Source organism: Ornithorhynchus anatinus, chromosome 12 (genome assembly GCF_004115215.2).
Source record: "Ornithorhynchus anatinus isolate Pmale09 chromosome 12, mOrnAna1.pri.v4, whole genome shotgun sequence".
NCBI lineage: Eukaryota > Metazoa > Chordata > Mammalia > Monotremata > Ornithorhynchidae > Ornithorhynchus > Ornithorhynchus anatinus.
Window position 1 is genome coordinate 24,102,456 of NC_041739.1, and position 288,358 is coordinate 24,390,813.

Consider the following 288,358-nt stretch of genomic DNA (forward strand, 5'->3'; position numbering starts at 1 on the left):
TCCATTCTCTTCTCCCACTACAACTCAGATCACTCTTTTTGTGCCTCTCAAGCTAACCACCTTTGTTCCCTGCTTTCCTCTCTCACTCCATTGATGTCCTGCTTATACTTTCCTTATACCTGGAACTCCTCTGACATCCACAGATCACTACTATTCTCCCAACTTCAAATCCTTCTGAAATCACTTTTCCTACGGGAGACCTACCCCAAATTGATTTCTAATCTCCCCAACTGCCATTTCAGCACTTCCAGGCTACCTGAGCATTTAAGTACTCACAACTCAGAGAAGCAGCGTGGCTCAGGGGAAAGGGTTTGGGAGCCAGAGGTCATGGGTTCGAATTCCGGCTCTGCCACCTGTCAGCTGTGTGACTGTGGGCAAATCGTTAACTTCTCTGTGCCTCAGTTTCCTCATCTGTAAAATGGGGATTAACTGTGAGCCTCACGTGGGACAAACTGATTGCCCTGTATCTCCCCCAGCGCTTAGAACAGTGCTCTGCACATAGTAAGCACATAACAAATACTAACATTATATTATTAACTCCCCATGGCACTTATGTATATATATCTTTGCAATCTATTACTTCCTCCTAGCTATAATTTATTTTAGTGTCTCCTCCCATAAATAGAAATCTCCTTGAGGGCTGGTTTCATCTCTACAATTATACTGTACTCTTCTGAGAGCTCAGTATAATACTCTGCACAAAAATGAGCCCCACAGGACTTATGCACATACTCATAATTCATTTATATTAATGTCTGTCTCCCCCTCTAGACTATAAGCTTGTTATGGACAGGGAATGTGTCTGTTATATTGTTGTGTTGTAGTATCCCAAGTGCTTAGTACAGTGCCCTGAACACAGTCAGTGCTCAATAAATACGATGGATTGATTAAAGGAGATGCCCCCCAAATACTATTGATCAATTGATGGATTGATTGAGATAAATGCAGGAAAGTAATCAAGTACCTATTTGCCCAGGACCTAAGAGAATTCAGGGCCCAAGAAAACCTGAGTACCAGATCGGCAAGTGACTCACTCCTTTCTCTCTTTGTTGAATTAGTCATTTCTCTTCTTTTAACTCCAGACTATGACAACCCATATAGCTATCTGCAAAAACATGATCACAGTTTCACTCAAAAATGGGCCAAGATGATGGGAGAGAGCTGGTAACTGGACAGGACCCGTAAAGATTTTGCAAGCTAAATTCAGTTTATCAATTTTAAAAGTACTTATGTACCTGATTTATAATCATATACTCTAGATTGTAAGCTTCTCCTCTAGACTGTAAGCTCATTGTTGGCAGGGAGCATGCCTGCCAACTCTGTTGTATTTTACACTCCCAAGTGCTTAGTTCAGGGCTCGGCACACACTGCCATATAACATATGGCATATAACCAGTAATATGATACTTGTTAGAGACTTCATTTCTGAATATTTGCAAGAGAAAGTATTGGAAGATTACATAAAGTTGAGGGAAGAAAACTGTCAGAGCACCCTGTGGGGTTTTATCATATTTTCATCTTTTAAAGACCACTCAACACTGATGTTTCACTAGGGCAAAGTTATATTGTCTCCTTCTCCCTCCTCCAGCCTGGAATTCCATCCTCCATATAAGCTAGACCACTACTTTCCCCACCTTTAAAGCCTTATTAAAGTCAAACCTATTCCAAGAGACCTTTTTCAGTTATGCCTTCTTTTCTCAGACTCCCTCTCCCTCTATGCACTTGGATCTCTATCCTTTCATTTGGGCTTCGGTATTCACCCCATCCTCAGCTCCAAAGCACTTAAATACATATCTGTAATTTATTTATGTCTGTCTGTCTCCCCCTCTAGACTATAAGCCTAACTGTGGACAGGGAACATGTCTAATTCTACTCTCCCAAGTGCTTATTACAGTGGTCTGTACACATTAAGCACTCAATAATACTGCTGATTGATTGACTGATTGAAAGGGTCCTGCCACTTGGTACTTGTGGAGTCTTGAGTGGGAACTTTCTTACAGTGTGGTTTAGGTCCAGCAATTTACAAAAGTAAATCACTGAGATTACACCTGGTCAAGACCATCCTTTGTTTTTCTCAGTCCCTGAGAAAGCTCCCTTCCAAGCCACTTGCCTTCTTTCAGGAGCTATGAAACTCTATCCTTGGTGCTGAGGCAATCCCACAAAATCCAACACTTTCTGTACTTGCTGCCATCAACCCATAGAATAAAGACTCTGCCAGTCTTCTGACCTCCCCACCCCCACACCAAATCACGATGACAAAAGTATAAGGAGGAGCACATAATTGTTTTATTCAGGAAAGCCTTTGATCAGGGGACGTTGGAGCTTTTGAAATTTCTTGCAACTGGCTAGCTGGAATCAAAGTTTTTAAAACTGTCAGGATTTTGAGCCTTCAAAGATGCCTTTTCTGGGGACTGTGGCATTTGCTTTCCCCAGCTATGCTTTGCTGAAAGGAGAAATCCACTCCAATAATCAAGGCTCTGAGACCGCTTGTGAACGAGGAAGATAGTGAAATTAAGGCAGTGTCAAAGCAAATAAAAAAATGTTCTGAGAGAAACCCGAGGTAGGCAGGACTTTTAGAGCAGGGACGGTGCCCAGTACTCTGAATTTGCAGGTTGGCCAGAATAAAGTTGTTAGATTTAATCACTAGCCAAGAGAAACTGTGCAGGGAGCTGCTGGTGAAGCAGATAAGTAGTCAAATAAAGCCTCCCAAAAGGAGGCCATTCTAGCAGACTCACAGGGCCTCCTCTCTAATCAGTCCATTGTTATGCTCTTGTTCTGAGGAGAGCATCCCCCTAGCTAAATAGTCTCCGGACACTCAGATCCTACTGTCTTTAAGGGGTAAGTAGGTAACAGGAGTAGGTGGTCCTAGGTTTCTTCTCTTTGGATGCCATCAACAAGAATCATTCTTCCATTGCTGGATACCCCTTCCAAGGCTAGTTCCCGGTGGAAGATTGTTCAACCCAAACAGTAGCCACCTTTGGAATGATGAGGAAGCCAAATTTTCTGAATATTGGGCTCCCACATCATCTTGGATATCAATATTGTTTTCATAGAGGTCTTTTTCCCACTGAATTCTGGAATCTGAATTTAAGATTTTTTCCTCCCTAGAGGTTTTTTTAAAAAAATAGTGTAAAAAGGTTATGGGGTAATATTCAAACAATCCATGGTATTTACCATGTGTAGAGCACTGTACTAAGTGCTTGGTAAAATACAATACAACAGAGTTGATAGACTCCTGCCCACAAGGAGTTTTCAGTTTACAGGGGGAAACTAATGTTGAAAGAGATTAAAATAGATTCTGGAAAGCGGAATTAGAATAAAGAGTAGGGTGAGACCATTATTAAAATAGATTAGGGTTAGGGGAAATATAAGAATAAGGGAAACAGAATTGAAGAGCAGTCATCGGTGGATTCAGTAGTCAGTGAATTATACAGGAACAGATTATTTGAAGTAAACTTTCTTGCTTAATTTTAGTTTTAATCTTCATTTTCTAGTCTCTGTTGTTACTAATCACAGTGATGTTTTCATAAGCTAATATGCTCTCTGATCCTCTTTCTATCTCAGCACACTAACTCAGGGAAGTGTTTCTGTAGTTATCTGATTTAATTGACTTTTTTAGCCAATTATTTTTGCATTCTTAATCTAATACTTATTAACAACTTGTGATACTCTCATTCCTCTACAGGTCCCCAAACTGGTTACATCAGTATATTCAAAAGAGCTGTAATAAGATGTGGTGTTTGAGATTATCGCAGGCCAAGTGAACTAGATTAACAACTTCCCGGTTCGAGTAAACTGCCAGTTCACTGAAGCTTACCTTTTTTGACCTGAATCTTCTTGCTGTGCTAGAAGTAGAGGGCCTTTGCCTCCGAAGGATTGGCATTGTGGAATGAAGCCATTAGTTTTGCCCTCATAGCTTTTTGGTAGCCAGTCCATACCTTCCCTAGGAGCCAAATGGAGGGCCAGAAGTGAAGCCACGTTGGCGTTCCCATTTTCTGCTTCCTGCCTGCAGGCCATGGCAATCCGACTTGTCTCAAGCTCAGAGAAGTTCCTCCCAACCTCACTGAGCTCTGGCCCAGCAACAAAACCTGGTGAGCAGTACAGAGGTGAGGGCATTTGGCATAGATACTCCAGGGCCCTCCTGGTCCTTCCCTGTCTGGAAAGGGATCAGCTTCCCGGGAAGCACTATCTCAGCTGGAAATGGGTGACCTCCTGAGCTCAACCACTTTCCATTTTCCCACTGTCCTGTGCCAGGCTATTCCACTCCCTCATCACTTCAGTATGTTTCTTGTGCATAGTAATAATGATAATAAAAACAATGATAATGACAAGAGTTGTGGTATTTAAGCGCTTACTATGTGCCAAGCACTGTTCTAAGCGCTGGGGTAGACAGAAGGTAATCAGTCCCTCACAGTGTTAACCCACATTTTACAGATGAGGTAACTGAGAAGTGAAGTGACTTGCCCAAGGTCACAAGGCAGACAAGTGGCAGAGCTAAGATTAGCACCTAGGTCCTTCTGACTCCCAGGTCCATGTTCTATCCACTAGGCACACTTAAAATTAAAAGTTGATATCCCTGCCCATCAGAAAAAAATCCCATAGTCTTAAGAACGTAGTGCATTTGCTTTTTTTTAACCTAAGGAATTGGCACTCCTGCATGGGAACTGGGAAACACTATCTCAACTGGGTTTGAATTCCTTTCATTTCACGAGTTCATTCGTTTCATTCAGTGGTACTTGTTGAATGCTCACTGTGTGAAGAGCACTGTTCTAAGAGCTTGGGAGAGTACAGTACAACAGTGTTAGTTGACATGTTCCCTACCCACAAGGAGCTTTTAGTCTAGAGGGGGAGACATGCATTAATATAAATACATTGCTTATGTGTACATAAGTGCTGTGGGATTGAGGATTGGGTGAATAGCAAGTGCTTAAGGGTTGCAGATCCAAGTAGGTGACACAGAAGGGAGAGTGAACAGGTGTCAGGAAGATAGCATTACTTTGGAGACATTTTTCAGAGATTTGTCAGTTAATTGTATTTATTGAGCTCTTATTGTTTGTAGAGCACGGTACTAAGCGCTAGAGTATGATGTGGCAATAAAACAGACACAGTCCCTGCCCATAATGAGTTCATAGTCTAGTTTGATGTTGCAATTTCAAAAGCACCATTTTGTCAGTTTAACTGTCCTGTTGGCTCCATTCCATTTGAAACGTTGAACTCGGGTAAAGTCTTTTTCTGCCCCTTAATTATAATCAACACCCCATTATCTTCAATGCTGCAGGGAAGGGTGACATGGTGTAATAGAAATATACAAATCATTAAATAGTTCCACAAACTCCTCACACAACCAAACTTTGATGAGAGCTGCTAAAAGGTAAACAGATGTAATTGGGTTTTATCTCTTCTCCCTGCTCCAGAATCCCTAACTAATATAAGAGATTACAGATAGTAAAATGGTCAATAAATTGATGCTTTGGAGAATAAACAGAAGAAGCTAGAGGCCTGGATAGTCCACATGCTGTATAATCAGCCTTTGACTATTTGAAGAGCCAGTTGTAAAGTATTCCTCCTAACCATGTTTTTCCATTTCATCTACTCAAACTAAAAGTTAGAAAATGAATTTTTTTTTCCCAAGAATCAAGAAGAAGTTTTCACTGTGCCAATAAATGACTAGAAGGACAGTGATTTTTTTTTTCTTGTGGGCTCCTCTCACACCATTGAGTAACTGGGATTCTTTTTGAAAGATGCATTTTTAAGCGTCTTTCAAAGAAGTGTGCAGTTTGAGCTTCTCACAGAAGTGAAATGAACCATAAATGAGAAACATCAAAAGTAACTTACAAAGAAGTTTTTTTTAATATTAAAGTGGTGAATCAGAACTCAAATTAACAAGTGACGGAGTCCGCCTATAATGAAATCTTTTTTCCGACATAACACTTCATTATAAAAGAAGTTTTTCCTATAATAGAAGCAAGTGTAATTACATTTTTATATATAATTAGGACATTATTATCATTTCACCATATCAAAGTTCATTATGAGACATCTGCAATACATTTTTCATAGAGTAAAAATAAGAAGAGAACAGGGGTCCTTCAATTAGACTCATATAAGGACATCCACAGAGACTGAGTGAAGCTGATCAAACAGCTTAGCCCAAAAGGGACCAGGTAGAGCCTAAGTTATTTTATGACATTGAAAAGAAGGGGGTTTTTCCCCCTATCCTTTGTGGTTTCTAATTATAGTTTTCACTCCAATCTAATCTGCTCTATACTTTGGGAGTCCTGGAAATAGCAACGAAATGTGCTCAATCCAGGTAGAGTTTCCCAAGATCTATAGAGACATTTCTGACATATTGCTTCATAAAGTTTTCATTTTGTTTTCCTTGTTCATTATGATTCTCACTGTACCCAGTATTGACACCTGGCAGGTGATGGGATTTTGTGCCACGGGATCTTTATTCGGGTTTGGTGGCCAATTTTGATCACCACACATTAACAAGATTTAGAGAAATTGGAGAATACCCAGAGAATGACAAAAGACCATGAAAAGACTGGAAAATAATTCCTAAGAGCAAGGTCTGAAGGCACTGGGACTGTAAACCAATAAGGGAGAAAACTTAGTGATGTGGTAACTGTTCAAAATAAATGGAAGGGAATTTAGATGGATGAGCCTGGCCACTTTGTCTCTGGAACTCCTGAATTCTGAACAAGGAGAGGTGTTGAAAGCAGGAGATATTTCTGTTGAACATTAAGAAGAACTTCTGATTTGTGAGATATAGGACATTAGAACAGACTGCCAAGGAAACCGTGGTCTTCATCCTTGAAAATCATTTAGGTGCAACATCAATCAATATTATTTAATGACACCTGTATGCAGAGCACTATCTAAAGCACTTGGGAGAAAATAGAAATGATATGAGTAATCCCTCCCCATACGGAATGCACAGTCTAGTGGGGAGACAAACTTTAAAATCTTAGAGAGAAGGAAATAATAGAAGACAAAGATATGTATTTAAGGGCTGTGGTGTTGGGGATTGTGAATACTCAAGGGCAGTCATAGAGTGGCAGTTAGAGGACTATAAAGTGGGGAGATTAGAAATTAAATGGGGAAGACCTCTGGACCAAATATGATTTCTGAAGGGCTTTGAAGACGGAGAGAGCAGTGGACCGTCAGCTCTGAAAGGGTAGGGAGTTCCAGATGTGGTAAGATGTGAGCAAGTGGCTGGTAAATGAACTAGGTAAAAACAAGGCACAGTGAGTAGGTTGGCTCGAGAGGAGTTTCTGCTTGACTGGGAAAAGAATGGGCATCCATTGGAGGTTTTTGACGAGTGGGGAGACATGGGTAGAATGATTTTGGGGAAAAATGATCTGGAAAGCCAAGTGATGTATGGGCTGGAGAGAAAAGAGGCAGAAGGCAGTGAAAGCAGCAAGAAGGCTGATGCAGAAGTCAAGGTAGGATGCAGCAGGTGCCTGCAACAGCCTTGTGACTGCATAATTCGATGATTTTATCTGTTAAGTGTTTTCTGTGCGTCAAGCACTGTTCCAAGCACAAGTTAATCAGGTTGAACATTGTCCTGTCCCACATGCTGCTCACAGTCACAGTCATAGTTTGTATGAAGAGGAAGGGAAGGATTTGACGAGAGAGGGAGGTTTCAAGGATAATACCATGGTTGTGGCCTTCAGGGAAGAGTAAGATGGTGGTGTTGTCAACTGTGACCCCAATTTCTGTGATTTAAGGATGAATGGTGTAAGTGTAATAATGATATTAGCATTTATGGAGTAACCACTGCATGCTATTCTCGGGACCAAACACTTGGAACATAGAAAACAAGTAAGTACCACGACCCTGCTCACAGAGTGTACAGTTAAGCAGCTTGGACCTTGGGTTCAATGGGACCAGGGCATAGTGTTTTTCACTTACATTCTAGTTCTACAAACAGAAATGAAGTATATGGTATTAAACTGATCCTGCTCAAAGCCCTAGTTTTACTGTGCATTTGGAGATAGGACATTCTGACATTTGTAATAGGCATTGTTTAAACCTCAGATATTTATACTTAATGAGGTGTTATCCAGTTTTCAGCTGGTCTGTCCCCTTTATAGTGGATGTCTTCATGTCCAGTGTTTTTATTTTAAAGTAAGTGTAAGTAAATTTTTATTTTAAAGTAGTATCCTGCCAACTCAACTCCTATCTCCAAATTCCACAGCTCAGAAATGGTGGCTACATTCACTGGACCTGGGAGGGGAATGCAAGAGTCTGGAGAAAATAAGGGGAATCGGGGGTTCCCCTCCCACACTTCATCCTGTAATTAACACTCTAGAGTCAGGAGACCTCACCAGTCAATCAAAAATATTTATTGAGCACCTGTGTATGGAACACTATACTAGGTGCTTGGAGAGTAGAGCAGAATTAGTAAACCAGATGCCTATCTTCAAGAAGCTTGTAATCTAGCAAGAGACAGGCACTGAAGTAAATTACAGCTAGGAATGACTTTGTTACATTCCACATTATGTCCTCATGGACATTCGTCTGGCTCTCTCAAGGGCTGTCAGTGGCTGCCCTATTACTTCATAAGGAGCAGTGTTATTTTGGTTATTTTTGTATTATTTTGAAGCAGTGAAGTAGGGGGAAAGGAGACATCCCTCTCGTAGTGATAGTAGCAGCAACAACAGTTTTTGAACTCCCTACTTGTTTTAATGCCCTTGGGAAATGCGGAAGAAAGAAGTGGCATATTCCCTGCCCACAAGGAACTTAGAGTCTAACAGGAGAGACAAATGTAAAAATATTTACAACTATAGGAATCAAATTAGATTGAGCAGACAAAAACATGAGTGCTAAGGAGGTTGTAAATTCACATGTGTTATAGATGTTATGTGCCTTGATGTAGTGTATCAGATTCTAATGATATCTTGGAAATGCAATCAAATGTACTTGTGTATTGTATTTCCAGAAGTCCCTTTTTACTAAGCAAAACAAGTAAATAATTTGCCTTGGTTTCAGATTGCAAGTTGTGTGAAACACCTCTCTTAACCTATGAAAGGTTTGATCACATATGCAGAGTCTGAGATGAAACATTCATATTTAATTATGTTAGCCAATAATTTTTTATGGTATTTAAGTGCTTATTGTGTGTCAAGCATTGTACTAAGTGCTGGGGTAGGTAAAAGTGAATCAGGCTGCATACAGTCCCTACCCACATGGGGTGCACAGTTTAAGTAGGAGGGAGAACAGGTATTGAATCCTTATTTTGCAGTTGAGAAAATTGAGGCACAAAAAGGTTAAGTGACTTGCCCAAGGTCACAGAGCAGGCAAGTGGCAGACCTGGGATTAAAATCCATATCCTCTGGCTCCCTTATCAATGCTTTATCCAGTAGGCCACATATCTTCATATTGTGCTGTGGAGGAAATGGTGAAAAAGAAAACTCCCAGGTCACAAAAATTCCGGCTGCCCCTTCTCATTGTCATCATCCTTCACCTCCACACTTTACTGCTACCATAGTTTCTAAAAAAATTAAATTTAATCTTCCAAAACAAAGTTTGGCAAAAAGTCAGAGTCTTTGAAACTGAATGCTGAGCCCGTTATATTGTCAATAGGGGACAATGTATTTTGGCCGATTCCTTTTAAAACATGAAAACAAATGAATTGATTTTTGTATACCTTCCCTCACCTTGTTTTTTGTAATTTCATCTAAGTCTAGAAGTTTCCCATCAAGGAGACAGTATGTTCTATAAAGAAGGATTTAAAAGGGATTTATGAAATAATGATCGGGAAACGGTTTTTTAATCTAGCGTGGTTTTCTCTTTGGGACTCTTTGGATTTTGGAAAAATCCAGATTTACAAGAATGATGGCCCAATATAAATGATAATTTATCAAAAGCTGAAGAGGTTATTTTATTATGATTTAATTTGTATTTCCATGCTTACTATCAGTCCATGGACTGATATAACCTCAGCACTCTTCTGATAGCATTAAGCCAAATGACTGAAAGCCAAATGCCTGAAAGTCAATCCTCAGTAAATCGACTGTCAATGTTCAATTGCTTCTGAACCAATTGTCAATAAATTACGCATTGAAAGCTCTTCTTAACCCTAATCTTAACCTTGGGTTTAAATCTAATCCTGGGTCCACTGAGTTTTTTGTTTGGAGATTTATTTCTACTTTTCTAAACACTGATGTTTGGATTTGTGTTGAAGATGGAACTTTAAACTTTTCATTTAGAAGATGATTTCTTATCCTCCCCACCCCAAATGACTTAATTCATGGATACAATTTGTATAGCATGTTACTGACACTTTGAACATGAGGACAAAGAATAGTGAGCAAAAACGGATTATTTTATAATTTTAGAACCCTTTTCCCACATTTCTGCAGAAGAATTAGTAACCAAAGTCATGGAGTAAGACAATATTCCTCTTCAGTTCCCTGAACACTGTGTCAAGGCTATTTAGTTGTTTGTTTCTTTGTCTTGTTGGGGTGTTTTACAATAATGCTGTAGTGTCTGGTTGCACCTGGTACCATGAAGACATCCAAAGAAGTTAAATTATGAAGCAAACTTAAGCTTTGAAGAAATTTTTATTTAATCTGTATTCCCCTGTTTCATCTACACATCCATCCAGCACAATCTGCATCATTATTAACTACACCATCTTTCTAAAAAAAAAGTAAAAAGTAAGACATCTGTGTTATAGCATTAATATATTCAAAGGTTTTTACTTTCATCTTGCAAGCATTAACACTGTGTAAATGCAGTGTAAGCGTAACTTAGAGCTTCACTGAGTTACCAGAAGAAAAATATACTTAGTGGTACCAAAAAGAAAATGAAGAAAGAAGAAAAAGAGAATAAAGGAGTCAACCAAACTGGGTGGTATGCAAAAAGCTGAATTTTATTCATAAATAGAGCCCCTTTTGCCTATTGCTCTTACCTACCTTTATTTCTAATTGCTAGCACAATTTTTAAGGCACTCAGGCAAGCCTCTAGCAGTGTGCTGAAGGTGTGTTTGTGCAGTTATGCCCTCTGGCTTTGCTGCCAGCCTATTCCCTTAGATCAGAGCCAGAAGGCAGACTGTTTTCGAATACCGATCACCTCACCCAGACCTAATCCTTTGAGTTCTCTTTGGCATCTATTCCTTCTGCCAGTTTCCTCTTCTGTTCCTCTCTTTTCTTCTGAAGTTGACAACAAAGACATCCTCAGGGCCCTCCTTGATGTGAGACCACTCTTGATGTTGTTACAGTGTGTTTTTTTTGTACTCTAAAGTTGTGCTACTTTTATATTCAGCTAGCACAATATTTGCACACCAGAAGATAAAGAAAATGTGAATATGTTATACAGAGTGATAGTTTCTTTATAATTTGTACCCCTTAGTATTTCTTGATGGAAACCTTCCTCTTTTCCTGTCATTCATCTACATACCTGATCAAGAACCTGAAGGTGTCTTTTCATGGGCTACGTTCCTCATATACCTTAAATTGGCCTGACCTGCCACTTTTAATTTTAAAAGGATGGCTGAACAGGATGTGGATGAATATGGAATTTCTATGAAGCCCAAAACTTTTGAACGGTTCCTGTCCTCTGTGATAGTGAGTTTTAAAAGGGAAATCTCCAAAGAGCTAATTAGTAGACAAGTAGAGCTCAGCCTGAACAAAGCTGAAAAGATAGCAGATAACTAAAAGGACCTGGCCAGAGCTGACAAAAATCAAAGCACTGACAGAGAGCTGGCAGTAACCTTGGGCTGCTAACTGACAGGGACAATAAAAAAAAATCCTCTGAACATGGCAGAGAGTGACAGCCCCGCTACAGGCTCTCTAAAGAGCATCGAGTCTCCGCCAAAAAGGAAGTAGCAATCTTCCGACAGGCAGCACTGTAGACCTCGCCCTCCTGCCCCAGTGCCAGCAGATCCATATTAGCTTTGGCAATTCCCTCACAAGAGGCAGGGGAGGGAGCTGAGACTCAGAAGCCTTGACAAAAAAACCAAAAAGGTCTTCGCGCATGGTGCAGAGATCCCACTGAACTGGAAGAGGAAATAGGTGATGATAGAGGCCAACAGATCTAAACTAGCAAATGAGGTGGAGTTTGAAGGAGGGATTTCTCACTGTTCAAACTATGTGTTATTTTGTTTACCTGCGATATCTGGATTTTTCAGGCAATGGATATTCTTGGTCTGAGTGGTCTGAACAATTGTCTCTGTTCTGCACTCGGAATGCTAGTGTGAATCTGGACTTGGAAAAAGGGATCTGTTTCTGTAAGCTCAGGGAGTTGAACCGATTCATTCAATAGTATTTATGGAGCGCTTACTATGTGCAGAGCACTGTACTAAGCGCTTGGAGTGAACAAGTCGGCAACAGATAGAGACAGTCCCTGTCCTTTGACGGGCTTACAGTCTAATCGGGGGAGACGGACAGACGAGAACAATGGCAATAAATAGAGTCAAGGGGAAGAATATCTCGTAAAAACAATGGCAACTAAATAGAATCAGGGCGATGTACATTTCATAAACAAAATTAACAAAATAAATAGGGTAATGAAAATATATACAGTTGAGCGGACGAGTACAGTGCTGAGGGGATGGCAAAGGAGAGGGGGAGGAGCAGAGGGAAATGGGAGGAAAAGAGGGTTAAGCTGTGGAGAGGTGAAGGGGGGGTGGTAGAGGGAGTAGAGGGAGAAGGGGAGCTCAGTCTGGGAAGGCCTCTTGGAGGAGGTGAGTTTTAAGTAGGGTTTTGAAGAGGGGAAGAGAATCAGTTTGGCGGAAGTGAGGAGGGAGGGCGTTCCAGGACCGCGGGAGGACGTGGCCCAGGGGTCGACGGTGGGATAGGCGAGACCGAGGGAAGGTGAGGAGGTGGGTGGCAGAGGAGCGGAGCGTGCGGGGTGGGCGGTAGAAAGAAAGAAGGGAGGAGAGGTAGGACGGGGCAAGGTGATGTAGAGCCTTGAAGCCTAGAGTGAGGAGTTTTTGTTTGGAGCGGAGGTTGATAGGCAACCACTGGAGGTGTTTAAGAAGGGGAGTGACAGGCCCAGATCGTTTCTGCAGGAAGATGAGCCGGGCAGCAGAGTGAAGAATAGACCGGAGCGGGACGAGAGAGGAGGAAGGGAGGTCAGAGAGAAGGCTGACACAGTAGTCTAGCCGGGATATAACGAGAGCCCGTAGCAGTAAGGTAGCCGTTTGGATGGAGAGGAAAGGGCGGATCTTGGCGGTATTGTAAAGGTGAAACCGGCAGGTCTCGGTAACGGATAGGACGTGTGGGGTGAACGAGAGGGACGAGTCAAGGATGACACCGAGATCGCGGGCCCGAGAGACGGGAAGGACAGTCGTGCCATCCACGGTGATAGGGAAGTCTGGGAGAGGACCGGGTTTGGGAGGGAAGATGAGGAGCTCAGTCTCGCTCATGTTGAGTTTTAGGTGGCGGGCCGACATCCAGGTGGAGACGTCCCGGAGGCAGGAGGAGATGCGAGCCTGAAGGGAGGGGGAGAGGACAGGGACAGAGATGTAGATCTGCGTGTCATCTGCGTAGAGATGGTAGTCAAAGCCGTGAGAGCGAATGAGTTCACCGAGGGAGTGAGTGTAAATGGAGAACAGAAGAGGGCCAAGAACTGACCCTTGAGGAACTCCAACAGTTAAAGGATGGGAGGGGGAGGAGGCGCCAGCGAAGAAGACCGAGAATGACCGGCCAGAGAGATAAGAGGAGAACCGGGAGAGGACGGAGTCCGTGAAGCCAAGGTGAGATAAGGTATGGAGGAGGAGGGGATGGTTGACAGTGTCAAAGGCAGCAGAGAGGTCAAGGAGGATTAGAATGGAGTAGGAGCCATTGGATTTGGCAATGGCAGAGAGAAAAGCCCAGAAGAAACTCACCTAGGCAAGTAATCAGTGAGTCCAGTGTCAGAAGAAGGAAGGATCTCATATAAAATGATCAAAACTTGAAAGAAACTTAGGGAACTTGAGGGGAAAGATTGATGAGCCTCAGAAAACGAAGAGAAACACGTAGCAAATTCCACATAGGGACATGATTGAAAAACAGAACTTGCTAAGTAAATCTAAAAATGAAATATGATAAAGGAATTCAGCCAAAACAGAAGGGTGCTAAACTGACCTTTTGCAACTGGGGTTCCAAAAGTGAATAGTTGGTAGAATTTCTTTAGCAGTAAACCACCTATGTATATCACACTTTCAGCTACCCAGTCTTTTGTTTCTTTTTGGCAGATCATTTCTGTTGGTAGAAAACACACACTATTGTGGTATTTATTGAGCACTATGTGCAGAGCACTGTATTAAGCGCTTGGGATAATATGATACAATAGACAAGTTTCCTGCCCATAATAACCGCAAGTGCCATGCTTGCCAGACAATGAGTGAAATGTAGTTTTTCTACTCTATTTTCCCTGTAGGCTGCCAAGTGGGTCTAGGCAATTGGTTGATGTATCTTCTGAATCAAAGAGGCACGTTTACAAAAACACAGCCTAACTATTAGGTTACCCAACTTTATGGTGAGAGCAGAAAGCACATGATGGAAGAGACTCTCTGCAAAGAGGTGACCAGAGGATGATTGCTGTCATCCTGCACTAACTCTCAGTTCTACCTAGCTCTGCCTTTGCCCTAGTCAATCATCCCCATGCCTACCAAGCTTGGCAGAAATATACAATAGAGACCATTGCTGTGATTTTTGTCTCATTTTGCTCCAAATGTGTTTGTTTAGTAGATTTCACCATCGAAGTTGACAAAAAGAACAAACCTACCTTAATGAGTATGACAATTTGTAAATTAAGAGCATTTTAAGAAAGAAAATGGAGATCTACTTTATTGTACTGTTGGCACTGGAACCAGATTTGTTTGAGGGGTTATCTACTCTTCTTACTGGTTCCTATTGTGTTTCTGGAAAGTAAAATTCAATCAATAAAATGGATATTGAATGATTATCACTTTTTTTCCAAAGAAGAAGACATAAATCTGAACAGTTCTTTTCCTTGTTATTCTTTAAAATGATTTTGAGAAACATTTATCTTGGATGATTTAGATAATTGTCCTTTCTAAAGGCAATGGATATTCATCCAGTTACCTTTCAGGTCTAGGATTCTCTATTTTTGTTTTAATGAAGAAAGCATTCCCGAGACCTTAGATTTTTCAAATTGCAAATGGACAAAGAAGGACTAATATGTGGGATATCCATCCCCTCCCTCCCAGGCCCACAGCACTTATGTACATATCTGTAATTTACTTATTTGTATTAATGTCTGTCTCTCCATCTAGACCTTAAGCTCATTGTGGGCAGGGAATATCTGCTTTCGTCATATTGTAGTCCCCCAAGTGCTTAGTACAGTGTTCTGCACACAGTAAGTGCTCAATAAATATGATTGAATGACTGAAAATATGAGCAATAAGATGTCACACCCCAAATTATGAAGTAAAATAACGTAAAATATTTCCCACAACTATTATTGTGAAACCAAGCAAAAGTATTTCTTTGTTGTTCCTTCAAAAAGTGTGGGCATGGCTATGTTTTAGCATTTTAGATTAGTTTTACTTGAACTGTCAGGCAAATAATTTTTTCGAATATAAACCAATGTTTCTTTATGTTTACCGCATTAAGGATTCATATATATATGAGTCTCTATACAGGTGCCCGCAGCTGCTTCACTCAGAATTCCTCTCAACATCTATCTATGCATTCTTTTTATCCTTTGTTCCCACCTGTCCTCATCTGATCCTTCATAAACATAAGCAGATAACACACCCTTTAAATCTAACTCTAACATGCAGCATTCATCTTTGATCTTTAGATCTATCTGGCATGTATTCTGTACAGTTTTTTCTTCCTGGGGTCTTCCTGGAGTTTTCACTTACTCTCCTTTGGCACACGGTGAGAGCAGACAATGGGTTCAAAAGTTATTTTGTATCACTGAATCAATCGATGATATCATTTACTGTGTGCAGAGAACTGTACTACTAAGCACTGGGAGAGTACAATAAAATAGAGCTGATAGACACATTCTCTGCAACAGTGAGCTTATGGTTTTATACTTCATGGGTAGTTGGCTGTCCAGAGTGATGTCCTTCCTCTTCTATTAAAATGGTTCCATGTTTCTTTCCTCTTCCTATTATAGTCATCAGTTGGTATACTGGCCATGTTCATTTCATAACAGAGGTACATGAAGTATTCTTATATTTACTGATAAGAGAATCCTTCTAAGAACTATTGGCTGGCCCTCCATTTGAACTTCATGGCAGTCTTATCCAGTCAGTCAATAAATCATATTTATTGAGTGCTTACACTGTGTAGGGTATAGTACTAAGCACTTGGGAGAGTACAGCAAAACAATATAACAGACACATTCTCTGCCCACTGTGAGTTTAGATTCTAGAGTGGGAGACAGGGATTAACACAAATAAATTATGCATATGTACGTAAGTACAGTGGGGCTGGGGCCGAAGGGGATAAGTAAAGGGAACAAATCAGGGTGATGCAGGAGGGAAAAGAGGAAACGAGGACTTAGGGACAACCTCTTGGGGAAGATGTGCCTTCAATAATACTTTGAAGATGGGGGGTATAATTGTCTATCAGATATTAAGAGGGAGAACATTCCAGGCCAGAGGTAGGACATGGGCGAGAGGTCGGTGGGGAGAGAGATGAGATCGAGGTACAGTGATTAGGTTGGCATTAGAGGAGTTAAGTGTGCAGGCTGGGTTGTAGTAGGAGAGCAACAAGGTGAGGTAGGTGGGGGCAAAGTGATTGAGTGCTTTAAAGCCGATGGTGAGGAGTTTCTGCTTGATGTGGAAGTGGATGGGCAACCACTGGAGGTTCTTGAGGAGTGGGGAGAAGTCATTGCCTGACTTTTTGCAATGTTCTTGAATTTTTATTTCCAATTCTCCTGCATTATTTGTAAATATAACTCAGTGGAGGTGAGACATCAATTACAATATTGAATCCAGTAGAGTTTTAAATAGCTTTGGCGATATTGTGTCTCCATTCTGGGTGCTTCTACAAAGATTTATACAGCATGGACTGATTTCTGTTTGCAATTACACCTCACCTCCAGGGGGTATATATTCTTATATTTTTTTCCAATTTCTTTGAAATGTTGTAAACAGCATTGAATTTCCCTATGTCAAGTGCTTACTTCTAGTTGATAAATGTATACCAAGCTGGGGTTTGGTATTATTGGCATTTTTCTGTTAAATGGCAGAGAGAGTTGGAGAGGTGATAAATGAGTCTCGTGAGAAGAATCCGACTTCTTCACTCCTGGGATATGGTGTGAAAGACCTCTAGCAAAGGCTCTGTGTATTTTTTTGAGCAGTAAAAATTAAAGTTCTTATGCAGACCTCCAAAGTCTCCTTTCTTTAGCAGTACTGTCTTTGTTCTTTTTAGTGCAGTTGGAGTGCACTCGTTTAACTTGTAGGTATTGAATGGACATTTACTACCTACGTTGATTTACTGTGACCATGTACTTTCTGCCTGGGAATTTTCTGCCTTTCACAATTCAAAGGGTTCATTCAACTTCTTCCCAAATTATACCCAGAGCAGAGCAGCTTCTCTCCTGTATGAATTCGACTGACAAGGAATTAAATGAATATAGGACATTGTAAATGTTTTTTGTTTTGAGTCTGCTTGACATGCTCTCTCAATTTTCATCTTTTAGCGTGAGATGATCTTATTCCTTCTCATTTTCTTTTGAACTTCTTCAGGGTTTCCCGAATTTCAGCTGCCGCTTCAAACTGTCACCTGAATTTTTCACCGACATTTAAAATTAAGTACGTTTCTAAAACACCTTTTGTAAAGTATCCTTTACTCCCTGTCATTTTTTCTGTTGACTTTATCTTTTCATCATTATTTTTAACGTCTTCTGGAGGCTTTCTTTCTTTCTTGATACTATTTTCACTTTCTTCTTATTTGTTAATTGTTACATGTGTAAGGAATACATTATATTAATTTGTCTATTTTCCTGGAGGAGCTATATTTAAGTTTCAAATACATGCGATTTCTCACAGCACTTTTTTTTTTGCTAAATTAGCACATTAAAATAGCTCAAAAGCCAATGCTAATTAGGTCCTCTTGATCATTGATGACCTTTTGCTTTGATTACAACATCCAAGATGTTAAAGTTCTTTATGGGTCTGCTAGTTTGTAATCAATACAATATTTTTTATATCTTTATATTTTGAGAGGTTTTTTTAATCCATGCTTTCCTTTTTTTGCCTGTGATGTGCAAAGTATGTTTCCCTCAAAAGTGGATCTCTGAAAAGTAATTTAAATGAAGGATCATCTTTAACTACAGTGTTGAAATGTTAATCTCCTGACACTCCTATGCCTCAAATAGAGAGATACACCCCATGTGTCCCTCACCCACTGTTACAATTACGCAGACACAGATTGTGTTACTTCTTCTCTGTAGTTCTTTCACTCACTACTTTTATTACATAGCTCAAAGTCCGGGAGTTTTTTCTTTACTACTTTTAGCAGAGAAAATGAAGGGTTATTTTATTTTTAAAAAATTTAAAAAATCAAGTATGCAGATTGACCTTCCCTTCCACCAGTCTACTCCCAATACAGTCCCTTTCTAGAACTTTTTTGGCTCTGTAAAGCCCAGGTAATTCAGTGCCCTCTTGGCTTCTCTTCTCTTTGCCTATGCCTGTCTTCATCCTATCTCTTTTCCAAGAACTGATTAAAGTTCTGGGCCAGAGATAGAGGAAGGCGGTGGGCTCCCCTGGTTATAGTCAGCCCCCTCCAGCCATCCTGAAAACATACACACGCACCCCTTGGTCTGCATTAGGCTGTAATAATAATAATAATGGAATTTGTTAAGTTCTAACCATGTGCCAGGTAAAGTTCTAAGTGCTGGGGTAGATATAAGATAACTGGGTTGGACACAGTCCCTGTTCCACACAGGGCTCACAGTCTTAATCCCCATTTTACAATGAGGGAGCTGAGGCACAGAAAAGTTAAGTGACTGACCCAAGGTCACACAACAGACAACTGGAGGAGCTGGGATCTGACCCCATGACCTTCTGACTCACAGGCCTGTGTTCCGTCTACTAGGCTATGACAGAAATTCCTCCACTAGACTGTAAACCTGTGGGCAAGGATCTACCAACTCTACGTACTGTACTCTACCAAGTGCCTAGTACAGAGCTCTGCACCCAACAAATGTGATTGATTGATTTATTGTCTCCAAGGAGAGCATCCCCCTTTTCCTGGCAATGCCAGGATTATTTTAATTCCAGGGGTGATTTCAGCAGAAGTAAGGTGTTGGGGAGAGTCTGTGGGATTTGGAATATGATTTACCAAGGTAGGCTGTAGACAGTTGCAGTGGGCCTTCCTGAGAGTGGTGGATGTAGAGCAGCTCCTTCTTCTGCCCAGTGGTTATAAGACCTGCCCTCCACTTTCACTCTTCACTGTTAACGTTTCATTTTGCTCATGAAGGATATTTATATTTACTTTGTGTATGTGAAATGTGGACTGATCTCCGAGGCAATATTTGACTTCTCGATTGGTTGGTTCCTCCACGCCATACAACATTTAGGACCTTAATCCAGAGTTAATTTATCAGAATTACAGTAGTTGCATAAGTCTTTCCAGGTTCCTCCTTAAAGTTTTCAATTAATGTATTGCATTGCAATTGCTGCAGATCTGGGTGACTCTAAGGAGAAAAACCAAAGCGAGATGTACTTTAACAATTAAAGGTAGAAGTCAGTAGTTGTTACATAGGTGCTGTGTGTGTGTGTGGAGGATGAATAACTTCCTTGGACACATCCAAACAACCTATTTCAGCTAAAATAGTTATTCATGTGAACTGCTGTACACACCATTTGTACTTTTAACTTATTTGATTAGCTGCTCTGAGGCTATATATAGTGATAATTCTTAGCATCTTTGACTTGCAAAGAACATTAAAAGGCTTGGGATCTATTTGAGTGGTAAACGTGAACTTTCAAAAATTCAAAACTGGCTTTTTAGTGTGGTTCATATGAACATGTGAAATACTATTTCTAGAGAACACACCTAGATCAGGCAAATGATCAAGTTAGATAATCAAATATGAAGCATTGCTAGATATTTTGTTTCTGATAATGGCAACCGGAGACTTGATGGAATAGTGTGATGGTTGTCAGGTGGTAGTTAGATTGTAAGCATTTGGAGGGACCGGTTCTGTACCTCTTACTACTGTGGTATGTTCCCAAATATTTGTTTCAGTGATCTATGCATAGTAGGTAGCTGATAAATGCTGTCGATAGTGAAAAGTCTTCTTCCCTTGACATCCATTCTAATCTTTAGAATCAAACCCTAACTTTTCTTCTCTATATTCCTAACTTGATTTATAGAAATTAAGAACTGGTTTTCTGTGAATGATCCGGAACCCTCTTGAATCTATTGATGCTTTTGGCCTGCAAAAACCCTATTAAAACAAGTCACATTTGCATCTTCTGTGAAGGGAAATATTTCCATTTGTTTGGAACTCAAAACCTTCAAGTTTCAAAGGGTGCCCCCTTATCTTGGTTTTATGGGATTGGGTTTATCATAATTCCAAATTTGTCCTTTTCATCCCCTTTCATGATGGTGTAGACTTCAACTACTTTCCATCTAAGCCTTTACTTTTTCATACTGAAACGTCTTAACTCTTTTAATCTAGTCTTATAATAATTAATAATAATTATTGTGGTCCTTCATCATTCATTCAGTCGTATTTGTTGAGTGCTTACTCTGTGCAGAGCATTTTACTAAGCACTTATAATCATGATATTTGTTAAGTGCTTACTGTATGCCAAATGCTGTTCTACACTCTGTGTTAGATACAAGTTGATCAGATTGAATAGAGCCCCTGCCCTATATGGGGCTCACAGTACAAGTAGGAGTGAATAAGATTTAATCCCCATTTTATAGATGGGATAACTGAGGCACAGAGAAGTTAGTGACTACCCAAGCTCATACAGCAGACAGATGGCAGAGCCAATATTAGAATCCAGGTCCTCTCACTCCCAGGCCCATACTTCTTCCTCTAGGCCATGCTGCTTCTCATGAGGAAAGCTCTCCATTCATCCGATTATCTTGGTTGCCTTTTTTCCCAGATCCATTATCTTAACACATCTCCAAGAATATACAGGTTTGTAAATGGATTTAAAAAAATGAATTAACTAGAAACCTGCTCCTCCTTCAATATTTTCACTACCTTCTTCCAAATTTACTGGGATCATTTTACTAATTCAGATGAAAGGCTAGATGTACTCAACAACAACCTATTATGTTCTAAATTCTTCTTAAAATTATTTCTCCTTCATCAACTTACTTCCAGGACCAAGACCTGTAGGTCTCTGAAATTAGGTGTATCCTTAGCAGCAGCAACAGCATTTAGAGGCATCTCCTGGTGTTCTGAACTGTGTTATACGTTCTAGTAAGCAAGTTAAAGAGCCTAGACCTTGTCCTGTACAGGTTTACAATCTGGTAGATTATTTCCTATTTAAAGCCACAACAAATGATCTGAGATCAGAAAATGAGCTTTATGGCATAAATTAATCCGATATTTGCTTGATTTTAACTCATTTTGCTGTCTAGATCTGGGCCAGGGAAAATCATTTCTAGCATTAGAATTTAAAAGTGTTTGATCCCTTCCTAGGGCTAAAACCAGGTACTGAAAATACGAGTCCTACCAATTTTATGTCACAATTACTTTTGAGTCATATTTTACCCTTCATTGTCTTCTACAATCCTGTGATTGTTTTGGAAGATTAACTAAGAGTTCGGCCTGGGTTCTTTATAGAAAAATCATGGGTATTGATCTTGCCCTTGAGGGGTCTGCCCTCTCAATTAAATATAGGCACACAAAGGCCCAAAGAGGGAAGTTAAGTGGAGAAGAAGAAATGAATAAAACAAAAATTAAAGTTCAAAAGACAGATGTGTGAAAATAAGACTTTCTCCTCATCAGCTTTATGCACCTACTCATGAAGAGCAGGGACAGATGAGGAAGTATATGAGAGAGGGGTGACTAATGTTCCTAGGTAGTACTAGGGTGGGAAGCAGATATTTGATTCTTATGTGCCTCCCTACATGCTCTCTGTCTCAATAATTCTGAGTATGATTCTTTTCCCGCATCAGTTCCATGCTTCCAGTTTATCTTGTCTAGGTGTGGCCTCTGAGGGAATGGCATTGAAAAAGTGGATTCTGACTTAAAAATGGAAGATGTGAAAGCCAAGGTCAAAGTTCGAATAGCTCAGTTTGCTTGAAGGTGAAATGGGTTTATGTGGTAGGAACCCTAGGTGACTTTTAAAATGAGTTTAATGCCACCAGCTAAAGATGACCCTAGAAGTTACAAAGCTGATTTGGCTAGCTAAAGAAACTCACTGAGATCTCAAGGTCATAACTTAATATCAGTGGTTGTTATAGGTTGTAAAAAATTCATTCATTCATTCAATAGTATTTATTGAGCACTTACTATGTGCAGAGCACTGTACTAAGTGCTTGGAATGAACAAGTTGGCAACAGATAGAGATAGTCCCTGCCGTTTGACAGGCTTACAGTCTAATCGTGAGTCTAGGTCATTCTCCATCTCCAATAGAATGAAGCAGTGTTGTGAAAGAGGTCACATTTTATTCCATGGTTGAAGTGTTACAAATCTATGCTTCTGATCCTCCTGGAATTCTTCAAATTCACTCAGTTCCATTCCATACTCATTCAGCTGGCTCAGAGGAGGAAGATGCTGCTTCCTCTTTCCAGTTCTTCTCTTTCCCTAAACCTAGGGCAGAATGATTTGGTCATGTCAGCAAGCCACTATCAAAGTTCTGAGGCAGAGACTCACCAAGATGTTCAGTCTGTCATCTTGAGTAAGATTAGGAGGGGTCACATTGAGCATCTAATGATAGAACAAAGTTGGCAGTAGGGGCTCTGTCTTCACAAGTGATGTGCCAGTCTCAGTAAATTTGACTTTGTTTCCCTGCCACAAAAGGCCATCCTTGCTAGGAACAATGTGGCCCTTGCTAGCCTGCAATCGGATCAGAACAGAGTAGTACTGTGTTTGACCTCTTTTTTAAAAAAATAGGTATGTAAGCACTTAATATATACCAGACACTGAACTAAGAGCTGGGGTAGATGTAAGAAAATCAAGTCGGGCACAGTTCATGTCCCATGTTGAACTCACTGTCTTAATCCCCATTTTACAGATGAAGTAACTGCAACACAGAGAACTGAAGTGACTTGTCCAAGGTCACACAGCAGACTAGTTGGGGAACTGAGATTAGAACTCAGGACCTGATTATTTTGCATCTAGCACAGTGCTTAACAAATACTATGGCCCAGATATGACATAAATTGCCCAAGGCCACACAGCAGACGAGTGGCGGAGTTGGGATTAGAACACATGACCTTTTGACTCCTGGGCCCGTGCTCTATAGACTGCACCACGGTAAGATGTGAAGCTCAGAGTAGGAAGGGTAAAGGAACAGGGGTGAAAGGGCAAAACTGTGTTACTAGGGAATCGATTTCACTTTAGGAGGGGTACCTAAAAGTACCCTGTGAAGGCAGTAGTTTCCCCTCACTGATGCAGGGACAGTACATGGCTCTAAACAATTAATCAGTCATATTTATTGAGCACTTAGTGTGTGAAGAGTATTGTACTAAGCATTCGGGAAAGTACAGTACAACAATGTAACAGACACATTCCCTGCCCACAATGAGCTTTCAGTCTAGAGGAGGAGACGGACATTGATACAAATTAATAAATTACGAATATGTACATAAGAGCTGTGGGGATGGGGGGTGAATAAAGAGAGGAAGTCGGGGCAATGTAGAAGGGAGTGGAAGAAAAGGAAAAGAGGGCTTAGGGAAGGCCTCTTGGAGGAGATGTGCCTTCAATAAGTGGGGAGAGTAATTGTCTTTCCGATATGAAGAGGGAGGGCGGGCGTTCCAGGCCAGAGGCAAGATATGGGTGAGAGGTCGACGGTGAGATAGATGAGATGGAGGTCCAGTGAGTAGGCTGGCATTAAAGGAGTTAGTCAACTTTATTATATACCAGACACTGAACTAAGTGGGTCGTAGCAGGAGAGTAGCAAGTTGAAGTAAGAGGGGGGGCGAGGTGATTAAGGGCTTTAAAGCCAATGGTAAGGGCTTTCCGTTTGATGCGGTGGTGGATGGGCAACCGCTGGAGGTTCTTGAGGAGTGGAGAAACATGGACTGAATGTTTTTGTAGAAAAATGATGCAGACAGCAGAGTGAAGTATGGACTGGAGTGGGGAGAGACGGGAGGCAGGAAGGTCACAAGTAGGCTGATACAGTAATCACGGCAGGATAAGATAAATGCTTGGATTAACGAGGTAGTTTGGATGTACACTGTACGTCCATTGTACAGTCGAATTGTACATTCCAAGCGCTTAGTACAATGCTCTGCACACAGTAAGCACTCAATAAATACCACCGAATGATGGAGAGGAAAGGACAGTGGCCTTGCTTTCTTTGTTTTTTGAGCCATTATCTTGTTGCAGCAATCCATAAGACCCTGGATACCCAAAGACTGAATTATTTTTAAACTGCCACATGTCCTATTTGAGTTCATTTTTCTTGTTCTTCCTGCAATCCTGTCTTTCCCCAAATCTAGCAATTGAATTTTCCATATTGCCCCTGACATACGGTACCTTCATTTGTGACTAGACTGTAAACTTGTTGTGGGCCAGGAATGTGTCTATCAACTCTGTTATATTGTACTCCCCCAACCATTTAGTAAAATGCTCTATCCAGATTAAGCACTCAAAAAATATGATTGATTATCGAAGCACTTAGTACAGTGTTCTGCACACAGTAAGCGCTCAATAAATATGACTGAATGAATGAGTAGCAGATCGCTACACACATACACACATTACACTTTGAAATCTGAGGTCATGTCTTCATCAGGCTAATATTCAATATCAAAGATATATCATTCCTGGTGAGCATAGTAGAGCAAAAGTGTTCATAAATTGTAATAATGCAGTTATACGAAACTATACTCTGGATTTTTTAATGGCTATTTGTATCTTACGTGACCTTTGGAAATATTTAATCACTCTGAGTTTTAGCTTTTTTTTAATTACAAATGAGCACAGCAAATTCCTTTCTTGGTATTAGTCTTCCAGAGAGTTGTGAGGCTTCATGACATCACCATTTCTAAAGCAGGTTGTGATGCTCAGTTTGAAAAGGTCCTAAAAAAATTGCAAAGCTCTCCCGTTCAGGTGAATTGGTTAAAATATGAGGCTGTATCCTATATATTGGATCAGTTGCCCGAGGCCTGAGAGGTCGCATAGATTTGATTAATTATTTCAAGCCTTGAGGTACATCTGAGTTCACCTGACAAGCGTTAAAATACGGTGTGTAGACAAGTCCCCTGCCTGCCATGGCAAAAATTGTAAGATTGTAAGTGATTCTTCCTTCCATATAATAATGGTCTCTTTTCCATACTTAAATAGGCAGGCAGAGCTGCAGCTAACCTTTCTGACTCTACTCTCCTATTCCAGCTTCTCTGGACTTAACTGCAATTACTATTGCCAGGTTGGAAAATTTTGTGTAGCTTCTTGAATCGATTTGATAATTGGCAGCCTTGGGTCTGAAACAGTGAAAAGTACCTGAAGAGGGAGCGGGTAATTTCAAACCTTTTAATCCCTGGTCACTGATGGGAAGGCCTCACTTACCTATAGTTAGCAATAAAGTATCAAGTGTTGTTTTGTATTCAAAACTGTCTCGTAAACTGTGCAAAACTCAGGACAACTATAATAGAAAATGTCCTTAGTGAAAACAAACATGTAATAAAGAAAATAAAAGGTGCTACTAATGCCTCCAATATTCCAGCTTTAAAACTATGCAGATGAAACTGAAGAAATGTGTTGTTTTGGGAGGATTTGCTGAATTAGCCACAGAAGGGTTTTGAAAGGACTCGATATAGTACACTTTTCCTTAAATTATTGCCCGCTATGTATTAAAACCAATGGATTTTCCATTAACTTCCTGAAGTGAAAAGCTGGTTTTTGCTGTGGGGCTAGAAAATCTGGACTGCTCTGCTGTGCTTATTTTTTCTAAAATTGTAATGCCTATATCCAGGAACTGCAGTTACGGCCCCATTTCCATGCACCCATTCCTGTCGAATTCCTGCAATGATTGCTTATTCATTCGTTCAATCGTATTTATTGAGCGTTTACTGTGTGCAGAGCGCTTAGCACTGCTTACAGCTGCTGCTTCCATTTTATCTCTTCCAATTTCCTTCTTAACCCACTACAATATGATTTCCTCTCCTTAACTTATTTATGCCCATATATAAACACTAGTACATATGTTTATTCAATTATTTATTTAGACCACTCTAGTTCAGTCATATTTATTGAGCATTTACTGTGTGCAGAGCACTGTACTAAGTGCTTGGAGAGAGTATAGTGTAACAAAGTTGGTATGCAAATTCTCTTCACAAAATGAGTTAAATAAAGGCTGTAAATATTTGTAAATATTTTTTGGTTTGACCGTCCCCCTTCAGTATGTAAGCTCCTTTTTGCACTTTAAAAAGATAGAGACTCCTTTTCACTTAATGTCTGCCCCAATTTGATTTCATTTTCTACCCTCTCTGAGATATTTGAGTTTTAGACCACTGAAAGGAAAACATATTTGAGTTTCACATCTGGGAATTTGAGCATTATCTTGTTGCCAGAGTCACAGATAGCCAACTAGTTAAATATTTCACCTTTGTGTTTGAAGTTGACATTACTGAGAGTGAAATTGCAAACAAGGCCAAACTCTTGTGCATCGTGCCTTTTCTGGCCTCCATACATGTGGATGAGCATCACACTCTTCCTCCTGTTCCTGCCCAGATCTCCTTCCCCCTCCAGTTTTTTTATGGAAGCTGTTAAGTGTTTACTGTGTACTATGACTGTACTAAATTCTGCAGTAGGTGCAAGCTAATCAGATTGTACACAGTCAGTGTTCCAAATGGGGCTCATAGTTCATTCATTCATTCTGAGAGTCCTCCCCGTTTTCAGAGACCTCCTGAAAACCTGCCTCTCCCAGGACGTATGGCCCCAATTAAACCCCACCTTGCCAGGTATTTTCTCACCAACCACAGCCAAGAGCACTTTTGTTTTATGTATCCTAGCCCTTCTCAACCTAGATTAAATTGTTTTTTCGGTTTATCATCTTGATATCAACAGTCCTAGTGTTTGTGAATGGCTTGAATCTGTTATTTCACTCCAGTTTGACTTCAAGCCATTCATTTTTTTTTTTTAAATGTTCTCTTCCAAGCATTAAATACAGTACTGTCGGCACACTAGGTGTTTGGTAATTACTTCCTGAGTGCATTCCTAAGGGCAGCTAGCCACTAAGGGTGCTTTCTAATGGCACCTCTGACTCTTGGTCATTTGGAGAATTAAATAGAGCTGTGTGTCTTTCCTAAGAGTTTGGAAGGGGTTGGGGAGGTTTTATTGCTTTTCCTATGGTATTAGTTAAGCATTTATTATGTGCCAGACACTGTATTAATCTTTGGGGTAGGTACAAGATAATCAGGTTAGACACATCCATATCCCACATAGGGCTCTCAGTCTTAATCCCTATTTTACTAATGAGGTAACTGAAGCACAGAGTCGTTACTTGCCCAACGTCACACAGCAGACAAGTTGCCGAGCTTGGACTAGATCCCAGGTCCTTCTGACTCCCAGGTCCTTGCTTAATCCACTAGACCACACTGCTTTTATAAATTAGGGGTAGGCTTGAGGATGAGAAAATAATTTATTTGTTTTTGCAGTAATGATGATGGGTTGTGCTAAACCATCCACACACACTCTCCTAGTCCCCCTGAGATCAGCAGCATAGCATAATCTATTTAAAAGGCTTGGATTTTCTTAATTTCACAATCAAAACTGTTTACAGAGGCTGCTCTTTCATAGACAAGTAGAGAAATGAATAGAGGCGTAAGTAAAAGTGAAAAAATAATGTTTTTAATCAGTTTTTATAAATTCATAGATTTACTTTCCATTTATTTTTTTCTTAAAATAAATCTGAGGTTCTGCAATCCCTCAGATACAATGAAGCAGTCATGTGTTTTATGAAAGATAACAGATGCTAGCATCTGCTATTGTTTTGACTTTGGGAGAAAGTTTTACAAATAAAGAAAATTTTGAATGTCATTGTCAGAGCTTCAGGTTTCATTTAATTTAATGAAAATATTTGGATTATGCCTGTTCAAGAACTGATGAGAGAAAATAAGATCATTACCTACTCCCCCTATTTAGGAAACTGTGCTACCTTCCTGTTTCAATTGGATATTTTTCATTTGTCTCATTTCTTAACCTTGACTGGGGTTTTAATCTTATGGCACTAAGTCCTTAGAAACATTTATTATAGAAAGACAAATATTATTCTTCCATAGGCCACTATGCCTTTAAATGATATAAGCTTATTCCCGAATCAAAATCCCATAATATTCAACATTCACCGAGAAGTTTTAGTTTCTTTTCTATTTTCTTTAAATCTGCAAGAATTTGTTTATTTCAGAAAAGGTTCTGCCCACTTCCAACCACACCAGCTTTTCCAGAGCATATTATTTTAATGTCTCTGCTGAATGAAAGGATTCTTTCATGACATTTCAAACCCTCAAGTACCAAAAGGGTAAATAACTTGAAGTATTATTTTTGACTGACTTGACTTTGAAAAAGAGAGAGTCTACAGGAACAACTGCAGAAATTGAGGTGTTTAGCTACTTCTCTAAGCAGTCCCTCAAGTTAGCCTACTAATGTTACTAATGATGATAAACCCTCTAATTCATTGGATTAATGAGTTAGGGCCAATAGAAAGAAACAAAAATCTATAACTTTTCCACAAACTTAGTTAAATGTCAAGGTTTTTAAAGGCCTAGTTAGCAAGTATATTAGATGAGATATGTCAGTTTCCCAATTTACGACTCTGACTTGTCTCTTGTGATTCCTTATAGCCTCTAGCCATTCTCCTCTTACCTGAGGCATTCTGTAGCAAAAACCTGATGCTTCCAGTCATTCCGCATTCTTGTGTTTCTTCAAAAATAATTGGACAGGCACCTTTCCATAAACAATCATCATTAGTTATATAAGGTACACAGATAAGAATACCATAAGAATAAGTTTCAATGGAATGTCTTGAGCCAAATAATAATAATTTGGCTCCTACGCTAAAAATGTGATTGACAGGGAGTTAATGCACTGAGCACTTTTCCAGGAGGCTGTGAGGCTGAGCTCCTTGATGCTTAGAAAGTCCTGCTCTCAGAAAAGTGACACAGACATTGACCAGTGAGGGTGTTGCTCTTCAATAGCCTGTTCCGTTTCCAGGCTCTATGATTAAAGTCATTATGGAAACTGTCAGCAATGGGGGGAAATGAAAACTGTCACAAGAAGCAATTGTCTGAAATTTTCAAAATTTTTATAATGGTAAACTATTTTAAAGTAGCAGAGAAATTTTGTATTTAATGAAGATGAACCCGAATGAAAAAGCTGCAAGTTTCAATTGGAATCCCCTTTCATGCTAATGCCTATGATCTTCTTTTCATTTACTTTGCTATTGTATGGAAATGGGAGAAATCAACTGGATTTGTCCTTATGAATGAGACTTAATAGAAAAATAAATTGCCCCATTGCAAGATTCTATTCTTAAGAACAAACTGTCCCATGTCATATAATGAGCATTTAAACAACATTAAGAATCGTACACAAAAATCACAATTTTCAACACTTTATTTCAAGGGTTGTCATAATGTCAATAAGGTAGGGCACTTTCGATCAGAACACTAACCAATATGAAGTATATAGTTTTTGGAAGGTTCAGATATTCCCATTTTAAAATATATAAATGCTAGAATATCTAAAATTCTACCTTTGCTACAATATTTTAGACCTGTACATAGCCAATATTCAAATTATAAAATTAGAATATGATTTTATAAATAGCTCAAATTAGATTACTTGCTATATTATATTTGTAATGTGTCTATAGAATAAACCAAGATTGTAGAGTGCTGAGTGATTGTTCTTGAAAGTATGAAATTCTTCTGTTTTGAGTAAAAAAAAAAAAAAAAAGGAAAAATTTAGTTTAGTATTTTAATACTTTATAGATACAGTTAGCTTTAAAACCTAGCTCTAATATAATTTTTTTTTTTAAACAATTGAGGATGAGGAAGGAAAATCAAGGGTGGGTAACTAAAGGTAGTTGATCCTGAGCTTTTTTTCCTATCAGACTTTATTCCTATTTTGCTAATTCAAGGAGAAGTCTAGAAAAACAGCATCTCTTTCTTGATACAATAATACCAACACTATAATATTCTTCTATTTATTTTTCTTTTCTCACCTGCTATGCCCAGGTTTTGACATTAAGAATTTGGTGTTTGATATTTTCAGGATTAAAAACCACTTTAGGCTTTGGTTCCATTTTACTCTCAGTAAGAGAGATCAGAAAAAGCTCAAGTCACACAGTGAGAAACTTTATCCACTGAATGAGACATTATCCATTCCACCAGACTGCAAATCAAAGAGTATCTCTTAGGCTGCTTAAAAATTCATTTTAAAATCTGATCCTGATTGTACTTTTATGGTAATTTCATACCATCAATCATCCTTTTACCTTTAGTCTCTGGGTCCACTGCTTTCCCCATAGATCTCATTCCCTCTATCTCATTATAATTCTTTAGGTGAGAAAACAGGGTAAGAAACCTTAACAGAAAATGAGAGAAAGATGTAAATTTCTCGAGAAAAGTCAGGTTCACTAAGAAGCATGGCTAATGATATGTTCTGATCTTTTTTTTAAATTAAAAGATAGTGGGGAGAAAAGGACAGAATGAAGGGGGAGCCCATGTTTCCGCTGCAAAGACCATATATTTGCAACCTGATTTCAAATCCAGTAATATCTTTCACGGTATCAGAAATCCAGTTTGGAGCCCCAGTCTAGTTTAGAGCAAAACACAAGCAAACAGAATTCTTTGAAACTCCCGAGAACTTTCCTTTCAACACAGTGAAATCAATCGATCAATAGGATCTACTGGGTAAAACTGAACTCTCCGATATTTTTTGACTGCTCTTTTCCTTTTTAAGGAAGTCGTCTCTGCTAATTCTACCTCTCACAGGCTACATTTATTAACAAATGAAACCGTCTGCAGACAGACCTGACACATAGATCAAAACCTTCAGTGGGTGTGCAAACTCACAGGGTGTTTGGAAAATCAGTAAAATAGCTTTGGTTATTATTTTCCATTTGGCAATGTGCTTGCCTTTTCCAGCTACCAATTAATCACAGGAAGGGAACGGCATAAAGCCTTATGTCAGCCAGAAAGTGCTCATGGCAACTACAATGATTTCTAACCTCTGGTTTAAATCCAGCATTCATTCAAGCTTTTCTGCATGATTCAATTTTACTAACAATACTAACGTTATATTTTTGTTCTATTGATTTGAATCCTGACTCATAAGTGTAAAGCATATTTCTTAGATAAGCAACCCAGCAGGCACTCCCAATACATTTAGATTGGAATAAAAAAAGGATCATTATCCACACGGGTGAGGACTGATTTTTCCTGACATAATACTGAGTCAGGAGGCAGGGCCAACGTTTCTAATGTCTTTAACAAAATGCTGCCATAAACCATGGAATACCAGTAATAGCAATAATCCATCTGAAATGGGTTGTTACCAGCAGTTAGTGACCAGTTTCTTAGTTAATGGCCTGAGGGGAAAGGCTTAAAGAAAGCTGTATTCACTGTTTTCTCCCAGGCTATTTAACTGGGTGCATTAAACTGCATTTTCACTGGGGTTTCTCAGTATTTGCACTCTGACAAGATATGGTTTTAAGGGCTTTTGATTAAATCTTTACAAATTTAAGATGTTAAATCAACAAAACATCTGGACCTGGGGACTAGGTGGCTTTATTAGTGTCTTATTTAGGAACCTAGGGGATAAATCGGGAAATACAGAAGTGTATTTTGGAGATAATCTTGAATGCCCATCAGCCTCTGGAAAAGGTTAAGCCCTTTCTTACTGCTTCAGGGAGAGATGAACTCTTAAAGAGATAACTGAAAGCTTTGACATCTTTCTCTTAAAAAGTTAGTGAACGAGTCCCAACCTTCCTTTTCCTCTTTCTCCGTCCATCAAACCAGAAGCAGATCTACAAATTTCTCATTTTTCACTCTGAGAGTTTGTTGGCAACTTATTAACCCACTGGTAGGTAAATTATTTCACCCTTTTACAGATAGGGAAACTGAGATCTAATCATTTCAAGATCAGATCCTATGTCAAAGTCAGGATGAGGACCCAGGTATTTTGAGCATTAATCATATTCCTTTATGAGCTAAAATTTTAACCTAATCTCATGGCATGAATAGTTTCCATTAATATGCATTTGATAAAATATGTGAGTTAACTCTAGTTCACAGGCTTAGTAGGGCCTGAAAGAATCTTTAAAAATCAGTCATTGGGTACTTGAGCAGTGAAAAAAATTTAAACTATAACCCACAATAGTCCTATTCTTGTTGGGATTTCAGTGCTCATATACCATCAGATGCCCTGTTCACTGTGAAATTGGTCATGGATTCTCTCACTGAAAAGAATGGATGAGTCTGTCTCATTTTCAGAACTAGTAACCTACTGAAAGAATTATAGAGATGGTGGTTTGTGTAGTCCCACTCACAATATCTCATCCCCATCGACTGTGTTCTCCCTGGAGCTTGGAGATGGAGAGGGATGCCTTTAAGTGTGGAAGGGCTAGTAGAATCAATCGATCGGTGGTGATTTTGGAGTGCTTCCTGTGTGCCAAGCACTGTACTAAGTGCTGGGGTAGATGCAAGTTAATCAGGTTGGACACAGTTCTTGTCCTACTTGGAGCTCACAGTCAATGTGTGAGGGGGAACAGTTATTGAATCTCCATTTTATGGATGAGGAATCTGAGGCACAGATGATTGGAGATGTTGAGGGGAATTCTCACTCCCTCATTGAGATAGTAAAGAACAGTTACATAACAATTCTGTCAATGCCTTTTTGCACCCAGTAGCATCTACTTTAATTTATGCACCCTTTGAAATATGGGAAAATCAAGCACTGTTTTTCCATGCCCTATATCAAAGTGGTGTGATGCAGATTGATAGTGTTTGTGAAACAACTTAAGACTGTTGAAGAACTGTGGAAAATAGAGCTCTTACTATATAGATAATATAATTCAGAGTAAAGGCAAAAGTATTTGGCATTCAAATAATTGTATAGTCGACTATAAGATTTCTGTATAGGGTCGTGTCAGAGGGGATGGTTGTATTCCAGAAAGTAAGGCTTAGGAGGGAAAACTCTGGAAGGGAATGTAGCAGAATTGGACTACCTATATCAGAAGGTTATGAAAGAGCTGATTTTTAAAAAAAAATGTATTTGTTAAACACTTGCAATGTGCCAGGCACTGTACTAAGCGCTGGGGTGGATACCAGCAAATTGGGTTGGACATAGTCTCTGTTCCACGTGGGGCTCACAGTCTCAACCCCCATTTTACAGACTAGGTAATTGAGGCATAGAGAAGTTATATGACTTGCCCAAGATCACACAGCAGGCAAGTGGTGGTCAGGATTAGAACCCATGACCTTCCAACTTCCAAGCCCGTGCTCTATCCACTGCGCCACGCTGCTTCCTCTGACTCTCAGGCCTACGCTTTTTCCATTAGGCGACACTGCTTCCCTAGGGGGGAGCAAGTGATTAAGGGGAAAGAAAGTGATTAAAAAGTTCCATAAAACCCAATATAGACTTACCATTTATGAGAGTGAATACAGCGGATTGTGTCATATTGTCCAATTATTCTTTAACAGACCTCCTTTGTTGAAAGATTGCAAAATTTCAATCCAATAAATTTAATTTGAATTTATTTGGATTAGAAATCTAGAAACTGGTGGCCATATTACTTGAACGAAAGAAGAAAATTCAGTTTAGCTCCTAGTGAAATGATCTAGGCTCCCACAAAGTAAATGTGATCAAGTGGCCATTCTCCCAACACTGCAAATCAATTTCTCATTCATGTATTTAAATAGGGCCTTATGATCTCTGATCATTTCGTCCTGGCTAGATAGATGCATTATAAACAATGAATTCAAAGAAAATATTTTCTTTAGGTTGGATCATCCTCAGCAAGTTTTATAATAGGAATTTGCAGTGGGTTGGTGAAGGGGCTTTGGGTGGGAGGGAGGACACCTGTCCACCCACAGTGTCAGAGAAAACTGTGTTCAAATTCAGCTGGCATTCGTGGGGCTTAATACGATCGTTATTGCAGATGTGTGTGCTGGGATGGCCTGTGTCAGCCCTAATTGGAACATTCAGAGAGGCAACAGTATATCCAGTTGTAGCAGGAAAATGTTCATCCAGTCCATTGCCAAATTCACAGAAAAAGACATCCTTAGCCCTCTTTGCCTTCAAAACTATACAGGGGAGGTGATCGATGGTATTTATTGAGCTCTTACTGTGTGCAGAGCACCGTACATAGTGGTTGGGAGTGTAGAGAAGCAGCGTGGTTTATGGAAAGAGCTCGGGCTTGGGAGTCAGCAGTCGTGGGTTCTAATCCTGGCTCTTGACTTCTCTGTGCCTCAATTACCTCATCTGTAAAATGGGGATTAAGACTGTGAGCACCATGTGGGATAACCTGATTACTTTGTATCTAGCCCAGCCTTAGAGTAGTGCTCGGCAAATAGTAAGCACTTAACAAATGCCATTATTATTATTATTATCAAAATAGCACAGAGGAGAGGCTTATAAAAATTTGAACTATTTGGGTGCATCTAGGAATGGGTTACTGAGCTCAGCTAAACGTAGCCTCCCTCTGCAAAAGGTAGATTCTCTTTAAGTATCGTGCGGGGAATGCTCAGTCACCCGGGAGCCTGGATGATCTCCTGTGACTCTTAGATAAATGTGTCCTTTGCCAAGGATAGAGGCTTAATGCCCCAGTGTCGGGTGTGGGATAGAACCCTCCCCTGCCCCCCACCCCAGAAGGAGCCTGTGTCCTCTCTACACTTTTTTTCTTTGCACAACCCTGTAGTGCAGATCCCATTTGGACACCAGCTGGAATTCTCCCCTCCTTCAAAGCCTTATCAAAGGCACATCTCCTTCAAGAGGTTTTAACTAATTAAGCCCTCCTTTCCTCTTCTCCCACTCCCTTCTGCAGCATCCCTTTATTCATTTCCCCTCCCAGCCCCTCAGCACTTATGTGCATTTTGGTAATTTATTTATATTAATGTCTGTCTCCCCCTCTACACTGTGAGCTCATTGTGAGCAGGGAATGTGTCTGTTTAGTGTTGTAAGCTCCCAAGTGCTTACTAGTACAGTGTACTAGTGCTTACTTAGTACAGTACTCTGCACATAGTAAGTGGTCATTAAATATAACTGATTGATTGAGCATTGCCAGGGAGAGGTTGAAACGATATTTTTGGGGGTATTTTCAAAATACTCTGTGGTGCCAATTCTAGTCCAGTTCCACCCAGAGGGCAGTTAACTGTCCACCGCACCCCATTCCTACATTCCCCCTCCTCTTTCTGCACCCCTCTTTCTGTGTATCTCCCCTTTCTGCATCCCCCTCCTTCAATCCATTGTATTTATTGAGCATTTACTGTGTGTAGAGCACTGTACTGTTCTTGGGAGAGTACAGTATAACAGAGTTGGTAGACACGTTCCCTGTCCACAATGAGTTTACAGAATAGAGGGATCCTCCCTCTCCCTGTATCTCCTTCCTGGGTCTGTGATAGCTGGTGTAGGTTCAGTGAAGTTAGAACAGTTGTTCCGGCTCTTCGTGTTCTTTCCTGAACCAAGGTGTCCTGTGTTATTTCCCCGACATGATGCGGGCTCAAACTCATAGCTGGGGGATGGCATCAGTAACCGTGGTCATTCATTCATTCTATAGTACTTATTGAGCATTAACTATGTGCAGAGCACTGTACTAAGCACTTGGAATGGTCAGAGCTAGGGCAGCATTGCAGGAGGTAGAGATAGTTTGTGGGCTTAATGGTTTTTGAAAGCCATTCAAAACGCTGTGTGTATATCCACTAAGGCAAGTGTGAGCTGAAAGAGCACAGAGACAGAATATGGACCAAAAGTGAGTTAGGCAGTGCTACGTTAGGACAATCACCTCTCCACACTAGTATTCTTTCTCTAACAGTGGCAACAGGATACCAGAAAAACTGTGTGTTGGGGCTTTTTTTTTTTTTTTGGGTGGGGGGTTGCCCTCCTGGACACACGTCTACCATCCCTACCTCTATCTCTAAAAACCTGTGTCGTTTTGGAAGAGGAACTTGAGATGAAAAGGAACGTAAACCTACTTTGTTTAGTCCTAATTGCAGGCTGAGGCATGTTTAAGAAAACCAGTGGGGACAATGAGGGAGCGACTCTAAGTTAGTGCCATAAGTAAGGAATGGCAGTCTGATGCATGCTATGACTTCTCATCCTGGACCCTAGTGTTACCAATTAACATTTGACTTATGCCAACATTTTGTCCTAAAGATGACTGGGAAGAAGCTCATGTCAGTGGCTGAAAGAACAAATACTTTGTATACTGGGCTGGTTTTTTCAGTCTGTAGTAAGTGCTCATGATTCCAACATCTTTGTTCTGTGATTCTACCAGGGTTTGTATCTACCATGAAGTACCATGAAGTGTGTGCATGTGTGTGTCCATCCCTCCGTTCATCCTTCCTTTAAGCTACCTAGAAGGATTTTTTTTGTCTACAGGATTTCTTCCTGATCATTTCCAAGGATCTGTCTTCTTACATTTTAGTGTGCCTTTTATTTTCTTTTTATTTGATTTTAGTGTGTCTTTTATTTAGTGTGCCTATTATTTATCTATGTATTTTATTTACAGGACCTTACTGAGGTGATATGGCACAGAAAGGGACTGTTTGCTTTGTGACAAGGTCTCCTTTCAAGGCTTCAGCCTCAAACAGAATTAACTACATGGCATCAGCTGACCTTTAGCACTGACTTTTCAAAGTCAGTACTATGCTATGCACAGTAACTGCTTTATAGAAGGTATTGCTCTAAATCACAGGCTATATGATAAGTTTTCAGGGACGATTTAGAATGATCTTATTCGTATTGTAACATAGAATGCAAAAGTCAGTGAAAATTTGGGGATTGATACCTTCTGACACTCTTCTTCCCTGCTGAAACTTATTCAGTAGTAGCAAGCATTATTTTTCAAATTGGCATATGCAGCTCTGTAGGAATAATGTCAGCCTGAGCCATTAACTCCTGCCTTGTTGTGCATTCTAGAGCGTTCTTATTCTCTATCGTGCTAACTCTGAACTTATTGGAGAAGAAAAAATAAGATCCCAGCATGAAACTCCCTCTGACTTTAGGAGGCCCCATGAACTGTGTTTAAAAATTCAGGGGAAAATGTCCTTGTCCCGTACATGAAGCTCTTTTACAAATGCCTAAGGCCTTGAATTTTAGGAAGTACTTTCATGATTGTTTTCACAGTAAATCTATGAAATAAAGGAGAGACAGCAGTGCAAGTGTCACTGTCTGAGGACGTAGAGCTCCTAGGCTTTCTGAAATCCAAATGTTGTCTGTGCAGCCACCGGGAACCCTTTTATACCTCCTGCTATGAACAAAATCTTTAAACAGCACCTGGCAGTGATCACTTCTGAGACCTGGTGAACCAGCCCGTGGCAGAATGTGAAGCATCCACTAACGTGGATCAGTTGGCAGAAACTGAAAAGATCTGAGCAGTCAGTACTCCAATCTGCCCCCATCATGTTTTGGCAGAGGTAATCAGTTGTGTCACCCTAGCTTGGGGGAGTAGCCTTGTTCAAATTCAGCCTGCTAACTACGTCATCGTGAAAAGGAGAGTGTTATTTCTACCTGCTGTGTTTCCAACTTGGGATATTTTTACAGGTTATGGCTACCTTTTAAAATGACATTTACCCTCAGCAAGGAACGTGTCTACCAATTCTTTTGTATTGCACTTTCCCAAGTGCTTAGTAATAATGTTGGTATTTGTTCAGCGCTTACTATGTGCAGGGCACTGTTCTAAGTGCTGGGGTAGATACAGGGTAATCAGGTTGTCCCACATGAGGCTCACAGTCTTAATCCCCATTTTACAGATGAGGGAACTGAGGTCCAGGGAAGTGAAGTGACTCGCCCACAGTCACACAGCTGACAAGTGGCAGAGCCGGGATTCGAACCCATGACCTCCGGCTCCCAAGCCCGTGCTCTTTCCACTAAGCCACGAGAGGAGCAGCATGGCGTAGTGGATAGAGCGCGGGCCTGGGAGTCAGAAGGTCATGGGTTCTAACTCCAGGTCCGCCACTTGTCGGTAGAGAATAACAGACCGTTGCTTCACTCTGTATTTTTTTTGGTTTACATTTTAATTTGATTTCCCTAATACAATGTCTCCTAGGTTTACTTCAAATACTAACTGTTAAATAATTGTTAAAAATTGTTAATAATTGTTAAATACTATATGCCAAACACTGTACTAAGTGCTGGAGTAGATACAAGATAATCATGTCAGAGTCACTGTCCTACCAGGGGCTCAGAGTCTAAGTAGGAGGGAGAACAGGTATTTAATCCCCAGTTTACAAATGAGGAGACAGAGGCACAGAGAAGTTAAGCGATTTGGCCACAGTCACAAAGGAGGCAAGCAGCAGAATTGGAAACAATTCTGGATTGGAAACAAGGTCCTCTGACTCCAAGGCCCGTGCTCCTTCCGTTAAGCCATGCTACCTCTCAAAGAAAAACAATCTCTCTATACTATGAGCTCGTTGTGGGCAGGAATGTGTCCGTTTATTATTACAATTTACTCTTCCAAGCACTTAGTACAGTGCTTTGCACCCAGTAAGCGCTCAATAAATGTGTTTGAATAAATGAATGAATCCTGCATAGACCCCTGTATATGTGACAGAGCTTGAACCCGGGGTTGGATGCTCTCCCATTTGGAGGGGTATGGAGACTCAGCCTTAAGGGGTTCAAAGGTGTTGTGAGCACATCTGCTCTCAGAAATCCTGTCCTTGAAAGTCTAGAAAAGTTATTTACCTCCTGGGAAAACTCATTCAACATCATCTTATTCCACTATCAGATAAGTAATTAAAGATCACTTTGCCACGCCTCTTTGTTTCTCTTTGGTTCTAAGAGAAGCAGCATGGCTTAGCAAAAAGAGAAAGCAGAACAGGGATTACTATTATTATTACTTTTATATCATTATCTTCTTATTTGTTGAACACTTACTATGTGCCAAGTCCTGTACTAAGCCGCTGGAGTAGATACAAGATAATCAGTTCAGCTATAGTCCTTGTCTCACATGGAGCTCACAGTCTAAGTGGGAGGGGAACTGATATTGAGTGCCCATTTTACAGATATGAAAACTGAGGCAGAGCACATCTAAGCACCTTTTCCAAAGTCACACTGTGGGTAAATGGTAGAGCAGGGATTAGAACCCAGCTCTTCTGACTCCCAGGTCCTTTTTCTTTCCACTAGGCCACATTGAATGACGGCAGTCTCCTAGTTAGACTCTGCTAACTTCAACACAGCCACGCTGGGCAGGATATGTAGGGAGAATGAACAATAGCGTGCTACTTAAGTGCTGTTTGATGTGCTGAAATTGGGAAACGGAAAGCAAGGAGGGTTGAGGAAACATTTAAGGATATGGAAAAACCAAACCTCAGGTTATGCTGCATCCTAGCTGAAAACTAGGAGTCACATATGTCCTGCATGGTATACTGCAAACAAGAAAGCTTTGTCAGGATTGTGAAAATGAAAATAGCGGTCAGGCACAGCCAACAGCAAAGCTCATCAGGAAACACTCTTTGTATGAGTACAGTATGGTTAGGGTTGTGACTTCCACATTGGACTTTTCAATCACATATGCAATCCTAAAAAAATTTCAACTCACGAGCATCATCTTTGCACCTTAAGGATATGTAGCTGGCACCTACTAATGTAGCACTTCTACTGGTCAATCGATCAATCAGTGCTATTCACTGAGCACTTATTGTGTGCAGAGCATTATGCTAAGCACTTGGGACAGTAGAGTAGAGTAGGTAGACATGATCCCAACCATCCAGGAGTATACACTCTAGTGGACCAAATCTGGGTTGCTCAAGTGCCACATCACAAACAGGTTCTTTTTCAGTGGCAAACCACGTAAATGGGCAGGGAATGTCACTGTTTAGTATTGTATTGTACTTTTCCAAGTGCTTAGTACAGTGCTCGGCACACAGTAGGTGCTTAGTAAATACAGTTGAATGAATGGTAGCACCATCTTACTATAACATATAATAAAAAGCCCTCAAAATCATTATTTGTCCTAATCCCACACAGGGTGAACTAACAGGTAATTTTCTTTTTACCTGACCCATCCAACCATCCCAAAGTAAGCTCTTTGAACTTCCCTTGCTCATCTACCTAAGTGTCTTCCAGAAAGGGAAAAACCTATCTTCCCATTACTCCACATTGGAAGTTGTTTTGGCAGCTCTATCCAATTTTTCAAAAGTTGACGACAGTTAAGTTGGAGAAGCTATTTTTTATTAGACATCTGTAAAGAGAATCTTGGCACGTTTCTTCTGAGGGAGGAGGAACTTCTAGAACCATATTCCCTAAAACCCATTTTATTTCAAATACTTTAGGGGAAGGCCCAGAAATAGTATTTATTTTCAGAGTTTCGCAAACAATAATTTGTAGAAAAAACACTAGTTGATAGTTTTGAGTTTAGAAGAGTTTCTAATTTTGTCAATAGCAAGATGGAGATGGTTTTTTTCCAAAATATACCAGGCTCCAAAACATCATCTATGGAATTTACTGCAAATTCCTGATCAATTCATGATTCTGACTCTAACAAAAATTATACTTAAGTACAAAATAGAATATAAAGAGATAAGAAAATAAGACAATTGATTTTACAGCTTTGACTGAAATACAGTTTATAGTTTCCTAAAACTGTATTCAGGTTTTAGGTAGGCTCCAGGAGCCCAGTTGAAGAAACTACTATTCCAGGCAGTATTGAGTTGGGAGGCTTCCACGCTGTAATTGTCAACGAGTCACAGACACCAAACCATATGAGAAGATGATAGCCTGTTTGGAAGAAGGGAAATGACAATTCTTTCCCCATCATTCATCCTTAGGCACACTTGTCATCTTTCCTATTACAGCAAGTTAACTTTTTATTAGTGCATTTGGTTATATTTCAGCAGGTGAGCACAGCATCTACATCTGCAAAATTGTTTTTAAAGGAGATTATGCAGGCTATGGGTTGTGGACTTCACATGCCAGGACTAACAGCCAAACTAATTCGCTTCCCCTCTTCAAAACCGTATTTAGAGCCCGCCTCCTCCAAGAGGCCTTCCCAGACTGAGCTCCCCCTTTTCCCTCTGCTCCCTCTGCTCCCCATCTACCCGCCCCTTCACCTCCCCTCAGCTAAGCCCTCTTTTCCCCCCTTTCCCTTCGCTCCTTCCCCTCTCCCGTCCCCTCCCCTCAGCACTGTACTCATCCGCTCAACTGTATATATTTTCATTACCCTTTTTATTTTGTTAATGAGATGTACATCACCTTGATTCTATTATTTTGTTAACGAGATATACATCACCTTGATTCTGTTTATTTGCTATTGTTTTAATGATATGTCCATCCCCTTGATTCTATTTATTGCTATTGTTTTTGTCTGTTCGTCTCCCCCGATTAGACTGTAAGCGCATCAAAGGGCAGGGACTGTCTATATCTGTTACTGATTTGTCCATTCCAAGCGCTTAGTACAGTGCTCTGCACATGGTAAGCGCTCAATAAGTACTATTGAATGAATGAATTCAAGGTAGTTGATCGTGACTTCAATTCCTTCCTATGTCTCAGCCCCATCTATATTCCCCTCACCATTCAGTCACTCAAACGTATTTACTGAGCACTTACTGTGTGCAGAGCACTGGACTAAGTGTTTGGGAGAGTCCAGTATTCATTCAATTGTATTTATTGAGCTCTTACTGTGTGCAGAGCACTGTACTATCACAACACAACAGACACAGTGAGCTTTCAGTCTAGCAGAGAAGACTCTACCAAAAGCTAATTGTTATGGGCTCCAACTGGGAGATAACACTCATTGGTGTTGACAGTCATTCCCCTGGTTTTGCACAAGTTTGTCTGTTAAAACAATTATTCTCTCCATACCTCATTTTACCATTTTGGCTAATCCCTCGAGTTGAGAACAATTATAATCTGCTAAGGAAATGTAACAGTGCCTCTTGGAAATCTTATTAGGTTCATTATTACAAATGGTAGGTATTGTGTACTTACCGTACACAGATCCTATACTAAGCACTCACTGAGTACAATACAACAGAGTTAATAGACGTGTTTCCTGCCCACAATGAGCTTGTAAACTAGAGTAGGAGTTTACATCTTCAGGATCAAAGAATCCAGGTACTTTGTTTAAATCAAGATATTGAAGGAGCAATTTTAAGTTTTAAATGTAGACGCCTAAGTGACAGTAGGTGATGAGCTACTCACCTCCCCCATGGTCCAAACGTCTGAGTCTGATCAAGCACTATCAAATAAAAGTACAAGGTATTTTATTTCTATAATCATTCAGCAACTATAGTAGGCTGAACATGTTCTAGTTAACAGTTATATCCATCCCTGTTAATCTTTACTGTGGAAGCAGCATGGCCTAGTGGATAGAGCACAGGCCTGGGAGTAAGAAGGATTGGGGTTCTGATCCCGGCATTGTCGCTTGTCTGCTGTGTGACCTTGGGCAAGTCACTCACTTCTTTCTCAGTTACCTCATCTATCAAATGGGAATTGACTGTGAGACCCATGTGCAACCGGGACTGTGTCCAACTCGATTTACTTGTGTGCATCCCAGCACTTTTTACAGTGCCGGGCACACAGTAAGTACTAAACAAACAAAGCCCCCCATTTTCATTATTATTATTACTATTGTGAGGGAATAAGGGGAAGGAAATCAAACTCTTTGCAGTGATTGGACATAGTGTTCAAATGGGCATTCAGATTCTGGGCTACAACAGCAATTAGTGGCTGCCGATCTCTGGATTATAGGTATTAGAGTTGTTTAGGATGAAGAGTATGGCTTTAATGGACTTGTGTCTGATTTGAGCCTGCCAATTTTATGTTTCTCTACTTGCAGAGGTCCCAACAGCCCATTGCTGTGCTTTCATGTTCAAGACTATGCCTCTCCATTTCTTAAATCATTTGTTCTGCCTTCCTGACAGGTCGATTGTGACCTAGTGCCGTTTTCACATCCCCGAATTCTAACGTTGGTTTCGAACCCAACAATTAATTGGGTTCGATATACAACTTCCCGGGCATGAAAGTGATTGAGAAATCCAATTGTCATGGTAACTGTGAGTTCCAGACAACTTAAAAATTAGACTACAAATTAGCATCACCGTACAAATTAAAGAGTCAAGAACTAGAAGCCAATATACTTTAAGATCAAGCCGATAAACACTTGGCAAATTTATTCTCAATCTCCTGGCTAGCTTGCTAATAATAAACATGGACTTGGGCACATTTTGGATTTCCCTTAAGACTCCATTGTCAGAATATTATTGTTAATCCCTGCAAATAAAATTGAAAATGGATTCCCAGAGAGGACTTTAAGTTTTATTTTGCTTGAGGATTTCAGAGGAAGACAGCATGGAGGTGACATTTAAATTGAGTTCTCGAGGGAGGTGATCATAATCATCCTTGACAAATCAATCCTAGTAGCTAGGATTATGCATAAGCTTTTTCCTAACTTAAATTAGGTTTTTCAACATCTATTTAAAGGATCAAGTGGAAAATTCATTCTCATCTCTATTCTGATTTTTCCCTGACCCATGTTGAGTTTATTTTTTGTTATACACCACTCAAAACCAAAAGTGCCTGATTTTGGATCTAAGATTGATAAAATTAATATATTGTTTTCTTTTTGGCTGATCTTTTTTCTACCTCCTCCATTCTCAGTTTTGGGAAGGATTATGTATAATTAGCTTGGGTTATTGATAATTATAATATTTGTTAAGCGCTTACTATGTTCACTCATTGATGTTGGTATTTGTTGGTATTTGTTAAGCGCTTACTATGTGCAGAGCACTGTTCTAAGCGCTGGAGTGGACACAAGGGAATCAGGTTGTCCCACGTGGGGCTCACAGTCTTAATCCCCATTTTACAGATGAGGTAACTGAGGCACAGAGAAGTTAAGTGACTTGCCCAAAGTCACACAGCTGACAAGTGGCAGAGCCGGGATTTGAACCCATGATCTCTGACTCCAAAGCCTGTGCTCTTTACACTGAGCCACGCTGCTTATTCAATAGTATTTATTGAGTGCTTACTATGTGCAGAGCACTGTACTAAGCACTTGGAATGTACAAATCGGCAACAGATAGAGACAGTCCCTGCCCATTGACGGGCTTACAGCCTATTCGGGGGAGACAAACAAAAACAGTAGCAATAAATAGAATCAAGGGGATGACCTCTCATTAAAACAGTAGCAAATAAATAGAATCAAGGTGATGTACATCTCATTAACAAAATAAATAGGGTAATGAAAATATATACAATAGAGCGGTCGAGCACAGTGCTGAGGGGAGGGGATGGGAGGGGGGAGGAGCAGAGGGAAAGGGGGGGAAAGAGGGTTTAATTGAGGGGAGGTGAATCGGGGGTAGAGGGAGCAGAGGGAAAAGGGGAAACTCAGTCTGGGAAGGCCTCTTGGAGGAAGTGAGCTCTAAGTTGCCAGGCACTGTACTAAGCGCTGGGATAGATACTAGATAATTGGGTTGGACCACAGTCCCTGTCCCACATAGGGCTTACAGCTTTAATCTCCATTTTACAAATGAGGGAACTGAGACACAGGAAGTTAAATGACTTACCCAAGGTCACACAGCGGACAAGTGGTGGAGCTGGGAATAGAACCCAGGTCCTTCTGACTCCCAGGAGTTGATTTAAAAATGTTTAAATCATATTACTCTTCTCCTCTCTTCTTCCACAGCTGCTATTGTGGGTAGGGAATGTGCCTGTTTGTTGTTATAGTTTATTGTACACTCCCAATCGCTTAATACAGTGCTCCACACACAGTAAGCACTCAATAAATACAACTGACTGACTTACTTTCCTCTCTGGCATTTGGTTTTTGCACTTTCTAATAGTTGACACTGGTATACATCATGTTTGTGTGAGCAGTTCAGTTAAGCATCTAATTCTTTATAGATGCTTTAGATGTAGCCCACATAGATTAATTTTGTTTATGTCCACTTTTGTGTCCATCCGGGGATATGTGGTAAAATAGGTAAATAGAAAAGTCCCCAATAGATTCAGGGTTACTCTTAGATAAAACTTTAACCGGAACTAACATTATATTCTATACCTCCTGGTGCACTTGAATGAGAGCATCTCACACCCACATCTTCATCTTGCAGATAGGACTAAACTTAGCTCAGTATTAGGATTTCCCTTTTGAAAAAAAATCAGATTCAATCACCACTGGTCTGCTTTTGGTCCTCGAGCAAGGCACTTGGGTTCTCTGTGCATAAGCTATCTAATCGGTTAAGTGGGGATTAATCAATTAATGATATTTATTGAGGGTTTATGATATACAGTGCATAATACTAAGCATTTGGGAGAGTACAATACAACAGAATTAGCAGTCATGTTCCCTGCCCCAAATAAGCATTTAAATATCTGTAATCTCCATGTGATCCGTGGACTGTGATCAGATTATACCGTTCTCACTCCAGAACTTAGCATAGTATTTGGCACATAGTAAGTGCTTGACACATACCACAATAAGAAAAATAATTATTATAATAATAATAATTTGGTATTTGTTAAGCGCTTACTATGTGCAGAGCACTGTTCTAAGCGCTGGGGTAGACACAGGGGAATCAGGTTGTCCCACGTGGGGTTCACAGTCTTAATCCCCATTTTACAGATGAGGTAACTGAGGCACAGAGAAGTGAAGTGACTTGCCCACAGTCACACAGCTGACAAGTGGCAGAGCCGGAATTCAAACTCGTGACCTCTGACTCCAAAGCCCATGCTCTTTCCACTGAGCCACGTTGAATTCATGTAGTTAGCAGAACTGAAAAGGCCAGTTAAGCTCCTCCTCTAGTCTGTGTACTCCTTGTGGGCAGGGATCTTGTCTACCAGTCTATTTTATTGTACTCTCTCTCCCAAGTGCTTAGTACAGTACTTTATACACAGTAAGCACTTAATAAATACTATTGATTGATGGACTGATTGATTGTAATGGCAGTTAGTGTTCTTAATCATGCCACCTTAGACATGGGCTGGCTGACCCTGAAGAACCGTGTACACATTTTTCAAATAATGCATTTTCCTACACAAGTATTATCACACATTATGAACAGTAGGGCAGTAAACAATCTTGATCAAGTATTAATAGTTTTTTTAAAAAAACATACTTCATCTGTTCTAGTTATCTTCTCCTGCACAGTTAGACCAGGCCATGTAGTTTTAGGAGTAGCATTTCATAATCTCAAAAATTCAGAATAATTATTCAGCACTTCAGGATAGTTTTCTGCACGGCTTCTCCTGTTTAACATTCGACATTTCTAACGGTTTGTAGTAAACCCTTCTTTCTGCAGGATATTTTCCTTCCAACACTACTTTATCTCAGGGAAACCATACAACGCATCACCATCATCATCTCCAGTGTCATCCTGCTCCCCTCCCTAACCCATCTTGGATTAAAATAATTCAAATCGAAACAGTTTTATTTAAACATCATTTTTTCATTACTGAATTCTAGATATCATCCTGAAATGCATCATCCAGAAATGGTGAGCACTATTCTTTTTTCCCAGTGCCAGGTCACTCAAACCCACATGACACCGTACCCTCAAACAGGCTCCTTGGCTTCCTCTCTGTGGTCCTTCCTCAAGTTCTTCTTCTGTTATTCTCCATTCATTTTCTCAAGTTAAGTGATGGAGGGAGGAGATTGAAAAGATCAGAAAACAGAGGTGAAAGAAGCCAAGTGCTAAGTTAATTACCTCTTACAAGTGAGAATAATTTCCTCCCGGTGTTTGTGTGGTGTTTATGTTTTCATTTCTTGTCTTATTTAGATAGTAGGCCCTCTGGGCAGAAACCACATGTTCTTCAATGTTTTAAATTGCATGGAGTATTCCATCAACACCCATTAATGCAAAATAACCATATATCACAATAGCTTGTCCAGGCAAACCGGAGATCATAATTCTGCTCTAATTATGCCTGGAATGTACAGGTTCTTGTGTAGTTAAAAAAAGATTATGTGGCTACTTGGTGATGAAATATGTTATCAATCTCTTGAAAATTGTTCTCATTAATATCATTTAACATTTATTGAGCAGACACAGAATACTAAACCTCAGCCAAAAGTAAAGAAACCTATCTAGTGTATTAACAGACTATAAATTACTGAAGCAAAAATAATCTGATGAAGGTCCAAATAAATATTGCAAATCAGAGTATAGCAACAGGCTCAGTATGCTTCGAGAAGAACTTGCAGACAGGGTAAGCAATGCGACACAGCGGTACCAGCAAGTTGAAACTGCCCTCTGCTCAGTTAACATAACCAAAGATAAGACCCTGATCTTTTAAATATCTGGGAGGTAAATGAGGAACGAATAAGTGATTTCTAATTGTCCCCTGCAAATGAAGAACTAGAGGCAACAGGAGCATATCGTTCATCCAAAATGATGGCAAGATTTTGCGAAATGAAGAGGCGTTTACTCCAAAACCATCTTCCGTGGCTAGAGGCAGAGAATGTGGGAAATAGACCGGAGGCTGTAATAATTGCTGTCTGCCCTGGGAAATGGCATCAAGGCCAGAGCAGTCCTGGCTCGGTGCAAGCTCATCCTCTAATTATTGAAAAGCCTGTGTAGAGTCTCCATGTTAATCAGTCTCTCAGAGACTTCAGCTTTATGTGGTTAGTGCAGATTTATGGCATTTTTCTTTTCCTGTTATTAAAACTGATATTTCACAAGGAAGAACCTATCTCCAGACAACTGTTAAAATGCAAAGTTTCAGTCATAAAAGAAAACTACGAGATTATTCTGAGAGTATTCCATAGAGGATCCCAAACAAGGATGAGAAGCAACACATCAAAGACAAAGGGGAAAATATGGCGAGGGGCGGGGGGGGAGGGAAACAAGACGCAACTTTAAAATAACAAAAGGCTCAACAGTTGGCCTGTAGAATCAAGAGGTTAGAGTGTAATTAATTTAAGTGCTTGTTACAATTATGGAAATAAACATTTCATGCATAAATTCAAGATGAATTATAATTATGAAAACACCAAAGTAATTGGAACATTTGGATTAGCATAGCAGAAACCAAATTGCTTTGTTTAACCAATGATCCCATGTCTGTACCCAGTGCGTGCAATAAATGTGCCTTGTGGACGATGGGAAGGTACACCTTTCTAAGCACACACTTTACATCATTTCCCCCTATCTTTAGGCAGAGTATGCACATACTAAGATAAATGTTGAATAGTATTGAAAACACTCAAGAATTCATTTTCTGTTTAAGTATATGGTATATTTACTTTTTGATTCACGAGCTTGATATTTGGTAATTTCTGGCTATAATTCTGTATATATTCAGGAAATGTTTTCTAGAAATGATGTATGGAAATATTAGTGCCGTTATTTGAATTTTACCTAGAATGTAGCTAAAAGCCTAATTATAAACGTAGGATTTGGGAGGATAATTCATGGGCTGTTATCGTCACTGGCATACCTTGGGCTCTACTTGTTTTGTGATTGAATGACAGTGGAAAGGTTCTTCATCTATTTCTGTGTTATCAGCCTGTCAGAGTTCCAAAAGAATGGGAAGGCTAACAGCCTGTTAGCTGCCCTTCATACTGGAAGAAGACTGTGAGCCCTAAACTGTGAGGTCCTTGTGGGTAGGGAAAGTGTCTAACGGCTCTATTGTACTGTTTTCTCCCAAGTGCTTAGTACACTGCTGTGCACAAATAAGCGCTCTATAAATACCACTGGCTGATTGAGACGCCTCTGATAATAAAACACCTCTGATGATGCATTGGTAACTGAAAATATCAGTATAGCGTCCATAGTTCTGGCCACACTGAGTATGCCCAGTCCACCTCTTCATGTCTTGTCATGTCGTTGCTCTCAGTGCCTGCCCTGTTTTAGTTTTTGCCTCCCTGTTTTAATATCCTCACAATGCTTCTCCTCCATCAGAGTCAGCCCTGACTGGCTGCAGGGAGAATCAAAGCAGGACCCAGGTTTGAGATAGTATAGCACTGTGAAAGGAAGAGCATCTAAAATCTCCTAATGGAATCTTTCTTTCTCTTTAAATTTGAAATCAAACTTGCTTTTATTCCTGTGATGCAATTGCCCCATTGTTTAATGAAGGGATTCTGTAATCAGGTGAATGAAGAGGCTTTTTAGTTCAGAGGGGGTATATTTAACCATTCATATAACATCTCTCCAAGATCAAACGTGTGATCAGAGATTCTCCAGCTAGATAAAATGATGTTGATCTCTCCTCTCATTGCCCGTTAGCTTACCTACCTTTAAGCTTTCAAAAGCTACCTTAAATTCCTCTTTTCCATTATTACTTAGAAGGCAGGCCCACTTAGCCTTCACCTCCAGATTGTTAAACTCCTCAAGGGTGGAGACCTTGGCTCCAGGCTCTGCACTTGGTAGGTACTCCAAATACCACCAACTGATTGAAGTAGGTGCTGAAAGAAGCTACAGTGAATTTTTCACCTTTAATATAGAAAGTTTTTTAAAAAACTGTAAAAGGTAAATATGCATTTTTTCTCATCATTACTTTTCTCTTCAGAATCTAAGCTCCTCAAGGGTAGGAGCTATCAATTTAACTATTGTAAATTTTGACCAACCCCTTGTGTAGTGTGTTTCATGAGAGCTCCGGTATTTGTTACTAAATCCCGCTATGGTGGTTTTCTCACTAGAGTAGTTACTCATCTAGAGGATGTTTTATATTGTAGAAATATCTCCACTTAATTCTCATGCTTTCATATAAAGTTCATATGTCTTTATATTAGTATCATCTGGCAATTTGGATATTTTTATTTGAGATTTTTTGACCTGGATTGGATATTCTTCTCTGCATCCCCAGACAATTGTATCCAGTTTTATACTTATTCTCTCCCTTTTTATCAGATGCCATCTATTGTGCCTATGTATTTTACCTTTGGGGATTTCAATTATGCATGAATGTGATCTGCTTCACAGGAGCTGGTTTCCATTTGCCATCTAAATAACTCTGCACAAGAATGAGTAACCTACATTTAACTTCAGAAGCACTCGCAGAGATCAGTTGCAGTGGAGCTTTTGCTTTCCTCTGTCTGCATTCAATTGATCATCGATTTCCAATGGGATTGCTATTTGTATTCCGAATCAGCCTTAGTGGGGATGACGGAACAGATCGGAGTCAAATGTTTCCCAGCATCTGAGTCCTTATTTCTGATCAGCCTTGATGGGAATCCTAAACATCTCCATTTTTTTTACTTTTCTATGCACCTATTTTCTCCTTAGTTTTGGGTTGTTGTTTTTCTGCTTTATGTCCAGTGTACTTACTACTAATTTTGAGCCATCTTTTTCAGTTTTCTGTTTAGAACTGGCCTGAGATATTGGGATAGCAGAAAAATCCTGGAGGGCCATTGCCTATGGGGATTGATCTGGGTTTCAGTTGTGGCCAAATCCGAGGACAGCAGCTACAGACCTGTCAGAAGACCCGTAAGAGTTCCTCATAAGCAGCAGCCAGAAATGGAGAGGCTTCTGTTCCTCAAATCTCCCTCCCCTCTTTCTCAATCAATCAATGGTATTTATTGAGCACTTCTTATGTGCGGAGCACTGTACTAAGCTCTTGGGAGAGTACAATATACCAGAATTATGTTCCCTGTTCATTACTCTTTCCCTGATTAATCCCTCATTTCCTCTTCTCCCTCTTCCTTCTGCAAATTTGGGCCAAGAAATCTCCCAAGAGCAATGCCACATATCGATTTCTAGGGTCTCTACTATCCTCCAGATTCCTGTTCTTACATCACTCTCCCAGACATGGACCCTCCTGGGAGAGGCAAGGTACTGTAGATAGTAGTTTCTTGCCTATCCAGAACTCACCAAATCCCTTCAGGACTGTTCATGGCCTAGAAGATAGAGCATGGACCTGGGCTCTAATCCCCTTTCCACTAGGTGTCCACTGGGTGACCTTGGGCAAGTCACTTCACTTCTCTGTGCATTAGTTACCTCGTATAAAATGGGGATTAAGATTGTGAGCCCCATGTGGGATAGGGACTGTGTCCAACCTGATTAAGCTTGTCTCTACCCCAGCGCTTAGAACAGTGGGTTATGCTGTCTCTTCTGCCTTTGAAATTTTGGAAAATGCAGCCCTTCCATTCACCTACTTGGTACAAAATGCTGAGGTTTTTGCTTTAATCCATGCTTTCATTTATGTTTAAGGGGTTTCTGCTAACATTTAAACAGGTTCCCATTATGCACTTGGGGTTGTTCATGCCTCCAGGATGCTCTGGAGGCAATGAGGCTTTCTTACTTCAGAATAATGAAAGAATAGTAAAATAATACCCCTTCCTTTTCAAAATGCTGTATGTTAGATGTGTCCAAGTGTCATTAAGAAATGGGTGGACATTACTGCAGGGCCTCAGAAAAATTTGCCTGTCTTCAAATGCCAGAAACAAACCAGTTCCCCATTCTGTCCCGCTCCCCAACTTCTAACATCTGTTCCCCTGTGAGTGAGATGCCAAGGAATGCTTCTTTCCTCATAATATCAGACCGGTCCTGGATGAGGGCAAGTGGCATTCTCAAGGGGTGATATTAGATGCATCTGAATATTTTCTCTCTCCATTTCTGTGAAAACAGATCAGACCCCGTGCTCAGTACCTGTTGCTCCTTTCTCTCGGCAAGGCAGAATGCACAATAGGTGTTAAAATGTGTACTGCTCCTGTAAACAGTCAGAACAGGATGTCTGTATTTGTTTGAAGTCAACATCTGACCATCCATTCACTTAGTCACAACTCACCCAGAAACTGGAACGTGGGCAGGCATTTTCAACAAAACCTGTTGTCCCACAGAGAATATCAGCAGAACAGAAAGATCAAAAGAACCACACAATATACAGATCTGAAGATGTCCTTTATCTGCCAACAGTTACATTTAATGCCTGTAATACCAAGTGGCCCCATAAACAGCTGACTGGCTGAAATGTTCAAAGTAAAGTTCCAAGTATTTTAATTCAAGGGTTCATCTGTGATTTGACTGGCAGTCTCACTGATGAGGAGAGCAGCATGAACAAGTGACTAAGTAAATACAAATCAAATAGTATCGGGAAATAAATGACTTGGAGAAAGAAACAACAGTACCGCCTCTGGGGAGTTTTCTGACTTGAAACCTATTCAAACATACAGAGTGGATTTAAGATGGGCAGATAGTAGTTAAACTATGCCTAATGAAATGTACCGACCTAAGTGCTCCTAAATTGATAATTCATGTGCTATTTTATTGTCTCTCAAGGTTTAATTAAATATTTGCCTTTTGGCTAACCAGCAACAATTAATAAAAGTAGCCTAGATTTAGATTCTTGCAACATGAGAAATATTGAAATAGACCCCATTAGAATTGTAGCATTTTCTTTGTGAATAGTAAAGACTAATAATCCTTATATTAAGTGCCAGGATAAAAGTAATGCTAAAAAAAGGAAAAAACTGGAGGGAAAAAGATTCAACAAAAGAGGAGTAGAGCTGGAGCTGCGTTACCTCAGTCTCCTTTATTGGCAAGGAATCCAGTGCAGCTTTAGTGGGGAGGAAATTCTGTGGGAAGACCTCAAAAAACTGTCTGAGTTGGAAGAATAAATGAGCATTAAGAAATGTGGAAACCTTTAGCCAGGTCTAGTTCAGTGCCCTAAAAATGTCATGACTTGAAGCAGTGAAGACCCTAAAGAGCACGTTAGCCTCTTGCAGCATTAGGACCCTGAACTACCGAGCACAGGCCTGGAAGTCAAAGGATCTCGGTTCTAACTCCAGTTCCACTATTCTTTCTGTTCCTCAGTTTCCTCATCTGTAAAATGGAGATTCAAAACCTATTCTCTCTCTCTCTGTTTGGACTGCGAGCCCCATGGGGGAGGGATTCTGTCTGACCTGCTTATCTTGTATCTATTCCAGCCCTTTAGTACAGTGCTTGGCACAGGGTAAGTGCTTAACGGACACCACCAGTGATATTAATTATTATTACCTCTGGACGGGGGTGAATCTGGCTCTGCTAGCATGGAGACCCAGAGATCACTCTCGGGCATAATGAGATGAGAGGGCCATATAGGACGTCCCTTGGCTTCAGAGCGGCCTTAATAATTTCACCTGGACTGTCCACCTTCTCTTGCTCCAGGGCAATCCTGCTTTCTAGGTGGGAAAGCAGTGGGAATTAGGGGTAGGAATAGCAGGCGGTATGGAAGCAGTGGTCAGGCTATCCCAAGGCTGAATAAGGTCCTGTGTTGCCAAAATCTCCTTTCATTTCCCCTGCTCAATTTCTAGCCTGTCTTCAGGACAGTAAAATAACCACAGAGCAAGTGGTGGGAGGAGAACAGAAGCAGTGAGCCTGGAAAAAAAGTGCCTTGGATAATGAGTCCCTGAATAATCGAATGGATTCTACATGTTTACTCACTAAGGGTCAAAAAAGCTCGAAGCATTAATAAAACCTCAAACCACCTGTACAGAATAGGATTTGGCAGAGCAATTTCTAGGAACATAATAGCTTATCTTCCCAGAGTATCTTTTAAAACTTTATTATAGTACATTTCTGCTTTGTTATTGTGCAGCTGTTGCTTGTGAAAGCTATGTATTTGACACCACTGGTGTGGTGAACCCCGGCTTGAAGTAAAACCCAGGAAAAGAAAGACATTGTGCTGCTATTCCTGCTCTAAAAGTGGTAGTGAAGCTTCCCCCTAGGCTGTATGCTTCTGGTGGCAGGGAATGTGCCCGTCAACTCTATTGTTCTGTACTCACCCAAGTGCCTAGTATTCATTCATTCATTCAATAGGATTTATTGAGCGCTTACTATGTGCAGAGCACTGTACTAAACCCTTGGAATGAACAAGTCGGCAACAGATAGAGACAGTCCCTGCCGTTTGACGGGCTTACGGTCTAATCGGGGGAGACGGGCAGACAAGAACAACGGCAATTAATAGAGTCAAGGGGAAGAACACCTCATAAAAACAATGGCAACTAAATAGAATCAGGGTGATGTACATCTCATTAAACAAAATAAACAAAATAAATAGGGTGATAAAGATATATACAGTCGAGCGGACGAGTACAGTGCCGAGGGCGTGAGATAGGAGAGGGGGAGGAGGAGAGGGAAAGGGGGGAGAAGAGGGTTTAGTTGTGGAGAGGTGAAGTGGGGGTAGAGGGAGCAGAGGGAAAAAGGGGGGAGCTCAGTCTGGGAAGGCCTCTTGGAGGAGGTGAGTTTTAAGTAGGGATTTGAAGAGGGGAAGAGAATTAGATTGTCTGAGGTGAGGAGGGAGGGCATTCCAGGACCGTGGGAGGACGTGGCCCAGGGGTCGACGGCGGGATAGGCGAGACCGAGGGAGGGTGATGAGGTGGGCGGCGGAGGAGCGGAGTGTGCGGGTGGGCGGTGGAAAGAGAGAAGGGAGGAGAGGTAGGAAGGGGCAAGGTGATGTAGAGCCTCGAAGCCTAGAGTGAGGAGTTTTTGTTTGGAGCGGAGGTTGATAGGCAACCACTGGAGGTGTTTAAGAAGGGGAGTGACATGCCCAGATCGTTTCTGCGGGAAGAGGAGCCGGGCAGCGGAGTGAAGAATAGACTGAAGCGGGGCGAGAGAGGAGGAAGGGAGATCAGAGAGAAGGCTGACACGGTAGTCTAGCCGGGCTATAACGAGAGCCCGTAGCAGTAAGGTAGCCGTCTGGGTGGAGGGGAAAGGGCGGATCTTGGCGATATTGTAAAGGTGAAACCGGCAGGTCTCGGTAACGGATAGGACGCGTGGGGTGAACGAGAGAGACGAGTCAAGGATGACACCGATATCGCGGGCCCGAGAGACAGGAAGGACGGTCGTGCCATCCACGGTGATAGGGAAGTCTGGGAGAGGACTGGGTTTGGGAGGGAAGATGAGGAGCTCAGTCTCGCTCATGTTGAGTTTTAGGTGGCGGGCCGACATCCAGGTGGAGACGTCCCGGAGGCGGGAGGAGATGCGAGCCTGAAGGGAGGGGGAGAGGACAGGGGCGGAGATGTAGATCTGCGTGTCATCTGCGTAGAGATGGTAGTCAAAGTTGTAAGAGCGAATGAGTTCACCAAGGGAGTGAGTGTAAATGGAGAACAGAAGAGGGCCAAGAACTGACCCTTGAGGAACTCCAACAGTTAAAGGATGGGAGGGGGAGGAGGCTCCAGCGAAGGAGACCGAGAATGACCGGCCAGAGAGGTAAGAGGAGAACCGGGAGAGGACGGAGTCCGTGAAGCCAAGGTGAGATAAGGTATGGAGGAGGAGGGGATGGTCGACAGTGTCAAAGGCAGCAGAGAGGTCAAGGAGGATTAGAATGGAGTAGGAGCCTTTGGATTTGGCAAGAAGGAGGTCATGGGTGACCTTAGAGATAGCAGTCTCAGTAGAGTGGAGGGGACGGAAGCCAGATTGGAGGGGGTCCAGGAGAGAATGGGTGTTAGGGAATTCTAAGCAGCGAGTGTAGACGACTCGTTCTAGGATTTTGGAAAGGAAGGGTAGTAGGGAGATAGGGCGATACCTGGAAGGGGAAGTGGGGTCGCGAGTGCTCTGCCCACACTAAGCACTCAGTATTCACCACTGATTTATTCAACACCCTGCTCAAAACTCTATCACTTGTCTCCTTGCTTATTTCTGAAAGACATCTATTGGAAATCAAGGTTTTTCTTGCAAAATGGAATGGAGTTTAAGTTGTGTGAGGAGTGGAAGTTAAAAAAAAAAAAAGTGATACCAAAGGGTTTTTAAACTATCAAAGTTCCCTGAACAGTGTTACCTGCATTTTCTTCTTGTCAGGCTGCTTCCGTGATCCAAAAACTATTTACTTGCTTCCTTTATTTAAAGGTTGACTTCTCATTACAAATGGGGTTTAGGTTTACCTTAGCATTTTAAGGCCTTCTTTTTTTTCCACTGTGTAAAAAATATAAAAATAGCTCGCTCCTTTGGATGGGTGGTGGCATAAGTCACCAATAGATCCCCAAAGAACTATTTATGACATACATTAAACAAAAGAAAAGCAGTGTGGCTTAGTGGAAAGAGCCCAGGCCTGGGAGTCAAAGGACCTGGGTTCTAATCCTGGATCTTCCATTTGTCTACTGTGGGACCTTGGGCAAATCACTTAGCTTCACTGTGTCTCAGTTATCTCATCTGTAAAATGGAGATTAAGACTGTGAGCCCCATCATGGCTCAGAGAAGCAGCATGGCTCAGTGGAAAGAGCACGGGGTTGGGAGTCAGAGGTCATGAGTTCGAATCCCAGCTCTGCCACTTGTCAGCTGTGTGACTGTGGGCAAGTCACTTAATTTCTCTGTGCCTCAGTTACCTCATCTGTAAAATGGGGATTAACCATGAGCCTCACGTGGGACAACCTGATTACCCTGTATCTACCCCAGCGCTTAGAACAGTGCTCAGCACGTAGTAAGCGCTTAACAAATACCAACATTATTGGTTGTATCTATCCTGGAACATAGCATTTAACGAATATCATGAAAAAGAAAAAAAATGAAGACAGAACTTCAAGCCTCATGACAGTTCTTAAGGGTTCTGATAAATATGCTGCCAGTCTCCATCATTCTCATATACAGTGGTATTACCAATGAGAAAATCTGGGGTCCCAGGCATGGACTCCATTTATATTTCTAAGATAAAATAATTATAAAGCATGTGTTTTAAACTTTTATATCAGTAGATCTACTGGGTTGTTGAAAAATATTTCCTGAATTCGCAAAATGCAAATGAAAATTTCAGAAGACGTCAATGTGAGATTATGAAAAATTGTAACTATAAAGCACTCTGTAAGTGGAGTGTCTGTAAGCGCCTCTAGACTGTAAGCTCATTGTGGGTAGGGAATGTGTCTGTTTATTGTTAGACTGTACTCTCTCAAGCGCTCTCTACAGTGCTGTATATATAGTGTAGCACAATAAATATGCTTACTTGTTACTTCTCATGCTGGTTCTTGCCCCAGGGGGTTTTGTTGGCACCTGTGGCTGATGATGATCTGTTTGTGCAGCAACTCCCCGATTTGCGTACTACTGCTCACTAGTGCAATCAAAATTTTGAGTGCCTGGGTATACTAAGTGCTTGGCCAAGTACAGTAGAACTAATAGACTGAGTTCATCCTCTGAAGGAGCTTACAATCTAGAAGGGGAAACAGGCACTGGCAGAATTTACCAATAGGAGGAAGTAGAAGTGGATGAGTATATGAGTTAGCACTTAAATAGAATCAGTCAATCAACTAATCAGTCAGTAGTTTTTATTGAGTTCTTACCACGTACAGAGCATTATAATAAGCGTTTGGGAGAGTAGACCGATCAAGTGGCAGACCCGATCCTTCCACAAGGGAGCTTACAGTCTGGAGAGAGAGATTGGAGTCGGCAAACATTTCTTGGACAAGTCCCTGTTCATTAATGCTCATTCATGCTCATGTTCATTAATGTTCTTAATGCTCATGCTTGCAGGCACCACTCCTGCTAGGACAGTCAACGCAATAAATGAATACGATTGATTCTATTGATTCTAGAATCCTTGATTCTATTTATTGCCATTGTTCTTGTCTGTCCGTCTCCCCCGATTAGACTGTAAGCCCGTCAAAGGGCAGGGACTGTCCCTATCTGTTACCGATCTGTACGTTCCAAGCGCTTAGTACAGTGCTCTGCACATAGTAAGTGATCAATAAATACTATTGAATGAATACGAGGATAGGGGTGCAGCATTATCATTGGAGCTGCAGAAGGGGAGCAGAGAGAAGCAGTGTTGTCTAGTGGAAAGAGCATGGGCCTGGGAGTCAGAGGACCTGGGTTCTAATTCCGGATCTGCCATTTTAGTCTGCTGTATGACTTCGGGCAAGTCACTTAACTTCTCTGAGCCTCATTTACCCATCTGCAAAAAGGGTGATTAAGACTTTGAGCCCTAAGTAGGACAGGGACTGTTTCTAACCCAATTATCTTGTATCTATCCCAGTGCTTAGTACAGTGCCTAGCACATAGCACTTAACAAATACCATGAAAGAGTATTAAAGTGTCTATAGAGAGCATCCTCTTATACGCCCTTCAAAATTCTTCTTCTTCAGAAATGGCTACTTTAGTGCAGGATGCTGGATATACTCATGCTAAGGAATTACATGGAACAGTATGAATAAAGCTGCAGTAAGTGTGATGGATAAGAATATCTGATAAAAAAAAAGTGGTGTAAATAAGTTAACAGTATGTGTCCTGACTGAACTGACTGAACGATAAAACATAAAATTAAAAAATTCTCCTTAGAATTAATAGTATCTCGACCTCAACCCTGATTATTATTTTTCATTGCTCACAGGAAGGACTGTCAAACTCATTTGCCTGAGGCATTCGGGAGATTCAGGTCTTCTTGCTCATGAAAGAAAGATAAATCACTCTTCAAGAATGAGAGATATTTCAGTTTTAAAACAAAGGCTGGTCCCTTTCTTGGATTCTTTTAATCAAACTCACCTTTGTAGGTCTTTATCGTCATTTTTTTAACCCATCAGATGTATTCGTATTGCTAAACTGGATGTTTGATGGTGTCATCACGAGTAAAAACTTTCTCTGTTATATGCCAAAGAAATTTGAGCACATATTTAATTTTAAGGTGGTTTGTTTACACTGTTCAGGGTAATCACTGTAAACTCATTGTGGGCAGGGAATATGGTTGTTGTATTGTACTCTCCCAAGGGTTTAGTACAGTGCTCTGCACACGATAAATGCTCAATAAATAAGATTGACTGAATGAGGTACTGAACAGGAATACTATTTAGCAGTTCTCTAGTAGCCACATCAAGGGGTACAGATTGCCCCTTTCTACCTCTCCTCCCTTCTCTCTTTCTACCGCCCACCCCGCACGCTCCGCTCCTCTGCCGCCCACCTCCTCACCGTCCCTCGGTCTCGCCTATCCCGCCGTCGACCCCTAGGCCACATCCTCCCGCGGTCCTGCAATGCCCTCCCTCCTCACCTCCGACAATCTAATTCTCTTCCCCTCTTCAAATCCCTACTTAAAGCTCACCTCCTCCAAGAGGCCTTCCCAGACTGAGCTCCCCCCTTTTTTCCCTCTGCTCCCTCTACCCCCGCCTTCACCTCTCCACAGCTAAACTCTCTTCTCCCCCCTTTCCCTCTCCTCCTCCCCCTCTCCCCTCCCACCCCCTCAGCACTGCACTTGTCCGCTCAACTGTATAGATCTTCATCACCCTATTTATTTTGTTTAATGAGATGTTCATCACCCTGATTCTATTTATTTGCCTTTGTTTTTATGAGATGTTCTTCCCCTTGACTCTGTTTATTGCCATTGTTCTTGTCTGCCTGTCTCCCCCGATTAGACTGTAAGCCCGTCAAAGGGCAGGGACTATCTGTTGCCGATTTGTACATTCCAAGCGCTTAGTACAGTGCTCTGCACATAGTAAGCGCTCAATAAATCCTATTGAGTGAATACAGAGAGCTGCCTTCTTGTTCACCTCACTGATTCAGTGATTGATGTAAGCAGATGCCCAGTAATGCCTCTATTCAGCACCTATAATCATTCAGACCCATAATGAGTTAGGTGTGCCCAAGGCAGCCAGTGGTGAAGGCTTATCTTCGGAAGCCTTCTCTGAAATGTGTGCATACCTGACAAGGTCCAGGCCGGGCCAGTTCCATTTTGGGGTGTCCCATGGGTTTGGGACCAGGCCAGAATCCTCTGGGGCATGTGAAAACAAGAGAGAAAGAGGAAATATTTTAGGATGCAGTAAAGCATAGCCCTAGGTAGCTGAGAGGTGGGAGACAACTGCGACACATAGGCAGGATTGATGCACGGCAATTAGGAAAGTGAGACTTTTTGAGAAGCTTTAAGAAGGAGTAGGGAAGCAGCATACTGTAGCGGATAAAGTACAGGCCTGGGAGTCAGAAGGTCGTGGGTTCTATTCCTGCTTCCGCCACTTCTCCGCTGTGTGGCCTTGGTCAAGTCACGTCACTTCTCTGTGCCTCAGTTACCTAATCTAGAAGATGGAGATTAACACTGTGAACCTCACGTGGAACAGAAACTGTGTCCAACCTCACTTGTGTATATCCACCCCAATGCTTAGTAGAGTGCCCGGCACATAGTAAGCACTTAACAAATACCATAATTATTATTATTAAGATTATGAGAGAAAGGAAAAATCAAAACAGTACAAGGCACCGCAGGCATCAAACCCAACAGCACAGGTGATTATCCCTGTGGGCGCTTCATGTAGCCGAAACTGTCAGTTTCCCTGTGACCTTTCTGACTTATAGGTCAATTTCACCATTCCACGGCATCATCTTCGACTGTGAAGGGCAGCTATATTTATATAATTAAAGCAGCCCTGTTATCCAGTACAACTCCATGGAGCTAAATATTTTTCACACACCAAAACAGAGTTAATCATAGAGTGGGATAGGACAATTTTTACAGATGCTTTCATTTTACCTGAAATTATTTAACCCTAAATTGCATCCCCTTAAAATTTGTGTTACATATTAAAAGAAATAACATTTTATATCAGGGCATGATTTGAAAGTCAATAATCAGTGATTCACAAGAAGTAGCCTACAGTCATGTAAGACTAAAACGCACCCTGTGTTCCAAATCAATCTGCTCTTGCCAGCAGCAAAAGATGGTTTCTTTGCAAAGCTGTATGTGGAGACAAGGCTGTAGCATCAAGGTTCATGGACTTAGTTATAACTTACCTGTTTGATTCTTTTTTCTCTATTATTTTTTCCTACTACTGCAGGGGGGAAAGTAAGGTGTGCAGAAAAATATCTAGCTCTTGTAAATATGAGTTTGCCAGTTATGATGGTACTGCAAGTGTAAAGCTTTTCAATTCACGATGCTATTAGAATCAAAAAGCCCAGCATGACCTTGGCAGGATGGGGCGGGGACAGACTTTAGCAACAAAAAAATATCAGCTTCAAACCAAGCAGACCCATAAAGCTATAAAGTGGTTGCTAATCTTCCTTCTGTCTATAAGACATGCAGATTTTTGAAGAGTTTGAATAGTGTCACGTGTTAAGCATACCCAACCTCAAATGACAAGTTGAGTTGGTAAGACAACTTTCAGCAGGAGTAGTATTCATTAAGTTTCCACTTTGGCTAAAATAATAATAATGTTGGTATTTGTTAAGCACTTACTATGTGCAGAGCACTGTTCTAAGCGCTGGGGTAGATACAGGGGAATCAGGTTGTCCCACGTGAGGCTCACAATTAATCCCCATTTTACAGATGAGGTAACTGAGGCACAGTGAAGTGACTTGCCCACAGTCACACAGCTGACAAGTAGCAGAGCTGGGAGTCGAACTTATGACCTCTAACTCCCAAGCCCAGGCTCTTACCACTGAGCCATGCTGCTTCCCTAATACTGTACTAAGTGCTGGGAAAAAATAGATGGGTGATAATTTAAGGTTCCGCAAATTTAGATTTGATTTTCCCGCAAAGCGTTCACCATCTAAGAGAATAGGGGGAATGGAGTTTGGTGACAGTAATACTAAGAAAGATGAATCATTAAAAACACAAAAACAACTTATATTATGGATATGTCCATTTCAAAGGCAATGCTACTACCTGAAATTTTCTATTCAGTTCTTCTGTTATGTGAGTTTTCATTTTGCATTTTGGATAGAACACTAGTGAATTAAGAATGCTGTGCCCACCATATTCATCTGTCTGCCTACAACATGATGCTATGTCAAAAGAAATGGTTGTGCACATGTCAGGCACGGCTGGAGTACTATAACATGAGTTTTTGTGAAGACGGATTCTTTTTGGAATACAACCCATTATTATGGAGCCATATTTAGCACTAGGATGAAATATAAATGTCGGTACTGTATTACTGCTTAGCGTTTTGTACATTTTACTGCATTGAATCATGAAATGAACTATAGTAGTTCATATAGTATGAACCTTAGTCAAGAAAATCCCTAAAAAGGATATTTAATCTTCAAAAGATATATCTAGTTATAGTACCAACTACCTAATCGCTGAATTAAAACCTGATCTTTCATTCATTCAATAGTATTTATTGAGCGCTTACTATGTGCAGAGCACTGTACTAAGCGCTTGGAATGTACAAATCGGTAACAGATAGACACAGTCCCTGCCCTTTGATAGGCTTACAGTCTAATCGGGGGAGACGGACAGACAAGAACAATAGCAATAAATAGAATCAAGGGGATAAACATCTCATTAAAACAATAGCAAATAAATAGAATTTTAATCCCAATAATTTTAAATGATGAGGGAAATTTGAGTTAATTTCATTAGAGCAGCTTGCAAAAGTATAACTCTGTAACAAGTTTAGGTTGAAGCAGCGTAGCTCAGTGGAAAGAGCACGGGCTTTGGAGTCAGAGGTCATGGGTTCAAATGCCGGCTCTGCCACTTGTCAGCTGTGTGACTGTGGGCAAGTCACTTCACTTCTCTGTGCCTCAGTTACCCCAGCTGTAAAATGGGGATTAAGACTGTGAGCCCCATGTGGGACAACCTGATTCCCTTGTGTCTTCCCCGGTGCTTAGAACAGTGCTCTGCACATAGTAAGCGCTTAACAAATGCCAACATTATTATTATTATTAACTTTCTGTACTCGTGTTGCAAGGTGTTTAGCAAAGAGAAAATGAAAAACTAAAGTAATTCTGGGGGCAAATTATCATTAACGTATTTGGTTCTGCTTTCAGTCTTTTGTGCTACGTGAAAATCAGAGATCTTACTCTGAGGCATATGTGTTTGAAGAATTGTAAGACAAGTTAGTGTCTTTGTGTTTTTATGAAGTTTAATGCTGCCAGCTCTCTCATTCAATCAGAAAGTGAAATTGAAAGAACGTATTCATTCAATTTTTGAGCTTCATTATTAGACTAAAAATTACTCCATGGCAGAAAATGAGTACGGATCCTGAGTGAGAGTCTGCCAAAAGGAAAGTAAATATTCCTGTACAAATATCAGTGATAAAAAGTGCAAAAACACGTTTCATTCAACTGTCTTTAAATTTAAAAAGGACCTGTTCCGATATTTCTTCCCACAGATACATCTCTCTTCTTTCCACATAACTTGCAGCCACTTCAAAGGTAGCTTAGTGCCCAAAGGAGAGATATGGAAGTGCAAAGAAATAGAAGAATCAAGTCCCACACCTAGCATGTTTCAGCAATTTTTGATTCAAGTAATACTTTAGTAGCAACAGAAATAGATCTCTCTTGTTCCACTTTCTACAAATAACCCCACTTAATGGCATTCCTCCATCAAATAGACAAAGGTACCTTCAAGGATATTTAGTATGTATCACCACCCATAATTATTCATTCATTCATTCAATAGTCTTTCTTGAGCGCTTACTATGTGCAGAGCACTGTACTAAGCGCTTGGAATGAACAAGTCAGCAACAGATAGAGACAGTCCCTGCCGTTTGACGGCCTTACGGTCTAATCGGGGGAGACGGACAGACGAGAACAATGGCAATGAATATTTGACTGGAATAGTACTCAATTTACCAGGTAGTCTTGAGATGCCTTCAAGGAGAAAACGATCCCATTTTTAAAAGTGTTGGAGATTATTTGTGTGGTTCTGTTTCTTATAACACTATTGAGTTATTCTATGAAGCTACTGTGTCACTAAATATGACTACGAATTTTCTCTATATGTAAATTAGATGTAATTTTTAATTCTTCCAACAGTGACATCTTTGAATGTTGGAGGTTTATCAATTTTTATAGGTCTTTTGGAACAAAGCTAATTTTAATTTTGCCTACATCATGAACTTTCAGACCTACCACTATGCAACTCCATCAATTTTTTTGTTGTTGTTCAGCCTAATACAGTTTTTTTTCAACTTTGATTTAATAAGTTGTTTCCCTAGGAGACCGCTGGGTTGGTTAGAGTAGAGTTTTACAGAATATGATGTTTGTCTTTTTGTTTGCACCACTCTGAAAATATCATTATATTTTGTATTAGTTCACTGATTTCTGAATTCTCCAAGTGTGTATTCTTTGGCTTCGTGTCTGAAGCGCAACTGTAACCAGAAATGTAGTATTTCTGAACCCATTTTGTGGCTATACACATGGGTCTGGGGTATTAAGAGACTTGGATATCAAGAGGGGATTCAGTTTTGTGGTGATTTGTTTCTTTCTTTAGACAATACTGCCACTGTAGTTTTATCCATTAAGAATATTCTACTTCCCCTCTAAGTATGGTAAATTCATTTGGTTTATAGTTCTCTTAGGATCTTATTTATGGTACAATTCTTTAGTGCACAAGTAGGCATACCTTCGGGTCTGAACAATCACACTCTGTAAAATTTGGAGATAGGTCACGCACTAATTGTTGACATAACCTGTGAGCCCTGTCTGATGTTGCATCCAATCTCCGTAAGGAAATCAATTCCCTCCCAATTCTTTTCTCCCTTCGTCATCTTCAGTTCCCACTCTCCTGGTTTTTTTTTTTCTTTTTCATGGCATTTGTTCAACGCTAATGAGCCAGACACTACTAAACACTGGGGTAGTTGCAAGATAATCAGATTAGACACAGTCCGTGTTCCACATGGGGCTCACAGTCTTAATCTCCATTTTTTAGATGATGTAACTGAGGCACAGAGAAATGAAGTGACTTGCCCAAGGTCATAGAGCAGACAAGTGGTGGAACCAGGATTAGAACTCAGGTCGTCTCACTCTCTGGCCCGTGCTCTTCCCACTAGGCAACACTGCTTCCCAAGAAGTTTTACTGTTCCCCATCTTCCCTATCTTCACCATGTGCTTTTGTATTTTTTAACTACAGTAATGATGATGATGAGATACTGGTTTAAAATGCTTACTATGTGCCGAGCACTGGGGGCATATACAAGATTGAGCACAGTCCTTATCCCATATAGGGCTCACAGTCTAAGAGGAAAGGAAAACTGTTTATTTTATCTACATATAGATGAGGAAACCAAAACCCGGAGAGATTAAGTGCCCTGTCTAAAATCACAAAGCTGGTAAATGGTGAAACTGGGACTAGAACCTGGGTTTCCTCTCTCAGAGCCCTTTATTCTTTCTAGTAGACCAAGCTGCGGAAACTGGAGGGAAGCAGCGTGGCCTAGTGGAAAGAGAACAGACCAGCGAGTCTGAGGACCCGGCTTCTAATCCCAGCTCTGCCACTTGTCTGCCACATGACCTTGGGTAAGTCACTTTACTTCTCTGTGCCTCAGATTCCTCTTCTGTAAAATGGGGATTCACACTGTAAGCCCCATGTGCGACGTGGACTGTGTCCAACCTTGCATCCGCCCCAGAGCTTAGTACAGTCCCCGTCACAGAGGGCTTAACAAATATTAAAAAAAACCACCAAAAACAAAAAAAAACACACTTGAGTTGTATGCTTGCTGATGCTGCTACAAGAACAACCCACTTTAGGCTACTTAGACTGCTGCTATTGCTAAAACTCACAGGACTTCTCCCCATGGCCAGGTGGCCAAGCGAGAGTGCAAGATGAGATAATAGTTTTTGAAATGTCCTTCTGTGAGTCAGAAGGTCCTGGATTCTAATCCCGGCTCTGACTCTCGTCTCTTGTGTGACCCGGGGCAAGTTACTTCATTTCTCTGTCAAAATGGGAATTAAGGTGTGAACCCCAGCATGGCTCATTGGAAAAGAGCCTGGACTTCGGAGTCAGAGGTCACGAGTTCCACTCCCGGCTCTGCCACTTGTCAGCTGTGTGACTGTGGGCAAGTCACTCAACTTCTCTGTGCCTCAGTTCCCTCATCTGTAAAATGGGGATTAACTGTGAGCCTCACGTGGGACAACCCGATTACCCTGTATCTACCCCAGCGCTTAGAACAGTGCTCGGCACATAGTAAGCGCTTAACAAATACCAACATTATTATTATTATTATTATGTGGGACATCGACTGTGCCCAACCTGATTATCTTGTATCTATCCCAGTGCTTAGTACAGTGCCTGGCATGTAGTAAGCGCTCACAAATAACATAAAAAAGAATACGATGAAGTGGGAAGAAAGAGGCCACCACCACCAAGAGGGAAGAAGGGAAGTGGAGGCCGAGGGAGCCCCCCGGTGCCAGACTGGGCCGATCCTCCTGGAAATCCCACACTGTCAGGGGTCACTCAGTCCAGAAATTTGAATTATTAATAATAATAATAGTTGTGGTATTTAAGTGCTTACTATGCACCAGGCACTGTACTAAGCATTGGGGCAGATAGAAGGTAATTACAGGTTGGACACAATCCACGTCCCTCATGGCGCTCACAATCTTGATCCCCATGTCACTGATGGCCAGAGAAGTGAAACGACTTGTCCAAGGTCACAGAGTAGACATGTGGCAGCCAGGCCCATACTCTTTTGGGAGTGTCCTATAGAAAAGTTTGTAAAGGGATTCGAGTTAAAAAGTGAAGGAAATGAAGTACATTTGAGACGTTAAACTGGCAGGCCAGCAAGCCCCGGCAGAAGGAAAACCAGCAGCGTGGCTTAGTGGAAAGAGCCCGGGCTTGGGAGTCAGAGATCATGGGTTCCAATCCCAACTTTGCTACTTGTCAGTTATGTGACTTTGGGCAAGTCACTTAACTTCCCTGGGCCTCAGTTCCCTCATCTGTAAAATGGGGATTAAGCCTGGGAGCCCCATATGGGACAACCTGATAACCTTCAATCTACCCCAGCGCTTAGAAAAGTGCTTGGCCCATAGTAAGCACTTAACAAATACCATCATTATCACCTCGTATATTTGCGTATACGTTATTACTCTATTTTACTAATGATGTGCATATATCTATGATTCGGTATATCTTGATGGTATTGATGCCTGACAACTTGTTTTGCTGTCTCCCCCTTTTAGCCTGGGAGCCCGTTGGTGGGTAGGGATTGTCAATATGTGCTACCGAATTGTACGTTCCAAGCCCTTGGAGAAGCAGCGTGGCTCAGTGGCAAGAGCCCGGGCTGGGGAATCGGAGGTCATGGGTTTGAACGCCGGCTCTGCCGCTTGTCGGCTGTGTGACCGTGGGCAAGTCACTTCACTTCTCGGGGCCGCAGTGACCTCATCCGGAAAACGGGGATGAAGACTGGGAGCCTCACGTGGGACAACCTGATGACCCTGTATCTCCCCCAGCGCTTAGAACAGTGCTCTGCACATAGTAAGCGCTCAACAAATACCAACGTTAGTAGTAGTACAGTGCTCTGCACGCCGTAAGCGCTCAATAAATACGACTGAATGGATGAATGAATGGATGGATGAATGAATGACTATTAATGAGGCCGAACTGTTGCCTGCCGTTCGCGCGACCGAAGCCTCTTGAATGAATGGATGGATGAATGGATGAATGAATGAATGAATAACTATTAATGAGGCTGAACTGACGCCTGCCGTCCGCGCGAACCAAAGCCTCTTGAATGGATGGATGGATGGATGGACGGATGAATGACTATTAATGAGGACGAACTGATGTCTGCCATCTGCGCGACCGAAGCCTCTTTGGATGGATGGATGGATGGATGGATGGATGGATGGATGGATGGATGGATGGATGGATGGATGGATGGATGGATGGATGGATGGACGAACAAATGGATGAATGGATGGATTAGACTGTAAGCCCGTCGATTAGACCGTAAGCCCGTCAGTGGGCAGGGATTGTCTCTATCTGTTGCCGAATTGTACATTCCAAGTGCTTAGCACAGTGCTCTGCACATAGTGAGCGCTCAATAAATACTATTGAATGAATGGATGGATGAATGAATGAATGAATGACTATTAACGAGGCCGAACTGATGCCCGCCGTCCGCACGACCAAAGCCTCTTGAGTGAATGGATGAATGAATGGATGAATGAATGGATGAATGAATGGACGGGTGAATGGATGGATGAATGATTGACTATTAATGAGGCCGAACTGAAGCTCCCAGCCCAGAAGCTTCCAGCCCAGACCCCGCCCCCTTATGGGCAGGGCATCCGTTGTCCGGGCAACAGAGGCCGCCAGGCCAGACCCCGCCCCCTTGTGGACGGGGCATCCGTTGTCAGGGCAACAGAGGCCGCCAGCCCAGACCCCGCCCCCTTGCGGACGGGGCATCCGTTGTCAGGGCAACCGAGGCTGCCACCCCAGACACCGCCCCTTGTGGGCGTGGCCCCTCCAGTTGTGGGCGTGGCCCGGACCCCTCCCCCTCGCCGGCCCCGCCCCCTGGCGTCCTGGTTACCCTGGCGACGGGGCCGCCCCCGCCTTCCCCCCCCCCCCCCCCCGCCCGCCCGCAGTGGCCCTGGCTCGGGGTTGGAGGAGGATGGGCGACGAGAGGTGCTAAGCACTGTGCCCGGCGGACTGCGCTCTTCCGCGGCGGGAGGACAGTGCACCACGCCCTGGGAAGAGCAGAGACCGTGAGCTCGTTGGGGGCCGGGAATGGGTCTTCTAATAATAATAATGATGGTATTTGTTAAGCGCTTACTATGTGCAGAGCACTGGTCTAAGCGCTGGGCAATCAGATTGCCCCCCCATGGGGCTCCCTTTTTTTTTTAATCCCTATTTTTACAGATGAGGTCACTGAGGCCCAGAGAAGTTAAGTGACTTGCCCCAGGTCACACAGCAGACAGGTGGAGGAGCCGGGATTGGAACCCACGACCTCTGACTCCCAAGCCCGGGCTCTTTCCATTGAGCCACGTCTCGTGCTAAAGTCTAATAATAATGATGATGATGGCATTTGTTAAGCGCTTACTATGTGCCAAGCACTGTTCTAAGCCCTTGGGGGGGGGGGGTTACAAGGTAATCAGGTTGTCCCACGTGGGGCTCTCAGTTTTCATCCCCATTTTACAGATAAGGTCACTGAGGCACAGAGAAGTGAAGTGACTTGCCCAAGGTCACGTAGCCGACAATAATGATGGCATGTGCTATGTGCCAAGCACTGTTCTAAGCGCTGGGGGAGGGGGAGTACAAGGTAATCAGGTTGTCCCACGTGGGGCTCACAGTCTTCATCCCCATTTTACAGATGAGGTCAGTGAGGCACAGAGAAGTGAAGTGACGTGCCCAAGGTGACACAGCAGACAAGTGTCAGAGATGGGATTAGAACCCATGACCTTCTGACTCCCAAACCGGGGCTCTTATAATAACGATGGCATTTGTTAAGCACTTACTACTACTAATAATAATGTTGGTATTTGTTAAGCGCTTACTATGTGCACAGCACTGTTCTAAGCGCTGGGGGGATATAAGGTGATCAGGTTGTCCCTCATGGGGCTCACACTCCTCATTCCCATTTTCCAGATGAGGTAACTGAGGCCCAGAGAAGTGAAGTGACTTGCCCAAAGTCACACAATTGCCAAGTGGCGGATCTGGGATTAGAACCCATGACCTCTGACTCCCAAGCCCGGGCTCTTTCCACTGAGCCACGCTGCTGCTGAGCACCGTTCTAAGCGCTGGGGTACATACAGGGTAATCAGGTTGTCCCACGTGGAGTTCACAGTCTTAATCCCCATTTGACAGATGAGGTCACCGAGGCGCAGAGAAGTGAAGTGACTTGCCCAGGGTCACACAGCAGCCAAGTGGCGGAGTGGGGATTAGAACCCATGTCCTCTGACTCCCAAACCCGGGCTCTTTCCACTAAACCACGCTAGTGTACTCTCCCAAGCGGTTAGTACAGTGCTTTGCACACAGTAGGTGCTTAATCAATACTAGTAATATTTAATGATAAGAGATTTCAGCCTTTCTCAGGGTAATCAATGATAAGAGATTTGAGGGTGGAGGCTGATCATTTACAGGAATCAGGTGGAGAGGAACTGGGCACGTGAATTGGAAGGGAGTAGATAAAGCCCAGACCGAAAGAAGGCCAGGAATTTTTTCTTTTGAGTTTTTGGGCACAATACTTTGGCCGTCCATGAGCATTTTAGGCTCCTGCCCCTGCAAATAAATATATTCACACTTAGCGATAAGGACTGGCTTTTTTCCGTTTTTGTTTCTTGTGGTACGGTTCTTTTCATTCTGCTTTTCAGGCTGAATCCACAAGTCAGGGACTACCATTGGCAGAAATCACAAAACGCAGGTAAAAAGAAATGAACACATCTCAAACTTATCTCTAGGCCTAGACAATTTTTTGTGCATAGTTATGTTAACCACAAACAAGAATTGATGAGTTTGTCATTTATAACTTGCATTTAATGATTTGATATGTAAATGAACTCCCCAGAATGCTAGGAGCAGTGAAGAAAATTAAAATAAAGGGGTCCAGAATTGTCAGCATCCGTCTTCATTACATTTAACAATTTTGCCATAGGGAATACTTTCATTGCATTAAAAATAAAGTAAGATTTCTTTAATCTGTTTTACTGTTTTAAAAGCGAAGCAAGATTTCAAAATATAATAATAAGTTATGGTAAAATTGCTATAGTAGGTAAGCTCCCTCTAGACTGTAAGCTTGTTGTGGACAGGGAACATGTCTAACAACTCTGTTATATTGTACTCTAAGCGCTTAGTACTGTGCTTTATACAGTGAATACTCAATAAATACAATTGATTGACCTATCTGCTAAATTTTATGTAGATTAAACACAGTGAGAACAGACACAGCCCTTGCCCGTCATGGTGGGTCTCACATTCTAAGGGGAAGAGAGAACAGGAATTGAATCCCCATTTTACAGATGAGGAAACCGAGGCATAGAGAAGTTAAGTAATTTGCCTAAGGTAACTGCAGGCAAACCGCAGAGCATGGATTGGACTGTAGGTCTCCTGACCCTTGATTCTATGCATTTTCCTCTAGGCTACGCTGCTTATTTACCCTGTTCTTTGTAGATTTTCATAACCCTGTTAATATGATGTTCTCATGAAAGCCTGTATTTTTAAGTGCTCTTGCACTGGTAATTGGCTTTTACTGTCTCTCTATATTTTGACCATTTTTTTGAACGGGGTCAGGCTGGCTCTGAACAGCTGATAGAGTTGAATTGGGGAGAAAGTAGTATCTTTTCTCCCCTCCCAAGATATTCTCCTACCTGGCCCAAGTGACATTTGGCTCTGAGATCTTAGCCTGACAGCTGTGTGACTGTGGGCAAGTCACTTAACTTCTCTGTGCCTCAGTTACCTCATCTGTAAAATGGGGATTAAGAGTGTGAGCCCCACGTGGGACATCCTGATTCCCCTGTGTCTACTCCAGCGCTTAGAACAGTGCTCGGCACATAGTAAGCGCTTAACAAATACCAACATTATTATTAGAAAAGGCTCCAAGCGACTGGTGCAAGTTTAAAGTGTTGCACAAACTAGCCCTCGTAGATATTGCCCAACATATCTGTGGGGCAAATGGTGCCGTGCTCTTAAATCCATAGTATAAGAACCAAATAATAAATAGACAGTTTTCACGTTTAAAAAAAATTAAAAGTTTGCATCATTAAAAGTTTTTCTGCATGAAGAATCTCAATTTAATTATATATTTCCATTTACAAGTTGCTCTCCGCCCTTTAAAATAGATTGCTTAACATCATGCCGATCACTGTGGTGTCACTTACTAAATATCAGTGCTAACTAATGGTGATGAAGCTCTAGATAAAACAATGTTATGAAAAACCAATATCACTATTTCTATTTTACCAATGAGAAACCCAAGACACTGGTTTAATACATTCATCCCAAAGAGTCTATGGCATAGACAAATCTCAGAATAAAAAGAAAGCACCTGGGTGAAATTTTAAATGAACATACCTCAACTCCCTTAGCCATGAGGCAGGTCCAGTTCACTCCAACTTCAGCTATGTGAATCCAGGTCTAGGTATGTCCTAGAAAGAATCCTTAAGCGGCCACATTGGTTCATTAATTAATTGATGCGTCCCCCAAGTTAGTAGATTCTGCCTGGCCTTCCAACTTTTGATATGAACTTTGACTTTTCTCTAGGTTGTGTGCAGTCCTAGCATGGCACTATTTGCTATTTTTGTCCTAATCCTCAGACCTCCACTCGGCTAGTGGGGACGTCTATATGGGCAAAAGTTCCTGGAACAGTGTTTCCCGGGGAACAGAACTGGTCAGTCACAGAAGTGTTAGAGAATCCAACAGGCAGAGGAGAGAGAAGCAGCACAAAGCCATGCCTCAGAAGCTAGTCCCCCTCTTGCATTTTTCCCACAATCTTCCTTCTCTTTCCTTCTCCTCCCACCCTGAAGTCTCAGAACTGGTAGGCTGGAAAAAAAAGGGGGGCCTTGGTAATTCCTGTTCTGTACTTGTCTAAATTCAAGTCTGGGATAGTGATTGAACCCTGAAAGTATTAAATGTTTTTGAGTTCATCCCAAATTTATGATTAACAGTGTACTAGAGAATAGCTCATTGCTCCAAGGAAAGTGGGGTGGAGTCCAGGGCAGGGGGAGTAGAGCGAATCAGGATGGGTCTGAGAGGCATTTGGTTGTTTTACGAAGTTGTCTGGGTGTCCTGCCGATTCTACTAATCCCAAAGCGAAGAGGTTGAACTACAATCCAACACTGTGCTGCCTCCCCCTACCAGTCATAAGACAAAATCTGACCCCAGGCTAAACACTAGTCTGCTTCCCACCCCCGACAGTCATATGATGCTATCCAGGTTTTGGAAGACTCAGTTCTGACTCCCCCCACGTTCATTATTCTGACCATCAACTCTCATTCACATACTCAGAGAGACTTTTGATCGTCCCAAAATGAAGCATTTAAATATTTTAGACTGACTCCATGACTCTTTTCCTGGGAAATACAGTGCAACTCTTTTACTTTAAAATTCAGTCTTTATCTCTCTCTCTCTCTCACACCCACACAAACCCTCCATTCATAGTTTGTGCCTTGAGGCTTGCCGGCAGGGCTCGCAATACTTACATTAATCCAAATTTAAGAGTAAAGGTGCTCCTGCTGATAATATTCTCAGATCAGAGAAGAGCAATATGAAGGAACTGGCAGCTGAAACTTTAATAGTAGGAACTGTAGGTTGAGAACTTAAATAAAATGTGGATCTGTACGACAACTCAGACATGTTACTGCACTGTATGTAGAGTTGGGATTTTTTCCCTGAGTAAATAGAAGAAAAAAATTAAATCTACCTATCATATATATGCAGGTGGACATTTTTGATAGGATAATAAAGTGCTGATCCAGGATCCTGATGGAGTTGAGACCAAAGATGAGCACTAATGTGAGTATGACTGGAACTTTCTAGCTTCATTCAATCTCAACTCTAGGGTTAGAGTTAGGATTAGGGTCACTCTGGAGCTATGAAGGTAGTGGGACAGTGCTTCCTCTGAATCTCCATAGGGAAACAAAAGAGCCTATATGTGGTAAAAGAATCCTTCTGGGATTCCCAGAGGTTTTGAAGCACAGTGGAAACTCCTTTTGACTGGGGGGGGGGAAGAGGATTTGGAGAACTGTTCATGGGACCTCCAAAGGGTGGAGGCCCCTTGCTCCACACCACTGTGGCAGAACCAGGAACCTGGGCATCCTCAGCCCAGGAATTGGCTATAAGAACTACATTTATGACCCTTGCAGCATGCAAGGGTTCCACAGTGATGGAAAAAAAAAGCTCTCGGTACTAGTGGCCCCGTTCCAAAATTATTCCCCATTCCACCCAATTTATTCCCGGGGGCCCCCGGGAGATCACTTCCAAGCTTAATTATTTGGGGGCAAGTTCAAAGTAACAAAGGCTGTTTGGTTTGGGGGTTTTTTTGGCTTGGTATTTATTTTTTGGTGTTTATTGAGTGCTTGCTGTGTGAGAACACTGCTCTAAATGCTTGGGAGAGTGCAGTACAACAGAGCTGGTAGACATGATTCCTACAGCCTATTCATGGCTGTCTGTTTATTTAGATATTCACAGCTATATCATTTTCCATTAATGAGAGATACTAAATCAGATCAAAAAGCAGACAATTCTTAGCACCCAAGTTATGTTATTTTTTTTAAATGAGCTACCTCATTATAAATATCTTTTAGAACTTTTAACAAGGAAAACTGGGATATATATTAACATCTGCTCTTTTACCAAAGAAGCCACATTTTAATTCTGGTAACATTTTTTATGATATTCTTTAACAGCCAGTCGGGACAAGAAGTAGGACCTTGCTGGTAGTGGACAATAATGGGATACCCCAGTACTTGCTGCCATCTGACCTTTTTGCCTTTCTTCTTGAAAATTATGATGCTGGCATCTTTGAGATCCTGCCACATTTCCCAAGCAGCCCAAAGTAGCTTCAAACCATTTGTCATATCCTGATTTGACTCCTGTATCAGCCTCCTTGCTATCTCCCTGCTTCCAAAATCATTGTTCTTCAGCACGTTTCCTTCTGCTACTTGCATCATGTTTCTAAAATGTCACTCTCCACAACTCTCCAAAAACTCTCTCCATCAAGTTGAAACTCCTGACCAATGGCTTAAAGGCCCCCCAGTCATCTCTCTCCCTCCTATATGTTTATTCATTCTCCCTCCACACCCTTTTGGCTGCTCCCAAAACAGCCAGATTACTTTGTTTAGTTCTGTCTCTCATCCACCACTGACTGTCTTTTGCCTTTGCCCTTCCCCTAGCCTGGAGCTCCCTCCCTCAATAGATGTCATAGACCATTGACCTCACTGCAAAATTTCTTGAAATCACCTCCAAAAGGCCTTCTCTGATTAATTTCTGCTCTGCACAAATTATATACTTCCATCTCCCCATCTAGGCTGTAAGCTTCTTGTGGGTAAGGATCTTGTCTACCAACTCATACTCTCCCAAATACTTAGCACAGCGCTCTTCACAAAGTAAGTGCTCAATAAATGCCATTAATTGACACCTACAACTTGTGAACTCACATTCTCCAATCCCACTGAAGTACAAGCCTTGCATAACCTATTGAGTACTAACTCATGTTTATAGAAACATTAGATATTTTTCTCTTTCCTCCGATTTTAGTGTCTGTTACCCTTGCTAGAATGTAAGCTCACTGAGGGTAGAGACTATGCCTACTCTGTTTTACTCTCCCAAGTGCTTAGTACTTATGCTGTGCACAGAGCTGCTCAAAATTGCTAATGATTAGTTTTGAAGAATGCTTTGAAAGGGCATTAAAAGTATTGTTTGGTTGTTGTTTTTCACCTTTAGACCAAAATGAAAACTTTACCATCTCTACCGTCACAAAGCACAAAGCGGCTGCTTTACTTAAAGCCGAAAAGGCTTAGCTTTTCAACAGGATTTTCAAGGTATATGTCTCACTTTCTTTCAAAAAATACCTCTATTAAATAAATATCTCTAAAATATTTGTTAATGCCAATTAACAAAAAACTAAAATGTTACTTGCCAAGGGTCTAATTTTACTATTAAAGATATATATATATATATATATTGTTATTTTCCCCCTGCTTCCCAGACTGTAACATATAACATTTAAATGATGTTGGCAGGGAATGTGTCTGTTATATTGTACTCTCCCAAGTGCTTAGTACACAGTAAGCGCTCAATAAATATGACTGAATGAATGAAAGTTTGCTACCTATTACCGGTTCACCCGGAGAATGACAAAAGGGCAATTTCATAAAATTGAGAGGGGGAATTCTAGGTTTCCTGGTATTCCAGAAGTCAAGGAAGTTACATGCGAGTTGGAAGCTGTGTTTTAAGATGCAGCTTAAGTAAGTCCAACAAATTTATATAGCAGTTCACTGTCCTGTTTCCAGGCTTGACTATCTAAAGGAGATTCCATAGCCTATCTTGGGTTGTTTGCTATTATCCCATTTTTTGTGGGATAATGTCCTAATGTCCCTGAATTTCCCTTGTTGAAATTTAGACACTGCACAGAATGGCGCTGTGAAATTCGGTATCACCCTGAAATGTGTATACTGCACTTTTAGGCAATATGAAATGATTTCTAAAGTATCGAAGTCCAAAATGTTAAGTAACCCAGCTGCTGTTCTGAAGTTGAACAATTACCTTTACCCTCTTCTTTGTTAAAAGCTCAGCAGAAACATCCTCGCCCATTCTTTCCCCTTAAGGGAATTTTAAAATGCAGTTTGCTTAGTTTCTTCTACTAAGTTATTTCTCTATAGCAAAGTGATCTTAAAACTATTTAAAGGTAGAGCCTGTGTAATTCCTCATTTTGATGGCAAGACACCTTTTTTTCTGTAGTGCTGTGCAACTATGAAACCACTGTTTGGTGTTTCGTTGGGGTTTTTTCAGGCAGAGTGGTTGATTTTTATTTTTTTAAAAAAAAGAGTACTTTAGTCCCAAGTAGGTCTCCCCTTAACTCATCCTTTAGTATTCAGATAAGACTATTGCTTCATTTTATATTCTGGGGTTTTACCCTTCTCCCTATTTTTCTCCTCCATTCTGAAAACTTAAAATCCAAAAATGGCTATAAATCAAAATGTCTGAGTATACTGGTTATGTGTCTTTATGGAATGTTTCAGATGCATTTCACTGTCAGTATTTCAGTATTTATTATACTTCAGGTTGCATTACATATATTCCAAAAGTCTTTCCATTTCAGTAAGTCAGTACTTTAAAATTTTTTTCCATTTAAATTTAGGTCTCAGTTGATCAAAGGGAAAGATGACATAGATCATTATCTGGAGGTGAATTTCAAAGGATTGTCAAAACAAGAGGCTGCTCTGTGAGTATAGCCTTTAAAAGCACTTTAACATAAAGTTTGTGTCCTTTGTCGTGAATCTTCATTTTCCATTGCCTTTTCCTTCATTTTCTGCTAAAAATTTAAGTTCCACTACTGTGAACATCCTTTTTATTGAAACTTGGTAATTAAAAATTAAAAATGATACTAAATAATGAGTCATTTCTACTGATCTTCCACATATCAAAGTTCTAATTCCAAGACTCTCAGTTCTCATATTTAAGGTATCATCATTGTCATCATCAGTGGTATTTAGTGCTTACTATGTGCAAAACACTATACTAACAAGAGCTTGAGAGAGTACAGTACAACAGAGTTGGCAGAGATGTTCCCTCCCCACAACGATCTTACACTGTTATGCTCCATTTTCAGTATTATAATATAGTTAAGGTAGTCATTAATTCCTCTCAGTATCCTTTTTATGGTGTTTTTACCTCTACAAAAAAAAAGAATTCATGCAATATCCAGACACCAAGAGAAAAGCTATAACACCACCGACACCAAGTACAGGCTAAGAAATGAAAGAAACTCATCTAGTTAGGCTGATGAATTCCCCTTTTTACAATGCTTCCTTCCCCATGTCGCTGTGTTCTACACTTTGTCCACTTAATAGAAATTACTGATTTGCCCAGTTAGTGTCTCATCTAAATTAACTTCCAAACAATTCATTTAAAAATCAATCTCTAAAGTCATTATTGAGAATTTTTTAAACTGTCTTTATCAAATATTTGAACTTTCTTCTTTAGGAGACTGATATGAAACTCCAAGTAATAGGATTTTCATGATATTTTAAAGCTAGATATACGTGAGAGTTCATTTCAGAGAAAAATGACTTTGTTATACTGAGTTTTTTTGGCTTGCATTGTTTTGTATTAGCCATATTTGAAAATTGGGACACACACAATTCAGCATTTTAAAGCCACAGATATCATTTTTGGTTTTAATTAAACCACTAAAGGTTTTAATGACATTTTCCAGCATTTGACTTTCAACATTTGTTTTCTTTCCTCCTTCCTCCATTTTGGTTGAAGTAACAATTCTCAATAATTTTACAGCAATAATGATATTTTATTTTCCACTTCACTGTGCTGATTTTCTAGGCAGGTAATTGGAGACATTTTGATGACCTATATAACCTTGTCATTTTTTAATATGGCAACAGCTTAGACTATACATGACTATATATGACTATACATGACTCAAAAAACCTTTTACTTTCCCTGGGATCCTTCTGACTACTTTTGTGTCTTTCCATTTCTTTTCTAATTTGAGTCATTTTAAAATGCTTGGAGAGAAAACTTGCCTGCTTAGCGAGATGTGCTAAACTAATCAGTGTACTGTTCAAAAGCAGCAAAATTTGAATTCTTGAGTTTTAAACAAGGAATTTAGATTGTAGAAAATTACTGAAACTGCAAACTCTTAGGGTGAGTGGTTTTTTCATTTTGAAAAGTAAAAAAATTAAATCTAGATTTGAGCCATCTAGAGTAAACTTGAGAACTCAGTGTATATTCTTCTTTTGTTTTCATTTTTCATGATAGATAATCTGCTTCTAAAGAAACAAACAAAATTTTGCAACTACATATATCTGCCATTTGTAGAGCTATAAATTGAATTTCAGTGTCTAATCCCCCATCCCACAATTTGAGCACATTTCATTTGGGGATGGCAGTTATATAAATTTTTGTCTAGAAATTCTAAATATGTTCACATTTTCCAAGTGTCCAAAACTTTTAAAAATTCCTTCCTATCTTTATTCTAGTCTATGACATAGCTTTAGACACTTTTCCCCAGAAAGTATAGCACCTTCAAGACTTTTCCTTCTACCTCATATGAAGTTCTGTTCTGTGCTTGCTAGCACACAAATCATTCCTGAAGAGTCATAAGTAATTCCTTCAGAATAACTGTGGCACATATTATTAGCCACACTAGAGAGTCCCTGCTATCTGCTTTCAGGTTTGTTTCTTCCTTTTCATTTCATCCTTCATGCAATTTAAGATTCTGAATTTCTGGTGCTAGCATTTTAAAAAAATACACGTATAGATATAAGAATAAGGTCTTATTCATTTTTTGATCATTTTGAATCATGTTTAACAGGGAAATAGCATTCTTTTTTTGATGTGGTTTGTGAATGATAAATAGTTGTCAAATTATGGTATTGATAAATGTAGTGTTGGGGAAAAGAGATGGCCTCATATTCATTGACAGAATTTGGAATTGAAGTTATTCTCTGCTAGCTAGTCAGTCAAGGATAATGAGAGTGGAAAATGATTCCATGAATTTCTGGTTTTGGACTTCTGTTTTCCATATCCAGTCACCCAATGTCAAGGTCAGTTTGGTATTTAGTTGGTATTTACAGAACTATTGTAAATATATTAGAAATGGTTCTATAGGAGTGAGAATAACTTTAAGCCTGTTGAATTTCCCTCTTTTTTTTTTTTTTTAAGAAATTTGGTGTGTCTTAATGAAATTGCAGTGCCAATACACTCTTTCACAATTTTGACTGCAATTTTACAAATCACAGAGTAAACTTTAATAAGATATAGTACTCTAATTCTAGCATCATTCATGCCTCATGATCTTATTAACTTCAAAGTAACCTCGTTTATGGTTTTATTATTATTTAGGAGTTCATAGGATAGGTCTGCTCTTTTACCAACCATTAGAAAAGAGATTAATTTGTACAAAATGTAGTTGTGCCTTTCCATTTCAGATTAGCATTTTTTTCTTAGCCTGTCCAGTTTTTTCACTTGATCTATACTCATTTGTGCAGGTGATTTCCTTAGCAGTGGAAGTAAATATGCCTTGACATGAGAAGCACCTATGTGGAATGAATATTGATAACAGTAGCAGATATATATTATCTATCTCCTAACAAAATGAAAAACTCTCTCATTTTCAGGCAGGGAAGGACTGACTTACTAGGATACTGAGAAAATTCAAGTGGATTGGTACCACTGTAGGTCAATATTAGCTGTGTCTACTTACAGAAATAATAATAATAATTATGGTATTTGATAAACACTATGCGCCAGGCACTGTACTAAGCACTGGGATGGATAGAAGCAAATCAGGTTGGACACAGTCCATATCCCGTGTGGGGCTCGCAGTCTCAGTCCCTGTTTTACAGATGAGGTAACTGAAGCCCAGAGAAGTGACGTGACTTGCCCAACAGGGTCACACAGCAGACAAGTGGAGGAGCTGGGATTAGAACCCATGACCTTCTGACTCCCAGGCCCAAGCTCTATCCACTACGCCATACTGCTTCAGCAGACTGACATATACTTGCACCGGTACCTGTGGGGGAGCCATCGGTCCAATTTCATAGTGGACACTCTGGTCTTTTCAGAATTAAAGTGGGACAGTGGGAGGGGCCATGGTCATTAAGGTTGCCTGGCCGTGTTTTGATAAGACGAGGCATCGTGTATCGGGGCGGAGGAGAGAGGGAGGCATTTCAAACAGTAGCAGTGACGGCTTGGCTCTGGCCCACCCCACAGCCCAGCGAGGAGCGGGGGAGTCCGGCCGATCCCTTGGCCGGCAGCCACCTCCTGCCGACTGCCCCTGTCCCACATGGGACTCAAAGTCTCAGAAGGAGGAAGTAGGATTGAATCCCCATTTTACAGATTAGGTAATTGAGGCACTGTTAGTGCTTGCCAAAGTCACACAGCAGGAAGTAGCAGAGCTGGGATTAAAAGCAGGTCCTCCGACTCCTAGTCCTGTGCTTTTTCCACTAGTCCACTACTGCTTCCCATTCTTCTGAAGCTGGCACACCATGTGCCAGTAGACCACCGGATCACCGATAACAACTACTTGTAAAGTTAGCTGCTTTCACCCATGCAGAAAACTATCCCTCCACCTTGACATTCTGTCCAAACACTGTCAGTAAAATATACCCCTTCTCTGCCCCTTCCTACTTGGGTTGAGATGAAGCAGTCGACAAGTCTTGGCTGAAGTTTGGCTCACGGCTTTAGTCAGCTTTTCGAGGAGTTTGAGATCCCTGCACGGTTAACCAAAGAGGTTGTGCAACTGAGAAGGCAACTTAATTTAGAAATGGATGATGCAGTTGTTGAAGAGTTAAATCGCACCACTCAGAGGAATCGCTGCCCAGAAAGGACCATATCAAGAACTTCGACCGTTCACTGCGTTGTAAGATGCTGAAACAGGTGAAACAGTTAATGTTTTCTTCACCATCAGCTAAAATCTTGGGATTAAAAAGCCTTTTCACTTTGAAAGAAAGCAGACAAATTTATAAATATGATGAATGCTTAGAGGTGTTTGAAAGGACTTACCATGCTACAAAGTGCTTTATGTAGGAAATAAGCCAGCGGTTGCTCAAGCCGCATTAGATAAAGTCTTCTCTGAAGTTGAAAAATCATTCACAGCCAGCAAAACAAGCTCTTACTTCTATAGCTCTTTGCAAAGTCTCTTAAACAAATTGCCATTTCTCATTCGTTTAATATTGTGGAATTATGCTTTGAAGTACTTTAAAGATTAAACAATTGTTTAGTATAGTTATCATTGTATCGTATTAGTTTTCCAGAATGAAGCAGATCCTAATTTTAACATGCAAATCTGTGTGAAATCATATCCCATGATGATCCAGCCACATTTTCAAGGAACAAAAATTAGATCTCCTGAGACATACTTGTTCATGCTTCTGATGGACAATTCTAAATGCAGTATCCATTCAATAGTATTTATTGAGCACTTACTATGTGCAGAGCACTGTACTAAGCGCTTGGAATGTACAAGTCGGCAACAGATAGAGACAGTCCCTGCCGTTTGATGGGCTTACGGTCTAATCGACCATGAGTGACTATACTAGTAAAAGTATCAATCAAACAATAATATCTGAACAGCTACTATGTATAGAACACTGTGCTACTGCTTGGAAGGGTAAAATACTACACAATTGTTAGACACGTTCCCTGACCACAAAGAGCTAATAATATTTGAGTGACCACTGAGTGCAATACATTCTACTAAGCACTTAAAAACTGTTAAAGAGAGAAATGGTGTGTTCCCTGTCCACCAAGGGGTTACGTTCTAGAGGAGGAGCAAGTGCATATTTATCAGTCATTGCATGTATAGTGTGTTCCCTCCTACTTAAACTGTGAGACCCATTTGGGACAGGGAATGTGTCCTACCTGATTAACTCGTGTCTGCCATAGTGCAGAGATCAGTGCTTGACACAAAGTAAGTACTTAACAATCAATTATCATGATTGCAATTGATTAACATATACAAAAGGACTGAATACTGATATTGGTTTATATGACTTGAGATGCCGGGAATTAATAAACATAAAACTGTGGTATTTGTTAAGTGCTTACTATGTGCAAAGCACCGTTCTAACCGCTGGGGCATACAAGGTGATCAGGTTCTCCCACATGGGGCTCACAGTTTTAATCCCCATTTGACAGATGAGGTAACTGAGGCACAGAGAAGTTGTGACTTGCCCAAGGTCACACAGCTGACCAGCGGCAGAGCTGGGATTAGAACCTGTGACCTCTGATTCCCAAGCCCGTGCTCTTTCCACTGAGCCACGCTGCTTCTCTAAGACTTGCTGAAGGATGTAGGGTTTTCCAAAGTCACTGAATAAGGGAAGAGCTGTGGCTTGTCAGGTCAGGGGAGGGTGGGAGGGAGTTCTAGGCCAGGGGAACAGCATTGGTAATGCGGTGAAGGCAGGAGAGGCGAAAGTGAGATACAGTTAAGAGGTGAGCTTGAAAGAAACAAAGAGCGAACTGGGGACTAGAGGGAGAAAAAGCTAATGTGTAAAATAGGATGAGTTGTCAGGAATGTCACCAGCTTTTTCCCCACTTGTTTTTGACAGTGGCAATAGAATATTTGCATTTCTTGGCATTGATCCAAATATTTAGCATGTCCCATCCAACATCCCTGACCTTTCCCTTTTTGCACCCAGCTTCTCATTATGAATTTTCCTTGATTTTTATCTAAATGCATTTTGAACCTGTAGCTAATCTTTGCCTTTAGCGCTTTCTCTTATAAATATAAGTGCTGTGTGAATAAATGTTCTCTTTTATGTGGTTTTGAACGCTCACTTCTACCCCAACCTTCTTTTATTTTTTTAGTTCAAATTATGTCTCCTCAAAACATAGATTTTGTTTTCCTAGCCCCAGAGCTCCTTGTAACTCTTCTCTATTTTGCCACTAATATCGCTTATTTCCACTTACTGCTTTTTTCTTTCCTACCACCTGCCCTCCCATATCCGAGACTGAACTGATAGAAGCAGCCCCTGGGGATGAAAAGAAGGATGAAGAGAGAGATCTGGGACTGCTAAAGTGCAAAGCCATCTGCTCATTTCCTTTCCCTCCCTCCCACCCACTCCCCCCTCAGGCTCCAGTCCACGAAGGAGCGCTAGCTCTTACTGCTTCCACTTCATATTATCCCCCCATCCCTGACATCCCATGACGCTTTTGCAGGGAGTTCGTGGGTCTAGGTGCTGTACAGTTTAAAATAAAACTGGAAATATAAAAATGATTTTTTTTACCCAAAATTTAAAAAACCTCATTAATTTCCCTTCAAATTGTAGGGTTTTTTCCCTCCCAAATCTAAGCTTTACCAATAGCCAATCTTCTTTATTCCCCAACAGAATCATTTCTATTCACCATCTATAAGTGATTTCTTTCATACTTCTCTCCCTTTCACATATCTTATGGCCACCCCTATGCCAGAAATGGGGATGGAAATCTGCCCTTGAAGAATACTGTTCTTCATATTTTCATTGTAGCTGTTTTTGTAGATGGGTGGAGCTTATGACATTCAAATAGAGAACAACTCTGTGTTCCTTCCAGATGGACCTTTTCAGGAAAGCAGGACAAGGCAGTGAAATAAAGGACATTGGTCTGACACAGGGGTTTCAGTGACAAGCTGCTTTCAATGGACAGGTTATCCATTGATCTTGACCAGTGATCAAGAGTCCTAGAAAGATCTAACCAACTCTTTACCATTGGCTTTAAGGCACTTGATTAGCTTGCCCCTTCTAACTTATCTCTCTGATCTCCTACTACAGCGAAGCCCTCAAACATTGATCCTCCAGCACCAGCTTACTCACCGTACCCCAATCACGTCTATTTCTCTGCCTATTCCTTTCTCATGGTCCTCCCCCTAGCCTGGAACTCTCTTCCATGTATGCCAGACCACCACTCTCCCTACTTTCAAAGCATTATTGTGGTCACATCTCCTCTAAGAGGCCTTCCCCGATAAGCCCTCTTTTTCCTGGTTCTTCCTCCCTTCTATGGTGTCTGTGCTCTTGGATCTGTATCGTTTAGGCATTAGATTCTCGCCCCATCCTCAATCCCACAGCACTTATGTACATTTCTTTAAATCACATATTATAAATTATATGAATGCCTAAATCCCACACCAGGCTATAAACTCATGGGCAGGGAAGTTGTCTACCAACTCTACTGAATTGTATTCTCCTAAGCTTGTAATAATAATAATGTTGGTATTTTTTAAGTGCTTACTAAGTGCACTGTTCTAAGCACTGGGGTAGGTACAGGGTAATCAGGTTGTCCCACGTGAGGCTCACGGTTAATCCCCATTTTACAGATGAGGTAACTGAGGCACAGAGAAGTGAAGTGACTTGCCCACAGTCATACAGCTGACAAGTGGCAGAGCTGGGATTCAAACCTATGACCTCTGACTCCCAAGCAGTACAGTGCTCTGTACACAGTAAGCACTCAAATGCCAATTGCTAGTTGACTGCTCTCAAATGTCATAAATTCAGAACAAATTGAAGTGCTCCTACTTGTAAAACACATTAAGTTCTTGCAGAACCCCATATTGTTCATATACAGCATGAACACCCATGTAGCACTAACCCCATGTATGTCCAGAGCTTACTTCTGATACCACAACTCATCCTATCCAAACACATGCAGTATCCAAAGAACATTCCCTCATTTTGAGGTCTTCCAACTGAAATGTTGAGTGAAAACACGGGTTCTGGCAGAAGTGAGTCTATTTCTTTACCAAGTGTATTTTCAGTGTCTGGAATTTGAAATTCGACGATTTCATCAGTCATCAAAAATCATGCTTCTTCCGTATGCGATGCTGTATTAAGTGGTGGACAAAACTAATTACTGGTCTTGGCCCCTTGAATTGTACATTTTAAAATAATTTTTCTCTCCATCTAGTCAGATATAACTTCATTTGTTCACCACTTGAATCTTATATCATTCATTTTAAAACAATCTAAGGAAGAAAATATGAGTAAAACTTTTAATCAATAATTCCCTGCTGATAGTCTACTGCTTTTGAAAAGGAAAATGGCATGTGGAAAGAGTAATGCCATTTAAAATTTTTTTATTATTTTAAGTGGAACACAGTAACTTTTTTCCATAAAAAAAGTCAGCTTTTTAAGTCTGACCTCACTTGACTGAGATGCAAATGGGAGAATAAGATTTCTCAACAAAACTCGTTTCCGAGACCAGAACTAGAAATCTCTAAACTGCCTGCCCTAATTTATATTCAGTGCTTCTCAGTTTTCTATTGAAAATGAAATTTGAGAAATTAATCTGTTCATATTGTCCATAAAAATAGATCTCTTAAATCATACATAGAAGGGTAAAATTAGATCACATTTTTAAAGAATAGAAGTGTTGGAATAGAATGTAGAGTGGTTATGTGGTTTACTTTTTCTAAAGAAACTTCTCTGTGCATTTGTGTAATAGAAAAGGTTTTTCATCAAAAGGATAGAGAAAGTTCTAATCAACTTTTGTACATTATATAGAACTTCATTTTATAAACTCTGCAAAAGAAAGTTTCATATTTAATGGAAAATCATGAATTATTCCATTTATTATCTACTTCCTCCTTTCAAAGACATGATCTGGATAAAAGGCGGGGTGAATAATTTCAAAAAATACAATACATATTTAATGGGAAGGTGCAAACTCGAGATTCTCATGACTATTATCCAGTGTAGAGGAAACAGAATTTTACTTGCTAACCTTATCAAACTCATACAAAGATAAAATACATGGCATATTTTAATAAAAAATAACACTGGACTAGTTTTCCTTTTAGTCTAACTTGTTGTTTTTACTAAGGTTGGTCTTTATGTTCTTGAGTTTCCATTTCTCTGTAAAAATTCAGCAATTCCTAGGATCACTGTAGGAAGTTTCAAGATAAATCCAAAAGGATGAAAAATTTCAAAAGATCAGAATGCAAGACAAATGTACTTTTTCTCTATAATTTAAAAATTATAATAATTATTTTATTCAACTCTGAGTGTGATAAGAATTTTTATATGCAAGATTCAGAAATGTTCTATTTTGATAAGCACATCTGATTTCAAAATGCTGTTATGCCAGGTAAAAATTACATGACTTTATGTAAGTGAATGCTAATATATCTTCAGTAAAATTCTACTTAGCGAAGTATTGCATGCCCCTCCCCCCACACACACACTTGAGAAGAAAAAATATTCCAAGTGACTGATACATGTTTCTGTGGACAGTGTTCGTTTTCTTATTCTTTTACCTTTAGTCACTGATGTGGCAATATATTCTTGTTGGTTTTTTTTCTGCTCATTATACGATGTAATCGTAATCGAGGCCATTTGAAAACTGATAGATTTTAATTTTTGTAACAGGTTTTTCCCATTGTTAATTGCCAAGATGTCTTGAAATATAAAATAAATAATTAAATATGACAAGAATCTGTCAGGGTTTTGCACTTGATTGCAAAATTCAGCATTATTCCGTTAGGAAATGTGGCATTTTCTTTTTGTGTCCATTGTGATATCAAAAGTATTATGTTTTCATAATATCAGAAGCACTCCATTAGGTATTGAAAAATCGTCATTTCATGAATATCTTAAATGTCCTATTCACTTTATGCATGATATTTCAGTGGGACTCCAAATAACTATTAGAGTATATGTGCAAATCTCTTCATGCATGGGTTCTTAGATGGTAAGGTTATTCACTAAAATGCCTTAGAATTTTTTTTTAACCTTGATTGGGCCAGTTAGATTAAATGAATGTTTTTCATCCCTGAACCATTGCTCTAATAGTCTGAATTGTGGGATAAGGGACTAGATAAATATATTAATAATTTATCGCTATTCTACCTCATAAGTCAAAATGTATGTTATGTGTGGCTCATTACTTATTAATGATATTTTCTAAAATTTCAAGTATGTTCCTTGATGGAAACCTCAAGTGATTTTCATTAGTACACAATTATTTACTTATTAATTAATCAATTAACTTGATGATGCTAAAGAGAAACAGGTATTTTAAACCTAAATTGATGGTTTCAGTTCTTTGAGGGGTGCTAAAGGACCCTCGTTCACTTTCTGGAATCAAAAATATCAAGAATAAATACTCTGTTACATGCAGTTCGAAGCCTTTCTACTTGACAGTTCTGAAAGAAGCAAGACAATGTCCCAGATTTTAAACTTGAAACAATGAGTTCCAAAGTTGTTATCTATGCTAATTTTTGGAAGCTAAGAAATAAATAATCCATGCACTTTGTACAAAAAGTTATTTGAAAGAGATGCAACTAGTGGTAATATCTTTTTCATAGAACTCTGCCTGTATCATAAAAATGAATGATTTTTTTGGCTGCAAACCTAAGGCATTTGTTACACTTCTAAAGCAATTTATTAACTTGCTGTAGAAGAGTGTTATGCACTGTTTGGATTCAGTCATTCAATCAATTGTATTTATTGAGCACTTACTGTGTGCAGAGCACTGTGCTAAGTGCTTGAGAGAGTACAAAATAACAGACACATTCACCGCCCATATATATACACATATACTGCATATGAAATAAATAATATGAACTATCTTTCAAAATTATTATTATCAAAGTAATAAAAACAGTAAAGGGAAGATTTTCTGTTTTAGTCTGGGGATATTACCAAAGGGCAGTTTTCATTGTAATTATATAAGCTTTTAAAATTTAAAGGACTGTTTTCATGATGATTTCTTGTTTTCATCATTTATGACTTAAATTACTGATTTTTTGATAAGTATTTATAGCTGTACAGTTGATAGTTTATATAAATATAGTTGTTTACTCTTCAAGGGCAGCCTTCAAGATCTTAAAGAAAATATAAGTTTTGAAATACAAGAAATGCAAGGATTTTTCATGAGTTCACTGCAGTTTTTATTTTGATGATTAGGATTCAACATCTTTTATAAAGGTTCTGTTTTAGTAGCAAATGTATTATTCCTACATGTCAATATGGTATTTTTTAAACACAATTGCTTTAATTAAAAAATGACTATCAGTTACAGCTGATCTAAATGATGAATTTAATACAGAACTGTTTTTAAATTACCAAATTCTTATCAAAATTCAGAGAAGAAATGATCCACCAAATATACTAGTGAGTGAAAATCAGAACTGCTTCATTTAGAGGAAAAGTTAGAATTTGAGTGTCCTCAGATCTTACTGTTTTTCAGTTATGAATCATAATCAGAAATAATAGATTTACTAATTTTGTAGTCTATATAGATTAGACTAGTCTGATCTAGACTGTTATCTTTGTTTTGTTTTTATGAAATATATAGAATTAATTTCTGAAAGTCTAAATGAAGTGTTAGTATTTATGGATCCCCCCTACCCTAGAACTGGTCTATGTCCTAATAACAGTAGTTATTTTAGCTGAGATTTTAAACTTGACACTTTAAGTTTAAATTTAAACTAATACTAAATTTGGCAAATTCCTTGGAGTGGGATTATGTGACTCTAAGTTAACTTTGCAAACATCAATTCTGGTTTCTAGTTTGATATCTTTACTTCTTCACACAACACCTATAAATCTGAATTTAAAAAAACATCCTAAGAAAAGCAAATCAAACCGATTATTTCCTGCTACTGTTTGTTACCTAAATAAAAGGACTGTTAATGTTGAGAAGTTTTTTCTGAAAAAGTGAAAGCAGTATCAGTCTGATTTAAAGTAAATCAAACTAAATTCTACTGACCTATGAAGTCAGTGTTTGAAATCTGGTGAATGACATTATTTTATTTTCTGTTGAAGGACCAGTGACATTTTTGCCAAAGGACTGGTGACTAGGATTTCTTTGGTCCTTCGGAAGAGTAAAATTGGGATGGGTTAGGGAGAAAAAAAGTTTATATATTCCCTTTTTAATTAAAAGGATCTATTAAAGCACAATTCATAAATGTTATTTTTAATTTATACTTAGGATTTGTTCCCAGTAGAAATATAGAAGGGTCAACTATACATTAGTTGAAGTATTATGTTTTTCTCAAATGGCATCTTTCACATTAGCAACTGTCCTGCCGCAAAACAGTTCTCACCTCAGCCTCCAAATCACAAGTATATGCTAGTGATTTTTCTAAGAGATCTCTCTGAATAGTTTTTCCTTCTGCGGGAATCTTCTTATAGTATTTGTAGTCCAAAGGTTGAGTAACTAATGGCAAGAGAATTGATCTGATTAATGTGATCTGACTGCAATTTTACTAGATTTCCAGTAGATGCCCCCAGAGACCATTCAACATTTTGAAAATTCTAATCCCAAATAATTCTAGAATTTAGATTCTTTTCTAGGAAACCTTTATTATTATGTTTTTGATGCCCTTGGAAAATAGCTTACTAATCCTATTAGAGTATAGTTATGTAGCAGGAAAAGGGTCTGATAATGTTTGTAATTCGTCTCATAAGTAATCATCAAGAATAAGGCTTAATTGCTGAGACACCATAAAGTAAGAATATGATTTGATAATTCTTTAGTACTTTTCTAGCTACTAGGAACCTTTTGGTTAGGGAATACACTTATTTTAAAAATAAGTCTTAGTTTTCTCCTTCATTTTTTCCCCATATGCGACAATATTCCAAACATTATACATTTTTGAGAGAAAATATCAGTAAACTCTATTTTGACTTAGTTTCACAAGAAAATTACCTCAACTTTACTACTCTTCTCATGGAATCATCTGCTATTCGACAATGTAGGTGTAAGAAAAGGGACTGACTTTTTGTCACTGAAGTTAATATAACTGAAGCTATTTAAGTATTAATTTAAGAGTCAAAGTAATTATCCCTTAGGTGATTCTAATAGCATTTATTCCTACAATATGAATCTAAGACTGTTATAACTCGTGCACAGATAAGCCACTTGTGACTTATATATTAGCATAATGATATAAGAGTATTATATTACCAAGATTCGGTGATTAGGTATTTATTTTTTAGTGTGCAATTTTGTCAGATAAAACACGTTTTATGTGCTATATTTGTTTTAGCTGCCTTTGAACTGTTATTACTGAATATGGATTTATTGATCACTAGCTTCCCATGTGAAGAATTATACTTCGTGTCTTAGAATCATCTCATGGCTGAATAATGGACTACTGTAATCTTTCTGGTTGTGTGCCAAGTTCGCTATTTAGGATTGTCAATTACCAGAGCTAGATGAACCAAATTTCCTTCCTTCCTCCTCCATCAACCTATCGTTTCTCTCCACCATTCTTTTTTCTCCTACTGCCACCCCCCTGGACCTCCCACCAACTCCCTTACCTGGGCATTACTGCCCCAGGGGTAATGACCAGAGAAGAGCATTGTTAAAAGAGGCAAATGCCCTTCTTTAATAATAATAATAATGTTGGTATATGTTAAGTCTTACTATGTGCCAAGCACCATTCTAAGCGCTGGAGTAGATACAAGGTAATCAGGTTGTCCCTTTGTACACAAATCAGTGATGGGAGGCCCCCTGGCTCCCAAGCTACTGTGAATAATAATAATAATAATGGTATTTGTTAAGCGCTTGCTATGTGCCAAGCACTGTCCTAAGCACTGGGGTAGATACAAGGTTATCAGGTTGTCCCACGTGGGGCTCACAGTCTTAATCCTCATTTTACAGATGAGGGAACTGAGGCCCAGAGAAGTTAAGTGACTTGCCCAAAGTCACACAGCTGACATGTGAGGGAGCTGGAATTAGAACCCATGACTTCTGACTCCCAAGCCCGGGCTCTTACCACTAAGCCATGCTGCTTCTTTTCTCTTGTTCCCTCCCACCCCCAACTCCCAGTGGTGCTACTCTGGATAAGACATAGCAGTCAATAGTTTGGGGACCCTTTTGGAACAAAAATCACTCCCTGTATAAATGGAATTAATAAGCCGTAATTAACTTTACATTCCAATCGCTTTCCTTCTAGTTAAGAAAGATTCTAAATAAAGTAAGAAGAGCTCTTAAAAATCTTACCACCTTGTGACAAGTTAGAAAAGAAGTATATAGGTTGTAATCTCCCCATTAAATTGTAAACTTCTGAAACCAGGTTCCCAGCTTTTTGCTTCTGTTGCAGTCTCCAATCAATTCAGTGCTCTGCTCCTGGTAGGCAATCAATTCAAGCTATAGAATGACTGGCTGAAGTGGTATGTTTCACCCGAGTCCATGAATATGCAACAACTTTAAGTACTCACTCTCCAACACATAAGAAAGTACATTTATGTAACTAAATATTGTATTTAATTTTCCACTTCTATCATGTGCTATGAACTCAGTTCTTTCCCAACGGTGTTAGAGAGAACACCGTTGAACAATATGTGTCTATGACGATAAATGTCCCCGTTTTAGAGGGAAATTGACTATATATTTGTCCATGCCAATATTGTCTTTGAGTATAACCTCCTAAAATGGTGAGGTTGGGGTCCGCTTAATCTGATTGGGAAACAGCCTAGCTCAAGATCATATGTATGGAATTATGGTGATCAAATTAAATCCATTCAGATAGATCTATGTGAATCGTATGTTTTAAAATCCAAGCATCTTATTAGGGTGAAGCTCAATATGGTTAATGACTTGGCTGTAACCCAAGAGATAGTAGCATGTGTGGGGATGTTTTTATAGGAGTGGCTGTGGCAAAAATGCAGAGAACTTTAAAAGTGCTCTGTCATGCTATGTTGAAAATATGTAACACTTTTCCAGTTCTTGTCTGTATCTCGACTTTTGTGGGCCCTTCCCTATCCCCACGTATCCAGGAGGAGCATTGGTCTTCCTTCCCACTCCCAAATGCTCAAGCAGCTTGACTGAGCTACTAGTCCCCATCCCGGATGGTTTAGAGTTACTTCACTCCAAAGAACAGCATGTTGGCAGATATGCCAAAGCATTGCTCCCAAGAGGGAGGCAATAATGATCCCCCCGCCTCACCACTGAACTCCACTGTATTACATAGTTGTCTCTTCTTTTTCTCTTGGAGGAAGTACAGGTTGCTGCTGAGTAATCTCCCCTCCTGCCAGGCCTGTATTTGATGGGGAGGGAGAATGGGGTTGCCCAAAGAATGACCTAAATCTGTTCAGCGCAGCTGATACCCTCCCTCTCACAAAAGGGAAAAAAAGGGCCAGACACAAATGCAAAGGAGTTTAGGGAATTAAAGATGCCAAAAGAAAATTCAGTATATGCATAGGGCCATCAGTTTAAGTGGGGAGCAGAGAACATTTGGGTCCAGGTTCTTTCATGGAATTTAAATTAAAATGTATTCATAACATAAAATAAGTAAACAAGTGGGGGTGAAAACATTTTTAAAAATCATTATTTAAAGTCTGTAACTGGTTGCCCCCGTGGCTTATTAAGGCTGTGTCTCTGTTTGCCAGAAGGCCTCATTAGCTCAATGATGTCTGTTGACATTTTGTCACATTTTATTCTCGCTCGCTCTCACTTTCTCTCTCTCTCATATTTCAGATAAATGGGTTGTATTTTAAGTCAAAATGTGAAATGGTTGTTTCCATATGCAAAAATAGTGAAAAACTTTGTTAAAAATAGATTTATTACCTTAATTTGTTTGAATTACGCAGTATGCATTTTCTGAGCTTGAAGTTCCCCTAAATTGATCAGCTATAATTCTGACTCCGCAGTGATTGCCGATGGCTCTCGATATGTATTATGTACTTGAGGATTGCATACATTATTTCTTTAAAGTGGTAGAATCCTAGGTGATAATGCAAAGAGAGTAATAATTCTATTAATCAGTTCCAGTATTGTATAGCCAGTTCAAAGGAGCGTTTAGATCCCATAAATTATAAGGTAGAGAAAATCTAGGATCAAACTTTCGTATTTTGTATTGAAATGCCACATTAAATCAATCCCTTTTATGTACTGTCAGTATGATGCATTGAAGGATTTGTTTTATATTCATTAATATATGTCTCCAGATATGTCATTTTTTAAAAATTAAGAATTAATTTTAAAACTGCCACATCATTAAACTCGTCCTAGGTGAAAGCAAGATATGTAATGATTGTGTTTCCAGAAATTGTCAAACAGTTAAAACTAAACCACCATTACCGCCAGCAAAACTGTTTCAAAATATACATTATTTTGGCCTTCAATATGTGCTTGATTTTTTCTTTGCTCACTGTTCTTAAGCAGTAGGAAAATTTCAGCCTAATTCTAGCAGCTACCAGTGTTCTTTTTGATATTACTACATCAATTTTTTTGACTATTGGAGTTTTGTGCAGCTAGAATGGATATATTTACAACAAACTTCATCAAGATCATTGTGCTTTTTCCATTCCTGGCATCTTATTAAAACAGAATTCTGCTTGGCATTTTCGATTTAAGCCACGATCGCAACCCCCTTTGTTAATTTTGCGTGTTTTCTTGAAGGAGACGTGTTGTTCTGATGGTAATTTTGTGGCTAAAAACATCTCAGGAGCTGAAAGGGCTTAAAAGAAAACTTTTTGTTCTGATTCTTATTCCCAGATACAGGAATTCATACAAGAAGAACATCTGCATAGAAATGCTGCAAGAGGGTTATCACAAGTCCTTCTCCGAGCTCACTTCTCTGATAGAGAAGTGGAATGCCTTGAGGGAGGCTGGAGGGCCTGGGTCAGCCATATGGCTCCAGACGTCCCTGGAGGAGCAGCCTCATAAGCTGGATCAGCTTCACCACTTCCTGACCAGGGCCGAGGCAGCCGAACGATCAGGTATGTGGGGGAATTGTTGGAAGCAGAGCAGCAGGAGCTGCAGCAGTGAATGCCTGAGGGAAGATTCCAAATTGTTTCATGTATGAATTTGAAACATTAAGGCAACTTAGCACATTTCAACCTCAGTCAACTAAGCTGTATTTATAGAATAAATGATGGGCAACACTGAATTACTGGGCTACCGGTATACGGAGAGGCCCTGGTGACATCATCATAAACCATAACGGGAAACCTAGGGAGCCCTGTCAAAGCATCAGAATCGTTAGAATCATTTATCGTCTTGATTACACCCCAAGTCTGAATTTGTTCATGGTTTCCCTGCTTTATCTATGGCCTGTGTAATTACTCGGTAGAGAAACACAACTTGAAAAGTCCTCTTGAATGGTTAGAATTGTGTTTTATGTTACTGAATTCAAAAGCAGAACCTTTTAAATACTGTGTTTTTGGAGTTGACAGCTTAAATGAAAAAATGAATAGTGAATATATCAAGTAAATCCCTAATCCACAGTTGTGATGTAAGTGATATGTTGCTACGCTGGGTTGCCGTATTGCAATCGAGATAATGCCTGGTTGACTTTGTTCTTCAATAGCCTGGCCAGTAGGATTTTGGATGGAAATTGTTTGGGTTGTTGATATATACTGTTTTGGGGCATGCAAAATTGCATCTGTGAGGGAAAATGAAATATGAGAAGAAAGAGCAGGTGGGGCAGCTGCTAGCATCAGCAAGGGAGGAAAAAGAGGATTATCTTCAAGGTTAATAGATGTGGACAGCAAATCCACAGTGAAAGAGTAGGAATAGCTGGAGACCGTCTTCGAGAACGGTAGAAAAAAGATTATCTTCAGCAAACCGGAGGACTACAGCAAAGGAACCATAAATGATAGCTATTACAGAGAAGAAATACAAGAAGCAAACATGGGGAAAGGGAGAAGTTGAATAAGCGGGAACCTCCAACCATAAAGGGGAACCAAAGAGATGGTGCCTGATCACCGAGATGATACTGGATGACCAGAAGGTAACCTTTGAGATGCCTGAACAGACTCCAATAAAAGGGGGATTGGAGAAAATGAAATCACATCTGCCTCCCCAATATTTGGAGAGCACCCTGAAAACCCCAAGAGACACATCGTGGAGATGTGAAGATGTGGAGATGGAGAAGCAGCGTGGCTCAGTGGAAAGAGCATGGGCTTTGGAGTCAGGGCTCACGAGTTCGAATGCCAGCTCTGCCCCTTGTCGGCTGTGTGACTGTGGGCAAGTCACTTAACTTCTCTGTGCCTCAGTTCCCTCATCTGTAAAATGGGGATTAAGACTGTGAGCCCCACGTGGGACAACCTGATTCCCCTATGTCTACCCCAGCGCTTAGAACAGTGCTCGGCACATAGTAAGCGCTTAACAAATACCAACATTCTTCTTATTATTATTACATCAGAGGTGAGCAGGACCCTGCTGAGGTCCTGAGGCTGGAACCAGGAAGGAGCCTTGGATGTTGGAGGGGATGAATAGAGCTTCTTGCACCATGATCTTTGCTGATCTCTGACTGGGGAGCAGAGGCTGGCAAGGAGTTTCCACATGCTCCCCTAGCCACTAAGCAGACTTGTTATGGTTCCCTTGCCACATCAACTCTTTGGTGGGCATTAATTCTGGGATGCTGGCTCAGGGCATCTCTTACAGGGAGTAGATTGTAAGCTCCTCGAGGTCAAGGTTTGTGTCTGCCAATTCTGTTGTACTGTACTCTTCCCAATGCTTAGGAGAGTGCTCTGCCCACAATAAACACTTAATAAATACCATTGATTAATTAACCCAGGACACTGTTGATAGAGGGCGATGCTTGGCAACAGAAGGCAGTGAATTGTCCCAGTCAGCTTTCACCAAGACCTTTCAACTAGAATATAAGCTTAGCGTGGGCAGGAAACATTTCACTTCTCTATTCTGTTATTTCCCATGGGCCTAACAGAGTGAACTGAACCAGTTGAGTGCTCAATAAATGGTACTGCTACTTTACACAAGTACCGGATACCATCAGGGACTAGGTGGGACTCTGGAAACTGCTAAGCACACTTGTGTGCCTTGAGGGCTTCACCGACGTCCATTGGTCCCGAGTCAGTTCTGATGGAGTCTTGTCTGACCTTTTTGTAGCAGGCAGAGTAAAGTACTGAAAGCCCATCAATGGGCAGGGATTGTCTCTATCTGTTGCCAAATTGTACATTCCAAGCGCTTAGTACAGTGATCTGCGCATAGGAATCGCTCAATAAATACTATTGAATGAATGAATGAATAAAGTAGGACTGTGTGGGAAGTCCTGCTCTGTTTAACCATTCATTTATTAATTCAATCATATTTATCCTATGCCACTATGCTTCAGAATGTAATAAAGGATCTAGAAGCTGAAGCTGGAGTATGCTGCTGATCCACCAGGAAACCCTTCTGAATTAGCTGGCTCAGAGAGCCATCAAAGGACTTTGGAACTGCTGGTTGGAAGTTACAAAACATTACTCTGTGTTATTTAGAAGCAAAAGCATGCTCAAAGTGAATGTCTCCAAGGCTTTCTCATCTCAATGCAGTTTTCCTTTCCTTCTTTCTGTATTATGTTTAAACTTAGTTGAGAAATTTTTGTGTCTGTAGTATTATGGTAGCTTGCAGGTATATTTGTGTTTCCATATTTTTACTTCAGTGATATCTGCTTAAAGAAATCACCTGCTGCCTTCAGAAAAGTAGACTTTTTTGAACGATCACCTCCAAAAACAGGTTCTTAGAGAATCATAGAGATGCAAAAGGACCCCAACAGGCCATCAGTCAATCATATTTACTGCTGCTATGCCCTGCCTCTAGGTCAAAGAATAAATATGTACCTCCTCCCCCAATATATTCCAATTTTAAAGATCTTCAATGCAGAAGATCCCATAGTCTTCTCATCCTGTTCCAATACTTCTTCCCTCCAACTGAGGAACTCTTCTTTATGTCCAATCAGATTGTCTCTTGCTACAATTTACATCTTTGGTCCTTTGTGAACATGGAAAATGTGCTTCTGTTGCTAAACTTTAGGACCTCAATCAATCAGTGGTATTTATTGAGCACTGACTCTGTGAAGAGCACTGTACTCAGCACTTGGGAGAGTTCAGCACCAAAGAGTAGGTATAACTGATCCCTGCCCACAAGGAACTTACAGAATAGAGGGGGATGCAGACTTTAAAATAAATTGCAGATGGATATGTACATAAGTGCTGTGAGGTTTTGATTTCTTTTGTTGTCTGTCTCCCCCCATTTAGACTTTGAGCCCGTTGTTGGGCAGGGATAGTCTCTATCTGTTGCCGAATTGTACATTCCAAGCACTTAGTACAGTGTTATGCACATAGTAAGTGCTCAATAAATACGATTGAATGAATGAATATCAAAGTGCTCAAGGGGAACGGACCCAAGTGCAGTGACAATGCAGAAAGGAGGGCTTAGGCAGGGAAGTGAGGCCTTACTTAAAGGAGGCCTCTTGGAGGAGATGATTTAAGTAGGACTTTGAAGATGGAGAGAGATGTGGACCACTGAATATGAAGGGGAAGAAAGTTCCAAACCAGAGGGAGGATGTGAGCAAGAGATAGATGGTGAGAAAGACCAGATTTTTTTTTTGACACTTATTAAGCACTTACTTTGTGCCTACCATTGTATTAAGTGTTGGGGTAGATGCAAGATAATCGAGCGGGAAATGATCCTAGTCTTACCCGCAGATCTACATCTCCGCCCCTGTCCTCTCCCCCTCCCTTCAGGCTCGCATCTCCTCCTGCCTCCGGGACGTCTCCACCTGGATGTCTGCCCGCCACCTAAAACTCAACATGAGCAAGACTGAGCTCCTCATCTTCCCTCCCAAGCCCGGCCCGCTCCCAGACTTCTCCATCACCGTGGATGGCACGACCATCCTTCCCGTCCCGCAGGCCCGCAATCTCGGTGTCATCCTTGACTCGTCCCTCTCGTTCACCCCACACATCCTATCCGTTACCAAGACCTGCCGGTTTCACCTCTACAATATCGCCAAGATCCGCCCTTTCCTCTCCACCCAAACGGCTACCTTACTATTACGGGCTCTCGTTATATCCCGGCTAGACTACTGTGTCAGCCTTCTCTCTGACCTCCCTTCCTCCTCTCTCGCCCCGCTCCGGTCTATTCTTCACTCCGCTGCCCGGCTCATCTTCCTGCAGAAACGATCTGGGCATGTCACTCCCCTTCTTAAACAACTCCAGTGGTTGCCTATCGACCTCCGCTCCAAACAAAAACTCCTCACTCTAGGCTTCAAGGCTCTCCACCACCTTGCCCCTTCCTACCTCTCCTCCCTTCTCTCTTTCTACCGCCCACCCCGCACGCTCCGCTCCTCTGCCGCCCACCTCCTCGCCGTCCCTCGGTCTCGCCTATCCCGCCGTCGACCCCTGGGTCACGTCCTCCCGCGGTCCTGGAACGCCCTCCCTCCTCACCTCCGCCAAACTGATTCTCTTTCCCTCTTCAAAACCTTACTTAAAAATCACCTCCTCCAAGAGGCCTTCCCAGACTGAGCTCCTCTTCCCCCTCTACTCCCTCTGCCATCCCCCCTTTACCTCTCTGCAGCTAAAGCCTCATTTTCCCCTTTTCCCTCTGCTCCTCCACCTCTCCCTTCCCATCCCCACAGCACTGTACCCGTCCGCTCAACTGTATATATTTTCGTTACCCTATTTATTTTGTTAATGAATTGTACATCGCCTTGATTCTATTTAGTTGCCATTGTTTTTACGAGATGTTCTTCCCCTTGACGCTGTTTAGTGCCATTGTTCTTGTCTGTCCGTCTCCCCCGATTAGACTGTAAGCCCGTCAAACGGCAGGGACTGTCTCTATCTGTTGCCGACTTGTTCATCCCAAGCGCTTAGTACAGTGCTCTGCACATAGTAAGCGCTCAATAAATACTATTGAATGAATACCTGAGGGTCACAGCCTTAAACCCCATTTTACAGATGAGATAATTGGGGCACAGGGACATTAAGTGACTTGTTCATGGTCACAGAAGAGAAGTGGTGGAGCTGGAATTAGAACCCAGGCCTTCTGACTCCCAGACCCAGGTTCTTTCCACTAGGCCGTGCTGCTTCTCTTAGACAGTGGAGGTATATTGAGAAAGTTGGAATTAGGAAAGCAAACCGTACAGGTTTGGTCGTAGTAGAAGAACAGGCAGTTGAGGTAAAACGGGGATTGCTGATTAATTGCTTTAAAGCTGGGTCTTTTTTGGTTAGTTTTTTTAAAAAAATTTTTGGTACTTGTTAAGTGCTTTCTTTGTTCCAGGCACTGTACTAAGTGCTGGGGAAGATAGATCCCACCCCCAACAAACATACATGTAAATTGATCTTAAACAGCATTGTTGCCTACCAAGGGAAATAACTAGAGTTTTAACACTGACTCAATACGGTTTTACAATTTTAAGCTTAGATGCAAGATCCATTTTTTTCTGTTATGATGACGATGATGGTATTTAAGCGCTTCCTATGTGCTAAGAACTGTTCTAAGCCCTGGGGTAAATACAAGGTAGTCAGGTTGTCCCACGTGGAGCTCACAGTCTTAATCCCCATTTTCCAGATGAGGTAACTGAGGCAGAGAGAAGTTAAGTGGCTTACCCAGAGTCACACAGCTGACAAGTGGCAGAGCTGGGATTAGAACCTCTGACTCCCAAGCCCGGGCTCTTACCACTAAGCCACGCTGCTCGTCAAAGATTTATCTGAGGTAAACTTTGGGGAAGAAAATTATTACTTTAAAAGTTATTCCAAACGCCTACCATCACCAAAGAAGATTGGTTTACAGTCCTCTGGCCAATAGATACTCTAGCCTCCTCAGCAGCAAAGGAAAAAGTACTGAAGAGATGACAATCCTGAGCATGAAGATATGGAACTTATCCCAACTGTTGAGGAAGGCTTCACAGTAATGAGAGCTATGAAAATGGACAAAGCACCTGGACATAATGATACACCCATTGAGATCTTTAAGGACGCGGTCATGTTTCTTACCCTTCCATATTTTGAAGAAGAGCAGAGGCAAAACTGGGGAAACATTATCATCATCTCCAGTGAAGTATAGTGCTCTGCACACAGCAATTGCTCAATAAGTGCCACTGATCGATCATCTTCAAGAATAAGGTAAAATATCTGATGATGGCAATTATTGGGATACCTCCATTACCCTTCATTCCTGGTAATAAAAAACAAACAAAAAAATTAGCCAGGGTACTACTGGACCAACTATTGAAGAGGATTGGCTACCATATTCTCCCAGGATCCCAATTTGCCTACCATATGTTTCTGGTAGAAAACCAGAAGAAGACATGTAAGAATCAAGATAACTGCAGGAAGCTGCATCAAAATGTCTAGATGATTTTCATGGTTCTTATGAAAGCATCTAATACCATCAGCAGATAGGGAGTCTGAAAATTCCTTAGCAAATTTATCTGCCCTGAGGAGTTCAGTAAGATTTTGAGACTGCGATGTCACGGTTAGCCAAGGTAGAAGGGCTGAAGAAACTTAACTAGATATAGAACTGTGTCACAAAGGAACACTGCCTGAATCCAGTCTTATGAGGAAGTATTTTCAGGGTGAAAATACTAAGTAAGATATAATTTTAAGGAAAATTCATAAGAAAGATTTACTAGTGACTTAATCGTCGAAAAAGAAGCTTGACAGCTTGTTTGAGGAAAACCAAGAGAAAGAAACTTACCAAGGAAACGACTCACGGATAGTTCGTAGTTCCAACAAGACATTTCAAGCTACATTTCCTTCTCCCTCATCATTCTTTCATTTCTTGCTTCTAACAGCACTGTGTTTTTCATTTAGGTAAGAATACCTTTGTATTTGTATTTCCTCTTTTCCCTCTACTCCTCCAAATGCAACACCTATGTGTCATGGTTGAGCAAGCTTGCTTGCTCAAAATCTAGAAATTTCAGGCATCAATCAGAAAGGAAAGTTGTAGGGTGATACATGCTGTTACTTTCTCCCCTAGGGGTTTAGTGTATTGCTCATAGATATTACTCTGTCCTACATAGAGGTATTTGTATACTAGCCCTATGTTTTTGATACGTCAATTTTCTTCCACGTTTCACTTCAGTGGATTGTCCACCAAATTTATCTCTTTAAATTCCCTCAACCATGATTTTTTTTTATTTACGTGTTTTGCTTTTCAGTCATTTTTTTAAAAGAGTTGTTAAAAAGTTTTGCTTCCTTTCTGTTCAGGAATGATGCTCATAAAATACTTTTTCATGTCAGTATTTTAACCCAGGCTTAGTCACCATTTACCAAAAATGCCATTTTCAAGCAGCACATCTGAGATAATCAAAAAAAATTGTGCTCTATTGTATTTTTTTCTGAAGGCTAATGATTTTGTTTTTCCACTTTAAGAGAACTATGAAGAAATGTACAACAACTTACTTTCGCTGGCCCGTTGCTTTGACAATTCTGAAGACATATGGTTAAGAAATTATTTTTATGAACGTTGTTTTAAAACTGCTAAACTGATCCAAATTGATGGTGGGAGAAAAGAAGCTGAAACACATGCAATCATGGGCTTTGTCTGTGAAGAAAAAGGTAAGCACTTTAGATTCAATAATATTGCTTCAGTAGTTTGAATATTTCAAATTGTATGAGTATGTTGGGATTTATGAAAGGAGTTATATAGGTAAATGTACCTAAATATTTGATGGGGTTTTTTGCAAAGTTATCATAAAATAACATTTTTAAGACACTTTTTTCATTGAGTAGAGATGTTTGGGAATTTTACCCAAAAAAGTTACTAACCAATCCTCATTATTAGAATTGAGTTCCTACTGTGTGCAAAATATTGTAATAGGCCCTTGAGGAACATAAAGGAGAAATAAAAGAAATGATAGCCACTGTCTTAGAGGAATTTAAAGTCTACTGAAGAAAATAAGTAAATTTAAGTTGACTAATCAATAATTTTGAGAGCATGAAAATAAAAATAGCCCTAAATGGATAAATAAAGAGATGCATAGAATTCCGAGGAGGCAAAAGGGTGGTATGACCAGAAGGATAAGGAGAAGCAGGAATCAAGGAATGCCTCCTGGCATGCATGTAGGTAATCAGGAAATGGCTCTTAGAGGAAGAGACTTTTTAGGAGAACTTGGGCATCATGATTTGGCAGAGCAACATGGACAGGGAAAGGAATGAGCAGTGGACCAGAGGGTGGAAAGTCAAAAGTGAAGGATGGTTATATTTTATTAGGAAGAGTGAAAAACACAGGCTAAGGAGACATAGGAGAAGATTGGTAGGAGAGAGAGCCAACTGAAGGAGAACCCTGAGAGAGTTTTGTTTTGTATTATTTTTTGTTTTTGTTTTTTCAAAAAGCAATGTGAAGTCAGAAAGTTTTTACGGATGAAAACAATATGCACTGGGAGATATAAATGGGCTGAAAAGGCAAAGAAGCTGACAGAAAGAAGGCAGCACGGAATCTGCTCCATTCGTTCAGGGAATGAGAATGTGTATATGAGTGGTTGATGTAAGAATGGAGAGAGCGGCAGAGCAGAGAAGTGTCATAGCGGAAGACCGCTTTGGTGTTAAATGAATTGTATAAGTCAAAATCATCTTTTCTAATCCATCAATAGTACTGAGCATTTACTGTACGCAGGGCACTTATACTAAGCGTTTGGGAGAGTTCAGTAAAGTAGACATGATCCTTGCCCTCGAGAAGCTTTCAGTCAAGGAAAGGGGGAGACAAACAGTAAAATAAATTACAGGTAGGGAAGCAACATGACTTAGTGGGAAGAGCATGGGCCTGGGAGTCAGAGGACCTGGGTGCTAATCTTGGCTCTACCACTTGTATGCTGGGTGACCTTGGGCAAGTCACTTAACTTCTCTGGGCTTCAGGTACCTCATCTGTAAAATGAGATTCAATACCAGTGGCCCCTTCTACTAAGTCTGTGAGCCTTATGTGGGACAAGAGCTGTCTCCAACCTAAGATTCTCTTGAAATTATCATAGTGCTTAAAACAGTGCTTGACACATAGTAAGCACTTAACAAATACCATTAGAATGATAATAATCAAATATAAAGATAGGTACATAAGTGCTATGGGTTTGGGGGTGTAATGATTACCTGAATGCTTATGGGGTGCAGATTCAAATGTATAGGCAATGTAGTAGAAAGGGTAAGAGGGAAATTGGGCTTCCTGGAAGATATATGATTTTAGTATTTTTGGAGATGGGGAAGAGGGTGATCCATTGGGTATGAAGAAGGAAGGAGTTCCAGTCGGGAGGGTGCCATGTCAGCAAAGGATTAAAGACAAGTGACAAGATGGAGGAATCGAGGAATAAGTTAGTTTTGGAGGAGTCAATCGTGTCAGCTAGAGAGGCTTTTAAGTCTTTGATGATAACCCTGAGATGAAGTTTACCTATGAGTACCAGGGCGGAAGAAAAATGCTAATGTAGATATGGACTATCCCATCATTTTACACACAAATTTTTCCCCTTTTTGAACTGATATATTGCTGTTGACCATGGCTGATTTTGGTTTTGCCTTTTTGTCCCACGGTCCTCTTGAGATGTATAATTGGAGATGTTAGAAAAGTAAATGATGCCTAAATGGAAGGGAAATGGTGGAATTAACTATAATCTACTTGTGGGCAGGGAATGTGTCTACCAACTCTGTTGCAGTGTACTCTCCCGAGCACTTAGTGCAGTGTTCTGCACACAGTAAGCACTCAAAAAATGCCATTCATTGATAGGAAGAGGAGAGAACTTGGGAGAGAAGATGAGAAGTTCAGATTTGGAAGGAGGAAGTGTTAGTATTTGGGGACTACTCTGGGTTTCCAAAGGACTAAAATGTTATTACTTGATATGAGCAAAAACAGTTAATTGAATATAAAGCTGCGCTGCAAAATGTCCAGTTAAAAAGGCTGTTTTTCAAAGGACAAACTATTTGTGTTCTGAGAGCCAAAACTAGCACTTCCTTTTTTCCCACCACTGCTCAGATCTTAGCAGCAATAGTGGTTAGTGAGAAGCAGCGTGGTCTAGAGGAAAGAGCCCGGGCCTGGGAATCAGAGAACCTGGGTTCTAATGCCGGCTCTGCAACTTGTCTGCTGTGTGACCTTGGGCAAATCACTTAACTTCTCCGTACTTCAGTTTCATCATCTGAAAATGGGAATTAAGACCGTGAGCCCTCTGTGGGATAGAGACTGTGTCCAACCTGATTAACTTATATAGGACCTTAGAATAGTGCCTGACACGTAATAAGTGCTTAACAAAAACCATTTTTGAAAAAGCGGACTTCGGTGCTGTCAGAAGTGGTGACTCGTGCTTTTCCTTGCCCTCTGCTAATGATACAGTTCTTAGCTGGATGGTGGTGATGATGAAGGCAGTGGAATTCTAGGGTCAGCTGAGACTTGCCTCTACAGTGTCATGCATGTTTTCCTCACCTGACACAGATTTTCCCTTCTTCCCCAATACCCTCCCTCTATGCCTCCTGCACCATATCCAGTATTGGGATTGCTTGGGATTCTGTGACTATTACCAGGTTATAGAAATAGCTGCTGTATCCTATGAGATTAATATAATGGATATTTTAGGACATTTATGTATATTTTAATCCATATTTTCATTTCTGAGAAAGAACCAGGGAATCATTTTTGAGAATGAAGGATGACAAGAGGAATATATATATATATGGTTGAGAGCTAAAGAAATTGTGAAGCCAACTCAAAAATGAGTGACGAAAAAACTTCCTTGATCATTTTTACTATAGATTAAAACATTTTTTCAAGAATGTCCTTAGTGTCTATTATATTGGTAAAATGCATTTTTTAATACAAAAAATGTTAACAAATTGGGATTGATTATACCCCAAATGTAAATCCATCAGTCCATTCTTAAAAGATTTAAAAAAACCCGTTTTTATGGGGGAAAAAAAGCATTTGTTTTTCAGGTTTTGAAAAGTAGTTAGTGATAAGGACTATCTCCTCCTCAGAGGGGAAACCTGACCTGCATGGGTGTACAGTGGTTGGTTCTTGAGTCCTACCTGGTGTCACTCTCATGGGAAAGATTAATTTTACCACCATAAGATGGAAAAATGCTAAAGCCATTTATCCATCTCCTCTACCTAGCCACTGGTACCTTGGTCATGTCCTCCCTCTTCCCTAAAACTTCCTCCTTCTCTATATATGACAGGCCACTATTCTCCCCACCTTCAAAGTCTTATTTAAAAATCACACCTCCTCCAAGAGGCCTTTCCTGATTAAGCCCTCTTCTCCCCTATCCTTCTGAGTCGCCTACGCACTTGGATCTGTACCCTTTAAACACATGATATTCACTCCACCGTCAGCCCCACAGCAATTATACACACATCTGTTATGCATTTATTTGCATTAATGTGCCTCCCCTCTATACCGTAAATTCCTTGTGGGCCAGGAATGTGTCTACCAATTCTGTTGTATTCTCCCAACCATTTAGTTAAGTGCTCTGCACGCAGTAAATACTCAATAAATTACACTGATTGATTGTCAGATGGAATACAAGGGCTGAATGAGGTTAGTCGAGGATAATGCCAAGGTTAAGGGCTTTTGAGATAGGAAGGAGAGTGGTGTTGTCTACAGTGATGGGAAAGACAGGAGGAAGATAGGGCATGGATGGGAAGATGAGGAGTTCTCTTTCGGACATGCTTAGTTTGAAGTGTCCGCGGGACATCCAGACAGAGATATCCTGAAAGCAAGCATGGTTTAGTAGATAGAGCATGGGCCCGGAAGTCAGAAGGTCATGCAATCTAATCCCAGCTCCATCACTTCTCTGCTTTGTGACCTTAAGCAATCACTTCTCTTCTCTGTGCCTCAGTTACCTCATCTAAAATGAGGATTAAGACTATGAGCCCTATGCAGGACAGGGGCTGTGTCCAACCCAATTTGCTCACATCTACTCCAGTGCTTAGTACAGTACGTGGCACATAGTAAGCACTTAAATATCGTTATTATTATTATAAATGTGAGACTGCAAAGGAGGAGAGAGATCAGAGTTGGATAGGTATATGTGGGAATCACCCACATAGAGGTGGTGATTGAAGCCATGAGAGTGAGTGACTTCTCCAAAGGAGTGGGTGTAGGTGAACAATAGAAGGGGGCCCAGATTTCATGCTTGAGGGGACTCCCACTTTTAGAGAGCGGAAGGCAGAAGAGTCTGTGAAAGAGACTGACAAAAAGCAGGCAGAGAGCTTGGAGAAGAACCAGGAAAGGACAGCGTCTGTGAAGCCAAGGTTGGCTAGTGTTTCAAGGAGAAGGAGGTAGTCCGCAGCATTGAAGGGAGCTGAGAGGTTGAGGAGGATTAGGATGAAGTTAGAGGCTCCTCACCATTGGCTGCAAGGGTCTCCCCCAACTAAACTAAAAGCAGTAAAGGTTAGGATTTTACAAAATAGAAATTTCACCTATGCAGTACCTACTTCATAAATTAAGTAATGAAATAACCATTTGGATAGAATGATACGTGATCTTTTGCAATATTCCATGTCATGCTGTAGTGAAAGTTATTTGAGTATGGTACAAGAAAATGCCTTATTTCTAATTTGTGTGATCCTTTTCTAATGAGTATTTGATTGAGGAGGTTGTTGTGAGCTTTTTTAAAAAAAAACCCACAACTCTCTTTTGAAATCTCTTCGGTTTAAAAAAAGAATGTCCCCATATGGTTAGGAATCTATATGCTAAGGAGTCTATATGCTTAGGGTTATACTTAAATAGGTTTCCTTCAGTTGCTATGCCTACAGGCATATAATAATTAAGATTTAAAAATTGCCTCACAGTGCTCATTTGCATTCTATTGAGAGCAATAAATATGAAGGTAAGTAAAACTGCTTCTGCAATTAACGATCTTCTATGTTTTAACGTTCTGCAGTAGTATTGTTTTACTAGTATTAGATTTCATCCATTTCTATTGGCATACAAGTTGGAAACCCATTTTCATCCAGCCACTCTTAGCATTTACCCATCCTTAGTACTTTTGTACATATCAATATACCCTATTTACTCACATAATTGCCTACAGTGCGTGTTCCCCCCCAGTGGCCTGGTTAAAAGTTTATTCTTGTAAGCAGTGGGGAGCAGCTGGGATAGGAAGAAAAGTCAGAACACATTAACAGCACCGCAGCAGCATGACTTAGTGGATAGAGCATGAACCTGAGAGATAGAAGGACCTGGGTCTTAATCCTGGATCTACCACATGTCTGCTGTGTGATCTTGGGCAAATCACTTCACTTCTCTGTGACTCCGTTACCTCATCTGTGAAATGAGGATAAGAGTGTGAGCCCATGTAGGACAGGGACTGTGTCCAACCCGATTAACTTGTTGCTACCCCAGGGCTTAGAACAGTGTTTGGTGCATAGTAGGTGCTTAACAAGTACCATAGTTATTATTATACGGATTTGCACCAGGAAGTTTGTTTTTTGAAGAAACATAAATAAAAATTCTTCATATACTTGCAATTAAGTCCCCTCTTAACCTTTGGTTTTCTAGGGTTAAAACCAACCCAATTCCCCCATTTCTAATTATCAATCTTGTTGAAGCAGAAACTACAGTTTCACTTCCCTTTGTGTATCAATCTACAATTCTGCAGTTCCAAGTTTGACAGACAATTTAAGAACCCTATTAGTTAGCTGTTACTAAAGTCTTCATATCTTTTAATATGGTGGAGATCTTCACCATAAGTTAGCACAGAGAACAGAAGCAAACATGAGAAACAATGTCATAAATTCTGACATTTCTCCCATTGCTGCTACCTGTTGGCAAAACAGTGGGTGAGGGATGGGATTTTAAAGAACTGTAAAGAATTTAGAAACATTCTCACCATAGATGAATCCTTCTGGTCCTTGATAGGCCCCGCTTACGCCCAGCCATAATCGTTCCTTTGTCTCTTGGTGCTCAGTGAGTAAGGAAAGCATATTGTCAGCATTCACTCTACAAATTTGAATTTTTCAGCTCCAAATTTCATTATTCAGAGTTATGAAACGTTTAAAACTTGTGTTGATCAATTTTTATCAACGTGGTAGGGCTGTTGGGCTATCCACTTCATGTGTTTTCTCTTAGAAGTTGGATGGCAGCTTGAGAGGAAACTTTCTCAGCAAGAAGCAGCTTGGATTAGTGTCAAGAGATTAGGCCTACAATCAGAAGGTCATGGGTTCTAATCTCTGCTCTGCCACATGCCTGCTGTGTGACCTTGAGCAAGCCACTTAACTTCTCCATGCCTCAATTTTCTCATCTGGAAAATGGGATTCAATCTGTGTGCTCCATCCTTCTTAGAATGTGAGCCCTATATGGGACCGGGAATGTGTCTGAGCTGAATATAGGATATCTACCCCAGTGCTTAGTGGAGTGCTTTGTACATAGTAAGCATTTAAAAAACACTGCAGTTATTATTATCAGTATTATTCCCAAAGGGAAGCAGAACAAGGAAAGATGCTTGCACTGACCAAGTATTTCTTTTCCCAACTTATGGGGTGCTCAGAACTTTATAGCAAGTCATTAGTGATTTTATTACAGTAGACTAGAGATAGAGAACCAAATTGAATGAATCCTTCAAATTAAATCCAAGAAAATAGAGGGTGGAACATGACTTGTCCCTTTGCTAGGACACTTGAGGAAATATGAGGGAGTAAATACTATGAGAATGAATTTTATTAATCATGGAACATGTGTTTTGGAGGTATTATTGACTCTCTTTTGGAAATTTCTTTTTCTCATGCTTCCCACTAAACATGAGATTTCAAGGACCCACGTGAGAGCACTTATTCCTTCTCTCCATTTGATTTCTTTTTAGTTTCCAGTTGCAAATGCTGAGTAGAGAGAAAAGGTGCAATCAATAATCAATCAATCAATCTTATAGAATGTTAAGGTGTGCAGGACACCGTACTAAATATGGAGAATACAATATAACAGGGTTGGCAGGCATGTTCGCTGCCGACAAGGAGTTTACAGTCTAGAGAGGGAGGAGCTGTAAACGTGTCAAAAAGCACTTAAGAATAGATTACTGGGAGTTTTAAAATGAGCTGATGATAATGAGGGGTTTTAGGAATGGTATTGAAGGTGAGAAAATTTTAAGTAAGCATCTAGTTCAGTAGTGGACAATTGATCTATTTCTGATAACTGTGAGAAACTCCAGAGAACTCCTCAGACGAAAGTGTAACTCATTTGGAATCAGGAAGGAATAATAATAATTGTGATATTTAAGTGCTTACTATATATTAAGCACTGGGTTACATACGATACAATCAGATATGACAAGACCCTGTCCCACATGGAGCTCACAATCTAAAGAGGAGGGAGAGCTGATATTTGATCAACATTTTACAGATGAGAAAACTGAGGCACAGATAAGGGGCTTTCCCGAGATCACACAGCAGGCAAAAAACGGGAGCTCTCAGCTGCCTTTGACACTGTCGACCACCCACTTCTCCTGGAAACATTATCCAACCCCGACTTCACTGACACTGTCCTCTCTTGGTTCTCCTCCTATTTCTCTGGTCGCTCATTTCCAGTCTCTGCATTAAACAGAAACTCCTTACCATAGGTTTTAAAGCACCCAATCACCTTGTCCCCTCCTACGGCACCTTGCTACTCTCCAACTACAACCCAGCCTGCACATTTCGCTCTTCTAATGCCAAACTACTCACTGTACCTTGATCTCATCTATCTTATCACCAACCTTTTGCCCACATCCTGCCTCTGGCCTGGAATGCCCTTCCTCTTCTTATCTGACAATTATTCTCCCCACCTCCGAAGCCTTTTGATGATACCTGTCCACCAAGAGGCCTTCCCTGACTAAGTCCTCATTTCCTTTTCTCCTACTCCCTTCTGCATCACCTGATTTGTTCCCTGTCACCCAGCCCTCAGCCCCCCAGCACTTATGTACATACCTGTAATTTATTTATATTCATATCTATCTCCCCCTCTAGAAGACAGGGAATGTGTCTGTTTTATTGTTCATTCATTCAATAGTATTTATTGAGCGCTTACTATGTGCAGAGCACTGTACTAAGTGCTTGGAATTGTTCTCTCCCAAGTGCTTAGTACAGTGCTCTGCACACAATAAGCACTCAATAAATGCATTTGATTGATTGCTTGAGGAGCCTAGATGTTCTATTTCCTGGTCCAAGCCTGGTGTGAGCCAGGGATTGCATTCATTCATTCATTCAATCGTTATGAAGCACTTACTGTGTGCAGAGCACTATACTAAGCACATGGGAGAGTACGATATAACAATAAAGAGACACATTCCCTGTCCACAAAGAGTTTACAGTCTAGAGGGGCTTTGATGCCTCACTAATGTTAGGATAGATCAAAATTATTAGTAGTAGTAATAATAATAATACATATGGTACTTTTAAGGAGGGAACTGAAGCCCAGAGAAGGGAAGTGACTTGCCCAAGGTCACACAGCAGACATGTGACGGAGTCAGGATTACAATCCAGGTCCTTCTGACTCCCAGACCTATGCTCTATCCACTAAGCCATGCTGCTTCTCTAGAGCTGAAGAGCTCTGGACGGCTGTTTGGGATGTCAGAGAGATCTTCATTGTGGAAAAAGAGGTTGCTCTCCTGCACCCTCTCTCCTCAAATCCACCACACAATTCCTCTCTTCCCTTTCAAAGCCTTCCTGAAGGCCCATCTCCTCCGAGAGGCCTTCCCAGACTAAGCCCCACCTTTCCTCATCTCCTGCTCCCTTCCGCTTCACCCTGACTCGCTCCCTTTTCTCTTCTCTCCCCCCTGCCACCACCCCACAGCACAGCACTTGGAGAAGCAGCGTGGCTCAGTGGAAAGAGCCCGGGCTTGGGAGTCAGAGGTCATGGGTTCTAATCCCGGTTCCGCCACTTGTCAGCTGCGTGACCATGGGCAAGTCACTTAACTTCTCTGTGCCTCAGTTCCTTCATCTGTAAAATGGGGATTAAGCCTTTGAGCCCCATATGGGACAACCTGGTAACCTTGTATCTATCCCAGTGCTTAGTACAGTGCTTGGCACATAATAAGCACTTAACAAATATCAATGTGATCATTATTATTATTATATACATATCTGTAATTTTATTTATATTGATGGATGTCTGTTTATCTTGTATTGATGTCTGTCTCCCGCCTCTAAACTGTGAGCTCATTGTGGGCAGGGATTGTCTCTCTTTTTGCTGTATTGTACTTTCCCAAGCACTTTGTACAGTGCCTTGCACACAGTAAGCTCTCAATAAATAGGATTGAAGGAATATTGATTGGTCATATTTTGAGAATCTACCGAGTGTTTTTTCTCTAGAGCAATTGTGCCTGCCGGAGGTGCCACCAAATGGACTGGGGCAGGAGCACATAGAACCTGCTCCTTGCCACAGTATTTGGGGATATTAAATTGTGGGACACAGGAGGAGAATGGATAACAGTAGTATACTCTAACAGCTTCTGTGTGATCTGCAATGAAGCAATCAAAAACATGTAGAACAGAGGATACGTTTTAAGATGGTAAATGTTTTTAGATGCTAAGCTCCTTGAAAACAGGTATCATCTCCTTTAATTGTATTTGCCCAAGTGAGAGTACATTTTGTGCGCCTTACAAACGACCTCAGCTGTTGAACAAATGAAAGAAAAATAAATGAATAAGTATTGAAGTAAATCAAGTGTCAGACGATACTGGATCTCAAATGGAAACTGGAGTTAGCTGTGGCCAATAGAGCACCATGCATCACTGGAATCATGGAAGAAAGGAGTGACACTCTTTGAACAAAAGAATCAAGAGGATCGAGAAACAAATAAAAGCACCAGGCAATGCGGTTGCAATCGCAACTCTGTGATAATAGACCAGGCAGGTTCAAATGGAAAGAAAGTGAGGGCTTAGAATGGATTGTCAGAGGCAATGGCGGTGAGGTAGGGATGAAATATTTGAAGACGTCCAAGTCCAATGTGAAAGCTTTGTTACCATGAACACGGAAGGGGAACCAATTGATCTGGAGTCAGCTGGAAGAGACTGTAAAGCGTCCCTCTCGAAACTATCCTAGATTTGGGTGCTCTTAAGTGAATCTCCTTACGATGTCACTATATTATGCTGAATGCCTGGTGTAACTCACGTTAGGCGTACGTGAATACCCATACGTACTTGTGTATGTGTATTGCCCAATAGTTGAACAACCTGACATAATTGCAGGATTTTTGCTCAGGGCCCTATTTCCAAGTGCTGCAAAATGAACAATAATAATCATTATATTTTTAAGTGCATACTATGGGCCAATTATTATACCAAGTGCCGGGGTAGATACAAGCAGCATAGCGTAGTGGATAGAGCACGGGCCCGAGAGTCAGAAGGTTCGGGTTCTTATCCCGGCTCTGCCACTTCTCTGCTGTGTGGCCTTGGGCAAGCCACCACTTCACTTCTCTGTGCCTCAGTTACTTCATCTGTAAAATGGGAATGAACACAGTGAGCCCCATGCAGGACGGGGACTGTTTCCAACCCGATTTGCTTGTATCCACCCCAGCGTTTAGTACAGTGCCTGGCAAAAAGTAAGCGCTTGACAAATACCACAGTTATTATTATTGTTGTTGTTATACAAAGAAATTAGAGAAGCAGTATGGCTCAGTGGAAAGAGCCCGGGCTTGGGAGTCATAGGTCATGGGTTCGAAACCCGGCTCTGCCACTTGTCAGCTGTGTGACTGTGGGCAAGTGATTTCACTTCTCTGGGCCTCAGTTACCTCATCTGTAAAATGGGGATGAAGACTCTGAGCCTCTTGTGGGACAACCTGATTACCCTGTATACCCCAGCGCTTAGAACAGTGCTGTGCACATAGTAAGCACTTAAATACCAACATTAAATTAATTAGGTCCCACATGGGGCTCCTAGTTTAAATAAAAGGGAGATCAGGATCCCCATTTTGCAGATGAGGTAACCGAGGCCCAGAGAAGTTAAGTGACTTGCCCAAGATCACAGAGCAGACAAGTGGCAGAGGTGGAATTAGAACCTACGGCCTCTGACTCCCAGCCCATGCCCTTTCCACTAGACCACACTGCTGCATGTGATGTGGGGAGTGAGGCGAAAGGAGGCAAGGGAACTTTTATAGCCCCATAAACATTTGAGCATTCAAGTAATGATAATTGTGGCACTTGTTAAGCACTTACTATGTGTCATATGCTGTACTAAGCAATGGGATAGATATAAAATAATCAGGCCAGACACAGCCCTTGTACCTAAGTCTAAATAGGAGGGAGAACAGCTATCAAATCCCCATTTTGCCGATGAGGAAACTGAGGCACAGGGAAGTTAAGTGATGTCTACCTCCTGTCTAAAAAAGTTCTGAAAATGCCTAGTCATCTAGGGGTTCTAGGGGCCACAGGACAATCACCCCAATTATCCCTAGATTTCTGCCTATTGTTGCAACTAACTACCATTCTCCTGAAGCCTAGTAGACAATTGTTTCACGATGATAAGAAGAACTGAACATGGGGCTACTGAGAATATGATTTCCTTGAAAATACCTTTAGTTTTTGGGGTTTTTTTGAAGTAGGTTGGAGAAATTGTCTGATAAATGCAGTCACCCATCAGGAATGCTGGATGAACCGAGAGGCTATGTGACATTTTCCCTATTTTTATACAACTCTATTTCTAGGTGGTTATTCTAGAATTGTTCCAATTTAGGTATTTAATACTCTCATAAAGTTATTACAAAATATTTCAAAATTACATTGTCTCCTACAACATGGAGATTGCATTCCTGACAAACCCTGCAGTAAGAGCACCTTGCATTATGATACTTGGCAAACAAGTTACATCTGTGTAACCATTTCTTCTAACACTGTATGTTCTTGTATTAAAATCCCTGAATTTCCCCAGAACATTCCACCCAAAGCATGTAATGAAAATGTACATTAAGGGCGGATTGAGTGCATTTTGTCATTTTCTGGCCCAAAAGCATAATGCTTGTTTTGACGTTGTTTTACCTATCTCTTCATTTGCCATCTTACCCATTAGGCTTTAAGATTTTGTAGGGAGGGGATTATATTTTAAACTTCTTCTGAATGTCACGTAAGTGTTTAGTACAGTACTCTGCATACTGTAGGTAATAATGGATATTGAATACCTTTTAGAAGTAAGTGTGTTTTCTATGTTGGTGCTCTGTTCATGCAGTTCAGTCCGACTGTAAGCCCGTCATTGGGTAGGGATTGTCTCTATCTGTTGCCGAATTGTACATTCCAAGTGCTTAGTACAGTGCTCTGCACATAGTAAGCGCTCAATAAATACTATTGAATGAATGCAGCAGTAAGAAAGTATGTAACACCTTTTCTAGTACCAGTGTGTGTTACGAAGATTCTTAATAAGAAGTAGTGTTGGGTTTATTTGTGCTCTATTTTTAAATGCCTTGGGTTTTTTTTTGTTATTAAAGACTTTGAAACTTTAAAGCTATGATACCTACTTTACAGAGGTCCCATTGCAAGATAAACAGCAACTGTATTGATAGAGTCCATCACTTGTCAGCTGTGTGACTGTGGGCAAGTCACTTCACTTCTCTGGGCCTCAGTTCCCTCATCTGTAAAACGGGGATTAAGACTGTGAACCTCATGTGGGACAACCTGATTACCCTGTATCTACCCCAGCGCTTAGAACAGTGCTCGGCACATAGTAAGCACTTAACAAATACCAATATTATTAAATATGTACTGATGGACTATAAGGATATTATGTAAAAAAAAAAAACAACTCCAGCAGGGACTCCCAAGGGGTTGCCAGTTGACAACCCAACATTCTAGTCATGCTACTCTTGTCAGTGTTTTGAAGTCCCAGTGTGCTTATTGCTCTTTTAATATAACAAAGCTAGATCATGGAATACATTTTTAATATTAAGCAAATATAAAAAAGAAGCTAGGTCTTTTTGATTTCAATTTTTTTTCTTACTTTCAATAGAATATCCTATTAAACAGTCACCCTTCCAAGGGAAGCTGAAAGATTATTCTCACTTGAATTTTAGCCTAAACTTCTTATAAAAGCAATTATAATCCTGCTCTGAACATTAATTATCACATGTGTATGATATAAAAAAGTTTTCCTCTCCCTGGACCAAGTAATCACATTTCATTTTTCTCTTTTCCTTTCATTGTTACAACATTTTAATGCTAGAAGAAGTTCAAGAATGACTGTAAATATTAGGTGTTATTTTTTACCATTAAAAATTCATTTGTATTGGGCAGATAGCAGAAATTAAGACTTTTTGAAAGGAATCAAAATGGCTTAGAGGGTTGTTGGTTGTTTTTTTTTTTTAACATTCAGGTGCTTACTACCAGGCATTGTACTTCATGCTGGGTAGATGCAAGATGATCACGTTGGATGCAGTCCATGTTCCACAGGGGCCCCCCAGTCTTAATCCCATTTTACAGGTGAGGTAACTGAGGCACAGAGAAGACAAGTAACTTGCTAAAGGTCACACAGCAGACAAGTGGCAGGGCCGGGATTAGAATCCAGGTCCTCTGACTCCCAGGCCCATGCTGTAACCACCAGATCATACTGCTTCGAATTGTTCAAATGATTCCTGAAATTAAACATTAGCACTTCTATCTCGATGGAAATTGTCATTTTGAGGGAAGGGTATAACGATTTATTCTTAAACAACTATATGTACATGCTCTTGAAGTAGTCTAGTATTTAATGAAGAGGTCCTTTTAAAGTATTGATAACCACAAGAAAATTAGAATCAAAGTCCAAGATCTTTGAATAGAACTTAGAATAAAAATGTAATTAGGTTACATCCCCAAAGTCTGATATATCTTTAAACAAGACTCCAAGTGAAACTTTATTAGCACTTCAAATAAATTATTTCATTCCTTTTTTTTATCATTTATTCGTCTCTTCTCTTTCATGTCTGTTGTTGGCGTTGGTGCTTGTATTCTACCTGATTTGCAAGGTATTTTAGTTATTTACTGCTTAAAGAGCAGCACTGAGGTGAAGTTTCATTCAGAGTCATACGCTCTGCCACAGATATTTCTGATTCAAAGATTTGCAAGATCTCAAGTAACTGCAGCTTCAGTTTCCACTATAGAGAATAAGCTTTGGGGCAGGCAGCATTTCTTCTGAATAACTGAGAGGAACTCTGCCTCCAGAAGTATTTGTTCCATGAGTATAATGCCCAGTAAGAATATAGAGAATTTTAAATGGAACATATGCTTTTTCTCCTGTTGCGCTCATATGTTTGTGTGATTTTGAAATGCAGAATTACAAGGGACAACCTATGTAGCTGTTTGGGGGGAAAAATGTAAAAAGTTCCATAAACTCTGTTTTGAAAGCAAATTGAGATTTGAACTTAATCCTCAAAATAGATAGTGTGAGTTAGACTGTGGGGTAAGCCTGACATGTTAAATGTTCATTATTCATATTGGTAATACAATTCTCTGAGTTATATGGCATATCATTGCTGATTGGTTAGCTTCATTATGTTTCTGTTGTGTTCGACTTTTATAACCTTTAACTCATTCTATTTAGTATTTTAAGATGATGTGGGAGATTAGTGAAGATAATTAATTTTTTTTTAATTATAGTCGGCTAATCAGGACTATAATGGGCATTTATTTTCCTTTGTATTCAAATGATTCTAAAATATAAAATTTAATTTTGCCAATACTACATGACCAACCAAAAGATTCCCTAGTGATATATGTTAAAACATGACTCAGAATGATTGCTATTACCTGTGAAGTACATACTCTTGAAAAAAAAAAACTGCTTGAAGCATCTGTGCTTATTATATATAATTCAAGAGTAATAAAAATAAAGGGAAGAGTCAGATGAGACGTTTTTCCCTTAGAATCAAAGAGATGACATCACTGACTTGAAAGGCTCACATTTATGAATGATACTTTAAAGCCAATAGTTACAATCAACAGTAACTCATTTCTCAATCTCTGAATTTTCATCAATTTACATGAGTTTATGAATAACTAAACATTTCTACTAGGAACTAAGTATCTGTTGTTTTCACTAAAGCCTTTCTAGAACCTTTGATTTGCCATTCAGTAAACTGCTATGCTCTAATGAGTTCATGGCAATTCTTTTTTTGTAACCTGTAAAAATCTTTAAGATCTTTGATGAGAGTTACAGGATCTCATTAGAAAGAAAGTGTTTCAAAGTTTTTCCAAAACGAAAAACAAGCTCCTTAAAAGTTCTGAGTCAATTTTCTGCCCAGTTGCTTTTAGAATAATATTGTTAGAAAACTATAGAAATGTAACTTTAAACAAAAATCTTTTTTTTCCAGCATTCTTGATTTGAAATTAGGTGTACTAGGTTACGAGCACAGCAGATCTCCCCTGACATGTTATAAACCCCTGAAAATAGTGTTTTGCATTAGAAAGTGTAGGAAACTCTCCACTATTTTGGCATGAATAGTGCTACTATAATTATTACAATGGGATGTAAAAAAGATAATGTAAATTGTTCATGCAGTTAAATGGAAGTGGGCAATATCTTTTTTTTTTTAGTAGCAATAACATTTTTCTTGTTTTGCTACCATTCAATATTGCTTCTAGGAGATTTTATGTCTATATTGTACAGTATAATAACTTATTCCAAAAGATGTCCAGTAGGTCTAGATTAAAATGTAATATAATATACATAAAGCTTTATTGTTGCTTGGGGTATTTGTTTTAAACTAAAGTGGAGTATTTCCCTAAAGTCCTCAATAAATGTTCACAATTTAAAACTGAATGTGCTTTCCACTTCTACCAGTGCTGCTGAAGAAATGTGTCTTACGGACCTGTCAAATTATTTTCTTACAATTGTTTCTGCTGCATTATTTTTACTGGCAAATGTACAAGTTGATAGAAAAGGAAATAATTAGCTACCTTCAGGATTGCTGATGCATGGTTCTAGAGTGGGTCAGTCAGCGCTTCTTATGGATTGTGACATTTTAAATTACCTGAACGGTACCGGAAGCAAGTCTTTGGACATAATTAACATCCCTCCTAATTAATGTCAGGCTCAGACAGTCACACTTTGTTTATGAAATCACCGTATTCAAACTTATATCCATTTCTATATTGCAAACTTCAGAATTGTGTGCTGTTTTCTTAAGTGGAGTAACTCTTTTTTTTCCCTCCCCCTTCAAGTAATCAATGCACTGCTGAATGAGTTCATTTTAATGCACTCAATCATGCCTCTAATGTTCGTAGCTTACGGGCGCAAGCATCAGTAATGCAGGAATGTTATATGGCTTTAGTTTGGGCCATTTCATAAAATATTCATGGAATCAAAAATGTGCATCAAAATAGCGGCTGGGAGAATTACATTTATGTGCCTGCTTTTATGGCAGCTTCACATTTAAACCCATTTGTGTTAATATCTAGTCAATCTTTCTACTTTAAAAAAAACCTAAAATGGGAGAGATCATATACATCCTCCTTTGCTTAATATTTGCTCAAGATATCTTCTGAGATATAACAAATATCTATAAAGTTCCAAAGATATATAGGAAAAAGCAGGGTAAACCAAGATTCAGATACTATTCCAAAATATAGAATCTTGTTTTCTCTCAATGCTGTCTATCTTAGCATTCTGCCAGGCTATTCTGGTTTTACAAGACATGATGTGTGTTTTGTTTGTTTTTTCATTTTTTATCTGTTTTTTTTTAAATGAATAGATAGATCATTTTCCTATTTGTGTGGATGTTAGGTAAAGTGAAACTCTGGCAAAGGTTTTATTCTTACAATGCGCTTTCTTTTAGCTGAAACTATAAGCATACCAATAAATATATTCTCCCTATATCCTGAATATGTAATTTTCAATTATTATAAAAATAATCATGACTTTCTGAGTTCACTTATTGGGGTAGATTTTTAAACAACATACTCAGAATGAATCTTCTAAAGATTGTTATTTCACAATGCGGCATCCCATTATTAAGATCAATTGAGAGCTCTGAGGATGCTTCAACCTTTTTAACTTATATTTGGGTTTTAGTTTTAACGGAAATTAAAAAATGATTCAAATTATGCTTCTTCATAACTCTGAAAGGTAGATGTCCACAACCCTTGTATTGCAATTCAGAGTGTCTTGGTGTATTTCGAGAACGTCCGTTGAGAAATTATCCATGCAACTCTGGTTATGAGAAGCAAATATGGAGGTCGAGCTCCTAATTTTCAATAAAGTGTGCTAAAATTCACTTTTCCTCTAGAGACTTCTCTCTTTTGTAGAGGATTCCCAAGGAACTCCCTTTTATGTTCTACTTTCTGTTCTTCCTTCTCTTTCTTCTCTGACCTCCCTCACCCTCTCTGCCCCTCTTCTCCAGCAAAGGGCAGGGCTAACAAACCTATCCAGGAAGAAGTGTTGGTTCCTTGGCACCCTAGTGATTCGAGACCTGGGCTGCATTTACTCTTAATGATGCTGAATATTGAGCTTGAATTGGGAGTGTAATAGAAAAAAATATATGTTTTTAGTTTTAAAAGTCACTATATTGATAACCTTTGTTGAATGACTCTTTGGAACCTCGTTAATTTTTATTTTCAACAAAAACAGCAGATCTCATGTGTTTAGAAAACAATGAATTTAGATGATTCCCCAATGCACAGTTTGGCAAGTTGAGCCCAGTCAGCGTTAAAAGATTTTTGAATTTATGATGTCATTTGTATGGATGTCATTTTGCACCTCCAAGATGCTAATTTGTAGCTTGCAAATCCATAGACTTTTCCTATTTAGTATACTTTTCCATACTCATTCCTATAGATATCACTTAGATATGTAGTATTTTTGTTTTGTTTTGTTAAGTGCTTACTATGTGCAGAGCACTGTTCTAAGCGCCGGGGTAGATACAGGGTAATCAGGTTGTCCCACGTGCGGTTCACAGTCTTAATCCCCATTTTACAGATGAGGTAGCTGAGGCACAGGGAAGTTAAGTGACTTGCCCACAGTCACACAGCTGACAAGTGGCAGATGTGGGATTCGAACCCATGACCTCTGACTCGCAAGCCCGTGCTCTTTCCACTGAGCCACGCTGCTTCTCTGTAGTGATAATCAACTGTAGGATTGTAGTTATCTTTTCCTCCTATATCACTTCCAATGTATTTGCAAATTGATATCCAGTTGGCTCAAGGATTTGCCAGTATATTTGAAGGCCGTATTCCTTCTAAAGATAAAAACACAGCATTTCGAGTGTTTATGAATTGTTTGTGAACGGTTTCAATTCTAAAATAGCAGGGGTCTCGAATTTTAGGGAAAAGCAGTAGTGCTCAGGTCCTAATGCCAATGTCCCAACCTGCTTCTGGTGACTGAAAGGAGGAAGGTCCAGGGAAATAGAGTCAAGGCAGAGTTGTTCAAGATGGGAACTATCAAGGAGAACCAGGTCTTGATGGACATTCAGGTGTAAGGGTAGGACCAGTTAGGGAATCTGGAAGATAGAGGTTTCTGAGAGAGCCAGCCCTTCAACCCCTGGTTCTCACTCTCCCTGCAAATGCTCTCCCCATCTTCAAAGCCCTTCTGTAATCCACCTCTTCCAGGAGGCTTTCCTCAATTGATTTTTCTTCTCCAATGTTCTCCCAGCTGCCTCCACGGCACTTCTAGGTTCTCAGATCAGACCCTCACAACCACTCTTAGCTCTTTTGTATTAATTGATTTACAGACTCTCTACTATTTAAGTGCTTACTTGCACACATATGCACGTTTTCATCTGTAACCGATTTTGTGACTACCTCATTAGATTGGAAGCCCCTGGAGGACAAGAATTGTGTCTTCTGCCAACTCTGATATATTATACTCCCCCAATTGTGCAGTACAGTGCTCTGCACATAGTAAGTGCTCAATAAATATGATTGGTTTTGCCTCTTTTGTGCACACCCCCAAGTGCATACAGTAGACAGTACATTTTCTTGATTAATTAAAATGGACTATATGTCAAGACCTCTGCTTGGCTCTGACTCTACTCAATACCCCAAACCCTTCAAGGGCTCCCTGCCTCTAATAGCATCAAATGAAAACAACTCACAATCAGCTGTGAATCTCTCCAGCATCTGGCCTCACCTTCCTATCTGCTCTCTTCACCCTCTATTTTCTAAATTGCTGACTTGGTTCTTCTCAGGCCACCTTCTAGTCGTACCTATCGACTCTCCCAGCTCTATACTCTCACTCATGCCATTCGCTTGACTGGAAACTCCCTCTCTCCCCAAATCAGACAGACCACAGCTCTCCCTAAGATCAAATCCCTCCTAAAATCCCACCTTCTCCAACGTGTTTTCCCCAGTTAATTTCCTAGCACCCGGAATCATCTCATTCCATCAGCTGTATGTTCTATTCATTTATTTTGACCATTTTAGTTGTAGTTCCTCTTAGGATTATATGTTCCATTAGCGTGTAAAGCTCCCTGTGGGCAGAACACAGGTCACTTTGTTATTCTGTACTTCTCAAACACCCAGTACAATGCCAGTTGGGTGATCTAGTAACTGATCAAGTAAGATCACTTATGTTCTTCAATCCTCTAGACTTTAAACTCATTTTGGGTTCATTGTGCCCTGCACACAATAAGCACTCAATAAATGCAGTTATCTGCCATTTGCCATTTGTGGGCAATTCACTTAACTTCTCTGAGCCTCAGTTTCCTCATCTGTAAAATGTAAAGAGCTAGCAAAGTCTGAATGTGTCACAGAGATATAAGGAGAACATATGAATGGTATGGTGGTAAAACCAAGGCCGGAAGGCTTCCTGAAAAGTATCAAAGTATCAACAGTATCAAAGGTAGCCAAGTGGTCAAGGAGACTTGGGAACCAAGTAGACTTTTAGATGAAGCTATAAGGAGGTTTTTGGAAATCTTAGTGAATGTGGCCTTAGAAGACTAAAGGGGAAAAAAAATCCAGGGAATTGAGAAGGGAAGGCAGTGGATATACGCAATCTGTTCAAAGAGGGGAGCCGGAAGATAGAGCAAGTAGCCTTAGTGAGGTGAAGGAATCCCATTTTTATATAAATGGGTTTCGTTTGTGGTTCTCTCCTTTTCAGCAAGCCTGACAGTCATCCTTAAAATAACACATGAGGTTTTCTTAGAGCGCAGAATATTGCAAATTCCTACCACATTACAAGATTTTTAGGTACCTCCTTCTAAAAGATACCCAATTCCACTTCCCTTTATGATGCCACAGTGTATTTTCCTTCTGGCCGAGGAATCTGAAATGGAACTGGATCCCTCTTCTCAATTTTAAACCCTGGAAAATAATTATTTATGGGTTGAATTAGAAAAACTTCCAATAATCTTGCTCAGTGTTACTTTTCCACATCACCTATGCTGTATTTTGTAAACTGTCCATTATTGTCTTTGATTCATATGCAAAATTTTTAAATGCTACTTTACGGGGTTATCCTGTTTATATTTATGAATGGTTTGTATTCTTCAGGTCAATTCACAGAAGCTGCTGAGCATTATGAAGCATTCCATCAACTGACAGAAGGGCGGATGTGGAAGGATGAGACGGGCCGTTCTCACAACTCGTTGGCCTGTGAAAATCTCTGGAGGATCTACACAATACTAGCAGACAAAATGCTGGAAAATAAACAACACAAACCGGCCATCAAAACTCTAATAAAAGCTTTTGAAATAGCAAAAAAAGGTGGGTGGAAAAGAACACTCTCACATTCTGTTCTTTAGCGTACAAACCCTGGGTCTCCCAGGAGTAAAGTAAAAATTGTCAAGTGTTTGACTGGGTGATTATTTCCTATGAAATTCAAAGACAAATGCCATCAATATACTTCCCGATTTCACTATAAAACAGAAGTGCCTTCTTGCTGGCAACAAGGAATCCATTAGATTCTTGAAAGCTTTATCTCCAAAAATGCAGTACCTTGGGAGTAGTGTTGTAATCAGAAGTTGGTCATTTATGGAAGTTGAAAGTTTTTGAGATTATTCAGGATTGCTTTGCCTTTAAATTATGGATTCTACAATTTGATAGATTATCACACTTCCACTGTGTATAATATCAGTGTTTATGAAAAGATCAGGTTTAGTTAAAGGCGATCAGCATTTTTAAAGAAATGTTTGGTTGAAGGTTAACTGTAAACTTAATTTGTACTAAAAATGTTTCTGCAAAATGGAAAAAAGAAGACTGGTATTTTCCATAGGTAAATTGTCCCAGAAAAACACATAATGGTCCATTTGCTGCTTCCTGTTGGACAGCGCAAACTCTATTCATTACCACCAAGTGGAAAGGTCTTCTGGATACTTGGCAGTTCTCGAATACCATCTCCTTAGAATGAGTATAGGCTGTGATACCTTTTAGAGTTAGATTTTATTTCTCTTCACCTAGTGGTTCTTCGGCTATCTAGTGGAGGACCTTTTAGAAGCTAGTTCAAATGCTCCTGGATCAAAGCCCTCGTCTCTTCATGGCTATATTAAGAGAGCCATGCATAAGGGATTTATGAAACCAATCGGGTCAAGAATATTTTTAAAAGCTTTCCCTTCCATTTTGCCTTTTAAAATGAGAGTTACTTCCCTACCTACGTGGCTGGACCTGCTCCAAAATCATTACCGGGTTCTCCCAGCATGAATCATTAAGAACCAAGAAGGGGTGGGGAGGGAGAATGAAAAACAGAAGCTCCCTTCCTTATGTCCACGGCAGTCCTTATTGAGGAGCTTGTTGCATGCTTCAAGCATGCAAGGAGCCCCTCAGAGCCACGAGTGATTCAAGGTGGTCCAAACCAGCCCACAAGGATAATGGCCCACCAGAATTTTCCCCATATCCCAGTGGACCGGTTTACCATAAATGAACCTATATTGTTCCAGCTTTACAACAGGCTTTACAGAACAGAAAAACAGAACACAGTATAAATTTGTATCATTTTCATTTTAATATTCAATCAGAAATTTGGAATTATTTTTCATCCAAATATTTTGGTTTCAGAGGAATTTAAGTAATTGAACAACATTTATATGTGGGGGTAATTATACCCTGAAATCAACATACATCATTTTATGTTTTCCCCTGTGTAGTGTTCGAATGTAAAACTTCTAGCCAAAGCCCATAAAGCATTTCTTTTTTCATATAACATTTTCTGGATACTTGGAAGTTTAATATAATTGAATATTGTGTAAAATCAAAGAATTAATAGCATTACTGAGTACCTACTATTCAGAATACTGCATGAAATGCTTGGAAGAGCCCAGTTGTGGTCAGAGATATGATTTCTACCCTCAGCTGGTTTATAATCAAACAGTAGAATTAGACATCATATAATTTAGAGATTAGAGGAAAAGGGTGATGGATAGGTGAAAAATAAGTGCTTAAGCAGTAGAGTACATAAATATATATTTGTATTAAAGTGCTACCAGTGACTGTGAATGCCTAAATGCTGAATTAGCAATTGAAAGGAAGGATCGTGGCTGGATTAGCAATTGAGAGAGAAGAAGTGGCTCATTGGAACGAGCACGGGCTTGGGAGTCAGAGCTCATGGGTTCGAATCCCGGCTCTGCCACTTGTCAGCTGTGTGATTGTGGGCAAGTCACTTAACTTCTCTGTGCCTCAGTTCCCTCATCTGTAAAATGGGGGTTAAGACTGTGAGCCTCACGTGGGACAACCTGATTACCCTGTATCTCCCCCAGCGCTTAGAACAGTGCGCTGCCCACAGTAAGCACTTAACAAACACCAACATTATTATTATTATTATCTGGAGAGAAGAAAAATAATCAGGCGATGACTCTCCAAGAATAGGTAAGAAAGCTTTAGAGCAGAGATGTGGTCTGGTAGACTTGAGGGAGGCCACAGTTCCAAGCAGAAGAAAGGGGATGGGGGCAACGGGTTGGAGGAGAATGAGGCACAGTGAGAAGCTTAGCTTGGGAGGAATGAGGAGTGTGATTTACTGGCAGAAGAAAGTTGATAAATTAGAAGAAAACTGGTGAAGGTAGCCTAAATACAATAGTCAGGGGATCCTGCTTGATGTGGAGAGGAATAGATGATCATTTCACTGAAAGTTATTGTGAAGTGGAAAGATATGAGCAGAATGACATTTTAGAAAAATTATCCAGGCAACAGAGTAATGAATGTTGTTTGTTTGTTTTTTTGGGGGGTGGAGGGGAGCTGAAAACAGGACGACCAGGTAGTAGGCTGACACAGTAGTGTAGGCCCACAAGGTAGAACAGGCCCCTAGGAAACATGTTCATCCAAAATGAGTGGACGAGGTCTACCCATAAGCTCTCATGATAATAATAATGGTGGTATTTGTTAAGCGTGTGCAGAGCATTGTTCTAAGCACTAGGGGAATGCAAGGTGATCAGGTTGTCCCACATGGGGCTCACAGTTTTAATCCCCATTTTACAGATGAGGGAACTGAAGCACAGAGAAGTTAAGTGACTTGTCCAAAGTCACCCAGCTGGCAAGCGACAGAGGCGGGATTAGAACCCATGACCTCTGACTTCCAAGCCCGGGCTCTTTCCACTGAGCCACCCTGCTTCTCATCTTTGACTCCTCTCTCTCATTCACCTCCCATATTGAATCTAAGTCTGCTGTGTTCCCCAATATTTCAGGGATCCACCCATCATTCTCCCCCCACATCCACTACCCTGCTACAAGCTCTAATTACTTCTAACTTTTTACAACCTCCTTAATGCTGTCTCTGATCCAGCCCCACCCCTCTTAAGTCAATCCCACTTCCAGATGCCTGAAACATTTTTCTCAAATATTGATCTGTCTGTCATTCTATCCTTAAAAACCTTCAAAGGGTTCCTATTGCCTGTAACATAAATCAGTAGGTCCTGAATATTGAGCCAACAGCCTCCATCCGATGGCTCCCTCATCCTTTGTGCTCCATTCTACTGTCCCCAACTGCTGGTCTATCCACTCTTCCTGGAGCACATCACATCTCTCCGCTCCTTCTAATCCCTTCCCCAAACCCACCGTGTCTGGGAGGCATTCGTGGATAAATCCTTCTATCTCAACCCACTGTCGAGATACAGCGTGGCTTAATGGAAAGAGCCTGGGCTTGGGAGTCAGAGGTTGTGGGTTCTAATCCCGACTCTGCCACTTGTCTGCTGTGTGATCTTGGGGAGGTCACTTAATTTCTCTCAGCCTCAGTTCCCTCATCTATCAAATAGGGATTGAGACTGTGAGCTCCACATGAGACAATCTGATTACCTTGAATTTACTCCACCACTTAGAACAGTGCTTGGCACATTGTAAAGCGCTTAACAAAAACCATCATACATCAGCATTCTGGAAATACCTCTTGGAGATGACAAAACTTGAGGGAGGGCTTTGAAATTGGAAGGGACACGCTTTGGTCGATGTGAAACTGCAGGAACATTATGAACAACTACAGATAGGTTACCTTGAAAGGTGCAAAGACTATGAGTTGAGGTGAAGCAGATGACAAGAGTAGGCAGGTGAGAGAGAAATAGCTGAAGGGCACTGAATTTATCTTCTTGTGATTTATTTCTTGTAACTATACTGTCCTGTGTTTATCTTATGTTCTCTGACTTCAGACTCATCAAAACCAGGAACATGTCCTATACTTTTTCTTAAATTAAGGAACTATTAGAACTTTGGATATACAATACTAGGTGCTTTATGGTTGATAATGATAACTTTGTGTATATGTTTGTCCGGATGATTATTTACATGTGAAACTGTGTTTGTGTATTTCCTATCATGGATTCACTAAATGCTAACCACAAATTGTTAAATCACCAGTGCAGCCCCTTAGGGAAAGGAACCACATCTAATTCCCACCTGTGTATTTTTCCTAGCACTTAAGTACAGGCCTTTGCACACAGTAAGCGCTTAATAAATACTTATTTATTATAATATAAATAGTATTATTTATATACTATTTAGTATAGTATAATAAATAATTATTATATTATTAAAAGTAGTATAATCATAGTATTATTTATATACTATTATTTATATACTATATTATATACTATTTAGTATAGTATAATAAATAATTATTATATTATTAAAAGTAGTATAATCAATACTACTAGTTTTACAAAGGACTTCCTTCAAAGCTCTGAGCCAAGGTGGGAATACTGTTGATCTGCAGTACTTTGATTTGCTGTTCATCAAGTCTGCTTGAGGGGGAAGGCAATAGATAACTTAATAATTATTCCTTGCTTACCCTGTCTCCCATTATACAGACAGTGAATTGGGAGAATTATGCTGTCATTGAAATCTCCCATTCCCTTTCTTTTATTCTCCACTTTCTTGTTTCGTGAGAGGTGGTAGAAATCCTAGTAGTAATATTTATTAAGCTCTTTCTGGGTGTAGAGCACCATGCTGAGTACTGGGAAAGAATACCCAGGTGAGAATTGGAGCCGGTCCCTGGCCCTCAGTGAGATCACCGTCTAAAAATAAGAAGGGGGAAGAGATGAAACGGAACCCGAAGACAACATAAAGACAAAAACAAGTGTCAGTAGGGCTCCATAGCTAGAGAGGTAGAATTTCAGGCTCCTCACAGCTTCAAGTCCAGTCACAACTGCAGTCACGGTGATCACTTCAGCAGTATCTGCCAGTGCCTTCCTGCCGTTCATGCTGCCACTGCTTTTCTCATTCCCACCAGAGTTGTTCAAGGCATGTGGTGGTTGGAAGCTCCTCATAGACGTGGAAGGGAGCTGATGTGGGATGCCGGGAAGGCAGCATGGTGGTCAGTAGAAGACACCAAGGACCCTCTAGATATCACACTGGGAAGGCAGTGGATTCATGCAGCCATCTGGTAGCAAGTGAGAGAGGCCCAGGGACTGCAGTGCTCTGCAGAGCTTTAGATCCTCATGGACCATAGTGCACAGGGAATGCTGGGAACAGGGATATTGGGAGCCACAGTTTCCTGGAGGATTCATGTGGCCATCTAGTTGGGAGAGTGATGCTAGGGCAGGTAAATGTGGAGAGCGAATGACTTGTAAGGGACCCCACGTGCCATTACTATTAAACATTGGTGGAAGGATTAAGCAGCAGTCCTAGATGCATATTCATTCATTCAAAAGTATTTATTGAGCGCTTATTATGTACATATCTCAGCAGCAATCCATGTTATTGCCACGCCAAGATGTATTGGATTTTTGAAAAATAAAGGCCTACCTTGAGGATGTGCCCTTTTCCTACATATGGTCCTTTTATAAACTCAAAGTATATCATATACATTTGCTTCAAACAGCATCTTATCAAATATTACAAATGAGATGTGTATAATAGGCTATACAGTATATTATTTGTATAGTGTTACAGTATACTCTTACTGTAACATTTTCTACCCAGTCTGTGTTGATTAGGTATTGGCATGGTGAATCAGTACATCGACAAATTCAGTTAAGAGAACATAAAAGCCACCACCAAGTACTTTGTTGAGGAAAGGGCACTGAAATAATTTGAATGCTGCTGTAGTGCAAGAGAATGTGGGAAGGGGTTTAAAGTCAACCTGAGCTTCCTGAGTCATAACTGGATTCCTTATATCAATCTCAATTTGAAGAGCTATCAGAGGAGCAGTGTGGTTAAGAGGAAGGAAGAAAAACGGGCCAGGGAGTCGAAGGATCTGGATTGTTATTCTGGCTCTGACAATTGCCTGCTGTGTGACTTTGGGCAACTTCTCTATGTCTCACTTTCCTCATCTGTAAAATGGGGATTCAACTCCTGCCTCCTACTTAGACTGTGAGCCCCATGTGGGACAGTAACTCTGTTTAATCTGATTAATATGAATCTACCCCAGACCTTAGAGCTGTAATTGACACATATTAAGTGCTTAACAAATACCATCACTAATTAGCTGTTAAGTTTATTTGTTTCCACCTAAGTAGAAAGAAGCAAGAACTGTATCATAAGAGCTTATAAAACAAAATACCAAACTGGACCTTCAAATGTTTAATAACAGCTAAAAACCTAATGAAGAAAACTCAGATATGCTGTTAAGAAACTGAAAGTATTATTTATTCTAGTTATATCAAAGGAATTTTGTCTGTTTTTTTTTCTTTTTAGGGGGACACAGAAAGATGGAAGGAAAAGCTGCTTATTGTTTGGGTTTGGCATATCACTCTTCCAAACTCTTTGAGACTGCAGTAACAGTAAGTTGCTCCAAACTGGGTTTTGTTTTTACCTTTCCATAAATCTGTTATGCGTATTCTTCCATCTGCTACATATAATTTCTATGGTTGATAAGTTAAAGGGCTATAGGAGAACTTCAACACCACATTTTGTGTATATATTAAACGTTCTCAGAAATCATCAAACCAGTTCAAAAACATGAAAGGTAGTAAAAGACATGGATAATGGTAACCTGTGATTCACCAATTCCACTGGGAACAAAATGAGAGGAAATAGACACGGTAGTTGTTCAGTAAATTGATTTAATAGATGGTCACTCATCCTGGTCTTGTGGGATATAATGAGCGATAATTCTATCAAGCTAAATATCAATTATTTTTGCTCTGAGCCTGTATGTACCTATAATAGAGCCATAATTCAATCAATGGATATAATGGATTGAGCACCTACTGTATAAAGATCACTGGACTAAGTTCTTGGTAGACTGTACAAGAATGTTGGATCATCCACTAGACTGTAAACTTCTTAAGGGCAGGGACTGTGTCTACTAGTTCTATCGTATTCTTCCAAGTGCTCAATACAGTGCGCTACACAGTAAACTGATATCATTTGTAGTCATGATTCTAGTTTAAGCCAAGCTGAGCTATGAAACTGCAGTCCATGCAGGTCTATGCAGACGTTTGCCCTGAGGAATTTCTGCAAATTGGCAATAATTTCTTAGGTAGCAGAGTACCTGAATATGTTGAACTCCTTTTCTTAAAAAAAAAAAAAAAGCTCAGAGCTGTCTTGCAAGTTAAAAGGCTTGCAAGTGAATGACAGAAAAATTAGGGGAAAATCAAGCAACTGATTTAATATTAATGTGGAAGTTACAGATTATAAGGGGATGAGGAAATAGATATGAAGAGTTGAGAGGGTCACCTGGAGTGAAACCAACTGTTTAAGAAGGAATTGGAGTCTGTGACAGAGGTGGATGCCATCAGAAAATTTCAAGTTCTGGAGTTAAAAAAAAAAAAAAATCCCTGTAGCTATCATCAAATACCTCTTGCAAGTAAAGGAAATATACAATTCTGGGATTAGAGTTTTGGGGAGAGATGGCATTCTTTAGAAACCAACAGCTTTATAAGAGAACAAACTAGAGTGGGAATTTTCACTTAGAGCTTTCTCCATTATGACATAATCAATATCTGCCCAATCCTTAAAACCTATTGGGAATAATACAATCTAAAAAGAGTTTTTTAAAGTGCAAGGGCTATTTTTAGCATTCTTTTCTTTAGCATGCATTTCTTTGTGGGCATGGAATGTGTCTATTATATTGTACTCTCCCAAGAGCTTAGTACAGTGCTCTGCTCCCCGTAAGCTCTCAATAAATACGATTGATTGATTTGGTTTTCACTCTGTTCCACCTTAAAACTGAAAACACCATAGAAGTTTCATTCAATCATCAGTGCCCTCAAAGAATTTCTGGATTTTACCTTGCTTTCTATTATTCAACAATAATGGGACCTTTCAGAATAGATACCCTCTATATTAGGGATGCTTATGCAAAATGAATCAGTTTGATCATTCATTTTATCACACAGAATTTTATCAAATGCATAAGAGTTTATGACTTTATAGAAGTTGTAGTGTAACTTAAATGGTAAGCAAACTCTAGAAGTTTCACTCTCTTTGCTGCAGAATTTGCCCAGTATAATTCTCCTTTGTCAGGAAAACTGGCATGAATATGCGAATGATTAGTCTTCCCCATTTATTTCTAACCTGCTTCCACTAACCTCATCTGCTAGAATGTTTCTTATATTCGACTAGCTTGCAAATTAGTTCTATTTTCTCTTCAACACTTCAGAAAATTAATGGAGCTAATGGATATGTAAGCTTTTGGTTACACTGACATACCTAGGATATCTATGTTAAATAATCATATGAATTATGTTATATTACCAAAGACTCTTTAGGTTGACTTTTAAAGATGACTGAAGCCATGCTTTGTTTCAAAAAATATTGCTAGTATCAGGTTTAGTCTTTCTACTAAATATTTTCCAAACAAGCTACTTTGGGAAGCAGCTATAGTCTAATGGAAAGACCTTAGATCTGGGAGTCTGAGGATCCGGGTTCTAATCCCAGTTTTGTGACCTTAGCCAAGTCACATAATTTCTCAGTGCCTCAGTTCCCTCATCTGTAAAATGAGGATCAAATACCTGTTCTCCCTCCTACTTAGACTCTGAGCCCTATTTGGGACAAGGACTGCATCGAACCTGATTATCTTGTATCTACCCCAGTGCTTAGACCAGTGCTTGCACATAATAAGCACTTATGAAATACTGTAATTGTTTGATACAAATACTATAATTATTACTTTGAAACAGCATAGATCAGTGAACATTTTGGTGGGCGGTCTTGAGCTCGTCTGCTCATTTGTATATATTTTTATTACCCTATTTATTTTGTTAATGAGATGTACATCCCCTTGATTCTATTTATTGCTATTGTCTTTGTCTGTCTCCCCCGATTAGACTGTAAGCCCGTCAATGGGCAGAGATTGTCCCTATCTGTTGCTGAATTGTACCTTCCAAGTGCTTAGTACAGTGCTCTGCACACAGTAAGCGCTCAATAAATACTGTTGAATGAATGATAATGAAGCCAGATTGGCCTAGCATATTTTGGTAAAAGTTGCCATGGAGCTAAATATCTTTGCAAGTGAGGATGTTTAATTTTGCTTGCTATCTAGACACCGCTGCCATTGTATCTGGTATTCACATGTAGTAGCTTTCTCCTGGCCCTCTCAGGATCACATGTGGAGAGTTTCCATTACACTACCAGTCTAGACTACGGGTGGGAGAGTCAAGCAGAGGCATACCCATTCCACTCCTAGCTTGGGCAGTGGCTAGCGAGTGGAAGACAATCTGCTACAAGTCAAAAGTCACCTTATGCTGTGCAGCAGCGGCATGGGAGAGTTGAGGGTGGAGACTCAAGTTTACTGTGCGGAAGGCAATGGTAAACCACTTCTGTATTTTTACCAAGAAAATGATATGGATCCACTACCAGAACGATTGCAGATGGAGCTGGGGTGTTCTGGGAGAGATGTGTCCATGGAGTCGCTACAGGTAGGAGGCGACTCATCGGCAGAAGATGAGCTTCCTCCTGAAAACACAATTTGTGTTAGCCTCTGGTCATTCTAAGCAGGAGCTAAAACAAGGGGAGGTAAAGAATGAGAAGTGAAGGTGAGGGATGGTTTGTTACTGGAATTCAATTTGTAAAAGAACACAGGCTGAGAGAGAGAAAAATCAGAAAGAAGATAGAAAGCACTATATGCAATATTACTGATGCCAGTCAGGAGTTCAAATTGTTTTCAACTCCTAAACTAAACCAGACACTCTGCACTTTTGCTTTTAATTAGTGGTATTACTAAACGCTTGTTGTGTGCAGATCACTGTACTTGCATTTGGGAGAGTACAACCCAACAATATAAAAGACATTCCCTACCTAGAACAAGTTTACAGTCTAGAGTGGGGAGACAGTTAGCTGGTGAGTTAGAGGAGTTCTACATTATCCTGGGTAGAACCTTCTCAGCAATGGCAAGGAGAAAGGTGATGATGATGATGGCATTTGTTAAGCATTCATTACGTGCCAAGCACTGTTCTAAGCGCTGAACTAGATACAAGGTCATCAGGTTGTCCCACGTAGGGCTCACAATCTTCATCCCCATTTTACAGATGAGGTAACTGAGGCACAGAAAAGTTAAGCTACTTGCCCAGAATCACACAGCTGACAAGTGGCAGAGATGGGATTAGAACACATGAACTCTGACTCCCAAGCCCGGGCTCTTTCCACTGAGCCACGCAGCTTCTCAGTGAAGGATCACACAGTGGTTGTCACACAAAGCACAGTTGCCCTCTATCTTACATATCTCTGAACCCCGGAGGCAGTTCTTTGATTCCCAGGTTGAACACAGCGGATTGCGGAGTTTTGCGGTGAGCTCGGACCTGCCGTACTCCTAAACTACTGCCGGGAAACTCACTTGGTCAAAGGACAGCTATGGCACCCAATCCTCTCCATCCAATGGCATAAATGGATAGGGCATGGGCCCGGGAGTCAGAAGGTCATGGGTTCTAATCCCAGCTCTGCCACCTCTCCGCTGTATGACCTTGGGCAAATCACTTCACTTCTCCATGACTCAGTTACCTCATCTGTAAAATGGGGATTGAAACGCTGAGCCCCACATGAGACAGGGACGGTCCAACTTGCTTTCCTTGGCTCCTCCCTAGTGCTTAGTACAGTGCCTGGCACATAAAAAGCACTTAAATACCATTATTATCATCATTATTCTTATCCTCAGCATGGAGGGTCCCGGCGAGGCCAGAAGCTCCTAGTCATGGCTGTGGGGGAGATGCAATAAGAGTGATGGTGGGAGGCTTGGGATATGCAGAAGTCATTGGTGGCTGCTGCTTGGTGGTGAACTTTTCACCACCAAAGTTTCGGTGAGAGAAGCAGTTGCAAAACCCCTCGGGGTATAATGGATCTAGTCACCAGGCCCAGGCACCTACTGGGTCCTGAATTAACTGGCTCCAGGCTGCCCGACCCTCAACCCCATAGCATTATAATCCCCCATCTGGGGGTGGGGAGCAGATGTTAGGGAAGAGAGACAGGAGAGAGTCAAAAGACGGCTCCTGCACACATGCAATATCAGTGGGAGCAGTGGGGGATCGGTGGGGATTGACTGTGTGTTGGTGCGCACGCAGGGGGAACATCTTGATAAGGTTTGCTCCCCTGAGAGATAATGGCGCACTTGGATGATCATTTGAGGCCCATCAACCACTTCTCCATCTGGCGTGGTGAGGCTTGGACCAGCTGCTTTGACAGGGTTGGATTTTACCATCATCTTTGAAGATGATGGATAGTTAAGATCCTGTCCGGGCGGGTGAGTGTGGCTGAAAAGAATGATGCGTGACCTACACAGCCTGCCACATTATCTGCACTTAAGTCAGACCCTTGCTGCCTTTGAATTTGTGTCATTCAGGATCTGTCCCAGCTTTCGGGCCTGACTCGAGGATGTAAAACCTGTGGTTAGGGAGAGCAACCCCTCTCTCAATTGCTACACAACAGGCTAATCTGCTCCATAGAAGTAGTTTTCCCCACAGTCCACTGCCATATTGCATAGTTTGAGCCTGTTTTTCACTACATCGTTATATCCTTTTATTCTGTCCTCCAGGCTTGTGGTGGCCCAAGTCAGCGTACCAAAAAACAACTGCATGGGCATCCTGCTGTCGTTCATTCTTGTCACATGACCTCCCCAGTGGAGCTGTGTTGTTGTAAGCACTGCTTCGGTTTTGGGGAATTCACTGTGTTCCCGGGTCTCATTATTGAGCATCTTGTCTTGCCATTTGATGTTGTGTATCGTTCATAAATGGTGCGGATGAAGTTGTTCTAGAAGCTGGACATATCTAGTAGGACCAGGCCTCACGGCCATGGAAGAGGTTAGACACCACTATGGTATCTACCCTTCTTTTTATATTGAAAGCTATGCTATCAAGCTGTTTATTAAAGCAGTGAGAACACGTCAACAAAATGAAGTAACATAAGGCAGTGGTAAGCATTTGGAGGGAAATCTAGAATTTAAACATCTAATAAGGTTGACTAATATGGTGCTAGATCCTGTTAAAATAGAACTATATAGTAAACCAAAGAGATTTTGCATATATAAGCATAAGATTATGTAGAAGGGAGATATTTTCTCAGCTGAATAAATACACAGAGAATACTTAATTTTTAAAAAAATTACAAAATAATGAGGTATTTTTCCTCAGCCATATTTGTGGTATTGCTACTTATCGAATGAGCTAATTTTATGACTAAAGCAAGACATCGTATATTTAATATATAGAAAATTAACCTGTCTTTTTCATATGAAAAACCAAAAGGAATTTACTTTTTTTATACAAAAATTCCCAAGAGATTTGATTAAAACAACTTTTCCTCCTTTCAAATTGCTTATTCATATATTGCAATATGAGTTTTCGAAAAAGTATCTTCGTCACTCTCTTCGTCTTTGAAATTGATCGATATGGGCATCAGTAGAAGATCAATCAGTTGTATTCTCTATCTGTTGAACAGAAGTTGTCTTTGCTCTCCACTAAGAAATCATTGCTTAAAATTTACCCTTCTGTTCTCAGTTTAATGGTCTCTGTATTCAAGGGGAGCTCAGATGCTTAGAGAGATGAAATCATTGCATCGTTCTCCCAGGGGACTACTGGTTATCATTACACATAACATGCAGACAATACTGCTTGGAGCCATTTTGCCTCATGGTAGTGTGTAGTTCATCACCAGCCTCTGTAGCATGCTAAAGAGGTCTTGCCACACAGCTTGGGACTATTGGGGAGGAGACTCGGGGGTCTCAGCAGTTATTTTCCTGCTTTGCATCAGAGTTCTTATCTTCTTTATCCTTTTGTCCTGTGACCCACCTCAGGCAGTCTCCTTCTAGGGGAATCTAAAAGGAGCAGCTGTTCGAGATTCCATTTCTCCAATTGTTGCCACTTAGTTCCTTTGTCTATTTAGCTTCTTACCTTCCCTCGGCTCTCTCATCAGTACGGTTATAAACTTGTTTTGCTTTCATTCAGTTCATATCGTAATGTGGAGAAGCATATGTTTAAAATATTCATTATCTGACACGGTAATTAAAAGGTGAAATGATTAAGCAACCACTTCTATGAAAATTGTCACCACCTCATCCGGGTGGAAAGAAGGGTTTATTGTCAAATGAGGAGCTATCCCTAAAACTCGAAGGAAGGCAAAATACATAGGTAAAATCTGTATTTGATACCCACACCCATTTAGTCTTTAAAACTACAGAATTTTGTTTATATTTAATATGCAAACTATTTTTTCTATCTATGCAAATAATTTTATCATAGAAGATTACGTAGCTAAATCAAGGATTTAAAATTGCCTTTATGAAACATTGAAAAAAAGTGTTATCTTATAATAACCATCATTTAAAACTGAACTGTACATTTAAATAAGCACTGCATTCAGTTACTGGAAAGTGGATTTCTATTATCTTTTGTCTCATTTGAAAAAGACTTGATTTTTAAAGTAAGTTCATCCTATTTTTACAATGTATGTCTGAAGAGATTAATTACTGACCTCAAATTACAGATATCAAAAAGCTAACAATTACATATATTAATATATTTTTTCCCAACATTTGAAAACTAGTTTTCAATCTCCCTAGAATCGAAACTTTCCCCATTAAAAAAACACCAAAATTCAGCAGTACTTCCTGTGTGTGTTTTTCCAAAACTCCTGAAACAGGAATGCAAAGAAATTAAAAGCTTTATGCCAGCTCAAATAATCATTCAATAATCATTTAATATTCAGGTTGAATATTCCGGTTTTCACGAAAGCATTCGAATGTTCTAACAGTTTTGTCAAAGGGGATAAAGAAGAGAAAGTTAGCTCCTAATTTTCTTCATCCATGAAAAGACCTATAAATATCAAAGATCTGGGAAATTTCATCTTTTCTTAGTGCATGGATTTGAACATGGAATATATGTATTCCATAAAATCAAAGACTGAACAAATCTAAAAGGCCTCTTGCCCAACGAAACAGCCTGCTTAGTTCATCTTAAGACTAATTGTATTACAGGCCTAGAGGCAATGGCCCAGCTGTTAGCAAAAGTCAATGTGGAGACCACCAAAGAGGGTTAGATAGCACAGCTGGAAATACCCAAAAAAGACTTTATAATTTGCTGTGGAAAGTAAAGATATGAAGAGGACTTGGACATTTGAAAATTCGCCTATCCACTTGTCCTCTGAGAAAGGATAAACAAATCCTTCAGAAAGAACCACCTAGTTGGGTAGGCTTATGTAACTTTTCAAAAATATTCACAAATGAATCTCTAGGTAGGGCCATCATATGTATCTTTCAAAATTTGGCAATCATTTCCAGCATTGTGCAAACAACTCATCTGCTGAACAACCTTACATGAGGGGCCAGTGTAATGTATTCTAAATAAAGCAGGGCTTTGCAAGAGAGAAATTCACTGCTTGCATTGAATTTGACCTCTGTCACCCATGAATTTGGTTGCTCATTTGTGTAAATTAAATCACAGAATGGTCAACTCATGGGTATCTGTGCTGATAGGGGAAAGACATACCATGGATAATTGAAATTCACAATTAATGTTGTAAACAGCCAAAACCTTTAACCACAGCAGTGTACCTCCCCCCCACCCCAGCTTATCTGGATGTACTAATAAGTGGTTAATAGTCCCAAAGTAGGCAGCAAATGATGAGAAACAGGGTTCTTATGTAATCAACTCTGACTTGAAATTTAACCATTCAATAATACTGCTGTTTAATATTTGTTTGCATGCTTTGCCACAAAAAATTTATGAAAGTAGAGCAAAATTTTGGCCTACAATATTTTGATTAGAATATATGCAAGTATTTTTTATAAAGCTAGAAAAATTAATATTTGCACTCCTTCAAAATACAAGCCCAATTTCCCATATTCTGGGAAAAGTTGTTTAAACTATTTTGGAGTTAATAAAATTTAGCAATTGTTAATACTCTCTGGGAAAATGAATAAAATATTTTAAAACCTGACCTATTCATTAAGTTAAATTTCCCCTGGGGTTATTTTACCCTCATTCCACAATTCAGTGGGTCTGGATACATGGTAAACACTGATATTAATTGAGCGCTTACTGTATGCAGAGCACTTTACTAAGCACTTGGGAGAGTGAACATGAGTTTATGTAAATTTACACATTTAGGTGGCTAGATATCTGTGGCCCGAAATCCAGTATTTCAGAGGTTTACTGTACGGTGGCCAGGACATTTTCACAAGTCGATGAGGATTTCCTATGGAGTAACTTTTGAAGAACAAGAATTTTTAGGTCAATCAATGGGGTGGTATGAGCACCTACTGTTTGCTGAGCTCTGTCCCAAGTTCTTGGAAAGTACAATGTAATAGAGGATCCCTGCCCTCAGCGAGCTTACAAATTTTTACTAGAATTAAAATGATTAGTGGATTACATTTGCCATTTGCTTTCATTAATATGAAATTATTGACATGTTAAGGTGGACTTCAATCGTATTTATTTATTGAGCACTTACTGTCTTTTAATGTTTTAATGACCTTTACGAGTATGCTACATTGCAGGCCCAAAGTTATGCACTGAGCATCATATATCAGGGTGGCCACCCTGGGGAGTGAGATGGCAGATTTTTGGCCACCTCAGGGAAGTCAAACAACTGATATCAGCCCTGCTCTTTGCTGCAGGACTGAATGACAGGGTTAAGGGTGTCATTCTCTCTAGTTCCTTCTGCCTTCTTTCTGAGGAGAAACATTGCCTAATGGATAGAGCAGGGCTTGGGAGTCAGAAAAAAAAAATTAATGGTATTTGTTAAGCGCTTACTATAGTGCCAAAAACTGTTCTAAGCACTGGGATAGATACAAGGTTATCAGGTTGTCCCACGTGGGGTCACAGTCTAATCCCCATTTTACAGATGAGGGAACTGAGGCACAGAGAAATTAATTGACTTGCCCAAAGTCGCACAGCTGACAAGTGGCTTAGAACCCAAGATCTCTGACTCCCAAGCCTGTGCTCTACCTACTAAGCCAGGCTGCTTCTCTAATAATAATTATGGTATTTGTTAAGTGCTTACTATGTGCCAGGCCGGCTTGTACTAAGCGATAGGAGGGATACAAGCAAATCAGGTTGGACACAGTCCCTTGTCCCACGTGGGCTCACAGTCTCAATCCTCATTTTACAGATGAGGTAACTAAGGCCCAGAGGAGTGAAATGACTTGCCTGAGGTCACACAGCAGATAAGTGGCAGAGCTGGGATTAGAACCCATGTCCTTCTGACTCCCAGGCCCATGCTCTATCCACTACACCATCTGGGTTCAAAGCCCGGCTCTATCCCATATCTGCTGTGTGATTTTGGGCAAGTCATTTCACTTCCCTGCACCTCAGTTACATCATTCTGTGAAATGGTGATGAAGACTATGAGCCTCATTTGAGACGTGGACTGTGTCCAACCTGATTAGCTGTATCTACCCCGACACTTCATACAATGCCTGGCACATAATAAGCTCTTAAAACATTCCATTAAAAAATGCAGGATCACCATAGTCCCCTGATAAAATACTTCTGACTCAGGAGACTTGGGTGGTCAGTGGCTGAAGCACCACAGGACTTAAAAACCAGGAAAGAAATGACAGCTATCTGAGCTGAGTCCTTCTTCTCCATCCATCCAGAAGTGGCATGGAATGGAAAAATATTCTTTACCTTCCAGTTTATATTGTTATAGATTTGGCCAGCAGATGTTCAGGATCAAGGAGAGGTACTAAATGATTTAGATTTGGCCAGCAGATGTTCAGGATCAAGGAGAGGTACTAAATGTCAAATGGTTTCGTGGCAGGATGTCATTTGTTAATTCATGACAATGGCAACCATTCTTTCATCCGTGCCCTGACCCCCGCCCTCACATCCCTCTCTTATTCCCCCATCTTTATCCTGCTCTCCTTGATTCTGACATTTCTGTCTTGGTGGGCCTTCTTCACATTCCATCAAAAGAGTGAGGCAGCAAGGACAGGACAAAATCAGGTGACACCAGTCTCTCCCCATGTGATCCTGTCCCCTGTGGCCTTGTGGGTCCCGGAAAGTGCAGACTATAAGGTATCGTCCTGGGGAGATGGGGTGGAATGGTTGCAAGGAATGCCAGCTGGAGAAAAGTGGATGAAGAAAGTACAGATGTGAAAAGAAGAGAGCCAGCAGAGAACTCTGAAGCCAGTGATCAGAAGCTTTTGCTTAAAGAAGAGGGCAGTGTGGCTAATAGATGGAGCAAGGACCTGGGAGTCAGTCAAAAGGAGCTGGATTCTAATCCTGGCTCCGCCACTAGTCTCCTGTGTGACAGTGGGTGAGTCTCAACTTCCCTGTGCCCCATTTACCTCGTCTGTAAAATGGAGATTAAAACTGTGAGCCCCACATGGGATGTGGACTCTGTCCAATCTCATTAGCTTGTATCTACCCCAGTGCTTAGTACAGTGCCTGGCACATAAATACCATTAAATAAAAATGAAATGAGAGAAAGAGGGAGCACTAGAAGATTTTGAGGCAGGAATAGATTGGTGTTGAACAACGTTTTAGGAAGATGTACCAGGCCAAAGGGTGTAGTATAAACTGAAAAGGAAGGAGGAGGCCACTTCAGGAGTCTGCTCGGAAGATGGCAAGAGTTGGAATTAGAATGGAGCCTGTTGGAAAGGAAAGAGCAGATCTGAAAAAGATCATGGAGAAAGAATGGGCAGGATTTAGCACAGACTGGAGGTAAAGGTTAAACAAAAGATAACAAGGAGTAAAAGATAACACCGAGATTATTGGCTTTAAATTACAGGGAGAAGGACTTGATGGGAAAGTGAAAAGGAGCAGTGGGAGGATGGGAAGAGGGGAAGATGAGTTCAGTTGTGACCATATTGAATTTAAGGTGCCAGCAAGGACATCCATATGGAAATGTGCTGGAGGAAATGCAAGTTAATTGTGATCCTGCTACACCCACGCACTACCCCAAGTACAAAGCCTACCCCCCGGCCCTTCAGAGGAATAGACCCACACAATATTTTAATCCACCTTTAGGATTCTGCCCCCAAATTCCCATAAACAAAGTGTGCCTCTCAAATTGGTCTGTGATTCACTATAAAGTGATTTTGCTGTAGATTATTACGGAGAATATATACTTTTACAAGCAAATTGCAATTCAGATGGGATTTTTAAATAAAAAGGATTATATTATAAAGTAAAGCATAATCGTTCCCTGTGGAGAGTCCTGATAAAGTGCAGAATAATCCTTTATAGAATTACTGTCACAGAGTTATTGTACTTGGGAACTGATTTTCTAGTGACCAGAACTAGAACATCTCCTTTGAGGAAACAAACTCTCAGATTAGGTGTGTAAGATGCCCACTAGTAATTCTTTCTTGACAGCCTGCATTAAAAGAATAATTCAGGATAGATGAGGTATTATTTAGACTGTGAGCCCCATGCGAAACAGGGACTATTTCTGACCTGATTAACTTGTATCTACCTCAGTGCTTGACTCACAGTAAGTACTTAAATATAATAGCAATATTAATAATAAATATAAGAATATTGATTTTATTTTGTGTCAATTTTCTGTGCAGCTTGAAAGTTTTGTCCTTAATCTCATAACATAGGTGTCATATTTCTTAGTAATGGTATAATGTGTTTCCTTCGGTGGTAACTTTGGAACTCTAGACAATGAGCTCCCTCTAGACTGTGAGCTTGTTGTGGGCAGGGAATGTGTCTGTTGTTTTGTTGTATTTACCCAAGCACTTAGTACAGTGCTTTGCACGAAGTAAGCGCTCGATAAATATGATAGAAGGAATGAACGAATAAATCTCTCCAGATTGTAAACTCACTTTGGGAAGGTAATGAACCACCCAACTCTGTTATACTGTAGTCTCCCAAGTACAGTGCTCTGCACACAGTAAACTCTCAATAAATATGATTGATAAATCCTTCAATGCAGATTTCATTGGTTTTGGTTCAAACTCAGAAATCAAATATCAAGACTCAAATGTTCTATAAAATGGTTGTTCCTAGAAATCCGATGATATGAGAATGATTATGGATTTTTGTGTGAAGTTTAACAAGTAATATGTACTGTTTTAAAGAGGACCCTGATTTTATTCTCCTCATGGGCTTGACAGGAACGTGTCTACCAACTCTATATTGTCCTCTCCCAAGCACTTATACAGTGTTTTGCACACAGTAAGTCCTCAATACTGTTGATACGGATGAGGACAGAATCATTTCCCCACATTCAAATGGAACAGTACTAACTAGTGGATATTTTGTCCAGACGCAGTCTTCAAAGTGCCATATGATAATGTTGCTATTTGTTAAGCGCTTACTATGTGCAGAGCACTGTTATAAGCGCTGGGGTAGAGACAGGGGAATCAGGCTTCCCATATTTCAAAAGAGACTTGCCCAGGATGGATTAGAACCACCCAGGATAGTATACTGGCCTTAAATCTTCTAGGTATCCCAGCTCTGCCACTTGTCAGCTGTATGACTGTGGGCATGTCACTTAACTTCTCTGTGCCTCAGTTATCTCATCTGTAAAATGGGGATTAACTGTGAGCCTCACGTGGGACGACCTGATTACCCTGTATCTGCCCCAGCGCTTAGAACAGTGCTCTGCACATAGTAAGCGCTTAACAAATACCAACATGATTATTATTAGGTATCATTCTGATGGCCTCTATCTGTGTTCAGATCATTTCTTGCACATTCTTTGCCTGCTGATGTGGAACCAGGCCCTACTAGAAAGTGCATGGGTTTAGGAGTCAAAACGACTCGGTTTTAATCCTGGCTCTACACTTTCATGTCTAGTCACTTAGCTTCACTGTCCCTCAGGTACCTCATCTGAAATATAGGGATTAAATACCTGTTCTCCTTCCTCTTTAGACTATGAAGGCTGTGTGGGAAAAGGACTGAGATTGCCCTGATTAATTTGTATCTACTACTGAGTATTGTGCTTAGCACAAAGTAAGGCTATCCAAATTATCAGCGAGCAGCAGCAAGCTTTCTATAATGTAGCCGGGAACATGGCCTGCTAGGATCCCACCATCAATTCTCTCTTACCCATAAATATAAGATTTGGCAAAAATGCATCAACAAGACTGCCACATAGGAGATTTTCTGGTCTCTCCTTACCTGGAAAGCAAGCTCAATAAAGAGAATTGGATCCAATAACAGTTGTATATATCCGAAAATATCTTCAGATCATACAAGTGACTTGTGATTTATTTTTACTCTTTGTATTCCACTGGCATGTATAATTAGTTATTATGAACTACCAGATCATCATATATTGTGCTTTGTGCAGTTCTTGTAAAGAATTCATAGTAGTGTAAAATTTTTCTCATAATGTGACCGTGTTTATTTCTACACCAAAAGGAATTTTTAGATTTGGAGGAAAGAGGGAACTTTTATCAACAACAATAAGAATTGCTATTATTATATATATTGTATTTGTTAAGTGCTACTATGAGTCAAGCCCTGTCATAAGTGCTGGGGTATATACAAGTTAATCAGGCTGGATGCTGTCCCTGTCCCACATGGGACTCACAGTCTAACCAGAAAGGAGAACAGGTATTAGTCCCCATTTATAGTGGGGGAAATTGAGCACAGAAGAAGTAAGTAATTTGTCCAAGTTCACTCAGCAGGTAAGTGGTAGATCAGGATTAGAACCCAAGTCTCTGATTTCCCAGGCCCATGTCTTTTCACTAGGCCACACTGCTTCTCATTATTCCATCTGTGTTCTTCACAGGTAATAGTGCTTTCATAATTTTCACTTGAGGGTGAAAAGACTTAATTCCTCTATTTGCAGTTGCAAATAATTTAATCTCGGGACCTGTATGAGGGAAATTACTGTTGTCAGGGAACATGTCTACCAACTCTGATATATTGTATTCTCACAAGTCTTAGTACAGTGTTCTGCACACAGTAAGCACTCAATAAATATGACTGAGTGTAGGAAATGGAAATCATTAATTTGATTTTAACTCAAAGTCTCATGTTTCTCTTTCACCTTTCAATATAAACATCTTTCAGTATACCTAAGTCATTTAACCATAAGAATCCTATTGTTTATACTTTTACTGTCAGTGCTTTTGAACTACAAAGCTACTCAAGTGTGCCTGTCCTAGTAATTAGTTTTTTATAAGCCTTAAGATACTTGGGTTGGAAATTTTTTAAGTAATACTTCAATTTACAAGATGTTTTCTAAGAAACCCATAAGCAAAGGGGACTTTTTCAGCCAATATATGTGCCTGCCCTTTAATGAAAACATATCCACAGTATGTTATTTCATTTATAAAAAAAACCTGTGCCCTTCCAAAGTGTAAAAATTTTAATATAAGATTATGGACTTTGATCTAGGGTCAGGGATGTAGGTTGTAAAAGCGTTATGAGCAGACCTACCTTTCTCCTGGGAAAATATGCCAGGGATGGAGACTTTGAAAAATATACTCATTGGAAAAGCCCTTTTTTAAAAAAAAAAAAATTTTAAAGTAAACTTCACCTAGACAGATATTACAGGTTCCCTTCAGTTAAAACCTTCAGTACAGGATCATGGAATTTGATCATAGCATCTTTTTAGTATTTCACCTGCCGTTCTTGATCTGAAAAAGGAAAGAAAATAATGTAAAACTCAAGAGATGGAGGATATATATGAGTTCCAGAAAGAAGAATGCATCATATTCACCGTAATTAGTGGAGGAAGGGAGAGTAAACAATCTGAATGAGTCTGCTTTTATAAACTTAGCTTACCTAGACCCAGATAGGGAATGGATTAAAGACTGCCTGGAAATCTATGGTGCTGGACGAAATTACAACACCTAGTAAGGAAGCATTTGATCCCATAGGAGGTGATAGAGGAAGTTATATCAGGTGCAATATCAGAAAGTTGAACAGGGATTTGAATAAATTCATGAATGAAAGATCCTTAATGGGATCTTCTGCAGTGATAATATCTGGCCACGTAAGATATGAAAGACCTCATCTGAACCTTTTGCCATCACTTGCAGGACTGTGCACTAACCTGCTATCAACCTATTCCATGGAGTCATGATTAAAGACCCTATAAGAATTCTCCAAACTAGTTTTTAAATTCTGTTCTGAACCTATGTCCAAAACAGAGCTCCTCATCTTCCCACCCAAACTCTGTCCTTCCCCAGACTTTTCCCAACACTGTATACAGCATCTTCCCTCTTTCACGATCCTGTAACCTTGGCATTATCCTCAACTCATCTCTCTCATTGAACCCACACATTCAATCTGTCATGAAATCCTGTCTGTTCTACCTTCACAGTATTTCTACTATCTCCAACCTGCTTCCGTGCTAATACAAACATTAAACTTGAACCAGGCACTAAATCAGCTCTCTTATTCATACCTTACCTTTGCTGAATCTACCTCAACCCAACCCGCACGCATTTCACTCTTCTAATGCCAACCCCCTTATTGTACCTCTCTCTCTTCTGTCTCACCACTAACACTTTGTCCACATCCTCCCCTTGCCTGGAACTCCCTCCTCCATGATATCTGGACTGACTCCCTCTTTCTCCATCTTCAAAGCCCTACTAAAATCATAGCTCTTCCAAGAGGCCCTCCCTGACTAATATCTCATTTTCCTACCATATTCACTCTCCCCACTGCTTTGTTTAAGCCCCATAAACATTTTGATTCTCACCCCGCAACACTTATATACATATCCTTATCCTCTGGCATTTCCTCTATTCATAATTTAATGTCTCTCCTCCTCTACCACTGTGAGCTCCTTTTGGCAGGGACTGTATCTACCAATCCCTTTAAATTGCACTCTCCTAATACCTTAGTATAGTGCTGTACACATGGTAAGCTCTCAAAAATGCCATTGATTGATAGGGATCGTGTCTACCGAGTCCATTGCATTCTCCCAAGCACTTAATACAGTTCTCTGCACATAGTAAGCACTCTAATACCATTGATTTGATTTTTTATAACCAAGTGCCATCGAGTCATTGCTGATTCATAGCGACTCTGTGGATATACTTTCTCCAGAACGTCTTGTCCTCTTCCATAATCCATAACATTTCTCACGGTTCTTCCGTTATCGTTGTTATGGTCTCTATCCATCTAGCGGCTGATTTGCCTCTTCGTCTTTTCCCTGGACTTTTCCTAGCATTAGTATCTTCTCCAGGGAATTAGTCCTTCTGATTATGTGTCCAAATACCAGTGATGGATTGATCCTATTTCCAACACAGCTGGGAACATAATAATGATGGCATTTGTTAAGCACTTACTATGTGCATAGCACTCTTCTAATCATCCCCAATCTTAGAATTACTAATTCTGGAACTCTTGAATTCTATTAATTATGCCCTGAAAACACACCCAAGAAGATATGCAGATAATTAGGAACTGATTCTCAGAATCTGCAAAGTTCTGTGGAAGGATAATTAGTCTGAATAAGACCTAGGGTGCTTCAAGGACTTCCATCAGTGGCACAGAAATGAATGTGCATTTAATTATGCTACCTAGGTTGCCCACTGTCCAATGATGCAAGGCTAGGCAAAAAGATAGATATCCTTATCCTCCATCTTGAATCTAGCAGGTCCTGTGCGGAGACTGTGTGTGGAACCTTCAAAGTGTCCACAATGACAAAACTGAAGGCCAATTGAGCAACCGTGATGCCCATCCTTCACTGTGGAGTTGGGAGCTGGATTTACCCAGAGAATCCCAATCAATTCTATTTGTTCCAATGTGCAGTAATCACATCAAATGCAAGGCAGAATCAGAAACAATGAGGTCTCTGATTTCTCAGAAACTGATTGATTATCCAGTGTGTGCATCCTGATCCACTGTTCTCCAGGCCCCTAGGGGCTTCTGCTCCTTCCCAGAGGTTGCTATATCACTGCTCAGTAACATCTCCAGTAACAGGGAAATAAGATTAAAGCTAAAGTCTTGCATGTTATCATGTATATCCCAAAAGTGGAGAAGGAAGTTAAAACTACTGGTTGAGATTTGAGGGAAGTTGGGGATGGATTTTAATTCCCTGTGAGTTCCTTGTACCTCTTATCACGGCTAATCGAGAAAAGACTAGATTTTGAAAAACTGAAAATTGAATTTAAGAAGCATGGAACTTGACTGCCTTCAAGAGTGTAAAAGTGTGAGACAGAACTATTACAAAAATCACAGATTATCATTCTACTTCAGAATGGCACTTTGCCCCCACAAAGCATACACCTGAAATGATTTCACTGTTCAAATTAGTAGGAGAATGAAACTTAATATCTCGAGTAAAGACAGTAGAGATAGAATAGTAGAGAAGCAGCGTAGCTCAGTGGAAAGAGCCTGGGCTTTGGAGTCAGAGGTCATGGGTTCGAATCCCAGCTCTGCCACTTGGCAGCTGTGTGACTGTGGGCAAATCACTTCACTTCTCTGGGCCTCAGTTACCTCATCTGTAAAATGGGGATTAACTGTGAGCCTCACGTGGGACAACCTGATTACCCTGTATCTACCCCAGCACTTAGAACAGTGCTCTGCACATAGTAAGTGCTTAACAAATACCAACATTATTAATATCTGCTATTTAATGCTGAAGGAATTATTCTATTCTAAGCTATGACTTATACGGTCCCAACCCAATAATTTTACTTCTGGTTCCTTCTTTTCCTCCTCGGTAAAGTGAGTGTAAAGCATCATACAACTGAGAGGAAAATACTAATTTAAAGAAATAATGATTTATTTTTTCTATACTCTGCTAGTAATTAAAAGGCAGGGTTTTCCTGAGTTTAATTAAACATGCTCATTTTATAGTGAACTCAAATTATTTTTAAGTCATTATTAGCATAGTTAGAAGATTGCATTCAAGTTTTCAGAGTAATAATATGGAACTAAACTTTTAAATGCCAGAGGATCAGTTTCTTGACTGGTAGGGAGCAAACCAGAAATAATTTAATATTGTTTGAAATATTGATTTACATAGGAGTGGAGGAAACCACTGAAACTTAATTAAAAGAATAAACCTTTGATATGTTGATCAATAATCATAAAATACAGAATTTAATGACAGCATTTTCCGAAGTTTCTTCAGAAAACCTAGACTTTACCAAAAGAAGGGTATCAACCATTTGTTTTGCTGTTTTACTCCTAGTTTACTTCAGAACTGATCAAAAGCATTGGTTGAAAAACGTAAACTAAATCACACTTCTAAAAAACCACTAAAGACTGTTAAATCGATTTGTAATTTTAGTGATATTAATATTAAAAGCATTCGTCGCAAGCTTCTTTATGACTATATATAGAAATAATAGCTATTTCATTCTGCTTTTCATATAAACTCTGTTAAAATATTGTCTTTAAGCCTTTAAACAGATGCGTGGAATATCAACTGTTTATTTTTCATATAAATGTCTTAAGCTTTATTCAGTCATTAAAAATATCCTCGATTAATTCACTAATCATATTCCTTGCATAGATTAAGGCTGCAAGGTTTTGTTTATTGAAAGAAAACTCTGCCTTCCATTTGCCTGTCTTTGCAATAAATTTGACTTTTATGCAGTCTGTATTCTAGTATGGTAGCCTCAGTGCTTAGATATATTCTAGCAATACAATTTTGCATTTTTTGTTTATCTCTGAAGATTCTTAAATATACAGAAAGTGTCTTATGGACTTTTATGTGTAGGAATAAAGATATCACGAAGTGTTAAAAAAGACTATTGATAGGTGTTCTACAGCAGGAAGCTATGGGCATTGAAGCGTGCACATGCAAACGTTATGATATTAAGGTCTTATGAGGCTTAAGCAACTTGACAGCCAGGTTTATTAGTGTAGACATAGTACTGTGATAAAAAGCAATCCAGACATCTGGATCACAGTGCTACTATACGAAGGCATTTCTGAGCAGTTCATGCATTTGTACTTACCCGAGTCTCTAGGCTGGTCCACCTCTCTCTCAGTTTCCTTCTCCGCCCTCGCCTGTCTTTGTCTTTTATGTACTTGAAGAATCTCATTTTTCCTTTACAAGTCACCTCCATCTGCTTATGCGTCAGCCTGGCCCTTATGCCACACATCATGTTGAGGAATTCTCAAGATAAAGAACGGTATTCTCATCCCTACTTCTGCTTCAGCCCTGTTTCCTGCTTGTCACTGCTCAGCTCTCAGCGCTGCACTGGCTTGTTTTGTCAATAACCATTTATTTGTTGCTGGAATAGTAGCAGCCATTACATCTGACCTCCCTGTTTCATCAATTATGGATAGATTATTGGATGTGAACATCTGCAAAAGCTTGCTGTTGAACTCACCTCCTGGCTGGGATTAGATAAAGTATTAAACTGTTGTTTATTGTCAGGCCAAAAGACTACTGGGAAGCCAGGGAATTCCGGGGCTAGCACAGCCCCATCAGCAAGGACCAAAAATTGTTTAGTATTGCCACCGTTTCCCATAAGGTTTTAGCCATTTATTATTTACACTTATTACTGGTTGTTATAGCGTACTTGATAAAAGCTCTTGGCAGGCATACTGCTTTCAGTCATTGTCACATCTGTCAGAATGGAAATGATTCATAAATGGTTTTCTTTCCTCCCGTATCACTGTGAATGAGCAAAAGATCAAGATCATTTGCTATAAAATGGTAACGTGAAGTTGTTCTTCCTTTCTTTTTTTTTAATTTTAAGAAATCTGTTCACATGCACTGATTTCAGAGCATAACATTCTCTTCTAAATTAGAGTTTACCAAATAAATGGCTGGGACATCAAATTGCACAGAGGTAATATGGTCAAAATCATTTACAAGGATTTTTGGAAAAAATGAATTAAATTTTTATTGAATTTGATCTTGAACAAGGAAGACTTTAATGAAGAAGATTATAAATAGATGACAGCTTTCCTTATAGGACATATGAATCTTCTCTTGTTAATCGGTTCATGCACAAATAGAGACATTTTCACAGTATCGCTGTTTATTAAAAAATCATATTAATCACTCATTAGTACAGACTAATCTCTGATCTTTTTTCTGGTGAGCCACGGATCCTTTAGACCTCTGTGACAGAGCAGTTTTGAACGTGAAAGACGAAAGCACTGGTTTGAGAGGTAGGAAATTTGAATTTTAGTTTTAGCCCTGCCACTGGCTTGTTTATAAAGTGACTTCCCTTGTTGGCATCTCAGTGCTTTATCTGCCGATATGAAAATAGTGAATCCAATTCACAGCCTCTTAGCCCTCATGGGGTAGGTTTAGCAATGAGTAGGGTTGGCGGCCCCAGAGAGCTGCAGTGAACGTTGTATGGAGGAGGTGTGTTGTCCTTGCACTTGACTGAGTACAACTTTAGTCCTAGAGAATTTAATAATAAAATCTGAGGTTAGAATTGCACCTGAGGATGCACAGGAGTTGATGTGGAATTAGATATTAATCACAAGAAAATAGGCATGCTCCCTGCAGGATCAGTGTGTGTTCTCCAGGACCCATTCATCGGTCTTCCAATGCCCCGTGTGGCCTTGCTTGAGATCTTTTGATGTGCGCTGTAGATTGTAAGCTCATTGTGGGCAGAGAACAACTATTATACTGTACTGTCCCAAGTGCTTACAGTGCTCTGCACACAGTGCTCAATAATGTTTTGGGGGTATTTACTGAATGCTTACTATATGCACAGCACCATACTAAGTACAGTGTAACAGAGCTGGCAGGTGTGTTCCCTTGTCCGCAATGAATTTACAGTCTAGAGGGTTGATTTATTGATTGTGGGAGAGGTGCCAGCTGCCATTTTGCCAGCAGCCACCCAAAGCTGAGGCAGCTGATTCTCTGGCCTAAGCAGAAAGATAGAGGGCACCTTCTCACCTCAAACCAAGAAAACAAGTTCTAGTACTCGTCAAACTTAAAGGAGAGATCAAGCTGAAAAACATTTTCGCTCTGCCATCTTTCTCTCAGAGAAAAATGAAAACTCTCTATAAGGTACTTTGAATTCTTCTGGAAAAAATATCAAATGCCAAGCTGAAGTGAAACAAATGGTTTCAGGACCGCAGGACAGAAATTTTCACGTTGGGATCTTCCCCCGTCCGTCCTCCCTCTAATCCAGTCTCCAGTCCTGACGATGACTAAGCCAGGAAGGTGAGAAAGGGCTTCAAGTCTCAAAAGGGTCTGAGACTTGAAATTCCAGAGCTTGAACATGCACTTTGGAACTTGATTTTATAGTTTGAATTACTATGTCCCTAAATGTTTTATCCCATGTTTCACTGTTGAGCACCAAAACTGTGGAGGTTGAAATTACATATTGCTAATGAGAAGAAACTTGACTTTGGGAATATGAGTAAAATGAGCAAAAGCATAAACTGGGAATTAATAAATAAATTTGATCTTCACCCACAAGTAGTTGCTAAAATGTCCCCTCCTCCATCTGTGTTGCTCACTGATGCTCATTCTTTCATAATCTGGGTAGCTTGGAGCAATTTTTCATCTTCTTTTCATTTCTAGTAGATACCCCATTTTCAGGTGTTCTTTATGGCAAAGCTCAGTATTTGCAGCTAGCCCTGATGTTCCTGTTCTCCCTCCTACTTAGACTTTGAGCCTCATGTGAGGCAGGAACTGTGTTCAACCTGAGTCTCTTGTATCTACCCCAACCCCTAGTACAGTGCTTGACAAATAGTAAGCACTTTAAGGCAGATTTTGAAAGTCACCAGGAGATCTGAAAGACATAAAAAGATGTTAATGATCAGAAAATGATGAATTGCTTTAAAAATGTATATATATTTTAAAGGACAATGCAATCATATTTCAGGGAGGATTGAATAGACTTGCTTATGTCACTCTCCTTATGTCTGTATCTAGTCCCCTCTCCTTTTTATTTTTCGATTTTGAGTCTCCCAAGGAGCAGGGGCCGTATCTGATTCCCACCTGTATTCTTTCTCCGTCCTCAGTACAGTGCTCTCCACACAGTAAACGTGTAATAGCTCGATGTGAGCAGGGAATGTGTCTATTGTTATATTGTTCTCTCCCAAGTGCTTAGTATAGTGCTTTGCACACAGTAAGCACTCAATAAATATGAATGAATACTGTCACTACTACCATTGATGGTATTATTAGCTCCTTAACACTTACTAAAATTAGCAAAGCCCTTCCTACTCACCGATACATGGAGCCAACTCAAGGGTGGGCTTAAGGCAGGAGTTAATTTGGGACTAGCCACTCTTTATCTTCTCTCTGTGTCCACTGTGGATCCCTTACTGTTTTCCTTTTAACTCCAGCAAGCAGTTCTTACCTGTGATGTAGTTTGGCAGTGGTGCTCATTGTGAAATAGATTATTGATCAGTTATCCTTCCAAGCATAGATAAAAATCTCACTATCGCTAGTTTTAGTATCAAATATGAAGAGTTGTAATTCATTAAATTCTAACATTGCTAACATCCTTGACATTAGAATAGAGGATTTGTACTTCACCTGCCATAGATAATAATAATAATGATGATATTAAGTGCTTACTATGTGTCAGGCAGCGTTCTAAGCACTGGGGTAGATACACGATAATCAGGTCGTCCCCCTTGGGGCTCACAGTCGTAATCCCCATGTTACAGATGAAGTAACTATGGCACAGAGAAGTTAAGTGACTTGCCCAAAGTCACACAGCTGAAAAGTGATGGAGCCAGATTAGAACCCATGACCTCTGACTCCCAAGCCCATGCTTTGTCCACTAAGCCACACTGCTTCTCCATTGATGCATTCACTATCATAATAAAATGTCAAGAAGAATGATAGCCATGAAACTTTGGAAAAGTATGAGACTGTAAAAATGTAGGATGAGAGAAAAAATGTCAGGGGGACAGAAAATAGTACCCAACCTTAACTGAAAAAAAAGAAGGATTTTCTTTTTAGAAATTCTTGATTTTTCATTTTTGGGTATGTGGAACAAAAATTTAATATTGTAAGACTCATTTCATCCATCATCTGACTTCAAAACTTTTTCATGATTAGTTTTAAGTTCCTGAGAGAAAAATTTCATCTCACACATTTATAAAGTTTTTGCTATTATTTAAGATTAATCAATAAATCAATCAGTGGTATTTACTGAGTGTGCAGAGACAAGTTCAGTTGACCCAAGTCTTTGTGTAGTTCTCAATATCACCTAACTTCTGAAAAAAATGTGATCATCCTAGTTTAGTTTTAGAGCTGTCTTTCTGCTCCTCTGGCTGATGTAAGTTTTGCATGTTCTTGTGTCTCTTCCAGGCTTAACACATAATAGGCATTTAATAAATGTCAAATTCTAATGAGAAGTAGTGAACTACCTGAAGTAGAAGTACATACCTTGAATGAGCAGTACAAATTGATAAGGAATATAGTTTCTGCAAAAAGGAAAATGTTTGACTAATTGCTTTATGTATCTCGTTCTAAGTTGCATTGCCTTTAGCATTTATTAACTGTAACTAATCTCGTAGAAAATAACCACCAAATTTATTGCAGATCCAATCCCTGTGTGTGTCTAGAAGTGTATGCGATCTCTCACGAGATATGGCACCACCATCTTTTCTCTACTTACATCAACTGTCTACCATTGCCTACTACTGGCTCTTGTAAAATTTCTGTGGAGGCTATTAACCAAGCTGGTCCTCAGCCTGTTACTGCAATGCTTGTCAGAAGTCATTAGCTACTGATTTCTTTGACTAATGTTGCAGGTGATTGTCTGAATCATGTTCAAGAACTGTAAATGAGGCAGAAGCATCCTTTCTGCTCACTGACTGTGAAATGGCTAACAGGGTTAGGTTGTCAGAAATCAGAATAGATGTTTTTCCAATAAAATTTGACAATGATTTTAAGCACAATGTGGCAAACAGAGCTTATTCTCTGGTTTTCTACTTATTCCAGAAGCATAACTCTCTATCTGTTTTCTCTTAAGCTAATGCACTGAATTTAGAGAAGAACAAAACTTTTCTTATGAAATGTTATGATTTGACATTGGATCTTATTTAATGAGTAAGATTTCACAGAATATGAGTGCCACTTTTTATTTTCCTTTTAAAGACTGTGGGTAGAATTTTTGATTGACACTGGAAGAGACTAAAAAGCAAATCCATGGCTAGGAGGGCCCCTTGAAACTTTTAGTTTTAAGAATAATAATTGTGGTATTTGTTAAGCACTTACTATGTGCCCAGTACTGCACTAAGGACTGGGGAAGATCAATCAATGGTATTTTTTGAGCACTTACTGTGTGCAGAGCACTGTACTAAGCACTTGGGAGAGTACAATACAACAGTGTTGGTAGACACTGATATAAATAAATTATGGATATGAACATATCAGATACAAAATAATCACATCAGACACAGTCCCTGTCCCACCTGGGGCTCACAGTCTAGGGTTGGGGAGAAGAGGTATTGAATCTCCATTTTTATGGCTGAGGAGACTGAGGTACTGAGAAGTTAAGTGACTTACCCAGTGTCACACTGCAAGCAAATAACAGAGCTGAGATTAGAACCCAGGTCTCCTGACTCTCAAGGTCATGCTCTTTCCTCAAGGCCACGCTGATCACTAAAGTCTAACGTGGTCTAAGGTGTGGCTGGAAAAGCCTATAGACAACTGACAGTCTATTCCACGTAGGGTAGGAGTAAATGTTGTCCTTGGCCACTTTCATGTGTAACTACTTGGGTTGTCTGTCACTTTTCAAATCAAAGTTCTTGGTATCAAAGTTTAGTGAAGCGCAGCTCAAGAAGCATAGCATATGCTGTCTACTGCTGCTGTCTTCCCCCATCCTTGATTCCACTCTCACATTCACCCACATATCCAATTCCTCAGCAAATCCTGCCGGTCTCACCTTCACAACATCGCCAACATCCACCCTTTCCTTTCCATACAAACCACTGCCAGGTTAGTATAATCACTCATCCTATCCCGACTGGATTACAGCATCAGCCTCCTTTCATCAGTTTCCCAACCTCCAGTCTCTCCCCACTTCAATCCATACTTCACTCTGCTGCCCAGACTATCTTTCTACAGAAACGCTCAGGACATGTCACCCAACTCCTCAAAAATCTCCAGTGGTTGCCCATCAACCTCCATATCAAAAACCTCTCACTATTGACTTCAAAGCTCTCCATCACCTGGCTCTTTCTTACCTCACCTCCCTTCATTCCTTCTACATACCAGACCGCTCATTCCACTCCTCTGGTGCTAACCCTCTCACTGTGCCTCGATCTCGCCTGTCCCACTGTCGATCCCTGACCCCTGTCCTACCTCTGGCCTGGAATGCCCTCCCTCCTCACGTCTGCCAAACAATCACTCTCCCCCATTTCAAAGCCCTACTGAAGGTTCACTTCCTCCAGAGGCCTTCCCTCCTTTTGCCCTTCCACCACCCCCCTCCCCGCAAAGCACTTATCTCTAATTCTATTTATTTGTATTGATACCTCTTTACTAGTTTTGATGTGTATATATCTATAATTCTATTTATATTGATGCCCGTTTCCTTGTTTTGATGTCTATCTCCCCCCTTCTAGACTGTAAGCCCAGTTTGGGCAGGGATTGTCTCTCTCTATTGCTGAATCTTACTTTCCAAGTGCTTAGTACAGTGCTCTGCTCATAGTAAGCGCTCAATATGACTGAATGAATATTGCTAGGACACAATGTTTGAGTCTGTGCTTCACTGCCTTTAAAGTGTCCATTTGAATTCACCACACATCATCTGTGGTATCCCACTAACACCTCTTCTTCTCCCATGTTCTACTCAGTAAAACTGTGATCCAGTAAATATTACCTCAATGCTGGTAAAATGGTTCCATCACTTCCAGTGAATTTTGCCTTACCATTTGATGTAAGCTCATTTCAAGATTGTAAGCTTGTCTCAAGGCTGTAAACTGGGTTTGTTTAGGGTATTTGTTAAGTGCCAGGCATTGTACTAAGTGCTGGGGTAGATACAAGGTAATCAGGTTAGACATAGTTCCTGCCCCACATAGGGCTCACAGTCTTAATCCCCATTTTACAGATGAGATAACTGAGGCACAGAGAAGTGAAGTGACTTGTCCAAGGTCATACGGCAGACAAGTGGAGGAGCAGGGATTCGAACCCATGTCCTTCTGACACCCAGGCCCGAACCCTATCCACTAGGCCATGCTGCTGCCTCTCACTGTGGGCAGGGAACGTATCTGTCAACTCTGTTGTATTATACTCTCCCAAGAATTTAGTACAGTGCTCTGCACGTAGAATGTGCTCAATAAATAACATTGTTGATGATGATGATGATGATGATGTTGAGAATGGCTTACATGAAGGATGAATTTTACAAAGCAGGATTATGTCTTCTAAGGGAAGTCTGATTTCACCGCTTAGAGAACATTTCCCATTCCTACAACCGTGTAGACTTTGATGTTTCATGCAACTGGATGTCTCATGTCACCACTTTGTCAGCCTTTCAGAGGATGTATGACCTTTTTGATTTTATTTTCTAATTTGTCTATCTTGTCATTGCAGTACCTTGATAGCATAATTCTGTGTGTCAACATTTAAGCTTTATGCTGTCAATGAAAATCTTTGGTGTGTGACTTTATTATATCTATTATATATGTGGAGCTTCAAGAAACATTTGATTTCAACAGCTGCCCTATTTAGCAGCTATTAAGCACATTTAATTATCCTATGAAGTTTACCAAGATCCTAAGTGCCCGGACTTCAAGTCCGACTCGAAGGTACATCACCCACCTAACCTAATCCCTGGAGTACATTTTGGGCTTTGTAGTCAAAATTAATCAGGGTTATGGAGTAGATCAAGCCTCTTATAACGTATTCTATGCCACTATGCAGCAGGATATTACAAGAGACTTGGATCATGGTGCTAAAATGTGCTTCCAGTCTACCTACTATAGCGTGCTCTCTCAATCGTTTAGTCGAGTACCGTTCACATGGTAAGGACTCAGTAAATGCCACTGACTGATTGATTGGAGAATCTCTTAAGTCAGTAGGCTATGGGCCTTATTTCAAGTACTTGAAACAGTCAATAAAGATGTGATGCATGTGGAAAATGTGCTTTGGAAGCATTCAGACATTCAGAAGCGGCATGATCTAGAGGATAGAGCTTGGCCCTGGGAGTAAAAAAACCTGGGTTCTAATCCCGACTCATCCACTTGTCTGTGCTGTGACCTTAAGCAACTCACTTAACTTCTCTGTACCTCAGTTACCTCGTCTATAAAATGGGGATTAAGACTGTGAGCCCCGTATGGGATAGGTAAACCTCCCCCCCTCCATTTCCTGCCCTCGTGACCCTCTTCCCATCTGAAACCATTTACAACAATTCGGAAAGTTCTCAGTCAGGAATCTTCTCTGAGGACTTAAATGGACCAGAAAACACAGCTTGGGTCACCGCAGTGCCTCTCTATACCCTTTGTCAATAGTAGCATGGGTTGGCTGATACCACTAAATTCGGAGTGAGTGAGATTGAACAAAGTGACTAAAACCCCATTTTGAGGACACTGGTATGTGTGCATACTTGTCTCCTAATCCCCATAGCCTTTGTAGGTATATCAATCATCATTACTATTTATTGAGCACCTAATCTCTGTACAACACTAAACTAAGCATTTAGCAGACTACACTAGAGGTAGTAGATAAGATAATCTGCCCTCTAGGAATTTACAGTCTGATGAAAGAGACAAACATTAAAATAATAAAATAATTTCTAGATTGGAAGATGTAAAATGGATATTTAGGTAAGTGCTTAAGTAATGGAGTATGCATTAAGTGCTACCGGTGGTTGCAAGTATGTGGTGCTGGGTTGAAGTTGTGGGGATGAAATTGAGGAAGTGGAGAAATTAATCAGGAAAGGCTTCCTGGAGGTGATGTGATTTCAGAAGTGATGTGATAATGGGCAGATCAGTGATCTGGCAAATATGAAGTGGGGTCTTCCCACTCTCGACGATCAGGTCTCCGCTCTCAACTCCACCCTCACTACTCATCTCGACTCTCTCGCCCCCCTTTCCCTCCGCCGCTCTCGCGCCACTAACCCACAGCCCTGGATCACCTCCTCCGTCCGCCTCCTACGCTCCTATGCTCGAGCTGCTGAGCGCCGCTGGCGAAAGTCCAAGCACCAAGCCGACCTCACACAATTCAAATTTATCCTTTCCTGCCTTAACTCTGCCCTCTCCTCCGCCAGGCAAAGCTTCTTCTCCTCCCTCATCGACACCCATGCCCGTCACCCCCGCCGATTGTTCCGGACCTTTAACTCTCTCCTTAGGCCCCCTGTTCCTCCCCCTCCCCCATCTCTCACCCCTAATGATCTGGCCACCTATTTCCTCACGAAAATCAACACGATCAGGTCTGAGCTCCCCAAAGTCACCCCTCCGCCTCTCCCCTCCCCCCCAACAACCCCCTCCCCTACTTTCCCATCCTTCCCTGCAGTATCCTCAGAGGAGATCTCCTCCCTCCTCGCAAGTGCCACCCCCTCCACCTGCGCCTCGGACCCCATTCCCTCTCACCTTCTTAAAACCATCGCCCCTGCCCTCCTCCCTTCCTTAACTTCTATTTTTAACCACTCAATCTCCAAGGGCTCCTTCCCCTCTGCCTTCAAACACGCCCACGTCTCCCCCATCCTAAAAAAACCCGCTCTTGACCCCACTTCCCCCTCCAGTTATCGTCCTATCTCCCTACTACCCTTCCTTTCCAAAATCTTAGAACGAGTCGTCTACAATCGATGCCTAGAATTCCTTAACTCCCATTCTCTCCTAGACCCCCTCCAATCTGGCTTCCGTCCCCTCCACTCTACCGAGACTGCTCTCTCTAAGGTCACCCATGACCTCCTTCTTGCCAAATCCAATGGCTCCTACTCCATTCTGATCCTCCTTGACCTCTCTGCTGCCTTTGACACTGTCGACCATCCCCTCCTCCTCCGTACCTTATCTCACCTTGGCTTCACGGACTCTGTCCTCTCCTGGTTCTCCTCTTACCTCTCTGGCCGATCATTCTCGGTCTCCTACGCTGGAGCCTCCTCCCCCTCCCATCCTTTAACTGTTGGAGTTCCTCAAGGGTCAGTTCTTGGCCCTCTTCTGTTCTCCATTTACACTCACTCCCTCGGTGAACTCATTCGCTCTCACGGCTTTGACTACCATCTCTATGCAGATGACACGCAGATCTACATCTCCGCCCCTGTCCTCTCCCCCTCCCTTCAGGCTCGCATCTCCTCCTGCCTCCGGGACGTCTCCACCTGGATGTCTGCCCGCCACCTAAAACTCAACATGAGCAAGACTGAGCTCCTCATCTTCCCTCCCAAGCCCGGTCCGCTCCCAGACTTCTCCATCACCGTGGATGGCACGACCATCCTTCCCGTCCCGCAGGCCCGCAATCTCGGTGTCATCCTTGACTCGTCCCTCTCGTTCACCCCACACATCCTATCCGTTACCAAGACCTGCCGGTTTCACCTCTACAATATCGCCAAGATCCGCCCTTTCCTCTCCACCCAAACGGCTACCTTACTATTACGGGCTCTCGTTATATCCCGGCTAGACTACTGTGTCAGCCTTCTCTCTGACCTCCCTTCCTCCTCTCTCGCCCCGCTCCGGTCTATTCTTCACTCCGCTGCCCGGCTCATCTTCCTGCAGAAACGATCTGGGCATGTCACTCCCCTTCTTAAACAACTCCAGTGGTTGCCTATCGACCTCCGCTCCAAACAAAAACTCCTCACTCTAGGCTTCAAGGCTCTCCATCACCTCGCCCCTTCCTACCTCTCCTCCCTTCTCTCTTTCTACCGCCCACCCCGCACGCTCCGCTCCTCTGCCGCCCACCTCCTCGCCGTCCCTCGGTCTCGCCTATCCCGCCGTCGACCCCTGGGTCACGTCCTCCCGCGGTCCTGGAACGCCCTCCCTCCTCACCTCCGCCAAACTGATTCTCTTTCCCTCTTCAAAACCTTACTTAAAAATCACCTCCTCCAAGAGGCGTTCCCAGACTGAGCTCCTCTTCCCCCTCTACTCCCTCTGCCATCCCCCCTTTACCTCTCCGCAGCTAAAGCCTCATTTTCCCCTTTTCCCTCTGCTCCTCCACCTCTCCCTTCCCATCCCCACAGCACTGTACCCGTCCGCTCAACTGTATATATTTTCGTTACCCTATTTATTTTGTTAATGAATTGTACATCGCCTTGATTCTATTTAGTTGCCATTGTTTTTACGAGATGTTCTTCCCCTTGACGCTGTTTAGTGCCATTGTTCTTGTCTGTCCGTCTCCCCCGATTAGACTGTAAGCCCGTCAAACGGCAGGGACTGTCTCTATCTGTTGCCGACTTGTTCATCCCAAGCGCTTAGTACAGTGCTCTGCACATAGTAAGCGCTCAATAAATACTATTGAATGAATGAATGAATGAACATGAGCAGGAGGTCAGTGGTCAGGGAGATGAGAGTGAGGCACAAAGCATTGGTTAAACTTAGGGGAACCCAAGAGTACAAAACCAAGCTGCCTGATGAATTTGGGGATCAACTCCCTCCTGATGAGTGATTGCAATGGTGTAAGGTTAAGCCTGTGGAAGGCCAGGTTGAGGCGGGCAGGGAGGTGCCCTGTCAGAGGGAGTTAATAATAATGTTGGTATTTGTTAAGCGCTTACTATGTGCCGAGCACTGTTCTAAGTGCTGGGGCAGACACAGGGGAATCAGGTTGTCCCACGAGGGGCTCACAGTCTTAATCCCCATTTTACAGATGAGGTAACTGAGGCACCGAGAAGTTAAGTGACTTGCCCAAAGTCACAGAGCTGACAAGTGGCCGATTCGGGATTCGAACCCATGACCTCTGACTCCAGACCCCGTGCTCTTTCCACTGAACCACGCTGCCACTAATAACAATGTTGGTATTTGTTAAGCGCTTACTACGTGCAGAGCACTGTTCTAAGCGCTGGGGTAGACACAGGGGAATCAGGTTGTCCCCACGTGGGGCTCACAGTCTTAATCCCCATTTTACAGATGAGGTAACTGAGGCACAGAGAAGTTAAGTGACTTGCCCACAGTCACACAGCTGATAAGTGGCAGAGCAAAGATTCGAACCCATGACCTCTAACTCCCAAGCCTGTGCTCTTTCCACTGAGCCACGCTGGAGTTGTGTATGATCAGCTTGGAATTTGTGCCGATCCAGTGCCGTCCCTGTGGATTAACGTGAGCCCACTCTAGGCCTCAGTGTTTGAAAAGAGGGTAGACTCCTGAGGTTGACTTTGTGTTTTGTTTTCCTGATGTGGACAGTTCTGACAGGAGGAGAAAGTAATTTCAGGGTTAGGAATGGCAGCTGTGGGGTTGAGGTGAATAGCATTGCTTAAAGGGTACAGATCCAAGTGCATAGACAACACAGAAGAGAGAGAGATAACATTTGTTCTGCAATGAAATTTCAGTTTTAAACTGATCAGCTATGTGACTTTGGGCAAGTCACTTGACTTCTCTGTGCCTCAGTTACCTCATCTGTAAAATGGGGATTAAGAGTGTGAGCCCCACGTGGGACAACCCGATTACCTTGTTTCTACCCGAGCGATTAGAACAGTGCTTGGCATATAGTAAGTGCTTAACAAATACCATCATCATTATTATAATTGCTGCAGATTCAAAATCTGGGAAGTTTTATTATTTTGAATTCTTCCAGTGAATAAAGTAATTCCGGAGAGTAAGTTAGGCACTCTTAGAAAAAGTTTTCAATTTTGAAGCTCCCTAAAGTACCATTTGTAAATTAAAGGATTAAATCTGTTTAGAGTGGCCTGAAAAGGATGCAGAATAAGAGTTGATTCATAAGGAATCCAGTTTGGGTCACATTAAGATCTTTTAAAAATAAAGGATCAGGATTTTGAGTTTTGCACAGATGTGGCAGTGTGTGGGTCAAAAGATTAGAGTTCCATTAATATCCCTATTTGTTTCTTCCCTACGCTAATCCTGCACAGGGATAACAAATCCTTTGTCTCAACCCTCTCCATTGCGACTGCATCAGCAGTAAGGAGAGGGAAGTGAAGAAATGGAGAGCGGTGACTGACTGTATCAGAGGCACGGGAAGTCCTGGATAAGCAAGTGGGAAATGTTGCAAACCTGGGGGAATCATCCCAGGTGTTTGGGAAATCAGAGTGTCAACTTTCATTAGTGAGGACCAAGCAAGAAAGTCCAGTGGGGTTGAGTGATGGCAAAGGGGAAGTCTGATAAGGTGAGCCTAGGAGCAGCTGAACCAAATGGTTTCAAAGATGTCAGGTAAGATGGAGAACTTAGGAAAGTGAGGGAAATATGGACCAAGGAAGAGAGAGGGTGGACAGTTGGATGAGTTAGGGAAACTGGGGTAAGCCTGAAAGACATGCTCTGCACCAAGTAAGCGCTCAGTAAATGCCATTGGTTGATTGACAGGAGATGAGCAGGACATGGAGACTATTCGATTGGCTGGAAGCAATATGGATCAAAGATGGGGATGGAAGGACTTTAAGGTCCTCTCTCCTTCTAGCCTATAAGCTCCTTTTGGGCAGGGAATGTGTCTACAAACTCTGTTATATTGTACTTTCCCTCTAGACTGTGAGCTCGTTCATTCATTCAATACTATTTATTGAGTGCTTACTATGTGCAGAGCACTGTACTAAGCGCTTGGAATGTTCAATTCGGCAACAGATAGAGACAATCCCTGCCCAATGACGGGCTCACAATCTAAACGTTGTGGGCAGGAAACATGTCTGCTGTTGTACTCTCCCAAGTGCTCAGTTCAGTGCTTTGCCCACAGTAAGCGCTCAGTAAATGCAATTGAATAAATAAATGAATGAATAATAATTGTAGTATTTAAGTGCTTACTATGTGCTAAGCACTGTATTAAGCATTTGGGTAGTTACATGATGATCAAGTCTCACATGAGGCTTACAGTCTAAGTAGGAGGGAGAATGGGTATTGAATCCCCATTGTGCAGATGAGGAACTGAGGTACAGAGAAGTTGTGATTTGCCCAAAGTCACACAGCAGACAGGTGGCGGAGCTGGGATTAAAACCCAGGTCCTCTGACTCCCTGTCCCGTGCTCTTTCCCAGGTGCTCAGTACAGTGCTTTGCACATGGTAAGCTCTCAATAAATATGATTGATTTTTGGAACAACAGGGAGACAGGCAGGAACAAAGAGGCTATATTTATAAAAAAGCGTTCTTTTGGTTTTTGAAATCCAAAAGGTGTCAAAAATTCTGGGAGTGTATAATATACCACTCATTCTATTTTACAGAAGCTATTTACTGCATAATCAGATTTTGACAGATGAGTGGAAGAGAAACTATCTGTACTGTTGATAACTTTATAACATACTCTAGTCAGAGAGTGGGCTAAAGGGTACATACACATCCTCCCTCACACCTCGCCTCCCTCCTAAACCAAGCCAAATGACTTTCACTAATCCTTTCTTAGAAATGTGCAAAAAGGATTTCCATAGATGGTCTTTGGAGAATTCTTGTGTTCTCATGTGTGTAATAGGTTGGGTCAAGGAACAAAGCAGGAGAGTAAAGAATAGGATTTCATTTTATGTGTTTTTCTCTTCTTGCCCTTTGGAAAGAAAAGATGAGAAGATAAATTGTACAATACTGATCATGTTGGTGCTAATTAAATTAAGATCATATGTTTAATTTTGGCATGGGTAATCCTTTGATTTCTAAAGAGGTCATTGTAAATGGAACATATTTGTAACAAAGATTTTTAGTGTGTATTAAGATATAATTAACAAATCACGGGTTGAACAAATAATGACGTACCCAGGAAATCAAATAAGCATATACCTTGAAGTTATGCTTTTGAAAAACTATTTACTAAAAGAAAATTATGTTCTAAATTTTCTAAATTAGAGTAACATTGTATTGTTTCCTTAGATATTCATCCATTTTGTAAAATCATACTTTAAAATGAGTAAGTTTTGTAGTGTTGTTTAAATCATATTTTAACTGCAAGTTTGGTAATGGTAAAAGCAGAAGTGTTTTTTAATTGAAATAAACTATCAATACCCCTGTAAGAAAAGTATTATAATAAAAATATATTTAATATGTACCCAAACAAACCCATCCGGGTGTAAACTGTGAAAATATGCCTGAGATCTAGATATAATGTGCAAAATATCAATTGAAAATTATTTTTATCAGGTTTGGCATCAAAAACCACAATGTCTGATATTATTATGTATTTAATATGTGTTTTTCTGCCTGACAGATTCTGAACACCTACATAGAAATCTCTACAGCATTAGGCGACAATGTTGGCCTAGGGAAAGGATATGAAGCTATAGCCAAGGTCCTAGAAAGGTAGGTTAGCACATCTTGTCTTGCTGTCACTGAAAATCCATTCAACTGTGAAAGACTTAAATTGTTAAGAGGCCTGTCGCTTCCCATTACTGACTGCTTAAATTTTAAGCAGGGACCTTCTCAAGTGACCCTTTCATCAAAAATTATTTTAAACTAGCACCTTTTTAAGTACAGTATCAAAACTCTTCTTTAGCTGTAAATTATATTCCACTTCTCTTTTGTTTCTTAAATTTAATCATGACCTTGGCTGTAACATCCAGTTATATTTTAGAGTCCGAAAAGCAGAGTGAAAAAAATATATACTACACTTCAATAGATGTGCCTTACTGTAACCTTTCTAGAACTCTTGGGTAAAAGAAATTTGCATCTGTTGTTCTGTCTCGCTTTGATGAAGTCATTTATTTGTGTTTGGAGCACAAGCAAATAAATAGTCTTTAAACCATAAAATTTTATGGCTCTAAATTATAATTTTACTTTTTAATATAAAATTGATGTCCAAAATATCTGTAATTATCATGGAATATGAAAGCAAACTATAAAATCATATTTCTTTGGCTCATCCTGTTGTGATTCGGAAGTACTCAGTTTAGTTGATTTCTTTGGTATCATCATGGTTTGAGTCTGTATGGAGTAGCTTCTTGAAGATATTATGGTATTCTATCATTCAGTTCACCTATATTATGAAAATACTAAATTGCCACACCCTTTTAGGTTGTGGGGCTCTACAAAACCTAAGTCCCATGTAATTTTCCAGAGCTAACTTTATATGTCCTTCAAAATCCCTGACAATTGAGCTCAAAATACACAGTTTTAAACAGAAAATCATTTAAACCTGACTTTCAATTTAGTGTTCCATAACCATTCGGCGTGGGTAAAGGTTAACAGAATCATCAATGAGGACATTAAGTTTGATCAGTCAATGATATTTATTGGGTGCTTAGTGAGTGCAGAGCACTGTACTATGCTCTTGGAAAAGAACAATACAATAGAGTTGGTAGAAATGGTCCCTGTCCACAAGGCTCTTCCATTACATGAGGAAAGACAGACATTAAAATAAATTATATATGAGAGAAATAGAGTGTAAGGATATGAACATAAGTTTAGACTGTGAGCCCGTTATTGGGCAGGGATTGTCTCTATCTGTTGCCGAATTATACATTCCAAGCGCTTAGTACATAGTGCTCTGCACATAGTAAGCGCTCAATAAATACTATTGAATGAAATGCTGTGGTGAGTATCTTAAGGGATACAGGGCCCAAGTGCCAAGGCTATCATTAATGTTGAGCGCATTCATTTTGGCTTTTTAAATTTCAATTAAAAAATTGACATTTACAATATTATTTAATGACATAATAACAAACCGCACAGTAACAGAGTTTGAATTCAATAAAAAGGGCCTTTCGAGAGCTCTTTTAAGAAGTACTTTCTGGCTACTGTAGAAATGGCAGCAGGTCCATGGTATAGCATGGCTCAGTGGAAAGAGCACGGGCTTGAGAGTCAGAGGTCATGGGTTCAAATCCCAGCTCTGCCACTTCTCAGCTTTGTGACTTTGGGCAAGTCACTTATCTTCTCTGTGCCTCAGTTACCTCATCTGTAAAATGGAGATGAAGACTGTGAGCCTCATGTGGGACAACCTGATTCCCCTGTATCTACCCCAGCGCTTAGAACGGTGCTCTGCACATAGTAAGCACTTAACAAATACCAACATTATTATTATTACAATTCTAGTGAGTTTCTCCTAGTAATATGCAGCAATTAGGGCTGATGCCTGGAGAACTAGCAGTCCTGCTCTCTGCCTCTCCTGGTCATCAGATTGGCTGGGCTCTGGGAACTGTCTTGAAGCCCGTTGGGCTGGGAGAGATATGGGGACCCGGGAATGGAGGAAGGAAAGCCATGGGATGCTTGTTAATAATAATGTTGGTATTTGTTAAGCGCTTACTATGTGCCGAGCACTGTTCTAAGCGCTGGGGTAGACACAGGGGAATCAGGTGGTCCCACGTGGGGCTCACAGTCTTCATCCCCATTTTACAGATGAGGTAACTGAGGCACCGAGAAGTGAAGTGACTTGCCCAAAGTCACCCAGCTGACAAGTGGCTGAGCTGGGATTCGAACCCATGACCTCTGACTCCAAAGCCCGTGCTCTTTCCACTGAGCCACGCCGTTTCTCAGCCGCTTGTTGTCAGTGTGCCTCCATCAAGACATCTTTAGCAGACTTGAAGGGAGAACTGGGGCATGTTTCTGCGAATTGTTCTGGCATTTATACAGTCCACCCACTATGGGTATCCGTTAGGCTTGAGGAGTCAGGACTAACCCGTCTGACTCCATGGCTAATGTAGAACTCTCTGCTGAAAAGGGCATGTAGGACCAAAAGATTGATGAAGATCCAATATAATAATAATAATATTAATAATGGTGTATGTTAAGCACTTACTATGTGCCAAGCACTGTTCTAAATTTTACCAAATCCACCGACTGAATTTCTTTGCAATAGGAATTCCAAAATGAACAGAACTACTCCACTGTCAGCTAGTTTTGCAAAGTGAAGTGGAGAAATGAGCAGAAACTTATCTGTATACAAAACAATCATGGAAACTTCCTGTTAAAGTCATTATTTTTCAGAATTATCCAAATATTTGTGTCAGTGTGGCCTAGTGAATAGAACACAGGCTTGGGAGTAATAATAATGTTGGTATTTGTTAAGCACTTACTAGGTGCCGAGCACTGTTCTAAGCGCTGGGGGAGATACAGGGTAATCAGGTTGTCCCAGGTGGGGCTCACACACTTTTAATCCCCATTTTACAGATGAGGGAACTGAGGTACAGAGAAGTTAAGTGACTTGCCCACAGTCACACAGCTGACAAGTGGCAGAGCCGGGAGTCGAACTCAGGATCTCTGACTCCGAAGCCCAAGCTCTTTCCACTGAGCCACGCTGCTTCTGGAAGATGTGGGTTCTCATCCCGGCTCCATCTCTTGGCTGCTGTGCTGACAAGCCACTTAACTTCTCCATGCCTCAGTTGCCTTATCTCTAAAATGGGGATTCAGTGCCCATTCCTCCTCCTACCCAGACTGTGAGCCTCATATGGGATAGGGACTGTGTCCAACCTGATGAATAGGAATCCTCCCCAGTATTTAGAACAGTACTTGACACACAATAAGCGCTTAATAAATATCATGATGATTAGTAGTAGAATTACCTCCCCCTTCACATTGTCAGTATAAATACAGGCAGGAAGCTTTATGAGAGGATTTTGAAAAACCACAGCTGTAAGGGATTGTCAAGATGTACTGGTCACAACTAATCCACCTCTGTGTTTTGTCCAGTCTAGTTATAAATTTTCCCATTGCCCAAGCATGTCACATATAATACATATGTAGTTTTATACATAGACGTCTTCTACAGTAGAGCTCATTTGATTAGTTAATGTGAAGTTTCAGCTGTGAAACCTACCTTTCAGCTGTGAAACCTATCTTTCTGTAGAGGCTAAATTAATTAATTTCTTTTTGCTTGAGAGAAATGACATGCCCTAGTAGTTTTCACTCCTTCTTTTGAGAGGGACAAGAGAATTTTGAAATGAAATTTCCTAAAAATGACCAAAATACATCAAAATATTTCCATTCAGGAAATTAAGAAAGGTTTTTTACATTTTCTCCTGTCACTGATTCCATTTGCCTTATTACTTTCATCTTTAGCCTACAAACTTGGTGGCACAATCAACAAACCCCTTAGCGACTGTTTCATCTCTGCTCTATTTGATTTCTTCTTTCTGAGTAAATGATTAAGTTTTCATGCATTGGTTCAACCAAAATCTATGTTCACTCAACCACATCCTTTATTGATTACTTCTACTGCAAACAGTAGGCCAAGTGTGATATACATAATTGGACAGTTGTCAGGGGATATGGGTGTTAACAGTCCTGTTTTCCCTGTTGGAAACTGGAATCACCTTGATACACAAATATTCTGAACTGCTTCATTCTCATCCTTTGGACCGAAGAGTCCTTTTCCTCAGAATATATGTTTTTAACTCTCTAAGGCCTGGTTGAATGAATTTAATGATTATACCATATTATATGCTGCTCAAGTTGCACCTGTGCACTGCATATAGAAATCTGGAATTAATATTTGCTTAACATTTTAACCTTGCCCTTCACCTTATATAAATAACCTTCAACTTTTTTGTGTGCGAATGCTTGTTTTTTTTCCTTTCGAATGGCAAATTGATTTCTAAATTTATTGCAAAATTTTAAGTTTGGAAACAGGGACTGGCAGAATGTGTTTATTATATGCCAGATGACATGTGAAAAACTTTGCTAGATATAGAACTATGCATTTATGTTTATTAAGCATACTATTAAGCATTAATCTCTTATGTCTATTGCATCTTTTACCCCTATCAAGTCCCAGATAATTTCTGGGTATTAGAAGGCCTATGAAGTCTTGTGAGGATTTAACTTAAAAATATTTCCCTTTGTACTATTTCTAAATTTGCCCTTCATTATTATTCCTCAGTGGTATTTATTGAGTACTTACAATGTGTGTGTTCTTAATATTCTCCTTACCTGGGTCTTCGCCAGCACATCCTCCAAATAATTTAGATCTAAAAATACACGTTTGACCCAACTGTCTAGGTTTTTCATGTCACAAAAAGTTCTGCTGAAAATAGCCAGATTATTGAGAGTAAAATGTCCTTTTTTCAACCTACCTAGATATATGCTCATTTTGTCCCATGTCTTCAACAGCTGAAAAATGACTTCTTCCGGCTATTAAGTTATAGTTAGAACATTGAGTTCTGGCTGGTATTGTACATAATAAATGAAATTCTAATGAAATTCAAAGCAGCAACTCAACCTAAGATTTTCATCTATTGAAGATACAGAGAAAGGCAGTGCGAGATATTTTTTCAGTCTAAAATATCCAGACAGTTGAAACCAAACTGTATTTTGAGGTCTACATTCACTTGTAGGTGTCAGGCCAGGCAGACAGCCTATTACCTATTGAAGGATTTCAAAACTGTGATTGTCTATAAGTTCCGTTTTTTCTTTACCAAATGCATTGCCAGCCTCTCTTTTCTTCTCACAAAAATCTTGCAGGAAGTCTTAAGTTCATTTGCATACCAAACAGTCTATTTGGGGAAGCAAATGAGCTTAGAAGAGACTCTGAAGTAATTGCATTTAAAGAGTCCATCACACTTAGGCTATGAAGCGTTTTTCTGGTGTGTTTTTTTCCTTAGATACTCCTTTCTTTTATAACAAACATATTTACCTTTCTTGACGTCAAGTCCTTTGGACAGTTGCAGTGCCCAATTAGAATTCAGGCCCTCGAGATTTATTTTTTTTAATTGCTGGTCCATTTTAAGAGGGGAACAGGGACTGTAGGTAAGTTGGTGGTGGTAATTCCTGTCTAGAGCTGCAATAATGTTCTCAAGTCTTGTTCTGCTTTATTATGCTACATTGCTTTCCTATGCTGCTACTTTGGGGTTCATTTTCTGTTACTCCAGGAAAAGCAAAAGTAGACAAGTCAGAGAAATGAGAGATAGAGACCTGGGACTATGGCAAGGGTCTACAAGAGCTATCAGGGTAAACTGTAGAATCAGCTTCATCCTGTAGATTGGCAGGGTGGGAGGCAGTTCCTGAGGTCCAGTAGAGGCTGGCAGAGTAAACAAAATTTCGTGATGGACCGCTCTGGGTGGAGCCTTTGTTGAAAGGTGCCCTAAATAAAGTTTTAGCGAGGGAACCTGAGGATTAATGGTGAAAAGTAACATATGTTAGTTATTTGGACCTATTCAAATATATAGAGATATAGCCATACCCATGCTCATAAATGTCAAGCAAATACCAAGCACTCACAAATACCAAGAAAAAAAACATACTTTACAATGTTAAGCTCGTTGTGGGCAGGGAATGTGTCTGTTTATTGTAGTATTGCACTCTCCCGAGCACCGAATACAGTATAGAGCTCTGCACGTAGTAAGTGCTCAATAAATATGTTTGAATGAATATCTGCACCTCTCTGATTTGACTTCAGTAAATGACACTTCACACAGTGTGACACAAGAATCGGCACTTTGCTATGCTCTCTTTGGCCATAAGTGAATTTTGAGCATAAATTTCTTGCATGCATTTAGCAATGTGATGAAGATGGAGTTTCCCTCAAAATTGAAGAGTGAGCCTCGATTCTGAGACTTCAGGACCCAGAATCTGCATAGAGGCAGGGATTATAACGATAGTGACCTGCCGCACATCTGCTTATCTACTCACTTGTTGCAGCCACTGTTTCAGGAAGATCTACTTTGCAAACTACTGTCGCCCTGAACAATTCCTTCAGTTTTTGCATGTGAATACTTGAATCACCCTCTGATTTATTTATTTCCAGCCAAGGAAAGTTGACTGAAGCACTCGTTTACTTGGAAAAATATGTGAAAATTGCAGAAAGCAGTAATGAGTGCCAGAGTATAGTGGAAGGATGTACAATGCTTGGAGAGATTTACAGTGCACAAGTGAGTGATCTGGATATTTATACTGCACTATAGGCTTATGCTGAAATTTCTCGGCAGAAGTAAAAGTTTGCTTTCTTCATCTTTTCCACCTTCCAATAATGAGGAATGCATAGAAAACTAGAACTTGTCTTACTACCTTGTTCCTGTCCCACTCAAAAGTTTTGTTTCAAGATGCAACAAATTCATAATGAAAAAAAATTAGTGTGCTGATTTTGACACGCCTCAAATATGAGCCGGGCTATATATCGTATTTAAAACAGTCGGATTGGAAATTCAGAAATTTGCTCTTGGGCTTTCTAAGTTCCTTGTAGCACTTACTCGTTGTAATGTGGTATGATTTATGGCATTGTAGACACCTGGCTGTAGGATAGAGAAGCAGCGTGGCTCAGTGGAAAGAGCCCGGGCTTGGGAGTCAGAGGTCATGGGTTCGAATCCCAGCTCTGCCACTTGTCAGCTCTGTGACTGTGGGCAAGTCACTTAACTTCTCTGTGCCTCAGTTACCTCATCTGTAAAATGGGGATTAAGACTGTGAGCCTCACGTGGGACAACTTGATTACCCTGTATCTACCTCAGCGCTTAGAACAATGCTCTGCACATAGTAAGCGCTTCACAAATACCAACATTATTATTATTAGGTGTATAATGCTGAGAGGTGCATAATTCCTGTCAATCACATTCTGTTTCTTTACAACCATAAGATTATTCCTCCTTGAAGAGTGAGTGGAGGGCATTACTTTCTTTTCCATAATCTTAAGGGAAGTGCAGCAAGAGTATGTCTTTTGAAACATAATATAACAATATACACGATGAATTTCAGCCTGGGGTCAGTCTTTAGTTTTACCTCAAGGCTTATATCTACTGCTTTTCATTTGAACTGTAGAGAAATGTACCTGTATATTGGGCCTGTGAGATCACAGCATTTTGCGATGAGTTTGGAGGTTTTGTCAGATCTTGATCTCTCCTATTAGTAGGATCCATACGTTCTGTTCTCTTCATTCCTCTACTACTAAATAGTTGAACCCTGTTGAACTACCATGGAAATCAGAAGATTTGGTTCTAGTCCCGATTCTGCCTTCAGCTGGTTAAGGTGAGAAAGATGACATGGGCTGTGCAATGTGTAGCCCCTCCATCTGCCTACTTGCTCATTGCACTCAACCTCCCTGTGGTAACGTGCCTGGGATGAACAAGAAAGTGTGGGACACCGCACAAGTCACCGTCATTATATTCAACTCCTCCTCTCAGGTTATCGGTCTTGAAGTCCCAGAACGGAGGTTTTATCCATCATCCCTCAGTTTTTAGAGAAGCAGCCTGGCTCAGTGGAAAGAGCACGGGCTTAAAAGTCGGGGTCATGGGTTCTAATGCCGGCTCCACCACCTGTCAGCTGTGTGACTTTGGGCAAGTCACTTAACTTCTCGGTGCCTCAGTTACCTCATTTTTAAAATGGGGATTAAGACTGTGAGCCTCATGTGGGACAACCTGATTACCCTGTATCTACCCCAGCACTTAGAACAGTGCTCGGCACATAGTAAGTGCTTAACAAATACCAACATTGTTATTATCATTATTATTATGGCTTCCGCCAAATTTCTGCCTGAGCATAGGAAGAAACCACCACCCAGATTTGCAGAAATCAGCTAGGAGTAGCAGTTGGTGCTGGAGTCACTGGGCTAGTTCATGGGCATCTGACAAACTAAGAATGTGGCAGGCAGAACCATGTGTGAGAGCTTTATTATTAGCTTTCTGCAGGACATCTTTAGACAGTAAGCTCAAGATGGGCAGGGAACATATCTACCAACTCTGTGAAACTGTACTCTCCCAAGTGCTTAGTATATAGCTCTGCACACAGTAATAATAATAATAACGTTGGTATTTGTTAAGCGCTTACTATGTGCAGAGCACCGTTCTAAGCGCTGGGGCGGATACAGGGTAATCAGGTTGTCCCACATGAGGCTCACAGTCTTAATCCCCATTTTACAGATGAGGGAACTGAGGCACAGAGAAGTTAAGTGACTTTGTCCACGGTCACACAGCTGACAAGTGGCAGAGCTGGAAATCGAACCCATGACCTCTGACTCCCAAGCCCGTGCTCTTTCCACTGAGCCACGCTGCTTTGATTGATCTTCCTTCAGACCAGTGTTGGTTGTCCTTCACTTTCAGTTGCACATTTAAGTGAGAATTGATCATTTAGCATCCCCAATCATCCATCTCAGTAACTTCTAAAAGTACCAGTCAATATTTCACTGAATCCTGTTGCTTGTAGGATTAAACGTCGGCGATAGGTAGGGTGCTTCCATGTAAATTTCTTGCTACTTGGGCCAAAATTTTAAAGACCAAATATTGAATGGTCACTACCTACTGAGCGTTGAACTGGGCTGGTGAATAATAATAATAATAAAAATAATTGTGATATTTGTTAAGCGCTTACTATGTTCCAGTCACTGTTCTAAGCACTGGGGTGGATATAAGCAAATTGGGTTGGACACAGTCCCTTTCCCACATGGTGCTCACAGTCTTAATCCCCATTTTCCAGGTGGGGTAACCGAGGCACAGAGATGTGAATTGCCTTGGCGAAGGTCACGAGGCAGATAAGTGGCAGAGCTTGTTTTTGTCTTGGCCTTTGGATTTATTAGCATTCTTCATGTGTAGTCAGATAAAGGATATAAAACTGGCTTGTCTTTGTCATCCCCAAAATGCAGTACCAAGGTAGATTTACATCTACCGCACTCCTCCCATTTTCTTAAGTGAGATATCCGGCCTATGTAAACAGAAATGAAAGACCAGTGAAGATGGACACAGGCGGAGAAGCGTCTTCCCTTTTGACTCTTGGGCTAGAGCTAATCTGCCCAAATGTGCAGTGCTGGAATGGCAGGGGGGAGTCAGCACACAGAAGGAAGTAAGCCATAGTAGCCTAGAACAGGTCACCAGAAAAAGAATAAGTAGCAGGGGCCTCATTCACTTTTGAATTATGAGAAACAGCATGGCCTAGTGGATAGAGCATGGGCTTGGGAGCCAGAAGGACCTGAGTTCTAATCCCAGCTCTGCCACTTGTCCGCTGTGTGACTTTGGGCGAGTCACTTAACCTCTCCATGCCTCAGTTCCTTCATCTGTAAAATGGGGATTAAGACTGTGAACCCCACGTGGGACAACCTGATAACCTTGTATCTACCCCAGCGCTTAGAACAGTGCTTGGCACATAGCAAGCGCTTAACAAATACCATCATCATTATTATTATTATTATTATTCACAGTAGCCTGGGGGCCAGGGGGCCTCCCATCACTGATATGTGTACAAAGGAGCAGACTAGGCCATAATACAGCTCCAAACCCCCATCCAAGGCCACGATAGAGGACCAAACCACAATTGTACCAGGCAGTGAGTGGACCGCCAGCTGTGCGGTTGCTTCCTCAGAGAGGCAACGGGGCTCCCCTGAATGCCCGCCCCTTCTTCTGCTCTTCTATTGACTTTCTGCACCTGAAATTCACCCCTCCCATCCCTCTGCTTCAGTCTCCGGTCCCGCTGCTCCCTCCGGTCCCTTCTCCCGGAAGCCGGCTGCACAGCTCCAACGCAACTGACCTCAGACTTTGCTGCCACTGCAAACCTACATTCCCAGGACACCTCCCTCCACCCCTCCCTCGGCCACAGAGTTAAATGGCCAGGACGGCTCGGAGGGACAGTAGGCGGAGGCAGAGATCCCTACTCCCTCAAGCCTCGTATTCCAACAAAGGTACAGCTAGCTTGGGATTTGTTGATTGATTAGGAAAGATAGGTAGAGGCTACTATCCAGTCAAATTCAATGAAGCAGAGATTTCATTTGCCTTGAGTTAGAAACTTTGAATTTGATAAGGAGCGCTTTCCAACTTTCCAACGGGAACCCCCTAAGCCTACTGGGAGTGTGCAGGGTGCCTCTGTGTGTCTGTTTGTGTGTGTGTGTTCTTGTGTTTTGGTGTAGGTGGTAGGAAGCAAGGAGATGGGGGAAGGACTTTAAGTGCTTTGGCCTCATCCCCCATTCCGCTCCAAGTTGATTTTTACTCTCATCCTTGAGTGAGTAGCCATGCGAACAGGGATTTTGACTTGTGATGGAGTCTCCAAATGAAAACAACAGATGGACCACGGCCTGAGACTTGACGACCGGCAACAAATATAAAGGAATTGGTTATAGTGCTGGTGATTGTGCATAGCCACTCGACCTGTCTTATCCATGATGATCACATCCCCATTAGAGCCCCGAGTGCAACCGGTGTAGCACGGAGGGAAGAGCACCTGGTGGATCTGGGGATTTTTTTTTATATGTACGACCCACTTATGGTCGACATGATTTCAACCTCGGAGCCGACGTACAGTGCCACGGCGAGAAAGGCAGTTGCTTGAGAGCTACCGCAACAGCACTGACCAGCTGTTTTTCACGATTCTGGCTAGATCTTTCCACCTTGCCTGCGGTGTGACTTTGGGCAAGTTACTTCATTTCTCTGGGCCTCAGTCCCCTCATCTGTAAAATGGGGATTGAGTGCGTGAGCCCCACGTGGAACAGGGACTGTGTCCAACCCGATTTGCTTGCATCAACCTCAGCGCGTAGTACAGTGCCTGGCGTCTAGTAAGCACTTAAGAAATACTAAAATTATTCATTATTATTATTAACTCGAGATGGTTACAGATGGTCAGTCGGAAAGCTTTACCACTGATGGCATATAATAATGTTGGTATTTGTTAAGCGCTTACTATGTGCAGAGCACTGTTCTAAGCGCTGGGGTAGACACAGGGGAATCAGGTTGTCCCACGTGGGGCTCACAGTCTTCATCCCCATTTTACAGATGAGGGAACTGAGGCACAGAGAAGTTAAGTGACTTGCCCACAGTCACCCAGCTGACGAGTGGCAGAGTCGGGATTTGAACTCATGACCTCTGACTCCAAAGCCCAGGCTCTTTCCACTGAGCCACGCTGCTTCTCCATGTCTTCAGCCCAAAGACATATCCTCAGCCCGAAGAACTGGGACTAGGACTCGGGTCTCCCGACTCACAGAGCGGTGCTCTTTCCACTGCTTTTGCTTTGTAGGGCAGCTACCAGCACATTCCACTGACAAGCGAATTATTCCATCATCCTAGAAATAGCAGAGCCAAGCCTCCATTTTAGACCAGGAGAGGGAGACAGGAAGAAGGCTAATCTCTACTCTGCTAATCTCGATTCTGTGTTTCAAACATCCTCCGGCACCAAAGTGGTGTGGGACAATAGATATTGCGTTTTTAAAATGTGATTTCTTCTGAAGGCGGGCTTGCACAGGAAGCTTTGGTCTCATGGAGCTGAACGATCAGGGGCCCGCACCACAAGGGAGAATGCCAAACCATTACGAAGAAAGGTTTTAAATCTTTCCCTTTTATTCTTAGGGGTTCTATGACAAAGCCTGCGAATATTTCAGGAAGGCTTTTGATACAGCAAAGAGCTTGGGAAACTCACCTCTGGTGGATGAAACAAAAGTTAATTTTGGCATCGCAAAAGCTCATCAGATGATGGCAACATTTAACCGTTACATAGAGCCTGAAGATCATACCAGCCTTCAGTACCTACTGAAATGGAAGGAGAACAGAAGTGACCTGCCTGCTGACCCTGTTACAGATGGTAAGACATTGGCTATGAAACGTATTAGGGCCATATCGTCTAATGGTTAAGTCATTTTTCTTGTATAGTTTTATTACATTATTTGCTGAGTTTAATCTTATTTGGATAACCCTTGTACTCCACGAGGGTTGGATTCCCTTTTGGTGGGATATTAATTGATTTAAAGGGTCTAAAGGAAACACAGAAAAATGGATCATAATGATCACTATGACCTGTTTAAAATGCTAAGTGCAACATTCCCAGGGTATTTTTGCAAATTATCACAGCCACCCACCAATAGTGATGCTTCACTTCAATCGTAAGGGCAGCTTTTCAAGCCTCCTCAATATCTAGCCTCTTCTTCCAAGAAGAGACATTTCAGGAATGTCTCAAAAAAAGGAAGTCATTTTTCCAATCATTTTCATTTAGCACAAATGACCATGTAAATTTCGAGACCAAAGGGTTCCTTTCATTTTGTTTTTAATAACAGCCTCATTTTTCCAAAGTGGCTTTAGTCAGGTGAGAGAATCATGTGCTAATGCAGATAAAGGACTCACTTGCTCTAGGATGAGGAGAAACAAATAAATCAAAAAATACCATATATTTGCCATCATGTCCGCAGTGACCAGTGTTAGGTATGCAGGAAGGCACACTCCCCCTTTGAAACTTCTATGGTAACATTCCTGCTGCAAGCCGAAGGGCTCAGTATAACTTTGTCATCTTGGAGACAGAAGCTATTACGCATTCCAGATAGAAGCATAGTAAGAGGAATAGGACAGACCTCAAATCCTACAAAAACCAATAGATTACATTGTGTGTATGCATCATCGATAGCGTCGTCATCAATGACATCAATAACATTTGCAAGCTACTCTATTAATATATGTCCATTTTAGTACGAATATGTTAGTTGAGCATTTTTAAGACAATAATTTACATGAACTATCAATTCAAATACAGTCAACTCTGAATTAGGTGCCGAATATCCTGGCTGTTGTTGAAGCAGAACTTTGGTGGTTTTTTTTCTTCTCCCTCCCTTTGCTACCCACCTTCTGGACGGTCCGGTATTCTTGAGAAGTAAGTAGCACGGCATAGTAGATAAAGCACGGGACTGGGAGCCAGAAGGTCATGGATTCTAATCCCGGCCCTGCCACTTGTCTGCTGTGTGACCTTGGGCAAGTTACTTCACTTCTCTGTGCCTCAGTTACGTCATCTGTAAAACAGGGAATGAGACCGTGAGCCCCATGTGAGACAGGACTGTGTCCAACCTGATTTGCCTGTATCTACCCCAGCACTTGGAATAGTGCCTGGAACATAGTAAGCACTTAACAAAAACCATAATAATTATTATTTAACATGGCTACATAGGGCAGCAGATGAAATTCAAATCTCCACTTGGTTATTTGTTATCAATTACGATGAAAGTTGTTGAGGAGAAGCAGTGTGGTCTAGAGCATGGGCCTGGGAATCAGGAGGACCTAGATTCTAATCCTGGCTCCACCACTTGTCTGCTGTGTGACCTTGATCAAGTCACTTAACTTCTCTGTGCCTCAGTTACCTTATCTGTAAAATGGAGATTGACTGTTAGCCCCATGTGGGACTTGGACTGTCCAACATGACTAGCTTGTATCTACGCCAGTGCTTAATAAAGTGTCTGGCACATATTAAGATTTCAACAAATAACAAAAAAGGAGAATGTGGTCAACATTTAAGCTACAAAAAGGAATGAGAATTATGTTGCAATGCTAATTTTCTCATACCCCTAAAATCCAAAAGATAGGAACAGATATTTTTCTGTGCTCCATTGTTGAGTCTACCAGATGCATAAATATGCACAAAGATAAGGTTAAGGACCGATGATCTTTTGACTCCATTTGTCTGTTTCAGTGTAATTATACAGTAGGGGGACTCCTCAACCTCCCTTGGTAAACTTATGTTTACCATCCTGAGAGAAGTTTTTTAATGTGAAAAACCTCATATTTTAGTGCTTCAATTTCAGCCTGTTTCCTCTTATTCAGCATTGAGGATATGAAAAGCAACTTGTCAGCATCCTCATAAAAAACACTTTTTGAAGAATTATTTAGTTACCTCTTAACTTTCTTTTCTCTAGGCTGCAACCCAATTCCTTAAACTTTCCCTTCAGAAAAGATGAAAAGATTTATGTTCAAACTGTTTTTTTGATTATCTTTCCTCTACCACATAGAAAAGAGAAAGCTAGTAAAACAACTCCAGTGAACAATAATTAGTTGTGTGCTAATAAAATCAATAAAATATACATCTAAATATGCTACTGAACGATCTGAGTGTCTTCGGAAATCTCCACGTTTTCTTTCTGTACGAATACATGTCTAAAAGCTTTCAATGGAGAGCTCCCCGTGTATTTGGAAAAAGGCAGATCAAAGTTTTGAAAAATGCATTATAAATGCTGTTCAGTTATCCCCCACCTCTGAGACTTCCATCCTCCAAACAAATCATTACCTCACTGAGAAGGCAATATTCTACTAAGCAACAGAACATAATCCCAAAAGGGAAGAAATCAGAGAGAGCACTTAAGTCTCTAGATAAAATAGACCAATGATTTGCCACTAATCATCTATCATCTTTATATCTTTTACAGGGTTCATAGCAAACACTGAGCCTTGCCTTTTATCCCAAGCAACTTTCGGAATTCTAAAATATCCTGTTCTTCCTTGAAAAAATACTACCTTTTTTATGTTTAGAAATAGAAGGACATTCATTAGACTGTAAGCCCATCAATGGGCAGGGACTGTCTCTATCTGTTGCTGATTTGTACATTCCAGACGCTTAGTAAGTGCTCTGCACATAGTAAGTGCTCAATAAATACTACTGAATGAATATTTGACCAGGCCAGTAAAGAAGCACATATTGAAAGCAGCAAAATCTATGAGTTCTGCAGACATAAAGGTCTTCGATCAAGTCCCGCTCTAGGCTTCCCTAGAATATAGTTATTTTCTTTCATTGGAACTACTTTGCCTACAACCAGGGCCAAATAAACTTCTTTTGGAAGTTTTCTTTTGGAAACTGCAGATAGGCTGCAATAGTAACACTCAGGGAAGTCAGAGCTCTCTTCATTGATGTTAATAGGGATGTTAACCTAGAAATGTAGTTATGTCCATTTAAATTCTTACTGTTAATCAAAGGTATTTATTGACCGCTTACTGTGTACTAAGCACTTGGGAAAGGACAGTACGTTGGAGTTGGTAGACACAATCCTTGCCCACAAGGAACTCAGAGTCTACTTTGTTGCTAGTCTTCATACCAATAACATGCCTTTAATGGCCTTCCTCATTGTTGAGAAATGAAATCACACTTTGGAATTCCAGATGTTTAGTGAAAACAAGTCCGGAAATCCTGAATGTACACCATGGTTGAAAATGCTGAGTATTTGGGTAGTTGTGACATCATTATTTCCCATAGAAGTGATCAGACAGATAAGGATTTTCTAGTAACATAATTCAGGTTTTTTATACTTTTATAGAGAATAGTAGTACCTAGGAGTTTATCTTTCAGAAAGTATTTCCATTATTTGCCAAGGCAGTTGTTGCTACTGCGCTAAAGACTATAAAGATGTACTAGTTTCAATCCCCACAGTCCATTGCTTACTTTTGTTATTTGGAAATCCCGGCCTTTTGAAGAATGGAATAAGTAAACTTCACTTAAGGCCCTCAGTCCTTTGGAATCCTTCCATCCTCCCCTTATTCCCTGATAGAAGTAGAGAGAAGCCCACACTGCCACTACCAAGCACCTCTCCTCACCATGCATCTCTCAAATACATACAGCATCTGCTATACTCTAGCCATCACCAGAAACTCCCACCCATTCCCACCTTACCCTTCCCAACCTTACACTGGCACTTTGGACTCCACGCAGAGTCCTCCACTGACTAAATACTAAAAAGATATCTGGGTAATAAATGCCTCAATTCTCCTTGTTATTTAGATCAAGTCCATAGCTGTAAAGTGTTTTTTCTGCCTCTGAAAAATATGAACAAAAAGCATTTCATAGGATGAAATGGAGGAACTATACTTAAACACTTGCATTTTTCAAAAAAAAAAAATCCTCTCCCACAACAAATATTCAATAACTTCATTTAAAATTTAATTTTCAAAGTATCTTAGAAGACCAAGCATGAGGAATACTTCTTTCCACACTGTGTCTATAAAGATGGTCCTTTGTTACAATACATTCTCTTGTTTCAGTGCTTGTTTTTAAAATCTATTTCTCAGAATCCTAATTTTGCTTCACAAAAGATTCACTGCTATGCCCATGTTTCTTGATACAGTGCTTTGTTATGACTTTTAAATATTCGTTCAACATTCTCTGCTTGTAATTGCCTGTTTTGGCTTACTATAGAGTAACTGTTTGGGTGGCTTACTATAGAGTAACTGTTTGGGTTTCCTATTGTCTATTTTCATCATTTGTCTCACGAAAATTATGAGAGTGAGAGTTGCCTTAAGGATGATGGATTTACTGCATTCTGAAGGTCTCATTATTGGTGATCTTATCTTGCTAGTTGATGGAGAGTATGACGCCCATGATCTTTCTGGTGAAACTGCTGAAGACGCTCGATGTGCCTCTGGGTTGTCAAAATCTCAGAGACTCATCATTAGCACCATCATGAACACTATTTATTGATCGCCTCCTTTAGCCACTGCTACTTCTTTGTAGACCTATAATGTGAGACTAATACAAATTCCCACTCTGCTTTCGGGTTTCCCTGCTCCCACCTCTATTCCTGCCCCTCTTCCTGTCAGTGTCCTTGTCAGTGCTGCTGTTCCCCTCGAAGTCCCTCCCTAAAAGTCAGCCGAATGCCTCTTTTTTTCCTCCATCAGTACTAGTGGACCAGATTCTCAGGCATCAGCCCTCCTGCCCCTCCAGCTGACCCTCGTAGTAGCCTCAAGCATGGCACAGAGACTAGGCTACATAGGACTGCACGTACAATACACCCTTGCCTTATTTCGATGGCAAGGAGTTAGAGTACGTTCAACTCTGACTCAGCAAGCTATTCCATCAATCTATGAGAGCGGAGACTTTTTCTAGCTGTCCAGCTCAGGTTCTAGGCAGATCGTCTAGCATCAAATGTATATCTTGCACAGGAATGAATATAAAGCTGAATATTTTCAGACTAAAATTCCTCTCCTCTAGATTAAAAACTTAAAATTCAGTTCCAAAATATTTTTTAAGAATGGTATACTTTAGTGCTACTATGCATGACCTGTGGAAAACAGATTTACATGTAGCCTGTTAAAATGTCTTTTACTGGCATTCTCAGTTTGAAAATTCTCCTGCCCACACTGGCCAGGGTCTTACCCCTGCTAAATGGAGTCATAGAAGCAGAACAGAAGTACTTAAATTTGAAATAGAGGGAGATCCTTTTTTTAATCCCTCTGTGATTGAAACTTCTGAAGCATTTTAATAAGGAAATCACATTACATCTAGCATGAGTTTAATTTTCTTTCCCCATCTCATTCTATTCTATTCCTCAATCAAAACCTTGCACAAATAGGTGTTCTTGCACCATCCCCTCAAGGTTAACTGCCTTGGCCTTAGTTGGACCACTAGGAAATACTAAATTTTACTTTTTGGATAGCAGTATCTTATAGCTCTAGGGGATTCTTTTCAATGACTTTTAACTTCTGTACAGTCAAAATATGAAAGGGACTGGTTAATTTTTAGTTTTGAATGGGACAAATCGTATCAACCAAATTGAAACTAAATCATAGAGCAATGCTTGGCACATAGTAGGCGCTTAACAAATACCATCATTATTATTATTATTTCTTGTACCAGGAGAGAATGTTCTTGAACAGTTATTAAGGAAAGTTTTGATTCTGTGCCTGTAGAGGTTGTCATGTCTTATTTTATTTAAATTCCAAGGTTACTAGATAGGAACATAGTTTTTCTCAGTTCCTTGAGATACGTTAGACCTCAGAAATGTTAACATACTAATTCCAATTGAGGGTTACCAATTAGAGGGAAGGGGGAATAGGAAGAGAATCAGCAAAAGAGATTGAGAAGAAGCATTCAGAGAGATAGGAGGAATCAGGAAAGGACAGTGTCAGCGAAGGCAGGGTTAGATCACGTTTCCAGGAGAAGGGGGTGGTCGACAGTGTCGAAGGCAGTGAGAGATTGAAGAGGAGTAGGATGAAGTAGAGGCTATTAGATATGCCAAGATAGAAATCAGAAATAGAGACCTTAGAGATGGCCATTTCTGTGGAGTGAAGGAGGTGGAAGCAAGATTTTAGGCGGTTGAGGAGAGAACTGGAGAAGTGGAGGCAGTGAGTGTAGACAACTCGGTCAAGGTCTTAAAAGTCGGATCACCTTTGTTTCAGATAAAAGTGATGGGTTTATGGTTTACCTTCCTTCACTTCTCTGGCCATCTTTGGCACTTATTTAAACAGCATTCTTTCTCACAGGGATTTGAAAAACCGACGAATGAGTAAGCACCCAAATATGTTGTGTAGGTGGAAGGGATGAACACCCGTTCCACTGTCACATTCTTAGTCTGTTTCCTGTTTCAGAATATAAAGAACATTGAACAGTGCACAGTGGCAAGAAAGAAGCTTTGTAGAATCAGTACTTAAAATACTCTCTGGTATTGGGGCTACTAACTGAAATTTGGGCCTCTGAGTAGCTGGTTATCTCTACTGATGATGATGATGATGATGATGATGATTGTATTTGTTAAGTGCATACTATATGCCAGGCACTGTACTAAACACTGGGATGGATATAAGCAAATCGAGTTGGACACAGACCTTGCCCCAAAGTGGACTCATATTTTTAATCCCCATTATTTTCAGATGAGATAACCGAGCATGGCTCAGTGGAAAGAGCACGGGCGTTGGAGTCAGAGGTCATGGGTTCGAATCCCGGCTCTGCCACTTGTGAGCTGTGTGCCTGTGGGCAAGTCACTTCACTTCTATGTGCCTAAATTCCCTCATCTGTAAAATGGGGACTAAGATTATGAGCTCCACGTGGGACAACCTGATTCCCCTGTGTCTACCCCAGTGCTTAGAACAGTGCTCTGCACATAGTAAGCACTTAAATACCAAAATTATTATTATTATTATTATTAAGTGAAGTGGCTTGCCCACGGGCACACAAACAGACAAGTGGCAGAGCCAGGATTAGAACCTTCTGACTCCTAGGACCATGCTCTATCCACTACACCATGCTGCTTCTCTATTGTCAGTCAACACACATATCCCCTGTCATCTGGGGCTTTACAATGCATATCATTTCAAAATTTCAAATGGTGTAAAAGGCTAATGCAATATATTCCTCAATAATTTGATTGGCAGGAAATGGAGAACACAACATTACAAGCAATGCTTTTTAATAATTCATAATTACTTACATGAATCTACTAAATTTAGGCCCACATTGAGATGACTAATTATGTTGAAAATTCAAATAGATGCTTAAATAGATGACCATGCCCCCAGGCCCTTCCAGTTGTTTCTGCTGTCTCATTTAAACATGCAAATGTTATTAAACAACTCCTGTTAAAATTTGTCAAGCCTGCGCAAGTGTAATTACACCTATAATTATGCATACAATCAGAATATTGTATATGTGGATTTTAGTAAATCCAGCCTTTATATAGTATTTCTAGTGAAATGTCAAGAAAAAATAATTAGTGACATGCGTGAGGTCAGAATAGGTGCACTATTTGACCAGTGTAATATTCCTTGATTTCTGCAAAAGGAATGCTAAGCACATTTGTATTCAAATACGAAAGAGACGTAAACCACTTGTAAATGAATCTTAAACTTCACGTATGATATTTCTGTGCTGTAGTTTTTTGCGACTAGAAGAAGTCTGAAATTGAAACTATCTACTATCTTGTTTCCTCCACTGAGCAGGTCTAAGCATCTTCTACCCAACTTGAATGCAGGGAGACTGCAAGGGAACTCTACTTGAGGGTGCAAGCCCTAGGAACTCATCCTCAGATCACACAGGTGATTGAAATCCTCTGGGCCAGAATACCTTAAGAATTTTAGAATGGATTTTTTGTCACAAAACAAATAATAGCTTTTTGTACTCTCATGAATTACATTCTGTTCCAATATGAGTGCTGCAAGACCCTGGTTAAAGCTCTTAACTGGTTCCATAAAGATGGTGTGGCCTGAAAGAGGATTAAATGAAATATAGTTTCCCCTAAGAAATAATGTAAGTGCAATAATGCATTCCCAAGATCCAAGTAATTGACAAAAACAATCTGTATATTAATGGTGCCCAAAATGCTATAAATATGGTGTCAAGATCAAACAGTAATTTAAATATGTAGCAATAATAGGAGATTTTGAATATTTATATGGATATATGTAACTAATATTTGAAATGTTACCTTTCACATCCTACACCTTTTTGTTGAGTAGAATGGAGATCCTTCATTATCTATGCTAAATAGACAGCTCATCAATGCTAAATTGAAATGGACTTTAATAACCCTATTCATGTCAATTGAAATATTTTATGGGCCGAGGAGGTGGAAGAAGCACATTTTTACGCCAAGATAAACTTGGCAACGCTATCTCAAAGTGATAAAAGGTTGTAAGAAATACTACCATTGCACCTTTGGAAAGAGCACAGGCCTGGGAGTCACAGGACCTGGGTTATAATCCTAGCTCTGCCAATTGCTTGCTGTGTGACCTTAGGCAAGTCACTTAATTTCTCTGTGCTTCAATGCTCGTGTTCTCCCTCTTACTTAGACTTTGAGTGCCATGTGGGACAGGGTCTGTGTCCAACCTAATTAAATTGTATCTGTCCCAGCGCATAGAACAATGTTTGGCACATAGTAAGTGCTTAACAAATGCCATAAAAAAGAGCAGTAAAATGGGGAGAGGAATGTAGTTCCTCAAAAGTCATTGAAAAATCAGAATCTCCTAGTCCTTGTTATTTTGATTCTGAATCTGGGGATTTAAATGCCCAAGCCTGGCTGCAAGATTAGAGGGGCTCAAGGGTGGAATAACATGGGGAAAGCGATAGAGGTATACGACTCCTTGAAACTCTTGGTCCCAGAAACCAGAGCAGAGGACTCTGAACATTTATTTGATGATAGCCAATTCTTAGAAAGAACTTCCTCCCTCCCATGTAACTTTTCCTAGTCTAGATGCACTCCTCCACTTGCTGTTGCCTAGGTACTGATTGGGGAAAGGATGTTACTGAGTTGTCTGCGCAGGCTCTTCCTCACCACATTAAGCCCTCATTTCCTCTTCTCCCACTCCCTTCTGCGTCATCCTTGCACTTAGATTTGCACTCTTTATCCCTCCCTCAGTCCCACAGGACCCAAAATTTATTTTAATGTCCATCTCCCCCTCTAGACTGTAACGTCATTGTGGGCAGGGAACATGTCTACCAACTCTGCTATATTATACTCTCTCCAGCACTTAGTACAATGCTTTGAATATGGTAAGTGCTCAATAAATACAATTGATTTTGACTGACTGATATGAACTATCAAAGGATATGTCCTGAATTTGTTGCATGTCAGATATAGAAGTGGAGGAAACAATATCAAGATCGTAACATGCATTTTTAGCCTGACCAAAGGACTTATAACCATCAGAAACCCAGAGCTCTGAACACCACCAAAGCAGTTTAGCTGCCCTAAGAATTCATCAAGGTTCTGAGATTATTCTGTGATGATATGGCTAAATGTAACCTTTTCCCCAGCACCAAAGGAGAAAGGAAGAATTTCCTATAGGTCCAGTCTTGTTCAGCTAATTCTAAGACATATTCAGGAATTTGAGAAATTAGGATGATTTCCTCAGGAAAACTCCTTCAACTAATCAGGCTACAAGTGTAATTTTTACTTGCCTATAGGACCCAGTCATGTCAGGGCTTTTTTTGGAACAGAATCTTACAAACTGCATGTAAATCTATGGAAAAAAAGTATCCACTAATATATCCACCCTTCCAAGATGTTATGGCTATATCTGAGGGTTCACCTCTATTTTATTCCACATTCCAGTATGTTCGTGCAGAAAAGCCATACCAATCACTCTCCAGATTATTTTTAAAATTGTAATAATAATTATAGTATTTGTTAAGTGCTTACTATGTTCAGGCACTGTACTAAGCGTTTGTACTTCCTGCTCTCAAAGAAGCTTCATTCCAAAGCAATATCTGGATTGCAGAATTATGGGCATTGTTTGGCCAGGAAACTTTTCTCAACCCACTTAATTCAGGTTGATTTCTGGGTGTTTTGAACAGAGGAAGTAAAGGGTGGTTTATCAGCTGGGCAGGGTTTCTGGCTTATGGAACAGTAGGAATGTAAACAGGGACTTTAAAAGAGGATTTGAAGACAAAGGAGATCAGGAAAAAGTTATCTTACCAGAACAGGAGGAGTTAGTGAGAGAATGTATGCCAACAGTTTAGTGGCATCAAAGACCATATGCAAAAAAATGCATAAGCAATACGGTTGTGAATAAGAAATTTCATCTTAAAACCCAGTTTGGGTTTAAAATGTTATAATTAAGCACCATGTACTCAGTCTTCAAACTCTTCAGAGCAAAGTGAGGGTATAATTTGTCAATAGTAGCAGAGAAGCAGCGTGGCCTAGTGGAAAAGGGCAAGGATGGGGAATCAGAGGACCTGGTTTCTAATCCCAGCTCTGCCATGTTTCTGCTATGTGGCCTTAGGCAAGTCACTTAATTTCTCTTTGCCTCAGTTCCCTCATCTGCATAATGAGGTTCAGTACCGTTCTCCGGCTTAAACTGTGAGTCCCATGTGGATCCTAATGATCTTGTACCTACCCCAGCGGTTAGTCCAGTGCTTGGCACAGAGTAAGCGCTTAACAAATGCCACTTAACTTCTCTATATCTCAGTTACCCCATCTGTAAAATGGGAATTAAATTCTACTCCCTCCTATTTAGACTGTGAACCCAGATGGGACAGGGACAGTCCCCAACCTGATTAAAATGTATCTACTAAAATGTACCTCAGAGCTTAAAACGGTGCTTGACACATAGTAAGCACTTATGTGCCATTATATAAAGAAAGTATATGTTGCCAGTATAAGATAAACATTTTGTCCACTCTGGAGCAGGGACTGCCTGCTTTTGAGGCAACAAGTTAACTATTCGTTCATTCATTCAATAGTATTTATTGAGCTCTTACTATGTGCAGAGCACTGTACTAAGCACTTGGAATGTACAATTAGGCAACAGATAGAGACAATCCCTGCCCAATGACAGGCTCACAGTCGAAACGAAATATTTAAGGACTTACTTTGTGCCAAGCACTGTTTTAAGCACTGAGGTAGATACAAGGTAGTCAGATTGTCCCACATGGGGCTTGCAGTCTTAGTCCCCATTTTCTAGATGAGGTCACTGAGACCCAGAGAAGTGAAGTGACTTGCCCAAGGTCACACAGCAGACAAGTGGCGGAGCCGGGATTAGAACCCACGACCTCTGACTCCCAAGCCGGGGCTCTTTCCACTGAGCCACGCTGTTTCTAGCTATATACACCTAGAAATATTTAAGGAGCTTATTCTATCCTAAAATTAAACTCAGTACACACACTCCAAAAAATGGCATTTTTTATCAGACTTGAGCACGTTTCCTGGTACTTTTGAACTCTACAATTGAAATCCTTGTCTAGGCCATCAAAAGAATGAGTTCCTATCACTAAAGCTACTAAAGCAAATAGTGCCTTACAAAGTCCTTCTACTTTCATGGGCAAAGATGGGGTTAAAGTGGACTGTATTTCAGGGAGTGTTCAGTTGACTGGCTGGGAGGAGAGAGTGAGCAGTCCTGCCTAATGACTTGTAGGTACTGAGTCCTCAGGTCTCTCAGGTGGTTTCAGTCGATCAGTTTCAGCAGAATGATGAAAAGGTTGAGATAAAATAAACTGACAGTTGCTACTCATGGCAGGCAGCAGGCTGTACCCCAGCAGCTGAGACCCCGGGAGCCCTCTTTCTTAAACAAAGGCTTTCACGGCAGTGAGGAATGAAGTCCAAAACACACACACACACAAATACACACAGATTGGCAGCTGGTGACCTGCAGGAGGAGGGAAACTGGGAAACACACAGCAATTCAGCAATTGTTGGCTAATTAGAAGTCATTCCCACCTACTTAATACCAACCCATTAAGCAGAGAACACTTTTCATCTTACTCTCTCTGCTACATATGACATTACACTCCAATCAATACCCTCCAGTTGGCTGCCTCAGTGCCCACAAATGAACACACTGCAGTTCAAGAATGCAGGAATTGAGTTGAGGCAGGGAAACTGCAGCTTTTGTAATTTCCAGATGTCTCTCAGAAGATACAAATGTAGTGTTTGTGAGGGTTGGATGTAAAAGTCAAAACTGTCAATTGACAGATATTGGAAACTCACCATCACTGCAAGAATGTAAGAGCAGTGAACTAATCTTAACCTGAATAGCAAACAGTAGCTCAAGTCAGCTTGTCCTATTTCAGTCAAGCATTCAGCTCAAAATGGCTTTTTTACACAGGAAATCCATAAGTAGCAGTTGAGTGTAACAGTGCCATTGTCCTTATGTGCTGTCTTTCTAATGAGGTTTATGGTGTATTTTTGGAAATTCTTCTGAATTCAAACTTCCATCACAGAAACATATCCTGAAAGTTTATTATGGTCTGGCCCCAAAAATCTATTGATAATGCATCCTCATCATCATAAAAGTATTAAGTGCCTTCATGTTCAAATTGTCAGTATGGCCTTACGATCCAGCCTTGATCCCAAAGCCAGAAATCACTCGCTATATTGGAGCCAGTGTGCAACATTTTAAGTGGCTTTAGAAGAGCTCCAACTGATGAATTCTGAAAAGAGCAGTAACTTCTATCCGTTGCCAAAAAGACAAGTGACTTCAAAAATAGGATTTGAGTGAGGATTATGGAAGAAGGAAAGGTTGATCATGAATTGTGTGGGCATGTGTGTGTGTGTGTGTGTGTGTGTATGTGTATTAAAGAGAGAGCTGTTCATATTTGAAAATAATATTACCGACTATGAGAATCTATCCATGGGAGCAGGCAGAGTTGAAAATGTTTGTCCGTGACCTTCAATCTTTTCCACACCATTGTGCCAAGACAGTTATCCTTTGCCAAGCAGATGTATTTGCCAATTTTAGCCTCTGTCTTCTAGTCTGTCTCTGTCTCCCATTATTATTAAAGCCTCTTCTCAAGGTGAGAACCCCAACCTTGACTGCCACTGATAGTTGCTCCTATTATCTCCTATTATCTTTGAGACTGTTTCACTATCTTCAAGGCTATTCTGTACTATCCCCTTTCAAATACCTAAGGGATGCAGAAATGAAGGTTCAATAGGAGAAATGAGAGCTTAGTCGGGGAAGGCCTCTTGGAGGAGGTGTGATTTTAGTAGGGCTTTGAAGGTGTGGAAGGTGATGGTCTGTCGAATATGCTGGGGGAGGGAGTTCCAGGCCAGAGGGAGGCCGTGGGCAAGAGGATGTCAGTGAGATAGATGAGATCAAGGTACAGTGTTAGAAGCATTAGAGGAGTGAAGTGTGTGGGTTAAGTTGTAATAGGAGATCAGCAAAGTAAAATAGGAGGAAGAGCTGGTTGAGTGCTTTAAAGCCGATGGTCACGAGTTTCCGTTTGATGTAAAGGTGAATGGGCAACTGTTGGAGGTTTCTGAGGAGTGGGGAGATGTAGACCAGACTTTTTTTTAGAAAAATGATCCAGGCAAAAGAGTGAAGAATGGACTGGGGTAAGGAGAGACAGGAGACAGGGTGGTCAGCAAGGAGGCCGATGCAGCAGGGAACGTGTCTGCTGACTCTGTCATATTGTACTTTCCCAAGCACTTAGTACTGTGCTCTGTCCACAGTAAGTGCTCAGTAAATACCACTGATGATGGCGAGGATATGTGCTTCGATCAGTGAAACAGCAGTTTGGATGGAGAAGATGGATGGATAAGTGAATAAATAATTGTGTACTTAGAGCAAGTGCGAAGGATGGATGTTGGGTTGACATAACCTAGAGTGGAAATTAATCAGGCAAAATTCCTCAAAGAGGTGGGATTCAGGAGGGCTTTAATGATAGGAAGATCTGTGATATGATGAGCTTGTTAGGGGAGGGAATTCCAGACATGGGAAGGGCAGGAGCAAAAGATCAGAAGTAGGAAAATAAACAATGAGATATGGTAAAAAGGTGTCCTTAGGAGAAGCAAAGTGTGAACTGGGAATCAGCATCATCAGCAGCAGTATTTATTGAGTTCCTACTGTGTGCAGAACATTATTCAGTGCTTGGGAGAGTATAGTACAAGAGATTTGGCAGACACATTCACTGACCACAGTGAGCTTATATAAAAGCAGAAAAGTCTTTTATATTTGAAGAAAACAATACTGATGTGAAATCCACCTAGGGATGTGAATGTGGCTGAAAGGTCAATGCAGAACCCAAAGCTCCAACCACACTGAGCACACAAAAAGGCTTAATGCTTGAAGTACCTAACGCTCTTATCTCTTTTGCCACCTTGTCCCTTGTTCTTTACAAAGTTTTTACTCAGAGACATTCCTTTCTTGATAGTAGTGCACATTGCTGGCCTATCTTTAGCAGTTGACTCCCAGTTTTTAGATAGGATGGGCTTCCCTGTCTTATATATCGGTTCTCTTCACCTACTACTTCCCTGCTCACATTTTCCACTCTCCCTAGGCTCACCTAACTTTGCCATGCTCTCCCGCCTTCAGTCCCTCACTTCATGCTGTTTGCCAACCCGGACACAAAAATCTGCCAGACTACAGCTCTCCCCATTTCCGAGCCCCCCTAAAATCGCAACTCCTCCAGAAAGTTGTTCCCAATTGATTCACAAGCCCCCAGTCAGGTCAATTCCTATCTTCATCAACTACATTTACTTAAATATTTAGGTTTTTTCTGCTATTTCATCCTGACATACTTGTACAACTTCCTTCCTATATCTGATATCGATCAAAAGTATTTATTACTTACTCTGTGCAGAGCACTGTACTGAACACTTGGGAGAGTACAATACAACAGAGTTGATAGACACAAGCCCCGCCCTCGATGAGCTTACAGTCTAGATTTGTAAAATCATTCACTGTCCATTTCTCCCATTGGACAGTAAATTCCCAGGGGACAGGGGATTTGTATGTTACTTCTGTCGTACTTTACAACTGCTTACTACAGTGGATTTATTCATTAGGCCCTAAATAATCACCATTGATAGATTGATTGGTTATATGAAAGAAATTGTCAAGAAAATTGCTTATTGTGATTTGAAGTATCATTTATAATAAATGTACAGCAATGAAAAATGTGCATTCACAATTTAGGAACATAAAGCCTCCTGGAATGACTTTGGTTCAAAATTCTAAGGGCATAAAAGAAAAATGTAGTTTCAAGAAGGGAAAGATCTGGTCAAGATAAGATGTGCTTGAAAGCAACCATTTTGCAACCAAAAGTTAGGCATAGTTAATAGGTTAATTTCTGTTTATTGAATAAGAGAGCCCAATGCTGATTGATATAGTAATTTCAATGTTTACTATGGCAAATATTTAGCTCATTATCAGTTTTAATAGCATTTTGCAGAACAAGCCTTTTCTTGACGTCCAGAAAATACTATTAAATTTCCTGCATAGATACATTGTTATGACATGCAATAACTACTTGAATATAAAGGGAATTAATAATTTAAAAGGTGTTAACAAATTAGGGCCATCATTAAAAATAGACTTTGAACCATTTTGTAGCAAAATCAGATTGAGGTAATGCTTTGCTCTTATGATAAAGAATTACTGCATTAATTCTGCAAAGTGAACTTATTGCTCCTATTCGTCTCCGAAACCCTGGAGCATTAAAAGACAGGAAGAATGAAATGATCACTGCATTTTTTTCCAAGCACAACAGCTCTAATATTTCCATCAGACTTTCACAGCTCAGCTCGCATGGTTGTGCTAAAGGGAAAAAAACCACACATACACAAACGTCATCTTTCCTTTGTTTCCTTTTGACTGGTTTTATGATATCAGGTCAGATTTTTTCTGACAGTTTATAAAAATAAAGAGAAAATTGAGTTTTTCTTGAACAGCATGCGTGTGGACTGTAAAGAACTATCTTATTTTCCATCTGCCTTTTCTGGTTTTTTCTCCTCTTTTCTTATAGAGTACTAGCTTCTTTGTTGTAATTATTGGCAATAAATTGAAAAAAAAAGTAGTTCTAGTTAACAACTTGTACTCTCCCCCCTAATTAATTACAAATTTGTTTAGCTCATTCACACAATTAGTTTTGGATACTGAACTTGGTTAAATGAATCTGAAAGAACTTGGGTATTACTATAACTGGAACTGCTTAGTAGTGATATTTACACTATTCTCTGGGTAAATTTGAACCATCAAAATACTGGTAGATGTAACAGATACCATAATCATTGGGGCGTTTTGAGAAGCAGCATGATGTAGTAGAAAGACCGTATGCCAGGGAATCAAAGGACCTGAGTTATAATCCCCGTTCCACTTACCTGTTCTATGACCTTGGGCATGTCACTTAACTTGCTTTGCCTCAGTTACCTCATCTGTAAAATGGGGATTATGACTGTGAGCCCCACATGGGACATGGACTGTGTCCAACCCGATTATCTTGCATCTATCCCAGTGCTCAGTACAGTGTCTGGCACATAGTGCTTAATGAATACCATAAAAAATTGTCTGCTCCATGCCAAGCACTACACTAAGCACTGGGACAATCAATCAATCATATTTATTGAGCCCTTATTGTGTGCAGAGCACTGTACTAAGCGCTTGGAAGAGGACAGTATAACAATATAACACAAGTTCTCTGCCCACAGTGAGCTTACAGTCTAGAGGGGAAGACAGACATTACTAAAAATAAATTACTCATATGTACGCCAGTGCTGTGGGGTTGAGGGAGGGGTGAATAAAGGAAGCAAATACAAATGCAAGGGTGATGTAAAAGGGAGTGAGAAAAGTGGAAATGAGGGCTTACTCAGGGAAAGTCTCTTGGAGAAGTTGTGCCTTCAATAAGGCTTTGAGGGTGGGGAGAGTCCATTGTCAGATATGAAGAGGGAGGGCATTCCAGGCCAGAGGCAGGATGTGACCGAGAGGTCGGCAGCAAGGTAGACGAAATCAAGGTACCGTGAGTAGGTTGGAATTAGAGGAGCAATGTGTGCGGGCTGGGTTGCAGTAGGAGAGCGGCAAGGTAAGGTAGGAGGTTGCAAGGTGACTGAGTGCTTTAAAGCCCAAGGAAAGGAGTTTCTGTTTGATGAAGAGGTGGATGGACAACCATCGGAGGTTCCTGAGGAGTGGGGAAACATGGACTGAGCGTGTTGTTGTTTTTTAAAGTGATCCAGGCAGCAGAGTGAAGTGTGGACTGGAGTGGGGAGAAACTAGAGGCAGGGAGATCAGCAAGGAGGCTGATAGAATAATCATGCAGCAGATACAATATAAGCCCACCGGACAGTCCCTGTCTCATGTGGGGCTCGCAGTCTAAATAGAAGGAAGTAGCTTCTCCCCATCGTCGCCACAAAGATGTTTCATGGAAAAACAGTAGGAAAACCAACAAAAATGCACACCTTATTAGTGGGGTTTGTTTTTGTTTCTGTTTCTCAAATTAGTGTATCAGGCTTTGATTACAAACTAACTACCCAAACAGATCATTCACTTGCCTCTCGGGAATTTTCAGCTCCTGGGAAAAGATTACCTTAAGTTTTCAAAAGGTCCAGCCCCTGGAATTGCATTCTTTAAGCGAATTTTAGACACATGAGGATGCCCAACGGTGAATTCTCTGGATCTACAAGACGACCACTTAAGAAGTGATCTTGCTTGCCAAAATCTCAATTAGCCTTTATGTCCTCACCTAACAGGGCCCTGAGAACTTGTATTAATTGTAAATCCTTTTGCATGTCAATCAATTTGGACATTTGATATTCACCCCATCCCCAACCCATAGCACTTAAGTACATATCTTTAAGTTATATGTTATAAATAACTTATATTAATATCTGTCTCCCCCTCTAGACTGTAAGTTCATTATGGGCAGGGAACGCTTCTGCTAATCCTGTTGTATTGTACAGAAGCACTTAGTACAGTGCTCTGCACATAGTAAGCACTCAAGAAATATGATTGATGATTATGTTAAAATGAGGTATTTTCATATAACAGTGCATTTTAAATAACAAGAAGCTTCAGTAATAAGGATGGGGCCACAAAAGTGAACTATGACCATTCTTTTCTCTAGTAATTTAGATAGACAACCTCCCCCCTAGTTATTTTTGGACTGTCACTTTCTGAACTCTTTAAAAAAAAATCTCAAATTTAGGTCCCACACTACAGAATACATTTTAGATGCAAAAGCATTTTGTGGATGTTGGGTAGTCTGGTTGAGTGATAAGGGAACCAGGGAAAAATTCATGGTTGCTCTATTTCTGAACTACTACAGATGTCTTAGACTGGAGAGAAGAAGGGAAATACAATGTCCACATTTTTGTCCTAATTAAGCATGCTGCACAAACCACTCAAAGTTTGCTCAACACAGACGTTTTCTTGGACCTGAACCTAGTCTTGACAGTTCACACTACGGAGGTGCTGCATATGTATCTGAGACTGCAGCTGGAGATCACCCAAAAATCCCTCCTCCCCTCATTTTAAAAGTTCTGTCTGAACTGCTGATTGCACCAGTAAAGGGTGGCAGGAATAATCAGTCAATAGCATTGAGGGTTTACTCTGTAGACTACTGTACAAAGCTCTTGGTAGACAAGCGTGGCCGAGTGGAAAGAACATGGGCCTGGCAATCAGAGGACATGAGTTCTAATTCTGGCTCTTCCATGTGTCTATTGTGTGATCTTGGGCAAGTCACTTAACTTCCCCATGCCTCAGTTACCTCAACTGTAAAATATGGGAAGTAAGACTATGAGCCCCATGTAGGACAGGGACTGTGTCCAATTTGATTACCTTGTATCTATTTTAGTATTTAGAACAGTGCTTGGCACATAGTAAGCACTTAACAAATACCTTATTTATTATTACTACAATAGAGTTAGTAGACATGATGCTTGGGGTAAAATAGGAGTAAAAATATGTACATGGGTGATCTGTAGGGGGTGGAGAGAGGGAGGTGGTTAACACTCAAATGTAACACTGAAGTGGCAGTGGGGTGGGAAATGGGTGGGAATATGAGAGATTAATCAGGAAAGCCTCCTGGGGGAAAATGCAAATAGAGAATGGCCTTCAAGACTGGAACAGCAGTGGTTTTCCAGGTGTGAACGGGGGAGGAAGTTTAAGGCAGAAGGGGAGACTTGAGCAAGATGCCAGGGCTGAGACAGTTGAAAACAAGGCACATCCAATAGGTGAGCTTGAAAGGAGTAAAACATGTGAGCTGGAGTGAAGTGGGAAAGGAGCAAGATAAGACGGGGGAGAGAAGTGATTGAATGCCTTAAAGCCAATGGTCAGGACTTTCTGCGTGATGTGCAGTAGAATAGGCCAATGGTGGAGGTTTTGGATGTGAAAAAATGAGTGCAAAATGATGCCTTAGAAAAATGATCCAGGTACAGTGAAATATGTACTGGAGAGGGGAAAAACAAGGCTGGTAGGTCAATTGGGAGGCTGTTAAAAAAGTTGGATCAGAATATGGCGTTATTGGACCAGCATGGTGGCAGTTCGGAGAGAGAAGAAGGGGTGGATCCTGGAGATGTTGTGGAAAAAAAAGACTGACCAGAAGTTAAGGATAATGTCAAGAAGTCAAGGGGAGGTGGTGGTAGTTTTGTCAACAGTGAAAGGAAAGTTAGTGGAAAAGAAGACTGGAGGGAAGATGTTAAATGTTGGACATAATGAGCTTGAGGTGCCCAGGACATTCATGTAGAGAGGTCCTGGAGGCACGAAGAGGTACTAGATTGAAGAAGGGCCAGATCTAGTGAGGTAGGTTTGGGAGGCATCCATGTAGAAATGGTAGTTGAAACTGTGAGAGAGGATGAGCTCCCTAAGGGAATGAGCTCAAATGAACAATAAAAGGGGACCCAAAACAGAGTCTTACTGGCAAAAACACCCACAATTAGAGAGGGGGAGACAGACGAGTCAGTGAAAGAGACCAAGAAGGGGCAGCCAGAGATAGGAGGGAGAATCAGAAAAAGACTGGATCAGAGACATGAAGGTTAAATAGTTTTTCCGCAATAGAGCGGTCAGCAGTGTCAAAGACAGCTGAAAGACCAAGGCATATTAGCACAGAGTAGAAGCCATTAGATTCGGTGAGAAGTCATCAGTGACCTTGAAGAGAGTAGTTTCGGTGGAGTGGATATCAAATTATAGGGGGTTGAGGAGAAAGTTGAAGAGGAAGTGGAGACAGCTGATATAAACAAGCCATTTGAACAGGAATGTTAGGTAGGAAAAGGGGAAATAGCTCAGTGGGAACAAGATAATTTTTTTGGAGAAGAAACATTGGTAGCCATCAATTGTGCGTGAAGGGAGAGGGAAGACTGTGAAGCTGATCCCGTCCAACTCACAATGCCTGTTTACTGGTTTTGATGTCTATCTCCCCTCTTCTAGACTTTAAGCCCATTGTTGGCAGAGATTGTGTCCTTTTATTACTGAACTGTACTTTCCACGAGCTTAGTACAGTATTCTGCACACAGTAAATGCTCCATAAATACGATTGAATGAATGAATGAATCTTTAATCTCCCTCTCTTATTTTGACCTTGAAAGACAAATGAGAACTTGACTAGCTGCCTAGCTATAAAACAGTGATGTTTCCCAGCTAACTTCCAAAATCCTTTCCAAACCCATAGTAAAAAAAAAAAAACTGTTCTCCTGTTTTAGACTAAAAGGTGTAAATGTTCCTATAGTCCTGAAAACGGGCATCTTTAAATAGCTTTGCAGGGTTACCTCCATTTTGCTGTGTGAAGTTCCAGATACCATATACTAGGCAAATGGTTTTCTAATACTATCCTCAGTGTTGAGTTCCAGTTGTTCCTCCCCTTAATTGACCCACTTCTGAGACTTATTTTGGTGGAAACTGAAATTTTTGAGGGTGAGTGCTCATCTTGGCCTACTTTTGTCATATCGATTAATTTCTTCATGGATTTTTATAGTAGCCTGAGTGCACCAAGGCACAGTAGAGAAACAAACCTGTATGTATTTCAGTCAGTTGAAAGCTTTCAGATTTTTAGGTCATTTTCAAGGAGACAGGCATTTTTACTGACAAGCTATATTTTCCAGAATGCTCAAAAAACCAACAGGAAACAGAGGTGCCTGTTTCTGTGGGAGAACATATATCATTTATAATACTGATGAGACTATCAAAGCTTAATTAAGAATTGAGGAACAGAAGATGAAGGTAGGAAGAAAGGAAACTGTACTGGCATATGCAGAAATCATGGCCAAGCTTGGGCGATGGGATAGACAGAGTGTGGAGCTGAGAAATCTGGGTCAGGTAGTGGGGCACAGGGCAGTGGGCTCACTAGAAAACTAGAGAACTAGTGGGCTCACTAGAAAAAATGTGAACCAGGAGAAACCTCTGACCACCACTGGAACCAAGAGAAGTGCAGACTAAAACCCAGACTAAGGAGGGGGACCTGGAGTAAAGTTGGAAGGACCACGGGGTTGGATATAGGCTAATGGTGGTAGTGGGAGAGAGAGGCTGGTGACAGCCAGGGGAATCCATATGGGAGCTATTACTAATTACTGTTATGTACGCATTTCCTCAGGTAGCTTTTCTTCTTTGTCCGATCTGTAATTTCTTTTAGTGCCTGTCTTCTCAACTAAATAGTAAGCTCCTTGATGGCAGTAGCTGTCTCCTAATTCTTTTATATTCTCCCAAGTGGTTGGTACATTACTGTGTACACAGACGATTGATTGGTTCCTTACTTTAAAATTCCAATCTCATGCCAGGCTTCTCTTCTTTCTTGTCATTGACTCATCTCAATTTAAAAGATAAATCCGGGTGAATGCTAAAATCTGCCACTTTACCTACCAGTCTCCCTGCTTAGTCTCCCACAGCCCTTCAGGAAGCAGTGTGGCCTAATGGATGAAGCACAGGCCTGGAGTCAGAAGGACCTGGGTTCTAATCCTGATGTGTGACCCTGGACAAGTCATTTCACTTCTCTATACCTCAGTTACCTCATCTGTAAAATGGGGATTAAGACTGTGAGCCCCATGGGGGACAGGAACTGTGTCCAACCCCATTTGCTCGTATCCACCCCAGTGCTTAGTACAGTGCCTGGTGCATAGTAAGCATTTAACAAATACCAAAATTATTACTATTGGTATTCTTAAAAGCTTGTGTACACAATGCATATATATATTAGTTTCCATTTAATGCTACTGAAGTTCCAACACTGTTTCCCATTTTATGCAAGTCACTATAAATTATGACAAGTCAAAATGTGGTGGCCAAGTGACAATATTGCATAGTTTGTGTGGTACCAACCAAATTTTTACCTGGTTGCCACAGAACTGGGTATTGCAATATCTGTGAACTTAAATGATTATCCCAATCTGAAAATATTTGTGTATTTCCTTTTCCAAATTCCTTATTAATAGTAAATTCTTCCTTGTGTTTTTAAGACCTAAATTCTGAAAGGCCAAAACTTTCTGCACATAAAAACTGTAAAGATGGAAGATTCAAATAGTGGACTATTTTTAGAATGTTTCTTGAAATGGGTCCAATCTTTTGATTGCCCTTTTAGGCCTTGCAGAATGATGATGGTTGGTTTAGCGACTTACAATAAATGTGATGGAGTTAAATTGAAGTGCATATATATAAAAGGGGATAAGTGATATTAGCCCGAAGGCCAAATTTAAAGTCAAAAATCTGTTCATGTGAAGTAAAATAATGTATCTAGTAAACTAGATCATGATGATCTTTGGAGAAAAAAATCTCTAGGCTCTGAGCCGCTTTTAGCAGACATTTAGAGGGGGGAAAAAAATCCCATGGTACCTCAGGAGATGATCGTCCTTTTATAACCAAATTTGTTCAGTGTATTTTTCTACTTCAATGCTATGTCTGCAAGTATTGCTTAACTCAAAAATCATAAGGCTTCAGGACCGACAGTCCCTTCTTTATTATACTGTGATCATCTGCAAATAAAATGTCAAGCACGAGTGATGTAATAGAAGCAAATGATATCTGTGTCTGAGTATAATGGAAAAAAAAATCTTCCCCAACTGAGGGCATGTTTCTAGTTCTTTCCTAAATTCCACTTGGTGAGGGAAGCGGTCCTAAATTAATTCCATTTGATGGGGGCAGGGATGTTTTTTGGTTTGAGGTTTTTTCTTTTTTAAAAAAAAAGCGTTTTTGATCACTAGTAAATTGTGATTATCCAGGGAGCTAAACTTCAGAAGGAACTTCAGATAGACTACTTCTTGGGGAATCTTAGAGTTTGGAGTTCTATGGATATGATACTGTCAGCACCCAGTAGGCCGGGAAGCTGCATTACTCTTGAGTAGCCCCTGGAGGCTAGCTTAGAGCAGCGATCTGGCTTTGGAGGAAGCTGTCAGCCCTCTGGGCTACAGCGATATGCTGTTTTTAATAAGAATATTGCAGAAGATATTAACTGTGACTTGGCATCTGTTTTCTTCCCCAAATCAGCCAAAGTAGAAAGGTGCACAAGCCTTCACACTAACAAATTGGACTAATTCACAATCTGTATAGAGTAATGGAAATTACCCAGAAGTTTACATCTAAGTAAGGAAGATGATTTGATTAAGTCATTTTAGCCAAAGATTGCTTGCCCTCTATGTTCTCAATTCCAACTCTGTTGCCCTATAATAAAAGGTAAAGTGAAAGATAAAATTCACCCCAGCCAGGGTGGTATCACCAGTGTCCTTTCCTTTGGCTTACCAATAACCAAATCTGGTACTTAGTGTGATTTTTTTTCTCCTGAATGAAGTTTAGAGCTTTCACTGCGTCAGACTGTAAATATTAATGTGCAACATTTGAGAAAGGAAAAAGGTGAAGATTGAAAAGAAGAGGCTTTCTCTGTGAGGTCTTTAAGTGCAGCATTTGGAGGTCAATATATATGACTTCCACTTTCAGAACTCCACTTTAGATGGAGACTAAGATAAAGAAACTGATATCCACTATATTTTCCAGTCTTCATATTCTCTACTCTTTCTCCCCTCAGTCAATTACCCTTTGAAAGGGTAGACCTTTTTTCTATGACAAGGAAATTCATCTGAAAGTTATTAGGTAACTACAACTGCTCATTGTATTACCATAAGAGCATTAAACAAAATGCAATTGCTCTCTATATTTAACTAAACCACCTCAATCATACTGTGCTTAAACTGAGGGTGAGATGAGCAAAACTCATTTCAGATCCTCTACTCGTATTTTGCAGAGACTGTCGATGTAGACAAGTCAGAGTTCTCCGCCCATTACTGTGGGAAATGTGCTTCGTAATACAGGTGTTCGCATTCAAAATGTCTACTGAATCAAGCAATCAATAGTATTTATTGAGCACTTACTATGTGCCAAGCACTGTACTAGGCATTTGGCAGAGCATAATTCAGTAGAGTGGAGAGACATGTTCCCTGCCCACAAAAAGCACACAGTCTACAGGTGGGAAGACAGACAGTAAAATAAATTACTGACAGAGATTGATGATGGGAATGATTGTGATATTTGTTAAGTGCTTACTATGTGCCAAGCGCTGTACTAAGCACTGGGGTAGATACATGATCACAGGTCCCACATGAGTTCTTTTTTTGTACATGTCAAGTTTTAGTTGTTCCTGGCACGAGTAAGTGCTTAGCAAATACCATAATTATTATAGAAGTAGAAATGTCCTTAAAGGCAGACAGAAATGTGAGACTGCAGAGAAGGAAAGAGGTCATGGGTGGAGAGGTAGGTTAAGTAGGAGGGAAAACAGATATTGAATCCCTATTTGCAGTTGAGGAAACTGAGACATAGAGAAGCTGTGTGACTTTTCCAAGGTCATCCAGCAGGTAAGTGGCAGACATGGGATTAGAATCCAGGTCCTTTGGCTCCCAGGCAAGAGTATAAGGATGTGTACACACTAAGTGCTATGGAGGTCGGGTGCATATCAAGCGCTTAAGGACATTCCAAGCGCTTAGTACAGTGTTCTGCACATAGTAAGCCCTCAATAAATACTATTGAATGAGTACAGATCCAAATGGCAAAGAAGGGAGGGAGAATAGGAAAAATGAGACCCTAGTCATGGAATGCCTTCTGGAAGAGGTGTGATTTTTGAAAGACTTGAAAGATGAGGAAAGAAGTGGTCTGTTGTATATGAAGTGGGAGGGAGGCCAGAGAGAGGATATGGGCAAGGGATTGGCAGAGAGATAGATGAGATCATGCTTTGATGAATGGGTTGGCATTAAAGAAGTAAAGTATGTGGGTTCAGTTGTAGTAGCCTATCAGCAAGGGTAGATGGTTATATTAATAATAATGGTATTTGTTAAGGACTTACTATGTGCTAAGCACTGTTCTAAGTGCTGGGGTAAATACAAGGTAATCCGATTGTCCCACCTGGGGCTCACAGTCTCAATTCCCATTTTACATATGCGGTAACTGAGGCACAGAGAAATTAAGTGACTTGCCTATGGTCACACAGCAGATGAATGGTGAAAGCGGAATTAGAACCTACAACCTCTGACTCCCAAGCCCATGCTCTTGCCACTAGGCCATGCTGCTCCTCTTGGTGGTTGGGGGGAGCTGATCGAGTGCCTTAAAGCCAAATGTAAGGAGTTTCTGTTTGATGCTGAGGTGGATGGACAGCTATTGGAAGTTTTCAAGGAGCGGGGAGATGTGGGCTGAACTTTTGCTAGAAAAATTATCTGGCCAGCAGAGTGAAGTATGGACTGGAGTGGAGAGAGACAGGGAAGACAGCAATGAAGCTGATGCAGTAGTCAAAATGAACTATGACAAGAGCTTGTCAGCTGTGTGACTGTGGGCAAATCACTTCACTTCTCTGTGCCTGTTACCTCATCTGTAAAAAGGGGATTAACTGTGAGCCTCACGTGGGTCAACCTGATTACCCTGTATCTACCCCAGCGCTTAGAACAGTGCTCTGCACGTAGTAAGCGCTTAACAAATACCAACATTATTATTATTATCAGCATGCTAGCCATTTGGACAGTGAGGAAAGACAGATTCTAGAGATATTGTGAAGGTACAACTGACAAGATTTGGTGACAAAATGAGATCAGGGGTTGAATGAGAGTGATGATTTGAGAATAAGGCCAAGGTTGGGTCAGTGTGAGACAGGGAGGATGGGGATGCTGTCTACAGTGATGGGAACTCCATGAGGAAGAGTTTGGAGGGCAACATGTGTTCTTTTTTTATACGTGTCAAGTTTTAGGTGTCAGACATCTAAGTAGAAATGTTCTTAAAGGCAGGCAGAAATGTGAAACTGCAGAGAAGGAAAGCGGTCAGAGCTGGAGAGGTAGATATATGAACCATCTGTATAGAGATGGTAGTTGAAGCCGTGGGAGAAAATGAGTTCTCCAAGGGAGCAGATATAGTTGAAGTAGTAGGAGAATCAGAACTAAGTCTGGACGGACTCCCACAATTAGAGGGTGGCATTGGGGGGTGGAAGGCAGAAGAAGAACCTGCCAAAGAGACTGAGAAGGAGTGACCAGAGAGATAAGAGGAGAACCAGGAGAGGACAGTACAGTAAAGCCAAGATTAAGGTACTGTTTCCATTACTGAAGTCTCTGAATATCAGTGGTGAGCTGTCTTTCAGAGCACCACGAGTATCCCCTTGTTATACTACTAAGAATATGACTGTAGCAAGTGAAATCAGAGAAGAAATGAAAGGGAGCTTCTGAACAGCTTAAAACAGTCATAGGTAGGGAATCAGAGAGGGATAAAGTGGTTAAAAAAAAAAAGGCAGAGATCAGAGGGACCAGAACAGCAGGAAAGGGAATTAGAGGAATTCACAGCAGCCAAAACATCCAGCAAACCCTAAGAAGTTAAATGTAGTATCATATCTGAGGCCCAGAGCTGAAGGAAAAAAAGAACCTGTGGAGCTCAGAGCACCTGATATCTTTATTGTTAATTACTTAGATGTGATGAGGCCTTACGAAGGGATTTAGTTGCCAACTAAAATGTCACTCCAGAACGGAGGGAAGCTACAATCCTCTCCAACACTCCCAGATTATTTTAAGCTTTTATCCATAAACCTAAGTGACAGTTTTAGTGTGAACGTTCTCGCTAATGTCAGTTAAAAAATAAATAAATGGTGGTATTTGTTAAGTGCTTACTATGTGCAAAGCACTGTTCTAAGCGCTGGGGGATACAGGGTGATCATGTTGTCCCACGTGGGGCTCACAGTTTTAATCCCCATTTTACAGATGAGGGAACTGAGCACAGAGAAGTTAAGTGGCTTGCCCAAAGTCACACAGCACTTAAAAGCACTGCTGTTCATTTGTTAGTGCCCAGCTCTAAACGTGCCTCAGAACTAAAAATTAAGTACTTAATATTGAATCTGTGAGCAATAACGAAGTTGTGCATCTTAAAAGTCTGAGCAGAAGACTGGAGATTGAGAACTCAATCGGTGGTATTTAACAAGTACTTAGCTTGTGCAGAGCACTAGTAAGCATATGGGAGCTTGCAACCTAGCAGAAGAGACGACTATAAAAATGACAAGTCGTGGGAAAGTAATAGAATAGAAAGATGTGTACCGAAGTGCAGCGATGGGATAGAAATTCTTAGGTGATGTTGAAGAGGGGGAGTAACAGAGTGGGGAGATGAGTAATTAAGCTGGGGAGGCCTCTTGGAGGAGGTGTTAAGAGGGAGAACGATCCAGGCAAGAGGGAGGATGTAAGCAGGGAAACAGTGTGGCCTAATGGAAACAGCATGGGCCTGAGAGCCAGAGGACTTGGGATCTAATCCTGGCTCTACCAATTATTTGCCCTGTGACCTCGAGCGAGTCTTTTCACTTATCTGTGCCTCAGTTTCCTCAACTGTAAAATGGGGATTAAATCCTACTCCTATTTAGACTGTGACCCCCACGTGGACAGACACTGTGTCCTCCCTGATAAATTTATATCTACCCCAGCGCTTAGACTAGGGCTTGACACCTAGTAAGCGCTTAACAAATACCTTAAAAAAAAAAAGCGGAAGGTCGGACGAGGATTGGGGAGACTCCCAAATTCTAAGTCCATATGTCCCTCGACTTGTTTTCCACTGCTTTAACTTTCTACATTTGAGTCTCCTCTTCCTCAGTGTGCAATTTATCATCTGTGCTGGGGCTTGCCAGGGTTCTGCCCTAACCCCTTTTCTGGAATTACCCAACCCTAGTCATGCGCTCCTGGGAGCATTATGCTGCTGCAAGTATGAAGTCCAAGCATCAGGCTTCACACGGAGGACGGAGTTTGTATTTTGCAATACAAAAATAAGCTCTTTTCCTCTGAAAAAGCACAGTGTGTGTGCAGGTGTGGCCATCCTGAATTCCTTCATAAGAATATGGGAAAGTGTGAGTATAAAAAGGACTCTGGACAATAGACGGTGTTTCATAATCGCTAAGCCTTATTATTATGAAACGATTTAAGCAAAAAGGAAATCAGATTGGAAGAAATCACTGCCCCCACACCTCCCCCCAAGTGCAAAAGCAAGAGTGGTTTAATCATTTGAAAGAATGAAATTAGAATGAATCAAATTTGAACATAATGCAAGTGAACGCATCCATTTGAACAAATACAGAGCAATAAACCTCTTAATAGGATGAATGTTCCGGCAAACTTTGAGTATGTATATAACAGTCGTCTAACATATACCATATCTAGGGAGCTGATTCTTTGTTTAGTATAAGTACCAGTGGGATCGCAGTAAAAGAGATGGCTAGCCTGCTTTGCTGTCTGCAGAGTAGATTGCCTTAAGAGACGTTGAGACCAGTAGAGAAAAAAGAAATTACACTGATCCAATAGATATACTGCTGAGAGGTTTCTATTATATTCCAACCTCAGACATTGTACCACCATTAAATTCACACTTTCAGGCCCTGGGAATCAGGCCAGCATGACAGAGAAGTTTGGCTAAAATGAATCTACTTTATTAGTTTTTGTGAAAATGATTAAGCTCTATGGGTTCAAGATCAGTACTATTTTTCAAGCAGTCAAAGCATTCTGAAGCTAGGCAAATAAACCCTAATATAAGAGACAAAATGAGAAGAAACCAGGAAAGATAAAATTGAATAAGCAAGCTACTGGAATTCATGATCTGAACTAGAAAACAGCACAAGGTCATTTATTTGGCATAGTAAAGAAATGTGCTAGCAGGCAAACATTTTTTAAGTCTTTTCAGGAGACTGCCCATCAAACAAGCATAATTATAATCAGAATTCTTAGAACGTTCCCAAAATTCCTGAAGGCAATCAGCTCCACTCAAATTAGTAACTCAGATAAATCACCATTAATTAGCTAATATAAGCCAGCAGGTGGTTTTGAGCCCAGAGACATTCCCTGGTTATTTAAATTATGTATACTACACCACACCAAAGATAGAGTAAGGAAAGGGGGGCAATACACACAAGTCTATAAAATTTAAAAAATCCTGTTTAGGGATAATACGCACTTCAAGTCTCCTGCAACTCCCAGATCTTATCCGGAGGAATACAAGACAGCTTTGATTCCCCACCACCCCCAACCTCCTCCCCCATAACCAGCTTTAATAATATCATTGACCAACATTCTATGCAGCACTTATTTCAACATTGATTATGCATGCAGTGTTCTAAGTCTGCATTGGAAGCTTGTTTGACTATATTTGTTCTAGAAAAATTTCCAATTACTAGCCGATGGACTGCAGAAGAGCCTTTTCATGATAATTGGTGCCACAAGAAAACCTTCATCATTATCTTTATAAGCTGTGTTCTTTCACTGACCTGCTCTAATTTATTTAATTTAGGTAATCCTAAAAAGAAAGTGGAAAAGATGTGTTGTGGCACTATTAGCCCTAACATTGCATTTTGAAGTTGAGGAGTAACATTCTATTTTTCATTTCCACTTCTTCCAGAAACTAATTAAACTTACCTTGATTATGCCACAAAGAACTCTATAAAGCTCAGAGACCAATTGCAACTAAGTATTTCTTAAGGATCTTTTCCCTTGAAGAACAATGAAAGTTTGAGTATTTTGGAAATGAATTGGTCATGATATCATACCTCCAGACTATTTACTGATCAAAATCCTCTATAGAGGTTCTTTGGAACATTTTTACATCCAAATAGCCACCTTTAATTTTTTTAAGCTTTAGCTCAAAGATAAATTTGAAAGTCTTTCCTGTTCAAACACCTGGTTAAGGTACAATTGATGAATTAATGAAATCCATTAAACAAAAGATGAATGCGAATTAAGTGACAGTCCTTGAGGTAGGCTAATGTGCACTGTTTAATCAGTTGAGTTTATTGAGTGCTTACTGTGTACAGAGCACTGTACTAAATGCTTGGGAGAGTACAATATAACAGAGTTGGTAGATACCTTCCCTGCTCATAATGAGCTTGCAGTATAGAGCGGGAATAGGAAGGCATGATTAAGTGGGGAAACCGAGGTCTACTCTGTTTTAATAAAGGAAACACCTCTTTATTAGGTATTGGGGAACATAGAGGAGAAGTGAAAAAAGTAAGAGAAAACAATCCCCACCTCCAAAGAAGTTGCCATTTAACAGGGGACGTGGTAGGTATAACTGGCCCGTGTGTTGTTGCAGTCTTTAAAGGCACAAAGATTTCATCTTTTCAGGGTGGAGCAGTATTCTGCTTTGCTCAATGTTGTCCTGGGTTCATTGGACCCACCTGGCTTGATTGAACCCCAGAGAAGAACAAGCACAATGAAATTAAGTGTTTGATAAGCTGAGAGGGGAAACACTGAATTTTAGGCTCAACAGAGAAAATGAACCTTGGTAAGTTCTTGGGGTTCACAGTGCTGAGGCCCCTCCATCGCAAACTGGAGAAGCCCTGGAAAGCTAAGCAGTCCTGGAAACCTGAGTCTGGAAACCACTCAGGGCCCCCCCAACAACTGACCTGAGTCCCCCAGGTTAATCCTGGAACCCTTCTGTTGTCCCTGCAGTCTTCTATCCTTGGCAAGCCCTGGAAGCATCTCCTTCCCCCCAGGACCTGCCCCAGGTCCATGAGGGGCCAGTGAGACCACACATAGCCAGGCATCACTAAGAACCTTGTATTTCCCTCAGAAATTTGTCTGAGATTGGCAACCATGGTTTAAACTCCAAATGATTTGGAAAATTATTTTAACTTGAGGTTTCGGTAGGATGGCATGCATTACTGTCAGAATAAACTACGGGCATAGCCCAGGATACATCTAGATTATGTGCCTTGAAAATGTGGCTGGAACGTGGGGAACATTTTTCCATATAGATAATGCAATTAATAATAATAATCATAATAATGGAATTGGTTAAACACTTACTATGTGCCAGGCTCTGTCCTAAACAGTGGGATAGATACAAGCAAATTAAGTTAGGTTGTGTTCCAGATCCAGCCCTAACATGAACAGCCAAATCACTAAACTTAAATAAAGATTACTATCTAAATCCCTCCTCCCCGTTCTGTCTTTTGCTTCTTCTGTCCCTATACCCACACCCTGTCACGCACCCCTATTCCCATATTTTCTACTTTTAAAACTAATGATGCGGACAGCACTGCCACTCAAGTCCCCGACTGTTCCTAACTTGCTATCATCAAGTGGGACAACAAGTGGAAAGGAAAAAAGAGATATCATATGTGAGACTTGCAGTGGCACTGGGCATGACACTAGTATACCCAAATTGAGAAAATCTATTTTAATTTCCTGAATTTAGGGTTTAATAGATTACAGTCTACTCAGTTCACATAGCTGCAAAACATGTTAAGTAACAAAATAACATGGTGCTGAATACAATTTCTGAAGAAAGTTCACACTAAATGGATTTTATTTTTTTAGTGTTTTTTATTACTAAACAATTTACTTTCCCCCCTTTAAAAGCCCTTCGGCCAGTGTTGGCCTTGTTGCCCTGATTAGGGACAAAGATCCTGACTTAAACTGATGTAACCATATCCTTTGATGTCTATTTTGGGTAGGGGGAATTTGTAATATGCTGTGGCTACTGCTGTTCACAAATAATGTATTTATAAGAACTGTCCTCCTGCAGGGATGGTGTTCATGAGCTCCAAACTGAAGGTGAGTTCATATACTCCACTTGCTCCAGGAGATGAGATTCTTTCTAGTTTCTATGGTGGTGCTGAGAGCCTTGACAAGCACTAGCAGTGATTTCTCAATTTCACTAGAGAGAGTGAAGCATTCCTTTCCAAAGAGCTTGTCCCATACTGTAGTTGGCAAGGGGGAAATAAGCAACCTGTCAAGACCGTTACAGTGCCCTGACTTGCTTTGACTGTGAAAGGCAATACCGTGAGCAGCAAACAGATCTATCTAATTGTGTTGTCTGTTAATTTATCATTTCAACTTCTTATGCTCTCAAGCACAACAGAACAAAGGAATGTTGTACACTCTGAAAGCAATTTTTATGTCCTTTTATTCTAGAATTACTGGGCATTCTTACATAGGATAAAGGTTCCTAATCTGTTGCTTGAAGTCCTTTAATGGAGCTCCATTGTTTATTCAGTGTTCACAATCAATCAATGGTAGTTATTGGTCAATCAGTCTGATATTTATTGAGGATTTACTGTGTGTAGAGCACTTTACTAACCTCTTGGAAGAGTGAAATACAATAGAGTTGGTAGACATGATGGTTACAGCTTGCAGTCTAAGGGAGTGCTCATTGGATTAATTGGGAAAATATAATAGACAGGCAGGATCCCTACCCTTAAGGATCTTAGGGACGTCAGTGGCTGGTAATTATAGGTGGAGGGTAATGTTAAGAGAAAGCAGCTTTTCTTTCTTATCGCATGCTTTTTCTTCTTTTTTCAGTATATTTCATTGAGTAGTCATACCCCCATTTCCTCGCATAAGCACCAGCTTCCATCTGCCTCCGTATGAGATCTTTTCACCACTAGCGATCTTCATCCTCCTTCCTCTTCTTCTGTCCCACCCCTGCTCTGGTTTATTTGTTGCTAAGTAGGCAACACAGTTAGTACTTGGGAGTGAAAGGAATCAATAAATCAATGGCATTTATTGAATGCTGCCTGCGTGCAGAACACGATACAAGAGTACAAGAGAGCTGGTAGACAAGTTCCCTACCCCCTAGGAGTTTAAGGTCTGGAGAGAGAGATAGACAAAATAAATTTTGAGATAGGTACATAAGTGCTGTGGGGCTGAGAATGGAGTGAATAAAGGGTACGAATCCAAATTCACATGCAAAGGGGACACAGAAGGGAGAGGGAGTAGGGAAAATGGCTGCTTAGTCGAGGAAAGCTTCTGGGGAGAGATGTGATTTGAATAAGGCTTTGAAGGTTGGGAGAAGGATCATCTGCCAGATATGAAGTGGGAGGGAGTTCCAGAACACTGGCAAGGGGTCAGCAGATAAAACAGAGAGTGAGGTATATTGAATAGGTTGCTACTCGAGAAACCAAGTGAACATGCTGGGTTACAGGAGGAAATCAGTGAGGTAAGTTAGGAGAGGGCAAGGTGATTAAATGCTTTAGAGCTGATGGGAAGGAGTTTCTGTTTGATGTGGACGTGGATGGCCAAACACTGGAGGTTCTTCAGCAGTGGGAAACATGGACTGAGCGGGAGTTATTTTAGAAAAAGGATCTGGGCAGCAGAGTGAAGTACAGACTGGAGTTGGAGAGACAGGAGACAGGGAGGTCAGCACCGAGGCCGATGCTGATGAGAACAGACTAGGCTTTGCAGATGAAAAAGAAATATGTTCCCACCTCAAGTGCTCCTCTCTTCTGAAGCAACGGCAGAGACTCCAATCAGTTTCCCCCAGGGAAGAGGAGGAACAGGAGCACTGATCATTAGTTATGCACCCACTCACTCCCTCTAGAAGCAATGGAGACAGAGATTGAATAAGAAGTTAGACCCTAGAAGAGAAGCTGTCCTTCCTTCTAGAAGCTGTCCTTCCTCCTACCTTTATTCAGCATGGCGGGGAGCTAAAGTGCTCAAGTAAAGCCACTAACTCCAAGAAAGTATAGGGATGGTGATGTCCACTTTACGGGAGCAGGACTGGTTGCTGGAAGTGAAGGGAAAAAAGGAGAGGAGTTCTACGTGGCCTCGGGGAGAGAAAGTCTTTGAGGAGCACCCAAGAATGCTGCAGATAGGAGGCTTGGTTTTTAGCGGAGGGAATGGAAGGGATGTGGCTGGAGTCAACCTGGGAAGAATATGTAAAGGGACAGGAAAGGATGGATATGTGGTCAATTCAGAGGGTCCATGTGTCCACCCCGGCGTCCCAACAAACTGAAGGTGAATAGGTGGTCCTATGAACCTGTCCCCATGGTCAACATGAAATTCTGGTTTGCAAATGCCTTGGTGTAAGATGAAAGAAACTTGCCAACCTCCCGATGTATCTCCTTAGCATTTGTTTCAGTGTGCCTCAGTGAAGGAAGTAAACTCTAAATTTGGGGAAGAATGGGTATTTTCTGGAGATGTGAGTTATCTAAACTATTCCCATTTCCCTTCTCAACAGATTGTTGAACCATAAAGTAAGAAATTGGGATTATTGCCTCATTAATCAATGTAGAATCTGACTCCCATCCCCAAATAAGAATGAATTCATGTTCCTCATTGATTTACACTGCAATAATCCCAATTTCCTGCTTATTTTTGTAGGAAAGGCTCAATTATCTGTGAAAAGGGAAGCAGAAGTAGCATGGGCAATGGATAGTCATAGTAGTCCTCCAAAAAATCCTTTTAATACCCTCCATTGGAATCTAGAATATGAAAACTAGGGAGAAATGGTTTGAACTTCATACTTTTGCAAGACTTCTCACACTCTGTAGTAAGAGTAGGGAAAAATTTTTTATGGTATTTGTTAAGTACTGTGGTAAATACAAAATAATCAGGTTGAACACAGTCCAGGTTCCACATGGGGCTCACAACCTTAGTCTCCATTTTAATCTTCATCTCTTGATGAAGTATCTGAGGCACAGAAGTGACTTGCCTAAGGTCACACAGCGGACAGATGGCGAAACTGGATTTAGAATCCAGGTTTGCCTGTCTCCCAGGCCGGTGCTCTTTCCATTAGGCCACACTGCTTCTGTTAAAATTCCAAGGGCTTGGATAATCCTCGTTCTTGACAATCAGTCTCTGAAAAACCAAGAATTGGCTGTGATCGTGGGACAATTATAGCTGCACTAAAGGTAACGATTCAGTTTTCCTGTTAATTTGAAAAGCACATGGGTGTCCAAACTCTGTAGTATTTAAAATCGTTCAAAACACCGAAGGAACAAATGAACTACGGAGCAGTAGTCTGAGTGCCAGTCTACTCTCCAATCCCTACAGTTTAAGTTAGACCCCACCGATTCAGTCTGACAGTGTTAATTTTGACATTAGAGCTGGGAATGAAAAATCAATATCCTTTTGATCCTGAGATCAAAGTTACTGCACCCTGGGTAGAGTGTGACATTATGTTATATATTTTCTGTGATCTATAAGTAGAGCAGTAAAAGTTTCCACTTGGCTGTAGGAAAATCAAATGATCATTCTGGCTAACTTGGATCATCTTGAAGAAATTCTGTGAACCGGGATTAGATCCCCGTGGCCTGTGGGAACATTGTCCTTCTCAGGATTTCCTGCCCAGTATTCTGTGGTGAGTTTTCATAGAAGGAGAGAGAGATGGACCTAGCTGCTAGCCTCTATCATCTTTGTCCAGTGCAGTGGAGTGCAAATTGCACAGGCCTTGAGCACTGGTTTCTCTTATGGAGGCAGGTTGAAATATAACCTAATCCTCCACTCGAAAACTCCTCCTAAAGATATTTGTTTTGCCAACTCTCCCAGTGCATTTTCTAGGTCCTTGGTTGATTGGAATAGGCCTGTCTGAAGGTGCTACTTTCATTTTAGAAAAGACTAATTAGGGCTTTGTTTGAACATTGGCTTTAAAAAACTCAATGAGCCCTTTCCTTCCTACTTATCCACTCTCTTCTCCCCATAAACCCCAAATCATCCTCTTCATGGGAAAGTGTATAGCCTAGTGGAAAGAGCATGGACCTGGGAGTCTAAGGACCTGTGTTTTAATCCCGCTCTGCTACTTACCTGCTGTATGACCTTGGGCAAGTCACTTAACTTCTTTGTGCCTCAATTTCCTCATCTGTGAAATGGGGATTCAATACCTGTTTTCCCTCCTACTTAGACTGTGAGCCCCATTTGGAACCTGATTATCTTGTATCTACCCCAGCACAGGATAGTGTAATAGATAGAGGGCGGGCCTGAGAGTCAGAAGGGCAGGGGTTCTAATCCCTGTTCCACCATTTGTCTGCTGTATGACCTCGGGCAAGTCAGTTAACTTCTCCATGCCTCTGTTACCTCATCCGTAAAATGGGGATTAAGACTGTGAGCCCCACGTGGGACAACCCGAATACCTTGTATCTAAGTCAGCACTTGGAGCAGTGTTTGGCACATAGCGAGCGCTTAACAAATACCATAATTATTATTATTATTTCAGTGCTTGGCACTTAACAAATACTAAAATTATTATTATTATTCATTCCTCTCAATCATTCTAACCTTATTCGAACCTCTCCTGCCTCTGCTTTATTGCTCATTCCCTTCCCCCAGGCCTGGAACTCCATCTCCCTTCAAAGTTGCTAGCCCACAGCTCTCCCCATCTTCAAAGTCCTTCTGAAATCACAATTCCTCCAGGAAGCTTTCCCTGATTAATTTATCTTCCCTGTAGGTTATAGCCTCCCAAACACCACTTCAGCAATTCTGCACCAACGTTCTGTGAATTATTTCAGTGACTATCGCCCCAGCTAGATTTAAGCTCCTTAAGCACAGGAATCATGGTATCAACTCAGGTGCCCTCCCTCAAAGTGCTTAATACAGTGCTCTTCACATAGTTGATGCTCAATAAATAGTAAGGATTGATTGACAGGTTAAAAAAAAGCTGACAGAACCTTAAAACATCTACCAGGTTTGTTTAAATTCCAGTCATCCTGTTTTAAATAGATTTAAGTGAGCTTCCCCAGAGCCACGTTTCCTGTGTGGGTCCCTCTCGGTGCTTTCGTTCTGTTTGCAGGAGGAGGCTGGTTTGGAGGGTGCCAGAGACCATGACTGTCTAATTTACTTTATAAAGCCACCAAAAAGAACTGAAAATGGACTCCCAAAGGGAGTTGAGACCTCACCTATTTGAGAGGCTCCAGCTCTGTGGCAACTCCCAGCCCAGCGCTGCTCATCCTACCTTCAGAGGCGAGTCTAGGTGTTGTAGGACCTGCCTGGGGTAACGATACTTCAGGACGTGATCTGGTGCCAGCGCCGAGAAGTTGGCCCATGCAGTCCTCTGACCTCAGCACCTAACCCACCTCAGGGGGCTGATGGGGCAAATAAGGAAAGATTGCTGGTGTGACCGCAAGTCGAATTAATCTTTCCCCTAAAAAAGCCAGCTTTATCAGCTCCTTTGTTGATGTCATTCAGGCATTTCTCAGGCTAATGAACAGCTTACACACATTCATGAATAATTCCTTTTGACTCTGTACCCAGCCAATCCAAACAAGTAACTTCAGGGCACCACAGGAGAATTATTGTCTGAGGAGAGAGAGAGAAATAGAGCGCACACATACATGATACTATATCATCAACTGCACATGCACAAAAGCCACGTTCATGCCTGTTCCCTGTGCATGTGCTTCAGGGCTTATAAAAACTATAGGCAGGCCAAGACGCGGGCAAAGGGCAGGCTTCTCAAATAGCAGAGATAGCCACACAACAAATGATGATCTTTGTATTTGGAACTGACTGCACAGAGTCATACAAACACACACACACAGTGATCACAGTCACTCTCACCTTCGAACTGTATCTCTGATAATGACACTTACCACTGGTGAGGTAATCATACAAATGTGGCTTAAAGGACTAATGTGGAACTGACCCATCCTCCCTCCCCCATTGAGGACAGATCTTTGCTGCGCTAATGGGTCTGTCCCACATTGGGTCTGTCACTGTTTTGAAGGCCGCCTCTGAGGATTCTGATCATCACAAAGCTTTTTTTTCAAGAAGAGCAACACCGTGAGAGAGGGAGGGTTTCTGAACTGATTATCTTGTACCTATTTCAGTGTAAGCTCTTTGTGGGCAGGAAATTTGTCTATTATATTGTTATATTCTACTCTTCCAAGTGCTTAGTACAGTGCTTGGCACATAGTAAGCGCTTAACAAATAGCACAGTTATTATTAACATTATTATTATTAGGCTGACGACAGCTGCAGCAGTCTCCCAAAAGTCCCCACTTTACCATGTCTTTTAATCAGTTTTTCTGCCTTCTGGGCTTGCGGGAGAGTCCTTTTTCTGTTTCCCATAAGGTAGCTGCTTCATTTATTCTCGCATGTCCCAAAAAGCAGAGTTGCTGTTAGAATCGCCTCAATGCCGGTGAGCTGAGTAAATTCCAAGACTTTAGTGTTGGTAATTCTTCCTGCCATTTGCTACTGCATATGGTTCAAATTGACACTGAATGTGGTGCGAGGAGCTGCGTGTGTCTCCTTTATGAGGTGCAGCTCTCTCAGCCACAGAAAAGGCTGAACACCACGTGAAGGAATGTGGTGTAGTGGATGGAGCGTGGGCCTGGGAGTCAGAAGGTCATGGGTTCTAATCCTGGATCCACCACTTATCTGCTGTGGGGCCTTGGGTAAGTCACTTCACTGTACCTCAGTTACCTCATCTGTAAAATGGGGATTAAGTCTGTGAACCCTATTTGGAACAGGGACTGTGTGCGGCCCAAATGTATCTACCCTAGGGCTTAGAACATTGCCTGGCACATAGTAAGCACTTAATAACTGTGGTTTTATTACAACAGTCTAGTAGACCTTCAATATGGTATGAAGATGGTACCCCCATAGTCTCCATCCTGGGTTTGCATTCTGTCGAAGGCCATGGTGGCCTTTCTTGTCTAAAGGATTGTACCTTTTAGGCACATTGATATTCTTCCCACTCCCATGCACTTAAGTACATATCCCTATATTCTGCTTCTTTCCCTCTGTAATTTATTTAAACCTCTATCTCCCCACCTAGATTGTAAGCTCCATGAGGGCAGGGATCTCTAGGATGTCTGTAGGATTGTTGTCTGTTGGATTTTTGTGGGTGGAGGCAGGTCATAGCTTCTAGTGTCTTCATACTTATTATAAGTCCATATTGCTATATTAAATCTGCCAAATAACACCTTCTTGTTCATGTGACAGTAGACTGACCCCACACATAGAAAAGGAGGAAAGGTTCTAGAGCGGGGAAACAATTCTCAGTACCTCGGCCAAAAGGTAATCTCCTTCGAATGGAATTTCAATTACTTGATAACATCAGCTGTAGCATAGCCAAATGCAGGAAGAGGCTATGGATAAGAGAATCGGAAAGAAATTCCAGGGCCATCTTAAAAAAATTTCTGAGCCAGGAGAAGAGTGGTCTCCAATCTTGGGGCCTATAGGGAGCAGATAAGTGAAGCTGGTGTTCACCAGAAAGGCCAAGGTCCAGCTGGGGGATTTATGTGGGCAAATGTGTGAATGAAGTAACCACAGAAGAGATCCTTAAGGAAATATAAGACAAGGGTTTCACAGTTGGGTGGTTACCCTGGGTGTCTTTTAGGAATAAGTTCTAGATTGAGGATAGGTGTGATTCCTGGATCTAGTTTGACTTTTGGACAACTATTGTTACTGCTAAACCATTTTGTCTACATAAATACCGGTTACCTGCTTATAGACAAAGGTGTTGGTGTAATCCACGTATCAGTCGATCTATCAGTGATATTTATTTTTTAATGGTATTTGTTAAGCACTTACTATGTGCCAAGCACTGTTCTAAGCACTAAGGTAGATACAGGTTTATCAGGTTGTCCCACGTGAGGCTCACAGTCTTAATCCCCATTTTACAGATGAGGGAACTGAGGCACAGAGAAAATGACTTACCCAAAGTCACACGGCTGACAAGTTGAGGAACAGGGATTAGAACCCACGACCTCTTTCTCCCAAGCCCGTGCTCTTTCGTGTGCAGAGCACTGTACCAAGGGCTTGGGAGAGTACAATACAATAATGTTAATAGGCACGATCCCTGCCCTCATGGAGTTTACAATCTAGATGGGGAGATGGAGGTTTAAATAAATCGCAGAGGGAAAGAAGCAGAATATAGGGATATGTACTTAAGTGCAAGGGAGTGGGATGAATATCAATTGCCTACAGGGTACAAACCCAAGAACTAGGCAACACAGAAAGGAGGAAGAAGGGGGTAGAGAGATGAGGTTAGTCAGGGAAGGAGATATGATTGTAATACAGATTTGAAGATAGAGAGAATGATGGTCTTTAGGCCATGTAATCTTTGGTGGTGTGTCGGGGGAACCTTTTAGCTAGAGGCTCACTCTCCCAGGCCTTAGTCCCTTTCTAGATGAGGAGATTCACTCCACTGCGTGCCCTTGGCTTCCACCTCTCAAGCCAGGAGAAGGTGGTTAGTTTCTCTGACCTGCAGAGTTGGGGATTTTTTGCTAAAGCGGTAAACTTGGAGGAGAATTTTGACTGAGGAAGAGAAAGGTTGTAGTTGGAATTCGTTTCAGGCAATGAGATTTTCTTTTATCGTAATCTGTTCACCCAAATCCTGATAATGAAGTTGTCTCAGAGCTGAATTGTGGATTTTTCAATAACTATGATGGCAGTTGAATCCAAGGTGTTACAAACAGAAAGTTTTACTAAAGATCAAGAGGAAAGAGACATTGCAAGTGTGGGAGTGGAAAGGGTTTTTTTTTGTTTTGCTTTCTGACATACAACGATCTGAAGCAGAGAAAATGCAGTTTGGGCCAAAAAAACTCATTTTAAATTTAAATCTCTATCTCTTCCATTTTTATCCCAGTGTGAAAGCACCTCTTTAAAATATAATCATCCAAGAAGCTCTATAGGTCCTGCCTCGCCAGAGCAAGATTACTTAAGGTGTTCAAGTCGAAATGGCCTCTTTGTCCCAGGGCCACAGCACATATGGGAAGTCTTATGGACTCAACTTGACCACTTCATGAGCAGGGTCAGGCCAAGGGTCCGGAATGGTTCTCCAACCCAGGAGATTCAGTATTCCAGGGGTCTCTGGGAATTGTAGGCCTAGAAAGGACTTAAGTCTCTTCCCCTGTTCCCAAGCAAGGAAAAGGATGAGGCAGGTCATGGGCTAATGCCAGCTCCACCCTTGTCTACTATGCGACCTTGGGCAAATCACTTAACTTCTCTGTGCCCCAGTTCCCTCACCTGCAAAATGGGGATTCAATACCTATTCTCCCTCCTTAGCAAACCCCATATGGGACCTGGTTGTCATGTATCTACCTCAGTGCTTAGTACAGTGCTCAGCATATAGTAAGTGCTTAACACATAACCCCAATTACTATTATTATTGTTAATAGGTGGGAAAGCAGTGGGTGAAGACCCATTCCAAACTCAGATACATGGACCACCCTCCACCAGGTGAGACTGTCCTGCCAGTTCCAGAGTGGCCGGGGATTTTTATCCACAAGCAATGAGCCTCTCAACAAACCCTCCCAGAAGGACAGCCATACAGATAGTCTTTAAAATCTCCAGTGGCTTATTACGGCACCTCTCAATCCATAGCCAGGCCCTAATGTCTCATCCTAATCCCTCCTGCCTTTTTACTTAAACCCATTCTTTTGTGTTTGAGGGAAGGGGGTGTTCGGAATCTGTCATTTCAAACTGGGCTTACAGTTAGCACATTCCTTTAAGTCGATATGACTCTTCATATTCCTATAACCAGTTGCACCTTTTAATTTGACCTCTTCAACAAATGAATCAGGTTACTTACAGTAGGTTTGAAAGGCTCCTATTTAATGTGCTATAAATGCTGTCTCCTAAAGATAACTATTTGTCCCTTCTGAGCAAGGAATAAAGCTTTGTAACCCTTTTTTTTTTACCTTGTTGGAAATAATAACCCAAATTTAGATATCTGAAGGGATTTTGCCACACAGGTTAACTGCATGTAGCTAAGGTGTTTTTTTCCAAAGAATCTCACTGTCTCTTACTATTTCAACAATGAATTGTTGACTAATAATGCAGGTTCATTTTCCTTTCAGAATATTCCAAGACCTTTACTGTGCTTGAGCTGTATTTCAGAGCACAACTCAGACTGGTTCAGTCTCAGTCCTGGTCCCCGAACCCACCTGGGCCCTATTCAGGCTCCAGGTCCAAGAGCCAGGACATGAGTCTGAAGGGGTCCGTCCTTGGGATGCTGGGTCCGAATGTCCAAACACCTCCCATGGTCTCTGAGAAGTAACTGCTCTCGTTCACTAGAAACCAGGTTGGATCTGTTTTAGTGCACCTGTTTGCAGGGAGAGAGGCTAGTGACTCAGTAATGGTGGGGGTGTTTCTTATCACCTATCGAGCTCAGAATTCTGTGTTCATGAGGCCGAACTCTTCTGCGGCCCTCCGAGCCAATGTTCTGCTAGGGAAGGAGTCGGGGGTCTCATCTTGCAGGAGAAGCGACATTAGCCTCAGACTCTCACAGCAGTGTCTAGAGAAAAACAATTCCCAAAAATGTCCTATTGCCCTCATGCCAGGCCGAGCCAAACCAGGCTCAGGAGACCAGAGCAGGAGAGAGTTGGTTGTTTCACACTGCACCTCCTTAGGCCACTGGAGCCTAAACTAGTGGCAACCTTCTGGGCTGGATGGTTCATCCCACACCCCTCGGGCTAGGGTGTATCTCCAGAGACCTTCAAATCCTTGATGCAACAGATGGGGACTCCAGCCCTGGCCTACACTGCTTGACGTTTTACGCCACCTCTTCGCTCCCAGCTGCTCTGGAGACAGAGTCCCTGGTTTGAAAAGGGGGAGGAAAACCTGGCGTCACTTTAAAGCCCTTACCATTCTTCCAAAATATTATGGACTCTGTTCTAGAAAGTCAGCAAGACAGAGAGAGAGAGAGAGAGAGAGAGAAGGAAAAACAAGTTTCCGTTTTGAGAAGGCTAGTGCTCATGGAAGTCTCATCCCTTTTCACAACTGTCACTGTTCCTGGTACCTAAATGTCTAGGGCTTTCCTGTAGGTCATTGCAGAATGGGGCAGAGGTGAGGAGGAGTAGAAAAATTGGCCCACAAAGGAATCTTGCCCTTGTTGGAAGACTTGGATACTGAATTAAGACTCTAGAAATATAGAGCTAAAGCACCTGCCCTATTTATAAAAATAATTGTAGATTTAAAAGATCTGTAAGGAATGTAGTGTACAAGAGTTATGCTAAGCTCACTGTGGGCAAGGAATGTGTGTATTGTTAGACGGTACTCTCCCAAGTGCTTAGTACAGTGCTCTGCACACAGTAAGCACTCAATAAATATGATCGAATGAATGAATGAATAGCTGAATTCAACCAAATTTTTTCAGGGAAAAACTTCAAGTCTTAATGCACCTTAGATGTAATACCAAAAATGATCATGTCTACAAGCCAAAAAGTCTTTAGCTTTACATCTATAGATCAATGTCCCCAAAAACTCACTCCATTACTATAGACAGAAAGGTCAATGTTGGGTAGAAATGTGCTTAGTTAAAAGCAGTGACGTTGGATTTCCCTCAGAGCCGCTGGGTTGCTGAGCAGGGTCCACAGAGCATCTACTGCAATAACCTGGAGCTGTGAGAAGTAGCATTTCTGGAATCTTTGTATAGGTTTTTATTTTTCATTGTCTCACTTGCTGGAGAAGAATGACTGATGGGCTTTCTTTGTGATTTCCTGGCTTTTAAGAGGGTAGTTTTATTTATTTTTTATGGCCAACCTTACACTTGTTAAGTGTAATTTTTGCTTTATGTAACATAAAAAGGCACAACTACAAAATGTTGCCCCATGAATTAGCAAGAATGGCTGGACACAAGACAAGAAATCTTTTAAAGATGTATGTGCACATTAAACATCTTGGATGGGAAGGCCTTCTGGGGATTATTTTTTTTAATGCAACAAAAGTACACCATTGCTTTTCTTCAGAAACAGTTTCTTTCAGTTTTATACTGTGCTTCTCCAAAGGCACATTACATAAGTAAGGGCTTAGTTTGTGCATGAGAATTTTACCTCTTGGATACTTACTAAATCCTATTTTTGATCAACCCAATATTGAACAGATCTATATTGATTCCTGCTACATGTGTTTCTGGTATTTATTTTGATATGTGGGATCAAAAGCCAAATTAACAAGCATAATCAATTTTCCCAAGTACTAAAGAATAGTCCGTTAGCACTCTTGGATGCGTCCTTCCAGGGAAAGCCCCTGAGTGAGGAGGTGGCATGATAAATGGATCGATGCATTCAATCACTGGGTGTAAAAACATTAGCCCTGGGAAAAGAGCCTCCCTCTAAGAGCCGTAGCTCCCCAGCTTCACTCGTGTGCCACCGAGCGATTTGCATTTTTAGAGAAATCTCATGTCTGCAGTGAGCTCCGGTGAAAACATGAATAAATTGCTTTCTTTCCCTCTTTTTCTGACTTTATGAAGCGGAATCCATTAGGGGTTGAGTCAAAGTGTAATGAAATAAAGGCAACAACTGACATGATGGAAACCCTGGATTAGGTTTCATACTCGCCCAAGCTCAGCTGTCATGGCCTACGTGTCAAGTTAGTGGTCTTCAGGGAGGTCCCTGAGTACATGGGGCTATTTTTTTTCAACTGCCGCATTACAACAGGTCTCCAAAGCAGCCAGAAATTAAATGGAGGAACGCAGATTAAGAATTAAATAGACCTGAGTACTGAACTCCCCACAGAGTCTCCAACTCAGGTGAATCAATCCTCTGAGGCATGTTAACTTCCACGGCAGTTGCCTAACCGACTCACAGGTTGCTCCCCTGGGGTAGACTGAATCACCTAGGTTTCCATGCCTTTCCTAGGCATTTTAGTGTTAAATGTTCCTATCTTTTCCACAGCCCTGTCCACTACTTCTCTTCTACAGACCTTTCTGTCTATAGTAATTGAGTGAGATTTGGGGGACATCTATTTATGTAAAGCTAAAGATTTTGGATTGTAGACATAGTCATTTTTGGTATTACATCCAAGGTGCATTAGGCCTTGAAGTTTTTTCCTTAAAAATTTTTGGTTGAATTAAGCTTCATTGAAGAAAGTCCAGTGCCAATTGCATGGCTAACATGGTTGTCTTGGCCCTACACTAAGGGAAGAATTGAAATCCTCTATACACTGTAAGCTTGTGGTGGGCAGGGAATGTGTCTATTTATTGTTACATTGTACTCTCCCAAGTGCTTAGTACAGTGCTGTGCACACACTAAACATTCAATAAATACAACTGACAAGATGCAGGTATTGCCAGGCACCCTGGTGGAGCAGCCAAAAGGAGGAGGCATTTTAGTGTTAACTGTTCTTATCTTTTCCACAGCCCCGTACACTGCTTCTCCTCTTCACCCTATGACAGTCACAGTGGTGGGAGGCTACTCAGATATGTTCCTGACTGAAAACATGGCTCATGGAAATGCTCACCGAACTACACGCTTTTGGTCCCAATCAGTACCTACTTAGTTAAGGATTTCAATAGAACAGCAGTGGTACAAAAGAATTTCCAACTAGATCTGGGAATAACCTCCTATCACTGATCTGGTACTCTGGTATCACCCCCCCTAAAACCCAATGCCAAACCTCACTTAGCAGTTCTTCTGCAGACATGCCACCCGCAGGCCCCTTCCTGCTTCCCTGGCTTCCCACAGCCTCTCCTTCCAGACACCCCTAACATGGATCTCCTTCCTCAAATTCCAAAGCTTTTTTCTTCTTCCCCCTTTCCTAGCTCTCTCTTCCTTACTTCAAATTATCTCCTAAAATAGGCCATGCTTCAGTTAATGTCCTTAGGTGACTGATATGTTATGCAAAACAGCTTTCCCTCTATCAATCAGTGATATTTATTGAGTGCTTACAGTATGCAGAGCTCTGAATTCAGCACTTGGGAAAGAGCACAATAGAGTGGTAGGCAGGATCCCTGCCCACAAGAGGCACTCAGTCTATGGGGGGAATAGACATTGAAATAAATAACAATATTTACATAAGTGCTGTGGCACTGGGGTGAGTATCAAAGGGCTTAAGGGGTACACAGTCAAGACCATAATCGACGGAGAGGGTGGATAAGGGAAATGAAAGTTTAATCAGGGAAGGGTTCATGGAGATGGGACTGTAAGAGGGTTTAGAAGGTGGGGAAGAGTGGTGGATAGTCATAAGTGAAATGGAAAGCAGTTCCAAGCCCAAGGGAGAATGTGGGCAAAGGGCTGGCAGTGGGCTAGACAAGATTAAGATACAGTAAGTAGGTTGGCATTAGAGAAGTGAAGTGTGTGACCTGGGTGGTCTGTAGTAGGTGATCAGAACGTTAGGGTAGGAGAGAGAGAGAGAGAGAAGATTGAGTGCCTTAAAGCCAATTCTAAGAAGTTTCTGTTTGATGTGGTCAATTAGACTGTAAGCCCATCAGTGGGCAGGGATTGTCTCTGTTGCCAAATTGTACATTCCAAGCGCTTAGTACAGTGCTCTGCACATAAGTGCTCAATAAATACTATTGAATGAATGTGGAGAGGCAACCATTGGAGATATGGATTGAACATTTTTTCAGAAAATCCAGGTAGCAGAGTGAAGTTTGGACTGGAGAGTGGAGAGACGGGAGGCAGGGAGACCAGCGGGGAAGCTGTGGAAGCAGTAAAGGTAGGAAATAAATGCTTGGATCAGTGTGTAGCAGTTTGGATGGAGAGGAAAGGTAGACTTTAATGGTGGTGTGAAGGTACAATTGACAAGGCTTTGTGACAGAATGAACATATCAGTTGAATAAGAGATGAGCCCAGGGAGAATGCCACAGTTACGGATTGTGAAACTGTAAGTTTGAGGGCAGGGTTCCCTGTCTACCAAATGTATTAATACAGTACTCTGCACCAGGTAAGTGCTCAATAAATACCACTGACTGATTGACTGGTCCTGAGGAGTGAGTAGTTTGTTCTAGAAGCTTCAGGGTCTTTCTCCACCTTACCTTTGTGTGGGACTAGCTAGCTTTGACCATCACAGCCTACCATGATGTCAAATTCAATTTTCAAATGTCAGTTTATCAGTTTTGAAGGCAAATCTGATTTATGATAGATGGGAAAGGCAAGTTAAATGTCTAAATGGTATCTTCTTTAAATGTGAAGCACTGAGGACATGACCCAGACTTTCACAAATTTCACATTCCCATCTTCAAGAAGGAAGGGAAGAAAGCCTACCATGACAAATGCTGGACCTATTTCTTCATTTGCAGATCCTTGTTAGTCATTTTCTACTTGCTTGTAGCCCATGTTTTGACAGTGATCCCGTAATTGTCAAATAATCATAGTGGTCATAAGATACAGCAGACACAGTGATGTTTCCTGTATGACAAATACAGGAGAAATGAAGAGTACAATATCAAGACCATCCTCATTGTATTCATCAATCTTACCCTCAGTAAAGTCAGAGCGTGGTGGTCCTGGGAGAATGATTTTAAGTATCTAGCTTATGGAAAATCTCCTCAATTTAGTCTAAAAATGTGGCAAGGTGATTGATTACCTAGTCTTCCAAACCCAGTGATGTATGATTGCATCTCAAATCTAAAATGGAGATCAAATATTTTTGATTAATTTGGGATTAATTCTGTTTGCTTTTATTTGTATCATCTCCCCAGTTTCCCAACCCAGTGAGAGTAGCTTCCCATGTTGATGTAACATTTCCTGGGGTTCTCAGCCCTAAGTCCCAGCCAAAGTAACCCCCAGAGTCAGTTTAGAAGACCCCAGAATCCTGTTAGCCTTTGTTGGATCTTAAGGTCCCCCATTTCTGTCCTTCCCAGGACTGGAAGGATGTGAAGATCCTTGCCTAGCAGACCCCAAACCTCCCACTTGTCCAGCTCAGGCTTCTCTCCAGTGGCAGAGGATCCCTTGGAAACTAGTTTATCATTGCCCTCCAGGGACTAGTTATAGAAAGCTCACAGATAAAGAATTCACCATGCCGGAAGCACCCCCTCCAGTCCTACTTCAGGCCAATACTAAAATCAGAAGTGTCAATCACTTTTAATAGACTTCTTGCCAAGTATTCTTAGCTCATTTATCAAGTAACAAACAGAATGCTGATCCAAATTCCCTCTTCCTATACCTAATCCTTTTTCCTCAGGACCTTTTCAACTTTCCTATAAGCTTCCCAGACCTCATGTTTCTGTGGTTCTTTTCCTTCTTCTCGCTTGGGCATCCCAGGTTCCAGTCTCTCATCCTCTCTGAGTCTTTTGGATGCCAGGGGCAGATCTGTGCTATTCAATTGCCTAAGGGGAAAGTGCCTTGCTCCTCTGGAGTCCTAATCTCTGGGTATCCTATCCCTCCAGAATCACATCTCTGGTCCTTCTCTATGCCTTGTTTCTTTCAGGGTCAGTGCTTGAACCTTCCCCACTTCCTGCCTTCCCGGGACTGTGGCTCACAGCTTCCCTTCTCCAAAATGGCTGACAGTCTCCTTCCCCAACACACCCCCTTCATCCTTTCCAATCCTATCGCTGCTAAGTTACTACCCTGTTGCTTGTCAGTAGTATCTTCTTATTAAAATTATGTCAGGGAGGGTCATTTAAGAATCAGTGTTGTTGGGGGTATTTAAAGTGACTGCCTTGGTAAAAGTACAAAGGAAATTTTTCATTAATATACTGTATTTTCTAACTCACGTCAAGCACCGTTAACTCCCTGGCTCCCTTTTCATTTCTTGTCAGTTCTAAGCACCCTACTCTCCTTGCCCTCTCCGAATAACATATAGCTCTTTATGACTTTCCTGTAATGGAAATGAAAAACGCTTCTCCAAATGAATCTCAATCCTCCATTTCCTTGCTTTTGGGAAAACACCTATGGATTGTCTATATACTAGATAGTAAGCAGCAGTGACCAGGTCATTGTACCTTACATAAGCCTCTCACACAATACTGTGTGCAAAAAAGCACCTAAAAAAATGATTAATAGAAAAAAGGCCAAGTTGCTTGGAATTACTGTGACAAAGTAACATCTGAAAATATCTTCTTCTTGCCCTTCATTTTGAGTAGTAAACTCGGGATTCAAATTCATCTAAATTAGTCTTTACTGAGCACTGAAACTTTAACAGCTGTTTTTCAGGTATCCATTCTCTCATTATTAGGTTAAAATGAGTGAAACAAAGTCAGTGTCTGAAAAATAGACATAGTTAAATATTTAACCATAGGAAAATGATTTTTCCATTATGAAGCATCACTGACATTTTGGTTTACAAACTTGTTCCCCCAATATTATACAGCTTTATTTTCATAGAGTGTGGTTTCTTTTATAAGAATTCTTTTATAATTGGAGTGAATTCATATCAGTCATCTACTACATCTAAATAGTGCTTAGCACCACTAGAGACAATATAATAGGATTGGAATGTACTGATAAAAATACACCTTTTCTGAGCAGCTGATTCTTGAGGGGGTTTTGAGTAGAATAATGAGTGGAAAAGGACCCTATTTTCTTTTATCTTCAGAGATGGTTAAAAGTAAAATCTGATCTCAAAATGAACCCGAGAGATATAATGAAAATTACCACCAGTATTTAGCCATGGGTTTAAGCACATCTCGGGCATGGCAAAAGCATAATACCTACTGAATTTCTCATATACCATAACTTTTTGTTTTTCAATAATCACCTCTGAGTCATTTCACATAGGTTAACAAAGAACAGCTTTTTAACATTAGGTGGTCAACTCTGACAGTGGCAGGGCAAGCCCAGTTAATGGAATAATAGCCTGCAGGGTCCAGCTAAATGATATACGAATATAATCAACCTTTGTGATGACTATTCAAAAGTAATCCCTTTAGCTTGCAACTGCAACATATATTTCAACCAGGCAAAGCCATATGAAGAAATTCTCCACAGACTCCACACTGATACAATACAGCCTTCATATCCCTACTGTGTGTTTGTTGCTCAGAATGCGTTTTAAATTTAAGGTAATGGCTACTGTATATTCATGTAAGCTTAGAACAATACCTTTGATTTGTTGTAGAAATGTTGAATTAGCTACCAAGGGTCCTATTCAGTAAACTTTGACACAACCCTTATTTTCAGTTTACTGTTGGTGCTCTTGTAGAATAAACCTGAAAAAAAGGCTTTGCATATCGAAATTATACAGTTCATTAATCTCTATTCGCCACACCTCCACATATTGCCTCTTCCTTTTCTAACTTTCTATTTTGAAAACCTATACTATTTTTTAAAAAATACAGTATCTGCACTTGGCATGATGCACCGTTCTAAGAACTTGAGCAGTACGGAAAAAAGAAGCGACGCATCCCCTGCCCCCAAGGAGCTTATACGCTAATAGGGAAGAAAGACTTAAAAATAAGACATAAAACTGAAGGTACTAAAGGGATCTCTAATATAGTACCAAAATCTACAAGGAAGATGAATAAAGTGTTTCTTTTTAAACCTCTCTGACAATTACCTCTTATAAGCAGGCAGTTTGACACCAAGATTTGACAGAGAAAGAATTGTCCCCACTTTCTGATATAGATATGTGTCGGTACTGGTTACAAATCTCCACCGAGTGACTCTGGAGTGATCCCACACACACACACCCCAGCCCCAGTGCGGAGTCAGGGGAGTGAGTGGGGCCTTGCCGGAAAGCACCCCTGCTCAACCACAGAGTGTGTGTGCTGGGGTGAACTGGAGAGGGATTCCCTCACACCCCTGCCTGCTGAGAAGGCCCAGAAGTGCAGTTGGATCACTATTCTCCTCAGCAGTTCATAGTATAAGCTTCTTGTGCCTGTTAACTCCATGGTACTGTACTCTCTCAAGCGCTTAAAAGAATGATCCACACCTAATAAGTGCTCAGTAAACACCACTGATTGGTTCTGGACTCACTGTGCTATCATTAAATCACTTGTACAATTACTGAAGTCCACTATTTTAAAACATATTCTCCGGCGGAAACAGCCTCCTCAGCTGCACCCAACAAGGTTATACAGGGCCAAACTTTGTCTCTGAGGCACAGAAGTAGAAAGGGAACACACAATATTAACCGGGCTGCTCATTGACCCCTGCACAGGGCCAGGCTAGAACTGACAACTCTGAAACTCCTTCCCCGGAGAGGTCTTATTTTTTTTCTTCCTAAAATATCTGAGTGCCATCAATAAAGGCATGATCTTAGTGGCAGGGAAATGATCCTCATTCAGGTCTCTGAACAGAGTGTCCATACTGAGACTCTCAATCATTGCCTTGTATGATGGATTTCCCAGTTTTGGATGCTAGTATAACATATGTCTTACCATTTACCTCGAATAATAGTTTCCTAAACAATTAAGTACATGTAAATTTTGCATCTAATTGGTATATATTTACTCCTTTAACAGGAATCCTAGAAAAAGCAGTAGACGGGCTGCAATAGGCCTCTTTCCCAGAACTCCTAAGGTACAAATATTTTCTTGTTCTCCACATGTTTTATCTTCATAGGTGATAATTTAGTTCAAACTTTTTTTATTTTTTTAAGAAGACAAAGGTTTATTTTTAAGCAACAAAACAGTTTGTTTCATTTTTTAGTGCATATCAATCTCAAAAATCATTAGTCTATTAATATCACCAGGATGATTATCTTTTCTACCAAAACAAGTGTACTAAAATAATTTATTTTTCCTTTCAGAGACACATCTTAAATGGAACTTTTGAAATTCAGCCAAAGATCAAAAAAATGTTTAGAATCTGCTTGGTCTTTGAGCCATAAAATGGGATAGAGTAGGAAACAGGATAAAATAAGTAAGTATGATACTTAGGTCTTGGTGGGATTATGAAATTCCTGTACATCAAAAAATAATGGATTAAAGCATTTCTGAATACAAGGAAATAAAATGCTGAAGAAAATGTAAAGAAAAATTATGATGATTTAGTAAAATGTGGCTTATTAACAATCAGCCCATATCTGTAAAAACCTGGTTGTTTTCTGCAGAAATACAGTGGATTACTTCAGTGCCACCATATTCTCTAGTGTTTGGCAAATAATCTAAGTAAAGCTATGTCACCAAGATTTCTTTTCCAGTATAAAAGTACATCTCCCACAACAATTGACTCATTGCCTTTCTGCTTAAATTATCTGCAGAACTCCCTCAGTTCTCCCTTTGGCTGTAAGAGAATTGTCCTTAAGAAAAATAAAATGTAATCATTATCTACAACTGGATTTTTACTTATTAGAGAATGAACCTAAATGACCAATAATAGTAGCAATTAATTTATGAAAAAAACAATTTGAACTGACTCTTCACTAATAAGGTGGCCGCTGGTGCCACTCAAAAATATCAGGCATGACTTTGCTAACACAGAAGCAACAGTTCTGTTACATAATTCAACTTTTTACGGGCTTTTTATGGGCCCTTACAAGGCTACTACTGTGAGCCCTCCCCGATTAAGTCGTCTTTTTCCAGGCTCCCTTTCCCTACTAGTCACCTATGCACTTGGATCTGTGACCTTTGGGCATTTCATATTTGCCCCACCTTCAACTCCATGGCACTTATGTACATATCTTTAAATTATATATTAAAATTATCTACATTTGTCTCTCCCCCTCTAAACCATATGCTCATTTGGGGCAGGGAACATGTTTGCCAACTCTGTTTTACTCTCCCAAGTGCGTAGTACAGTGCTCTGCAACTAGTAAGCACTCAGTTATTTATGTACATTATATAGTAGGTTCTTTGTAGAAATGCATAGAGTATGACATCAGTTGGACCCTTACTGCACTCTCCCCACCGCTTAGTACAGTGCTCTGCACATAGTAAGCGCTAAATACGATTGAATGAATTAATGTACTCTTGGCCCATCAAGTTCTCCTTCCAAGGTTCAGAAAAATGACTGCTAAAAAGGTTAGTGTCAGGGACAGACCAACTGAAAAAGGGTCAAATGGCTGCCCTACTACTTACTAACCTTTTCCCAAAACCAATGAAAAATTTGGGGAGATTGAAATAAAAAAAGTTGGATCCTGCCATAATAATGTTGGTATTTGTTAAGCGCTTACTATGTGCCGAGCACTGTTCTAAGCGCTGGGGGAGATACAGGGTAATCAGGTCGTCCCACATGAGGCTCACAGTTAATCCCCATTTTACAGATGAGGGAACTGAGGCACAGAGAAGTTAAGTGACTTGCCCACAGTCACACAGCTGACAAGTGGCAGAGCCAGGAGTCGAACCCGTGACCCCTGACTCCGAAGCCCAGGCTCTTTCCACTGAGCCATGCTGCTTCTCTGCCATATACCAGTTTGGTTCCACTTTCAGGCAGTAACCAGAAAAATTGCAGATTTCTGAGTTTCTTTCAGCTCAGGGTTACTTCTTCCAGCTGGCTGGTTGACTGCTACTTAAAACTGAATTAATTGGTTGTGGATAGTATAGTATTTTCCTTTAATCAAAGATTTTCTAGAATACATCTTTTAAAAAGGCTGTTAGTTTCCATCACCTTTTTAATTCATCTCACAAATTAATGAGATAGAACAATCCTCACTTGACAGTTCTTTTAGGAGAAAAACAGTTTGGAAACTAGACTAAACTAGGAACAATTCTAAATTCAAAATATATTCTTACCTAAAAATTGGGTGGGGGGTTTGTACTGATTGGCTTTCACAGTAATATTCATTAAAGAATTTTGAGGGCTCTTCCTTAGAACTCTAAATGGTCAGTCCTCTGAAAACTGCAAAAATAAAATGTGCCAAAGATACATACACCTGGAAAGTCAACAGAAATCTAAAATACTTTTAACAATAACTCTAGACTCTCCACTGAATCTGAGCTATTTTTCTTAGATAGTTAAAACCATAGATCGAGATGAGAGATTCCTCCGACTCCTTTCTAAATATGGGATCATCTGTTAAATTGCAGTTGCAACTTTCTAGCAATCAGGTTGTTTCCTATTTGATGGCCTATGCCATCAGTGGTGAAATAGCCTGTTAAACCCCAGCCCAAGACAGCAAGTGAAGGGAAGAGGGATTAGAACTGAATAAACCGGAAACAAGCATTGGAGTAAATAAAAGATAATCAGGTCAGGGAGCTTCTTTATCACATGAGGCGCCCAGGCTAAATTGGAGGGATGACTGGTATTGAATCCCCATTTTACAGATGAGAAAACTGAGGTACAGAGAAGTTGCCACTTTCCCAAAGTTACACTTATGCATATATTATAAGGACATCATGCAGACTACTGAACTCCTGACCATGTTACATTGTGTGCACATAAGGGACATTGTGCATATCACTGAACCCCTGAACCAAAACGTTTCTTGGGGAGGAGGTGGGGGAGTCCCCTGATTTGCCCCTACTGTGCCTGAGCCATTACATCACTCCTCAGGTTCTGTTATCACACAGGTGCCTCTTCCAACACAGGCTGGGCACTTGAAAATTTTGAGCCACCATGCTGTGATGATACTACCTGAGGCGGTCGCTTACCTCACTGTGTAATGTCTGAAACTGGCTGCCGCTCTTCACCCCTCAGTGTAGGCCCAATCTGACATACCGAAAGGAAGGATGAGGATCCAGGAGGGGAGAAGTCTGTAAATGGAGGGCAGAAGAAATGCCATGGCATTCACCCAGCCTCCCACTCCCACCAGCACTTCAGGAAACGGAAGCGCCTCGGCGGCTCTCGGTCCCTAGCAGGCTTGGAGACACAGGGGTCAATCAAGAGATGGACAGAAAAAGGGACTGCAGGGGTTCAAGTGCAGCTCCCCGCAAAGTAACTGCACCATGTTCTTGCTTGGCAGGGGCCAGTAAACCTTCCACCACGCTAGCCGCACACACACACCTCTTTCATCCTCTAATCGCTCCACTAACCGCCCCACCCACACAATTTGGGAAATGGGGGTCCCAAGTAGTCTGAGCAGCCACCTCGCTACCCTCTGCTGCCCTCTCCCTCTGCCAATTAAGGACATGAGATTCAGAGACCCCTCTTCCAGCCCCAGAACACAGCCTCCCCACCTCCATACTCTGCCCCACTCACACCATCCCTTCCGGCCAGAACCCTCCCCTCCACCTACAGCTGTGAGGTTTAGGGATGTGGGAAGGGCCTTCAGAGCCCCCTGCCCCACTCCACTAAACCAAGTGGTTTAGTGACTGACCCGCCTCAGCAAGGAGGCCATGGGATTTGACGACGGCAGAAGCCCAGCTGGCATTCCACCTCCCCACTCATTCCTCTAGGGCAATCAATTAATGGAATGATATTGATTGAGCACTTACTGTGAGGAGAGCACTCTACTAAGTGCTAGGGAAACCACGATATGAGTTGGTAGACATGATTCCCTACCCACGAGGAGCTTACAGTCTACAGGAGAAGAAAAACATTATAGTTAGAGAAAATAGCATAAAGGACGTGTCGTGGGGCTGTACCGAAGTGGTGACATGACCAATTATAGAGGTGATGCAGAGGGTGAGGATGAGTAGCAGAAATGAGGACTCCTCTTCAGGAAATTCCTCTTAGAGAAGATGTGATTTTAGGAGAGTTTTAAGGGTGGGAGAATAGTGGACTATCACCTATGAAGTGGGAAGAAGTTCCAGGCCAGAGGGAGGAAGGGCAAAGGGAAACTTGAGATCAGGGTACAGAGAGCAGGTTGCTGTTAGAGGAGGGAAGCGTGTGCATTGCGATGTAGTAAAGCAGGGACTACTCTACTAGAGTACAGTAGGAAGGAGATAGCTGATTGAATGGCTTAAAGCCGGTGACAAGGAGTTTTTGTTTGATGCGGAAGTAGAGAGGCAACCATTGGAGGTTCTTGAGAAGTGGGAAGATATGGACTGAATGGCTTTCAGATCTGAGCAGCAGAGAGAGGTATGGACTGGAGTGGGGAAGAGTCGGGAGTCAGGGAGGTCAGTGAGGAGACCAGCCAGCCAAGTGCAGGGCTTCAGCAGGTCCCTGCCTGCTGAAGGGACAGGACAGCCACCCTACTCTGGTCATTAGCAGCTGACGCCTTGCCAGTAGGGGTGTGGACTGGTGTCAGGGTTCCCAGAGAGTGTTTAAAAGTGGGGCTAGCGATAAATGTCTTCCGCAACATTCATCTCTTCCACATTGTTCATCTTGACTGGCCAGAGCACTCAGTCATTTAAAAAAGAAAAAACACAGGAGCTTAGTTTTGCCTTAATTCAGATTTGGCTCCAAAACAGTGTTTCCACTGGAAAATTGCTCTCAAAAAATATACTTTGTGCAGACTCAGCCACTGAGTCCTGCAAAAGGCGATGTAACTGGATCAATAGAGCATCTTGGAGAAAATCAAGCCAAGAATTCTCAAAAAAAACTCCAACGGGTTGCCCCGCATATCAACAAATACTAAGGGCTGGGGAGCTGCAAGCAGAACCTGAACTTCAAAAATTCTATGAAATTCTACTCCTCAACACATGCTTGTATATTCTGAAATGCCATAAAGATAAAATTCACTTGGCTAAATTACCCAAACCCATTATATAATTAAGCAGTTTTGTGATTTTAAATTTTCTTGCTCTCTCACTAGCAGTAGGTCTTGTTGAAGCTACAAAGTTCTACAGACATTATCTAGAAATTTTGTTATACCTTTAAGTGAAAGCCCTACCAAGCTTAGTAGTAATAATAGTAATTATTGAGCACCCACTGGGCTAAGCATCCAGGGATGAACAATACAGAATAAGTGTAAAAGCAGAATGGCATAGTAATAATAATAATAATGGCATTTGTTAAGCGCTTACTATGTGCCAAGCACTGTTCTAAGCGCTGGAGTAGATACAAGGTAATCAGGGTGTCCCATATGGGGCTCAGTCTTCATCCCCATTTTACAGATGAGGTAACCAAGGCACAGAGAAGTTAAATGACTTGTCCAAAATCACACAGAGCATGCGCCTGGGAGTCAGAAGGACATGGGTTTTAATCCCAGCTCCATAACGTTATCTGCTGTTTGACCTTGGGCAAGTCACTTAACTTTTCTGAGCCTCAGTTTCCTCCTCTGTAAAATGGGGATTAAGACTGCGAGCCCTATGAGGGACATGGACTATGTCCATGATAGATAGCTCTGTCTATCCCAGAGCTTAGAACAGTGTCTGGCACATAAGTGCTTAACAAATACCATTTAAAAAAAGTGGCATGTTCCCCATCCACCCGGAGCTTATGCTTAAACAGGGAACACAGACATAAACTCTAACGGTGGAGATTATCTTGGTATCAAGCATGGACCCAGTTCCACCAACATTATGTCCATTAGCTGCGAGAAGCCAATTTAAACTGCAGTAGTGATTTGCACAGCTAGACCACCACAACTACAATATTCTAGCGGTGTAAACTGCTCCGGTCTTGACGCCCAGCAGCCCCCACTCCCTGCTGCTTGAGCCTTTGTGACACTGCCTCTGTTCCCACCAAAAGTTACTGGCCAGAGTAGCTTGATCATCCATTCATTCAGTCAGTTGTATTTATTGAGTGCTTATTGTGTACAGAACACTGTACTTAGGCGCTTGGGAGAGTACAGTACAATAAACAGACACAGCCCCTGCCCACAGTCAAGCACCCTTTACCCCAGCCCCGCGCCAGGGCCTCTCGCAATGACCACATCCGACATGGCATCGTCCCCCCATCGACCCACTTGCAGCCCCGCCTCTGCCTCAAAGTCTCTGCTGGGAGAATGAGGCCAGGGACTGACCAGGGCAAAATGTGGGCAACATCTGTTGCTGTGTGCTTTCACATTGGTCTTCCCTCCCCTGCCCCTTGCCATCTGAGGATAGGGAGACAAAGTTCACAAGTAAAACTTGAGCATGGGGATGGGGAGACAAAGGGAGGAGGGAGTCACATCCAGAGTAAAGTTGGCAAGAAAATCCCAGGAAACAAAGGAAAATACTAGGAGAGGGGAACAGAACCAAATCGCATAGAAATCTATGGGAAATCATCCCCCAGGACACAGCCGTTCTTGAGGATCACTGCTATACCAAGGGGTACATCCGTACAATATTGCACTATCAACTTGTAAAGTCCTTTAGAAAAAGTCACTCTTAAGTCCCTGAAAGGTCATTTGACCAGGATAGAAAATCTATCTCCTTATTGCCCAATGTAAATTAGAATTATTATTACGATGCTATTGGTTAATCACTTACTCTGTATCCAGGACTCATCTAAGCATTAAGATAGATACCAGTTACTCAGGTCAAAAACAGTCCCGTCCTTCATAGTGCTCACTATCTAAGTAGGAGGGAGATCAGGTATTGAATCCCCATTTTAGAGATGAAGAAACTAAAGGTACACAGAAGTTAAATAACTTGCCCAAGGTTCACAGCAGGCAAGTGGCGGAGTCATGATTGGAATTCAGATCCCTCTGACTCCAGTGCTTGTGCTCTTTCCACTACCCCACTCTCCTGCTCCATGTTGTTTTTAGAATGACTTTAGGGGGTTATTGCTAGAGGGAAAACCATCTTCTATTTGCCAAATACTGCTGAGCACTTATTTTCTTAATCATTCATGAAGTCTCCCAATGAGAACAACCAAAAATGAGAACAACCAAAGAGCCTTGGTCCTGAACCAAAAACCTACTGGAAGAAATTGATGAGAGTGATGTACACAGGACTTCGCACGCTCCTCCATCCCAGTCGTCTTCCTAAAGCAGGGGTGCAGCACCCTGTCAACTGCACACAAAGGACTTTTCCACCTGTGGTGCACTGTTTCCCACCATTGTGCCGGTGCTGTGCTACAGCATCGTGACCTGGCAGTAGTCGCCTGGGTAACCACTTCGGGCGTAGCCACCCATGCTAACCAGTGATTTTCAGGATTCCTACTTGAGCCCGTTCCATCCTAGGCAATCCTTCGGTCACCAAGCCTCACTGAAGGCACATCTCCTCCTTCCCTAACTAAGCCCTCATTTCCTCTTCTCCTACTCCCTTCTGCAAAGCCCTGATTTGCTCCCTTTATTCACCCCCTACCTCTTAGCCCCAGAGCAATTATATACATATCTGCTATTTATTTATATTAATGTCTGTCTTCCCCTCTAGACTGAAAGCTTGTTGTGGGCAGGCAATGTGTCTATCAATTCTGTTATATTGTACTTTTCCAACTGCTTAGTACAGTGCTCTACACACGGTAATTGCTCAGTAAATACGATTGATTGGTTGATTGAGAAAACTTCATCACTGATGCACAGACCTAGCAGGCAGAATTGGGACTACAGCCCAGATCTCTTCATTCCTAGACCAGAGATCTTTCCACTGGGCCAACAGCAGGGCTGCTCATGCCAGCTTCGGAAAGAATCCCCATTTTTCATGGGCAGGTCAAAAGCTATTAGCAAACCTTACCAACTGTAAAATCATCATGGGCAGGGAAAGCATCTATCAACTCTGTCAATACTGTACTCTCCCAAGCAATTAGTAAAGTGGTCCGCACACAGTGAGCACTCAATGAATACCACTGATTGATGTCTGCATTCCTGATGCTCTAACAGTAAATCTTTTGTATGGCATTTAAGTACTTACTTACTAGGTGCCAGGCACTGTACTAAACACTGGGACAAAAAAGCTAATCAAGTTAGACCCAATCCATGTACCACATGGAGTCTTGATCCCCATTTTCCAGATGAGGTAACTGGGGAACTAGAAAGTGCAGTGTCTTGCTCAAGGCCACGCAGCAGACACATGGCAGAGCGGGAATTAGAACCCAGTTCCTTCTGACTCCCAGGCCTATGCTCTATCTGCTAGGCCATGTTGCCTCCCTCTCCTTTTGTGGGTGTCCACCTTGCCGAGAATCAAGTACCTTTTTTGAAACTGCATATCGCCTGCCTCCATCTTGTAATCCATGGATTTCAGAAGTTTCACATGCTGAGAAACCGTGGGTCATTTTTGAACATAAGTTTAACCAAAATCTGAGTGTCTGGCCTCTTATGACTCTCCTAGCTTACTAACTGAGTTTGTGCTGCTGACTGTCAAGGAGCCCTGCAGCAGAGAAAGTGCACCCATCTCTACGTGGTATAGTAATCCGATAAAGAAGTGTTACTGTTTAAACATTTAACATTTGGTTTAAATTCCATATTATACAGGCAAGAAGAACTTCTTGTCTAGTGAACTTTCAAAATGCTGTGCTAGGCAAAATGGGGAAGCATTCATTTAGGGGAGAAGGTCTTTTAAAGAATTTAGTACTGGTAAAATGTGCCAGCATGATAATCAGGAAATAGAGCCTTTTGCATCCGTTCTGCCCTCCTCCTCCTCACCCCACCCCCGGCCGCTCTCCACATTTACTTTCACAATCAGTAGGTACTCCATTGGCTCACATCTACACACCATTAACCGGCTTCAACTCTGATTCCAAAGAAGCTTTGCTCAACCACCGGATGCCCCCATGAGCCGGACATTCACTTTGCTAATTACAATGGTAGCTCTCCAGGAACCAGAGGACATGGACCCTAAATCTGCAGTCATCTCCAGCTCCTTTCACAGAGCTAACCAAAGAACCAAAATGGCGGCCCACTCAACACCTCACAGCTTCCTGCATTTTCATGAACCTCGTTTGCCACCTCCTCCGGGAAGCCTTCCCCAAGTAATTCACAGCACTCCAGAACAGTGATCCAACACCACTCCTAATCCTTGTATTATATTACTATCCTCAGCACTTTGTATATATTTTTATTTTTGCATTTGTCCATTAAATTATTCATTTAGCAGCTTCATCCTGATATATGTGTACTTCATCCTGATATACCCTTGTTATTCCTCACCTGCTATTTGTAAATAAATCCTGAGCCTTCATCTGGCTCTATTCTGTGCCGACCGAACAGGGTGGACAGAGAGGAACAGCGTTAAGGCCAAATCAGGAACAGAGATGAAGGGGAGACTAGAGATACCTACTCAGAGCTGGGATGGGAGAGGCTTGGGACAAGGTGGGACCTGACAAAGTGTTGGAAGCCTCCGCCCGACTCGGAAAGAGTGGAGGAAAAGAGAAGAGGGTAGGTACCGCTCGATACACGTCCATGCTCCCGAGTCCTCAGCTTTGGGCAAGTTGGATACGTCCCTTTAACTGGGAATGGCAGCCTTAATCCCTCTCACATCATACAACCCTCCCACAATATACAACTTGGTTGCTTTTCTGATACATAAATGGACTATGATCAGGGTCCTCCTCTCCTTCAGTATGATGCTACTGCACTGCTAAAGTGTTACCTGCAGATGGGAGGATCTAAGGCACTCCTAAACCCTGTGGCTGACCCAGTGGCAAACCTCACCTGTCCACTAGTCCAAAATAACTCCCAGAGCCTGTCTTCCCCAATAAGACAAATCACCTAAATAGTCCCTCTCTACCCAGATAGCCCACATTTAGAGAGAAGCAGTGTGGCCTAGTGAAACACGCACGGGCCTGGGAGTCAGAGGACCTGCATTCTAATCCCCATTCTGTCGATTACTTGCTGTGTGCCTCAGTTCTCCTGTTCTCCTCCTACTTAGACTGAGAGCCCCATGTGGGACAGGGCCTGTTTCCACCCTAATTTACTTGTATCTGCCCCAGTGCTTAGAACAATGTTTGACACATAGTAAGCACTTGATACCATAAAAAAGTGAATAGCATTTTGGAGCTGTGATTAAAATGTGAACCTCATTAATGGTGATGATGATAAATACCTATTACTAGTACACTGATGGGACAAAAATTAAGGAAACATGGCCTAATGAATAGAACGTGGGCCTGGGAATCAGAAGAACCTGGATTCTAATGGCAGCTCTGCCATTTGCTGCGTGACCTTGGGCAAGTCACTTAACTTCTCTGTGCCTCAGTTCCCTCATCTCAAATGGGAATTAAGACTATGAGCCTCACGTGGGGTATGGACTGTGTACAACGTGATTAGCTTGTACCTACCCCAGTGCTTAGCAGAGTGCTTGGCACATAGAAGCGCTTAATACTTTTTTTTAAGAAAGTGACCTTGTGTGATAGAGGCTCATCAGTACCGCTGGAAATGTAGTTATTTGACTGAACTTCTGCAAAGTGCAGAATGGGAGAAATACCTGTTACTTTTTTTGAATGGTGGTTTCAAGGAACTCTTTTCTATCTTAATCCTTTCTGGATCTTAATTCTCCCTCCTTTCTTGGCTTATAACTACATACTCTAATTTACTTGTAATTAAATATCCACTAATTAAAAAGCAATTTGGAACATTGTGTGGAAGATGATACACAGAATTAGTCATAGCATTCTTGCTACAAAGCTTCTTCCGTACATCAGAATTTTTATTACATCAATTTTAGGTGTTCTTCAATATTCCCAGACGATCTGCAGAAATTTATTTAATAATGATCTCCGCCATCTCGAATGTCATTCAATGATCCAAGGGGAAAAATTTAACATACTTCTTGAATTGTGATTTACTCAATTTAGATTTAATATGGAGACATGACATCAACCTTTGGATAAGGATTATTGCTCATTTGCAACTTCTTATTAATGTCTTCTTCAACCTATGAGCCTATTGGTCATATAAATGTAATAAATAATGAACGCTCTCTAGCCTCCAGTTGAACTTCCACAAGCAGAGAATGCAGAAATGTCTTTGAGAAAATGAAATGGCCAAGAAAGGAAGAGAAAAGGAGGGATAGAAAGTTACAAAATTTAGTTTGGCACCTTATTTCATTAATTTTAAAACACTTTTGAGGTCATCTGTCAGAGACGAGGACCTGCGTAAAAGCAGAGAGGGGCAAACCAGATCACAACATTTGCGTACCTGATGGGGAGATTTCAGGAGTCCCAGAACTTTGAGAGTGCCACCATTTTTGATTTCCCTTAAAAGGACAGGGAGGTTAAAAAATGTCAGTAACCCCAACTGGGGAATCTCACAATCTTGCCACCACTCCAGTTGCTTTCCAACCACTTGCCAGATGAGACATCAGTGAACACCTACTCCCCTACTGGTTTTGGTTTATATGGTTGTTTAAAAGAGGTGTATCCACAGATTCCTGTATTTGGTAAGGCCACTGGACTCTGAAGTTCCTTACAGTCCTGTGATTCTAGAGGTGACTGTACCCTTTACTGTATCAGGAGAAACTTCTCCACAGAAATTAATTTTCCTTAAGAAAAAGAGATGACTATTCCTTTGACTAGATTTGCCTCAGCAATGCCTCCTTAAATCAACAGGAATCTTTTTGCCACCTATGCCCAGCTCTTCAAGTCCACAGACTATATCTTTTGAATACACTTCTTGATGTTCTACAGAAATAAAATCTCCTCAAATCAATATCTGCAGGAACAGAGCATTTTTACAAGCAATATATAACTTCTCTTTGCCATGGGCCCCACACAAGTTATTCCAAAATAGCTCTGAGTTTCCTGGAAACTCCCAGCATCCTTTCCAGGTAAGGGGAGCTTAATGCCAGTATTATTTTAGGTAACATTTTTTTTTAACACCAAATGCTCTGTAGATGAATATCTTGTAAGGAAAGTATTTACCCAAGAAAAATATTTAATTTAACTAGACTAGTGTCCCTCAGGGATCAAAGCATTACTGAATGCAACATTTTGCTGACCTATAAACCATATACCCACAGAGCAGAACACCTATCAAAATTCCCACAAATGGGTACAGAAAAGTGAAAGTAACTAATACATTTTGCATGCTGATGTGATATGACATCAAGAGACTTCTATGGCTTCAAGAGACTTCTTTTAAGAGTCCCCCAGCACAGCACCGCAGGCTACGAAATGAGAGATTTGCTCTTCGTCCGACATGACATACTAGCAGAATGAGAACCAGCTATAGAAATACCCATCACTCACAATAGTGTTGTTCAGTCTACCATGCTAATGATACTCTGTACCTCAGGTTTTTTTGTTTTTTTTTTTAATATGATGCATTTTCACAACTTCGCCCACCTGCCCATGCTGAAATCAACAAATATGAAGGGGACATCCTGCTTAAGCACTAACACAAACTCCTGCTCAACATATAGACCACTGAGAAAATTCCACAGGATCTAAGTATAATCACGACCACTGCAGTAAACAATCATATTTATTGAGCGCTTACTGTGTGACGAGCGTAAAGGAAGCTTACACTATAACAGAGTTGATAGATATGATCTCTGCCCTCAAGGAGTTTACAGTCTAGAAGAGGAGACAGACATTAATATGAATCAATAAATTACAGGTATGTCTAGACTGTAAGCTTGTTGTGGGCATGGAGGCATCTATCAACTCTGTTGTATTGTACTCTCAATATGGGATAATATTCTGCAAACAGTAAGCACTCAATAAGTACCACTGATTGATTGATATGTACATAAGTGCTATGGGACAAGTACCAAGATACATCACTACTCTCCAGTGTTGGCAGGTTCCTGGTCAGTGGTACTCTCGAATCAGGTACTAAAGACTATCATCAACTAAATGCTTCCAGTCACAGTCTAGCTTCCAACCCCAAAATGACACAGGGGACATAATCTTTGCTGAACCTCAGTCAGGAGAACAATGCAGAGAGCGGCCCCAAGCCCTCTTCACAGTTTGCACAGACCTTACAAAAGCCTGTTAAAGCCATCATAGAGCTGCCAAATTGGGCTGCCCTGAAGAGCTCATGAGATTATGAGACTACTTCCTGATGACATGGCTGGTCAATCCGGAGCTAAGGGTGCCTATGATGATGATGATGATGATAATAATAATAATGGCATTGGTTAAGCCCTTACTCTATGCCAAGCACTGTTCTAAGCCCCAGGGTAGATACGCGGTAATCAGGTTGTCCCATGTGGGGCTCACAGTCAATCCCTATTTTACAGATGACGTAACTGAGGCACGGATAAATTAAGTGACTGGCCCAAGGTCACGCAGCAGACAAGCAGTGGAGCCAGGGTTAGAATCCACATCCTCTTTCCACTCACCCACACTGCTTCTCCAGTGGAGTAAAGCAGGAATGTGTACGTGGTCCAGTCCTGTTCTATTTATTTTCTGCAGGCACACTGCAACAGGAGATTTGGATGCAGCTGTTAGACTACACTTCCACACCTTTGAAAACTCTTCTCACCTTGGGCCACTCATTTAACTTTTCCTTCAGTTACATCAAATGGGGGTTAAGACTGTAAAGCCATGTGGAACATTGTGACCAACCGAATTATCTTGTATCTACCCCAATGCTTAGTACAGTGCCTGGCACAAAGTAAATGCTTAACAAACACTATAAGATTAAAAAAAAAAGCTTAGACTTGAGCATCATCCAAAATCCTAGAGACAGTCAAGAATCTCTGCATGCAGATGGCTACACCCTAGAGGTTCAAACCCAGGAAGGCAAGCCAACTCCCGAGAGAGCCAGCCCTTAACAGCTAATGTTAAGTCTAAAGAAACCGAGGGGCTATATCAGCCCAGAAACAGGGAAGCCAAACACATGATCAAAAATTTATACTGGCAATACAGAGCAAAATGCTGTCACAAAATTCTGTTATTTAGACAACACATCGACCAACAGTGGAATGATAGGGAAGTAGAAGACAGAATCAAGAAGGCCAGCATATCCTTTGGAAGCCTGTCAAAACAACAGAGTGTGGTGGTAATGTGGTACCTGGCTCCAGACCAAACCAAAAGTTTACAGAGCTGGGGTGTTGCCTAACCTTTCCTCTCCTTGGGAGATTTGGACCTCCCATAGGCTCCACATCTGGCTTCTTGAATAGTTCCATCAGTGTCATTTACAGGCCACACTCAATACCAAATAGCAAGACGAAAATCCCGAATGTTGAATTTCCAGAACAAAGTCAGTCTCCTAGCACAGACATTCACCTCAACACAGCTAGGCGCGACATATGAGGAGAATAAATGACAGCAGGATATCCAAACAACTGCTGTATGGGGAGCTGAAATTGTCAAACTGAAAACAAGAACAGAGGAAACAATTTAAGAACCCAGTAAAATGCCTTAGACAATGCTGCTTCCCAGGTGAAAAATGGGAGTCAACTACAGAGGACAGAACAGCACAGCTTACTGTTTTCAAGAAACGAGTTGTTCTTTCAGAGCAAAAGCTTCATAAGAAACAAGGCGCAAGGAAGAAAAAGCAAAAACAACACTAAGCAATGAAAACACCAAAAGAGACAAAACAAGAAAACACCTTTCTGTGTGTCCAGTGTGGCTGGGACTGTGGGTGCTGCTATTGGCCTTCTGTGTCACACACACTCACTCGTAACTGAATTTCACCTTTAGAGGGGTCTCCTTCAAATGCAAAGGACAACTCTTTTCACAGTGTGAGTTTGTCTCTGCTGTGTTATCACATTTTGGCACTTTTCTTCCTACTCTGGAGCCGATTTCTAAGAAGAAACAGCCCTGACCCGGTTCAGATCCTTCTCCTCTTCCTGCTTCACCATTACAAAGATAATCCCTTATTTCCTCCTCGAAAATCAGGGTGGCAAAATTATGCGGTGGAGGCAATGATGCCAATAAGTACCGTCATCTTCCCGAAGTCTTGGTGCCAAGAGAATCCCCATTTCTGTTGCTGCACATCGTGACTTTCTGACTTTTTTCATCCTAATAGTCCTCAGCCATGCCACATCATTGGAGTCTGTGTTTCTCCTGTCTTGGAACATTTCTTATGGCCTGCTTGCTTAGAACCTCCTCCCATGTTTCCCCCACTCCTCACCCTGCTGCCTTGATCCTACCACCTAAATGCTGCTTGGCTACTTACTGAGCCACCCGGTGAAGTTGGGTTTCATTGAGCGTTGCCTCAACGTTAGCAGACAGACTGCTCCACGATGAAGACCGTCGATGAAAACATTAGTCAAAACATACTCAAACTGAGCTATTTTTCCTCAGCCACTTTCAGCCTACAAAATGAAATTTTAAAAATTTAAGATCCATTTAATTTCTCTGCCTTAACCTGATTTTTCTCAACTTAAGATGCATTTAATAACTGAGAAATCAATAAGCTGTTTGTCCATCTGTATGTACAGTAGAACCTAAAAGATAAATAGAAATATTTACTTCTCCTAGAGTCCCTTTTTTTATTGACAATCCCTTCCCCATTGCTCAAACTCATTTAGATTCTCTTCCAATACATGTCCATGCATAAAGATGAAAAGTGTAAAACTATTTTATTAGAAATATTGATTTTAAATTTAAAACTGTTGAGAATAAATTGCTTGTTTAAGGAAAGCCAGAGGGGAAATAAGCACTCTAAGGGCATGTCATTCTACTTATAATTTCTAAGAGGAGATATTTTGCAATCAAGTTAAATTCATGTCTCTGAACCTGAGCTGCAAGGAAATAAAGAAATCGGTGCTACAGAATTGTCACAGTGGATGTCGGCCTATATCTTCAATTCCAGTAGCATACATAAGGCTTGCTCATTTATTATTCCTCCATCCCCAACATACATTCACGCGAGCCACCGGGAACCTTAGTGCGATAAACTCATCCACCCGAGAGCCGGCCTGTTCAAAGAGCAACGAAGGGGACATTAAATCATAGAGCATGGAGCTGAAATAGCGGACTATGGAGGGGAGTGTGTCTGCTCTTAACAATGGGTAGCTCTTTGTTGGTTGAAATCAAGCCCACCACACCTCCTCTCTTCCCCTGGCCACCTACCTCACCCCTCCGCATCTGCTCTCATTCAGGGTTAGAATAAGTGCCCAAGGGAGAGAGGGCAAAGGGCCTCTGCGAGGGTGGGGGGAGGAGAGAAGAAAGGAACCAAGCATTGGGGAAAGTGAGAGAAGGAAGATTAGAGATAAGGAATAGGCAACACAAACAGCTATAGATGCACATTACCCAACCAAAGATGCCCAGTTGCAAGAAATACACCAACGAGCTCACATATACTTCTACAGACAAATGGCTTTGGCCCAGAGCAAAGCAAAAGCAGCTGGTGGAGGTCAAAGAAAAAGTGCCAAACACATCTGCCACTCCCCACCCTTAGACCTCAGTTTCCCGAGTCCCTGCTCCGACTATCCAGGGAAGTGCCTGCAGGGAGCCCTTCTCGGGGGCCGTTAGAGGCAGAGATTCAGGGGAGCTGTGCTAGCAGCTGCACTCACCTCACCTTCTGCTGCTGCTACTCAACTCGAGGCTGGGCTCACCACAGTTTTCCCGGCTCCTGCCATGGCTAAAAGGGAGATTTTGCTGGTCCCAACAGACTTTTGGAAAAAATAACTTTTTCCCCCCCTCCACTGCTTTTGTGTCCTTATGTCTAACTCTTAATGTTTTAACTGGAAACATTTTTACTTTCCCTTAGAATTTTTTTTTTGATAGAGTTAAGCCGCAAAATACAGTATTAGCCACACTAATTCTAGAGCACATTTTTTTAGTAAGGTACGTGGTTCAGTGGAAAGGGCATGGGCTTGGGTGTCAGAGGTCATGGGTTCTAATCCCAGCTCTGCTACTTGTCAGCTGTGTGACTTTGGGCAAGTCACTTCATTTCTCTGTGCCTCATTTACCTCATCTGGAAAATGGAGATTAAGACTGTGAGCCCCACGTGGGACAACCTGAATACCTTGTATCTACATCAGCGCTTGGAACGTTGCTTGGCACATAGTAAGTGCTTAACAAATACCATCATTTTATTTACTTACAAAGGTAGGTCTGAAAGTGAGACGTAACAGCTGCTTTATGAAATCAGCTTGTGAAAAATTAAAGAATAGATTCATGAAAAGTCAGTGTTTTACTATTGCTCCTTCCTACTTTCCAGTTCACTGGGAAAAAAACCACCCATGTACCAGTGAGCTGTGTTCAAACAGAAACCAGACAGAATTAGGACAGATGTAACCGAACCTAATTCAAGTAATACTACTTACAGCAGTATGAATGAACCAGAGAGGTTTAGATGTTCACCTGAAGTCTTTCTTGTTCACATACCATAAAAATGAATTTTTCTGCATAATTGTTTTTGCCCACATGAGATTAGCTTTAAGAATAAAATGCTTTCACGGTGATAGCTTTGAAAGTACTAGAAAGAACCTTGAAATGGCTCAAAATGATTTTCCTATTACAGAACTGGACAGAAAAAAAGGGTTATGAAACAAGGGATATGAAGTACGTGGGTAGGTGTCTGCTTTTAGCTTTCCAAATTACTGCAAATCAATAGCCGGTTTTTGTTAGGTGCCTTTGGGAAGCTCCCCTTTACCTCCCTATCACAGGGACTTGAACACCTGGCTGTTTACCAGGTAACAGGTCTATCGGGTCTGTTTTCTATCACTCAGAGGTGCAGAGATGCTTGCCGAGGGGTCACTACTGCCTTCCTTCCCCCACTTCTCCAAGACGGGACACATGACAGCCCACAGTGACTGCTGTTTGCACAGTCGTTGCTGTTTATGTCGCTGACTTCCTTTTTAAAAAAACTGTACTTGTTAAGCACTCACTATGTGTACTAAGCACTGTACTAAGAGCTGGGGTAGATACAAACTAATCAGGTTGGACACAGTCCACGTCCCACATGACACTCAACGTCTTAATCCCCATTTTACAGATGAGGTAACCAGGGCAAAGAGAAGTTAAGTGACTTGCCCAAGGGCATTCAGCAGACATGTGGTGAAGCCGGGATTAGAACCCAGGTCCTTCTGATTCCCAGGCTCAAGCTCTTCCGCTAGGCTATGCTGCTTCTCCATTCATGGACTGCCTCAGGCCTCAGCCCAAGTTTTACAGCTACAGAGCAGGTTCAGTTTTCTGCTCCTGCTCGTTTCTCAATCTTCATCGGCTATACCGCACCGCAGGCAGTGTACTTCCCTCTGTCTTTGTGACAAAGGGAATGAGTGGTCAATCAGTGCCATTTACTGAGCACTTAAAGTGTGCAGAGCACTGTACTAACTGCTTGGGACAGTACAACAAAATAGAGCTGGTAGACCTACTCCCTGTCCACAGAAAACTTATACCATACTTCATTCAGCTGTCTGGATCACTTTTCTAAACACCATCCTGTCGGTGTCTTCCCACTCCTTAAAAATCTCCAGTGGTTTCCCATTCCACTCCATATCACACAGAAATTCTTGGCCACTGGCTCAATCAGCTCCCTCCCTCCTACTTATCTACTCTCTTCTTCCGTTCTACCCTCCAATTTACATGTTTTGTTGCTCTCAAGCTAATCTGCTCTTTCTGATTTTCATCTCTTCTTTGGCCGACCTCTTTCTCATGCCCTCCCTTCTATCTGGAACTCCATCCCCTTTCATAGCCAACAGACTCCACCTTCAACACCTTCCTCAAATCTCATCTCTTCCAAGAGGCCTTGCCCAATCCATTCATTCAATAGTGTTTATTGAGCACTTACTATATGCAGAGCACTGTACTAAGCGCTTGGAATGTACAATTCAGCAACAAATAGAGACAATCCCTGCCCATTGACGGGCTCACAGTCTAATCGGGGAGACGGACAAAAACAAGACAACATAATCACAATAAATAAAATCAAGGGGATGTACGCCTCATTAAAATAGAGTAATGAAACCTCCAATAGGATGTTCTTCCACTTTCACCCTTCGAACCCTTGGCCAGCAGGATGCAAATATAGTTGTGGGCATCCCTGGAGCTCACCACAAATGTGTGTTTTTCTTCTTTGTTATGGTTTTGTTAAGCACTTATGTGCTAAACTAAATGCTGGAGTAGATACAGGCTAATCAGGTTGGACACAGTCCATGTAATAATAATGAGTATTTGTTAAGCACTGGGCTATGTGCCAGGCACTGTACTGAGCGCTGTGGTGGATACGAGCAAATCGGGTTGGAAACAGTTCCAGTCCCACAAGGGACACCAGTCTTAATCACCATTTTATATCCATAATAACTACCATTTTAGCCCTTCCACGCTAATCACTCAAGTACTAAAAACGCTCCTTAGTATCTCTGTATGTATCTTTGCATTCTATGACTTCCCCCATCTATAATTTCAATGTCTATCTCCACTACTACAACTGTAAACTCCTTGAAAGCCAGAATTATAATTCCAGTGTACTCTCCCAAGCATATTTTCTATAGGGCTCTGTCCTCCGTAGGTGTTCAATATTTTGATTAATTGATTAGAGGTTCAAAGGTGCCATCATGACTAACTTGTAACACACAGAATCCTTGTCACCCAGTGCTAAATTGCTCGTTCACTGTAAGATGTAAAAGCACAATGGACTGTATGGTAGCAGAAGAGTAAGAATGAGACAGAGGCTGGGAAGCACAGCAGCACGATACCTTGACCAGTGGCATATATACAATTGTTTCTTCTTACCCTAAATTTACTCGAGTCAAGTTGTAGATTGTGTTCTACCAAAGCACACTGTGTTGAGGTAAGAATGTTTCCTAATTCTTCCACTGTATTATGTCCAAGACGTAAAATGAAAACACGTAACAGCAGAATTGAGTGTAATTGATTTGCTCATACCCTTTATTATAAGCTTTTTGCTTTCATTCCTAGTGAGTCCCTTCTGGGCAGTGGGTGGGCTTGCTTGCATGAGTACAAATACTGATTTGCTTTATAAGAAGAATCTTAGGCTTTTAAAACAATGGTTGCACAATTCCAAATTTTCAGCATATTACATTTACATGCCTTGATACTTTCTCTACCTTTTTTTCCCAACTTTTTGCTGTCATTATGAAACCCTCACCTTGCAAAATGATCAAATGGAGTTCTTCAAAACCACCACTGTTAAAATGAACCAGGCTGTCTTTCCCCAAACTAAACATCTTCCTCGTTGACAGTTTAAGTCACATAACTGGCATCTTTTGCAAAAAAGACAAATGAAAATTTTATGCGCACAAATGTCATGCCACAATAAACACAGATTCTGGATTAAAGTCTTCAAACAAGGCAGTTCTGAAGATGAATACTCAGAAATTAGATTCCCACGTCTACAAGCCTAGGGTAATAGCTGTTAAATACAGCTGGCAAGCTATTAGAAGCCTACTGGAAAGAACACAGGCCCGAGACTCAAAGGATCTGGGTTCTAATGCTGGCTCCACCACTTGCCTGCAATATCACCTTGGCCAAGTCACTTAATTATGGTATTTGTTAAGCGCTTACTATGTGCTTACTGTTCTAAGCGCTGGGGTAGATACAGGGTAATCCGATTGTCTCACGTGGGGCTCACATTTTTTTAATCCCCATTTTTGCAAATGAGGTAACTGAGGCACAGAGAACTTAAGTGACTTGCACAAGGTCACACAGCAGACAAGTGGCGGAGCCGGGATTAGAACCCACGAGCTCTGACTCCCAAGTCCGTGCTCTTTCCACTAAGCCGCACTGCTTCTCTACGCCTCAAATTCCTCAGTACCTGTTCTCCTCCTATTTAGATGATAAGCCCCATGTGTATGACGGGGACTGTGTCCGACCTGATTAACTTGTAGTCATCCCAGCGCTTAGAACAATGCTTGACACAGTAAACTCTTAACAAATACCATTAAAATAGTAAATAAATCTGCCATCACATTAAAATAGCTAATGATAAACACGCACTTTCAAAGAGAAAATTAAAGGAATTGTTTTAATTCAATCAATAGGGTTTATTGCATATTAACTTTGAACTCTGACACAAATGTAATGAAAATTGCAGACAAGACAAAAACAGTTCCGTCGCTGAGGAAACAAGACCAGCAAAAACTGTCTATATTTCAAGTCCTACTGAACAAGAAGTTTCTTAAATATGCACAAGGTGGCAATCATACAAGGGGTCATGATCACTGCATTAAAATAGAATGTTGATATAATGAAATGAGGTGTAACAATTATTATTATTATTATGGTATTTGTTAAGCGCTTACTATGTGTCAAGCACAGTTCTACGCACTAGGGTAGAAATAAGTTAATCAAGTCGGGCACAGTCCATACAAGCTCCATCCCACTCAATCAGCTCACCCCATCCTACCTCACTAATCTCCTACTGCAGCCCAGCTCGCAAACTCTGCTCCTCTAGCGTCAGTTTACTCACTGTGCCCCAATCTCACTTATCTCACTGCCAACCCTTTTCCCACATCCTCCCCCTATATGCCACTCCACCCTTCTGCCCACCTTCAAAGCCTTAAGATCACATCTCCTCCAAGAGGTCTTCCTTAATTAAACCTTCTTTTCCCCAGATCACTCTCATTCATTCATTCAATAGTATTTATTGAGCGCTTACTATGTGCAGAGCACTGTACTAAGTGCTTGGCCTTCTGCATTGTCTATGCACTTGGATCTGTGACCTTTGAACATTTGAAATTCACTCCACCCCCAACCCCACAGCTCTAATGCACATATATTTAAATTATATTTTATGTTATTTATTCATATTATTTTCTGTCTTCCCCCTAGACCGTAAGCTTGTAATGGGCAGAGTGGTGCTCATACCCAAAGCATCTGCTATTGCTATAATCAAAGTTCAAAAAACAAAAAAAGAAACAGGATTGGAGGGAACCAGAAAGATGGGGAAAACAGGAAGGAGATGGCATTAAATCCACTGGAAAACAGGGATGACAAGGGGAGAGGTGAAATAAGGGGAGAAAGAGATGGGAAGGGATTTACAGTATATTTTTCCTTTCTTGTAGTTCTCAGCCATCACGTCAGGCCTTTTTCTAAAAGGAACTCAACTATTTGTACATAAGTCTATGGACCAATGTATCCCATATGCTGCAAATAAATTTTCAAAACCATAACTCCATTCTATCATGGGGTATTTTTGTACTAATTTCTCTAAAAATTAGTAGGGAATGTTAGGTATTATTAGTGTCATAACAATTCCTGAATTTTCTGCTTCAACTGTAATAAAAATATGCATGCGTGTTTAACGGGGTATGTAATTGATATCTCTCCAGTGCCATGAAGCCAGTGCAACTTTATGGACAGAGATCCTCCTGTTTAGTGAACTGCTCACAAGTTGGCCATCTCAAAGTGACTAAACCCTTTCTCAAGAGTACCATGGTCTGGTTTTAGCCCTAAATAGCAAAGGCAAGGAGAGCGGAAGGAGGATGCAGGTGGGACTCCCTCTGCAACCGTCAGGGCGGGCAGGGGTTCAAAACAGCACACCTCACATTTCCCAGGGGATTCGTTTCTCTCCTCCATAGGACACCCCCCGGGTTCCAGACCGGCTCCCCTCCTCAAGGGGTTGGGGATGGAGCCAGGATCTGACTTAAGACAAGTGACAGCCATCATGACTACTCTCAGACTCCCTCCCAATCTCAGCAGAATGGCTCTCCCCATCCCAGACTCATACAGTTTCTGTTTTGCTACAGAAAGGACACAGAGCCCTGGGAAACAGAAACCCTTTTCCCAGAGTTTATGCTTTTATTAAGAAAAGAGCTCTTAGGCTTTCCAAAAGTTGCACAAAACCAGCGAAAATTGCCTATTTTTGGTCAAATAGCAGCATATAAGACCTCCAGATTGCTTCCAAACTGCTCCCTCTTTTCTTTCATATCATTGGCATGCACTCAAGGATTCAGGTATATCTTCCCACAAATCAGACTGGGGCAAACACAACAGACATATTTGCCCACCAATCAGATCCTGTCGGGGGATCTAATCAGAGGAGGTCAATGTTTTAACTGGTGGAATCCAAAGAACAAGAGTAGCTCAGAAGTTATCATTTGCTAAAGGGGAGCCAAACAGTAATTTTTTGTGTACCCATTTTCTCCCACACTTCTTGAATATTTATTAGGAATTAATTTAACAAGATTCATTTTACAAATGCCTATAAACTCTCGTTCCTTTCAAGAGAAAGTGGTTCAGTCCAATGGTCTGAGTCCAAGCTCAGTTAACTAAATTGTTCCTGTAAATCTGCTAATGAAAATCCAGCAGCGTGAAAGTAGACCAAACCATCCACTGCTTCCCAATCTACTCAAGGAGACAGGCAAACAGAATCACTTGGAAAGCAAAGCTTAATATACACCCATGTAAAGCCACACACATACATGGACGATAATCTGAACCATGTGACAAATACACACAACCTCGTTTACACTGAGGTACAACGCAAGAAAAACTACTAACCACTGAAGTACATCCACCTCTGCCAAAACACTTACTTTTCCTATACTTTCGCATAGAAGATGCTGGTAGAATTACGGAACATTCTTAATACACATCTGTCTGAATGTAGCACGACACAGTGGCAAAGAAACAGTTATGTAAATGCACATAGCTTGGAGTGAGTACTACAACATAAGTTTTCCTTAATGTAGGGTTCTTCAAGAATGCAACTCCCATGTTAAAGGAGAACTATGTATGTATTTTTCTTATATGTGTGTTGAACACTAGACCAGAAAAAAACATAGTGGGGGTGAGGTGGGTGGAGGGGAGATGGGCAAGGAGAGGCAAAGTGCATCTTCAGTTAGTTGAACTTTGTCCCACAGGTTGAATTCTGGAAGGGAAATGAGCAGTGGATTTCACATCAACATACTTCCATCCTAATTCCTGGACGTTTCTTAAGGTCTATCGATTTTGATGAAGTTAACTTAGGTGATGTAATTTATAATTTCAGCCCAGGGGAACTAAGCAATTGATCAATAGGTAATAATAAAGAAGGAGAGGACTTTGTGAAACTTGCTGTAGTATTTATTATTGTATTATTAAACACCTATGTGCCAAAGCAAGGTGCTAAGTGCTGAGATGGATAAAAATAATCAGATTGGATAAAGGAAATGCTTTTTCTTCTAATTATGGTCTGGGGGGAGAGGGGGACACAGTTATTTTTATGGATAAATGCTTCCCATCTTTAAGTCTTCTCTGGAACCATTCCTGCATGGAGGCAGGAGTGAGGAGGGGAAATAGTCCAAGGCATCATTTACAACACCCTAACCCTGGATTCTGTGCATGCCACCATTAACAGACGGTTAATGCCCCAATCAATCAATCATGTTGAGTAAGCATTTACCATATGCTGAGCACTCTACTAAGTTTTTGGGAAAACAGAGTTGGTAGACACAATCCCTTCCCACAAGCAGCTTACGATACTCTAAAATGCCTAGGCAACACCCTAGTTTCAAATTGAGTCCATATTTCGCTCTGGGACATTGCTCGTTGACTGAAGGGTAAATCAAAATTTATCAAAATGATGTCTGAAGAGCCAAGTTTTATCTGCTATTACCAGATATTAGTTCAGAGCGTTTCTGGAAGGATCACCTTACCTCAGTTTGCATTCCTCTATCGAAAAAGAATGTAAGATCTGAGTAATATGTCGTAATAATAATGATGATGGTGGTATTTGTTAAGCACTTACTATGTGCCAAGCTCTGTTCTAAGCACTGGGAGAGATACAAAGTTATCAGGTTGTCCCAGGTGGGGCTCATAGTCTTAATCCCCATTTTACAGAGGAGGTAACTGAGGCACAGAGAAGTTAAGTGACTTACCCAAAGTCACACAGCTGACAAGTGGCCGAGGTGGGATTAGAACCCATGACCTCTGATTTCCAACCGCATGCTTTTTCCACTAAGTCACGCTGCTTTGAAGAGCCCCTAGATGCAGAGATGCTGACCTCACCCATAAGGTTCTCAGGCAGGCTACTGGTTGCTGACTTCCTCCTTTCCCATGATCTCTCTCTTCCCCTTTAATGTCTGTCTCTCCCCATAGAGAACAGACCCGACGGCCTCTACTCCATCCTAATCCTCCTGGACTACTCAACTGCCTTAAGTATTGTGGACCACCCCTTCTCCTGGAAACATTATCTAATAGTGACTTCAGGGTCACTGTCCTCCCTAGTTCTCCGCCTCTCTCTTTACCACTTCTCCTCTGCCTCCCACCATCTAACAATGGGAGTCCCTCCAGGCTCAGTTCTGGGTCTCCTTCTAGTCTCCACTTACATCCGGCCCATTGGAATACCAGTTTCAACTACCATCTTTATGCTGATGACTCCCCAATTTATCTCTCTGGCCCTTTCTGAAGTCTCACATTTCTTCCTGCCTTCAGGACATATCTAGCTGGGTGTCCCTCCGACATCTCAAACTAAGCTTGTCCAAAACAGAAATCTTTATCTTCTCCCCCACAAGCCCTATCCTCCCTCTGTCTTTCCCATCACTGTAGACAATACCACTATCCTCCCTAACTCACAAGCCTGTAACCTCAGCATTATCCTCGACTCATCTCTCTCATACAACCCATATATTCAATCTGTTACCAATCAGTCATCTGTATTTATTGAACACTGTGTAGAGACTAAGTGCTTGAGAGAGTACAATACCACATCCTGTCAGTCCTACCTTCTCAACCTCTCAAACATCCTCCCTTTCCTCTTCATCTGAACTGCTACTTCACTGATCCACACACTTATCCTATCCCACCTTAATTACAGATTATGCCTCTGCGTTGACCTCCTTGCCTCCTGTCTCTCCCCATTACAGTCCATCTTTCACTCAGCTGCCCAGATCATTTAAAAAAAAAAAATCATCCAGCCAGTACATATCTCTCCAGTCCTCAAGAACTTCCAGTGAATGCCCAATCTCCTCCGCATCAAACAAACTCCTTACCACTGCCTTTAAAGCATTCAATCATTTCTCCCCGTTCTACCACACCTCAGTGATTTCCTACTACAGCCCAGGCCACACACTTCTCTCCTCTAGTGCCAGTTTACTCACTGTAATCCCAACTCGTATCTCTCCACCGTCCCCTTTCCCACGTCCTCCCTCTGGCCTGGAACTCCCTCCCCCTCCACATATGCAAGACCATCACTCTCCCCACCCTCAAACCCATATTAAGGTCCCGTCTCCTCCAAGAGGCCTCCCCCATTTAAGCACTCTTTGCCCCGACTCCCTTTCCCTTCTGCATCATCTCTGCACTTAGCTCTGTACCCTTAAAGCGCTTGATATTCACCTCACCCTAGGGATCCCATAGCACTAATGTACATATCTGTAATTTTATTTATTTTTATTAATATCTGTCTCCCCATCTAGACCGTAAACTAGTTGGGGACAGAGAACGTCATCTACCAAGGTTTTAGTACAGTGCAAACAGTAAGCACTCGATAAATACCCACTGGTTGACTGATTCCCTTTCCCGTCCAAAAAGAGTTAAACACTAGCAAAGTGAAAAAAGACCTGAGGCTGTTTGCCCATGCAGTACTTCCATTAGCACTTAAAGTAAACACCTGGATCAAACACCTAATGAACACTGTTCATTAGCATTTACGGCGATCACCTGAACACCACTCCTAAGGGGTTTTCAATCAGGACAGCGATTTACTACCCCTGTGAAAGGACTTGCACTAATTCAGTGACCAGATTGTCTCAGTTTCAAAGAGGAGTTTATCCACCTAACCTAGGCTTTTGGGGGAACAAAGAGCAAACCCATAATCCAAACATGGGTTGGTTGGGGATACGGGAAAAAGCCAGGAACAGAAGATGAAGAAAAGAAAAAAAATCCAAGAGAGACACACCCATAATGCTGAGACAAACTCAAGGAACGGGGAGAGAGACACCCACTCAAGGAACAGCGAGAAGCAGCATGTTCTAGTGGGAGTCAGAAATACCTGGGTTTTAATCCTGACTCCTCCACCTTTCAACTGTGTGACCGTGGACAAGACGTTTCATTTCTCTGTGCCTCAGCTACCTCATCTGTAAAATGGGGATTAAGACTATGAGTCCCACGTGAGACAGGGACTGTATACAACCTGATTAGCTTGTAACTGCCCCAACACTTAATTCAGTGCCTAGCACATAGTAAGTGCTTAACAAATGCCACTAAAAAAAACCTCTCCCCAAGATTTCTCGTGAACTTCAATCCATTCATTTATTCAATTGTATTTATTGAGCGCTTACTGTAATAATGTTGGTATTTGTTAAGCGCTTACTATGTGCACAGCACTGTTCTAAGCGCTGGAGTAGATACAGGGTAATCAGATTGTCCCTCGTGAGATTTACAGTCTTAAAGCACTGTACTAAACGTTTGGGATTGTACAATATAACTTCAGACACATTCACTGCCCACAGTGAGTTTATAGTCCAGAGGGGGAGACAGATATTAATATAAATAAATAGATAAAGAATAGATATATTCATATGTACTGCGGGGAAGGGAGGAAGGATGAATGAGGGAGCGTCGCAGAAAGGAGAGAGAGGAGAGGCGGGCTCAGCCCCAACACACACCTTCACTTACTTGTTTCCTCCTTGTTGGGTCCCAGCTGTCCCCGAGCTCCTGGCTCCCTGCACAGTGTCCAATTTGGTTTCCGATTCTCACAACGCCTTAGGTGGGGAAGCACGGGCCTTGTCATAGGCCTACTATGTATGACAAGGTAAAGCAAGTCCTCTGCCAGAGCCTCCATATTCATCGGACTTCCTTCCACCACCTGTTTGGGGAATGGGAGAGGGTGGGGAGGAAAGTGGAGAAATGTTAAGGGGCGGGACCTCAAAAAGGGGTAAAGCCCGTCCACCTGACGTCATGGTCTCCAACCACAGCTCTGGCTGGTCTCTCCACACGGCCATGTCCTGTCACCAGAGCAGGGCTTGGCCAGTCCCCGGCCTCCATTTCTCCTCTGGGGGAAAGGAAAAGAGGACGGGAAAGGGGAGACTGTAAGCTCCTTGTGGGCGAAAACGTGTCCACCGACTCTGTTGTACTCTCCCAAATGCCTAGTATGGTGTGCCACACACCTCAGCACTCCATCAATATGATTGATTGATTGATTGATTGATTGCGAGGCAGGTGTCCAGTGGCCCCTGAGGCACCGGGCCTAACGGAAGCGGGAAAGCCGTGCGGTTCTGGGGTTGTCCAGGGCCCAGAGCTTGTTCTGCCTGAAGCGGGACGTGTGGGTGCCGTCCATTAAACCTAGCTTTGCTTCCCTAGATAGGACCCCCCACCCCCCCAACCAAGCCCCCTTCCTCCGTGTGCTGAGGGAGCCGCCGGGGGGAACAAGGAAACCATCCGGCAACCGTAATAATAATAATGATAATGTTGGTATTTGTTAAGCCCTTACTATGTGCCCAGCACTGTTCTAAGCGCTAGGGTAGATACAAGGTATTCAGGTTGTTCCACGTGGGGCTCACAGTCTTAATCCCCATTTTACAGATGAGGGAATTGAGGGATGGAGAAGTGACTGGCCCAAGGTCACACACCAGACAAGTGTGAGCCCGTTGTTGGGGTGGGGGGGCGGTGGAATTGTCTCTATCCGTTGCCTAATTGTACATTATCTGTAGACTGTACAGAGAAGCAGCGTGGCTCAGTGGAAAGAGCCCAGGCTTGGGAGTCAGAGGTCATGGGTTCGACTCCCGGCTCTGCCACTTGTCAGCTGTGTGACTGTGGGCAAGTCACTTCACTTCTCTGTGCCTCAGTGACCTCATCTGTAAAATGGGGATTAACTGTGAGCCTCACATGGGACAACCTGATGACTTTGTATCTTCCCCAGCTCTTAGAACAGTGCTCTGCACATAGTAAGTGCTTAACAAATACCAACATTATTATTATTATTCCAAGCGCTTAGTACGGTGCTCTACATACAGTGGGCGCTCAGTAAATATGATTGAATGAGTGAAGGGGCAGAGCCGAGATTAGACCCCACGTCCTCGGCTGCCCCAGCCCGTGCTCTTTCCATCAGGCCACGAAAGTTTGCAGATGAGGCAACTGAGGCACAGAGAAGTTGTGACTTGCCCACAGTCACACAGCTGACAAGTGTCTGAGCGGGGATTCGAACCCATGACCTCTGACTCCCAAGCCCGGGCTCTTTCCACTGAGCCACGCTGCTCCTCTAAAGCTACTGGAAATAATAATTATGATGGTATCTATTAGGCACTTACTATGTTCCAGGCTCTGTATTAAGTGCTGGGGTGGATACAAGCAAAAAGTGCCCTGGTGTTGCGTCCCTGTTCCCCCATCCCTCTTGTCTCTCCATGACCTCGGGAAAGTCTATGTGCCTCGGCTAACTCATCTCTAAAATGGGGATTAATAACAACAATAATTATTATTATTATTTTGCCATTTGTTAAGGGCTTACTACATGCCGGTTGTGAGCCCCACCTGATTGTGTCCAACCTGCAGCGTGGCTCAGTGGAAAGAACCTGAGCTTCGGAGTCAGAGGTCATGGGTTCGACTCCCGGCTCTGCCACTTGTCAGCTGTGTGACTATGGGCAAGTCACTTAACTTCTCTGTGCCTCAGTTATCTCATCTGTAAAATGGGGATTAACTGTGAGCCTCACGTGGGACAACCTGATATCCCAGCGCTTAGAACAGTGCTCTGCACATACTAAGCGCTTAACCAATACAAATATCAACCTGATCATCTTGTATCTACCTCAGTGCTTACAACAGTGCTTGGCACATAGCAAGCACTTAGGTATCATAATTACTGATTAGACTGCGAGCCAATCACTGGGCAGGGATTGTCTCCAGCGGTTGCCGAATTGTACATTCCAAGCGCTTAGTACAGTGCTCTGCATATACTAAGCGCTTAACAAATACCAACCTGATCAACTTGTATCTACCTCATTGCTTACAACAGTGCTTGGCACATAGCAAGCACTTAGGTATCATAGTTATTGATTAGACTGCGAGCCCATCATTGGGCAGGGATTGTCTCCAGCGGTTGCCGAATTGTACATTCCAAGCGCTTAGTACAGTTCTCTGCACATACTAAGCGCTTAACAAATACAAATACCAACCTGATCAACTTGCATCTACCTCAGTGCTTACAACAGTGCTTGGCACATAGCAAGCACTTAAGTATCATAGTTATTGATTAGACTGCGAGCCCATCATTGGGCAGGGATTGTCTCCAGCGGTTGCCGAATTGTACATTCCAAGCGCTTAGTACAGTGCTCTGCACATAATAAACGCTCAGTAAATACTATTGAACGAATCAGCTGCAGGGAGGCCCGACGGGGGAGACCCGGGACCCCAGAGGGGCGAGGGATGAGGAGCAAGACCGTGCCCCAAAGGCGTCTGGAAAAGCTCGCCAAAGAAAGATCGGGAAGAGGCAAGGCGAGCAGCCGTCCCGCCCCCCGGGGACAATGAGGCAGCTGGCCGCGACCCCGACAGTGCATTCGCCCGTCGCTCCCCCTCCTCTTCTGGTCGCCGCCTGGGCCGCGGCCTCCCGAATGTAATTTTGCCCGGCCTGTCCCCAGTTGGTCGCCTAAGGCCACTGGCACCGAGAGAGAAAGGGAGAGAGAGAGAAAGCGCCAGAGAGCGGTGTCATTTCTACCAACTGGGCTCCTTCCTGACCCAGCCACTCATCTGTCACCGCTGTCTCATTCCTGTTATTTACATCTGTCTTTAGCATTCTAATTACTCGCTTTATTACTTTAGCCTGGAGGAATCCTGTAAAAAACAACGGAGATGAGGATCCTACCACACAATAAAACTGCCCAAAATCCCCGCTGCACATTATACGGAGCACTTGAGAATATTTGCGCTGTTATATGACCTCAATATGTCCTTAAATTGATCTTATTATATCTCCCTTCCTTCTCCCCCTCATTCTTTCCCTCGGCTTCTCTCTTCTAGTTCCCTTCCTTTCTTACCTCTCTAATGAAGTCTTAAAGTGGGGAGTTGAGAAATAGGAGGTTCATACTGACGGACTTGGTTCTGTGGATGTGCCAGGATGGAGTGAGGTGGGATGGGGACGCAGATATTGGCGTTCAGGACATAACCATCGAGGTTAAAGAATCCGTTCTTTTCTGCTCTTGGCTAGGTTTTGTGTTGTTCCAAATAATACAGGGCAAAAATCCACACACCCAAATTTCCAGATGCAGTGAATCAAACGTTTCATTACCCCGCATTAATCTGTGAGCCTTGATGAGATTTCTGAGAGGGCGAAGTGGTTAAAAGGATAGGTTAGTAGGGTTGGGAATAAGGTTATAAGATCATATGGGTGGGTGGTTTTTTTTTCACTGTGGGTACTGTCTTCAGAAAAATTAAGGAGGTGGGCGGGAGAGTTTGCAAAATGTAGCTAGTCCCTAGGCGATAGGAATCTTGACTAAATAATGCCAGAAAATGGACACTCTTAGCCTGTAGTTAATACTGTACAAATCTAGAAGGAGAGCTGGAATGGAAATGCAGATTCCTAACGGTTATTTATTCCTGTTAGTGGAATGCTTGTTGCACTCAGTTGCAATTTTCTGGACCTGCTAATGGTTTTCTTTATTGTGTTACCCTAACATAATCTCCTCCAGAAAAAAAATGACAGAATCTATGGATTTTTAGATAAATAACCGAGGTAATTTATTGGCCTTTATACTCTTCTGATGGAGTGGTTGATAGATAATGTAATAATATGTACATAATTAAGCGGGTTTACTGTACCTCAGTCAAATTAGGCTCAGCGACGGTATCTCTCTCAGTTCCTCTCACCAGGCTTTCCTTTTGACTCCTTCAGCGGAGTGAGGGCACTGGGAAAGTGGGGCGAGAGAAAAGAAAAGCAACGCAAAAACTTCCAATCAGTGGAACGGAGCTCCCGATCCTGTTATCCCCATTCAACCTCCCCCATGTGGGAAGTGTAAACCGAGGCAATGGTCTGGGCGGCGGGGAGCAAACAATGGGCCCTGCCTGGAGGAGGCCACCAGGTAGGAGAAGAACGAAAGAGAAAGAGGGAGGAGGGAAACACATGGGCATGAGTGGCTGTTCCTCGGCTGCTGGTTTTCTGAGAAGCCACCCCAAGTCCAGAGTTGCAACTGGGGAAGCACCCCCTGCCAGGACCAAGGAATCTGCCAGCCAAGTCTAGGAGCTTGAGGCTTGGAGGCAAAAAGCATTGCCTCGAACCTGGGGGTCGCTCTCGGCCTCGGTTGGCCATTCGAGGCATGGTGTACTTGCTCTTCCAAACTCATCTAAATTACATCAATAACAGAGCGCACTCTTTAATGAGCTCTCAACTTTAAAGACTTGAAGGATATTAACAAGCCGCTTGACAAATGGTGCTTAGAAGCACATTAAAGACGCTGCTAATGGAGCGCATAATGACGGCTAATTTTCGATCAGATATAAATTAGAGCCCCAACAGTTATTTGCCTTAAGGACTTTATGTAAATGATTCTGTTCTGTATAAACCGAAAGGCGAAGAGAGCCCTGCCACGCTGGCAATCCTTGTGGATATGATTAATAGATCTGCAGCAGAACCGGGCAGAGACAACTGATGGCATTTCCAGCGTAGTATGTGTTTAGGGTAGTAAATATTACAAATATACAGGGAGACAGTGCGCGTCTCATCTCCACTTACTGGGTGAAAATCATCTTCTGGCGCTTCTTCAGAGTTAGACGGTCCCAGCCCCCCGCAGAACCTAACGTCTAGGTTCGGTTCATGTTCTGATCTTTCCCGTCCACCCAACCTCATACTTCCAAACTCTCTCTGGGCTCCAATCACAATCTGGACCTGTGAGAGTGACAGCACACGCACATCTCGCCTCCATGTCACTGTCACATAAACGTTTCTCTCCTACAGCCCCACGTGTGGATTTCCCCCCCCCCCCCTCATGGTTGGTGGGGAGGGTGGGGAGGTCAGCCCTGTAGTCAGAGCTGTGAAATATCCCCATCTCGCCCATACCTTGACCCTTCTGTCTTCCTCATCTTCAGCATCAGAAAAAACAGAAGTCCTCGGGAGGGGAGCTGGGGAGAGACTAACACTGGGTTACTGTTGGGGGAAAGAACTTGCAAATGAAACCAGAGTCATTCGCCTGCCCAGCCGGGTTCTCAAAAAGGCTTATAGCATCTGCGGGCACTTTGGAAGATTATCGTGGACATGGGGGGTGGTCTCTCACTCTTTCTCTCTCAATGTCTGTCTTTCCTCGTTTCAAACCATAATTATTTTTAGCTCTCCAGAGTATGTGAAGGACCAACCCTCAAAGAAGCTCTCCACCCAGACTCCTGTCTCCATGGAGAAGAGAAGAAGGCTAGGGAGCAACTCTGCCTCGCTCCTGCCCTGTCCTGCCTAAGCCTGGAAGCAAGCCCGGCTCTGATCGTGCCACTGCTCAATCTCCTTTCCTTCCTTCTTACCACGCACCCTCCCCTCCCTGCCCCGCACCTAGAGGGGCCCAGCTTTTAGGAGGGAGAGACTCTCTTTCTTCATTCTCGACAACGGGTATTGAAAGTTTGGGGCTTTCATTTCACTGAGAGAAGTATACATTCTTCCTGGAGAGGGAGGAAAAGATGAGGGGTGGGGGAGAGAGGGAACACTAGCAGCCCAATTTATTAGGGATTTTTTTAAACCCAGCACCTTCTGCTGGAGAAAATCCATGCATTAACGCAGTTCAGCGAAGCTTTCTCTGGCCATCGATGTCTGATAAATATGGATTTCGGGAGATATATTTTTACTGTAATGAGGAAGGACCTACTAACTCACAAGCCAAAGTAAGGATTTAAACTCTGTCCCCGGAAATGGGATGTGGCTGGTTCCACCAGAGGAGGTGCCTGTCTAAGATTCCTTAGCCCCCTACCATTTGAGAAGTGAGAGAGGACTGGATTGACAAAGAGAATGAAGGAAGAGGAAACGGGGGCAGAGGTTGAAGCTTTAGGATATTTCTCTTGGAATGATTGCACCGTCTTTTCCTAAAGTCTTTACAAATGAGATTGAGGTGGATCGGAACAAGGACCGTCCCTACAAATCCCCAATCTTCACTGAGTTATGGAGTAGTTTCAATTTGCGGTACTGTAAAATTATCCCGATGTTCACCTTTAACTGATTCTCGCCTTTCCTCTCTCTGCGTCTTCTTCCTCTATTTTTTATCTCCGTTTCACTGAAGCACTCCCACATTATGGACCGTTAAGGGATTCTGTCCATCTGTCTTTATAGTGAAATTTAAAACCCTGTACCCTCAGGAATGTTAGATAGGAAAGAGTAGCCTAGCCTTTAAATAAGAAAAACTCGTATTCCCAGAAACTCGTGTTCTTTTCTTCCTTCCGCCGGTGTTTTTCCGAGGTCTGCGCTGGCACCACGTGTGGAGGTCGATACTGAATTTTGAAAAGGGATGTATTAAAAGCCAGCCAGCCATGTGGCCTTCAGCATCACAGTCGGCAACTCGCGAGTTTGCTTTTTAGGAGGGAGAGGGGCTGTCTCTTCATCTTCGACGTTTCCGAAGAGAGAAGCAATGCTTGCAGAGTTTGAACCGAACCATCCGCCCCTAAATCTCATGGACTCTGCTCTTTTTACCTCTGGTCAGAATGGAAATTTGATTTCATTTTCAAAGAGTTCCTCGATTTCTCTTTACCTGGAAAGCTGGCAAAAGATGTAGCAGAGGTGCCAGCATCTCATCGGTGATCCGGGCACTGTCAACTTGAAGCATCGTTTTAAATCCCCGTGACCCAGTTTGCACCTTCGGTCTCGCCTCCGTTTCACTTTGGCAAGACTCTTCTGCAGAAAGTGCAGCCAATCAAGTCTTCGCATTTCTCCTTCTCCCTAGGGAAATAAAGCGCCTCTTCTCTAGGACATGAACTTCCCATCCCTGCTCTCCATAAAGGACCATCACCTCCCCACAGGCGTCCTAGCAAAACCCACTCCCTTTCCAAGTCCACGGAAGTAGCCCAAGATAAATCAATAAAATTATACAAGAACCCAGAGTCCGGGCCCTCTGACAATATTCTAATTAAAAGCTCCTTGAGCTTCAACATGGGCAGTCGCTAAGCAGAAACCCCACGGAACCATCGTGTTCAGATTTAAACTGGAAGGGGATTCCTCGACGGAGCCGGCAATTGAATGTGTCATTTCGAGGCTTCTGGGCCACCAGCCCTCGAAATCCCAATCGGCTCTCTGTCCAGCTCCTGTCCTTCCACCTATCCTTCCTTTTCGCCGCCCTGTTCTCCGGAAAGGGGACGGAGGAGGTCGTCTAAGATGGGGTTCAGGGAGAAAATTTAGGGGCTAATATGGACTGAGAGCTCTGGTCAATTTATACTCACACACGTGGCCTTAGTTTGTAATGAAACCGCCTTAGTGCCCCACCTTAAAGCCTCTTACCACTTTGCTCCCGAGCGAGAGGAGCAGATCCGACCCCTAGATCTCTGGACCCCCCCGACTGTCAGGTGGGACGACACGGAGGGGGAGGCCTGGGCCTAGGTCGCTTTCTCACACTTGCCAAAAGTTCCTTTTGGCTTGGGTCTGCACAGGCTTTCCAGTTGGGCGCACCCATCCTCGAGGTCTCAGAGAAAAGGCTAAAACGGTCCACCTTCCTCGCCCAAACCCGTGTAGGATCAAGGATAAAGCTGCACACGAGGCAGTTGTACTCTGGATGTGCTTGTTTTTAGGAGTGTCTGTATAGAAAAACTTCCCGAAGGTTTGCGCGAGTGTACGGTTGGGTTGGCATATGTATGGGAGCGTGTGCCCATGCTCTGAGCATTAAACTGAATTGTACTTTCCAAGCTTAGTACAGTGCTCTGCACACAGTAAAAGCTCAATAAATACAACTGAATGAATGAATTAAACATAATCAGGCTGAATACGAAATGGACAGCGCGAAGAGAAAGGGCAGATTTTTTTTTCCTATTCCACTCTCTGCCTTCTTTCCTGCCCTGCTGCTGCCCTGCTGCTGCAGCAGGAGATGAAAGCGCAGATGAAATGTAAGCCATGTGCCTTTTCCACGCTGTAATGTGATTTCGATCCGGCCTCCCGTTAAGGCTCCTTCACAACTAACCCTAAACCTTGATTTTCGCCGTGCCTGGGGCTGTATGAGAGACATTCTGCCCGGCTGCGGGGACTCACGGGGCGAACCGCGGCGGGGACAAATGGCTGGGGTTCTTTTAGGGTCATCAAAATTTTCCAGCCACTCTTCTTGGGAGGACATGGCCCTGACGGCAGCTTCCACTCGCGTCGCCCTCGCCTAAATCAAGAAAAACGTACAAATTCGGGTTCAGATTTCCACGATAATCCCCGGCTCCCTCTTACTTCTGCGTCGTCTATGCACCTGAATCTGAACATTTAATGTTGGCCCCACCCTCAACTCCACAACACTTCTGTACATAGCTATAAATTATATATTATAAATTATTCATTTACATCATGGTCTGTCTCCCCCTCTAGACTGTCAGCTCGTGGTGGGCAGGGAACGTGCCTGCCAACTCCAAGCGCTCAGTACAGTGCTCTACACATAGTGAGCGCTCAATAAATCCCATCGATGATGATCGATGATAACAATATCCGGCGGTCTAACTAGGAGAGGCGGGTTATTGTTCAGAGCGTGCATGTCCACCCAGTGGGATAGTATCTACATCTCCAGGAACCACAGCGTCTTCTGATCCGGCAAAATAGGCTTTCTCCATCTTTCCATGCAGAAATACTCCTTCTCGCATTTACTGACCCTCATTAAACTTTTCTCTTGCAAGAAGCAGCTCCGCAAGCGAGACAGGTGCTAGTGGCTTTTATAGCACGCGGCTTTCCCGGAGGCGTGTCTGTTTATGAAAATGATATTAAATTTATTATAGTCTCCTCATAAGACTTCCACCGGTTGTGAGTGCTGGAAGCTAGAATGAGGGAAATGCGTTTGAAGCAAAACGTGACGTGGAGTAAATAGCCCTCCCATTAACCCCCACGGCCCGGGGCCTCTGATTCTTCCACGGCAGGAAAGGTTGGAGAGAGAAGGAGTTTGCTAAGGGAAAGGTGTCTCCGTCCCGATCAACGCTCTGAGGAAAGAGCGAGAGAGAGAGAGAGAGAGAGAAAGAGAGAGGCCAGGTGAGAAATTGAAGGGGGCAGGGAAGGGGGAGGGGGGAGAGGACTCGAGGGGCAGCCGGGAAGCAGGGAGTCGAATCAGAGACGATTGGGCAGAGGGGCGGATGAGTCAAGAGGGTGCAGGCCGGGGAGCGATCCTTTACAAGCGACAAAAGGTGGAGGAGGGAAAGAGCCCCTCTTTCCGTCCAGAGAGAGCCGGACCGCTGGGACTGCGGGGACTGGACCTGCTGGCCGGGACCGGCTTCTTCTCTCCTTGGGCCCAAGTTCCTGGAGGCGACCCGGCCCAAGTCGGTCCTAAGTAGCGCCCAGCTGGGCCCCACCAGGCCCGGAGGGCAATGCGGGTGCAAGTGGGGTCAGTCGAGGTGGGGTAGGGTGGGGTGAGGGGGAACCTTTCCCAGCTCCCAACCGTGCTTGGGTTTCTTCCCGCCGACAGGCCCGGCCCGGCCCAGGAAAAAGGAGATGGGAAACGCCAAGGGGCCGGGGCGGGGAGGGGAACGGAGAGGTCAGTGTGGCGTGTTGGGGACGGGGGCGCCGGCCACAGCTGGGGTCCCGAAGCCGAGGTCGAATTCCCACCGGAGAGGCGACGCTGCCCCTTGGGCTCTCCACCCACCCCCTTTCCCGTGTGCACGCCCGGGCGCCACGCGCTCATTCACACACAGACACGCATCCACTAGCTCCCACATGCACACACACGCACACACACGAGTTCCCACACGCACACACAAGAGTTCCCACATGCACACCCACGACCTCACACATGCAAACCCCCACGAGCACACGCACGACTTCACACACGCACACCCAGGCACACACACGCTCACACCCACACACGCTCTCTCTCCCAAAGGCACACGTCCACACACACACGCCAACCGGCCAGAGGGTGTCGGGCGAGGAGAGCGTCGTCAGCAGGGCCCCAGCCCGGGACCTGGGGGGAGTTGCAGCAGGGGAGGTGGGGGACTGGGGAGCCGAGCCTCTCCTCCTCTCTCTTTCTCCTCCTCCTCCTCCTCCCCCTCCCCCAGGCCGCTGGAAGCCTCACGTAGCCTGGGATTTTTTCAGAATAATTGATGGGTCCAGTTCTCCAGAGCTTTCCCTGGGAGAGCCTGGCGGACCGCGCTAGAATTTAAATAGACGTGATTAGTAAAATGCGAGGGGGTGAGGTGACTGTCTCTCGGAGCCTCTGTCTCTGTCTGTCTCTGTGTCTCTGTCGCTGGTCCACCCCCGGCCTCCCTCCTCGCCCCCCACCCCGGGTTGCAGCCGCAGGCCTTCCCGAGATTTGGGGGAACAGATGGGGGTCCCCGAAAGAGACGGTGGAGGGAGAGCGGAGGGTCGGGGGCGGGCTTCTTGGAGTGGGAATGGGGATGGAAGTCAGCGGGAAGGGGGTCCATTTCTGGGCCCGCCTGGCCCTTGTCGGGGTCCCCCAGGCTCCCAGCTCCCAACCCCGCTTACCTGCAGCCCCGGGACCGCTCCGAAGGGAAGTCACCCCTCTGGAGGGGGAAAAGCGTTTGCCTTCCCTCGTCCCTTCCTCATCGATTTGTCCCTGGAAAAAAAGGGGGCCGAGCATTCTTATAACAGCTACAGCCAATTAATATTGCATTAACCCTATTTAAAAAAAAATCCAAAAGCACCAGAACGCGGCACCCTATCAAAGCCATCTATTATTCACGGAAATGTAATTGGAGACCCAAGATGTGTGTGTGTGTCTGTGGGGGGGGTGGTGAGAGAGCGCGGGGCTGTGTGTGTTGCGGGGCAGTGAAGGAAAACACACTCGTGACAGTTTTCCAGAAAGGAAGGGCAACCGAGGGTGCCTAATATTTAATTTCAAGTCTGTGGTTTTCTAATTCGAGATTAAAAGCAGTCACGTCTTTGAAGCCAGACACTTGGTATAAATGTACAGTTAAAATATTCTATTCCGCGGTCCCCAGACAGAGCTCTGCTCGTCCCAAGCTTCATTAAATTTTTATCATCATCCTCGACTGAAGCAAGGAATGAGGGGGAAACCGACTGTCCATCTAATTGCAACTGATAAAATAAAAAAAGCCTAAGGTTTTGTTTTTTCTCATTTCAATACATTAACGGCAGTTTCCCTAGTTCATGCAACCTTGCCGAAAAGTATGGTATTACCCAACCACAGTCCAACAGTCACACCAACAAATCCCCGGCACATGCAGCCAGGATCGGTCTATTCTGTTCTTTAAAGAACCCCGGGGGTAAGAGATGGGGAGGGGCTTCGGGGAGAGTGGGTTTCAGAAAGTGGTGCCGATTTTTTTTTAATGACACCTAGAAGGTATTTTGAAGATCGACAAAAGAGACAACATTTACACTCAACTGGTCTTGATCATTCGAAGATGAAACCTTATTGTCACCCAGCCCAAAGAGATCCTCCAACCTCGTTCTGAGTCCAAGGCGGTTATTTCAGTATGACAATGAAAGGAGTGAGAGATGTTTTTACTCTGCCTATTTCTCATCTTTCCTCCTTACTTTGTGAGCTCCAAACGTTCATTCTTGGCTTCCTGACTTTATTAAACCAATATAGTCTGTGTGGGAGGGTGGGAATATGTTGGGTTGGGCGTGGGGAAGGAAAGGAAAATATTGAGGCCACCTCTTCCCTAAATGCTTAATTCTCTTAAAAAAAAAACTTACACGGAGGAAGCCCTCCATCTCCAGGTACAAAGTAAAAGCTGCAGAGTTTGCGCTCTAAGCGGCTCCCTATTATCACATCGCCACTTAATTTTATTTCCATTCTCTCCAAGTTAAATAGAAAGATTGGCTCACATGGGAGCTGCCATGTGCCTACAGACTGGGGATGTCAAGCAGAGAGACTCACTGTGCAAAGTTAATTTCAATTCCCGCGGAGGATTTCACATTCCGCCTCTCTCTGACCCACAGTAATTAGCTGAGATAACTAATGATTACTTACTTATTCCCTGTAATTATCTGGATTTAATAATTTGCTGTGTAATTTATTAATTCGCCCATAATAGCCTTTCAGATCTGGGAATGGTTCATTTAAAGGGTTGAAGCAGAAGAAGTTTAAGAGATTTCTTTCCCACTGCAGTGTACTCGTTTATTGACAAATTTGCTTCTACGGGCAGTTTTAATTATCTGGGATTCATTGTATTTTTTTTCTGCTGTTTAAAAACAACATTCTGACTCTCTCTCTCTCCCTCCCTCCCTCCCCCCGCCCCCGTGCTGCTTCTGTTTCCACTTAAAGACCAACTGCAAAGCAGTTTCCCAAAGAAATACCCATTATTCGCCACAGACTCTGAAACCCTCATTTCTTAGTCTGACATCCGAGGCACCCCGAATATGGATAACTGGACTTCAGCCGAGGACCTGCCTGCTTAGAAAGACGAGCTATTGACTGACGATATGAGCCTTTTCTCAAAAGCTAGGTTCATGGTTTTTACCAAGAGGCCAGCTTTGACGGCTTTATTTGCAGTTTATATCAGAAACAGTATTTTATTAAAATGACGATCCTGGGTGGGATGGGGTGTCAACGCTGTCTCCAAAGAGTTTACTTGGGGTAGTGAAAGCCTTAGTCATGTGTTAGGCTCGAAAAAACTGATGTTTACTGAAGATTGAAAAATCAGCTGTACTGTTTATGACTTTCCATTAACTCATTCGCACCTTCAGGTTTCCAACTCTCTCCTCTGCACTTCCACCTCCCACCCCAAAGGAATCTTTCGATGAGAAGGAATAGCCCTACAGTGGTGAGGCCACAACATCCAAGGAGATCACAGTACGTTAAGATCACAGCCCGGTTCTTTAGTGCCAAGAATCCCAAGGGTCAATGAAGCCACAAAGTCGCCACGAATAAGGAGGGACAAAAAGAGGAAACGTTCTCGATTAGATCTTTAAAACATCCTAGCCTAGTAGAATCTTCTACTACTAAAGGTAAACCATGAACAAGATGCTGTGTGATGAGTCGGTAAGAACTGGTGAGCGTGTAAATAATAATAATTATGGTATTTGTTAAGCGCTCACTATGTGCTGAGCACTGTTCTCCACTCTTAAGCGCGTCTCCCCGGAAATAACGCTCGGGCAGAGGCACCCTTCAGGGGATTGGGAAATGAGTTAATCGACCCCGAATGATTTGACTGATACTTCAGTGATATTCAGTCTTCTCACGCCATCAGTAATCTGTTGGCTACCATTTTCAAAAGTCACACCGACATGGGTAGCAGACAGTAGCTTGCACTTGACGTGAAGGAATACAGCTTCAGCCTTTACTCGCATCCTTTGGGGTCTTGGATTAAACAGTCTCTGAATAGGAATCGTTTCTATTATGCTTAATAAGGTTTTTTTTTTCATTTTAAGAAAGTAAGGGGGTGGGGGAGGCCAACAAGCCCACTTGCAGCAGAATGCATCTGGTTTGTTGAATACTGAATCAATATACCGATAATGACTTAAAATGGGTGTAGTATAATCTTTGAGATGAGGGCCGAGGTCACACGGAACTGAAAGAGGAGGAAGAAGAGATAAAGGAGTAGGAAGAGGATAAGGAGGAAGAGGGAGAGAAAAAGAAGCAAAGGAGTAGAAGACGATGTCTATGATGATGATTCTAGGTTTTCTGGCTACAGTGTTCAGGATCCTATCTTACTGGTTTGATATGGTAACGCAAACTGTTCTTACATCCTCCTCCTCTCTTTCTCTTTTTCTGTAACCCTACATCTGGGCGTGAGGGGAGTTTTGGTGTTGTTAAAATGGAATTACGTTGAAATTAGGGAACTCTACCCTCCTCCTTCCACTCTTTCTATACCACACTCCACAGTTCCCTTCCAACCGACCTTCCCTACCCATCTACTTCTTTTCGGGGGTGGGGGTGACCCCTCTGTCTTGGGTCTGTTGGTTAAAAGGCAGACTGCTTTTAAAGCTCAGAGAGAGCAGGGCAAGGGCTTGGCCCAAGCTGAGAGCCCTCTCCGCCGTGCCGAACCCAGCGGCATCGGAAGGCAGAGGCAGCGGTGCCAACCAACTCTGCCCGGGGGATAGGGCCGAGAAGAAGAAAATTTTTTAGCCCCTGCAGCCGCGACTGAAAGAGAAAAATAACAAATCAACATCTTGACGCCCCCTCCCCCCCCCGCCCCAGTTCTTCCTGTATAAAGTTAGCAAACTCCTAGCACTTCTTTTCCTCTCCTACTCAGACTTCTGTCCTCATCGTAATGTACAGTCCAAGCGCTTAGTACAGTGCTCTGCACATAGTAAGCGCTCAATAAATACTATTGAATGACTCGAAATGCTGAATAAAAAAGCACACCTTTGCTCTCGTGGTCTTTTGCCACCTGTTCCTCCGGCTTCAACGGATTTGGAGATCCCATCCTCTAATTTATCAAAAGCCGTTAACTCCCCCGTCTCTTCCCATCACTCCCCAACACTGACTTGCTCGTTTGCAAAATCAACCCTGCGCCACGGTCCCCCCCCCCCCCCCCGCCCAGCTCTGGCAGATCCGGGGCGTCCTCAGAAAATGTGACCTCTAAAAGTTCTTTGAACTGAAGATGGAACTTGAAATCACGCACGGACTAAGCTTCACGTTGAAAGAGAGCAGCGAAGCGGCCATCTCTCAATGACAATGACTGTTTATTCTTACAACGAAGAGTCCTGGACGCTCTGGTTTTCTCCTGTCTCCCCCTCTCCCAGCCCCCTGTCCCCCTCCCCGACACCTCAGTGCAGGAAAAGGGTCCAGATTCAAGCCGCTAAAGTTGACCCCGCTGTTTCGGGGAGGCTTATGAAGTAGGACGCTAAGGCTGAGGGGGCGAGGAGGGGTTAGGGAAGAGAAAGCCCCGATGCCTAGGAGTCCCAGAACTTCTGAGTTTAGGAACCCCTCCACTCGCCACCTGAGGTGGCACGACAGAAGTCATTCATTCGATCGGATTTAGTGAGCGCTTACTGTGTGCAGAGCACTGTACCAAGCGCTTGGAATGTACAATTCAGCAATAAAGAGAGACAATCCCTGCCCACCCCGGGTTTACAGTCTAGAGGGATATCCCCTCCCTCCTCCCTCCCCTCCTCCACCAGCCTGGCTAGTTTCGTTAGGTAATGATGGGAAACACGGGGAGGAGAGAGGGAGGTACCCATCCAACGCAGTGCCATCCCCTCCTCCCCACCCCTGGCTCCTGCCCACCTGTCTCCTCTCTGCCTCCGAGCAGGGAGGCAGCCTCCGTGCGGGAGTGCCACCCCGCAGCGATGGAGCCCCACTCCAGGGCCTCTAGCTTGGCTCCTTCTGCACCCGGTCCACCGTGAAACCCAGAAAAGAGCAGAGGAGCCGCTTCCCAGGCTGCTTCCCCCTTCCAGGTGCCCGGGGGGCAGAAGGAAGAGGCAGGGCCAGGATGCTAGCATGCGAACGAGGAAACTCCATGCCTCTTTCTGTACACAAAGCATCTCAGAGAGGCTGGAGATGAGGGCCGAGGTCACACGGGGCGCTTGGAAGGGAGGACAGGGCCAAGGGGAAGGGCGAGGAAGGAGGATGCTAAACGATATTGGGCACCAAATGTCCTCTTGTTTCCCGGCCGGGACCCCTAGACGCTCCCCTACTGCCACAGGCTTCGGTTTAAGAGAACCTCTGATGAGCCTAGTTCGCTGGCTCTCTTTTTGCGAAACCTGCCAGCAATGCCCATCGGAGACCCGAATAAACACCACTCCCTCGTGAAACACCAAAATGCGGCTCCCATTTTAAAAGCCGTAGCCCAAAGACCTAGTCTTTCCTCAGAGAGTTATACAACGTGGCATTTGAAAGCAATTCCAACAGCATATTTTAATGAAAAAACAGCCAACATATTTTGCCAATAAAACGTTAAAATCTTTTTTTTTAATGAAAGACGGTTCAACAACAGTGAAAATAACTTAATACATTACTCTAGTAAATAAACCTTCTATTAACAAAAACAACGAAACCGGTTCATATACAGAACTCATATAGTCTCCCAAAGTCTCATATAGAACAGCAATACAGAGAAATCTGTAAGAATATATCTATATGTGCGTCAATTCGAATGAAATATTTACAATACATATAAGGTACCAGAACCCATGTACCCTTTTTTTTCCTTTGTTCCAAAAGAATTTTAACAAACAACGTGAATTTACAAGCAGTGCACTGTCTCTCTTCTTTTAATTTAAATTTGGCTCTCCTACAAACAAACCTCCAAAAAGAAGACAAACAAACAAACAAAAGAGATGCTGGTTCATGTCAAAATGAAGCAATCAAACCAACAGGAAAAACAGGAGTTGAAGCACGGCTTCGAGATGGTTTTGGAAACGAGAACACCGTGAGATAAGCAAACTCAAAACCAGAAAATGCAATATTGCCACATTGAACCATTTCTTCTCTTGTCTTAGAGGGGAGTGTGTATGTGTGTGTGCTCGCGCGCCTGTGTGCGTGTGTGGTGGGGAAAATATGGGAATCCCTATTAAATATGTAACGAAGTAAACAATACCTCGGACAGGGAAGCAGTCGACATAAATAAGGTAGGACAGCTATTACAGAGCGTCGATGCTTTACAAATAAGAGCACCGCCAGGGATAAACGGGGTGTGTGTGTGTGTGTGTGTGTGTGTGTGTGTGTGTGTATGGGGGTGACGGGGGGAGGTGAGTATTCTTTAACGCGAGAATTTACATATGGGCCAAAAGGAACATTGCATAAGACAAAAGCGTTAATAATTCATAGTCCACAAATGCAAATTCTCTTGATGTCCACTATCCACACTTTCTCCCCCCCTCCCCGTTTTTACCAAGACTTGGAGTAAAGAAGTGTAATTAATTAGAATGAGCACAAAATTAAGTTGCTAGAGAGATAAATGAATAATTTACAGAGGGTTGTTTGGCAGTAATCTAATAATAGCTTTTAAAGATCAGTGAACACAGCAGGCGTTCCTTTCCTAAGCATTATCACTTCAGAGGAAGAAGAGCATAATAACCACAGTAAAAATATATATATATATATAATATACAGCGTAAATGCAGAAAAATCTGCCATCTCTTTTTAAAATCAAAATACTTTTGAGATGCCTCTATCACATTAAGCGTCAACTCTACTTTCAAGTGTCAGCCCTGAATCGATTTAATTTTCTGAAAAATAGTTTCAAAGTGTACTTTTAAACGTCAACAAAAATGTCTTTAAGAATAAAAACAAATCTTACTTGTTTGTTCTTCGTTCTCTTAAAAGGATTTCCTACCTGCCTTCAGCTCAATGTCTGAGGCACTCTGAATGCGCAGAAATCCTTTCCGGGAGGAGGGGGCGGGGAAGGGGGCAACTTTGTTAAAAAAACAAACAAACAAACCAAAACTTGACAATTTACTTCTGGGGTTCTTTGTGTGTTTGTTTATAACTGTTTCTCAATCTCTCTCTCTCTCTCTCTCTCTGCCTCACAGACACACACACACCCACACTTACACGTTCTCACTAACCCCCTCGTCCTCTCGGGTCACCCAGACATTGTTTCTTGTAATCACATATGGGAGCGGGAGGAGAAGGAAAGAACCACCTCAACCATAGAAGGAATGAACGAAGGACGGAAAGAAGGAAACGGAAAGAAAGAAAGGAGAAAAGGGAAGAAAGAAGGAAAGAAAGGAAGAAAAACCGAAAGAAATGAAGGAAGAAATAAAGGAAGGAAGGAAGGAAGGAAGGAAGGAAGGAAGGAAGGAAGGAAGGAAGGAAGGAAGGAGGGAAGAAAAGAAGGAAGAAAGGGAGGAAGGAAGAAGTAAAGAAAGGAAGGAAGGAAAGAAGGAAGGAAGGAGGGAAGAAAAGAAGGAAGAAAGGGAGGAAGGGAGAAATAAAGAAAGGAAGAAATAAAGGAAGAAAAAGGAAAGAAGGAAGAAATAAAGAAAGGAAGGAATAAAGGAAGAGAAAAGGAGAAAGGAAAGAAGGAAGGTGGGAAGAAGAGAAGGAAGAAAGGAAGGAAGAAAGAAAGAAAGGAAAAAAGGAAGGTAGGAAGGAAAGAAGGAGGGAAGAAAAGAAGGAAGAAAGAAAAAGGAAAGAAAGGAAGGAAAGAAGGAAGGAAGGAAGGAAGGAAGGAAGGAAGGAAGGAAGGAAGGAAGGGAGGAAGGAAGGAAGGGAGGGAGGAGGAAGCTGGGCAGGGAGGAAGGTGAGGGTTGGTGTAGGGAGGGACCCCCACTCCCAACCATCCATCCATCCACCGCCCCCGACAGACACCCCCCCCACCCCTGGAGCCCCCCGCCCCCCGAGAGAAGAGAGGGCGAGCGAGTCCTAGATGCCGGCGGAGTACTTCATCCTCTTCTGCTTCTGCCTCTGGTTGCAGAACCAAACCCTGACGACGTTCTTCTTGAGGTCGAGCTTCTCGGCGATGGCGGCGATCTTCTCGGAGGAGGGGCGCGGCTGGATGGCGAAGTAGGCCTCGAGGGAGCGCTTCTCCGGCGCCGCGATGCTGGTGCGTTTGCGCTTCTTCTCGGCGCCGCTGAAGAGCTCGGGCTTGGTCAGCTTCTCCCGGTGGGACTTCTCGGCCTCCTCCAGCCAGGCCTGCAGGATGGGCTTGAGGGCGATCATGTTGTTGTGGCTGAGGGTCAGGGACTCGAAGCGGCAGATGGTGCTCTGGCTGAGCGAGCCCACGCCGGGGATCTTCAGGTTGGCCAGGGCCGAGCCCACGTCGGCCTGGGTCACCCCCAGCTTGATGCGCCGCTGCTTGAAGCGCTCGGCGAAGGCCTCCAGGTCCCGGGGGTCGGCGTCCACGTCGCTCATGCAGCCCATGTGCGAGGGCAGCCCGTGGGCGTGGGCCATGCCCAGGGCGGCCTGGTGCATGGGGTTCATGCCCCCCAGGTGCGGCCCGTGGGCCGGAGTGGACACCACCGAGCCGTCGGGCCCGGCCATGGCCCCCAGGGCCAGCCCGGGGGGCAGGTGGTCCAAGAGCTCGCCCTCCAGCGCCTGGTGGGGCTGGTGGTGATGGTGGTGGTGGTGATGGTGGTGGTGGTGGGTGCCCGCCAGGGCGGCCGGGTGGGAGATGGGCACCGACGACGACGAGGCCGCCGAGGTGCAGGGGATGGTGTTCATCGTGTGGTAGGTGGCGTCCGGCTTGAAGGGGCTGTGGTGGGGCGGGTGGTGATGGTGGTGGTGGCTCTTGGCCTGCGACACGATGTCCACCGCCGCCAGGGCCTCGGCGCGGGCCAGCAGGCTCTCGTCCAGGCCGCCGAATATGTTGCTCTGCCGGGCCAAACACAAGCCCCGCGTTACCGTCCGAGGAGGACTGGCCTCCCTCGCCCTCTCTCGCTCTCTCTCTCTCTCCCCGACCCGCCCGGGATGTCTCCCCACCACAGGAGGAGGGAGGAAGAAAGAAAAGGGTGCCACGGCGAGGGGGCGAGACAGGGAGATGGGGAGAAGCGGGCGGGACGCCGCGGACACACACCCACGCCCATCACCCGCAAGGCGTCACCCCACTGTCCGTTCCGGGCGCTCAGTACAGCGCTCTGCACCCACTGAGCGCTCGGCGAGTGAATGCCCGGCCTCCCGGCTGGTCAAGATGCGTCCCCGCCGCCTGCCCGGGTGGGGAAAAAAGATGCAAGGGAGGGACGGGGAGGGAGGAGAATGGGAGGCGTGGGGTGATCCGCTGTGCCAAAAAGGAACATGAAGAGGAGCGAGGGGGCTGGGGGGCCACCTGGGCCCGGCGGGGGGGGGGGGGGGGGGAATCAGGCGGGATACGTACCGGAGGGGTGGGAAGACAGGCTCGTCTCATCGCCTCCGGGCCGCCGCTGCTGGAGGAGCTGCCGCCGCCGCTGCTGCTGCTGCTACGGACCCCGGCGCTCCCTCCTCCTGCTCCTCCCGCTCCTGCTCCGCCGCCCCCGGGGCTGCTGCTGCTGCTGGGGGAGCTGGACGAGGGGGCGGCCGGGGCCGAGGTGCAGGGCGAAGCCGTGTGCAGGGCCGAGTACTTGGGCTCGACGTGCAGGCTGCCGCCGTGAGGCATGCCGAAAGCCTGCTTGCTGTTCAGGGACATCATCATCATCCTTCCCGGGCTCCCGGCGGGGAGAAGCCGGGAAGGGCACGGAAAAGTTCCCGCCGCCGCCGCCGCCGCCTCCGCCTCCTTCTTCGGCTCGTCCTCCTTCTCCTGCCGCTCCTCGTGCCGGCCTCCTCCGCTTGGCTGTGGCTTCGGACCTTTCCTCCTGCAAACTGCCCCCCCGAGCCGCCCGGCCGCAGCGTTATATTCTCCCTCTCCTTCCCCCCCGACTGCCGCCGCTCCCCCCCGCCCCCCTGCCGGGAAGCGCCGGCTCCTGCTGGGTTTATTCTCTCTCTCTCTCTCTCTCTCTCTCTCCCCCCGCCCCCCTTCTCTCCCTCCGGGTCTCTCTCTTCTCTCTCCCCCGCCTCTTCCCTCCCTCCTCCCCCTCCTGTGCCTGCGCTCTCCTCCCAGCACTCCTTCCACCGCTCCCACTCTTTCTCCTCCTCCTGTGCCTGCGCTCTATTCCCAGCCCCCCTTCCACCGCTCCCACTCTTCCTTCTCTTCCTCCCTGTGCCTGCGCTCTACTCTCAGCCCCCCTTCCACCGCTCCCACTCTTTCTCCTCCTCCTCCTGTGCCTGCGCCCTACTCCCAGCACTCCTTCCACCGCTCCCGCTTCTTTTTCTCCTCCCGTGCCTGCGCTCTGCTCCCAACCCCTCTTCCACCGCGCCTACTCTTCCTCCTCCCTTGCCTGCGCTCTCCTCCCAGCCCCCCTTCCACGGCTCCCACTCTTCCTCCTCCTCCTGTGCCCGCGCTCTCCTCCCAGCCCACCTTCCACGCTCCCACTCTTCCTTCTCCTGTGCCTGCGCTCTGCTCCCAACACCTCTTCCACCGCTCCCACTCTTCCTCCTCCTATTCCTGTGCTCTATTCCCAGCACTCCTTCCACCGCTCTCACTCTTTCTCCTCCTCAACCTGTGCCTGCGCTCTACTCCCAACAGCTCTTCCACCGCTCCCACTCTTTCTCCTCCTCCTCCTCCTCCTGTGCCTGCGCTCTCCTCCCAGCCCCTCTTCCACCGCTCCCACTCTTTCTCCTGTGCCTGCGCTCTCCTCCCAGCACTCCTTCCACCGCTCCCACTCTCCCTCCTCCTGTGCCCTACTCACAACACCTGTTCCACCGCTCCCACTCTTCCTCCTCCTGTGCCTGCGCTCTCCGCCCAGCTCCTTCCCACCGCTCCCACTCTTCCTCCTCCTGTGCCTGCGCTCTATTCCCAGCACTCCTTCCACCGCTCCCACTCTTCCTCCTCCTGTGCCTGCGCTCTATTCCCAGCACTCCTTCCACCGCTCCCACTCTTCCTCCTCCTGTGCCTGCGCTCTCCGCCCAGCCCCTTCCCACCGCTCCCACTCTTCCTCCTCCTCTTGTGCCTGCGCTCTCCTCCCAGCCCCTCTTCCACCGCTCCCACTCTCCCTCCTCCTGTGCCCTACTCCCAACACCTGTTCCACCGCTCCCACTCTCCCTCCTCCTTTTCCCTACTCCCAACAGCTCTTCCACCGCTCCCACTCTTTCTCCCCCTCTTCCTCCTGTGCCTGCGCTCTATTCCCAGCACTCCTTCCACCGCTCCCACTCTCCCTCCTCCTTTTCCCTCCTCCCAACACCTGTTCCACCTCTCCCCCTCTTCCTCCTGTGCCTGCGCTCTATTCCCAGCACTCCTTCCACCGCTCCCACTCTTCCTCCTCCTCTTGTGCCTGCGCTCTCCTCCCAGCCCCTCTTCCACCGCTCCCACTCTCCCTCCTCCTGTGCCCTACTCCCAACACCTGTTCCACCGCTCCCACTCTCCCTCCTCCTTTTCCCTACTCCCAACAGCTCTTCCACCGCTCCCACTCTTTCTCCTCCTCCTCCTCCTGTGCCTGCGCTCTATTCCCAGCACTCCTTCCACCGCTCCCACTCTTCCTCCTCCTCTTGTGCCTGCGCTCTCCTCCCAGCCCCTCTTCCACCGCTCCCACTCTCCCTCCTCCTGTGCCCTACTCCCAACACCTGTTCCACCGCTCCCACTCTCCCTCCTCCTTTTCCCTACTCCCAACAGCTCTTCCACCGCTCCCACTCTTTCTCCTCCTCCTCCTCCTGTGCCTGCGCTCTCCTCCCAGCCCCTTCCCACCGCTCCCCCTCTTCCTCCTGTGCCTGCGCTCTATTCCCAGCACTCCTTCCACCGCTCCCACTCTCCCTCCTCCTTTACCCTCCTCCCAACACCTCTTCCACCTCTCCCCCTCTTCCTCCTGCTCCTCCTCCAGGACCAGCCCGGGGCCCTGTCGGTCCTGAAATCCCCAGGCCCGGGCGGTGCAGGTGCGGGTGGGCCAGACCCGGGCGGGCCCCCTGTGCTAAGCACTGGTCCCGTTAGCTGGGACCCCCCCCGCCCCCCCCGCCACCTCCCCGCTGGCCCCGGTGCCTTAGCGCCATCGGGACGGCGGCGACCGGAGCCTTTCTCGCTCCCTCCCTTTCTCTCCGCTCGCCGCTGATTGGTCGGCGGCAGGACCAGCCGGGCCCCAGTGCGCATGCGTCCTCCTCCCCGCCCCCCCCCCCCCACAACGTGGCTCAGTGGAAAGAGCCCGGCTTTAGGGGTCAGAGGTCACGGGCATCTCATTCACTCATTCAATAGTATTTATTGAGCGCTTGCTAGGTGCAGAGCACTGTACTAAGCGCTTGGAATGGGATAAATCGGTAACAGCTAACAACAAGAATGATGTTGGTATTTGTGAAGCGCTGACTAGGTGCAGAGCACTGTACTAAGCGCTTGGGATGGACGAATCGGTAACAGCTAACAATAAGAATGACGTTGGTATTTGTTAAGCGCTGACTAGGTGCAGAGCACTGTACTAAGCGCTTGGGATGGACGAATCGGTAACAGCTAACAATAAGAATGACGTTGGTATTTGTTAAGCGCTGACTAGGTGCAGAGCACTGTACTAAGCGCTTGGGATGGACGAATCGGTAACAGATAACAATAATAATGATGTTGGTATTTGTTAAGCACTGACTAGGTGCGGAGCACTGTACTAAGCGCTGGAATGGACGAATCGGTAACAGATAACAGTAATAATGATGTTGGTATTTGTTAAGCACTGACTAGGTGCAGAGCACTGTACTAAGCGCTGGAATGGACGAATCGGTAACAGAAAACAATAATAATGATGTTGGTATTTGTTAAGCGCTTACTAGGTGCAGAGCACTGTACTAAGCGCTTGGAATGGACGAATCGGTAACGGATAACAATAAGAGTGATGTTGGTATTTGTTAAGCGCTTACTAGGTGCAGAGCACTGTACTAAGCGCTTGGAATGGACGAATCGGTAACAGATAACAATAAGAATGATGGTATTTGTTAAGCGCCGACTAGGTGCAGAGCACTGTTCTAAGCGCCGGGGGTGATACAGGGTCATCAGGTTGTCCCACGTGAGGTTAATCCCCATTTTACAGACGAGGGAACTGAGGCACCGAGAAGTTAAGGGACTTGCCCACAGTCACGGAGCTTGACAAATAGCAGAGTCGGGATTCGAACTCACTACCTGTGACTCCAAAGCCCGGGCTCTTTCCACTAAGCCATGCTGCTTCTCAGATAGAGACAGTCCCTGCCCTTTGACGGGCTTACAGTCTAATCGGGCGAGACGGACGGACAAAAACAATGGCAATAAATAGAATCAAGGGGATGAACGTCTCATTTAAACAATAGCAAATAAATGGAATCAAGATGATGTATATCTCTTAACATAATAATAGAATCAAGGTGATGTAGATCTCATTAACAAAATAAATAGGGTAATGAAAATATATACAGTCGAGCGGCCGAGTACAGTGCTGAGGGGAGGGGAAGGGAGAGGGGGAGGAGCAGAGGGAAAGGGGGGAAAAGAGGGTTTAATTGAGGGGAGGTGAAGGGGGGTAGAGAGGGAGCAGAGGGAATGATGGCATTAGTCCTATGTGCAAAGCGCTGTTCTAAGCGCTGGGGAGGATTACAGGATCATCAGCTTGTCCCCCGTGGGGCTCACGGTCTTCACCCCCATTTGACAGTTGAGGGAACTGAGGCCCAGAGAAGTGACGGAATCATAATGTTGGTATTTGTTAAGCGCTTACTATGTGCAGAGCGCTGCTCTAAGCGTTGGGGGAGATACAGGGTCATCAGGTGGTCCCACATAATAATAATAATAATGTTGGTATTTGTTAAGCGCTTACTGTGTGCCGAGCACTGTTCTAAGCGCTGGGGTAGACACAGGGGAATCAGGCTGTCCCACGTGGGGCTCCCAGTCTTCATCCCCATTTTAATAATAATAATAATAATGTTGGCATTTGTTAAGCGCTTACTATGTGCCGAGCACTGTTCTAAGCGCTGGGGTAGACACAGGGGAATCAGGCTGTCCCACGTGGGGCTCACAGTCTTAATCCCCATTTTACAGGTGAGGGAACTGAGGTCCAGAGAAGTGAAGTGACTCTCCCACAGTCCCCCAGCTGACAAGTGGCAGATCTGGGATTCGAACTCATGACCTCTGACTCCAAAGCCCGTGCTCTTTCCACTGAGCCACGCTGTGGCTCACAGGCTTCATGCCCATTTTACAGATGAGGTAACAAGCACAGAGAAGTGAAGTGACTTGCCCACAGTCACACAGCTGACAAGCAGCGGAGTGGGGATTCGAACCCACGACCTCTGACTCCCAAGCCCGGGCTCTTTCCACTGAGCCACGCTGCTTCTCTAAGATGGGTGGCTTTGGGCAAGTCACTTCTCGGTGCCTCAGTGACCTCATCTGGAAAATGGGGATGAAGGCTGTGAGCTTCACATGGGACAACCTGAGCCTCACGTGGGACAACCCGATCGCCCAGCATCTACCCCAGCGTTTAGCCCAGTGCTCGGCACATAGTCAGCGCTTAACAAATACCAACATTTTTATTATTAGAATAGGATGCGGGGAGGAGGCTGAAAACCGTCCCCCGGATGGATGATTCACCCAATCGTAATAATAATAATGTTGGTATTTGTTAAGCGCTTACTATGTGCAGAACACTGTTCTAAGCGCTGGGGGAGATACAGGGTAATCAGGTTGTCCCACGTGAGGCTCCCAGTTAATCCCCATTTTACAGATGAGGTCACTGAGGCCCAGAGAAGTTGTGACTTGCTCACAGTCACACAGCTGACAAGTGGAGTGACATGCACTCCAGCGCTTAGTAATAATAATAATGTTGGTATTTGTTAAACGCTTACTATGTGCAGAGCACTGTTCAAAGCGCTGGGGGAGATACAGGGTCATCAGGTGGTCCCAGGTAGGGCTCACAGTCTTCATCCCCCTTTTACAGAGGAAGTAAGTGAGGCCCAGAGAAGTGAAGTGACTTGCCCACGGTCACACAGCTGACAAGTGGCAGAGCCGGGAATCGAACCCGTGACCTCTGACTCGGAAGCTAGTACACTAGCTCCGAAGCACTAGGACAGTGCCCGGCACATAGTAAGCGCTTAACAAATTCATCCTTTCATTCAGTCTTATTTATTGAGCGCTCACTGCGTGCAGAGGACTGTACCGAGCGCTTGGAAAGTACAGTTTGGCACTGAAGAAGGGCAAGCGCGGCCCACAGCGGGATGAGCTGCAGGAAAAAGGGGAAAGGGGGTGGGCGGCGGGAGGGAGAAGGGAAGGAGCTGCAGAGCTCAGGTGTTGGAGGAGAAAGGCCCCTTACTCGTCTGTCTCCCCCCCACATTCCCCTGCCAAACCTGTGCAAACGCTCAGACTCCCACATGCACAAGCTCGCTCCCCCGAAATCCTTAGTGCAAGCCCCCCCCGATCTTCATTTCCACAACCATAACGCGCGGCCCTCTCCTGTTTTTAATAATAATTATTATTATGGCATTGGGATTGTCTCTGTTGCCGAATTGCACATGTCTAGCGTGGCTCGGTGGAAAGAGCCCGGGCTCTGGAGTCAGAGATCCTGGGTTCGAATCCCTGCTCTGCCACTCGGCAGCTGTGTGACTTTGGGCAAGTCACTTCACTTCTCTGGGCCTCGGTTACCTCTTCTGTAAAATGGGGATGAAGACCGTGAGCCCCACGTGGGACAACCTGATTCCCTTGGGTCTACCCCAGCGCTTAGAACAGTGCTCTGCACATAGTAATCGCTAAATACCAACGTTATTATTATCAGGAAGCGCTCAATAAATACGATCGAATGCATGAATGAATTTGATTAGCGCTTACTATGTGCCGGACACTGTACTAAGAGCTGGAGAGGATACGAATCAATCGGGTTGGACGCTGTCCCTGTCCCCCATGGGGCTCACAGTCTTAATCCCCATTTTACAGATGAGTTCACTGAGGCAGAGAGAAGTGAAATGACTCGGCCAAGGCCACACAGCAGACAAGTGGTGGTACCGGGATTGGAACCCATGACCTCCTGACTCCCAGGCGCGTGATCTAACGTGGTCTTTGGCCAGGCGCGCACCAATCCATGCAGCGTATTTACTGAGCGCTTCTGTGCGTGCAGAGCACTGTACTAAGCGCTTGGGAGAGTATCGTACCATAGGGAAGGAAGGATGCTGAGCTGGGGGGGGGGGGAGAGCGTCCTGCAAGGATGCTCTGGGAATGTGGGGTGGGATGAGGTGGGGGGGGCCGGGAGGAGGAAGGCGCAGGTGCAAGGCTGAGGAGGGGCAGGGATTGTCTCTCTGCTGCCGAATTGTACATTCCAAGCGTTTAGTACAGTGCTCTGCACCCAGGAAGCGCTCAGTATATACGATGGAATGAATGAACAGGTGGAGGGAGGGAAGCGCTTAGTACAGTGCTCTGCACCCAGTGAGTGCTCTGTAAATACGACGGAATGAATGAACAGGGGCGGAGGGAGGGCAGTGCTTAGTACAGTGCTCTGCACCCAGTGAGTGCTCAGTAAATACGACGGAATGAATGAACAGGGGCGGAGGGAGGGCAGCGTTTAGTACAGAGCTCTGCACCCTCCTCCAGGGTGGGGGTAGGGAGAAGGCTGATTTCTCCGGGGTGGGGTTGTCAAGCGAACTCTTTTGGCGCCCTTTTCTCTTTCTGGAGAACAATAACATTAATTCATTCATTCAATCGTATTTATTGAGACCTTAGTGGGTGCGGAGCACTGTACTAAGCGCTTGGAAAGTACAGTTGGGCAACAGGTAGAGGCCATCCCTACCCAACAACGGGCTCAGAGTCTAGAAGGGGGAGACGGACAACAAAACAAAGTAAGTAGAAGGGCATCACTACCATCAAAAGAGATAAATACCAAATAATATTAATCAAGAAAGAACAGTGTTTGGCACATAGTAAGCGCTTAACAAATACCGTCATTATTATTATAAAGAATAAAGAATAATAATGATATTTTTAAGCACTTAACTATGTGCCAGGCACTGTACTAAGTGCTGAACAAATACCATCATCATTATCATTTATAATAATGATGATGGTATTGGTTAAGCGCTTAACTTTGTGCCAGGTACTAGACTGAGTGCTTAACAAATACCTTCATCATTATCATTTATAATAATAATGATGGTATTATTATTTATGATAATGATGATATTTGTTAAGCACTTACTATGTGCCAAACACTGTTTTTTTATTAATATAATTTATCTCTTTTGATGGCAGCGATGCCCTTCTACTTGTTTTGTATTGCTATCGATAATGATGGTATTATTATTTATAGTAATGATGGTATTTGTTAAGCGCTTAACTATGTGCCAGGCACTGGACTGATCACTTAACAAATACCATCATCATTATCATTTATAATAATAGTGATGGTATTATTATTTGTAATAATGATGGTATTTGTTAAGCGCTTAACTATGTGCCAGGCACTGGACTAAGCACTTAACAGATACCATCATCATTATGATTATAGTGTAAATATATAATACATATATAATAGGATATAATGTGTTTAATACAATAAATATAAATAATAATAATGATAGTGATGGCATTTGTTAAGCGCTTAACTACGCGCCAGGCACTGTACTAAGCGCTGGTTACACCGCTCAGTGCACATCATTAATCACGTAAAGAGAGCAATAAACACGGACAAATAAATAGAGTAGAGGGAGGAGAAAGGGGGTGGAGCAGAGGGAGGGGAGGAGGAGCTGGAGGGAAAGAGGGGGTTCAGTCTGGGAAGGCCTCCTGGAGGAGGTGAGCTCTAAGGAGGGCCTTGAAAATCTTTCTTTCATTCAGTAGTATTTATTGAGCGCTCACTATGTGCAGAGCACTGTACTAAGCGCTTGGAATGGACAATTCGGCAGCAGAGAGAGACCATCCCGGCCCAATGACGGGCTCCCGGTCTAATCATCAAAAGCAGAAGCATTTTCTGGAGGAGGGTGGGGGTGGCGTGAGCGCGCGCGCGCGTGCCCGGGGGCCTGTGTGCACGCGCCTGTCTCTGTCGAGGGGAGGGAGGGGGCGCGCTTTGGGGAGGTGGGGGGAATCGAGGGAGGGAATGGGAGGAGAGAAGGTGTTGACATGAATGGTTATATGCTCGATAAGTGCAGTGCTCAGTTGTTTGATTTCGGCCTAAACAGCAGCTCGGGTCATTTTCAAGGAAATCAAAAAGGGGGAGGGAAAAAAAAAAAAAAAACCCAACCAAAACAAAACAAAAAAATGTCACGCTCCGGCTCTCACTGTCTCCAGCTCGGAGAAATGAAATAAATCAAAGTTAAAAGCTTGACTATCATTTAATTATAGCGCGAATAGCGCTTTGAAAGAAGTAGAACAACATCTCTAAACAAATTATGACCGGGCCAGGAAGGAATTATTAGATTGAAATTTCATTTAGGCTCGGGAGACACCGCGCTTCACTGTGCAATCTGCTCTGCCTTATCTGATTTGTATGCTTAATTCAGCTTGACGAATTTATTAGTTTTCATAATAGTGAAAAAATTGAGGAGCACTACGGGCTAATGCATTGTGTGTACTATAAATTGTATGTCATCGTTGAAAGGCTGAAGTCTATAGAAATCTTTTATTAATGATGGTGGAAGACGGAGGATTTTCTTGCGAGCCTTTCAGAGGCTCGTGCCGAAACCCTGGCGCCGGTGTCTCACCAGGCTATTAACATATCGTCATACTAATTAGGCTACTTCATCAGTGATATAATTTCAAACTTTAAATTATGTCCTAATTAACAAGGGTTGTCCAATTTGCTTAATCTTCAAAAGGCTTTGGCTGGTCTAATTAGTATAAACTGTTGAGCATCTCAAATGCCTAATAAAAAGATCCATAAAAATATATTTTGGTGTGTTTTCAATTGGCCCCGTGTACAGTCCAAGGGAAAGAAATGAATGTCACGGTGAGGAAATATCTGGAAGATGAATGTCCTTATCCTAGACCTGGTGTCCCCGGTTTAGAGTATCCCCTAATCGTTTTTCTCAGATGGGGAGTTCGCCACTAGCAGATCTGAAGAAGGTTTTGTTGATGGGCAGAAGGATAGTGGCGTGGAGGGGAGGAGGGGAGGCCTGCTTCTACTCAAGAGATATAAAAGTGGGCAGAAAAATAACAACAGCTAAACCCTTCCTTCCATTAGGTGTCTAATTAGATGTAAAGCGAGAAGCAACCCCGAGGTGTTTAATGCGCATTATTATGGAAACGCACTCAACGCTGAACTTTGATAATAAAATCAAATATTTGGGGTGTTTCAAACCTCTACCTCCCCCTCCCCTTTCACTGATCTTAATTACTTGAAATAGTTGTTTTAATGTATGCTGTCACCTGGGAGTATTGAAAAATGCATATCGTTAATATGAATTAATCTTGATTTTAATAGCAACTGACAACTGATCTCCAAAATGCTAAACACTTGTCACCACTTCATATGGTAAATAAGGTATTATAACAAATCCATGAAAGAAAGAGACGCGGCTGAAATAACTGGAAAAACTTTGCTTGGCGTTCCATTTTATTGGGCCAAGCCCCTGCGAACCGAGTAAACTTCAGGAAGGACCTTGTCCTGAAGAGTCGGATCGGAATATTATTGAATTCGGGGTTTCATCCGGAATGTTTTCATCTTCCCCTTATCTTTCGCAGATAACCATCCCCGGAAATAATAATTAAAAAAAGAGAAACGCGTAACGCATCAAATCGAGATAGGATTGCGGTGGTAAAATAATCCCAGCGTTTATTCGCCTGACACTTCTTCCTTTCCCCAAACCACATAGATGCTTATTTAAAAAAAAAAATTCAAGTTCTAAAGTCAGATTTCTCTCTTTCCCTTTCAACGTGAAAAATGAACAGCAGCGCCGAGCGCGGATTCATGTGCTGCGTTTAGAGGGGAAATGCAATCCTTCCGGCGTCTTGCGATCTCTGTCTCATTACCGAAGTGCCCAGAATACCAACGTGCTCACTGACATCGATGAAACAACGCATTTAGTGTTTCCCCCTAAACACCGTTTCGAAGCGCAGCAGAGTGTTAAGCCGCCTCACTTAACCACGACCCAACCACCTCTGCTGCCCGGGATCCCTGCGGCCTCGAAAGTTCAGGACCAGCCAGGAGAGGCAAAAAGGGATGAGGACGCTCTACATATAGACGCAGCGGGGATGTGGATTTGGGTGCACCTTTATATGGTCGAATAGGCACATATGCCCATGCATGTGCGTTTTAATGCGCTTTAAAATCCGGTGGTGGTACGAAAAAGCCAGAGGAGTGGGAAATTGCCCGAGTTGAGTGGGAGACCTCCAATTCCCAGCCTTGAAGCGCTCGCTGTTGAACAATAGCTCTGGGCCCGTTCCTTGCCAGATGCAGAGAGATGTGGCCCTCCTGGCGACCGAGGGGGTGCGAGCTTGCCACCGGTCATTTCCTTGAGCCATCGGCCTGGCGATGAGTGGGGTTGCCAGGGGCCTAGCGGTGAGTGGGTTGCCCGGGCCAGCTGGTGCCCACAGGAGGCGAGGGCATCTTGCCACAGCTCGCCCCTCGCCAGCGGCCAACGGGGGAGGACCCGGCCTCCTCCCATGTATCGGCGTCCCGATTTCTGATCAAAATTTAAAGCGGCGCATTCATATTTTACCGGACCTAATGCGCTTTATGAAATTTTAATCCACTGAGACCCGGATCGGTAGGGCACTCCGGTTTGGTTTGAAGACTAGAGCTGGGCAGGAAATCTTCGCAGCCCCGGGATCGCTCAGTCGAGTATTTATTGAGCCCTTCTCGTGTGCAGAACACTGCCCTGAGCATTTGGGGGAGAGCGGAGAGTGGGTCGACACGTTCCCTGCCCGCGGTGAGCGTGCCGTCCAGAAGGTGGGTGCTGTCCCATCTCGTTTGGGGTCGGGCCTAGAGGAGAAGGGGAAGAGGGATGGGAAAATGGTAGCCGGAGCGCTTCGTGGGGAGGGAAGGACTCTAAATAGGAAGCCCGGGAATCCCAGGAGAGAGTCAGGAGAGGTACAGGGGCCAGTGCCCGGTTGGGGTTTATTGCAGGTTTTGCTTCACCTCCCGTCCTTTCCCCTTCCCTCTGGAACATTTCTCCCCAACTCTCTTCCCCAAGGGACCGGGAAGCAAATATCCCCATTCCACCCCAATTCTCTCTCTCATTTATTCCCCCAATCTCCTTCTCTCTCTCCAGCGGCAGCTGCAGCATCACCTCCCCTTCCTCCTCCCTCTCCTCCAGGAAAGAATCCCCTGAGTCCCCTCCAACCACCCCCTCTCTCAGAACAGAAGGAAGGCAGAGGGCGCGGGGCGCGGAGTGGCCCGGGGGACCCAGGCATCCTGCCGCCCGGGCTGGGGGCTTTAACTCTCGGCTTAAGTGGTGCCCAGCTTTGGATCTGACGGTGGCTGTCACAGCGGCCCAGCTCTCATGCTCGCGTGTGCGCGTGTCGTGTAACGTGTCAGGTGTGTATATGTCAAAGGGGAGGGATGGAGAGGAAAGCGACGCAAAAGACCCCCAGGACCAGTGCAAGCGAAGCGAGGCTCCCCCCTCTTCCCTTTCCGACGTCGGGGCTGAAGGAATTTACCTTCCCAGGAATGGATTTCGCTCAGCACAGCGTGGGAGAAACTTCGCACTCGACCTACCGAACGCATCTGGGCGAGAGGATGGTTTAAATACTTTACTAGCACATGGTTACTCAAATCTGCCCCAAGGTAGGAAAAGAGGCCACTTCCCCGTTATCCACTCTCCTGCGCGCACACCTCCCCCCTCTGTTTTAAATAGTTTCTCCACGATGCAAACGACCCCGTGTTCAGTGCCCCCTACGCCAGTCCTCTTAGTACTGTTTTTGCCGTTTGGCAGTGAATTTCCTTAGCCCCAGTGTTTACCTTCACCCAAGTTAAGTCAAGTCACGAAATCAAACTTAAAGCATCGGAACAATCAATGAAGACTTTTGCAATCCATGGCGCCTTGTGCTTCCTGGCACTAAAATAAATGCAAGAAATCGAAACTTAATTACTTGAAAGAAATCCAGAAATCCCTCTGCATAATTTACCCGGTCATTTTTAGTAGAGTCGGTGTACAGTGTATTGCATTTTAACTCTATGCTTTTCGCTAAAATCTAAGATCTCTCTCCTTCCCTTCTGCCCCCCGCATCCTTCCTCTTTTTACCTCACCTTGTATTTGCAGCCACTTGACCAGTTCCTGCAGTTCTCTGCCAAGGCAGTTCAGTTATTTTCTGCTTTAATCTTCAGCAGTAGCGATAGGGGATGAATCCTCGCTTCGGTGGATTGAATGCTCTTTTTTTAAGCACCCCCCTCCCGCCTTTTTATTTTGGAATATAGGTTGTTATTTGAATTTGTGTGCGTTGATTACCCGCTCTGAAATCAGGAATCTTAGTAAATACAAGTCTGGACTATTTCTCTGGGGAATATTGCACCATCAAAAAGTGCTAGTCTGCTGGTGATGGAAAAATTGATTAAAAGAAGGTGGAATTTTTTTTTTTCCTTCTCCAGGGAGGGTCTCCACTCTGTATTGTGGCTAGTCAGATAAGGGAGAGTATTGGTCAGTGTCTGTTCTGTCAGAGTGCCCCTCAGTGTGCTAGCAACTACAAACACTGCAAGTATATTTCTCCATTTCTTGGGTCTGCCTCTCTTTCCCTCTTTTTTCCTTTCATCACTTACCTCCTAGGTGCTCAGTGGAAGAGCGTTTGTGATCCTGTGCCTCTGTGAGGCACAAAATGACCACTCGTGGTGACCCTAAAAAAAAAAGTGTTCACACAGAGTCAACCCACACTCTACTCTTTGCTATAGTAATCCACTTTTGCCTCCAGTATTTCCACTGGAAATAATTCAGCAATGGCTGCCTATTTCACTGACCCATGGATTAAACAAGCAAAGGTCTTCTGAATTCATTAGGATTGTGAGGGTGACTCCTGAGAAGCAAACTTCCTCATAGACACCTCATGGAATCTGAAGTAATGTTATGAAAGAATGAAAAATACATTTGGGAGCAGCTTGGAAACTGAAGTACATTTTGATTTAACTTGCATTAACAGAAATGTAATGTAAAAGTGAAGGGATCTAACAAAACCATTAATAATTAAAAAATAATTACAGATAGTCTATCCTTACTATTCATAACCACTCAACACTTTAGACAAAGAAAACGGAATACTCTTAATGTGAGAATGGCTTGTGAGCAGATTGCTAATAAGAAATTAACCAAGGATTCTGCATTTGTCAGCCTTGGCTGCCTCTCATTTCCCATCTGCATATCTTTATGCTTGTGGTTCTCTTTCTAAACATGAAGCATATCCTAAG

The 288,358-nt window shown here is 42.2% G+C and overlaps 2 protein-coding genes and 1 non-coding gene across 7 annotated transcripts; 2 read left to right on the forward strand and 1 right to left on the reverse strand.

Moving 5' to 3' along the window:
* The first annotated feature begins 5,277 nt into the window (after positions 1–5,277).
* TTC29 (tetratricopeptide repeat domain 29) lies at positions 5,278–227,558 on the forward strand. 5 transcript variants are annotated; one of them, XR_003763178.2, is made up of 15 exons: positions 68,337–68,462; positions 70,068–70,117; positions 73,129–73,203; positions 75,133–75,230; positions 76,550–76,633; positions 93,349–93,572; positions 100,953–101,138; positions 121,908–122,120; positions 128,466–128,551; positions 163,226–163,317; positions 169,691–169,814; positions 175,194–175,425; positions 176,380–176,481; positions 226,746–226,803; positions 227,033–227,558. XR_003763178.2 is itself a non-coding variant. In XM_029076333.2 (14 exons), exons 3-13 carry the CDS (start codon positions 73,174–73,176, stop codon positions 226,778–226,780), a joined length of 1,404 nt encoding a protein of 467 aa, XP_028932166.1. In that variant the 5' UTR covers positions 5,288–5,371; positions 70,068–70,117; positions 73,129–73,173; the 3' UTR covers positions 226,781–226,803; positions 227,033–227,555. The 5 variants fall into 5 exon arrangements, 4 of the variants coding, with proteins under 4 accessions (XP_028932167.1, XP_028932166.1, XP_028932165.1 ...); XM_029076333.2 differs by lacking the exons at positions 68,337–68,462; positions 176,380–176,481 and adding an exon at positions 5,288–5,371 and having other exon boundaries at positions 227,033–227,555; XM_029076332.2 differs by lacking the exon at positions 176,380–176,481 and having other exon boundaries at positions 227,033–227,555.
* LOC114815757 lies at positions 131,305–131,442 on the forward strand. The gene has a single exon (XR_003763560.1). It is a non-coding gene; the product is annotated as a small nucleolar RNA SNORA7 (small nucleolar RNA).
* A 45,408-nt stretch (positions 227,559–272,966) lies between the features above and the next one.
* Positions 272,967–274,746, reverse strand: POU4F2 (POU class 4 homeobox 2). The gene is made up of 2 exons (XM_029077076.2): positions 274,432–274,746; positions 272,967–273,932 (listed from the first exon to the last, which is right to left on the reverse strand). The coding sequence occupies exons 1-2, from the start codon at positions 274,726–274,728 to the stop codon at positions 272,985–272,987; spliced, it is 1,245 nt and encodes a 414-aa protein (XP_028932909.1). The 5' UTR covers positions 274,729–274,746; the 3' UTR covers positions 272,967–272,984.
* Positions 274,747–288,358: the final 13,612 nt, after the last annotated feature.

What these genes read in the sequence shown, in the direction of transcription:
- TTC29 (XM_029076334.2), top strand. Translation starts at nt 73,174, where the DNA reads ATGGAGTTGAGACCAAAGATGAGCACTAAT. An exon ending in TTTTCAACAGGATTTTCAAG is followed by an intron (nt 75,231 to 76,549) that starts GTATATGTCTCA and finishes ATTTAAATTTAG; the next exon opens with GTCTCAGTTGATCAAAGGGA. An exon ending in ATAGCCAAGGTCCTAGAAAG is followed by an intron (nt 163,318 to 169,690) that starts GTAGGTTAGCAC and finishes ATTTATTTCCAG; the next exon opens with CCAAGGAAAGTTGACTGAAG.
- POU4F2 (XM_029077076.2), bottom strand. Translation starts at nt 274,728, where the DNA reads ATGATGATGATGTCCCTGAACAGCAAGCAGGCTTTCGGCATGCCTCAC. An exon ending in CCTGTCTTCCCACCCCTCCG is followed by an intron (nt 273,933 to 274,431) that starts GTACGTATCCCG and finishes TTGGCCCGGCAG; the next exon opens with AGCAACATATTCGGCGGCCT.